General features: G+C 42.6%; 1 protein-coding gene, 1 long non-coding RNA gene and 1 pseudogene across 3 annotated transcripts; 2 read left to right on the forward strand and 1 right to left on the reverse strand.

Moving 5' to 3' along the window:
• Positions 1 to 3,498: 3,498 nt before the first annotated feature.
• Positions 3,499 to 214,462, forward strand: COL4A5 (collagen type IV alpha 5 chain). Its single transcript, XM_072626493.1, has 51 exons — positions 3,499 to 3,786; positions 47,675 to 47,734; positions 51,123 to 51,212; positions 56,169 to 56,213; positions 61,418 to 61,462; positions 61,589 to 61,651; positions 68,192 to 68,245; positions 69,491 to 69,517; positions 69,863 to 69,943; positions 73,156 to 73,218; positions 74,476 to 74,511; positions 74,609 to 74,650; positions 74,775 to 74,867; positions 77,999 to 78,052; positions 78,146 to 78,202; positions 78,585 to 78,629; positions 80,186 to 80,239; positions 83,706 to 83,747; positions 87,565 to 87,685; positions 90,260 to 90,433; positions 91,178 to 91,261; positions 91,372 to 91,464; positions 93,356 to 93,426; positions 93,887 to 94,078; positions 96,307 to 96,475; positions 109,070 to 109,162; positions 109,401 to 109,505; positions 111,217 to 111,314; positions 112,349 to 112,499; positions 117,466 to 117,579; positions 133,361 to 133,528; positions 134,387 to 134,476; positions 139,609 to 139,758; positions 142,782 to 142,880; positions 150,884 to 150,973; positions 151,785 to 151,924; positions 160,152 to 160,278; positions 165,076 to 165,156; positions 165,777 to 165,875; positions 166,387 to 166,437; positions 167,834 to 168,019; positions 183,107 to 183,231; positions 190,624 to 190,696; positions 190,843 to 190,914; positions 197,084 to 197,212; positions 198,632 to 198,730; positions 207,855 to 208,067; positions 209,490 to 209,667; positions 210,638 to 210,752; positions 211,708 to 211,880; positions 213,433 to 214,462. Exons 1-51 carry the CDS (start codon positions 3,706 to 3,708, stop codon positions 213,512 to 213,514), a joined length of 5,037 nt encoding a protein of 1,678 aa, XP_072482594.1. The 5' UTR covers positions 3,499 to 3,705; the 3' UTR covers positions 213,515 to 214,462.
• LOC140515243 (copper chaperone for superoxide dismutase pseudogene) lies at positions 22,614 to 27,471 on the forward strand (annotated as a pseudogene).
• LOC140515666 (uncharacterized) lies at positions 182,471 to 217,607 on the reverse strand. 2 transcript variants are annotated; one of them, XR_011971130.1, is made up of 2 exons: positions 216,844 to 217,607; positions 182,471 to 182,867 (listed from the first exon to the last, which is right to left on the reverse strand). It is a non-coding gene; the product is annotated as an uncharacterized lncRNA (long non-coding RNA). The 2 variants fall into 2 exon arrangements; XR_011971131.1 differs by lacking the exon at positions 216,844 to 217,607 and adding an exon at positions 188,105 to 188,173.
• Positions 217,608 to 269,649: the final 52,042 nt, after the last annotated feature.

The raw sequence follows: 269,649 nt of genomic DNA on the forward strand, positions 1-269,649 counted from the left end.
ACATGTCCTTGATGAACCAATGTGAATTATTTTCTCCTCCTTTACCAGATACTCACTGATCAGATCTTTAATAATATATTCCCTAATCCTGCCAGATATTGAAGCAAAACTCATTGGCCTATAGTTTGTAGCTGTCATGCACCTCTCTATTTTAAATATTGGGGCACATACACTTTTCCAATTTTGCAAGAACACTCTCATTTTCCACAGTATTTCAAAAGTCCATTGATAGTGGTTCAGCCATTGAATCTGTCAATTCTTTCAGTATCTTAGGATGTGGTTCATCTGGGCCAGGGGACTTGAAGTCATTAAGGGTGTCTAGGGATTCCCTTACTTGTCTTATTTTGGATGCCACCATCCCATCACCATTATTTGTTTTGTCTTTCTCAGTCCGAAGGTCATTCTCCTTGACAGAGAAAGTTAAGTAAAACCAAAGCTGAGCAGCTATATTTTCTCTCTGTTGGTGACTGTCATTGAACTATTCAACCTGAGTAGTGGTCCTATCCATTCTTTGGCACTCCTCTATTCTCCAGTAAAGCTTTATACATATTTTTTGTTGTTCTTAGCTTTTCTGATCGGTTTTAGTCCATTCTAAATTTTAGGACTCTTGACATGCTCTTCTTACAGGAATGTGCCAAGTTTCTATATTCATCCTTTGTTACTGCTATTTGCTTCCATCACACTCCTATAGTCTATACGTCTTTTAAAAATCGAAATTGGTTAGTAAGTTTCTTATGCATCCCCAGCAATCTCATTAGAAGATTATTCTTATTCTTCTTCAGAATTATCTTTCTTTGTCTCTTCAAAGCTTCAGATTTGACCATTCCTTATAACACTTGACATTACTGCCCCCCCCCCATAGAACTTTAGTTCATTTTTATCTTTCTGAACTCTTTGAAATATATTCTCCCCCAAATCTAGGATGTACACTAACTATGCCCTTCTCACTTCTCCTCTCTCACAAACTCTAGAAGATTGGTCACATCTGCTCCTCATTCCCACCCCAGCAACTAGTTTCTTCCAGTTGGTGAGAATAAGGTTCTGCTTAGAATTCTCTTGAAAGAATCATGAAAGCAAGTCAATAAATTATTAGTAGCTCTGCTTTTGGCAACATGAGAGTGTCAGCAAATGTCCAGCTATTTAAAGTTCCCTATCACTCTGATGTCATTTCTCTGTCAATTTGGTGATTGCTCCCCCAAACTCCTCATCCATTTCCTCTTTCTGTCCAGGTGGTCTGTAGTATGCTGTGATGACATCACTTCTTTTTTCTGCCTCTATTGATCTTCATTTCAATATTCCCCACTGTCTTCCTTTACTTCAGTATATCCAGAGACATGTAGCCTTTTTCTGTGTGAGAATAGACTTGTTCCATACTTGATTCATGTTCGTATATTGGGTATCTGTTGTTCTTTTACTGGGGGTAACCCTAGACTTTGACTCATAACCATTTCTATAGTTACCAATAAATGAATCAGTCAGCAAACATTTATTAAAAATGTACAATGTGCCAGGAACCATACTAAACACTAAGAATACAAAGAAAAAGGTAAAAACAATTCCTACCCTCAGGAATTCAGGAGAAAGGCTAGGGCTCAATAAATAGATCTGTGAATCATCTGCATAGAGATAATAATTGAATTAATGGGAGCTGATGAGAAAACCAATTCAGAGGGTATTAGAATAGAGAGAGAAAAGAGGACCCAGGACAGATGGTTGGGGACAATGGCAGTGGATATGGCCTGGATGATGATCCTGCAAAATAGACTAAGAAGAAGCAGTCAGACAGGTAAGAGGAAAACCTAGGGAGGTGAGAGTATCTAGTAGAAGATGGTCAGTGGTGTTCCATATGTTACAACAAGTTCAGAAAGGGTGAGGATAGAGAAGAGATCATTAGACTTGGCAGCTAAGAGATCATTGGTATCTTTAGAGAGAGTAGCTTCAATTGAATGATGAGGTTTGAAGTCAGATTGCAGAGAATTTAGAAGAGTGAGAGGAGAAGCTGAGACATGGATTGCACAGGGCATTTTAAAGGGAGAGGAGAGATATACGACAATAGCTGTTGGGTATGGTAGAATCTAGTGACGACTTGTTCTTTTAAGGATGGGAGAGACTTGGGACATATTTGTAGGCAGCAGGAAAGGAGCAAATAGGAATTGAAGATGGAGTGGGGACTAACGATGGGGGGCTATCTGTTGGAGAAGAGGAAAGAAGATGGCTTTGACAAGCAGAAGGGAACTGTTGTTTTTTTGTTTTCCAATGAAACACAACATGAGGTGAGGTCTTTGGCTGAGAGGATGGGGAGAGGGAGTCACTGAGGGGCTTGAAGAGAAAAGAAAAGGTTTGGGAACAGTTCATGTGCTGACTGGGATAGAGAATCAATAGTGTCTTGCATAGAATAAGCAGTAAAGAAATGCTTAGTTCATTCATTGATGTTAACTAGCATAAATGTATAGTGCTGACCTAGTCGTATGGTTTCATAATTTCTTCCAGTTCTGTTCAGTAGCATCTGTGTAGGAAAGGAGGCAGATGGCAGGAGGAATCAAGAATTGGGGTATGACAAAGTAAAATCTACAGTAGGACAAAGGGGCAAGAGTGGAAGAATGGAATGGTTCACCAACGGGGCAAGACTGAGAAGAGAGAACGTAAGGATGTGCAAGAGCAGGTTTAGCAGGGCTGAAACATCAGGACAGGTAGAAGAACAAGAAACCATGGTCAGATAAAGGAATTTTAGAGCTCATGGACACCAAAGCAGAAGACTTGTGGTTGACAGCCAGATCAAGGATGTGACCAGCTGAAGAAGAGGGAGGAGGAGGAGGTTAGGAGAGTTGAGGAGATTGAGGAACTGGAGGGTTAGACAATTGGGGAGAATATCCACATGGATGTTGGGAGTCTATTAGAGTGAGGAAAGGAGCAGAGGGAGACTGTGAGTCAAGCACTGAGCGCATTGAGAAGGGAGGCGCCCAGAATGTCTTGGGGATCAGTATTCGAGTCCCCAGGATCAGGATTGGTGATCAATTTAAATAGTGTGGGCTTCAAATGAGAGGTTGTAAAAGTGATAGTGGGAGAGGGAGAGTCTGGAAGTGATAATGGGGAGCAAGGAGAATATGGACTGACCCATCGTTGCCAGTGAGTTGGGATGTGAGTGGAAGTGCTGGAAAGGGTGTTGAGGGCAGGAGGAAATGTCCCCAGAAGGGAACTGTGATTTTTGGGGGGATGGAAGTCAGGACCTTTCTCCCTTACTCCCTTCCCCACTACCCCATGCCTTCTGTTTTCCTCACTTCCCTCTCCTCCTTACTTTGCTCCTTCCTCCCCCTCACTTTCTTCCCTCCCCTTCACTTTCCTCTTTCCCTTCCCCCTTCCTTTCCCTTTCCTCCTACCCCATTTGCTCTCCCCCCTCACTTCTCCTTTTCCTTCCCTTTCCCCTTCCCTCCTCATTCTCTCCTCCCCCTCCTCTTCTTTCCTTACTCTCCCCTTCCTCTCCTTCCCCTCCCCCCCACCCCGTGGCCAGACAGGTTGCTAGGTCCAGAGAAAAGAAGGCCGAGGTGGCGGAGGGATATGAGCCTGGGGATGGGACAAGAGGCAAGCCCAAGGGACTGACCGAGAAAAAGTTTGCCTGTGCGCGCGTGCGAGTGATCGCGGAGCAGCTAGAGTGACCGGCGGAGCTCACGGGGCGCTCCGAGAGGCCCGGGCAGTCGGAGCCCCGAGATGAGGGTGGCCGCCGGGACCGCCGCCGGCTTGCTCTGCATCCTGGGCCTGAGCCAGTGGGGCTGGCCCGCCGATGCAGCCGTAAGTCCTTGCCCCCCTCCCCCACTCACCGGGACCTCTGGGTTTGGGGGACGCGATCAAGGGGCCCACTCCCCCCATCTCACCGTCGGGAGGGGCTAGGGGGATGCGCTGATCGGGGGCTGGGGGTCTTTGAAGGGAGTCCTGACAAGACGGGGGGGAGAACACAGGTGGGAGTCCCCCCCACAGTGGGTATCCCCTTCCCCAGGGCTCGAAAGATTTGCGACGCCCGAGGGTGCCATCCGGAATTCGGGTAGCGCCTGGCTTTGTCGGTTCACAGCCGCCGGGGCACTCCTTCGCGCTCCAAGTTCATTTAGCAGCCAGGGTGCCGAGGGTTGTGCGCAGTGAATTTCGCAGGCTGCCTTTGGGGGGTTGAGAATAGACGTCAACCCCCAAGAGCCACGGGAATGAGACTAGGCAGGCAACTTGGTGCTGGGCAAGGAGCCATTAACTTGGAGTCAATTTCAACTCTGCCCCTTATAGCCTGTGTGACCTTGGCCAAAGCCCTTCCTCACCCTGGGCCTCAGTTTCCTCTGTTGTAAAAACGAAGGGATTGGATTAAATGACTTCAGAGAGCCCTTCCAGATCTTAGGTCTAGTATCATCTTGTGACCATTAGGAAATCATTTTACCTCTCTGTGCCTCAGTTTCCTCATCTGTAAAATAAGGATGTTGAACTAGGTGATCTCTGAGGTCCCTTCCATTTCTAGATCCAGGATCCTGTGTGTGCCCTTGGCTGGTCACTTCCCCTCCCTGTGACTCAGTTTCTTCCTCTGTAAAACAAGAGACTGAAATAGATGGCCTCTGAGGTCTCTTTCAGTTCTACATCTAATTAGAATCCTGTCATCTCAGACTGTGAAGTTTAAGAATGGTTTTGTCTGGGGAGAAAGCCTTTCAGGGGAGAGGGAAAATGATTATTCAGGGCTGAAAGGGATGGTCAGTGAGTCTAAGAGACTTTGTTATCTAGAACTGCTTTAAAAAATAATCCCAGTGCTCTCCCCTTAACTTGTCTGAAGCTTTGGGACCCATTTTCATTTGTCCTCTGAGAACCAGGCTAGCTGAGTTTGGTCAGCTCCTTCCTCCAGCAGCTGGGCGCCCTGGATAGAATTTTCAACCACAAAAACTTGTAACTACCATATACTTAGGTGCCAGGGGATGGGCTCTTCTTTAATAGAGCCGAAATCACTTCGAGTGTCCATCAAGGATCACTGGAATTCAGAAGCATTGAGGTTAGCCCACTGTAGCTAGCTGGCTTCGGGCCAGGTCTCTGGCATTCAGGGAATGCAGACTACCTTTAATATTAACCTAAACAGAATGTCAGAGATCTACTCCCCAAAGGGGAGGGGGGGGAAACCCTGCAAAGGGAACTACTAGCAAATTCAGGAGAATCTAGCATTTTTTCCTTTAAATTTATGAATGACACTGCCTTCCCCCAGTAGCCTGTATAACTAACTGCTTTTAAGACTCTTTAGAATGATTGATTTACATTTGGAAGGGAGCTCAGAAGCCTTCTAAGTCCATCTCCCTCATTTTACAGAGGAAGAAATAGAGTCTCAGGGAGGGTAAGGGACTTGTCCAAGTTCAAACAGGAAGTAAATGGTAGAAGTTAAATATGAACCCAGTTCCTCTAACTCTAAAGCCAGTACTCTTTCTTCTGCACCCATGCTGCCTGTCATCAAAGGACCCCAGACCTTCAAGTAGTTTCAGCTGTACTGTTAGACATAGAAATGCCAGAAGCATCTTCTTCTTTCCTGCTTTTGAACTGACGTAGAGTCAGAGCATTTGAAGAGTGCTGGATAAATACATCTAGATTTTTTTTCCTTTCCAGTTTTGCCTGAAATAAGGTACCTGCTTAGATTCTATTTCCTTTGCCATTCCAAAAGATTGGAAGAAATGTATAACAATAAATATTTGTGTTTAGGTGGAGTATTCACAAAGTGTTCCCTCTTGTTCTAATAAGTAAGAGATAAGAGAGTAAGTTTTTTTTTTTTCCAGACTGGGAAGATTTCTTTGAGTGACACAGGGCAAGAATGTGCTGTTCCTATGACTTTGACTTACTCAGCAGGGCATGCACTTTAAGTGGATTTTTCCATTTGTGGAGTATGGAATTCAAAGACCTCACCATACTCTTTTCATCTGATCCCTCTTGAGACCAATGACACGAACGACCCAGAGTTTGAGATGCAGAGTTTCTCTCTCTTTGAGTTAACTCATGGTAGAGGGAGAGAGGGAGGGACATTCTAAATTGTATGCTTGGTTTTGGTTGTTACCTCCTTCTCGAAGAGGACCAAAATGATATCACCATGATAAATTCAAATTTTAGTGGGTCCGACTGTGGCTGATCAGACCAATAAGAGCTCGGAATACTCTTATCACAGACTGGGCACAGATGGTACGCGTGAATATTTGGGGTGGTTACTCCAAATTTGTGCATCCTACATTTCCTTTGTGCTGTTTCAATTCTGTTTTGCTCACAGAGCACAGCACCCTTTCTGATGTGGGCACGCTATGCTGAGCGGTCCTCTGCCAGCGTCTTTCATGTCACACAATCAAATCCAAAGTTCTTGAGAGAGACCTAGAGAGTGTCCTTGTATCACTTCTTCGGGCCACTATGTGATTGCCTGCCCCATGGGAGTTCTTCATTAAAAAAAGAGATTGCATGCTATCTGAAGAGCAGACTCTATTACGTTTCCTTATATCACCAACACAGCACCAAAGCTACCAGCTTGTAGTGAGTAGGTACTCAGAGATTTGTTGAATGAAAGGACAGATGGAAAACCTCCAGAAGCCTAGGGAACACTTTCTTCTTTTTGTAAATAGTATTTTGTTTTTTCAATTACATGTAAAGATAGTTTTCGATATTCATTTTTATAAGATTTTGAGTTCCAAATTTTTCTCCTTCCCTCCCTCCCATCCCTCCTCTCTAAGATGGCAAGCAATCTGATATAGGTTATACATGTGCAATCATGTTAAACATGTTTCCACATTACTTATATTGTGAAAGAAGAAACAGAACAAAAGGGAAAAACCATGAAAAAAACAAAAAAAGCAAAAATAGCATGCTTTGATCTGCATTCACACTTCATTGTTCTTTCTCTAGAGGTGGATAGCATTTACCATCACGAATCTTTTGGAATTGTCTTACCTCATTGTATTGCTGAAAAGAGCCAAGTCTATCATCCACACAATGTTGTTGTTACTGTGCACAATATTCTCCTGGTTCTGCTCACTTTACTCAGAATCAGTTCATATAAGCCTTTTCAGGTTTTTCTGAAACCTACTTGCTCATTACTTTTTATAGCACAATAGTTTTCCATTGCATTCATATCCCACAACTTGTTCAGCCGTTCTCCAATTGATGGGTATCCCCTCAATTTCCAATTCTTTGCCACAACGAAAAGAGCTGCTATAAATATTTTTGTGCATACGCGTCCTTTTCCCTTTTTATGATCTCTTTGGGATATAGACCTAGTAGTGGTATTGTTGGATCAAAGGAAATGCATAGTTTTATAGCCCTTTGGGCATACTTCTGAATTGCTCTCCAGAGTGATTGAATCAGTTTACAACTCCAACAACAATGCATTACTGTCTAGAGCACACTTTCAGCAGGAAAGAGCATGAAGGCATATGGAGAGGTAGCCCTGGGAAAAAGAGAACATTGGATCAGAAATTGAGAGATTGAAGGGATCTTGTCTCATTGCCCAGAGGACAGTGATCGCTACAAGGATAAAAGGAGAAAGCTGAACTCTGGAAACAGTTGGAAAACAGTTGGAAAAAAGAGAGAAAAAGATGAGAGACAAGAAAATAATTATAGGAAAAGAGAGAAAAATCCAGTTCCGGCAGTATCAATCAATCAACAAGCATTTATTAAATGCTTACTGTTTACCTGGTACTGTGCTAAACTGAGAATACAGAGAAAGGCAAAAATATTTCCTCCCTTCAAGGTGTTTATATTCTAATAGGGGAGGTTACTTTTTAAAGTAGGCAAATACAAGATACACACACAGAAGATGGAAGGTAACTTTGAAAGGGAAGGCACTGACAACTGGACTGGGGACATGGGGAATTCAGGACAGGCATCCTGCAGAAGATGGGCTTTGAGCTGAGTCTCTAAGAACACCAGTGATTCAAAGAGACAGAACTGAGGAGAGTGTTTCAGGCATGGGGGCCAGGCAGTGGAAAGGCATGGAGGTGGGAGATGGGGTATTGTGTGTGTGGAGTGGCAAGTATGCCATTATGGATGGTCCATCCAATTTTGGTAAGTGTAATGTTAATAGGAGTTGAAGATCTTCCCCACCCATTAATGGGCCTCCCTGTGGAGCCCATCAAAGGCAGCTTGCTTAGGGGAGGTTTGCTTGCTTGAAGGCTTTCACACCTTTTGGTAATTAGGCACTGAAGCCAGTGGGTTGTGATGCCTTCTGGCTCGCTGTATATTCTGAGGTTAGCATTTTACTTTGGGGACTCACTCTTTGGAAGAGTGTTCTTCTGATTTGGCCAGAGAAGACTCTGGGTAGTCAATCCTCCTCCCCCCATGGGAGTTCCATTTTGTATATGTCGTGTTTGAGATGTATATGGGACATCCAGTTTGAAATATCCAGTAGGCAATTGGTAATCTGATACTGGAGTTTAGGAGAAAGACTAGGGCTGGACACGTAGACCTGGAAATTATCTGCAGAGAGAAAATTGACTTAGGGAAGTGGAGACCACCAAATGAGGGAGTTTAGAGAGAAGAGAAGGCAGTCCAGGAGAGAGGTGCAGAAGACAAGCCTACTTAGTGGACAAGTAGATTGTAGAAAGAGCAATCAGAGAGGGAGGCATGCCAAAAGAGAGTGGTAAGGTGACAAAAAACTGAGAGAGAAGAGAAGGATCCAGGTGAACAGAGTGGTCAACGTCTCCAAGTACTCAGGAAGGATGTGAATTGAGAAGAGGGCTCTAGATTTGGCAATTCAGAGAGTTTTGGTAAGTTGGGAGGAAGCAATTTTAGTTGCTAGGGATAGGTATCGGTACCACTGAAACACCTGCCTTAATGAAGGACAGGTCAAGAGGCAGGCTGACCTTGGTGTCAAGAACCAAGGGTTCAAGTGCATTCTCTAACACCTAATCATGTGACCATGAGCAACCAATTCACCTCTCAGTGCCCCAAAGTAATTCTTTAGCCCGTGGTGTCAAACTCAAATAGAAATAGGGGCCAGGATACATAAGGATCCCTGTTGCATATTGACTTAGAAAACTACGTATTAACATTATCTACATTCTATTCTATTTTTATTTATTTTGTAAAATATTTCCCACTTACCTTTTAATCTGGTTTGGGCTGCATTCAGGAGTGTTGTGGGCCAAATGTTTGACCACTTTTACTTTATGCCTTTAGATTATAGACAAATTGTTCATATAGGCAACTAAGTAGTATAGTGATTAGAACGCTGGATCTGGAAGGGAAGACCTGAGTTCAAATCTAGGCTCAGATTCTTACTCTCTGTATGATTCTGGACAAGTTACAGAATTTCTTTCAGCCTCAGCTTCCTCATCTATCAAATGGGAATAATAACAGCACCTACTTCCTAGGATTGTTATGAGGATAAAATGACATATTTGTAAAGTACATTTGCAAACTTAAAGTGCTATCGTCATCATCTTTTGGATCGTTTGCATTATGGAGAGATTCCATACCAGGAAAGTTTCTTCCTTCAGTGCCAATGGAATTACCGTCAATGATTCAGGTTTACTGCAACTGCTTCAGCATGTGTCCTCTTTTTGGGTTCTCCATCATACACCCAACTTCCAGATTCATCAGCCGTCAAAACTCTTTTCAGCTTCCTCATCTATACAATGAGGGAACTTGACAAGGGGTCTTTAAGGACTGTTCTAGCCCTGTTACTCCGTGATTCTATGATGTCATTTTGTGATTCATTTTTTATTGATTTCACAGACTTACAAAAGCATTAATGATACAGATTAAGTTTAAAACTATGCGTACACACGTTTTTAGTGGGGAAGGAAGGGTCTGGTTGTTAAATGTTTATCAGCACACCCTCGCATTGCTTGAGATCAGCAGTGGTTCAATAGAAGGCTCAGGAAATTATGTTATCACCATACTGGAGGACTGGTGACCATAGGTTAATGATGATGGTAATGCTTCTGCTGCTGAATATATAATGCCTTAAGATTTGCAAATTTGCATATGATGTTATTTTTTTCTTCTTTTTATACCCAGCCCCTAGAATAGTGCCTTGACATAAATATTAACATACAAAAATATTGATTTATTTGTAAGGCAATGTGCATTTTAGTTCATTGAATATTCAGTCCAGTTCTCTTTGGGTAGTGAGGTGGTACAGTAGGTAGAGCACTGGACCTGGAGTCAGGAAGACCTGAGTTCAAATTTGTCCTCAGACACTAGCTAGCTATGTGACTCTGGGCAAATCACTTAACTGCCATCTTCCTCAGTTTCCTCCACTGTAAAACTGGGATAATAATAGCACCTACCTCCCAGGGTTGTTGTGAGGATCAAATGAGATCATAACAGTGCCTGGTAAATAATATATACATGTTAGCTGTCATTATTATTTTTCTTTCCATTATCCGGATTCTTTCGGCTCCAAATAAATCTGAAGGCCCAGACTTAACATATGTAAGGTGCTTTGCAAATCTTTTTTTCTTTCTTTTTTTTTTTAATTTTATTTTTCATTATTGACACAGTTTATAACAGATAAAACAATTCAAACTTTTGGTCAGGTGATACTTTTTTTTAATGCATTTACAATATGGATCACAAAAGAATTTTTTTTTAAACATTAACCGAGACACAAATAATATTTGTGTTGCTAACTTCACAAGCCCTTGACCTAATTGTCTCCACTGTATTACTAAGAATTAAAGGACCCTAACTTATTGTTGTTGGTCTAAAGTCTTATGCCTAATAGCTTAATTTTAGACCTAACCTTGGATGTTCCCCTACCAATACTATATAATTTAATAGATCTTGTATTAAGCTTACAAACCTTTTGACCATAGGAAATTGCCACCAAGAGTAGGGACATTGCAGGGAAACAATATCTCCCCAACTTCATGTCAATTCCAGGCAGGATTAGATTGTCCACTTCCATTCATTCAGGCTTAAAGTCTGCCAGGTGTCAGTGGGGAAAGTGAGTCAGGAGAATCTTACCTCAGCCCAGGCTGAACAACTGCTCTCCCTCCCTTCCCATGAGATCACCTTTTGCAGTTCATACCAGCATCTCATAGGCTAACTGGCATCATGGGTTGGAGGCTCAGACCGCCTTTGCTGCTATCCATACCTGGAGTTAGACTCAGAAGAACAGTCAGTTAATAGTCCCATAGCATCTTAAAATAACAAGTTCCAATAACCAGGTTTCAGATATGACTATAATTTCACAATGGCTAAGGAACATCTTTTGAGGCAAGTCTTAGGTGGCTTACGTGCCTTTCTACACCTGTTCTAGTTCCTGATTAAATAGCAATCATAAAATCAAATTTACCATTAAAACCTTCACTTTTCCATCAATGCCAAATTTTACCCGAGGTTACCTTCCTCTAGGAAATTTAGACTAAAATTCTTTTCTCCAAACTAAAGATGTCATTGATTTATTCTCAGTAATTAATTCAGTCAATTGTTTTAATACTAATTGCTTTTTCCTCACTTTGTAACATGTCCAATTTTTCTCCCCATCTCTCCCCTCCCCCCACCCCCTAATACCTTGCATTCTGATTACCCCTTCTCTCAGTGAAACCTCCCTTCTATCACACCCCACCCTTCCCTTATCCCCATCTTCTCTCTTTTCTTGTAGGGCAAGATAAATTTCTATACCCCATTCCCTGTATTTCTTATTTCCCGATTATATGCAATAAAAATTCTCAACATTCGTTGCTAATACTTTGAATTCCAACTTCTCTCCCTCCCCCCTCCTTCCCCAGCCCCACTGAGAAGGCAATGCTTTGCAAATCTTAAACACTATATAAATGCTAGCAATTGTTATTTTGTCCCTTAATCTTACTGATTTTTAAAATGATAGACTAAATTGTTTAATATTTTTTTAATGACTACTATTTGCCTTTCTTCTGTTTCTCTTATTTGAAGTGTTTGCAAGTCAAACAGTGTGTTAACTTCTGGTTTCTTTTGAAAGAATCACTCAAATACCTTTTTTTGTTTGTTTGAAAATCCATCTTTATTTATTGATAATTAGACTCAACTTTGAAGGGTATGTTATTTTAAGATGCCTCCTGATATCCTTTGCTTTTAGGAATATCATATTCTAATTTCTTTCGTGTTGAGGAAGAATCCTACGCTAATGATATTGACTTTTGCTCAATAGCTAAAGACGTTTCCTTGACTACTTGGCATGGAAGTTTAACCACTACATACATGCCTTGGTGTTTTACCTTTGCGGTTTTTGTCAGTATTGTGATGTCTCTTATAGGTCAGTACTTGGTTTTCTGTTTTTAGTACTTGGCAATTTTTTTTTGTTTGTTTTTAAATTCATCATAGTTTTCTGGGAGATTCCTATATTCTTTGTGTATCCTGTCTTCAGGTTTAGGCAACTTAAAAAGTGGTTTATTGTACACCCCTCCCCCCACCATTGCTGCTACTTTCTAATATTTCCTCCCTCAATCCCCAACATATATCATCCCCTCTCATAACAAAGAAGAAACGATAAGTGAAACAAAGTGACATTGGCCATGTCTGACAATATGTGCCTCTTCCACACCTACAGTCTACCGTAGGGAAGCATGCTTCATGTTGCATCGATAAAAGTTCTGAGATCTTTCCATGTTGCTTTCCTTTACATTATTGTGCTTGTTGCATCTATTGTTTCTTTGGTTCTGCTCATTTCGTTCTGTATCAGTTTATACAAGTCTTTCCAAGTCTTCCTAAATTCATTTTTTCATTTCTTATGGCACAATAATATTTCATTGCATTTATATACCAAGATTAATCCAACCACCTACAATTAATGGGCACTCACTTTTCTTCCATTTTGTTCCACAAAAATTAATAAAATAAACAAAATTTTAAATCTAAAATAAATAAATAAAATAATATAAAAATAAAAATAAATAAAAATAAAATTTCAAATCTAAAATAAATAAATAAAGCTTAAAGTTAAGTAAAAATAGAAAATAAATAAGATAAATTGTAAAATATAAATATAAAATAAACATTTTAAAATAAGACAAAATAAAAATTTTAAATACAAATTAAATTTTTAATTAATAAAATAAAATAAAAATAAATATTTTGGGGGGACAGCTAGGTGGTGCATCGGATAGAACACTGGGTTTGAAGTCAGGAAGTGTCATCTTCCTGAGTTCAAATTCAGCCTCTGGCTGCGTGACCCTGGGCAAGTCACATCACCCTGTTTGCCTCCGTTTCTTCATCTTTAAAATGAACTAGAGAAGAAAATGGCAAACCATTCCGTTATCTCTTCCGAGAATACTCCAAACGGGGGTCACAAAGAGTCAAACATGACTGAACAGCAACATAAATGTTTTTGTGTATGTAGGTCTTGTCAGTATGGCATTGACCTCTTGGAGTCATATACTAGTAGTAATATCATTGGGTCAGAAAGTATGTTTAGTTAATCATTTTTCTGGTATCATACAAAGTTATTTTTCTGGAATGATTGGACCAATTGAAGGCTCTCCCAGCTGTGCACTGGTATGCCTGCCTTTCTGAAATTCCTCCATTATTTTACTGGGTGCAGCTAGGTGGTGCACCAGTGCAGGAGTCAGGAGGACTGAGTTCAAATCTCACCTCAGACACTTGGCACTCACCAGCTGTGTGACCTTGGGCAAGTCACTTAACCCCAATTGCCTCATCCTGGGTCATCTCCAGTCATCCTGATGAATATCTGTCACTGGATTCTGATGGCTCTGGAGGAGAAGTGAGGCTGGTGACCTGCACAGTCCTCATTCAAAACAAAGTCAAGTGCAAGTCATATCATTTCTCTGATGGCATGTTCTTCTTCAGCAACGAAGGACGAACACACATACGTTATTTTACCATTATTTTTATCTTTCATCTTTACCATTTTCATCTGTTTTGCCAATCTTTTGTCTGTGAGGTAAAACCTAAGTTGTTTTTATAATCTCTTATCTTATTATTGCTTGTTTATTTTCCTCTTATTAGTTATTTGGGGCATTCTTTTATAGTGTTGTTGATAATTTGTACTTCCTCTTTTAAAAACTGCTTGTTAATGTTCTTTCACCATTTATCGATTGGAGAATGGCTCTTGTCCCTTTATATTTCTTTCAACTTCCTATATATTTTGGATATCAGATTTTTATCAGAGATATTTCCTGTGAAATCAGTCACATTCGCTTGTTTAAGATTCATTTGTTCTTTTAAAATTGCCATCTTTTGCTTGTGTTCTACCCAATTTTCTTCCAATTCTGTATTTTTGGAAAGGCTGTATGACCGTAGGATATAGAGAGCTGGCCTTATAGCCAGGTCCTGCCTCTGACACATGCTGGTTGGGTGACCCTGAGAAAAGGGTCACACCTATTAATGCCCCAGGCAACTCTCTAAGACTATAAGTTGTGGAGAAGGTGCTAACCTACTGTTACTGTAGAAATTAAGATAAACCAAGGCACAAAGTTCGAAGCATGTTCACTTTATAGGTAAGGCTAACAATTACCAATAAAAGAGGTCTTTAGCTACTCAGCAAGCACAAACACCTGGAATGAAGGCAGACATTATTTTTACAGACAAAAAGAGAAGCATCCAAAAGCTGGATCATTTTCCCATCATAAATGGGAAAACAAGATGATTGACTGAAAGTTTGGAAGGCAGAGCTAACAACCCTTCTATCTTTTGTGATGGAAAGCTCATTGGTGGTGTCCACCTATGTGGCTAGTTAGTGTCACATTGATAACAGATCAGACTTTCTTGAAGGATAGCCAGTGTTGCAGAGATTATAGACCAGACTCCCTGGCATCCACCTGCATCCTTCCAAGGATAACAGATTTCTTTGACACAAGAATAGAAAAGTGATCATCAGGAAAACTGAACTCAAACTTAATTAGCTCAAGAAAGCAAAACTGAACTTCTGAACTTAATTCCAAGACAAAGAAATGTGACTTAGGCAGTATACAAAATGTTGGCATGATACAGAATAGAATCAGTTACAAAACAGAATCAATTTGATTTTCTCAATTTGATACTACAGTAGGAGAGGAAGTTTCCTGTGGTATACCATTGAAATCACAGGCATGTCTTAGGGCTATCGGCCTGAAGTCAGAAGACCTGAGTTCAGATTTAACCTCAGATACTTCCTAGCTGTGTCACTTTGAGCAAGTCACTTAACTTCTCTCTGTCTGCCTTAGTTTCCTCATCATTTAAATGGAGATAATTATAGCACTTACTTCCCAGGATTGTTGTGACAATTAATTGTGATAATATTTGTATAGTGCTTAGCACAGCTCTTGGCACATAGTAGGTGCCTAACAAATGCTTGTTCCTACTTACGTAGTTTTGGATTTCAAATTTGTCTTTATCTTTTTCAGAGCCTCTACTATTTGAAAATGATTTTTCTGTCATCCATTTTAGGTTGTTTTACTTTCTTGTTAGGGTGGCTCAGTAGAGAGTGTACTGGGTCTGGAGTCAAGAAGACTCATCTTCCTGAGTTCAAATCTGTTCTCAGACACTGACTGGCTGTGTGATTCTGGGCAAGTCATTTCATCCTGTTGGCCTCAGTTTCCTCATCTGTAAAAGAACTGGAGAAGGAAATGGCAAGCTACTCCAGTATCTCTGCCAAGAAAACCCCAAGTAGAGTCAGGAAGAGTCAGGCACGACTGAACAACAACTTTCTTATTTATCTTATTAATTTATTTTTTGAGCCTTCTGATTTCCATTCCTAAATGTCTTCTTTTTATTTTTTTTTGAACTGTTTTGAACTATAATTGGTATTGGTTCATTATTTCAGGGGATGCTATAGAACATCTCATTTTATTTTGCATTGTGAGCGTTTGGCTCATCTACCTTTACAATATAATACTTGTTTACTCCATTGTGACAGTTTCTAGATTCTTTACTCATTTTTCCTTATGTGCTGTGCTGGGTTATCCATTTGGGTGCTCTCTTGGTGGCTTTATATTTCATCCTTCCTCTTCGGTTCTCTGTAGTTTGTAGCAGACTCTGCACTGTTGGACCCCTAAATATTTTCATCTGCCCAGATGTCAACGAATAGAATCACTCAGTCTTTTCTGAAAGAGGGTGGGGAGATTCAACTGGAATCCTGTTAGCTGGATACTCCATGCAAAGGACCACATTAGGTTGATATGTGCCTTGACCTGACAGTACCGACTCTTTGAGACATCTTAAATTTCCTCCTTCCCTGTCTCCAATCTCCTAGTCCAGAGTTGGGGAACTTGTGGCCTCTAGGCCACATGTGACCCTCTAGGTCCTCAAGTGCGACACTGACTGAATCCAAACTTCACAGAACAAATCCCCTCTAGGTCCTTAAGGACGGCCCTTTGACTGAATCCAAACTGCAGGGAACACATCCTCTTAATAAAAGGATCTGTTCTGTTAAAGTTGAACTCAATCCAAGGGCCACACCCAAGGACCTAGGCCTTGAGGCCACAGATTCTCCACCCCTCCCTAGGTCTCTTAACCCTTTTAATTGGCCAGACCTGGGCAAGTGCACTGTTCTCCCTCTGTTAAAGCGTGTGTGAATGTGGTGGTGGGGAGAATTCAGACTGAGTCATTGCTATGAAAGGAGAGGATAGAGGCCACCAGAAAGGGGAGCCTGGGAGGTTGTTGGTGCTGGGGGCATGGTGCGGGGGAGGAAGGATGGATGACTTCCAGCTAGTGGGAGCTTCAGGCTGCTAACTCTTCTGTTATTTTTTCAGAAGTGCTTTTCATCATGCCCAGGTGTTGCCCATCTGCTTTTCTTGCTGTAATTTGAATCGTGATAAATTGCCATCATGCCCTTTGCCCAGGACCATGACTGACTTCCCTGTCTTTAAAATGAAGGATTGGATTAGGTGATTTCTTGGCCCTTTCTCTCTCTAATTACTGTGACTGGAAAAGACAGAACAGGTGGACCAGGTAATATTGAGGACCCAGTTAATGCACGCTTTCATGAATTGGTTGGAGTCTTTGATTCCTACAGTTCCTTTGGTGGAGTTGCATCATGAGGAGTAAGCATAGAGAGATGTTTGGGCAGACTTAGTAACGGATGTTAGTCTTGTGGGAGCAACTGAAAGACAAGGGAGCGCGAAATTCATGGGTTGAGGAGATGATGCTTTGTTGAAATGATTGTGAAGAGGGGTGGTGGAGTGAGGCTAGGACAGGTGTGATGGACCAGAGAATAAAGTGAAATCCAGAGAAGGGGGCTCAGAGTTAAGGCAAAGAGCATTCTCTGGAGGAAGGCAGGGTAGGAGAGGTAGAAGTTTCACTTATAATCAGAGAAAGAAATTTTAGAGTTTAGGATCTTGAGATACAGAGCACCTTTTCTCTGATTGCTGCTTGCTCCTAAATCCATAGCATCTTTCCCTTCTCATAGATCACATAAGACTATGATTCCATTTTTCAAAAATTCAACAATCATTCCAACAAACAGATATAGAGTAGCCATTATATATGACAGGCACTGTGCTAGGCACTGGGAGTGAAGAGACAGAAATGAAATCTAGTCCCTGCCTTTAAGGAGGAGAAGACAAAGTATATATAAACATACAAAATGTATCTAGAATAAAGACAAAGTTAGTTCAGTATGGTGGGGAAACACCATACTGTGGGAGGGATGGAAATCAAGAAAAACCTCATGGAGGAGGTGATACTTTGAAGGAAGGCAGGGGTGAGACCAAGGTGAGGAGAGAGGGCATTCTAGGCATGGGGGACTGCCAGTACAAAGGAACAGTGGTGGGAGATGATCTGTTGTCTATGGGAAATAGCCAGGTCAGGATGGACGAGAGAGAGAGAGAGAGAGAGAGAGAGAGAGAGAGAGAGAGAGAGAGAGAGAGAGAGAGACAGAGAGAATATATAAGTGAGTGTAGGTAGTGATTTGACATCACTCTGGAAAGAGAGGAGCTTGTATTTTCTCCTAGAAGCAATGAAGCCTTTTGAGCCAGATGAGTAGCATTAGTCAAACCTATGTTTTATACATATGAGTTTGACAGTTGTGTAGAGGATGGATTGGAGGGAGGAGAAGCTGAATGCAGGGAGACCAATTTGGAGGGTACTACAGTAGCCTAGGAGAGAGCTGCCATAGAGCCATATGAATAGAGAGAAGAGGGCAGTTATGAGAGGTACCTCGGTGGTAGAGTCTACAAGACTTGGCAATGGATTGGATGTAGAGGTCAGGGCTAGGGATGCAATTGGAGATGACTTCCTTGGCTACCATCTTGGGTGACTGGGAGGATAGGGGCACTCTGGACAGAAATAGCAAAGTTTAGAAGAGGACAGAGTTGGGGGAGAGATCTCCTTTCATCATGTTCAGTTTGATACACCTGTGGAATGTCTAGGTAGGGATGCCTACTAGGCACTGTGTGATAAAGAATTATAACCTGAGAGAGACAAGGGTTGGATATATAGGTCAGGAGTCATTTGTGTAGAGATGATAATTGAGCCCAGGGAGAGAGTGCAGAGAGAGGAGAGCCTAGGACAGGACAGAACTCAGGGGTACAGCCATGCAAAGAACTGAGACACTGATGATAACCCAGCAAAGGCATTCTCTTGGGCACTAATTATGCATTGTGGCTATTTGTGGTTTCTATTCTCTCTCTTTTTCACCCCCTCCACCTAGTAAACATTATGTCATCAGTGTAGCGAGATATATCTGTGTGTATGTATATGTATGTGTGTGTGTGTGTGTGTGTGTGTGTGTGTGTGTGTGTGTGTGTGTGTATCCTCAGAAAGAAAGGCCTCTTTCAAGTCTACCATAATATGGAAGTATGAGGGAGAGTTTGAGTAGAGTTTGCTGGACTCCTTCCAGGTGAAAGCAGATTGTTCCTGATTAGTCTCAACCACAGGAATAAAGAAAAAAATATTGGGGAGGTTAACTCCATACTCATCCTGGGCCTGGACAACATCTGGAACAGCTGCAGTGATGAGCAGGATGACTTAGTGCAGCTCCCTGTAGTCCACTGTAAGCTGCCTGGTGCTGTCCGCCTTTTTCATGGGCCACACAGGATGATTGTAAGAGGAACTGATATAGCAAAGTATTCTGGCTTTCCTCAGCTCCATGACTAGAGAAGAAATATATTTCACCCCTCTCCCTCAACCAGATATTGTTTGATGTTAACAGTGTGGTGTTCATATAACTCCATTTGAGTCTACCCATAACTACTAATGTAGTAGAGATTGCCACAAGGGCCTGCATGGATACTGACTCCCCAAAGCATATGATCCCACTTTCTTCAGTGGCCTGTGTTCTATAACTGCCCATGGAACCTGGGGTGCCCTGGTGGTACCCATGGTAGTAGCCTGGCTGTCACTGTTCAGCAGTCGCTTATATCCAAATGGGGCAGGAGCTATAGGTGATGCCCTCAGGTTGGTTGGGGTTGAAGGACTCCTACTGTCCTGGTCTTGGATTTCAAGGTACAGTTATACTAGTGCCTATAAAAGTTGGCCACCAGTGACTTTCTTGTAGATTCAGTATTTCACAAGCCATCAAAGCTTCCTCCCTCCAGGAGATGGTGTAATCGCCATCTGCCCACCTGGTAGGATGATGAACTTTGTGCCTTCTCTTGCCATCCCCAGAGCTCCAATTCACATTGACAGCAGTATTTTCCCTTGCCACTACTATCATGACCTCCCGCTTAGATTTCCCGTGTTGATTGGCCCATACCTCTATGGTTGTGTAGTAGTAGCCATAGGCTGAAGCCATGCAGACATGTCTCTGCCTAGAAAAGAAACTGCCTTTACAAAGTGGTATCATGGATCCCATCTATCAACCCCATCTACCTGAGGACCTTCACCTCTGCCCTTGCACATCACCATTGGGGAACTGACTACAATGAGAATTCATCTTTATGGAGTCAAGTACTCACAACTTCCTATCCTAGCCACCTAAAAATCGATGGTGGTCTCCATATGGAGCGTGTAACTGATTTCAACCAGTTCTGTAAAAATAAGTCTGAGAATCTCTGCATGGCCCCACTGGACCATGCCTTCCGCAGCCACTGTGCCAGGAATCAATCACCCCATCCCAAGATTGCTGTTTGAACTCTTGGAACCTCCCTGTTTCCATGGCGATGAAAGCCCACCCATGCTCTTCTCCCTTCATGGAGGAAATCACCCCCAGGTTATAGTAATGCAGCTCAGTAGTACAGTGGATAGAAGGCCACACTTGGAGTCAGGAAAACCTGAGTTCAAATTTGGCCTCAGACATTTATTAGTTGTATGATCCTGGGCAAGTCACTTAACTTCTGTCTACCTCAACTGTAACGTGAGGATATTCCTAGCATCTACTTGCCAGGATTGTTGTGAGAATCAGATGAGGTAATATTTGTAAAAGTGGTTTGCACAGTACCTAGCACACAGTAGATCCTATGTAAATGTTAGCTAGGAGAAGGCCAAGGCTTTCTTACCACTAGGGTGGGGACTCACAAGTCTCCTCCTCACTCCTGCTCTCAGCCATTATTGGAGTCTCATGGTTGTGATCTCAGTTTACCATAGTGACTGTACTTCTTCCCCTTCCCTTGTCAGCTCTCTGGGTTGGAGTTGGTCCCCAGTCCCATCAATAGCCCCTTTTGACTTGTACCATTACTAGTCAGATCCATCACTTTTCCTTGCATGGTACTTAAGAACCAAGGTCTCAATCTCTAGTTGCTGAATGTGTTGAGACAGTTTACACACCGCTTTGTAATGCTCACCATTCAGCTTCTGAAAGGTGATAACCACCAGGGAAGCTGGACTCAGTTCCAGAGAGCTGAACAGTGCGCATCAGTCTGACCTGCTTCCTGCTCCATGGAGAGGACTTGACACATACCACCAGAGGGAGTCTTCCTACAGGGTGCTACATCTGACTGTTCAATCCACTCATCCTCTGGATTTACATCCCCTTTCCCTGACTTCAGTTTCAGTGTGAGCCACAGTGCCATACCATTCCAGCTTCCTTGACTATTGACTCAGGTGTCACCGAACTAGTCAAGACACTCATAGGTCAGTTAACAGTTAACAAAAGGAGTCTTAATTGGTCTTACCATAGAAAAAATATTCAGAAAGGGCACTGTAGGCCTTAGCTTGGGTAGACATGACCCCCCTCCACTCCATGGAGAAATTTGTCTGGTCAGCAGGACAGGGTGTAGTGACTCCCATGGCCTTGGGACATGTGCCAAGGATGAAAGGCCCTGACTGTGTGGGTGGGCCTTTTTATGCTCTATGATAACCAGAAGGCCATGCTGCTAAGACCAGAGAGCACTAGGTTTGTCAAGGGACAGTAAGACTGGAACCTTATTCCTCTGGCCCACTCATATCTTGGGAAGAACTAGCCTAACCTAGCTGGCAGGTAGGGACATGGCAACAGGCAAACCCTGGGAGATGTCTGCCCTCTTACTGTAGCCATATGAATTGACATAGCCAGAGTAGAATGCATTCTCTTTCTTCCCAGCCCCACCCTCTCTCCAGCTTTCCTGCTATGGTCAAGGGCAGTAATACCAGCTTTCCAGTCATCCAGGCTCAGATCCTCAGTGACTCCTCATTCTTGCTGAGCCCATGGCTCTGATCTGTTGTCAAATCTTGTTTCTCCTTAATAACATCTCCCATGTATCTTTCCTCCACTTGCACCATTACCATTCCAGGCCCTCACTACCTCTCATTTGGATTATTGCAATAACCTTCTAATTAATTAGTCTCCAAGCCTCAAATTCCTTTCCTCTCTGGTTATCGTCTCTTCAGCTGCTAATGTTAATTTTCCTAAAGTATGTATCTGACTGTTCCTTCTCTCATCTCATTCATTAACTCCAGTGGTTCCCTATTATCTCCAGAATCAAATATAAAATCCTTTGGCATTTAAAGCCTTCACAACCTGGCCCCAATTCTACTCTCCACAAACTCGATGATCCAGGTTCCAGACCTTCTTGTGGTTCCTTACACATGGCACTCTTATCTCCCATTTTGGTGCGTTTGTATTGGCTTTTTCCCGTACATGGAATGCTCACTTCATGCCCAGCTCCTGGCTTCTCTGGTTTCCTTTAAGACCTCACTAAAATCCCACTTTCTTCAGGTCATTCTTGGTCTCCTTCTCCCCTGCCACTTCCCTCCCCTTTGAGATCGCCTTCCATTTTCATCACATATAGCTTGTATGTACATATTTATTTGCATCCCATCTCCCTCTTCAGAATGTGAGTTCCTTGAGAGCAGGGAGCATCTTTTTGCCTTTCTTTGCATCTCCGGTGCCTCCCACAATGTCTGGCACATGTTAAGCAGTTCATAAATGCTTGTTGACTGACCCAACTAAGGTATGAAAAACTGAACTCAACATGCCCTCAATAGCCAGCCAGAAACCATCCCATCTCCATCTCCCTTCTCACTCCTCTCTCTGTTAAGGCTCTTGGACTGGTCCCTGCTCTCCCTACCTGATCCAATTAGCAGGCCTGCTCCGTACCTTTTTCCATCACAAAATCACATGCAGGCACATGTTCTTTTCCATTTCCCTTGCAATGAGGAGGTCTTTCTTGACCACCCCATAAGTCCTCCTGAAACATGTCCTGTCTCATTTATTTGGTTCAAGGCCAGAGAGCTTTGTTCTTTTATTTAATTCATTGAGTCTCCCACAAGACTGAAACGGTTCTTTGTACTTAATTGATACTCAAATATTTTATTGTTGGTTTTTTGCCAGATCATCATAAAAAGTGATTTGACTGATATAGGGAGGGGTTACTTACACTCTTCCTCCTGGGTGGCCCAGGTGCTTGTGCTGGGAACAGCACCTGCTCTGATCGTCCATGCTTCTCTGCCTCTTCCTTGGCTTGTTGTCTGGTGTTTTTTGAAGAGCCTAATGGGTCCAGCCCAGCTGGGCAGACCCCAGAGGAAAACAAGGAAGAGATGATAAGCAGGAAGGAGATGAAGGAGGAATGTCTCTGAGCCCGAAGACTTAGTTGGAGATGCTGAGCTGGTGGGTAGTAGCCCCCTGCCAGGGATCTGGGCAAGAAGGAGACCCATGGAACAATTTCTCCTAACTGCTTCTGGAATAGGAATAGGAAACAGACAAATTCCAGGAGGGCGAGGAGATTGGACAAGGAGATCACTACATTATCTTGAAGCTGTAGTGGTAGAATCTTTTTGGTAAGGTCAGACCCTTTGACCTGATATTAAGGAAGAAGCAACTTGGAGAAGTTATGTTGTAGCCTGAAATTTCATGGTATTAGTGACTAGCTGGCACCATCTCCTGGAGAGACGGAGTAACTGACTCCACAAAGAGAATAAAAAGCTGGAGCCATTCTGAGAAGGGGAGGTGGGCTGCCAAGGAGCTATCTCAAATCACTTTCTCCTGGTCCAGCTTGACAGCTGGTACCATCTCTTGGCAGGTGGAGCCAGGAGGGACCTTAGAGGTTGCCTAGTCCAACCACCTCACTTGACAAAGAAATGAGGCTCAGAGAAGTGAAGTGACATAAATATAATCTCACAAATTCTAAGTGTTTGAGGTTGGATTATGAACTCAGGTCTTCCTGTCTTCAAATCCAATGTCCCATCCACTAGGCCATTCTGCTTTTATATAAAAAATGCTCCAAAATCAGTAATAAGTAGAGAAATTCATAGTAAGACAACTCTGGGGTTCCTCTTCATACTCATCAGATTGGCAAAGATGACAAAAGAATGAATGAAATAAACTATTAAGCACCAGGCACTTTGCTAAGCACTTTAGGATGATCTCATTTGATCCTCACAGCAACCCTGGGAGGTAGATGCTATTACATTTGAGGAAATAGAGGCAGACAAAAGTTAAGTGACTTGCCTAGGGTCACACAGTAAGTGTCTTGAGGCCGGATTTGAACTCAGATTTTCCTGACTCTAGGTCTTGTGTTCTATCTATGAAGCTACTTGGGGGCCTGAGAGAAAAGAGAGCCTGAATGTCAGGGTATGACAGGGAAGTGGAACCCTGGCGGGGCATGCTTGTGTTCCTGGGCAGTGTGAAGTAATCAACTTGGAGTCCGAAGATCTGAGTTCACAGGTTGCCTCAGACATTGATTAGCTATATAACCCTGAATTGATCTGTGCCTCAGTTTCCTCCTGTGTAAAATGAGGGCCTTGGACTCCATGGCTTCTTAACTTCCCATCTAGCTCTAAATGCATAATCCTATAAGCGCTTTACCCATAGGCTTTTGATTTCTTTTTTTAAGTTTTTAGTTATAAAAACTTTAGTTTTTATTTGTATACCTCTCCCTCTCCCTCTCCCTCTCCCTCTCCTTGTCCATCTCTCTCCCTCTCCCCATATACACATACACTATTTCCAATGAGTAAAAACCTACTTTCTCTCCCATACTCCCCTACTCTTTTCTCTCTGTTGAGGAAAAAAAAAAAACCCTGGTAACAAAAATGCATAGTTGAGCAAAACAAATTCCTGTACTGGCCAAGTTCAAAGGCCATATGTCTCAATCTCCACCCTGAGCTCATCACTTCTTTGTCAGGAAATGAGGAGGATGTTTCCTTGTTAGTCCTTTGGTATCATGGCTTCTCATCACATTGATCAGAGTTATCAAGTCTTCCAAAGTTCTTAAGTTATCTTCCCCAATCTGATAGGTATAAAGAGGAACCTCTGAGATGTTTTACTTTGAATTTCTCTCATTATTACTGACTTAGAGCACTTTTAAAATATGGAAGCAGAAAGGCCTAGTGGATGAGCCATTGGACTTGGAGACAGGAAGACGTGAGTTCAAATTTTACCTCAAACACTTAGAAGTCTGTATTTGCAGTGTTGTTATTATAAAAATTGCTTTCCTGATGCAAAGGGAAATGAGTAGAACTGTGAGAAAATTATACACAGTAATATTGTGAGATGATCAGCTGTGAATGATTTAACTTTTCTTAGCAATACAATGATCCAAGAAAACTGACATGATAAAAAATGTTATTCATCCCCAGACTGATGGAGTCAGATTACAGATTGAAGCGTACTTTTAATAAAATAAATTATTGAGTCAATTTCTGTGTCCCTGGGAGAGTCGTGCTGGCTTTGGGAGGTTGAAGATGGCTTCTGCTGTAGCTGCTGAGGTTGAGGACATCAACACCGCATGCACGGTGATGGGGCAAGCAGATCTCGGTGTCCAGGGAGTGGAGGTACAGCTGGAGAATCAGAGCGTCCTTGTGACAGCCACCTTGCGCAGCCATGAGGTGCAGTCTCCTGGAGAACACGGGGTACCAGGCAGTACTCAAGGTCATGGGCAGCCACATGCTTAAGAACCTGTGGGCAGCCATGGCCATGTTGAGGACATCTGGGGCTGTGCAGGGAGTCTGGGGCTGTGCAGGGAGTCGGGCGCTTCCTATAAGTCAATGTTGCCTCATCAAAGGGACTGTTGATGGCCTGGAGCTTGGACCCCATGGCCTTCATGTCCATCAGTATGGGGACTTGACCCAAAACTGTGCTAGCTGTGGAGATCACTTCAACCCTAATGGAATGCCCCATGGTGGCCCCAAGGACACCCACCGGCACCTGGGAGATCTGGGGAACATCTATGTCAATGCTGATGGGAAAGCCACCTTCAGGATGGAGGATGAGAGGCTCAAGGTGTGGGACATCATTGGCCGAAGCCTGGTCATCGATGCTGGGGAAGATAACTTGGGTCAGGGAGGACACCCACTCTCCAAGGTCACTGGAAATTCTGGAGAGAGGCTAGCCTGTGGTATCATTGCTCTCTCAGGCGGCCTCTTCCAGAACCCCAAGCAGGTCTGCTCCTGTGATTGTCTCACCATCTGGGAAGAGAGGGGTCGGCCCCTCGCTGGGGAGGGGCGAAGGAAGCCTGCGCAGACCCCTGCTTACCTTTGATCTGCTGCTGCTGGGATGCCTTGAGTCTTTTCAGAGTTCTCCCTGAGAGGCTCCAATAATGTCTGTCCCTAATCAAGTCGATTCGGAATGCCTCCCTCCCTTCTGGGACCAGCCATCCAAGGTGGCCATCCATCCCAGTGCCAAGCAGGCCAAGTTGTTCCAGAGGGGCTTCTTCTCTGTCTCTTTATCTTCAAATTAAAGGTTTATTTTCCTATCAAGCTTAATGCTTGACTTTGTTCTTCACCTCCCCCCTCGGCAGAGGAAGGATATAACCATTGTCTAGCTTCTTTCCTGTTTCCCAATTGATATAAGGTCAATTTAATTTGTATTGGTAGATTTTATTTGTAAAATATCTTCATTTCTGAATAGACCTTTTCTCTTTTCCACTCATCAGCTTAGTCTGACAGCATAAACAGTGTTTCTCACCCTAAGGAGAGAGCGTCTAGTTCTTTAAAAACAAATAAACAAATTTTTATGGACATGGACAAAATGAATGAATGAATGAATGAATGAATGAATAAGTAAAATAAAATAAATTATTCTCCTGGTTCTGCTTACTTTTCTCTACATCACTTCATGTAAACCTTCCCAGGTTTCTTGGAATTTGTCCCTTTAATCATTTTTTATGGCATAGTACTATTCCATTATATTCATGTACCATATTTTGTTCAACCATTCCCCTGGGTCTCCCCAGTAGTTCTTTACCACCACAAAAAGAGCTTCTATGAATATTTTTGTACTATTGACTCCTTTCCTCTTTTTACTTGCTTTCAATCTACCACATGTCCTCCTTTGTCCCTTTAGTAACGCCTTAAGGAGCAAACTAATAACACATTTGTGGGTTCAGGATTTGACAGGGAACAAGGAAGTTTCTTTTCACTTGACTGACCTCATTTTGGCAGGAAGAAAATATACTTCTGACTTTCCTTCATTCGGCCTTAACATTGATGACCCCTGAACCTGTTAATGATTAATGTCAATCCTGAGTTTAATAGATTTCCTTCTGGAAAGACTTAGGAATGATTCCTTAAGTATTTTTGTAAACTTGAAAGCACATTCTTTTGAACTGATGTTCTTACTTGACTGTGAGGGAGCCTAGTAGGCCTTTGCCTAGCGTCATATTAGTTTTCATTTCTTTATTAACAATAAAAGGAGCCATTCCATTTTCATTGTGTTTTATTCATTTGTTTTTAATATCTGGGCATTTGCAACTTGTATGAGGGTCTGGGAGGAAAGCATGATTTCTACCCTTAGGTGTTAGACATTTTTCCTTCTTGAATTTTCTTCTGAGAAACTAGCACTTATTTTTGAGAGTGAAACAAGGGGTTTGTGACTCTAGTGTTTGGAATCACAGAAGTTTGGAATGAGTTGGAATTGGGTTCCAATTAGAGTTGGAATGAGACTTCGGTGATCATGTAGCCCAGGTCTTTTTAACCTGGGGTCTGTGAGCTTGTTTTTTATTTTTTGGAGGCACATACTTAAAAACATTTTACTGATGGGATCCACAATAAGAAACATTTGGAGACCACTACTCTAGAGAATTCATACTAAAAGGTGGATGTGATGAGGAGACAGACTTTAGCTGCATCAAAGTCACAACTTCCTAACAACTGGCCAACCTATGGAATGATTTCTCCACTATTTCAAGTTTTCCTACCGAGTTTAGATCCTCAGCTGCAAGGGAAGTTGTAGAGTAAGTTATTGTTTTTCCCAATTCATTACTTATTTTAAAATTTTATTATTAAAACACATTCTTTTTTTTTTGTGGCCAAAATAACATTATATTTAGTAATATATTTTCTCTCCACATATATTCAGAGCAATTAAAGAATCTATTGGAAAACCATCAACATGTAGAGTAGATCTTTCTAGGAAAGTTTTTCTTTTTTTCTTTTTTTTTTTTTTCTTCCATTCCAAGATTTTTATTTGGATTTTCTTTTTTTTTTTTATTTTGTAATGTTTAACAATCACTGCCATACAATTGCAATTTTATCCCTCCCCACCTACTCCCCACTACCCCCCTCCCTCCCCACGACTGCATACAATTCTGTATAGATTCTACATATAATTTCCTATTGAGTATATTTTCACTATAGTCATGCTATGTAGTCAGACTAAGATAAATGAAAGAAATCGTATAACAAATCAGAACATGATACACAAACACATACACATACACAAACATGATCTGCTACAATATGTGAGTGACTTCCATATTTCTCTCTCTGAGTGTGGCAGGCATTTTGCCTTGAGATCCTCCATTGGGATTTTTTTTTTTTTTTTTTTGGTAAGAAGTTCTTGAAACACATTCTTTATATTTAAAATTTTGAGTTCCAAATTCTCTCCTTCCCTTTCACCCCTCCTCTACCCACTGAGAAGGCAAATAATATATCAATTGTACATGTAAAATCATGCCTATATTAGCCATATTTTCTTTTAGAAAGTAGAAAAAGAAAGTGAGAAAATTACACTTCAGTTTATACCCAGATTTCATCAGTTCTCTGGAGGCAGAGAACACTTCTTCATCATGAGTCCTTTGGAATTATCTTGGATCATCCTATTGATTGGAGTAGTCAATTCTTTCACAGTTGATCATTGTTACAACACTGCTGTTACTGTACACAACGATCTTCTGGTTCTTCTCACTTCACTTTGCATCAGTTCCTATAAGTTTTGCCATGTTTTTCTGAATACATCCCCTTTGTCATTTCTTACAGCAAAATAGTACTCCATCACAATCATATGTCACAACTTGTTCAGCCATTCCCCAGCGGTTAAGCATCCCTCCATTTCCTATCTTTGCCACTGCAAAAAGAGCTGCTAGAAATGTTTTTGTCCTTTTCCTTTTTCTTTGATCACTTTGGGATACAGACCTAGTAGTGGTATTGTTGGGTCAAAGGGTATACACAATTTTATTTTGGACACAGTTCCAAATTGTTCTCTGAAATGGTTGGACCAGTTCACTACTCTGCCAGCAGTTCACTAATGTACCTATTTTCCCTTATCCCTTCCAGCATTTGTCATTTCTGATAGATGTGAGGTAGAACCTCAAAGTTGTTTTAATTTGCCTTTCTCTAATCAATAATAATTTAGATCATTTTATATTACTATAGATAGCTTTGATTTTTTGCTTCTGAAAACTGCCTGTTTATCTCCTTGGATCATTTATCAATTTATCCTTTGACCAAGTATGAATACCACTGATCATTTATTTTTATAAATTTGACCTAGTTCTGTACTTAGTATATATTTGAGAAATGAGGATTTTATCAGAGAAACTTGCTATAAAATTTTTTGAAATTACTTCATTGTCGGTGATGCCTTTTAGCAAAATGTCATTTCCCTGATTATCCCTTTTAATTAGGTCTCTTTTGGCTTTTGCTTTGTCTGAGATCATGATTGCTATCTCCTGCCTTTTTTTACTTCAGCTGAAGCATATTAGATTCTGCTTCAGCCCTTCATTTTAACTCTGTGAGTGTCTTTCTGTTTTAAGTGTGTCTGTTGTAAATGACATATTGTTGGATTCTGGTTTCTAATCCATTCTCTCTTTGCTTCCATTTTATAGGTGAGCTCATCCTATTCACATTCACAGTTTTGATTACTGTGTTTATCCCTACATCCCACTGTCTTCTGTTTATAACTCCTGAGCATTGATTTTATTTCATCTTCATTGGTTATGCACTCACTCTTTCAGTTTTGAGATTGGACATTTGGTTTTCTTCTTTTTTTTGATTAAAGGGGCCATCCTGCTATCACTTCCCTAAAGAGATCCCAAATTGAAAACACCAAGCAATATTGTTGTCAGATTCCTAGCGCAGAATTATCAGATCAAGGAGAAAATACTGCCAGCAGCCAGAAAGAAACTATTTAAATATCAAGGACTCTAGTCAAGATCACACAGGACCTTGCAGACTCTACAAGAAAAAATCAGAGGAATTGGAATAATATATTGCATTAGTCAAAGGAGGTCGGACTAAAAGCAAGGATCAATTACCAAGCAAAATAGAGCATAATCTTTCAGGAAAGGAGGTAGACATTCAATGAAATAAGGGATTTCCAGACCTTCCTTATGAAAAGGCCAGAGCTCATTAAAAAATTTCATTTTCAAATCCAAGACTCAAGAGAGGTGTAAAAAGGTAAACAGGAAGAGAAAATAAAACTTGTTATTTAATATGGGCAAACTATTTACATCCCTATATGGGTGTTACCTCCCTCTAAATGAGTACTTGAAAAAGTCAGCCTAAAAAGGCCAAGGTCTCCCATTGCATCCTGGGCCATCTCCAGTCATCCTGATGCATTGATAAATATCTGGTCACTGGATGCAGATGGCTCAGGAGGAAAACGTGAGTTTGTTGACCTTGCACAGCCCTCCCTCACTCAAAACAAAGTCAAGTGTAAGTCATGTCATCGTTTCTCTGATGTCATGGTCTTCTTCAAAAACGAAGGAGGAACACAGACAGACTTAAAGAAGCCTATTCATTGAATGGGTGTATCTCACTCAAAGTGAGAATGTGATAAGACCTTAGCCTGAAAGGGCCAGAGTCTCCCATTGCATCCTGGGCCATCTCCAGTCATCCTGATGAATATCAGGCCACTGCATCCAGATGGCTCTGGAGGAGAAGTGAGGTTGGTGACCTTGCACAGCCCTCCCTCACTCAAAACAAAGTCAACTGCAAGTCATCTCATCACCTTGATGTCATGGTCCTCTTTGAGAAGGAAGGACAAACAACAACAACCTCTCCCTTAAAGTGTCTTTTGCTTTTAACCACTGCCTTCTTTAATCTACCCTCCCCTTTATCATACCCTGTTCACTTTCCCTTATCTACTTCCCCATGCTCTATTCTAATTCACACTGGGGAAAGAATCTACAATGCACAGAACAGAGCTGCCAAGTGGTATCTAGCTTTTCTGAAAGCTCTTCCATGGGGGAGAGCATACTACTTCCTGAGGCAGCCCATTCATTTGGGATAGCTCCACTTGTCAGGAAGCTTTTCATGACACTCATCCTAAATTTGCTTCCTTTTAACCATAATCCATTGCTTCTACTTCTGGCCCCTGCAGACAGGTAGAATAAGTATAATTAGTTAGTGTGGCATAGTGGGAAAAGGGCTGGATTTGAAGTCACAAGACCTGAGTTGAAATCCCACCTGCAACTTAGTAACTGTGTGACCTTGGGTTAGTCATTTCCCCTCCCTGCACCTCATTTTTCTCCTCTGTAGAGTGAGGGGTTTAGACCAGAAGACTTCTGAGGTCCCCTCCAACTCTTGATCTGTTTGATCCTGTTAGCCCTCCTTCACATGACAGAACTTCAGACACTTGAGTCTTCTGATCTCTCCACCAAACATTGCTAGGTCCTTCAGCCAATCCTTGAATGCCAAGATATCATAGGGTCTTGCATTTAGAGTTGGGAGGGTCTCCCAGGCCCTCTAATTCAACACTTTCATTTTACAGAAGAGGAAACTGAGGCCTAGGAAGTGAAATACTATGCCTGAGGTCACATAGGTAGTCAGTAGTAGAGATAGATTTCAAACTCAGGTCCTCTGACTTCAAGTTCACTGCTCTTTTCCCTTTATCATACAGAACTCAGGGGTTTTTAGCATTGTTCTGGCTCTCCCTCTCGACCTTCCCTAGTTTACGGATGCCTTTCACGGAATGTGAAAGTCCAGAGCTGAAAGCAATATTTCAGATGTGGTCTGACTAGGACAGGCTAGAGGAGAAGTATCCCTTCTTGGCTCCAGGAAACCACCCCTCTTTTAATGTAGCCTGAGTCATGTTACTGATTCTCAATGAATTTTCAATTCACTAATATCCCCATGTCTTTTTCTAGCTCTCAACATGCCTTTCCATCTTATACTTGTGAAGTTATTTTTTGGGAAATCTAAATGTAAGACTTGCCTTTTGTCCCTATTAAATCGGGGATGGGGAACCTGCAGCCTGAAGGTCACATGTAGCCCTCTAGATCCTCAAGTGTGGCCCTTTTATTTGTTCTGTGAAGTTTAGATTCAGTCGGAGGGCCACATTTATGGCCCTAGAGAGCCACAGGTATCCTCGAGGCCACAGCTTCCCCACCCCTGTTATTAAATAGAATCTTATTAAATTAGCCTGTCAGGAGCTTCAGGGATCCTATCTTCCAGTGGATTAGCTTTCCCTTTTAGCTTTGTGTCATCTATAAATTTGATAAGGATTCCATTAATGCCTTTATGTGCAAATAATTGATAAAAATGTTAAATGACATAAGGCCAAGAATGAATCCTTCAGGATCCCCCATAGGAAAGAAACTTCCAAGTCGACATCAGTTTATTTATTAATATTCATTGCTTTGGCGATTTGGCCAGTCTTGAATCTATTTAATTATACTCTCTAGGACACATCTCTCATATTTTTCACAAGGGTAGCATGAGCTACTCTACTGATAAACCATATCTATAGCACTCTCTGGTCTACTAGGTTAGCAACCTGGTCAAGAAAGGAAATAAGTTTAGTCTGGCATGACCTGTTCTTAAAGTCATGCCACGCTTTTTCAGTCACTGCTTTGTTTTCAAGATATTCACTCTCTATCCTGTTAATAATTTTTTTTAAGCAATTTTGTCAGAAATCAAAATCAAGTTCATTAGCTTATAGTTGGCATTCTCCATTCCTTTCTGTTTTTGAAAATTGGGACATTTTTCCTTCCCTCCTCCTGCACTACCTCTGCTGTTCTCTGCCATCCTTCAAAGATCTTGACAATAGCTCAGCAATCACATCTGCCAGTTCGCTCAGAATCCAAGGATTTAGTTCATCTGGCTGGATGACTTGCATTCGTCAAAGGCGCTAGGTGCTCACTCCCTATCTTCTTATTTATCTTGAGTACTAATACCCTATTTTCTCTATTTATCTGTCCTTTCCAGTCCAAAGGTTATTTTCCCTGGCAGGAAAAACAGCCTCCGAATGAGAATCGACTAGCTCTGCCTTCTCTCTTGTCACTCATTGTTCATCCATCCCGAGTAGGGCTCTTATCCTCTCTTTGATCTTCCTCTTTTCTTCAATATCACTTTAGCAAACAAAAACAAAAACAACCAACCACCACCACAAAGGCCCAAGTCCTTTTTTGCTTTCCTTATCTTTCTTCACTTTAGCACTATTCTTACAGGAATGTGCCACACTTTTGTACCTGGTCCCTTATCTTTCCTGGCTTCCATCTTCCATATGCAAAAAATATACAGTTATCCCTTCCACAACCAAGGGGTTAGGGGTGCAGCACCCCCATGATCTGGAAAATCTGCATAAAATTTTTTGGCCCTCCCTTCGTAGCAGAGAAAAAGTCTGATTTTTTTTCTTTTTCTTTTATGGGGGACCTTATGATCATTATTATTAATATTATTGCAAAATTTGGATTAAGTATTTGGTCATAGGTTCTATTTCTACTGGCCTTGATGTGTCGTCTGTGGCTTCTGCAAAATTCCCATTTAATTTCTTTTGCCCACCTGTGACATAGGATATGTCAAAACTAATGGGGAAAGTCACGATGTGGAAGGGATAATTTTAACAATCTGAGTTGGTCGGTGAATTCTCTTTACATCTACATCCGTATCTTTAGATAGCTCCTGTTTTTCTCTCTCATCTGAATTATTTTTCTCGGTATCTGCAGATTTTCCTTCTTGAATGTTTGCTTGTTCTTTCTAGCATGACTTCCCCTGAAGAATTTGAATGTATAGGATCCTACTGTTTTCTCTCTGAACACTTTGAAATTGACTTTATCAAAGCATAAAGTGCATTTCAGACTCTTCCTGGCTTTCTTCATCTTTTCCATCACAAATTCTAAGATGGACCTATCACTACTCCCCAAGGTTCTCATCACTTCTACTCCAGCAACCAGATACTCCCTATTGGTGAGACCCAAGTTGAGAAGAATTCCTTTTGTTGGTTCCTCTGCCTTTGAAGGATGAAATTATGAAGGCAATTCAAGAAGTTACTTTTTGGCAGAGAGCAAGAACTATTACAGAAATCCAGATAATTGAAGCTCCTCCCATCCCCATGCCCCCATCAATATGATTTCTGCCTGGATTGGATTGCTTCCTTTTCCCCCACCCCAATTTCTTCATTTCTTTCTTTTCTGTCCAGATAATCTGCAATATAACTCTAATTACAATGTTCCTGGAAGTCTTTCCTTTGATTTTCACCCAGATGAAGCAATCTCACGCTTTGGTTCTTAGATTTCCTCACATGAATATATCTTCTTAATATATAATTCTCTTGGTTTTCCACTGTTTCCCTATTCTGTATTTTTTGAATAAGTTATACCCTTTCAGAGGCACGTTCTGGTTATATGTTTTATTTTGTGAAATCTCAGTGATAACTATGTGGTCAAATTTACCTTATTCCTTAAAGTCCCTAGTTCATCTTGATTATGACTTGTTCTTTGTGCCTTTTAGTCTGCATGTTTATAAACTCTGAGTTTTGTTATTGCCTTCCCCACCTCCCACTCCCACCCCTGATTTTACCTCCTGTGAATTTCTGGCTATCTCTGTTACTGTTATTTTGTAGGCAGTTTGTGTCCTTCCCCTTCCTGTTTCTGATTAAAGTTTGTTTGATTGGATTTGGAAGAATCTAGGTGATTATATTCCTACCAGTCCTTGTCCGGTGCTCTCCATCCCTGACCAGAGTCCTGGCCTTTCCATATCTTAATATTTGAGTAGTCATGTGGCATAGTGAATAGAGTGCTAGACTTGGAGTTGAAGATCTGAGTTCAAGTCCTGCCTCAGAAACTTACTAGCTTTGTGACCTCAAGTAAGTCACTTCTCTTTCAGCTTCAGTTTCCTCAGTTATAAAATGGAAATAATAATAGCACCTAGCTCCTCACAGGGTTGCGAGGATACAGTGAGATAATATATATAAAGTACTCTGTAGATCTTATATTATCGTTGTTGTTATATCCTCAGGTGCCATCCACTTAGCCAGTTGTTCACTTTCCAGACTCGGCTTTCTTTTCCACACCCCTTGTCTGTAATGGGCTGCAGTGATGCAGACTCTAACAGTGTTCCAGATGCCTTTGGTTTCTTGCCTAAGATCCAGTGGTATCCAGAAGATGGAAGAATATCTTATACTTATGAAAACTCTCTGATCCTAAAAGAAGAATCACTTGGTGGCTCTGTCGATAGAGAGCTGGGCCTGGAGTCAGGAAGATCAGAATTCAAATTCAGCCTCAGGCACTCACTAGCTGTGTGACCTTGGGCAAATCATTTCTTCTGTTTCCTCATCTGTAAAATGAGCGTAATGAAGCAACTACCTTGGAGGGTTGTTATGAGGATCAAATGAGATAATATTTGTAAAAGACACTGAGCACAATGCCTGGCACATGGTAGGTGCTATATAAATGTTTATTCCCTTCCTTTCCTTTCCCCTTTTCCCTTTGTTCAACAAGTATGGTACTGAGCACATATTAGGTACATAATCCTTATCGATTAGAAAATTGGAAGTTGTCTGTATAGACAGATTAACTTGACTCATTCTAATTAGAATACTTAGTACTATCCAATCTCTTCTATTTGTCATTGCCCTTAGAAATACAAGAGTCTAAAAACTGAGAGCACTTTTCTTTTTAACATGGCTTTTATGCTCTGGAACTTCCATTTAGGACCAAATGCTTACTTATGTTCACTCAGATTTGTTTTTTATAAAAAATATGTATTTTATAATACATTTTTATAGCTTTTGTTTTATTACCTGTATTTCTTGAGTTTTTCTTCTCCCCCTCCCCATCTCTTGTTAGTGAGGGCTGTCCCTGAGTAGGATTTTTTTAAAAAAAGATTAAAAACAAAGGAAATCATCAAAACTAACCAACCACAGTGCCCTACCCATACCTCTGCAGAGAAGTGAGGAAAGGGGTGAGTTCTCCTAGCTCTTCTTTGGGGCCATTACAATTTGGGGAGGTATTACTGTAATTTTGCAGCATTCAGTATAGTTATTTTAGAGTTGTTACAGTGATTTAGTTCATCTTTTGGCTTGAAAGTCACAAGATGAGCTGGGTCTGAATTTATGCCAGGATGACCTTTTCAAGGTATTACCTCAAATGCTAGCCACTTAATCTGTCCTAGCCTCGCCTCAGTTACCTCATCTGCAAATTGGGGATGCCCTCGAGAAGCTACAATCCATAGAGCTTGTGGGGATGAGGCACTTTTTGCTTCCATAAGCTGTGTTATGTGATTGATTTCAAGCCTTCTCTTTTCCTTTTTTTAACTAAAAAATAAATGCAGTTTAAATTCCAGAACTGATGAAGTGAACAGCGTTTCTGTTCCCCTTCTTGCCTCTTGAAGGTATCAAATTTGAGTATTAGCGCTATCTATTTCACATGATTTACTTGGAGAGAAATCTCATTTCTGAAATCATTCATGTTTAAAAGTCTGGGTTTTTTTTAAAAGTCATGTACATGTGTTCAAAAATACTGAGAGAAATGGATGCATATTTAGTAGTTTGCCTGTCAAGAGCATTGCAAACTCAACACATGCTAGCCAGGAGGGCTTGTAAACCTTTACATTTTGTTAATGTGTTTTTGGGTTCCAGTGATTCTAAAACGTGTGGCAGTTGCTGGCTGAAATTGTTAGGGAGGGGGAGAGCCCTGGACCCTCCATCTCATTTCCAGTCATAGGAAACAAGCCAAGTTCTTTAGCCTATTTTGGCCTGCTGGGAAAATTCCAGTTTTAATAAAATCATGTGCCTGCTTATTTGGGTTAAATGACTATTATTAACATAATAGCTCCATACTTTATCTCAGTATCTGTCACTTGTTTGGTTCCCCTCTCTCTGGCCCTAAGCAGTTTTTTTTCCAATAATTTGAAGAGGGGACTCATTAAATGTTTGCTCCTTCAGATCTGGTGCGTGAAAGAGCGCCTCACTTAACTATTCCAATAATGTGTAGCCTCCGCATTCCTTTCCACAAATGGGATTTCAGTGAAGCGGATCTCACAGGAGTCGCCAGAAGATAGCCTCCTAAACTGACTGAGGCCACCATATGTTCCTGCCCCCTTCTCGAGTTTCTACTTTGTTAGCAGACCACCCAACAGAGCTCTTCTGTAGGTCAGAATGTCAATGAGCTGAAAAGCTGCCCCCCCCCAATCTCACTAGTGGAGAGATTCAGAAGAGGTTTCTACATCACCGCTTGCTTAATCCTAATTTTGGTTTGACAAGCATCTCTTTTTTATTTGTTTGCTTGCATTTTTAAATTAAATTTTATTTTTTCAACGAACAAAAATCGATTTTCTCCCTCCCACTCCTCCTTCTTTGGAAAAAGACAAAAAAAAAACCAAATCCTTGTAACAAATATGTAGAGTCAAGAGAAATACATTCCTGCATCGGCCGTGTCCAAAAAAAGTTGGTCTCCTTCTGTACCCTATGTCTCTCGCCTTTCAGCCAGGATGGGGAGGGAATGCTTTGCTGTGAGTTCTCTGGCGTTGTGGTTGGTCATTGTATTGAACAGGAGTTTTGGGTCTTTCAGAGTTGTTTGTTTTTATAATGTTGTCCACAAACATTTCTCATGTGCCAGGCCCTGGGTGCTAGGTGCTGGGGAATAGAGAGAAACATTCAGGATCCCTGCTTTCAAGAAGTTTTCATCCTCTTGGGGGTGGAAGTGGGGAAAAACAATGTAGTGTGTATATAGTGAAGTAAATAGAAAGTCTGTGTCCAGTAATAGGTCTAGGGAGCAGACTTGGGATTTTGCGGTTAGAGCTATGAAAGAATTCCCACCAATGGAGAGATTCACCTTCTGTGCATCATGGAGTGTCAGATGCTGAGGGGTCATTTGCTTTGCCCCAAGGTCACATAGCCAGGATGTATCAGAGGCAGAATTTGAACCCAGGACTTCCAGGCACCACTATGTCACGTGACCATACAAAATGATGCAAAGGAATTTCCAGAGCTAGAGAGATCTCTTAGATTGAGGGCTGGGTGGGATAAGAGAAAAAACTCTTGGGTAAAAGGAGGTCCCTGAACAGAGCTTTGAAGAGAGCTAAGAATTCTAATGATGATGATCAAAACTAGCATTTAGATGGGGAGTTCCCCAAGATTTACAAAGTATTTTATATATGTATGTATATATATATATATTACCTCCTTTGAGCCTCTTAACAACCCTTTAAGGTAGGTGCTATTATTATTCCCATTTCACAAGTGGGGAAATTGGTATGAGGAAGATGAAGGGAAGAAGAGGGAGCAGTGGCATTCCTGTCAGGGGTCACAGCTTGTGCACATGCTAGGAGACTGGAGATGGAGTGTCATCTAGTAGGTCAATTTGATGGGAATGGAGAATGTGTCAGTGCAGTAATGTGGGAAAAAAAGACAGGACTATTAGATGGGGGTCAGACTGTGGAAGGCTTTCAAAGGTGGGCTGAAGACTGTGTTTCTCCTAAGAAATCATTGAAGACAGAGTAATCCAGAGAATAGGTCATAATGGAGAGCAACCAGATTGGGAGTCAGAGATCCTGAATTCAAATCTAGGCTCTGCTATTTACTCCCTGTATGACTTTGGGTGAGTCATTTACCTTTCTAGACCTCAGTGAAATGAGAAGATTCCACTAGCTGACCTTTATGGTCCCTTCCAGATGGATGAGCCTGTGATCCTCTGACCTGGGAGCCTCCGATTGGGTGCCCTCCGAATTCCCCTCCCACTCTCCTTTAGTGCTTTTTCTGGCAGAGGTTTAGGAATGTTATTCTGGAAGTCTGGTAGAAATTTGACTAGGAGGAAACAAGGAAAATAATTTGAAAACTATTGTAATGGTCTAGGAGAGAGGAAAGGAGGCCTGAATGAGGACCATGGCTCTGTGTGTGAGGGACAAGAAGGAGACAAATCCGAGAGATGTGGCCATTCAACCCAACACATTTAGTCAGCACTTACTGGGTTGGATAGGGACTAAGACCTGTTATTTTATTGCTAACAGGAATTCCCACATGAGGAACTTCCTTCTACCAAGGCCCATCAGAAGCTCTTGAGTGCTTAAATGACTTACCCAGGCTCATACAGCCAGTTTGAGTCTAGATCTTCCTGCCTTTCCAGGTAGCTCTCTGTTCATCATACCATATTGCTTCTCCCTGGGGCTTGCTCCCTGTCCACAAGAAGCTTACGTCTTCCTGGGTTTAGACATTGTAGAGGTAGAATCAACACAACTTGGCATTTCATTGGGTGTAAGAATGGGATATTTGTTTATATTGTTTGTTCAGGAAAGGAATTTGGCATAGTATCCCAACACAGGTAACTTGTTTGGTCTAGTTTAGGTCGGCAGGTTCAGAATTGCAGGATTGCAGAATCTGAGAGTTGGAAGGGTCCTCAGCCACTATCTGCTCCAACATCTACATGAAAAGGATTCTTGATGGTTGGTAATCCAACTTCTGACTGAAGATATCCAGTTAGGACTTCCCTAGGCAGCACATTCCACTCTTAAAGAACTCTCATTGCTAGGCACTCCCCCCCACCCCAAACATTTCATGTCTAAGTTTATTCTCTTTGCAGCTACTCGCTCCCTATTGCCTTTTGGGACCAAGTATTCTCCTTTTTAGGCTAAATATCACTGGGTCTTTCAACTACAGGGAGGTACCAGGTTATTTAGTCCAACCTCTTACCCCTCCAGCAGAATAGGCTAGAACTATCTGAGATCCCTCTGTCATGTATGTACAACACCATTCTTTTTTCTTTTTATCTTTCTTTTTAATTTTATTTTTAATTTTCAATATTCACTTCCATAAGTTTCAAATTTTTTTCCCCCTCCCTCCCCAAGAAGGCATGCAATCTGATATAGGCTCTACACATACATTCCTATTAAACATTTTCACATTCATACCATTCTTAAAAATCAATTTGAAAGGTTTTTTTTTTCATTTTTACATTGATTATATTTCCTCCTGTACCTTTCAGAGAGGCAGTCTTTATGATAAAGGATGTAAAAGAAAAAAGAGACAGAAATTTAGCAATACTGTTAAACACGTTGAAGCAATCTGGTATAAGCCCTACATATACATTCCTATTAAAAATATTGTCACAATAATAACTATTCTTAAAAATCAATTTGAAAGGTTTTTTTTCACTTTTACACTGATTATATTTCCTCCTGAATCCTTCACCATCTCTCTTCTCAGAGAGGCAGCCTTTATAATTAAGGATTTAAAAGGGGGAAAAAAAAGGAAGAAGAGATTTTAAAAAATTAGCAATACTGTTGAACCCATTGAAACAGTCTGATATTCTGTGTTCTATACTTGTGTGCCCTACTCTCTTCAAACACAAGGGGGAGCTGTTTTCACATATTTCTTCCTGAGAGCCAAGCTTGCTCTTTATAATTTTCTCCACACTGAGTTTTGATTGTTTTGTGGCGCACAATACTATTTTTAAAAGCCTCTGGAGAGGACTGACCTTTTCCTTAGGGAGGTAGAGGTGTAAAAGCATTTAGTTGATGAAAGGAACAGGAGAAGAAATCTAAATGATGGCCAGAGGATGTTAAGGATCCATTATCAGAAGTCTTAAGCTTTTCTCTCCCCCACTCAGTCAGCACCTGCTCCGTCATTTGACAATCCTCTGTCTGGGGTGGGATATACCAAGGAACACAGATGTTTGTGGAACACCTCTTGTGTATAAGGCATTGTGCTGGGCCTTGGTAATGGAAAGACAAAAAATCAAAACGTTCTGGCCCTTCGATTTACCAGGGCTCATCAGGGAGATAAGACATGCAGGCATAAACAGGTGAAATTGCTGCTGGGAGAGAAAAGCTGCATTTGGATTATTTTAGTGATGGCTGGTCTCAAGTAGGTTGCTGCTTCCCTAGTCATGGCCCACCTGCTGAAAAACCTTTCTGTCCAGGATGCCTGAAATCTCCCCTCCATTAGTACCTGTTTTGGGTTAAAGCATCAAAGGTGCTTCTCAAAATATGCATCTGCCTTAATTGCCACTATGACAATCCATGCAGATTTGCTCATTGGCTCCCAAAGATTTACTGCATGAATCATAGATATGGATCTGAAAGAAGCCATCGTGTTCAGTCTTCTTATTTTGTAGATGAGGAAACTGAGACTGAGAGAGGTAGTTACTTGCCTGGGATCACATATCAGGTAATGAGCATCTGAGACAAGATTTGAGCACCTATCCCAGAATTCTATGCACTGAGCCACCTAGATGGTAGCTTTCCTCAGTGTTCTGTGGTTGACTTGCGGCATTTATTTAACACCTTCTGTATCCCATGTAATGGGCTAGGCCCTAGGACAGGAGTTTTTAATCTTAAGGTGCCTATAGGTAAATGTCAGGGGAGGGGTTCATGAACTTGGATGGGAAAAACATATATCTTTATTTTCACTAACCTTTGGTTTCTTTTGTGATCCTTTGATTTTATGAATTAAAAGACATTCAGCGAATGGGTCCATAGCCAACCAGCACAATTTGGCAGTGGGTAGGGGCCAAAATGAAAACAGGCTAAACCTCTTCGGGCCACAGATAGGTTTTTTAGCAGCTCACTTTCCAGGTAAAAGTAATTGGAGACAGAATGATGATGCTTGATTTCCATGGGTTATGTGACAAACAGGAGAGAGTGTGCAATGGCTCCCACCCACCAAATTACATGATGGGCACAATAGTGACTAGTGGAAGGTGGGTTAAGTAGGGCATCAACAAAGCAGTCATCATATCTTTACCTATTTTTACCTCCTCTACATTTTTCACAGGCCACCCAAAATCCTTTGGCGGTGGGCCGAATGTTGTGCAGGTCTGGTCCATAGACATTGCCAGAGTGCCAAAGAGAGGTCTATGACATGAAAAAAAGGTTAAGAACCCTTAATATAGAGAGACAGACAAAAAGGAAATAGTCCCCTTCCCCCAAAGAGCTTATATTCTGTAGTAGAAGACACAAACACCTAACTGCAAAATAGATCCAGGTTAATGTAGGGAACATCAGAAGCTGGGACTTGCCCAAGGTCACACATCTCGTAAGAGTCAGAGATGGAATTGGAACCTTTGGGAACCCTGAGTTAGCGACATAATGTGATAAAGCGTTGGTGCAGGACTCTAGCGTAGGCACAGCCATACCTGGTAATATAAATAAATTATATGTCATGTCAAAGGAAAAAGAATGGGGGCTTCCTTTGGGTAGGGACTGTTGTTTCTCTTTTGTCTCCACCCCTGACTTAACACAGTGTTTGGCACATAGGGATAGGAACTTGTCCTGGGATTTCACTGGGATGGGGAAGTTCCAGAGGAGAAAACTTCCTCTCCTAGTGCAAGTCACCATCTTTTTGGCAACCTAAAGTCTTGGAAGGTTGCTTAGAGCAGTGAGTGGGGAAGTGACTGCCTGTATGTGGTAGATGTAGGACTGAGGCCTTCTGGCCGCTTCACCACCTGGTACATAATAAAGACTTAAATTAATCGAATTGAATGAACTTATTTCATTGATTCTCATTCCTTTTTTTAGGAGGGAGGGAGTATTAATGGAAAAATAACAGTCTTATAATTAATTTATTAATTGATTTCTTTCTGACTTCTCCCTAATCCTCTTTGTGTGCTTTGGTCATCCCTCAAAATGACCTTGCTCCTGAGCATTTAATCCAGTCAAAATCTTTGTTGACTGGAGGTTCTCCTGTGATGATTCCACTGGGTCAAACCACATTAACACTTCTGTTCTGCTGCCGATGCCCTTTCTCAAGCCTGACCCCGTCACTCTTTGAAGAACGTCCAGGCATTCTCTATTCTGTATGTCACCGGCTGACAAGATGACAGCGTATGGTAGGTAACTAGATGGTGCAACAGACAGAAGGCCTGTGCTTGGCACCAGGAAGATGTGAGTTTGAATCCTGCCCCAGCCGTTGACTGTATGACCCTGGGTTAGTCACTTAAATCTGGAAAATGGGCATAATAATAGCACCTCTCTCACATGGTCATTGTGAGGAATAAATGAATTAAGTGCTTTTCAAATCTGGGAAGTAAATAATACATGTAAAATGCCATGTAAATGTTAACTACTATTCTTCTTCTTGTTATATTACTGTGCTAGCCTCCTAATTGGTCTATCTGCCTCAAGTCTCTCTACTGCATTTATCCATAGAGATGCGAAAATGATTTTCCTTAAGTGCAGATCTGACTATGCCACATATCATTCTATGATGCAGTAAACTCCAGTGTTACCTCTAGGATCAAATAGAAACTTTGTTTTTGTCATTTTTTCAGTTGTGTCTGGCCCTCTGTGATCCTATTTGAGGCTTTCTTGGCAGAGATACTGAAGTGGTTTGCCATTTTCTTTTCCAGCTCCTTTGACAGATGAGGAAACCAAGGTAAACAGGGTGAAGTGACTTGCCCAGGGTCACACAACTAGGAAGTGTCAGAGGCTGGATTTGAACTCAGGAAAAGGAGTCTTCTCGACTCCTGGTCTGAAATGCACTCTATCCACTGCAGCGCCACCTAGCTGCACATTTAGCCTTTAGTTCCCTTTACTTGACCCATCTATATTTCTAGTCTCATTATACACTGTTCCCTGGTCCTATACTCTGTAGTCCAGCTGGAGTGCCCTTCTCTCTGTTCCTTACCCATTATAGCTCATCTTCCATCTCCATGCCTTTCCACTGGAATGTCTAAAATGGAATCCCACTCCATGCCCAGAATGCTCTGCCTCCCTTTATAGCCCCTCTTCCTTCAGGGCACAGCCCAAACACAACTTTCTGATGTCCCCACCTGCTAGTGCCCTGTCCCCCAAACAAAATTGTGCCTGACCGCAGCAGACTTCTGTATGTCCTTCTTGTATCCCCCAACAGAATGGAATCTCCTTAAGAACAGGAATTATTTCATTCTTTATATTTGTTTCTCTAGCATCTAACCCAGTGTCAGGCATACTGTAGGTACTTAATCAATGGTTATTGATTATAATTTTAATGATTTTTAATGTAATAGAATATCATTGTACAGTAAGAGACAATGATTATGAGGAATTTGGAGAAACATGGGAGAATGTGCATAAATTGATTCGGACTAATAAGAGAAATATATATTTATGCTGAGAAATCTATACATATGACAAGAGAAATATATATTTACATTGTTGCAGTCATGTATGTGTATGTATATATGTATTCAGTCATAGATGCACACATATACATATGTACATATACACACATATATAATATATATATGAGATTGCAACAATGTAAATAAATAGATTGCTAGATAGACATCAAACCCTGAGTGAGTGATCAAAGATACAGATAATCCCAGAGACCATACAGTGAAACACAGTAGTAGAGAGGTGATCTATGTTGTCATATCTGGTAGAGAATGTGTTGGAAGGGTACCTGGTTTTGAGGGACCAATTCTTAATATGTCTAAAAGAAGACATGAAAAGTGGAAAAGGTCTAGGACAAAAGCTATATATTGGATGGTGGTGTTTATTTATGGTTTCATTGGGGGTGGGGTGGTAAGAAAATGACTTCATTACAAAGACAAAAGGCATGAACAAAATGCTTTTATTTTTAATCAGAAGGAATAAGGGGAGGAATATGCATCTAGAACCCCAATTCCAATTCCCAGACTATAGCTTTGGAAATCAGAGAAAGAAAATGAGAGAAATCAGTTCTCTCCTTGCTCCCCAGCAGGCAGGATTCTCCGAGGATGTCTTTCTTCCTGATCTCTGCTTTCTCATCTGGGTCACCACTATTAGTTGGTGTCTGGTTGCCTTTTCCCTGGCCTCCTGAGGCTTGGATAATAGCTACTGTAGCCACAGTCCTGGTTTGCCTCATAGAAAACCTCAGCAGTTCTAATTCAAAGGCAGCTGTGGCCCATAGAGGTCCGCCCAGCAATCAGTGGATCTGGCTCCAAGGGCAGTCAATGATCACCTCAGTCCCCAGCTTGGCAATCAGAAAGCCTGTCTCAAAAGCAACAAAAGGAAAAGGGAAGCAGCTGGTGCTGGGCAGCAGCGTACAGATCGCCTGGCTTCTTCCTTGCTAGTGGGCTCTGTACAGTACATCTTCCCCATCCTCCTTCTGTCTGGGACAAGATGGAGCAATCTTGCTTCCCAGTGTTTCCTAATTCTCCCTCTCTGGAAAATTCTAGGGCCCTCGGATCCCCACAAAGATAAAAAGGCAATGTGGAAATAGCTACTACACATTTTTCAAGAAATCTTGGATTTTTGATGTGTGCATGAGAGCCACCATATTGCAGGAGGGCCTTTCAGGCAGCATTTTGCTCGATCAAAGTCAACAGACAAGCCCAATGTATTCTCTATACTGCTCAGTCAGTTGTGTAATTATAAAGATGTGGGCTGCTGTAGAATATCATTTGTAAACGCTCGCTCGTTCCTTTCTCAAACCTTCATCAAGGATGTTGTGTGTGTAGCTTATTCTCATTAAAAGGGAAAAAAAACTGTAGAGATAGAAAAATAGCCAGATTCTCATTTTCTTTTCTTTTGGGGGGGGGAGCTGTGGGGAGGAGTGCAGATAATAAGGTCTGAGATTTTTTCCTAAGATCGTCTCTACTTTTTATGTCTTCTCTCAGATATTTTGAGGACTGGTTGCTCAAAACTGTGCCCTTCCCCAACAAATTCTCTGTTATCATTGATTTCAATGTTCATTTCTCTGTCCATTTCCCATTTTTTACATCAGTGGCTTATTTTTAAGTCTTACCAACGTCTTTTTTTGGTATTACCATAATTTCTCCCAATACTCTTTCCCCTCCCTTTTCCAGAGAGCTATTCCATAGCATAAATAGCATTTTTAAGATAAAAGAAGAAAAGGAATTGGGGTAAAAATGAACACAACTGATCGATACTTCTAAAAAGTCTAAAACTATATGCAATGTATGGACCTCCCATAGGGTAGGGTGGGGTGAGGTGGGCACAAGGTCGTCTCCTATCTCTTCTGAGCTGTGCTTATTCTTTGTAATTTTGAACCATTCATTTTTGATTGTGTGTGTGTGTGTGTGTGTGTGTGTGTGTGTGTGTGTGTGTTGGTTCTTTCCATTCGTATTGTTGTAGCCATTGTGTATATGGGGCAGCTAGGTGGCAAAGTGGTTAGAGACAGCAGTGAATCCAGAGTCAGGAAAATCTGAGTTCAAATGTAGCCTCAGACACTTCCTAACTGTGTGACCCTGGGAAAGTCACTTCACCTTGTTTGCCTCAGTTCCTCATCTGTAAAATAGGGACACACTGGAAAAGAAAATGGTAAACCATTTCAGTATATTTGCCAAGGAAACACCATGGGCAACCAAGTCCAGGGGGTCATGTAGAGTTGGATACAACTAAACAACTGAACAACAGCAATAAGCCGTTGTGCATATGTTTTTAGGTTCTGCTTATTTCACTCTGCCACAATTCATAAAGCTGTTATCATGCTTCTCTGTATTTATCACATACATAATTTCTTACAGCGTAGTAATATTCCTTTACATTCATGTTTAGATTCACATTCATTCGTTTGTTTAGCTATTCCTCAATCGATTGACATCTGCTTTGTTTCTAATTCTTTACTGTCCCAAAAAGTGCTGCTACAAATATTTTGGCATATGTGGGGACTTTTTTCTTATCAATGGCCTTCTTGGAGTCCTAACCTAGTAGTGGAACTTCTGGGTCAAAGGTTATGGACATTTTAGACTTCATCTGCATAATTCCAAATTGCTTTCCAGAATGGTTATACAGATGCACAGTTCCACCAGCTATGCACCAGTGTGCCTATCTTCCCACAATTCCTCCAACATTGACTATTTCCATCTTTGATTATCTTTGCAATAACTTGTTTAAAAGGTCAGCTTGAAGTTTTTAAATTTTACATCATCATCATCATCATGATAACATTTAGATAGTGCTGTAACACTTGCAAAATGCTTTACAAATATTATCTCATTTTATCCTCACAGAAATTTTGGGAGGTTGGTGCTATTATGATCCTCATTTTGTACATCAGGAAATTGAGGCTAAGAAAGATTTTAGTGATTTGCTCAGGGTACCACAACTAGTAGAATCTAAGGTAGAATTGGAACTCAGATTTTCCTGATGGTTAAGTCCAACACTGCGTTACCTAACTCATTTTTATTTCTTTTTCTAGCTTTGTACCAATTTAGGGTTTTGCTCTAACAATTTAATGATCTGACTCTACACAGACAGCTAATTCTGAAATGATTGCTACATCAGTAATGAGTCTTTTTCCTGTTGATTAAAATATAATTAGTTTCGTTGGGGGTGGGGATATTTGTTGCCAGTAGGTCTTGACTTTTTTCTCAGAGTACTTGTACTGTTGGAACTTGAGACTTCTGTGTCATCTCTAAGTTCTCAGCTTCTTTCATTTCTTATTCCTGATGAATATTTTCCACCATATTTTTCTCCAACCTTCCCCATGCTCACCTTTGCATTGAAATCACCCATTATCGGCATACATGTTGATTTAATTTTGAGCATGTTTTTGATTTCTTCATAGAATTCAACTTCCTCTTTATTTTCAGCAACAGATGTTGATGTATAAACTGCAATTATTTTCATGGTGGTTGTTTTGCGAATACTTACTAGGAGCCCTGCAGTGCAGGCTGACCAAAATGTCCTGTGAATTGAAGTTTCTGGTTGCCTCTGGATACACAATTAAACCAGTCCTTCCATCTCCTTTATTTGCATCTCCCTGGAGAACCTGTGAGCCACCTGTCTATTTTGTTCCAATTTTCTTTTGCCTTCTGGCTTCATTTATAGTGAGAATGGCATGATTGATGAGATTCACTATCTTTGGTAATATGTCCAAGTGCTGGTCATTGGATGAAGAGATCACATTGAGAGTACCATGAACCAAGTGAATGTTTATCGATGGTCTCCAAACTGTGATTCTTAGCCCCTCCATCCCCTTTTCTTACCACTCTCTCTGTGTCCCCAGTGATGGAGGAAAACTGAGGCAGCACAGGCCTGAGGAGCATATATGTAGATATGCTGTGTGTACAAGGCTGGGTTGGGGCTGAGAATAACCCTTCTCTTTCTTTGTTTTTTAAAGGCTTGTCATGGGTGTTCATCCGGACTCAAGTGTGACTGCAGTGGAATAAAAGGGGAGAAGGTAAGGCCCCAAAAGGGTCTTAGTAAATTGTTCACAGTGTCTATCAAGACATCTGTTCATGTAATACTTTGCTTTTTATCATTTTCTTTTCTCACTGTTATTTCTTCTCTTTCATTGAATCTAGTTCTAATCACCTGCCTGAAATACTTTTCCTTTAGATGAGTGTAAGCCTCCCCAGCCGCAGATATACTTATCCTTTACAGAGACATTTATGCCTGATCTTTACTTGAACAGTGAACCATGGATATAAGCATGACCATGGTGGGGGTGGAGGGAGGCTCTGAAAGCACATTAATGGACCTAACATAGAGTCCCAACTTACCATGTCATCACATGGGCTAAAATGAAGCTGCATTTTGTATCAGTGACTTTGCCGTGGTCCTTGCTCAGTTTCATAAGGCAGGAAGTACAGGTTTTCTGATGGCTGGTTCTCATGCCTTTTTGCATCCTACTTGGTTATCAGTACTTGAATATTTCAAGAGTGGGTAATTTCATTAATGTGAGTAGACACCCTATATTGGGCTGTGTCGATGCTATTAATCTCATGGGCTCCTCTATGTAACCTAAAGTTTTCAAATTTCCCTCTGGCCAGGTTGGGATGTCCTAAGAGAGTGCTGGCTACTGATGAAGAATGTTAACTCCATCTGTATTCCTTCTAAGTGTGTCTGGACTTTACCATCTCTGTTCATTCCCCCTTCCTTCATTCCAACCAACTGTAACAGGTGTTTAACAGTAGAAAAATAATTAATTTGTGCTCTTCCAACCTGGGTTTCTTAACTCCCAAGAGGACCACATCTTCAGTGAGATAATTGAGTCTGTCCTGACCCCAGATTACTACTTGTTTGACCTTGGGCAAGACGTTTCTTCTTCCTGGTCCTCAGTTTCCTCCTCTGTAAGATGAAGTGTTTGGATTGTGTGGTTTCTAAAGTTTTTTTCAGCTCTACACCTAGAAATCCTGTGTGTGATAAAGGAAAAGTCACTTAGCCTTTCTGGATCTCATTTTCCTCTTCTATAAAATAAATGAGTAATTTGTACAAGATGGCCCTTCCAGCTCTAGGTTGCAAATCCTACGATCCATCCTTATTGACAGATAAACTAGTCTGATTCTGGATTTTAGGGTACAGAAGCAGTCACACCTACCTTGCCTACCTTTTATATCTATATATCTATATCCCGATATAGATATATAGATACATATATAGAGATATATCTATTTATTCATTTGTTTGTTTATAAATATATAGCATTTATAATATCATTGGGGCAGCTAGGTGGTGCTATAGTGGATAGAGTACCAGACTTGAAGTCAGGAAGACCTGTGTTCAAATCCAGCTTTAGAAACTTACGAACTGTATGATCCTGGGCAAGTCACTTGTTTGCTTCAGTTTCCCCAACTGTAAAATTAGGATAATAACAGCACCCACTTTACAGGGTTGTTGTGGGGACTGAATAAAGTAATCATCTTAAAATGCATAGCCCAGTGTCTGGCACATAGTAAGTACTATATAAATGTTAGCCGTTGTTATTGTTATTATTATAACATACAACTCCCCTAGGGGACATTAGTACCAAAGCAGGTATTTTTTCACTATTGTTGAGTCAAGTCAACAAGCATTTATTAGGTAACTACTTAATAGTAAGGCACTGTGCTAAGAGCTAGGATACAAATACAAGCAGAAAGACAGTACTTACCCTCAAGGAGTTTATAATCTAATGAGGGAAGGCAATGAAGAAAAGGCAAATGAAAAGAGGGAGAGGGAGGGTGCTAGCTTAGGGAAGTAGTAGAGAAGGTCCAGAAAATCAGGAGTGGAGCCTGGAGAGGAATGTTGACAAGGCTGGCCTGGGCATTTTCCTTAAAATAGGCCTTGAGAACTAGTCTTGGTCTGGTTCTGTGAAATGAAGCCTCTTATATAGCTCCAGCTTTGTGAATTGACTCTATCCAGACTCTAGATTGATTCAGAGTGACCTGAGGCATGGGCTGGGGTCTCTGCATTTTTATTTTGATGGAGAGAAAAGAAACCATAGTCTCTCGAATTTTACCAAAGGTCTGTTAACTGACCCCAAGTACCTGGGAACACCAATCACGAGTAGGTCAGATAACGAACTACATACAGCTCCTGGGATTTGTCAAGTTTCTTCAGATCTGGACACCTATTCAAAGATTCATGGGTAATTCTTGCTGTTTCTCTATACCAGTGCTTCTTAGCCTTGGGTCAATGAACTTATTTTTAAAACTATGTTGTTGACTGTATTTCAAAATAATTAGCTTCCTTTGTAATCTGTATTTTATTTTATTCATTTAAAAATACGATTCTGAGAATGGGTCCATAGGCTTCACTAGACTGCTAAAGTAGTCCACAACACAAAAAATGGTTAAAAACCCTTGGGCTCCCTCACCATCACCACTATCACTAACATTTATAAAGCACTTCGAGGTTGGCAAAGCATTTTACAAAAATTATGTAAATGTATCTTCAAAACAACCCTGGGAGATAGGTACTATTGGTCTCCTGTTTTTAGAGATGGTGAAACTGAGGTAGACAGAGATTAGACACACGGCTAGTACGTGTTTGAGGTTGGATTCGACTCAACAGCCCATTTTCTGGATCATTGCTGCGTCACCTAATGGCCTATCCTTGCTTCTGGTCTAATCTTCCTTTATCACTCATCCTGAGACCATATGTATTTATTCCCACACATTTCTTTCAGTCAGGTTCAGTGGTCCTTTCCCTGTAAAAGGTTTTACATTTGTGCTTGAAAAGTTCATTTCATATCTGATCATTTTTTTCCTCTCCACAGGGAAGCATAACTTTACGTACACTTAGCATTTGCAAAAACAATTTTTTTGGCCACTAAGATTTTGATCATTTTTCCAGGGTAATGGAAACTAAATGTACAATGCCATTGGCTGAATTAAAGTGAGAGTTATCTGGGTGTTTGGATTCCTTTGTCTTCCTTCCTTCCTTCCTTCCTTCCTTCCTTCCTTCCTTCCTTCCTTCCTTCCTCCCTCCCTCCCTCCCTCCCTCCCTCCCTCCCTTCCTTCCTTCCTTCCTTCCTTCCTTCCTTCCTTCCTTCCTTCCTTCCTTCCTTCCTTCCTTCCTTCCTTCCTTCCTTCCTTTCTTTCTTTTGCCTGATGATCATTTATTATTAGCACTTACAATGAAAGTTAATTAAACAAACAACAAGAACAATAAAACTTCCCTAGTCTGGGACAATTAGGATTCCTAGATAGAAGAAAGTATAGAAACCACTCACTGCCTCCCACCCCTGCTTCCCATAGTCCTTAGCTTAGGGCCCAATAAACAACAGATTACTTTCCTTGGTACTTTTGTTGGTCCTACCCACTTCCTTATGCAATGACTCTACCTTTCATTGATTTTTTTTTCAGGGAGAGAGAGGACTTCCAGGTTTGGAAGGCCACCCAGGTTTACCTGGATTTCCTGGAGCAGAAGGACCTCCTGGGCCTCCAGGCCAAAAGGTAGGTAACAAACAACAGGTTTGACTGATTTGTAGCATCAGTTGTTAAGTCAGTGGTTATAGCTGGGGCCATCTACTGAAATAGTGCCCCATCATTCATTTTTGTTTTTATCGACTAGCCCAAAGGACCATCAGGCAGTTACAACAAACTATATAGTTATTATGGCCCCTCCGTCTGTCCCCTCATTTGCAAAGGTTTCCATCCCTCCATGCAGCTAGGTGGCACTGCAGTGCATAGAGCGCCAGGTTTGGTATCAGGAAAACTCATCTTCATGAGCTCAAATCTGGCCTCAGACCCTTACTAGCTGTGTGACCCTGGGCAATTCACTTCACTGTTTGCCTCAGTTTCCTCATCTGTCAAATGAGCTAGAGAAGGAAATGGCAAACCATTCCAGTATCTTTGCCAAGAAAACCCCCAAATATGGTCATGAAGGGCCTGGGCACGACTGAAAAATAACTCAACAACAAATATTCATCCATCCATTCATCCATCTACCCAGTTTTATTGATGCCTTCAATTTTTTATGTCACGGTCATTTCCTCATATAACTTCACATCCTTTCTCTCCCTGCCCCAGTCACAAGGAAGTATAGGCCATGAACAGGACCCAGAAAGCGTCTACAGTTGATATGGTGCTAGGGAAGGAAGAAGTATTTCTCTGTGTATAACTTGCTGGTTAAAATCCATTCTGACCATGGTAGATTTTGAAAGCAAACCACTTAAAGTGATGTCATTCTGGGCAGAAATCAGAAGTGTAAGAGCCACACAGGGAGACCCACAGCCCAAGTGATTAGGATCCCCTGTGCTATACCTGCTGGGAACTCTGAGACCTGGAGAAAAGCCAATATGTGACCTTTCTAGGAGCTTACTTCATGCTTGGTGAGGTCTGAACCAAGTGCCATGTCTGCCTGTTAATTGGTGCTGTGCATTCTCAGGAAGAGGAACATCTGATTGGCAGAAGAAGGCCTTCTGTCCAGCTGTGCCCTGTACCCATAAAGGTTCTGATTGAAAGAAGTGATAGTATGATGGCTAGATTTGGGGCCAAGATGTCGGCAAACTTTTGTTAAGGAATCTTGATGTGCATGGAACACACAAGATAGTGGAGTGATGGAAAGGTACCCCATGCCAAGGATGGCTGATCAATAGCTTCCTAGCCTTTGGGATAGGCCCATAGAGATGTAACCACCTCCTGCCTGTTAGAGAGTGGGTCAAGCTCTCTGGTGAGCAAGGGAAAGCAGTAATGGAAAATTAACCATGGAGACTCTTGAGAGGATGAGCCTGATTACCAGTTGCTGAGGGACTACTCTAGCTTGATAAATAGCTAGGATGACTGTAACTCAGATGAGGAAAGGATATGAGTCCTGGTACTCTTAGAGAGGCTAGCTAAGTCTTCTGTTCCCAGAGGAGTATTGTGTTCAGACAGAAAGGGAAGGTTAAATCTCAAGGCAATTCCTTTTCAATGGAATACTCCAGCTGTTAGGCATACCTAGGGAACTAGAGAGTATCTTGAGAGCCTGTAACTAAGTATAGAATTGCTTAGGCCATCTATCCAGGGCTTGGGATTGGGGCTCCAGATGAAGAATTCTATGCTGCTGGTCAGTCTCTGCCATTCATGAACTCCTGAGGGCACCTTAGAAGTGCTGGCCTATTTGACCCATGAGCTTGTTGCTAATAATGCTTTAAGAGAAAGGGGAGAAGTGACTGGTTACCCATTTAGGCAGATGATACCCAGTATAGGAACACATGAAATTGTATGTAGTTGCAACATATGTAACATGCTGTACATGGCCTGTGTGTTTGCTGTGCAATGTTTTTATGTCTGCATTCACCTCTTTGACTGCTTCCTTCTGATGGCATGTGACATTTTGCATGTTCTGTTGCTATATGTGTGTGTAGTATGTGTCTTCATTTGGCCATTCTAAATAATGCATGGTGGCTGTTATGTGCTGGGTTGGTAGCTTATACTCATGGGAGCTGCATGTATTCCCAATGTGAATATATTAGATTTCTGTGAGTATATTGTGCCTTGAATCTGGGATGATTATAGTCTTCAACAGTTATAGGCTAAAAGAGAAGGCATACAGATATTTATATACATATATCTGCGTATGTATGCATATATACATGCATGCATGTATGTTATGTATATCCATGCATTGCCAGGGACTTTCATGGAGGAAGGAGTATGTAACACCACTTTTACTCTATCGGGCTCTTCTCCTACTGCATAGAGGGGTGGGGCTTTTGGCTCAGTAGGGGCGCAGGGAGGTAAGTGATAAGACAGGGGAACAGAGAGAAGCCATGGGCCTCCATAATATCAGGACTATTGTGATGATCAAATGGAATAATATTTGTAAAACACCTAGCATGGTGCCTAGCGCATTTGTTGTTGTTTTTCAGTCATGTCTGACTCTTTGTGACCCCATTTGAGGTTTTCTTGCCAAAGATACTGGAGTAATTTGCCATTTCCTTCCCCAGCACATTTTATAGATGAGGAAACTGAGGCAAATAGAGTGAAATGACTTACCCAGGTTCACACAGCCAGTAAGTGTCTGCGATCAGCTTTGAACTCAAGAAAAGGAGCCTTCCTGACTCCAGGCCCAAAATGTACTCTATCCACTGCAGCACCACCTAGTTGTCTGGCTGGCACATAGTAGGTGTTTAATAAATAAATGTTAGCTATCATTATTATCATTGTTGTTATTGTTAGAGTTCTTGCGAATGAATGAGTGAATCTTCACCATTGATTGGCTAGCACTGATGAATGCAGGAGTCATATGTCAATTTCAGATCAGTTTAATGTCTGCTATCCTTTGCCTACTGGAAGATCAGGTCATAAAACACTAAACAAACTAAACTGTGCACTTGCTAGAGTTGCTGGGATCAGGAGCTCCTGAGTTCAAGGACTTTGGTGGATGCCTGGCTACTCAGATATCTGATTCTTCTTTGCTGATTGTTTTTGTTTGCCCTATAGTTAAGCATGTTTGGTTCTGTGGGGAGTGACTCCATGCCAAGGTCACATGCCTAGGGCTTGGTTTCACTTGGCAAGGTCAGAGAGGAGCTGATTATGAGCCACACCCTCTAGATCAAGGGTCCACAGACCCAAGATAGAGTCCAGGGCATCAGTGAACTTGGATAGGAAAAATAAATGGCTTCTTTATTTCCTTAGCTAGTTCTGTGTGTTTTATTTTAGGCATTTAAAAACACAATTCTGACATGGGATCCCTAGACTTCCCAGTGGGGAGGAGCCCACGACACAAAAACAGTTCAGAACCCCTCGTACAGATAGTGTGATGGCTTCGCTGCTCTGTGGATAGAGGTCAAACTGAGGGGAAAAGGGTCAGCTACTCTCCAAGTACCACAGGGAACTGTCTTTACTCAGTATCTGTGCCCTTTGGGGTCAGGGTATGTTCACTCTGGGGCGTGGGGATGGACACATGGAGGCGCTGTTGAACAGGGGCAGGATAGAAGCCAGCAGTATCACCTGCTTCCAGGTTTAAAAGAAGAAAAACATCTCACTGATTGGGTCAGCTCACTTAGCATAAATATTTGGTATCCATAATCCCTTTTGCCCCCCCTCTCACCTACAGGAAGAAAAAAACGGGTTTTGTGGAACCAGTGTTGTTGGTCCCACTGTTGGGAGCCTTCCCAAGGGAAGTCAAAGAATGGAAGTTCCTCTGTATAGGAGATATTTGTAAAAACACTTTGTGGTAGTAAATCATTGGAACCACGGTGAAGAAAATAATTAGGCCCTGAAAAACCCTGTGTGTAATGGGTACAACAACGTCAACTAAAAGAACGATAAAAAAAAAAAAACTTAAGGTTAACACTTTGTAATTAATAATGACTAATCCTGGCCATGGAAGAAATGTAGCACCCTCCTTTTGTTGGGCAGGTGGGAGACTATGAATATGGAGTGTTGTGTATCCAGTCACCTCCAGTCTTAACTGTAACTACTGGAGTAGTGGGAACTGGGCAGGTATATCCTGAAATGAGAGTGACTTCCACCGAAAACATCACTAAAACTTTTTTTTCAAAAAAATGAATTGGGAGGTCAAGAAGTTTAACTGAGTAGATAGTGCCCCCCCCATCTCCCCCGCTTCCCGTTGTGAAAGGGAAAAGAAAGATAGGCCAATAACATAAGGAGATGGGAGAGTTCCATGAGGTGAGGTTTTGTTTATTTGTTTTTTGAGACTAGGGAGATCTGGGAATATTTGTAGATTACAGGGAAGGAACTGAAGGTGACAAAGACAGAGGGTGATGGAAGGAGCAAGCTGTTGGAGAAGATGACATCAAGGGTGTATGTAGAGGAGGTTGTCCTTGGCAAAGAGAAAGGCTACTTCTTCATGTGAGATTAAAAGCAGAACCTAAAACTGCATAAGTGTAAACCATCAGTAGGATGAATGAAATTGTATTAAAAAGCAAAAACCCATGGAAAATCAAATTAACAATCCCCAGATAAGCATAAAAATCTGAAAATCATGGAAAAATGAAAAATAGAGACCTTTTAGATTGATAGAAATAAAGAGCTGGTTTTTCAAAGATAAAAAAAAATTAACAAATCATTTGTGTATGTGTGTATGTGTGTGTTTAAAGGAAAATCAAACTGTAAAAATTAAAAATAAACAGGATTCACCAAGAAGAAATAGAATAAGGAGACTGATCCAAAATTGCTATACATAAGCATATGCCAGCAGAAGTGAGAAGTAAAAGAAAATGGATGATTTCCTTTAAAAATATAAAAAACACTGAAATCAACAACAAAAGAAATTGAATGTGCGTTTCTAGTATTCCTTGACAAGGCAGCTCATTCCTAGGCTTTCAGCTCGGGGGAAAACAGTATGTTTTCCTTAAGCAAATTAACCAAGCTTTGCAGTTTGCTCATTCCCAATTAGAACATCAGTGATCAGAGACCTCCCTGGGAAATCATCTCTAACAATTTTGTGGCATTTTGCAGGGTGATGACGGTGCTCCTGGGCCAGTGGGCCCGAAGGGAATCAGGGTAAGTCAAATCATAGTTATAGAATGTCATATTTGAGGTGCTTCACTAGCTGATTCCAAAGGAAGGTAAGTGAATTGCATCCAGTAGACCATAACAGAACATACTGAAATGCATTGCCAGTGGGAGAATAATTTCTTTTAAAAGTTAAATTAAAAAGTAGGTGCAGATTTCAAGTTGTCCTAAGCAATTCTTTTACATTTGGAGAGCTACTGTTATTTTTTTTTAAACACAGTTTATTTCCTGAATATCTGTTTCAACAACTTGATGTCATTGGAAAAGGCTTATGAAGAATTATAAAAAAATTCAGAAAATGTTGGATTTTAATTGTGTACCAACTATAACATTCCTGTTAGTTAGTGGCCAGGGACAAATATATTAGGCTGTTTGTTTTACATCAAATTTTAACTATTTCTGGAAATAATTGAATAGAACTACCTTTTCTCCGTAGCTGAAGGGTGACTTGATTTCTATCAGTCAGTCAGTTAACAAGTAAGTGTTTATTAACCTCCTGCTCTGTGCCAAGCATTGAGCTAGGCTCTGGCTACAGAGACAATGAACTAATACCTACCCTCAAGGAACTTACATTCTATGGGGGAGACAATATGCTCATATGCTAGTGACACGGTCTAGGGGTGCTAGGAACCCCAAAATGCAAGGGTACAGAGTGGGTCTGCCTTGAAAGAATTTGACCGCTCAAGCCTTCTTTCAGTCCAGGTAGAGAGTTTATTATGACATGGGTTGAGATTCCTAGAGAGTCTGCAGCATTTGTGAGGCTGGTACAAGCTGGCCGGATTCTAAGAGTCTGCACAATTTAATAGGGGTAAGATGGGTGTTTTTATGCTGAAAGACAGTGGGAAGATCTGGATGGGATCTGGGAGTGGCAAGTAGCCTGGGGTGGTCCAGAGACAACTGAGGAAGGGTCTGGGTGGGATTAAGGAGTGTCAAATAAGCTAATTAAGTAAGCAAAGTGGGCTGGTGTAGGCCAGATGCCTCAGGTGAATGCCAGGGATTGAGTTCCTGAAGTTTATGGAAAATTTCGGGGGCTTTTCCTTTTAGGGGTCCAGCACGAATCCCATCCTCCACCACTAGTTTATACAGAATATATAAAAGGCAATTTCAGAGATAAATACAAGACAATTGGGGGGGGGGGGACTGAATAAAATCCGTAGCTGGTTAAGGCTGATTTATGTGACTGGTTTTCTGAGCAAGATAGGAATCCTTAAGAGTTTCTGACACACTTTTGCACAAAACATTTGTAGTTGGGAGGATACATGTCAGCCTTCTTTTCTTTTGGATTTTTTTTTTGTAATAGACTGGATCTCCAGATTGTGCCCAGACTGGATGTGCATTAGTCACTCACGGGCCTGATGCCAGTACTGAGTGGCACAGGAGCTTTGACCTGCTCCACTTCTGACCTGGGCTAGTTTGCCCCTCCCCCATAGACAACTTGGTAGCCTCCTGCTCCTCCAACCTCACTAACTATGTTGGTACCAGACTTGGTGTGGACACCTGATTGGTTTTAGCATACTAGAGTTCAGAACTCTTGAACTTAGTTGATCCACCAGCTTCAGCCACCTCATAACAGGCATGTTCCAGAAACTCAGGGCTCAGAGAGATTGTGTTTGGCTGCTGACAAGCATAATGCTGCTAAGTGGCACAGCAGATAGAGTGCCTGGTTAGGAGTCAGGAGACCCCGAGTTCAAATCCAACTTCAGATGCTTCCTAACTGTGTGAGCCTGGGCAAGTCACTGTACCCTGTTTGCCTCAGTTCCTCATCTGTAAAATGAGCTGGAGAAAGAAGTGGCAAACCCCTTCAGAATCTTTGTCAAGGAAAACCCCAAATGGGCTCACAAAGAGTCACAAAGAGGCACAACTGAATAACACTGACAGACATGGGAGTGTTCTGGGTGGGGCCTTACTCAGGCCAATCCAGTGGTTCTGATTCAGGATTGGAATAAAATGAGGCAGACCATTGAGGTCAGTTTCCTTGTTCTATTGAGGAATGCCTAGCCCATGTGTCAGAGACCTTCTAGTCCGTAGGTCCCAATCAGATTAGCAGTGGATGTTGCTCCTAACCGAGAGAACAAAGCTCAAGTTCAATAATTATCTTTAAAACAGCAACAATTCCAAGAAGGAATGTTCCTTCCTACCTGTGGGCTCACTCCTGCCATGCTCCAGACCTCCTAGTCTCTACTGTCATTACCACTTTCAGGATTCTGACATCAGTGAGAGGCTGGAGCCTGAGAGGCCAAGGGGAGGATGGTCCTGGGAGAATGGATAATATTTCGGAGAAATAAGTAAGTTTGAGTTCTCAGCAGCCAGGCATCTGCAGAATTGTCCTCTGGAATCCACGGTCTCTGTTGGAAAACTGTTCAAGGACAAACCCTAACAGGTAGCCTCAGAAAAAGAGTTGACTAGGGGCAGCTAGGTGTTGTCAGGAGGGCCTGAGTTCAAATCCAGCCTCAGACACTTGACATTTACTAACTGTGTGACCTTGGGCAAGTCATTTAACCCCAATTGCCTTGCTTCCCCCCACTCAAAAATAAAAAGAAGAAAGGAAAAAGAGTTGATTAGAGTCATCAGGTATTTGTCCATAGTCATGTGAGTTAGGGGCCTCCTCTCTCTCTTCTGGACCTTCGTAAGAACCTCCTAATTGATTTCCCTGCCTCAAGTCACCAGTCAATGGAAATAGAGCTAAATCTGGAGTCAAAAGACCTTTGTTTGAATTCTATCCTCTGCATGAAGTTAGGTAAAACACCTCACCTTTCTGGGCCTCAGTTTACTCATCTGTAAAATAGGGGCTTAGATTAGCTGACCTCTAAATCTAGGATCCTTTCTATTCTGAACTGTGTACAGCTGTCAAAGTGATAGTTACTCCCCATTCAGTAAACTCTAGTGGCCCCCTTTTGCTCATGGGATCAAATATTGACTCCTGTTCGAAATCAAAAGCATATCCCAGTCTGGCTCCCTTTCTTGCACCCTGGCCTTTGACCAAACTGGCCTCCTTGCTTTTCCTTATCATTTCCTGTCTCCAAGCCTTTTCATGGACTGGCTGCCATCACCACCTGTTAGAATCCTCAGCTTACTTCCTTAGCTCCTTCCTACCAAGGTCCTCCCCAGTCTTCGCAGCTTCTAGGGTCGAAATTGCTTTGGATGTGCTTGATGTCCCAAAGGACAAAACAGTGCTTTTGGTAATTTTCTTACATTAGTTCATGATGTCTCCCTTGTTAGAATGTCAGCCTCTCCAGAGCAGAGATCAGTTCCTTTTTAGAATTGGGCCTCCAGCACCCAGCACAATGTCTGTTGGACCCCTAGCACCCAGCACAATGTCTGTTGGACCCCTAGCACCCAGCACAATATCTGTTGGACCCCTAGCACCCAGCACAATATCTGTTGGACCCCTAGCACCCAGCACAATGTCTGTTGGACCCCTAGCACCCAGCACAATATCTGTTGGACCCCTAGCACCCAGCACAATATCTGTTGGACCCCTAGCACCCAGCACAATATCTGTTGGACCCCTAGCACCCAGCACAATGTCTGTTGGACCCCTAGCACCCAGCACAATGCCTGGCACCTCCTAGATGCTTAATAAATGCTTATTGATTGATTGATTTCCATAGAAGATTTTCATTAGCCAAATAACCTTCTCAGGCCTTTCTGTTTCTGCCCCCTCCATGAAAGTTTGGTGTTCCTTAAGACTCCTCACTCTCCCCCACCCCATGTAGCCAATCAGTTGCCACATCTTGCAATTTATTTCTCTGTAACATCTCTCATCTGTGACCCCTTCTCTCCACTCAGACAACTACTACTTTAATTCAGGCCCTCATCACCCCTTGTCTTGATTATGGCAGCAGCCCCCTAATTGGTCTCTGGGCCTCAAGTCTCTCATCACTCCAATCCATCTTCTTCAAAACTGCCAAAGTGATTTTCCTCAAGCACTGATCTAACCATGTGACTCTCCTACTTCATCAATTTCAGCGGCTGCCTATCTCTTCTAGGATAACATAGAAACTCCTTTGTTTAACTTTGAAAACCCTTTACCACTTCACCCTGACCTACTTTTTGGACTTTCTAGATGTGACTTCCCTTTCTGAACTCTGTTGTTGAACCAAACTGGACTGCTTGGTAGTCATCACTCAGGCCACTCCATCTCCTGTCTTCTTTCCTCTCGTGGCCCCCACCCCAAATGCCCCCCCTCCTTACCTCTTCCTCATAGGGTCTCTGTCTTCCTTTGTGACTCGCCTTGGGCTCCATTTCCCGAATGAAGCCCTTCCTCACACCCTCCGATTGTTCAGTGTTCCCCTTCCCAAACTACCTTGTATTTAACAACATTGCATTTATTTCTGTGTTTGACCACACCCTCTGATCGCTCAGTGTTCTCCCTCCCAAATTACCTTGTATTTAACAACATTGTATTTATTTCTATGTGTTTGATTTTTGATTTATGATGCATGTGTTGTTTTGTGTGCTTACGATCTTCCCCAACAGGATAGTAGCTCACTAGGAGCGGGGATTGTTTCATTCTCTGTACTTGTATTCCTGCCTCTTAGCACATTGGCCAGTAGAAGGAGAGTGAGTGATACACACTTGTTGGTTGATTGATTGACTGTCTAAGTGTTACCATTTACTGCAGAATTCCAAGAGGTCCATTAGTGGCAGAGCAGATACATCCAACCACCCATATGCCTGTTCCTACTTGACTAAATGGCACCAGAACCCTCCCAAAGATATCTTTCCATTGAGAACTCCCAGGCTGGGTTCTAGGGAGAATTTGAATGAGCAGCAATTTTGGGGGGAGGGCATAGAATATCATTTCAGGTTTAAATTTCCAGTTTTTAAGAAGCCATCTACAAGAGACTGGTGAAAAGGGGTATGTATTCAGAGAAGCAGGCTTTTAATCCTGGTTCTGATATTTATTACCTGGTACTGTGGGTGAGTTCTTTCCCCTTTTTTGCCTCAGTTTCCCTCTCTATAAAATGAGGAGGTTGAACTGGATGGCTTTTTAAGGTTCTTTCCAGTTCCAGATCTCAGATCCCATGTGGGCCTTCAGGCAAATAATTTTACCTTCCTGGGCCAAAGGCTCCCCATCTCTAAAATGGGGAGATTAGCTGAGGTGGCCTTGGGTCTTTTCAAGGTCTAAATCCATGATACTCACAGATAATACTAATGGGATTCATGAAACACTGTGTTTCTTCTCTTAGGGGCCCCCTGGACTTCCTGGATTCCCAGGGACACCAGGTCTTCCTGTAAGTAGGACTCGGTTTTTTTCATTATATTTTCCCTGGATTTTATTGTTTTTGTGATTATTTTTTGAGAATATTCTTTCCTGGAGATTATTATTATAGATAAAATGTTCTATTCTCCCTTACAAGGGAATGCCAGGTCATGAAGGAGCACCAGGACCTCAGGGCATCCCAGGGTGCAACGGGACAAAGGTGAGTCTACTATGACCTTACCTTGGTAATATGTTTCCTAGTCTTATAATTCTAAGGAGAATAATTGAGTCCTGGGATAGGGGAGCAGCTACTTATCCAGAGCACTTGGGGTTTGACCTGAGATTGACTTTAGTGATGCGAATATGTAAGTCTCTAGGAGTTTCCTTAAGAATTATGATTAGATGGAGGTTGGACTGAAGTTTACCTTACAAGATCATACATATGCAGCTAGCAAGAATTAATATCCAGAGGAGAATTCAGCTCTTCTGAGATGGGAACCAACCTTCCCAGTACCTTCTGCTGCAGTGCTAGTGATGAATCATTCAGTCAATAAGATTTTTAGAGCACCTACTCTGTGCCAAATATCATGCTGGGTGCCTTGGAGGCAAATACCGAAGGGGAACAAATTCTGCTCTCAAGCAGCTTATTTCCAGTAGGAGAGATACCATCAACATATTGGTGGGTTCATTGGCTGTTGTCCTTCGTCTTCAAAGAGGACCAAAATGACATCACCATGATAAAGTGAAATGTCAGTGTGTCCGACTGTGACCGATCAGACCAATATGAGATTGGAATGCTCTACCACAGGTTGGGCACAGATAGTCCATGTGAATATTTGGGGTGGATATCCCAAATTTGCTCATCCTGCATTTACTTTGTGGTGTCTCAATTCTACTTTGCTCAAAGAGCACAGCACCTTTTCTTATGTGGGTATGCCATGCTGAGTGGTCCTATGCCAGTATCTCCCATGTTGCACAGTCTAATCCAAAGTTCTTGAGAGAGACCTTGAGAGTGTCTTTGTATTACTTCTTCTGGCCACCATGTGATCTGCCCCATGTGAGTTCTCCATAAAATAGTCTTTTTGGCAAACATGTATTTTGCATTCGAGCAACATGGCCAGCCCATCAGAGTTGTGCTCTCTGAAGCATAGTTTGAATGCTTGGCAGTTCAGGTTGAGCAAGGACTTCAGTGTCTGGTACCTTATCCTGCCAGGTGATCCTCAGAATCTTCCTAAGACAGTTCAAATGGAAACGATTCAGTTTCCTGGCATAGTGCTGGTAGACTGTCCATGTTTCACAAGCATATAACAATGAGGTCAGCACCACAGCTCTGTAGACCTTCAGTTTGGTAGTCAAATACTTCTTCTCTCCCAAACTTTTCTTCGGAGTCTCTCAAACAATGAGCTAGGTTTGGCAACACATGCATCAACCTCATTGTCAATGTGTACATCCCTGGAAAGTACGGTACCAAGGTAAAAGAACTTATCCACAGCATTCAAAACTTCTCCATTTGTTGTAACTGAGGGTTCCATGTATGGATGGTGTGGTGGTAGCTGATGGAGCACCTGTGTTTTCTTGGTGTTAATTGTTGGGCTCAAATTAGCACAAGAAGCAGAGAATAGATTCATATTTTGTTGCATCTCAGCTTCAGAGGCTGCACTGAGTGCACAATCATCTGCAAACAGAAAGTCATGCAGCAACATTCCCTCCACTTTGGTCTTGGCTTGTAGCCTTTTCAAATTGAAGAACTTGCCATCAGTACGGTAGTTGACCTTGATTCCATGTTCATCCTCATTGAAAGCATTTGTCAACTTGGCTGAAAACATCATGCTAAAAAGCATGGGAGCAAGCCCACAGCCCTGTTTCACTCCATTGGTGACTGGGAAGGCACGAGAGCATTGTCCATTATCCAGAACCTGGGCAAACGTGCCATCATGAAATTGGCATACAATATTGATGAACTTCTCCAGGCAATCAAATTTTGACATAATTTTCCATAAACTCTCATGACTAGCAGTGTCAAAGGCCTTGGTCAGATCTACAAACATTGTCTACAGACCTCTGATCTGCTTCTGGCATTTCTCCTGGAGTTGTTGGGCAGCAAACACCATATCAACTGTTCCTTGGCCCTTTCTGAAACCACACTGGCTTTCAGGTATATGACCATCTTCCAGGTGAAGGATCAGCCTATTAAGGAGGATTCTAACAAGAACTTTGCCAGCAATGACTTAAAGAGAGTTCCCCTTGTGATTGTCACAAGACAATCTATTCCCTTTATCCTTATAGAGATGGACAATGGAACTTGAACAACATCCTTGAACTCCTGGGGGATAATCTCCTCTTGGCATATAACCTGAAAAATTTCAGCTTTTGTCTGAGCAATGCCCCCCCTACCTTGTAAATCTCTGCTGGGATAGAATCAGCACCAGGTGCTTTGCCACAGAAAAGGAGCCTAATGGCCCTCAAAACCTCTTCTTCAGTTGGAAGTTCAGCTAAGGAGGGATTGACTTCAAACTGAGGTCAATGGCCTCAGCATCGATTGATGATGGACCTCTTTTGCCATTTGGGTTAGTCTATTTTTAAAGTTGTTATTTTCTTCAGCATTTTTTCGGGTCTCCTTTAGCAAGCTGTTGACTCACTTTTCATGGTTTTCTTGCATCACTCTCATTTCTCTTACCAATTTTTCCTCCACCTTGCTTACTTGATTTTCAAAATCCTTTTTGAGCTCTTCCATGGCCTGAGACCATTCCATTTTCTTTTTGGGGGTTTTGGATGCAGGAGTCTTTACTTTTATGTCTTCCTCTGATGGTATGCTTTGTTCTTCCTCATCTGAGAGGATGGAAGAAAATGTATGTAAGAAAAGAAAAGAAAGTAAACTTCTATAGTTTTATTTTTTTCCCTTTTTTTGGGCATTTTCTCATCCAGTTACTTGACTTTTGAGTCCTTTGTCAAGTGGAGGATATATTCTAGGGACCTGTAAGTTCTCGGTTCCCTCTAAGGTGGCACAATCAAGGGAGAGGAGTTTACTTCTCTCCTGGCCTGCGCTCTGGTCTGGAAGCAGCCACAAGCATTCTTATCTGCCCAGGATCTGCGAGTAGGATTCCCTCTCCAGTCACCACCAGACCAACGCTCCTTCTCACCCAGAACCACCTCTCAGGGCTGAGATCCAGATCATCTGTTTGATTCCCCCAGGGTTGTTAGGGTAAGGGCTTCTAAAATGGACCCTGCTACCGCCTGACCTGCAGCTGCTCTGGGCCTGGGGCCAGACCTTGTTCCCTTCTCACTCCAATGAAAGCACTTTCTCACTGACCGTTGAAGGTATCTTTGGTGTTTGTGAGTTGAGAAATCTGGGAACTGTAGCTACCGCCCCTGATTCTGTGCCCTGAAGCCTGCTCCAGTCCTGTCTGTGCATCACCACATGGCCAAGGCTGGAGTGCACTCAGCGTGGTGTGATAGACCTTTCCTGTTGGCCTTCTAGGGTGCTTTGGGCTGGAAATCTCTTTCACTCTGTCGTTTTGTAGCTTCTGCTGCTCTAGAATTTGCTTAGAGTCATTTTTATAGGTATTTTATGGGCTATGGGGTGAAGAGCTAGAGCAGTCTGTCCTTCTACTCCACCATCTTGGCTCTGCCCCCAGTATACTGTTTTTTACGGGGTAAACACACCATTCTCCTTAACTTGTTTTTTTTTTTTTAAGTTGTTTTTTTATACCCTAGTACAAGGGTGAGGAACCTGTGGCCTCAGGGCCTACCTCTGCCCTAGTACCTTACCTGCAACACAGATTGTGTTTTATGTGTTTTGAAGGGTCACATTTTGAAGCAAAGCTAGCAGTTCCTATGGCTAGTTTATGTGAAAAGTCCAACCCATTGGGGCAGCTAGATAGTTTGGTAGATAGAGCGCTGGACCTAGAGTCAGGAAGATCTGAGTTCCAATCTGATCTCACTTGGTATTTATGTGACCCTGGGCAAGTCACTTAACCTTTGTTTGCCTTAATGTGTTGGAGAAGGAAATGACGAACTATGCCAGTATCTTTGCCAAGAAAACCTGCTGGGCAACATTGGTGTACTATGGTCCAGGGGGTCATGAAGAGCTGGATATGACTGAACAACAAGTACCCATTATGGGTACCCATAAAGGCAAGGCCTTTGCTTCTTTGTTAAACTTTCAGGGCATGAAATACTAATTTTCATACCTGAGAGGGTTTCATTTCTTCAAAGAGGAATAGATTTAGAAATAATAATTATAGCTACCATTTATACGGCACGTTAAGATTTGCAAAACACTTTGTATGTATTACCTTGTTTGATCCTTACAACAACTCTGAGAGGTAGGTACTATTATTACCACCCCCTCCTATCTTACAGATGAAGAAACTGAGGCTGAGAGAGGTTAAAGTGACCTGCCCAGAATGACACAGCTTGTAAGTGTCTAAAGGAGGATTCAAACTCAGGTTTTCCTGACTCCAAGTCTAGCACTTTATCCACTATGAATACTGTAGCATTCAAGGAACCCACAATTCCATTGTCATCATCTCTCTGCTGCAGTTAGCATTGTCTACTGGGTCCTCCTCCTGGATTTTCTTTTCCTCCTTGACAGAAGTAACATTTTTCCCTCCTGTGTCTCTTACTTCTCTGTCTCCTTTCCTGGGTCACCCATCAATCATGTTCCACCTGCTATGAGCGGGTATACATACACAAGAGTTCTAGTGTGGACCTTCATCTTGTCTTTCTTTACCCTTTAGAGTATACCTATCATCACCCTAAGTTGGCCCAAAAGGATGTTAGATAAGATGATCTTTCATAACCTCCAGGGCCTACCTCTGCACCTCTGCATAACCTGGAATGTCCTCTCGTCAGTAACCATGAGTGCAAGGATCATGCCTATGCAGATGGCTCCATAACCTCCCTCTCTAGGCCTCCTCCTTCTGTGGAGCTCTTATTTCCCATCACCACCTGCCTGTTGGATGTATCCACCTGGATGTCTCACAGACATCTTCTACTCAGCGTGTCCCAAGAAGAAATGGGCTTCTCTCCCCCACCCCCAAGTCCTCCCTTCCTCCCAGTTCCCTCTCTCTGTCTGGGTCTTTGATAATTCATTATTGTTACTATAATGAAACACAAACTCCCTTGTTTGGTATTTTAAGTGCTTTATATTTCCCAGACTAATTTCGTATTACTCCCCCTTACTCATTTTACATTATATCCTAACTGGTCTGTTTGCCATTCCTGGTATACAGTATCCTACCTCCAGGCCTTTGCATGTGCTGCCCTCCATGCCTGGAATATTCTCCCTCTTCACTTCCCCTTCTTGGGATCCATGGTGTCCTTCAAGGCTCAGCTCAAGTGCTACCCCAACACAAGGCCTTTTCTGATCGTCTCCCACTGTTTGATCGTGTTTGCCTCATCCCACAAATTATGTTGTATCTATTTTGTGATTATTTGTACATGTGTTCTCTTCTTTTCCAATGTAAACTCTTTGAGGGCAGGGACTGTCAAATTCTTGATTTTGTTTCCCCAGTACCTAGCGATCAATTAAGCAAGCATTTATTAAGTATCTGCTACATGCCAGGCTCTGTGTTGGACACCAGGGAATACAAAGACAAAAAGGGAACAGTCCCTGTCCCCAAGAGGCTTACCTTTTATCAGAGCAGGTAACACAAGCCCATAGAAGTATATATGACACATGAACAAGGTAAATCTTGGTGAGACCCTAGCAGCTGGGGAAGGACACCCAAAAAGAGCTCAGATATGAGGATGAACTGGAGCTGAGCCTGGAAGGAAACTAGGGATGCCAGGAAGTGGAGGTGAGGACAGAGAACATTCAGAAGTGGGGTAGACAGCCTAGGCAAAGGTATGGAGGTGGGAAATAGAATATCCTTGTACATAATAGGCCTTTAATAAGTGTTTGTTGGGTTGCATTCTGGATTGTTTCTCCCCTTTGTTTTCTAAACTGGCTAAGTAGGCTAACACTGGACAGTGGTGAGTAAACTACTGGGGGGCTGAGTTTGTAGTTGCTAGAATGATTCTCTTATTGGTGATAACAGTTCCCCTCTCCTACTCAGGGGAACACAAAACAAAACAACCTAAGGAAAGAAACCTATACTCACCCCAGGGTTTCCCTAACCCAGGGGTGGAGAACTTGTGGCCTTCTGACTGAATCCAAATTTCACAGAACAAATCCCCTTAATAAAAAGATTTGTCCTGTAAACCTTGGACTCCATCAAAGGGCCACACCCGAAGACCTAGAGGGCCCCATGTGACCTTAAGGCCACAGGTTCCCCACCCCTGCCCTAACCCTTATAAATTGATAAGTGTTGTGGGTATGAGTGAGGAGGGGAGCTGTATGTAGAGAAAATGGAGGGTTTGAGGAAGATGCTTTCTCTCTTTCTGCCTGGGGTTGATCAGAAGGTATGAGGATTTAGTGAACAGGGCTGAATAGGGCCCTTTTGAATAATGAATGGTGAGGGAATAAGAAAGTGATAAGCTTGGAGAGAAAGCAACTGATAAGTGAGGGCAGGCTTGTGATTGATTAGTGGCCCGTCAGGTTCTGAAAAATATAGCGATCCTTATTTGTTCCAATCTGACTTTTTCAAAAGTCTTTTAGAGAAGTAGTTTCGACCATAACTTTTAGCCAACTTGTAAATTCACAAAGCTACTTTATATTTTTGACTCTAAGTTTACTTTTTCATTCATTCATTCATTCATTCATTCATTCATTCATTCATTCATTCATTCTCCCACCCATTTTTTCTTTCCCATCTAGGGAGAGCGTGGATTCCCAGGCATTTCTGGTGTTCCAGGTTTACCAGGGCCCCCAGTAAGTTACTGGTGTTGGATTTGAATAGTAAGAAGCCACACTGGAATCAGTGAAGACGCTGGGGTTGGGAGGGGAAGGGAAACCATCTCTTGGCTCACTGAAATGGAACAGGGGTGAGTGGCACATGGGGAAGTATGAAATTGGATAAGGATTGAGAAGAATCTGCAAGTGGAGATAGGCTTCCTTGCAGAACTTGAATGGATTTTCGAATATCACAGTCATAGGTCTCAAGCTGGAAAGGACCTTAGAGGTCCATCTAGCTAACTTTCCTGCTTGATATATAGGGAAACTGAGACCAAGGAGATGGAGTGACATCAGGTCAGAGAATCCTAGCTCTAGAACTATGAGGAGCTTCAGAGGCCATCTAGTATGGCCTCTTCATTTTACAGAGAAAGAAACTGAGGCCCAGGGAGGGGAAGGAGATTGTCTAAAACTACAGGTAGGATCCAAGTACTCCAGAGGTTCTGAAGTTTTGTTGCGTTACGTAGACACTTTTGGCAGTCTGAAGCCTAGGGATGTTTTCTAAAGGCATAACATCAAACATAGGATTGCAAAGGAAAACAGTTATATTGAAATACAGTTATCAAAATACCAGAAAAACAAGTTCACAGAACCTAGGTTAAGATTCTCTGGTTGATTCCAGCTCCCTTTTTTTACAGAGGGGTAAATGGAGCCCCAGGGAGGGGAAGGGGCTGATCCAAGGTCACACAGAGAATCCTAGTTCTGGAGCTGAAAGGGACCTCAGGGATCATCTAATCCAACCTTCTCACTTTACAGAGGGGGAAACTGAGGCCCAGGGAGGGGAAGGGGCTGATCCAAGGTCACACAAAGGATCCTAGTGCTAAAGCTGAAAGGGACCTCAGGGATCATCTAATCCAACCTTCTCACTTTACAGAGGGGGAAACTGAGGCCCAGGGAGGGGAAGGGGCTGATCCAAGGTCACACAAAGGATCCTAGTGCTAAAGCTGAAAGGGACCTCAGGGATCATCTAATCCAACCTTCTCACTTTACAGAGAGGGAAACTGAGACCCAGGGAAGAGAAAGGACTGATCCAAGGTCACAAAGGGAATGAAAGTCAGATGTGAGATCTTAGTTGTAGAAATTAGATCATGTTTTCAGATATAATGCCCTCCTGGTCCCACTGTTATTGGAATAAATTTCATCTGTGGTGCATTGGCTCTGCAGGCTTTTAGAGGATGTTGCAGTATAGTCTGCTGATATTTTTCCTCTTTCTCTTCAACATAGGGTCCTCCTGGGATCCCAGGGATGAAGGTGAGTATTTTGCACTAATCCAGCTTTGGGGTATTTTTAGAGGAATCAGGATGCATGAGTCATCTATGCAAGGGAAAAATTGTTTATGACCAATAGCAAGGCCATGGGAACTCTGAGAAGATGAAGCTTTACCATTATTTCTTAATATTGTGTTATTGTCTTTGTCCCCTTTCTGACACCCTATCGGTCTCGAGTCCCTGGCTTCTGTTGATAAGACAGCCCTGTCTTTGGTGACATTTAGAAGGAAGCTCGGGTCTTCAGATCATTTCATTCCCAAGCATTGCCAATTTGGAGATGGGGAGAGCTGATATTTACAAGGGCCTTGTGGGTATGGTTTTCTTTTAGGGGCTGCCAGGGAGTATAATTCTGTCCACGCTACCGGGCCCGAAGGGGGACCCAGGCAATCCAGGGCTTCCAGGAAGACAAGTAAGTACACTCAGAGGTTTCCTCGCTTGCCGTGTTTGGGGCGATCCAAGAAGCACTCCCCAGTTTTCCCCTCCACTTTTTGCTCCTAGCTTTCATCTATAGGCACTTCCAAGTTGTTACATGTGCAAATTAGCATGTAACTGGCATCTCAACAAAACGTTGCCTAGATAACACCAGTGAGGATCAGCTCCTCTTTGTTTTATTCTCTTTCTGCTCTGTTTCCATGGAAATTTTTGTTTGTGGCTTTGGCTGTAGATTTCTGCTTATATTGTGCTAAGTGTGTGTGTTACAAAGAGCATTAAGGACAGGAGTGTTCTTGGTAAGTGCTGCTGGCCTGGTTAGAACAAAGGAAAAAACCCAGGATGCTGTCGATTAGCTCCAAGGCTGACTCCAAATGGGCCTACCTGGAAATGACTCTAAGAGACACTTCTCTCATTTTCATTTCATTTCCTATGCCCACACAGAGCAATGAATTTTGTGGACTGGGACTGGGGAGGGGAGGGTGCAATTTCTGGAGTACAGCACATGGCCTTCTCTGAATGGAAGAAGATCATAGAGTCATGTAATATTGGACCTGGATGGGACGTCTGTAGTCAGGCCAACCCGTGACTGAAAAAGGATCCCCTCTTGCTACCTTGTGGAAAATCTGGAATTGAAGTAAGGGTCTCAAGAATCACAACTGATAAGCACATAGGGCTTTAAAGTTGGCAAAGTATCTGAGCTGATTTGGGGATCTGAATGACCACCTATCGGATTTGGGGCCAACCCGCAGTGGAACAGGAACCTCCTCTATCATCTGCCTTCTAGCTTTTTCTGGTAGATTTCCAGTGAGGAGGAACAGTGTGGCTCCAATGATCACTGGCCTTAGGGTCAGAGGGCCTCCAGGTTTGAATCCCAGCTTTGCCATTTGCTAGCTAATGTGGCGTTGGTTATCATTTAACCTTTTTGAACCTCAGTTTTCTCATCTGTAAAATGGGGAAGATAACATCACCAATCTCACAAATGAGAAAAATATCTCTAAGGGCTTTGTAACCCTAACTGTACTATATAAATATTAGTTGTTGTTATTAACATTAATATTACCTCCCAAGGCAGACCATTCCACTTTAGGATGACTCTAATTGTTAGGCAGTTTTCCTTTACATCTTACCTAAGTCTGCCTCTCTGCAACTTAAAAAAAAAATTAATGACAATTCTTAATGAATGAAATGAGTTGTTTGGGGTTTTGAGGCAATTGGGGTTGAGTGACTTGCCCAGGGTCACACAGTGAGTATCTGAGGCCAGATTTGAACTCAGGTCCTCCTGACTCCAGGGCCCATGCTCTATCCACTGCACCACCTGGCTCTCACCCACCCCCCCTTTTGAAAATTGACTTTATTATGTTTTTAAGCCTGGAGTCATTTCTTTTTCTGCATCTGGACAGGTGTTGTTGTTTAAAGGAATAGTCATCTCTAACTCTTTGTTATCCCATTTGGGGTTTTCTAGGCTAAGATACTGTAGTGGTTTGCCATTTCCTTCTCTAGCTCATTTTATAGATGAGGAAACTGAGGCAAATAGTGACTTGTCCAGGGTCACATGGCTAGTAAGTGTCTGAGGCCAGATTTGAACTCAGGAAGACTGACTCCAGGCCCGGTGTTCTATCCACTGCACCACCTAGCTGCCCTGAGGTTATGTGACTTGCTCAAGGTCACATAGGTAGTAAGTGTCTGAGGCTGGATTTGAACTCAGGTTTTCCTGATGGCCTAATCATAGATCTCTGGAGTCAAGCTGTATAGGTCTATACTACCTTCCATGTAGCAGTCCTTCAGAGGCAAGTGGGGTAGTGGAAGAACACTGTACCCCATTAGAACTGAGAAACCCAGGGTTAGTGTTCTGTCTCAGATTTAGCAGCAGTGTGACCTAGCCCTTCTGGGCCTCAGTTTCTCCATCTCTTCTCCAGGTTAAATATGCACCTGACTCTTATCTCCTATGATCTTAAGGTTCTTTCTTCATTTCCATTTCCTTTGACTTCTTCTTGGTGATTTCCAGCTTTGTCAAAAGTCTTCCTAAAAATGCTTCCCCCAGACCTGAACACAGTATGCTAGGAGGAGCCCAATGAGGGTGGAGCATGGTAATGTTATCATCTCTCCTAGGACTCCATTAGAATTCAGGTCAGACCCTATTAAGCAAGAAGGCATTATGCTAGGTGCTAGCAGCACCAGGATGCTTATGAAATGGCCCATACTCCCAGAAAACTCCTGGCCTTCTGGGAGCAGAAGGGAGGGATGATACAAAGGTAGAATCTGGGATGAGATATGGGAGAGAGGAGCCCAAAAGGACTCCGAGATTTCCTGCATGGGCCATGGGGAACCACTGACATTTAAGGGTTGATAAGAAGATGGAGAACCAACAAAGAAGACATAGAAGGAGCAGTCTGAGAGATAGTAGGGGAACCAGAAGAGTATCATGCAAGTTAGAATGGGTTGGAGGATCAGTGTGATCAGAGGATCCTAGATTTAGAAGTGGAAGGGAGCTTAGAGGCCATCAAATTCAACCTCCTTCATTTTACAGAGGGGGAAACTGAGGCCCAGGAAGGCAAAGGGACTGGCCCAAGGTCATATACAGGATCCTAGATTTAGAAGTGAAAGGGAGCTTAGAGGCCATCAAATCCAAACTCCTTCATTTTACACAGGGGTAAACTGAGGCCCAGAAAGGAGAAGGGACTGGTTCAAGGTCACACAGCTGGTGTCAGAGGCAGGGTTTGAACCCTCCTTTCTGATGCCAGAGTCAATGTTCTTTCTACTGACTCTCCTTTCACAAGAATGTTAAGACCTTTCTCATAACGGAATTTTTTCCTAAGAAAATGAATGTCCTTCCCCTAGTTTGCTCTCTTTGCTTTACTGCTTCTGTCATGGCCTCCTTCTTGTACTTTTTGGCGATTGAACCCATCCAGGCCCATTCCTTTATTACTCTCGGCCTTCCCTTTTACCTTTTGTTCTTGTTACACTCTTACTCTTGTTCACTTTTGACCCCATTTCTACTTCACAATTTATTTTAAAAATGGTTATGGATGTCTTTTTTGTACCCCCTACATTTCCTTTTAATGAATGGTGCCATGTCGATGCTGGAGTACCCAGGATGCTTCTCAGTTCTAGAGCAGAGAGCTCTCGCAATGGTGCCATGTTTTCAAAGGCTTGGTCCTCCTCCCTCTGATGCTTTCCTCCTTTTCACAGGGCCCTTCTGGTGCGACTGGAAGTCCAGGTCCCCTTGGTTTCCCCGGCCTGCCAGGGTGGATGGTAAGCTTTCCAGAGGATCTTGGAGCATGGGTTGTGCTTTTCTTTTCAACATATGTGACATTTGTGAACTCCTTTCATGAGGGAGACTGTGATTTCTTTTCCCTACTCACCTGGAAGGTGGAGGATGAAGGGGTTCAGTCTTCCATTTTACTTTCTTCAGTCAGTCAGTCAGTGGATGGATCGGTCAACAAGGGTACATTTACTAGCCAATAACAATATGGTATAAACATCAGACTGTTGGCTTTGGCTGCCATTTTGGAGGCGGGAAGCTCTGTGAGGTCAGGAACCATTTCATTTTGGACTCTGTTATCATGAGGCCTAACTCAAAGTGGGATTGTAGGAGTCTAGAGCTAGAACTGGAAAGGAACCTCAGAGACCAGCCAGTCCTACTTCCTCATTTCACAGACAAGGAGAGTATATATTAGAATTGTTGGAGAATTTTCAGAAGAGGAAAGACTCCTACCTATCAGAGCTGGAGACTTTCATCAAGGCGAGGGACAAAACTAGATGATGATTTTTCAATCAGAGTGTCCTGATTCTGAACAGTGAAGATGCCTTGGTTTTGAGGCACATTCTTCTTTTTTCACTCTACCTCCTCTTATCTGACACATCATGACTTTCTGATGGTACTTGTACCACCTCAGGTACTTGTATCAGCTCAGGAATGTCACCATCAGCAGACTATGGAAGCCATATCTAATGTTATTGTCCTTTATTCCCAAAGAGGACCAAAATGACATCACCATGTCAGGGTCAAGGTAGCTTATCTGACTGTAACTGATCAGACTCTACCACTATCAGGTTCTACCACAGGTTGGGCACAGATAATGATGATACAAGACAAAAGTGAAGTTGGAATAGGCTGTGATCCAACTTCACTTTTATCTTGTGCCATGAAGTTTGCAAACTCAAATACATTCTTGAAGAAAGGCTAAATGGGATTTAAAAATTGCTTCAAGAATAAACTGGGGTCTTTCTGCAAAAGAATATGTTTTGTCTTTCTAGCCCTAGTGACCTGCTGCTGTGATACATTTGAATGTGACAAGATTTTCCTTAAAGGCCCTTGAACAATAGTCAGTCCCAGAAGTCACTGGGTATTGCGGAGATTCAGGCCATAAGCTAGATACCCAAGGGCCTGGGACCCTAGGGCTGGTGGAGCACAGGTCATTTGAACCTGAAGATGTTTTGATATCAAAGGATGCTTTGATTAAAAAATAAATAGAACTTTTTCCCTTTTATTCCTTGATTAATTCATAGGGGCCTCCTGGGCCACCAGGAATTCAAGGACCAAAGGTAATTTTCTGTTTTCTTTATATTCTTTTTAGCTCTTTCAGGCTATTTTGTAGTTGCCTATACTCAAGAGTTCTTATCTGAAAAATGTTCATTTCAGGGGAATATGGGCTTGAATTTCCAGGGCCCCAAAGGTGAAAAGGTAAGCCTTCTCTTTTTGGAACTTTCAAACCTCTTGCCTCAATTTTATTTCCATGCTTTACATGTAATATTGCTGAAGGCATATGAGGTGACCTCAATATTTTGTTCTCTTTTGGGGGAACTAGGGAGAACAAGGGCTACAAGGCCCACCTGGCCCTCCGGGGCAGATCGGGGAACTGAAGGGATCAAATGAGACGGAGCTGCTGAAAGGAGATCAGGTGAGGTAGGGGGATGAAGATAACCAGTGTCTCACTGATGTTCAGAATGGGACTTTGTATAAGCTTATGTATGAATGTTATTTAAAAATAGTCTTAAGAGCTGGAAAACAGAAGGGACCTTGGAGACCATCTAGTTTAGAACTTTCATTCTACAGAGGAAGAAACAGAGACCCAGAGAGGATAAGGGACTTGCTGAACATAACACCTAAGAACCTATATCTAGAGCAAAAAGGACCATCAGAGGCCCAGAGAGGCTAACCTTTCCTCTATAGAAGATAAGTGTCTTGGCCATGGTCATACATAGGATCATAGATCTTGAACTTTCAAGGTCCTCAGAAGCCATTCAGTCTAATGCAGTTTACTTATTTTATAGATGAGGCCCAGAAAGGTTAAGTGACCTGCCCAGAGCTACACAGCTTATAAGTATCTGAGGCAAGATTTCAGTCTGAGTTTTCTGGATTCCAAGTCTAGAACTCTGTCCTCTACACCTCTAAAATAATTAAATCCATTTTCATAATGGCTAAAGTCTTCATTGGAGTTGACACTCTATTGAGCCCTATACAAAAGAGATGCTTTGACCAGTCATCTTTTCCCCTTCTGACTGACCTGGTCTTGGGCCCCTTCAAGTTTAACTAGACTACTCCTCAGTGCATCAACAAAAATCTGTCACTGGGACCAGGCTATAAGCCTGACTCCCTGCCACAGTAAGGCATTGGAAGAAGATCAGTCACCTAGCATTTTTGAATAACTTCCTATGTGTCAGGCACTGTGCTAAGTGCTGGAGATACAAAAAGAGGCAAAAGACAGCCCCTGCTCTCAAGGAACTTAAAGTCTAAGGAGGAAGATGACATAGAAACAAATACATACAAAGCAAGCTGTATACAAGGCGATGGAGTGTTATGAAGAACAGCAGGGACAATTGATTGCCCCACCAGCAGCCACTGCAACAGTCCAGGCAGCAGGTAATGAAGGCCTGCACCAGTGTCAGAGGAGAGAAGGGGACATGTTTGGGGTGGGGATGGGGAGGGGGGGATGGTGCAGAGGTAGAAATGACAAGACTTGGCCAGTGAGTAGAGCATGAAGGTGAGAAGTTGAGGGCATCAGTAGAAACACATGAAATCCACAGAAGCCTGGATAAGGAGTTTGAGAGAGACTGAACACATCACAGCACCATACATATATTTCCCTTATGAACTGCCTCTGTTTACACTTTGCATGCTGTGCCCTCTTGAGATTTTTTTGTTGAGTCATTTCAGTGGTGTCTGAATGGTTTGCTGTTTCCTTCTCTAACTCACTTTACAGATGAGGAAACTGAGGCAAACAGGGTAAAGTGACTTGCCCAGGGTCTCACAGCTAGGAAGTGTCTGAGGTTGGATTTGAACTCAGGAAGATGAGTCTTCTTGACTCCAGGCCCAGCAAGCTGTCCACTTTATAGCCCCATTTCCCTCATGAGGCCTTTGTCCCTTTGTTATGTACTTATCTATCATTAATTTATATCTATTGTCTTTAGAACCCACTGCCTGGTCCATAGTGAGTGCTTGCTTCATGAAGCTTGTGACCACTTCTCCCTATGAGACTGAGCTCTTTGAAAACGGTGACAATAGATAAGGCAGATGTTTGTTGAATGAATGCTTGATTGATGGTCTTGCTTTAAATTCTGCCCCCCCCCCCCCCCCCCCCAGTTAACACTCAACCAGGGATGGATCGATTGGTGTTTGAAAGACAGCAGTGGAGAGGGGGAAAGCCTAGCTTAGCCCTGGGAGGCTAGTATCAGGAAGACTGACACTAGGTTTGGGACTGGTTTGGGAGAGCTGGGTTTGAACAATAAAAAAAGGAGGCATAGGATCAACTGGGCCTTAATGACTGAGGGCAGAAGAACAGAACTGCCCAGCTCCTCAACTTGAACTTCTGTTTTCTTTATGTTGAAGAATGATCCCTTAAGACCCATCTGAAATCCCCCCTCCTCCGCACAGCAAAAGTCAGCATAAGTGATTGATGATCCGTTGGGGATCTAGAAGGAGGTCTTTGGTGGAGTGCCTCAGGTCTCTGTGCTTGGCCCGTGCTATTGAAAATTTTTATCACTAACTTGGAGAAAAGAACAGAAGGTGTGATTTACAGGGGATACCCAACTGAGAGGAAGAGCTAACACACTGGATGATAGAGGCAGGATTCAAAGGGATTTTAATGGGCTAGAGTCCAGTAAGATAAATTCAATGGGGATAAATATGAAGTTTTTCACTTGGATTTAAAAAAAAAAACAACAGTATCACAAGTCGAAGAAGACAGGGGATATGTGACTAGATCACAGCTTCCCTGAAAAAGATCTGAGGGTTTTAGTGGTCTTAAAAGGTCAGTATGAGTCACCAGTGTGATGTGGTAACTAAGAAAAGCTAATGAAACCCTAGGCTTCAGTAAGAGAGGCTTCCAAGTCCAAGAAGCAATAATCTAACTGTCTTCTGCCCTTGTCAAGATCTCAGCTATAGTGTTGTGTTCAGGCCTTGGAGGCAAGGTTTAAGAAGGAGAGAGTGCCTGGCTTGTGGTAAGTGCTTAGTAAACATTTGTTGTTGCTGGAAATTGATGGAGGAACTAGACAATCTCTGAGGTTCTTTTCCAACTTTCCATCTGAAATCCTTTGTGTGACCTTGGGTAAGTCATTTCCTCTTCTCGGGCCTCCACCTCCCCTCTAAAATTAGGGAGTTTTAAAATGTGATGGCCTCCAAGATCCCTTCAAACTCTCAATCTTTGGTTTTATAGCATAATCTTGGTAGTCAGGGGTGGGGAACCTGCAGCCTCAAGACATACATGACCCTCTGTGTCTTCAAGTACAGCCCTTTAAATCCAGTCTTCACAGAGCAAATCCCCTCTAGGTCCTCGAGTATGGTCCTTTGACTGAATCCAAACTTCACAGAACAAATTCCCTTAATAAAAGGATTTGTTCTGTAAAAGTTGGATTCAGTCAAAAGGCTGCACCTAAGGACCTAGAGGGCCACATGTGACCTTGAGGCTGCAGGTTCCCTACCCCTGGGCTAAATGATTTCTGAACAGCTAGATGCTAGAGGGTCCAGCTAGTTGGGCTGGTGTGTAGACTTTGTTCCCCTTATTAAGCATTACTCTTTTCTCCTCTCTAATAGGGTGCTCCGGGTGACCGAGGCTCACCTGGACTTCCTGGGCTCCAGGGGCCACCCGTGAGTAACTGGCAACGTTTTGCTTGTAATCTGTGGAGAACTGTACATTTGTCTATTGGCTGAATAGAAATTGATTTTTTTGTGTGCCTTCAGGGTCTTCCTGGTGGTGTGAAGGGTGAAAAGGGCCAGCAAGGAGAACCAGGCCAGAAAGTGAGTCTTGTGAGCTTAATAAGCTGGTGTAAGTGGGCTGATGACAAGTCGTTTCCTTTTCATCTTAAGCCAAATATCTCACTGTGTTCTGTCAACATGCAAACATATACATCACATGCACATGCATACATAATACATACCTACAAGCACCTACACACATACACACAGATACACATACATACACATAAACACATATATAGACACAGGCATACGCTCATACCCTCAATACACATATACAAACACAGGCCCCAGTTCTAAAGATGTTTGCAGTTTCCCAAGGTGGGGTGGGGGTAGATGGAAATGACCAGCTTCCAGTTGCATATTTCATTTCTAACAAAGTCTTTGTCCCCTTTTTTTCTCAAAATCTCTTTGGGTATCGAAGGGTAAACCAGGCAGAGATGGAGCCAGTGGCCTCCCAGGCATACAAGTGAGTAGCCCGTTGGCATGGAGGAGGGCATGGGAAGAAGACCTCACAGCATAGGGGCCAGGGGCAGGGAGAGGCTTCGTTAGCAGTGCCTGCTTACACAAATACCAGGGAGCAGGGTGGGGAAGGTTTATATTTATTTGTCTCCTTTTTCCAAGTTTCCCTTCTTGAAGCACTCCTCCCTGTCCACTGTACCCCGCCCAGTCTCCTTATATAATGCATACCCCCAACCATTTTCCAAAAGTCTTGGGCCACGCCTTGCACCTTGTCCTTAGGAAAAACACATCCAGAGTTCCAAGTTAACTGTGGTCCTTCTGGTAGTATTTTAATGAAGTTTAATACTAAAGCAGGCCCTGTGATTTCCTTTCTTTGTATACATTTTCCATAGTACAAATGCAGAATTAACTGCGGTATTGTTTCCTGGATCTCTGGGAATTGCCAAGGTCATTTCTCCAATGACCAGCAGGTGGCGCAAGAGCAACTTACAAAGGAAAAGAGCCAGGCTCCCCGCCCTTCCCCTGTATGGTGCAAGAAAGAGGGGTTTAGGCCTAATAGGTTTTCTCAGTATGTAATTGCCTGATTCAGAGGGGTGGGTGAAGTAGACTGCACAGAGGAAGGGGGCCGATGAATCAGGAGGCCATGTTGTTTGAAGTAGTGACAGGCTGGGGGAAAGAGGATTTCTCTGACCAGCTTCTAGGTTCCAAACGTGTTTGGGCATTGGGGAGAGAGAGAGAGACCAAGGTTTCCCGATAGCAGGATGGAGGGTCTGGGCCAGAGGGGGAGAGCTTGGAAGGAGGAGGGTGGTGGCTGAGGAGAAGTTCAGAAAGCAGGTTTGGCATCATGCTCCTTTCCCTGACCTCGGTCAGGCAGGGAGAGAGAAGGAACAGCCTGCCTTGGGGAGGGAGTAGGGAGAAAGTCTAGGATCCTAGGCCCAGAGCTGGCAGAGGGGGACCCCAAGGCCACCAAGTCCAACCCTCTGATTTTACAGAAAGGGGGAAACTGAGGCTTAGAGAGGTTGAGGTTTTTTTTCCCCATGGTTACAAGTAACAAGTGTCAGGGGTGGGATTTGAACTCAAGTGTTCCTGGCTCTATACACCACACCATGCTGCCTCCCAAGAAGTGGTATCTTCAAGAGAAAGTTGGGTTTCAGTGAGCACTAGAAGATGGAAGGAATGGCTGAGGAAGAGATCTGGGATGGAGAGGCCTGGGGTTCCATAATAGAGGAGGGTTCCTCAGGCTACAGTGAAGAGACACAGGACAGGGTTAGGGCCCAGTTTATTATTAAGGGCTTGGGGTGCTGGTGGCCCTCCCTGCTGACTCCCACTCTCAACCCCAGTTGATTCCAGACAAGTTTGTATCAGGACATTCTGCCCAGGTGGGTAGGCATAAGCAGGATTAAAAGAGGAATGAGACTTCTGACAGCCACAGGATCCAAGGCAGCAAGGAGACACGAAAGCCTTGCCTCAGTTTCCCCATGGTAGTTGGAGTTCAGCCTCAATGATGATGTCTTGTCTTATCTTCCCGTTTCTAAGGGTACTCTTTTCCTTTTCACCCCCAAGGGCTTGCCTGGTGATCGTGGTATTCCTGGTCAACCTGGAAGGGATGGTGAAAAGGTAAACATTGTGCACCAAGCTATGGTTCTTTTAAATCCACCTAATCTTGGTCTCAACCATGGAGTAAATTCAAAATAGGAATGTTCCAAGACACAGGATTATGCAATTCCTCTCCAAGTTAGAGAGTCATGCAATGGCTTGACATATCAGAGGATTTTGGTTCAAATCCCAACTCTGCCTCTTACTAGCTGTGTGTGCAAGTTACTTCATGGCCCTGGGACTCAGTTTCCCCATCTTAGAATGCCTTTCCAGCTCCAGAGTTAGGATCCTATGCTCCCATGAGCCTCTGAGTTCATTTCCATTCCCTTAAATTGTAACTCCTGAGGAAGGGGCAAAAGACTTATTTGAATTTAAACAAAGCATTCTCATTGTGAAAAAGAGTGATTCAGTGGTCCTTGGGCATGGCCCACCAGAACCTGGGCCTGGGAGGGATTTCAATACAGTGCCCATCCTTGAAAGCATCCTGCCTGATTGGGGCTCAGAGCATTTCCACACCCTCCCCCCTGACAAATCAGTCATATCCATCAAATGGTTGTTTGCAAGTCTAGGACTCATTCTTTCCAAATGCTTCCAAGTTTCCTTTGGAGCCTCACTTTGACCAAAGCTATTCATTTAGGGATTCTGTAAACACTCTGAGAGACAATCAATCAATCAACAAGTATTGATTAAATGCTTACTGTGTACCAGGGACCATGGTAAGGGCCCAGGATACAAAGAAAGATAAAAACAGGCAAGTGTGGGAATAGACAGTCAGGCAGACCCAGGTCTAACTCAGGCCTCTTTTACTCAATAACCACTGGCTCCTGGGTAAATAACCCCTCAGCGCTCCAGGCAACTGCACAGCAGGTCCCCCATCCTCTTCTGGAAGCCCCCTCTACCAAACCAGAGAACAAAAACTGATTACAACCAAGCATGGGCCAGGAGAGGAGTGGAGAAAATACCCCTCCCTCCCTTTGTTGCAGAGAGGGGGGCTATGAAATATTACAGAAATGATCAGAGCTCAAGTGGACTATGGCAACTGTCAAGTCTAGCCTTCCCATTTTACAGAGGAGTAAACTGAGGCCCAGAGAGGGGAAGGGATTTGGCAAGGTCTCACAAGTAGTAGGTCTCTTTCAGAGGTGAAATCTGAACCCATGTCCTCTAACTCATAGGCTCTTGGATCTCAGGGATCATCAAATACAACCCCCTTATTTTATGGATGGGGAAACTGAGACCCAAAAAGGTGGTGGATTCATCTTCTTTGGAGACTCAACAACCACCTGTTGAGTATGTTACAAATAGAGATTCTTTTCCTGGATGTGTGGGCTAGATGGCTTCCAACTCTCTGGTTCTGTGTTTCTGTAGAGCAATTTGGCCAAGCTCAGACAGATAGGTTTTAATGGTGGGGTCTGAACCCATTTTTTGAACTCATAAGCTCCTAAAAATCTAGAGCTGGAAAGAATCTCAGAGGTGATCAAGTGTAACCTCCTCATTTTGCAGATGAGGAAACTGAGGCCCAGTGAGTAGAAGGGCCTTAGCCCAAGTCACACAGAGAGGAAACAGTAAGGGCAGGATGTGAGCCTGACTCTAGGGCCAGCACTGTTTCTCCTGTGCTCGGCTGCCTCCCACGATGTATCGATTGGCTTTGCCGAACCGCTTGTTTTTGTCTTTCTTTCTTTCTTTTCTTTCTTTCTTTTTAAAAATCTTTGTTAACAGGGATGACTGGCTTGATGGGGGGAGTGTGGTGGGAGGGGAGCAAGGATAGAATCGCGACTGGAGGTGACAAAAACAAAATAAAACATTAGAACGAAGCTGTCTTTCTAAAACGGAGAGAGAATATACACAGCCGAAAAATCCCCCGGTTGTGAGAGCCCGTAAAATGTCCGCTGGTGGCTCCGAGTCGGATGCCAGGCTGGAGAAATGAGTTCAGCTGGATAGCAAAAAGGGTGTTGGCCCGCGAAGGAGGATCGCGGGCCTCTGGGCCCTGCTGCCGCCGCAGATTTCTGCACAGCCATGCAAGGTCTTTGTCTTGTTAAGCTGTGACCATCTTCATTCCTCGCTGCTGAGTCTCAGGGCACGGGCGGACAAGATCGGCGGCCCGAATTATTGGCCGCCGGTGGGGACTCAGCTGGAATCATCCCGGCGGGCTCCAGCCCCTGGCTTTTGTCCAAACGGCCCATCTGGGTCCTTCTTCGCCCCCTTCCCAAAAAAGTTAGGGGATGCCACTAAAATTCACCTGTAGAACATGGCTCGGTAACACCCATGTTTTCATTCCTGTCTCTACAGTGCTGAAAAGCACTAACACTCGACTGCGTTAGCATTCTAGCGTGGCAGACCTGGGGCGGGGTGGGGGAGAGGGGGGAATTCTTGGCGGGGGGGAGGAAGCTTAGCAGTCTTGAAGACCAACTCCCTCATGTTACAGGTGAGGAACTGGGGCCCAGGGGGTCATTCATTGATCAGCGGCTCGGAGCTGCTTCCCGCAACCCGGAGGACAGCCCAGCGTGGCTGGCCGACACCCCTTTCCAGAACTGCAGGCTACCTTTCTTGTTGGTGGCTTATTCAGGCTCCTGACTATAAAAATCACTGCATAGCTCCCTCTCTCCTCTTCTCTTCTTCCTTTCTTTCTTCCTCTCCTTTTTTCCTTCCTTCTTTCCTTCCTTCCTTCTGTCTTCTCTTTCTTCTTTCTTTTCTTTCTCTTCTTCTGTCCTCTCATTTTCTATTCTCCTCTCCTTCCTTTCTACCTTCTTCTCTCTTCTCTTTTTCTCTTCTCTTCCTTCTTTTCTTTTTCTCTTTCTCATCTTCTGTCCTCTCATTTTCTCTTCTCTCCTTCCTTCCTTTCTTCCTTCCTTCTTTCTTCTCTCTCTCCTTTTCTCTTTTTCTCTTCTCTTTTCTTCCTTCCTTTTTCCTTTCTCTTTCTCCTCTTCTGTCTCCTTATTTTCTTTTCTCCTTTCTTTCTTTCCTTCCTTCTTTCCTTCCTTCCTTTCTTCTTCCCTCTCCTCTTCTTTTTCTCTTCTCTTTTCTTCCTTCTTTCCTTTCTCTCTTTCTTATCTTCTGCCCTATCATTTTTTCTATTCTCTCCTTCCCTCCTTCCTTTCTCCCTTCCTTCCTCTCTTCTCTTTTCTTCCTTCTTTCCTTTCTCTCTTTCTTATCTTCTGCCCTATCATTTTTCTCTTCTCTCCTTCCTTCCTTCCTTCCTTCCTTCCTTCCTTCCTTCCTTCCTTCCTTCCTTCCTTCCTTTCTCCCTTCCTTCTCTGTCTCCTTTTATTCTCTTCTCTTTTCTTCTTTCCTTCCTTTTTCCTTTCTCTCTTTTCCCCCTTCTGTCTTCTTATTTTCTTTTCCCCTTTCCTTCCTTCCTTCCTTCCTTCCTTCCTTCCTTCCTTCCTTCCTTCCTTCCTTCCTTCCTTCCTTCCTTCCTTCCTTCCTTCTTCCCTGTCTCCCAAACCTTTCATGTACCTTTTAGTAACCTGCTTTCAAATTTTATTAACAGGGTCAAAAAGGTGATACTGGCCCTGCTGGCCCGCCTGGACTTGTAAGTTGTGAGGGTTTTCCCCTCCTTTTATTAAATTTTAGGTTTTTAGAGTACTTCCTCCCTGCCTGGCCCCACCCGTCCAGTCTCCTTATATCACAGACAACCCAATTTCTCTCAACTCAACCAGTCCATCACCAGTTCTTTAGGAAACACTCCCCAGGCACTATGCTCAGCATTGGGTGTAGGAGTTACAAAGGAAAAAAAACAAACCGGCCCTTCTCATCACCAAGTTGACATTTCCTCAAGGGAAATGACCTTCTCTATAGGGAAACATGGCAATGAGTCAATTTAGTGAGAGCCTACTATGTGCCCTGAGCAAGGTGCAGCAGGGGCCAGAGAGACAGCAATGGAGTTACAGGGCCCCCTCAGGGGACAGACCCTATCCACAGTACAAAGAAGGTAAAATTTCCAGTGCCAACCAGTAGGCACCCATGAGAAAGAATTGCGCCGGGCTTTATGTGAACATTTTAGCAATGGCCTAATCCTGGAGGAGGCTTGTGATTTGCTTTCTTTGTGTAACTTTTCCACGGTACACATGCAGAATTCCAGCAGCCCTTGTGTTGCCTGGGTCTCTGTGAAGTGCCAAGGTTGTTTCTCCAATGACCAGCAGGTGGCGCAAGAGCTACTTACAAGGAAAGAGCCAGGCTCCCCACCCTTCCCCTGGAGGGCCCCAGGGAAAAATGGATTTAGTCCTAATAGGTTTTCTCAATTTGTAATTGCCTGATTTCAGACCTCCCCAGCTCCAAGTGTGTGCTTTCTGGGCGCCCTTAGTAACAAATGTAGAAAATGGTTCCGCGAAAGGCTAATTGTGGGATTTAGGGATTTTCACTGTGAAATTGACATTCCCCAATGTATTTCTGACTTTGTTAAATTTAATTGCATAGGTTTCAGTTGTTCCTTATTTGGCCGAAAGTTGGTGAAACTTTAAACTCTGAAAGTGAATTGAAGCCGTGAGGGGAAGAGGGGCATGAAAGCTTACGCTATGTAGGCAGACATTGAACTAACATGGCTGGACGCTGCCTGCCTGCCAGGAAGGCCATGAGAGAGAGCAGGCTTGGGAGAGATTCTGCAAGGAGGGAGGAGAGGGGGTCCCTGCATTCAAGGCAATTAATGGGCAGGTTTCTGTTTGTCTCCCTACTTTGCCCGTGCAGTTTCTGGGGCTTACCTTTCACAAGATTGCAGGTTTAGAGCTGCAGTCTCAAAGACCCTCTAGTCTCCCCACCCCCCCCAACTTAACAGAGGGGGAAAATGAGGCCCTGGGGAAGGAGAAGGGACTCATCCAAGGTCACACATAGGATCCTAGATCTAGAGATAGGAGGGACCTCAGAGACCATGGAGGCCAATCCTTCTCATTTTACAGATGAGGAAATCAAGGCCTGGGGGAAAAGTGGCTTGTCACCCAGGTAGTAGTAAATAGCAGACTCCAGATATAAGCTGGAGTTCTCTGATCCAAGTCCAATGCTATTTCCACTTATACCAGGATCCTTCCCTTTTTCCCTCACTACTGGTATAGTCTTGGGCAAAGCCAGTGACCTTCCTAAACTCACTTTCCTCAGCCAGTCCTCTTAGCATTCTGATTGCCCTCCTCAGTTTGGGGGCTTAGCCCTTCAGTGTTTTTCTCCAGATGTGGTACCCATAACTGAACCCTCCTCCAAAGGAGCCCTTCAGTCAGCACTGTCGAAGCTGGGAAGTACTGACCCTGCTGGGGAGAATAGCTCACTGGTATCTAATGTACTTGGCAGTCATAAGATTCTTACATACATGTCACAAATAATATTTTCTAGAATCATGAAACTGGGAGATCTAGAGCTTGACTATCTAACCCAATTTCCCCTTCACAGATGTAGGAATTAGGGACCAAAGAAATGGAGTGACCTGTCTAAGGTCACACGGCCAGACCCTGGCAGTGCCAGAGCTAAATCCCAATATTATATTATTTTGTTTCAATTTAAGCTCTTTGCCTCTTTTCTCTCATTACTGGAAATGGACTCTGGTTGAGCACTGTCCTCCCTGTAATAACTATCCATTTTCCGGGAAGCTTCTGTTAACTCTATCTCCCACATTTATGAAATATCCCCAGCACCTGGAACATCAGGTATAGTGAGGAGCTCTGGAGGAAGCCAAAATATACAAGGCCTCAAACAACCATCATTCTAATAGAGAAGACAAGTACATCTGCAAATATATACCAGATAAACACAATTAGATTCAAGGCAGTTCGGAAGAGAGGGCTTCGCACTCAGGAGGGATCAGAAAGGGTGATGGTGGAACTGGGCCTTAAAGAAAGAGGGATCTCTGATGGATGTGCAGTAAGTACTTGTCACAACCAGCTGGAGCTGCCTGGATTCTGGGACTGAAGGGTTAAGACATGCTTACCATGCCTTGGAAAAAATGGTTTTTGAAATCAGAAGACCTGGACTTAGCTCCACCCTTGACACTTATCTCATATGTGGCCTCAGGCAGTAATTTTTTGTGTATGGGTTAAGTGACTTGTCCATGGTCATATAGCTAGTTAGTATCTGAGGCTAGATTTGAACTCAATTCCTCCTGAATCCAGGGTTGGGCAGTCATTAAACCTCCCTGGGCCTTAGTTTCCTCCTCTTTGAAATGAAGGGATTGAGTTACATGATTTCTGAAGTCCCTTTCACCTCCAAAACTATGATCCTGTGTGTAACCCTAGGCTAGTGACTTTACTCCCCCAGGCCTCAGTTTATCTCTCTGTAAAATAAAGAGAGTGGGACTTGATGGCCCCTGAGGACCCTTCCAGCTCTAAATCTATGATCCTACAGGTGACCTTGGATGTCCCTCCCTGGGCCTCAGTTTCCCCCTCTGTAATATTAAGGGTGTTAAACTAGAGAGCCTCTGAAGTCACTTCAAGCCCTGGATCTAGGATCCTTGATATATTCTGCTACATTAAGGTGGATTTTCCAAAACAAATTCGGTTCCACGTCTATTGAATGTCATTGAATTCCATACGCATCTCAAATAATATTTTCTAGAATAACGAAACAGAGATCTAGAGCTTGATTATCTTGATTATCTAACTCTGTCTGTGGGTTAGATATGTCAAAGTATTGAAGTGGATGCTATAGGAGCTTCCTAGCATCCTCTGAGGCCTCAAGATCCTTGTCCAGGGTCACAGATGTCAAAGGTAACAGTTCTGCCATCTATAAGATGAGAGGGTTTGACCAGAAGTCTATTCCAGCTCTAGGTCCCTGATCTTCAAAGGAAAGGAAGGAAAGGGACCCCAAACTGCTATGCTAAGGGCAGAGGTATATGCAGAGACTGACAAGGAATTTGACTTAACTCTAGCAATAAGTTCCTGGCTGAGAGTAAAAAGAATTGGGATGGTGGGATGTGTCTTAGTATAGAGCCTCAGAATCAAAGTGGAAGAATTTGCATTTGACAATGTAAGCTGTAGGGAGCCATTGCCCATCATTGAGCAGGGGAGTAAGTTGATCACTGGAAGTTGATGTTTGGGAAAGCATTTCTTTCTATTTGTGGAGGATGGCTTGGAGTCAGGGAAGCCCAACTAGGACATGTACAGAGGTAAAGGGAGGAAGATCCTTTTGGAAACAATGGTGGTAAGTAGGTCTGATGAGAAGCAGATAACTGTAATATAGAAAGAAATAGCCATCCAAGTAGTGGGTTTAATAGTTCATGTTGAAGTTCCTTGTGGAAATCCTGCTGCTCCATGGTCCTCCATGGGTGTCCACAGCCTTTGGACATCCTGGAAAGCTGTTTTGCTAATGCTGTCTGGTCTCCATCTCCCACCCTCCCCCTTCAGTACTTAGGAGTCTTCACCTTCCTGTTATAGGTAATTCCTTGTCGTGGAACTGGTGAGAAAGGGAACCTGGGCTTGCCTGGTTTGCCTGGAGAAAAAGGAGAGCAAGGATTCCCTGGGGTGCCAGGTCCCCCTGGCCTTCCTGGGCCTCCAGGTAAGAAAGGGTGCCTGAGGTCGAAGAACTTCAAGCATCTCATGAAGACCATGGATCAGTTAGTCAATTAACAAGCATTTCTTTATTAAGAACCTACTATGTGTCAGGCACTGGCCATACAAAGACAAAAGTGAAACTGTCCCTCCTCTCAAAGACTTCATAGTCTACTCAATCAGTGAATCAGTCAGCAAAAACTTTTTAAGTATCTAGGATGTGCTAGGTACTACGCGAAGCACTGGAGAAATACACAAGTGAAACAATCTCTACCCTCAAGAAACTTATATTCTAAATGGAGAGACAGTAATCATGTGTATAAATGTATGCTTCAGAATGTTAAGAGTAAATAAAAAAGATTAGGGAGAGAGAGCATTCATAATTGGGGGTAAATCAGGAAATGTGTCATGTAGGAGGTGGTACCTGAAGGAAAAGAGATTCTAGGACGATTCTAGATGAGATTCTAGAACAGGGATGAGAGACCTGGGGCCTCAAGGCCACATATGGCCCTCTAGGTCCTCAAGTCTGGCCCTTTGACTGAATCCAAACTTCATAGAACAATTAAGATTCAGTCAAAGGACAGCACTTGAGGACCTAGAGGGAGGGATTTGGAGTTTCAGAGGCCATGGGTTCAAATCCTGGCTCTTCCATTTAACTGTGTGACTTTGAACAAGTCACTTTCTTTCTGTGAACTTCAGTTTCCTCCTCTGTAAAAATGAAAGAGGTTGAACTTCATGACCTCTGAGGGCCCTTCCAGCCCTAGATTCTAAGAGCCTCTGTGTGAACTAGTCACTTTCCCTCCCAAGGCCTCAGTTTCTTCTATAAAAGGAAAGGGTTGTACTCTAAATCCATGAAATAGATAGTTAATGATTTACCTAATTTCAATTTCCTTTCCCACCAGACCTCTTGACAAGAAGGTTGATGAACACATTTGAATTGCATCTTGGCTCTTGGTGACTTTTCATTATCACCAAACAACTCAATTGAAAATGCAGTTATTAAACCCTTCCTGTATCCAGGCACTAGTTAGGTGCTGGGGATAAAGATAAAAATGAAATTGTTCTCACCCTCAAAGAGCTTCCATCCTACTGAGGGAAAATGCACAGGCACTAGCAAAAATAATCTTCTCTGAACTGGTCCTGTAATTTCATTGGCATTAGGGAGCTCCCAGTAAGGAAACTCCCTTTACCCATACAGATCAGTACCTGCACTACCTTAGCCTTAGAGCCTAATTAGTTAAGTGACTTGCCTAGAGTCATACATACATCAGAGGCAACACTTAAACCCAGGTTTTCCTAACTTAGGAGTTAGCTCTTTTTTTTTATACCACACTTGTCTCTTTGGGATTTTTGTTTTTTGGACCAGACTCATGATTTCATTGGTATAAAGAATTTTCAGTGAGAAAACTTCCTCTTCCAATTCAGATCAGCACCTCTTTTACAACTTAGAACCTGGGACAGGACTTGAACCTGGGACTTCATGGCTTTGAGGGAAGCTGTCTATCCACTAAAGCCATGCTGGCTACACACATATTCATCATATAGAGTTATTTCTACAGGGAGGATGCAGTTTGTTAACCATCGGACAGGGCACCTGTGAGAGGGTGGGGCAGAGTGGTCTGGCAACATGAGAGGAACCATGGATCAGCATGAGGGATCTGGGAATGGTGGCCAGAGGAGGGAACTTCAAGCACCCTCACCCCTATATCTTTGCTAGAAATGTCCTCTGTAGGGCGGGCCACTGGTGGCCTTCACATACGATTCCCCATAATGATGTTGCCATGCTGAAAATCTTGGGTGATAACCACTGCATTGGAAAGTCACTTGGGGCTTGAGCCTGGGGGCATTCTGTCTGAGCAGCAGTAAATATGCCTGTTGCCATCCCTTTCCATTCAGGGAGCACATCCTCATGTTTATGCTGAAGTGAGATTGTGGAATGCGTCAAACCTGTTCTTTAGGCTCTACAAAGCTATTTGGCTAATGGAATCATCGTGCCGTGTACCCAGTAATCCTCAGGAGAGGCCTAGGAGGAGAAATGTCACGGCCCTACCCCAGCGTTGTGTTAAGCTGGCGACGACGTCAGTTTAATAAACTGGTGGATTATGGTATGACTGTGGAGATCACAGAGGTGCAGGCTGGGAGGGCCACCCAGAGACCAGCTAGTCTGGGCCCCGCCTCCCACCAGGACTGCCCGCAGCCTGCTCAGATCGATGGTGTCTGTCTGTTTTCTTTTTAATGGTCCCCAGAAACTAGTTCCAGGATTTGAGTTTGAGCTTTCCTGAGCTTGCAAGAAATGTAATTATTTTTGTGTCAAATGAGGAAAGGCAGAGATTTTTTCAGCACATTTCTAAAAGCATGGAGCACACTTTGAAGATTGTTCTCTCTGCCACCTCCTAAGGTGATTGAAATGTTGACATTTCCCTCCTTCTTCTCCCAAAGTAGAAAATAGCAGTATAACCTGGAGAGTGGGCTAGGGTGAAGGACGGATTCTGCCAATTCTTGCTACCCCAGAGAGACTACAAGTAATATCTGTAACATGCTAAGGCATTGCCCGTTGTAACATGTGCTCTTCCTTGTGTAGGGACCGCTGTCACAGGCCCTCCTGGACCCCCTGGCTTTCCTGGGGAGAGGGGTGAAAAGGGAGCTCAAGGTTTGCCTGGCATCACCATCCCTGGACAGCCTGGACTTGATGGGTGGCCTGGGGCTCCTGGTCTCCCTGGGACTCCAGGCCAACCAGGACCTCATTTCCCTTCTAGTAAGTGGGATCTCTGCCCTCCCCCACTTTAAATCTAAAGGAAGCCCAGTGCCTAGCAAAATGAATGACCTTTGCACCCCCTTTGTGGTCTATTAATCAATTGGCAAGCAATTAATAAGCACCTACTGTGTGCTAGGCACTGTGTCAGGCCTCAGATTCTCTTCAGTAACAAAACCCAAGAGTCTCTGTCCTTAAGGAGCTCATACCTCACCTACCACCTTTGTTATCTGAAAGGTTGCTGCCGCCCCTGAGTTGGAAATTGTTAGGGAATCCCTGTTATCTAAATTTGCCCTTCTGGAGTTTTCAGAGGTAATTTGTCCTTTGCTCCTATAGCATCGGGACTGCTTTTACCTGATGGGCCTACATCACTGTTTCCTTCTGTTGACTGGTTCATTGTCTCACCCTCCCTGCAAGGAAGTCTTACCTCTTTTTAGCCTGCTGAGATTTCTTTTGGTTTAGTTCAGGGATTTCTAGTCTTTTGGGGGTCTCATGAAGCCTGTGGAGTCTTCAGAATGTTTTTTTTAAAATGTGTAAAATAAAACACATAGGATTACAGAGAAAGCCAATTATATTAAAACTGATGTCATTTTTTTCCCAAAGTTCATGGACCCCCTGAAATCGATTCGTGAATCCCTTAGGGATCCTTGGACCCCAGGTTAAAAATCCCTGGTTTAGACTCTTGGCTGAGTGTGAACAGGTCTAAAACCCAAGCACAAGGGCTACTGGTCTTTACTTTTAATTTAGATGGTGAGATGTGTGAAAAGGGGGCTCGGGGCCCACCCGGATCTCCAGGGGAGAGAGGAAGGCCAGGAGAGCAGGGAGTGAAAGGTACAGTCCTGAACCTTGATCTTCTCTTAATCTGCTTGAACCCTTCCATTAAGTAGGCCCATCAGTGTACTTATGTATCTTACCTATGTTTCCAATACAATGCTTTCCAGGAGACAAGGGGGATGCCTGCCTCAACTGTATTGGAATTGGCCTCCCTGGACTTCCAGGGCAGCCTGGTCTGCCAGGACCTTCGGGTCTTACAGGTAAAGAGTTCTAGGGCCTGCCCACCTTCCTGACTTTTGTTGGAGGTGTTTGAATGTCTGTGAAGAAGTCAAGTCCCTGCCTGCTAAGAAGAATTTCATCAGAGTTCTGACTTAGAGTAGACACCTGGTCTCAGAAGCCTCTGGCATGTCTGCCAACCAGGCCATGGTGGGACTATGGAGATTTCTGTCTTCCTGCCTTCCTGCATTCCTTTACTTCCTCCCTCCTTTCTTTCTTTCTTTCTTTCTTTCTTTCTTTCTTTCTTTCTTTCTTTCTTTCTTTCTTTCTCTTTCTTTCTTTTTCTTTCTTTCTTTCTTTCTTTCTTTCTTTCTTTTTCTTTCTTTCTTTCTTTTTCTTTCTTTCTTTCTTTCTTTTTCTTTCTCTCTTTCTTTCTTTCTTTCTTCCTTCCTTTCTTTCTTTCTTTCTTTCTTTCTTCCTTTTTTCCTTCCTTCCTTCCTTCCTTCCTTTCTTTCCTTCTTTCTTCCCTCCCTCTTTCCTTTTGTCCTCTTTCATTTTTTTCTTTCTTCTCTACTTTCTTCTCTCCTTCCCTCCCTCCTTCCTTCCTTCCTCTCTCTTTTTCTTTTTTCTTTCTTTCTTCCCTCCTTTCTCTCCTTCCCTGCCTTCTTCTTTCCCTTCTTTCTTCCTTCCTGTCTCATTTTCTCTTTTTCTTTCTTTCTTCTCTCCTTCCTTCTGTCTTTCTCTCCCTTCTTCCTTCTTTTCCTTTCTTCCTTTTCTTTCTTTCTCTCTTTCTTTCCCTTCCTTCCCTCCCTTCTGTCTTTCTTTCTTTCCCTTCCCTCCCTCCTTCCTTCCTCCTTTACTTCCTTTCCTTTCCTCCTTTTTTCCTTCCATCTTCCTTCCTTCCTTTCTCTCTCTTTCCCTTCCTTTGTTCATTTCTTCCTTCCTTTCTCTTTCTTTCTTCCTTCCTCCCTCCATTTCTTTGTTCCTCCCTCCCTCCCTCTGTCCCTTCCTTCTTTCCTTCCTTCCTTCTCTCAGTGAAGGACTTCCTTCTACCAGTGCAGACTGGCCCCGGCTCTACAGCTTAGAGAGGGTTCAGAGAGGTACCTGGGCCATCACTGATAGGTGACCCAGGGTCATCTAGATCAGCACCTGCTCCCAGCCTTGACTTCTTACATAGAGTCACCTGTGGCAGTAGGAGCTTATAGAACTTTCCTGGAGCTAGGCAGCCAGTATGGGGCAGAGGCTAGACTTGGATCAGGTTAGCTAACTGGTGTCATCACTCTAGCCACTGGGCAACACTGTCTGTATGAAACTAGCTTTCAAAGAAGCTTTCATTTCAGCTGCTTCCTCTTCCTCCATCCTCCACCTTTCAATCTTGGTGCTTCTTTGAGGCCTCTCCTAAGCTAAAAACAGAGTGTTAAGCCAACAGCAGGAATGTCAAAGGCCAGTGAATCTTCAGGTCTGCAGAATGGTGGCTGGGAGAAGCTTCTCTGCTCTCTTACCTAAGAGGGGATGGCTGTTGACTACTGTATGTGCTACACAAATTGTCTAGTCCTCAATGGGCATGAATCCTCAAAGAATAAATAACCGCTTAATGAATAAACCCATGTGTTTGTCATATACATGAGGACTTTGTGCTTGCCTGGGAAAGATGTGACCCTGATTTCAGGAAGCAGAAATGATTCTTGATATGAAAATTAAGTCTCTGCTAAAATAGGGACTCTTTTTTACAAACTATATGGGATAGTGGTAAGATGCCTTGAGCACTTCCTGCTTTTGTCACCCTGGGCAAGTCCCCTCCCCTCCCTGGGCCTCAGTTTCCTCCTCTGTAAAATGGGAATGGGGGTGGAATTGAGGGCTGCCAAAGGCCCTGCTGATGTGTAATTCCCTGTGTGTGTGTGTGCGTGTGTGCGTGTGTGTGTGTGTGCCTATCAGGAGCTCGTGGTTTCCCTGGGCAGAAAGGTGTCAAAGGAAATGTCGGTGCCACTGGTCCGGTAGGATCTCCAGTAAGTATCAAATATGTTGTAGGGAAAAAAGGGTGGAGGAAAGGATTCCTGTTTTGGAGGGTGAGGATTCACATGTAAAAGGGTATTTTAAAAGTGGAGCTTTTAAATGATGAAATCAACAAGCATTTGGTAATTGATTACTTTGTACCAGTCATTCCAAGGCAGTGCCTCAAAAAAAAATTGTTCTCTTTTGTTTTCCTTCATTTTTATTTCCCAGTTTGTTCTTTCTATCACTTAGAGAGTCATCCCTTGTAATAGGGAATGAAAAAGAAAATTAAAAAAAGCAGTTTACCTAAAAGAAATATGAGCAATAGATCTTTGCATGTCTGCGCCATTCCCCCTCCCTAGTCCCCCACCTCTCAGACATAGCTTCTCACAAGGCTCTGTACACAGTAAATATACACGTTGCCTCTGAGAAAGCCAAGGGAAAACAGCATTTCTTTACCTTTTTGGCTCCCAGGGCCTTCCAGGAGCTCCAGGTACCTCAGGATTGCCAGGTTCAAAAGGAAGTCCAGGGGATACCCTCACTTTCCCGGAAATGAAAGGTGACAAAGGAGATGCTGGTTTCCCTGGGGCCCCAGGGATTCCTGGTTTGCCTGGCACTCCAGGACAAGATGGATTGCCCGGGCTTCCTGGCATCAAAGGAAAACCTGTGAGTTATTTCTTTTCTTTCTTTGCAGATTGCTAGTTAAGGCTTTTACTTAAACCAGAGTGGAGATTTAGGCTGAGGCTAACACAGACTGTAATAGCAAAAACACTAATCATAGCTAACACTTCTATAGTGCTTACTATGTGCCAAGCACTGTGCTAAATGCTTTACAATTATTATCTCATTTAATCCTGACAACAATCCAGGGAGCTAGATACTGTTATGATCCCCATTTTACAGATGAGGAAAACAGAGGCAGGCAGAGGGTAGGTAACTTGCCCAGCGTCACACAACTAATAAGTATCTGAGACTGGATTTGAACTCAGGTCTTCTTGACTCTAGGTCAGATGCTCTATCCACTGGACCTCCTAGCCACACTTAAGAACAGACTCCCAATTCTTAAAAGGATAGACTCCTAAGTTGAAGAAACTGTTAAGACACTTCTTCCATTTGGACTTACTGTGCGTCAGTGGGAGGTTCTTTTTCTCACCTGGGATAGTGGGCCCACCTCTACACCTTTGATATCTGACAGAGACAAGCCTAGAGTCTTCGTCAGGGCAAGGTTGGGATCCAAGGTATTCAGCTGTGGGACCTTGTTGAAAGTCATTTCCTCTCCCCAGGCCTCAGTTTCCTCACCTGTAAAATGAGGTTGGCTTTACTAACTGGCCTCTGAGGTGACTTCTGGCTCTGGATCTTAGGACCTATAAACTATGAATATTGAACAAACATGAACAGACTTGAGTGTTATCCCCAAATCAAATTTATAACCAAGTTAATCTGACACTGATTTCATGATATGCATAATTGTTTTTGTGCTTCAGGGTAATTAGATATAAATGACACGTAAATGATTATAATTATGACTTCGCTAATGTAGTCAAGGAATGCATCTCAGGTCAGTTGGACCAGTCCCACCAGGGGGAATGAATGGAGCCTGAAGCTGCTCCAGACAGCGACCACTAACCCAGGCTGTCTAGACCCCCTTTCAGATGAGCCTGCCTATGGCACAGGGGTCTTGGTTCCTGGCTAAGAGATTTGCCAACCTATGGCGTGTTGGGAGTCCCTCCAGGTGGGTAGAGACCCCTCTTCATAGAGCCACACTTGGCTTTGGGTAAGACAGCTTCCACCACCTTCCATGGAACTGCTGGGGGAGAACAATGCCAATGAGCCACAGGAGTGGAAGCCAGTTGGCATGCTAGTATACCTAGAGATGGCAAAGACTGACTTGTATCCCCATCTGGCTGATAACACATCACCTTCCTCTGCCCCATCTACTGCTTACCTTTATGTAGAAGAAGTGAAGTGAGGGATGTAATTGGAGAGAATAGCCTGTATATTCCACCCTTCCCCCACAAACACACACGTACACATACCCCATTTCTCCAACTAGACATTAATTTATATTAACTAGCAAACCCCATGGGATAGTTCAGGGTTATTAGTCCTTCACAGCTTGGTATGAATTAATTTAATCAGCTTGCTTTCCTGTCATTTAACTGAGGAATGGGAGTTTGGCGTAATGAGAGAAAATGGATTGTGGTCATGTTGTAATGGTGGGGGCTAGAGGCAGCGTGACACAGAGAGAAAGCAATGGATTTGGGGTTAGTGGGACCTGGACATGCTACTTCCTACCTATGCAAATGGCTGAATGATCCCTGGTTCTAGACTCAAAAGACCTAGGTTAAAATCCCATCTTTGATATTATCTATGTGACCTTGGACAAGGCCTCTCCCTGGGCCTCAGTTTCCCCTTATGTAAAATGAAGGGGTTGGACTTAGTGACCTCTGAGATCCCTTTGGACTGTAGATTTGGAGTCTTATGTGTGACCATAGACAAGTCCCTTCCCCTTCCCAATGGGGGAAGCAGGTTATATTTGATGACCTCTAAATCTATGATTCTGTGGTCTTCCTGCAGGGCTTTGGGGAGCAAGTTGTCATGGCGGGATTGGGACAGCTACAGGACATCAAGGTTATTTAGGGTTTAGGGAATGGGGGAAGACCAGGATAAACTGTAGGAGAAGTTGGGAAAGGTTGTGCTGAATTGATAGACCTGAGATAGCAAGGAACAGGAGAGATGTGTGCATTGGGCTAGTTTATAATGTGTAAAGATAAGGACAGTGTATAGATAGCTTAGAACCATGCTGGAACTCCCTGTTCCTTTGGAATCAGCTCTGTCATGTTGGCTCTAACCATTAAGCCTTTTTGTTTCTTTTTCTATCTTTTCCTTTTCAGGGTGGTTTTGCTTTGAAAGGTAAAAGAGGTGTCCCTGGGAAGCCAGGTTTGCCAGGCCTCCCTGGGAGCAGAGGGCCTATGGGTCCTCCTGGTTTGGGCCCGCCAGGCCCTATGGGTGAAAAAGGCATCCAAGGCTTGGCAGGAAATCCAGGTCCCCCAGGAGTCCCAGGTAAGTTCATTCAGGTTTTGCCTTGGTACTGGCAAAGGTTTCGGTTTATTTAGGATCTCACTGATGTGGCAACTTCCTCCATTGGGTCACATCATGGTCTGTCTGGGCCTTCTCATGGTGGACGATTCATTCCTCCATCTTCCCATCAACCCCTCAACATGCTGGAAGCTCAACCATTGGTCTTTTAACATTCCGTTGAGACCTTGGCAATCTCTGGGCTATTGTTTATCCGTTAATTCCTCCTCAAAACATGATCAGTTCACTTCCTTTTCCAAACCTACATTTCTTTTTTTTTTTAGGTACATATACATCTCTAGTCATGCAAAATATATCTCCATAATAGTCATGTTGTAAAAGAAAATATAGAGAAAAAACTCAAGAAAAATCAAGAAAACAAAAAAAAAGTGTTCTTCAACCTGTGTTCAGATGGCATCAGTTCTTTCTCTGGGGATGGAGAATATTTTTCCTCCTTCAGAGCTGTCTTGGATCATTGTATTGCTGAGAATAGCTAAGTCATTCACAGCTGATCATCCTGCAATGTTGCTGTTACTTTGTACACAGTACATTTCACTTTGCATCAGCTCATGTAAGTCTTAACAGGTTTTTCTGGGCATGCGACTCATCATTTCTTACAATACAATAGTATTCCATAGTAATCACATACCACAACTTGTTCAGCCATTCCCCAGTTGATGGGCATCCCCTAGATTTCCAGCTCTCTGCCCCCAGAAAAGAGCTGCTCTAATTATTTTTGTACATGTGGGTCCTTTACCTTTTTGGTTTTTTAAATCTCTTTTTGGATACAGATCCAATAGTGGTATTGCTAGGTTAAAGGGCATGCATGCAAACCTACATCTCTTGCTTCCTGTGTGTCACTCACTGTTGGCAACATACCCGGCTACTTATATCTGCCATAAATGTCTTGCCTGTTCTTCTTGTTACTGACAATTTCGATTCTCCTGTGGTTGTGCTGTCTCTTAATTCACAACAACCATAAAGCATCAGAGAATAACATTGGTATTAAAAAGAGAATTTGCTATGTGAGACCAACTTGGGATCACTGAAGACACTGACATTTCCCAAAGGCAATTCAGCCAATCCTTTTCCTCCTGTTCAATTCTGAGTGGAACTCACTGTTTAGCTACAGTGCCAGTTCAACCACTCTCTTTCTCTCCTCTCCTTGCCTCTCCTTGCCTCTCCTCTTCTCCCCTGTCCTCTTCTTCTGTCTCTTTCTCTACACACACACACACACACACACACACACACACACACACACACACACACGTGCATGTATATATATAAATATATATACACAGATATATTATATACATTTGCTCAGGATCCTCAGCTCATCAATACCACACGATGCACAGAAAACAGGCTGATGTATATATAGATATAGATATAGATGTAGATATAGATATATGGTTGGTTGTTGTCCTTTGTTCTCAAAGACGACCAAAATGATATCACCATGATAAAGTGAAATTTCAGTGTGTCCAACTGTGGCTGATCAGACCGATATGAGCTCGGAATGCTCTACCACAGACTGGGCACAGATAATCTGTGTGAATATTTGGAGTGGTTACCCCAAATTTGTGCATCCTGTGTTTCCTTTGTGCTGTCTCAATTCTGCTTTACTCATAGAGCACAGCACCCTTTATGATGTGAGCATGCCATGCTGAGGGTTTCTGTGCCAGTGTCTCCCATGTCACACAGTCAAATCCAAAGTTCTTGAGAGAGACCTTGAGAGTGTCCTTATATCACTTCTTCTGACTACCATGTGATTGCCCCATGTGAGTTCTCCGTAAAATAGTCTTTTTGGCAAACGCATATTTTGCATTCGAGCAACATGGCCAGCCCATCAGAGTTGTGCTCTCTGAAGCATAGTTTGAATGCTTGGCAGTTCAGGTTGAGCAAGGACTTCAGTGTCTGGTACCTTATCCTGCCAGGTGATCCTCAGAATCTTCCTAAGACAGTTCAAATGGAAACAATTCAGTTTCCTGGCATGGCGCTGGTAGACTGTCCATGTTTCACAGGCATGCAGCAATGAGGTCAGCACAATGGCTCTCTAGACCTTCAGTTTGGTAGTCAGTCTAATACCTCTTCTCTCCCAAACTTTTCTTCGGAGTCTCCCAAACACTGAGCTAGCTTTGGTAATGCGTGCATCAACCTCATTGTTGAGGTTGTACATCCCTGGAAAGTATACTACCAAGGTAAGTGAACTTATCCACAGCAGTGGTGGCTGATGGAACACCTGTTTTTTCTTGGTGTTAATTATTAGGCCAGGGGGCAGAATCAAGATGGTGGAGTAGAAAGACACACATACTCTAGCTCTTCCCCCACAGCCCATAAAATACCTGTAAAGAAAGACTCTCAACAAATTCCAGAGAAGCAGAAGCCACAGAACGACAGAGTGGAGGAGATTTCCAGCCCAGGGTGACCTGGAAGGCCAATGGGAAAGGTCTGTTGCACCAGACGTGGAGCAGAACCCAGCCCAGGCTTGGCCATGTGGCACTGGGAGGAGCAAGACTGGAGCAGAACAGGAACAGGACCAGAGCAGGCTTCAGGGACAGAATCCCTGGCAGAAGCAGTGGTTCGCAGATCCCTTAACCCACAGGCACCAAAGGTCAGTGAGAGGGCTTTTTCAACCAGAGCAAGAAGGGAGCAGGGTCCTTCCCTAGCCCTGACTCCAGGTGGTGGCAGCAGCAGCAGCAGCGGGTGGCAGAAGGCTGCAGTGGCCATGCCAGCAGCCTGGGTTCATTGTTGGAACAGCTCAGCTTAAAGCTCCTGGGGGAATTGAGCAGTTGATCTGAACCTCAGCCCAGAGCACAGTTCTGGGGCATGGTGGAGCTGGAGGCCCCTGAGGAGTAAACTCCTCTCCTTTGATTGTGTCACGTTGGAGGAACTGAGAACTTACAGGTCCCCAGAGTATACCCTACTCTTGACAGAGGACTCAAAAATCAAGTAACTGGTTGGGAAAATGCCCAAAAAAGGGGAAAAAAAAGACTATAGAAGATTACTTTCTTGGTGCACAGATATTCTCTCCCATCCTTTCAGATGAAAAAGAACAGTATTTACCATCAGGGAAAGACATAGAAGTCAAGGCTTCTGCATCCAAAACCTCCAAATTAAATATGTAATGGTCCTAGGCCATAGAAGAGCTCAAAAAGGATTTTGAAAATCAAGTGAGAGAGGTGGAGGAAAAATTGGGAAGAGAAATGAGAGTGATGCAAGAAAATTATGAAAAGTGAGTCAACAGTTTGCTAAAGGAGACCCCAAAAATGTTGAAGAAAATAACACCTTTAAAAATAGGCTAACTCAATTGCCAAAAGAGGTCCAAAAAGCCAATGAGTAGAAGAATGCTTTAAAAAGCAGAATTAGCCAAATGAAAAAGGAGGTTCATAAGCTCACTGAAGAAAACAGTTCTTTAAAAATTATAATGGAGCAGATAGAAGCTAATGACTTCATGAGAAACCAAGAAATTACAAAACAAAACCAAAAGAATGAAAAAATGGAAGATAATGTGAAATATCTCATAGGAAAAGCAATTGGCCTGGAAAATATATTCAGGAGAGACAATTTAAAAATTATGGGACTACTCATAAAAGCCATGATCAAAAAATGAGCTTAGACATCATCTTTCATGAAATTATCAAGGAAAACTGCCCTGATATTTTAGAACCAGAGAGCAAAAATATTTTTAAAGAATCCACCCATTACCTCCTGAAAGAGATCCCAAAAGAGAAACTCCTAGGAATATTGTAGCCAAATTCCAGAGTTCCCAGATCAAGGAGAAAATATTGCAAGCAGCTAGAAAAAAACAATTCAAGTATTGTGGAAATACAATCAGGATAACACAAGATCTAGCATCTTCTACATTAAATTATCTAAGAGCATGGCATATTATATTCCAGAAGTCAAAGGAACTAGACTTAAAACCAAGAATCACTTATCCAGCAAAACTGACTATAATACTTCAGGGGAAAAATAGTCATTCAATGAAATAGAGGACTTTCAAGCATTCTTGATGAAAAGACCAGAGCTGAAAAGAAAATCTGATTTTCAAACACAAGAATCAAGAGAAGCATGAAAAGGTAAACAGGAAAGAGAAATCACAAGGGACTTACTAAAGTTGAACTGTTTACATTCCTATATGGAAAGATAATATTTGTAACTCTTGAAACTTTTCTCGGTATCTGGGTAGTTGGAGAGATTACACACACACACACACACACACACACACACACACAGACACACACACATACATAGAGAGAGAGACAGAGAGCACAGGGTGAGTTGAATAGGAAGGGATCATATCTAAAAAAATAAAATTGAGGGATGAGACAGGAATATATTGGGAGGAGAAAGGGAGAAATGGAATGGGACAAATTTTCTCTCATAGAAGAGGCAAGAAAATGGAGGGGAAAGGGGGGGAAGTGAGAGGGGAAGAAGTGAAGCTTACTCTCATCATGTTTGGCTCAAGGAAGGAATAACATGCAAACTCAATTTGGTATGAGAATCTATCTTACACTACAGGAAATAGGGGAGAAGGGGATAAGCAGGGTGGGGGGATGACGGAAAGGAAGGCAAATAGGAGGAGGGAGCAATTAGAAGTAAATGCTCTTGGGGAGGGACAAGGTCAAAAGAGAATAGAAGAAATGGGGGGGCAGGATAGGATGGAGGGAAATATAGTTAGGCTTACACAACATGACTATTATGGAAGTCATTTGCAAAACTACATATATATAGCCTATATTGAACTGAGTGCCTTCTCAGTGGGGATGGGTGGGGAGGGAGGAAGGAAGAGAAGTTGGAACTTAAAGTTTTAGGAACACATGTTGAGAATTGTTTTTGCGTACAAGTGGGAAATAAGAAATACAGGTAATGAGGTATAGAAATTTATCTTGACCTACAGGACAAGAGAGAAGATGGGGATAAGGGAAGGGAGGAGTATTAGAAGGAAGGGCACACTGGTGGAAGGGGCAATCAAAATGCAAGGTGTTTTGGGGGTGGGGGGAGGGGAGAGATGGGGAGAAAATTTGGAACTCAAAATTTTGTGGAAATGAACGTTGAAAATTTAAATAAAAAATATAGCAGACAAAATTATTAGGCCAAAATTAGCACAGGCAGCAGAGAATTGATCCATACTTTGTAGATATATCTGTGTATCTATGTCTATATCTTTCTATTTATCTCTCTCTCTCTCTCTCTCTCTCTCTCTCTCTCTCCATCTATCTACACACATACATTTTCCTATCTGAGTCCTGAAACATTGATAGGTGAGCTCTCATATTATCTTGCCCAGAATCAGGCTTCTACACCACTTTCCAGCGAAAGTATATGAACAGGAAGTTTTCATAGGAAGAAATCTAAGCTATCAATAAACATATATGAAAAAATACACTATTGAGAATTGGTCCTTCCATTCTGGAAAGAAATTTGGAATTATGCTCCTGAAGTCACAAAAGTGGGCATGCCCTTTGACTCAGTGATACCATTGTTGGGCTTATACCAAAAAGAGTAAAGGGGCAAAGGACCCAAATGTACAAAAATATGTATAAATGCTCTTTTGCTTTCACAAAGAACTGGAGACTAAGGAGATGTCCATGCATTGGGGAATGGCTAAACCAATGATGTAATGGAATACTAATGAAGTAGACGAAGTGATGAAAGAGGGAGAGTTTCAAAGAAAACTGGGAAGACTTATATGAACTGATGTAGTGGGAAGTGAGAACCAAAACAGTTTTTATAATAATAACGTTGTAAAGTCATGCCCCCATACCCTCCTGTCCCTTTTATGTGTTGTTTTCTTTTATTAAAATGTAAGCTCCGTAAGGGTACAGACTATTCTTGCTACTTGTATTTGTATCTTTAACACTTAGCACAGCTCTGGGCATATAGTAAGAACTTTATAAGAGCTGTATCATTCACTCATCCATCATTCATTTATGGTCTAACTCAGTGGGCTGCCCATCTACTTATACATCAGTCTGAGTTGTTGCCATTCTTCATCCACCTGATTTTTCTTGTGTGGATTGCTAGGCTAATCTCTTTTGAGTGGTCCTGATCTTCATCAAGAAAGCTTTGTAATGATTCTAGTGTTTGTTGCAAGCAACATGTCATTCACAGGTAGGAGCATTTGGAGGACTTCATTGACAGGTCAACAAATCAACAGACACTTATTAAGTACTTACTGTGTGTCCAACATTGTGCTAAGTACTGGGGATACAAATACAAGCAGAAGAAAGACGGCTCCTGCTCTTAAGGAACTTACTTTGAGTTAGGAGTGGAGCCCAGAGAGGAAGGGACCAACTGTGTTTCCAGTGTGAGAAGGCCAGGGGTGCAGTGAATTTCCAGGGTAAGGAGATCTGGGGGAATGGTGGAGCAAGTCCAGAGAATCAGGAGTGGAGCGAAGGGAGGAATAACGATTCTTTTATTGGAAATCTCTCTTCCATTTGAACTTTGCCCTGGAAATCTTCCTCAGTTGTAAAAGGCCTGTTTGGCAAACCTATGTCAGCATACTTTCTGTGCATCATGGGGTATCGATGAGCTGAAGATCTCGAGCAAAGTTCTCTCTATGGCCACGTCATCCAAGGAATCTTGTATAAGCTTTGCCTACATGAGCAGCATCTTGGTCTTCAAGACTGAACTTTGCTTTGCAACACCAACTGTTTCTTAGACTCAACGAACAACAAATGATAAATCTTAGATTCTCTATACCTCTTGTTCAGTCGTTTGAGTGTGAAGATGTTCTCTGCTGAATAAAATCATTTGCCAAAGCTTGCTTCCTTGTTCTCTTCTTATTTACGTGAAAGATAACTATGGTGAATATGCTGACGAAAGAATATGCGGCTCTTGGATCTACAGCTGGACATAATCTCAGAGGCTCACCTCCTCATTGATGAAGAAACTCAGACCCAGAGAGGGGCATGCTCACAGTCACACAGATAGTAAATTATCAGTGCCGAAAGAGTAATTCTCACAAAGGTTTTATGGACCTAAGAAAGTAGGCATATGGGTCAGTATTTATTGATTTCCCTTCGCTTGCTTTTTTATTTTGGAAATAACACTCTCTATGATTATTTTTCCCAGCTATTTGGTATCATCTCCTCTTTCAGATATCTTGAGAATTGATCCCTCAATGCTTTCAAAATTGTGTCACCTCCAACATGGGTTTATTCTGGGCATTCTTGGTCTGATACAGCTGCTTTTCCTTTTTTTAATTGTCTTTACCGTCATTCCCACTTTCTCAAATGGCATGTTGGGAGCTGATGAGTTTGAGTCCAAATGTGGTGATTCCAGTGTTGTTGATGATGAAAAGAGTTTGTTGTAGAAATGCTAACAAATCTGTTGCATTTTGGTATGTCTGTTGTCCTTCCAGTTTCATCTATAAACACTCTTGGGATGATATGGCCTAGTTTGGTCTCAAGCCAAGCTTCCTGCAGCTTTATCTTCCTTTCCACCCTTCTACAATGTGCTACTGTTTATGATCTTTCTGAAAACATATTTTATTGATGCCATTTTTTCATCACTGTCATTTATCAGTAACTGCTCCCAATATATCTCTCCCTTGTAACAAAGGAGTAAAGCAGAACAAACCAACACCTGTAGTCTTCCACCTCCCAAGAGGAGGCAAGTATGTTTCAACATCAGTTCTCTGGTAGGACGGTTTGCTCTTACATTGATCTAAATTCAAATATCTTTTAGTACTGATTTCTTTTACATTGTTAGAGTAATTGTGTATATTGTTCTCTCTTTTTAATAATAATTTTATTGATATCTCATTTTACGTTAAGGTTATTTCTGATTATTACTTCCCCCCAACCTATTTTGAATTTCTCTTCAAAAAAAAAAATTCCAGCTACAGCAATTAGCCCCAAAAAAGAAACTGAGTAAATAGCATAGGCAATGGGAAGGTTGGTTTCATAACAGAAAAGTACAGCAACTTTGTCTGAGAGTGTAGGCAGCATCGTGTGTCTGTAGCATTGTATCTACTCCTACCTTTCTACCAAAAATGAGGGAGCTTCATTTTATTAAGCTGTTCTCCAGATCCAGTATTTATTATCATAATTGCTTAGAGTTTGACTTCCTTTTAGTATTCTCTTTGTTTGCATTGTGGTCTTCAGTATATTGTTTTCTTGGTTCTGCTTATTTTACTGTGTATCTGTTCATATAAAACTTCCCATACTTCTCTGTATTCTTCATGTTCATGATTTCTTAGAATATAAGAATATTGTATTGCATTCATATATCACAATTTGTCTAGCTGCCTTTCATTAATGAACACTCATTTTGATTCTAGTTTTTTTAAACTACCATAAAGAACACTGCAATGACATTTTGCTGTTTTTGAGACCTTTCCCTTTGTCATTGACTTTTCTAGGGTACATGCCCAGTAGTTCTATCTGAGTCAGAGGACATGCACAATTTAATCCCTTTTCTCACATTGATCTATATTCTTTCTGAGAATAGTTGGACCAATTCAGCTCCATTAACAATGTTTCAGCGTGCCCATCTTCCTATAGTTCCTCCAGCATTGATTTCCATCTTTTGTTGTCAATTTTTGGGCACAAGGTAAAACCTTAGAGTTACTTTAATATGTATTTATTGTGAGTGGAGTATTTTTCATATGGTTTATTTGGTAGTTTGCATTTTTTTAAAAAATCATTTGTATTCTAACATCAGTTATCTATTGGAGAATGGATCTTAACCTCATATATTTGTTTCACTATATTCTGTATTATATCTTGAATATCAGACTTTTATATGAAGATTTCCCCCCAATAGATCTTTCTTTTCTTAGTCTAATTACTTTGATCTAATTTGTGCAAAAACTTTCAGCATTTTATATCATCAAAGCTGTCCATTTTATCTTTTGTAATCATTATCCCTTGTATAATTTTGAACTTTTTGAAACACCATAGTTCTGAAAGGTACCACCCTCTGATTTTTTTTATGTGACCATTTATATTGAAGTCCCCTATCCATTTGGAACTAATTGTGGTATGTGGTGTAATGTTGGTCAGAACCTAATTTTTGCCAAATTCCTTTCTATTTTTCCCAGCTGGTTCAGCTGAATAGGGAGTACTTACCCCAAAAGTTATGTCTTGGGGTTTAATGAACCCTCGGCTGCTATGTTCAGTTGTTTTGGGGTCTTGCTTGCCTAGTCTGCTCTATTGATCAGCTTTTCTCTCTTACCTCGCACCAAAGAGTTTCAATGATTACTACTTTATGTAGTTTGAGATCTGGTAATGCCAGCCTTGCTTTGTTCTAGTTTTTTTTCATTGTTTCCACTGAGATTATTGACCTCCACCAGATGAGCTTTGTTGTTATTTGGTCTAGTCTTATAAATGAACCCCTTTAGGTGTAGCACCATAATTTTTATTTTATTAGTGTAAACCATCTATGACCAGTGGATATATTTCGAATTTTTTAAGCTTTTATTTCTGTGGAAAGTGTTTTGTAGTTGTAAGCATGTAAGTCTGGAGTGTATTTCATTAAATTAACTTCCAAATATTTTATGTATTTCGTAGTTACTTTGAAAGCATTTTTTTTCTATTTCTGCTTTTCATTAGCAATATACAGAACATCTGGTTATTCTGTGGGTTTATTTTGAATTCTGCTATTTTACTGAAGCTGTTAATTGTTTGGATTGATTTTTTTTGTTGTTGTCAAATCTCCAGGATTTTCTAAGTAAATCATCATGTTGTTTTGAATGCTTTTGCCTCCCCATTCCTTTAATTTCTTTTGTGTATCAAATGTTGTAATTGGCATTTCTATTACTGTGTCAAATTAGAGCAGAGACACTGAACATCCTTGCTTTATCCTCGTTCTTAATGGGAAAATTTCTCATGTTTCTTTATTACAAATAGTGTCAGCTCTTATTTCATGTAGATACTGTTTCTCATATTAATGGAAGGTCCTTCCACACCTAAGCTTTTTGTGCCTTTAATGTAAATGAGTGCTGTATTTTTTCAAAGACTTTGTCTGCAGCTACTGATAGCATCTTATAATTTTTATTTCCGTTGTTAATATGACATTTATAATTTCCCTAATGTTGAACTTTGAATCTTGTTAAAAATCAAAAATGATTATGGTGAATACTTTTTTTGAATTCATGACCATAGCCTGTTTGCTAGTATTTTGGTCACCGTCTTCCATTGCCTTCATGATTCTGCCGTTCCCCTCAAGGTGTTGTCCCAGATCACTTCTGCTTTTCAGAGCCAAACTCCTAGAAAGTGACATCTAGTCTGTTTTCCCCATCCCTAAATCTCTTGAGATCATGATTGAAACTCCCTTCTCCAAGGTTATCTATGATCTTTTACTTGCTAAACCCAATAACCTTTCCTTCATTCTTACTCTTCCTGTCTTCCTTCATCCTTGAATGTTGTCATTGTCTCCTCCCTCCTCCTAGGCTTTCTTCAGGGGTTCTTCCTGCTTCATTGACTGCTCTTCTTAATTTTTTTGCTGGATAATCATTACCTTCTTGCCTACTAACTAAGAATAACCCCCAAATTTTGGGCCTTCTCTCTCTCTACTGTCTCACTTGGTGATATGAGCTCCTATAGGTTAATTATGTCTCTGCAGATGACTCCCAGATCTACATATCCAGCCCTCATCTTTTTTTTTCTGAGTTCTAGTCCCATAGATGCTTCCTGTACAATTTTACCTGGATGACTCATAGGCATTTAAAATACATTTCCAAAACAAAATTCATTATATTTCCCCCAAAATCTATCATCCTTCTTCCAAACTTTCCCATTTCAGATGAAGAATTTGGCTCAACCATCCACATGGGAAAAATCAAATGGATGAAGAATATCTATTATCTAGACTATGATTTGCAGTTGTATTGACTAACTAACTGAGAGACATTACCTTTCAGTATACATGTCTTAGATGCTAAAAATGCATGACCTTTACCCAGAATTGAATAGAAGTAGGAGAATGAGCTGGTTAACCTTTAGGAAATTGGGAGGTTCTTTTAATGACTTCCTGTTTCTTTTTGAAACAAAAGCCCATCTTTTAAATATCAGTATTCTTTTGGTGATGTTATATTACTGAGAGTCTACAAAAGATTGAAGTGGGAGGACACTCAGGGCACAGATGGGGAACCTGCAGCCTTCTAGGTCCTTAGGTACGGTCTTTCCACTAAGTCCAAGTTTTACAGAACAAATCCTTTTATTAGGGGGATTTGTTCTGTGAAGTTTGGATTCAGTCAGAGGGCCCCACTTGAGGACCTAGAGGGACACATGTAGCCTCTAGGTCACAGGTTCCCCACCCCTGACTCAGGGTATAGCAGAGAGGTAGACATCTGAAACTCAGCATAAACAAAACTGAAGTCATGGTTTTTTACCCCTTCCAAACTTCCTTGTTACTACTGAAGCCACCACCATCCTCCCAGTCCCTCAGACCCACAACCTAAATGTCATCCTCAACTCCTCACTATCTCTTACCCCTCCCATATCCAATATGTGGCCCAAGTCTATTAATTGTACCTTCATAACATCTTTATTGTACCTCCACACACACCATTCTTCTTTGACATTGCCATCAGCAATGGCCTGCTGATGGATCTGACTGCTTCAAGTCTCTCCCTACTCCATCTTCCATTTCATCCATCCTCCATTCCATCCATCCTCCAGTCTGTTCAACCCTCCAATCCATCCTCCATTCAGTCACCAAAGTGATTTTCCTAAAACACAAGTCTGACAATGCCATCCCTTTCCTCAATAAACTCCATTGGCTCCCCATAACTTCCAGAATTGAATATAAAATCCTCTCTTTGGCATTCAGATCCCATCATAAGTTGGCTGCCTTCTGCTTTTTTAGTCTTCTTATACCTTATAGCACACCAAGTTACTCTGCAATCCAGTGATGCTGACCTTTTTGCTGTTTCTCACACAAGATGCCCTGTCTCCTGATCAGCCATTTTTTCTGGCTGTTCCCCATGCCTGGAATATCCTCCCTCCTGATCTCCATCTCCTGGCTTCCTTCAAGTTCCAGCTAAAATCTCGCCTTCCACAGGAAATCTTTCTCAATCTCCCTTAATTCCAGTGCCTTCCACTGATTATTTCCAGTTTCTCCTATCTACTCTGTGTTTGTACATAGTTGTTTGCATGCTATCTCTCCCATTTGACTATGACATGCTCCTTGAAGACAGGGACTGTTTTTTACCTTTCTTTGAAATTCTAACACTTAGTCACATAGTAGGCACTTATTAATAAATGCTTGTTGGCTGACTGTGAGCAGGCAGCAATCCAGTACAAAAACAGAAGAGGAAGAAGCAATATAAAGGATGGGACACAAAATGCATGTAATTTAAAAAAGCAACTAAGCTGGTCATGTGTCAAAAATGAGGGTCAGTTGATGGGTCACTGGTATGCTTGCAATGTCAGGAGAACTGGAGGAAGGCCTGATCTGGGGAACTGATGGGTGGATATAGACAATTGGGTGGCACAGTAGAGGGAATTCTTTAAGTCACATCTGCTTGAGTATTTGAGGAATTTTTTAAATGTCTATTGATCATTTAATTTTGCTTAAGAAGAAACCCACAGACCTTCAGTCACATGAGTGCTATCTCATCTTCAGGTGCCAAAGGTGATCCAGGTCCAGCTATATCCCAGCCAGGGCCTCCTGGCTTGCCTGGTCTACCCGGCAGGGATGGTGATGTGGGTCTTCCAGGTAGGAATGGAAATGTGTCACCCCAGAATCTATACCACTTGGCATCCCACAATGAAATGTAAGCTAGATGCTCCTCAGCAGAATATAAGCTCTCTGGGGGCAAGGGACTATTCTATTTTTGTCTTTGTAGCCTCGGTGCCCAGCACTGGGTGAAAACTTAATAAATGCCTGTTTGTTGATTGATTGCTTAATTGTGTCTCATTGCTGCCTTCCTAACATTGCTGTTATTTCTCTCCAGGAGATCCAGGGCTTCCAGGTGTACAAGGCTTGCCAGGAATCCCTGGTAGTAAAGGGGAGCCAGGTAGCCCTGGCACTGGTCTTCCTGGACCACCAGGCCTCAAAGGTATATGGTAAACCTTTTCCCCCTTCCCCCATTTCTTTTAGACAAGCTGCTGGTCTAACCCATCTCTGCTTGTGAAGTCAATTTCGTGAGGCCTGTCACTGACAAGACATGGATCTACAGGCCTGTTATAAGGGGTGAACAAGCACACTTCTTGCACGTAGAAACTAAAATAATATTTTCTTTTGGCTGTGCTTCTCCTCTGAGTTTCTTAGGACTGTTGTTTTGAGGAATTGCCTGCAAATGCTGCTGTGTTCTCACAGCATTTGTTCTCTTGAAGTGGCTGAGCTGAAAACAGTTCCCAAATGTATCCCTAAAGGGTTTGGGAGAGAGCAGATTTGATGTGTGTGTGTGTGTGTGTGTGTGTGTGTGTGTGTGTGTGTGTGTGTGTGTGATTTGGGGGATTGATTTTCTAGCTTTATTTACCAGAATGTTATGTGGGGAGTTAAGCTCTTTACACAGGCAGACCTCAAATGGGAGGGGAAATGGTTCCAAAGCTTGTTGGCGTAATTCACTTCTTAGATGTTACTGTATTTTAAAATGATAGCCCCCATTTAGTTACAATTTTTTATCGATATCTTTTTGGTTTTAGGTCATGTTCATTTCTCAATGTATGCCTTCCCCATCCGCTACCTAGAGAGCCACACCTTATAACAAAGAATAGGAAGAATGGGGGAAAAACAGTACAGCAAAGCTAACCAACCCAGAACTAAGCAAGTTGTATCAGCCCCAGGGCTTCATGTTCCTGGTTTCTCACCTCCCAGAGAAGGGAGGCTCTCATAGCTCTCCTTGGGCTCTAAACTCCACTGTTAGAGTTATGTAGAACCCTGGGAATTTTTGTTTGTTTGTTTGTTCTTTTTGTTTACACTGTCAGTATCATTGTTTATATCGTTCCCCTGGTTTGGCTTTGCTGACTCTGCAACATTTCTTCTAAGTCTTCCCATACTTCTTGGCATTCATTCCTCACAGGGCAGTGATACTCCATTACATTCATGTACCACAATTGCTTTAGCCATTCCCTGATCAATGGGCATCTAACTTGTTTCCAGTTCTTCCCAACTACCCTGAAAAGGGCTGCTATAAATTTTTTGGCTAGGTACCAAACCTACGATATTGTTGATCTAGGGAACTCCTGGGTGCGAAGACACCTTCTACCAGTGCAGGCTAGTGCTTTCTCTACAATTTATGGTCTTAGACAACTGCCTGATGCAATGGCAGGTTGAATGACTCACCTAGGGTCACCCAGCTAAGACATATAAGGAGTGTCACTTGAAGCCAGGTCTTCCAAACTCCAAGGCTGGTTTTCTGCCCGCTAGGTCACATTGCCTCTCATGGTGCCTGCCATATATGGTACCTTTCTTTGTGTCTGTCTTTGACCTCCTTGGGATATATGCTGAGCAGTGGGATCTCTGGGTCAAAGGATATAGATAGTTGAGTCATTATCTTAAGCAAATTCCTAATTTGTAACCCTTATTTTGTTGCATGAGCACAGTCACTATAATGATAAGGCTGGGTTGTAAAATAAAGGTGATTTAGTGGAATGGACCATCCAGTGAACATTCTTACTTACTAGAGTATCATATTTGTCTTCAAAGCATACTGTTCTTTTGGGGGTCAATATGTGACTAGAAGGTGGACCTATGAACATCAGTCTCTTTTTGACACCAACTAGAATGTTCTCTCCTTTGGGAATCTGTTATTCCCTATTTTTCAGGTTACCAGGGCATGCTGGGACCTCCAGGCACCCCTGGGGCACCTGGAAGGCGTGGTCTACAAGGCCCTCCTGGAAATCCTGGCTTCCCAGGTCCAAAGGTTTGGTTTCTTCTTATGTCACTTGCTTTAGTTTCTTCTTCGTTATTCTTTTGTTACATATTTGGGATTGTCCTTTCTTTCAACTCTTGAACCTCTAAAAATTGTCCCAGTGGTCATGTTGGGAGTATGGAGCTTTGGTGCCTGTTGTTTGAATCTGCAATTATCTGATTGGATGAATGAACAAAGATGTCTGGTCCGTGTCAGTGAACCCTTGCCAGATGGCTTTCTAATGAAGAAGGAGAGTGATGATGAATGTGTTTGTGAGACCTTCCCATGCTGGGGTCCCCCCTCCCCACGCTATCGAGGACATACTACATACCACTGGGAGTGACTTCACAACAGTTTAACCCGACTTCATGGAGGATGGTATCTTCATCCCCTAATTATAGCTTGAATAATCTCAAAGACCTTCTCCGCTTCCTAAGTTAAACCACAATGGTGTTTAAGTGACCAGCCTGTTGAAATGTTTTTCCCTATGTAGAATCTAAACTTCCTCTCCTTCATCATTACTCCATACTCTAGGAGGGTAAAACAGCTGGCCCAGAGCCCTAAACCTCAGGGCAAAGCCCTTCGTTGGTGCCCCGGGCCCTCACTTAGCTCTTACTTCCTCTAACTCTGAACCATCTTTCTTGGGGCAAGACTAACTAGCCTAACACTTGTTGTTTTCTTCTGTATACCAGTTATCTTCCTTCTTGTCTCTGTCACAAAAAATGCCAGTAATTGCTGAGAGGCAGCCTGGTATAGTGACTAGCGAGTCGTGCCTCTGCTTCATACTGGCTAGGTGACCATGGCAGCAACTGAGGCATAACCTCTCAGTGCCCCTACAAATGGCAGTAAAGGGAACGTCCTTGCTGTGAGTTCTCTATGCCAGTGAGATCAAAGGACAGAGTGCCCCATTACCCTTGCTCATTCAGTACCAATGTCATCATAGTTACCTTTCTTTGGCATATCTATGGCAAGGAATAAACACCAGGAAAACAATGTCTGACTTCGTTCTTTCCTTCCTTCCCCCTTCCCACACGCTGATTCTCAAGGGAGAGCCAGGGGTTGGCCTGCCTGGACCTCCTGGGCTCAAGGGACCCCCAGGTCTCAAAGGAACACCTGGTCCAAAAGGCAACACTGGTTTCCCAGGGCCACCAGGCATGCCAGGGCTCCCTGGCTTGGATGGACTTCCTGGGTCAAAAGGTATGGAGTCTACTGCTTCTGGTTCATTTGCTGAGCTTTTTGTCTTGGGGAGATTTACATGAGGAACATTCCAACTAGTGGAGAAGCCCACCTTGCCTGCCACTTTCACATTTATAGGATTAACCAATCATCTTATTTTATATATGAGGAAACTGAGGCCCAGGGAAGTAAAAGGACTTGCCCAAGGTCATGTGTCAAATCCTAGATCTAGAACTAAAAGTGACCTTGGAGGCCACCTACTCCAACCTCCACATTTTATGGAAGGGGAAACTGAGACCCAAGTTGGGGAAGTGACTTGCCCAAGGTTGCATAAAGAATAAGTGAGAGAGTCAGGGATGAAACCCTTGCCTTCTCATTCCAAAGTCAGCACACAGTGTACCACAGTGGCCACTCCTTTGTTCCCCCAGGTATTCATGGGAGTAATGACAATTTAGCTGGTTTGACTTGCCTTTATTGATTCTAAGTTATTACTTTCCTCCTGCCCCCAAGGTAAGGGGAAGCCTCAGTTCCTTGCAGAAGTAAGGCTGACCCATGCCATAGAGGCCCCCATGTCTGATGGAGCCCATGTAGCTGCCAGAGAAGGCCCCAAGCCATGACCACCTTCCATTCTTGGTTAAAGCCACTCATTATCCTTCCCTGGTTTAAATAGCTCGAGACCATGATCATTTGCAATACTCAGTGAGCTCCCCCAGCTGCAGAATTATGATCCCAATTTACAAATCCAGACATTCCAAATGACAAGCCATGTAACAAATGACCTGTGAAGTCTGCGTTCCCTTCCACTCCCTTGTATTATCTATTTATAACATGACCTTGAGAAGGGAGCTTGAGGCCTATTTGAAAATTCTGGGTACCTGGCCAGGCTCCTTGTCAGTCTTAGGCAGGAAAGCCAGGGTCCCCTCAAAGGAATGCTTGAACACCAAGAGACAATATAGAGGAATGGGTGCTAGGCTTGGAGCCAGGAGAAGCTTCTGGGCTCCCCCTTCCTGCTTCCTGTGCCCCTGGAGGAGCCTAGGAACACAAAATCGGAGGACTGGAAGGGGTTTCAGTGGTGATCAAATCCAGCCAATCCCCACTACCACATGCTCAATGAATAGCTCACCTTCCATCCTGCTTTGGGGAAAATCAGAAGGCCTTCCTGACAGCAAGCTCACATTTTTCTTCTTAAAAATTCTACCCATTGATCCTGGTTCTGCCTTTGGAGCCCAAACAGAACAAGTATGATGACTTCATTCATGTAATGAATGAATGTGATGTGGTGAATCAACATGACCACATTGAGCACATCCCTTTCTCTTCTTTAGGCTAAACATCCCTTGTTCCTCCAACCATAAATAATCAGTCAACACTTAATAGGTATCTACTCTGTGCCAGGAACCTTGTTAAGTTCTGGGAGTGCAAAGAGAATCCAAAGACAGCCCCTAGCCTCAAGAGCTTACAAGCTAATAGGAGAAAATAACACATAAAAAGAAGCTGGAAAAGCAGAGGAGGAGGGGTACTGATTTAGTCCTGCAGCCAGATGGGAAACGATGAGGTATCTGCCCTGGGCCCCCTCCTTAAATAAAGGGTCCTCCCATGGCATGAACTCAAGGCCCTTTGCCATCTTGGTTGCCACCTCTTGGCCATTCTCTACCTTATCTCTGCCCTTCCTAGACTGAACAGAAGACTCCAGATGAAGTCTGACCAAGGCAGGGTACAGTGGGACTCCATATGTCAGGGAGCTGTGCCCCCCTGCTATAGCCTAAGATCACTTGCGTTTCCTTGGCTGCCCCATCAACTTTCTAATTCACACTGAGCTTGTAGTGACATGGCCCTCTAACTCTATCCATGCTTCTCCTCCAGTCTAAGGCACTTACCACACATTGATTGATTCACTATTTGATCAGTCTCATATTTGGAAAGTTCATTTTTGGGAAACCCAAATGTAAGACTCGACATCTATCCCAATTAATGTAAGCTTATTCGGTTTGGCTCCATGTTCAAAATTTCTTTGGATCCTGGTGCTTTTCTGTCCAGTGGATTGGTTCTTCCTCTCAGCTTGGTGTCTGATAATTATATCATCTATCCTGGCCTAAGTCATTGCTAAAGATGTGAAACGCTTAGATCATCCAGGGCCAAGCCCAAACCCCTGGGGCGCTCCACTGGAGAGATCCTACCAAGCTGATATCAAATGATATCAAAAGAGTTATTAACTCTTGCTTGAGTCCACTCATTCAACTGGTTTAGAATCTAACTACAGTATCATCTAGCCCACATTTCTCCATCGTTCCCACAGAAATGTCTTGAGAGACTTTATCCAGTGCTTTTCTGAAATCCAGGTATATGACATCAGCAGCATTCCCTTACCCTGCAAGTTTTTAATTGTGTCAAGAAGAGAAATGAGATGAGTCCAGCATGCCCTGTTCCTGACGAAGCCTCTTTCTCATACCCACTTCCCTTTCTAGACATTCTCTGACCATCTCTTTAATAAGTCCTTCTAGAATGTTCCCAGAAACTGAAGTCAAGCTCACCAGCCTGTAGTTTGCAGACTCTGTCTCTCTCTGTCTACCTCTGTTTCTCTGTCTCTGTTTTTGTCTGTCTGTCTGTCTGTCTGTCTCTCTCTCCCTCTCCCTCTCTCTTGCTGTTTTTTGGAAAACAGGATATTTGTCCTTGTCCAGTCATGTAGTGTCTTTCCTGTTCTCCAGTACAGCTTAATCATCCATGCCTTCCCCCACCCCATGCCCCACAGCATTTTTTGTTGTTCTTCATTTTCCTTGCCAGTCCAAACTCATCTTGAGCTTTACTGGGCCTGATATCATCCATATGATGTGACATCATGGGTTTGAATTTATCCTCTGTCTCTTAACCTGCCTTCCGTCTTCAGCTCTTTTAAGTCTAAGTTGGTTGGTCAATTTCCTCTGCATCTTATTGGTCTCTTCAGATAACAACTGTTTTTCTTCTTCATTGGAATCATTTCTCTTTATGTTCTTGAGATTTCATTCTTGAGCATCTCCTGTCCCTCCTGGGCTGACTTCCTCTGTAGAATTAGTCCATCCAATCCTACCCGTCCTTCCTGTGAACCCCGTGCAATGTGTTTTCCCCAAATCTGGGACATATGTTAGAATAACCCCGACTTACTCCTCTGTCACTAACTCAAGGATATGTCTTGGTCGTTTCCCTCCAGGGTTCCCATCATTTTCACCCACCCCAGAAACCAGTTCCTGCCTGTTAATGAGAATCAGATCCAGAATAAAATTTCCCCTTGTTAGTATTATATTATCATTAAGGCAGTTCAGGAAGTTCTTAGCTGCTCCGTTTTTGGCACACGGAGAACTCCAGTCGATGTCTGGATAATGGAAGTCCCCCACTGCCACTCTCTCATGCTGCTTTCTCTGCCAGACTCGTAATCTGTTTCCCAAACTCCTCATCTATTTCTTCTTTCTGTCCAGATGGTCTGTATGACGAGGAAATCGTTCCTGGTTTTCCCTCCATTGATCTTTCCCCAAGTGTTCTCAGCTATGCTTTCTCTGCCTGCTTCCTGTTTTTCCTCACCTGAGGACATCCTCCTTCTGTGCCACTCCCCTCACCCCCTTTTTACCTGATCTGCTTCTTTCGCTTGAAATCTGCCCATCCAGGGCCATCCATCAGGCCTAGACTTCCTCCCACTATGTCTCAGTGATACCTTGGAGGTCCTCTCTGTCTCCTCGCATTAGGGACCCTAGTTCCTCTTCCTTGCTGCATCTTGAGGTCCTGCTTTTTCCCCCCAACCCATTCCTTGGATTTTGTATCTTGTGCCTTTCAAAGGAGTTCAGTTGCTCTAGTTCCTTCCCTGTAGCTGCTCTAAAACGGAGTCTAGCTTGGTGGATGTACAATGGCAGTTTTCTTTCCCTCTTTTGCCTTTATAAGCCTTAGTTTCCTTTCCTGTAAATGGGGATCATAATGCTTACACTGTCTTCCCTCAGAGGCTCTTTGCAAGGAAAGTATTCTATAAACCTTATGGTAGCAGAGGAATTGGAGTTATTCTTACTGCCATCTCAGCGTTATTTTTATTATACACTTTATTTTGAACAATCATCAACAAATACTCTACAAACATTCCACTCTACAAAGAAGGACACTAACAGGGATCGTATATGAAATGGAATTATTTTTCATCTAACATGGTTGTAACAGAATAATCCATTGTCAACATCACATATGATGTTAGAAATTTGCCTACCTGTGGTTCCCTATCATGAGATAATTGAAAAGATCAGCATCCCACCCTTGTCCATCTTTCCCCTGCTTTCTCCTAAGGTGCCTCTGCAGAATGCCTTTTGCCTGGAGTGAGTTCCAGGCTTTGAAGAAAACAGGGATGGGAGGTTAGTTGATTTATTCTTTATATCCTTCCAGGAGGGTAAAATGAAATTTAAAAAATCTGGAGGAGAATCAGAAGACTGCCTTGGATCTAGCCCTTAGCATATGCCAAATAAGATTCTGGTGGTCATGTCTGGCTCCTTTCCCATATGCCCTGGCTACTTACCTCTGCTCTTGAAGGCAGCTGGTGGCCCAGTGGGTAGAGCACTGAACATGGAGTCAGGAAGACCTGAGTTCAAATCTGGCCTCAAACACTCACTAGTTATGGGACCCTGGGCAAGTCACTTCAGCTCTATTTGCCTCAGTTTCCTCAACTCTAAAATGGGGATCATAGGAACACCTATCTCTGAAGATTGTTGTAAAGATCAAATGAAATAATATCTAAAACCATTGAGCACAGTCCCTGGCTTATTCCGTTGCTCTGCTTTCCTTGGATGATCCATGAATGGCAAGCTTTCTAAGGATATAGGTATACTTCCTGTCTTTGCCTAATCACATGGGTCTTGTGATAGCATATGATATATTCATGACCCCTACAGGTCAACTGATCTTGTATAAAAAGTACCTATTATTTACAACTAAACCTGCTGTATATGAGGTAGGATTGAGTTTGTTCCTTTTTTCTGCAAAGGTGACCCTGGAACACTTGGACAGCCTGGACTTATGGGTCCTTCTGGGCCACCAGGAATTGGCCATCAGGGACGTCCAGGACCACCAGGGATTCCTGGACCTCTAGGTCAACCAGGTAGGACTGGACTAAAGGTAGGTTGTAAATCCTGAAGTCTATATCATATAAGGAATTCATCACCTTGACTCAGTTTAATGTAACAGATATTCTTTAGGCATCTACCTTGTGTCAGGCAACATAGTTGTTGTCTGTCATGCTCAAGAAGACCAAAATGGTACCACTATGTTGGGGTCAAGGTACAAACGTGGCTGATTAGACCAGTTAGAGTTCAGAATGTTCTACCGTAGGTTGGGTACAAATAGTCCACATAAGCATTTGGAAAAGAGATGACTCTAAATTTGCACATCTCACGTTTCTTTTGAGCCAGTACAATTTTGTTTCGTTCATAGAGCCTTTTTTGATGCAGACACACCACGCTGGCCTGTCCTGTGTCCATGTTTCCCATGTCTCCCAGTCAATTCTAGAGTCAACTCTAGAGAGACCTTGAGAGTGTCCTTTTATCGTTCCTTCTGACCTCTGTGTGAGTGCTTGCCTTGTGTGAGTTCTCCCTAAAATAGTCTTTTAGGCCAACAACCATTCAGCGTTCAGGCTATATGGCCAACCTATCAGAGTTGTGCTCTCCGCAGTAGTTTGAATACTTGGCAGTTCAGTTTGATAAAGGACCTCAGTGTCCCATACCTTATCTTGTCAGATGATCTTCAGAATCTTCCTAGGACAGTTCGTACCAACACAGATGCATACAGGTGTATACAAATACAAAGAATGAAACAATTGCCACTCTCAAAGATCTTTCACTTTATTGGAGGAAACCACAAGTAGACAGTCAAGTAAAAATAAAGTAACCTGGGGGAGCAAAACGTCGTAACAATTGGGTGGCAGAAAAGGCCTTCCATGTAGGTAGTGGTACTTGAACTAAGCTTTGGATAAGACTGTGAATTCTGAGAGACAGCATTGAGGAGAAGGAGCATTCCAGCCTGTACAAAGGCAAAGAGATGGGTTATGGAAGGCCATGCATGAGAAATATTGAGTGGACCTGTTTGGCAAGAATGTTGACTGTGAGGGGGAATAATGGGAAATCAATCTAGAAAGAGAGAGTAGACCAGATTGTGAAGGTCTGAATGTTCCAAACAAAGGAATTTGTCATTTATCCTAGAGGCAATGGGGAGCAACTGAAATATCTTGAGTGAGGGAATGTTGTATTCAGATATGTGTTTTAGGAATATTATTTTGGTACCTGTGTAGAAGATGGAATAGAGAGGGGAGAGACTGGAGGCAAGATCAGTTGGGGGGGCTATTAGAGGCAACAAGGACTTGAATTGAGGTTGGTGCTAAGTAGAGATTAAAGAGGCAAGAATGACTTAGATGTCTAAACTCAAGTCCTTGAAAGGATACTGGTGAGTGGTACTTATGCTGTTACTGCAGAAGTTTCTAAGAAGGGTGAGAGTTGGGAGGAATTCTGTTTTAATGTATCATGTTTGAGATGCCCATAAAAGAGACAGGAAGATATGCCTACCAAGTATTTGGGAACATGGGGCTAGAGGATGAGAAGAAGATGCCAACTAGATATGTGTGTCTAGGAGGAATCTGCATAGAGATGATTGAACCCATGGGAGCTGATGAGGTTAAGAAAGAGATGGTAGAGGGAGAACAGAAGAAAAGAGGGCCTAGGACCTATCCCTGTAGTATACTCATATTTAGCGGGCATAATTTGGAAAAAGATCCAGCAAAGGAGACTGAAAAGAGGGAATCAGACAGTTAGGAGGAGGACCTGGAGAAAGTCTACAAGATAGGAAGAACAAGAAAGAATTTAGGAAAAAGAAAGAAAGAATTCAGGAGGAGGAGCTGATCAACCCTGTTAAGCAATGAAAATGGTTCAGAAGTTTGAGCACTGAGAAAAGCCCATTGGATTTAGCAAGAGAGTGGCTTCTGTCTATCAGTCTAAGATGTAGGAGGTTGGGAGGTGAGTGGGATTTAAGAAAATGGAAGCAAGGAGTATAGATGGGCTTTTTTTTAGCAGTGAACATGAAGAGAGGTAAAGAAGCATAAAAGAGGCAGCTGGTAGTTCAGTGGATATAACACCAGACTTGTAGTCAGGAAGACTTGAGTTCAAATCCAGCCTCAGGCACTCCCTAGTTGTGTGACCCTGGGCAAGTCACTTAACCTCTGATTGCCTGACAGAATGGGTCCATTGGATCCACTGGAGAAGGAAATGCCAAGTCACTTGAGAACCTTTGTCAGAAAAATGTCAGATGGGGTCATGAAGGGTCAGACATGACTGAAACGACTGAACAACAAAATAGAAGCTTTGTTTGAGAGAAGGACCAGGTACAGAGGAGGGTTAGTTCTTGTTTTTATTTTGTTTTCTTAGGATGAGATAGGTTTCAACATGTTTGTAGGTAGATGGGAATCATTGTAGGGGCAGAATCCTGGAGGAGATGAGAAGGGATAAAATGAAAACTACATCAGTGGGGATGGGATAGTTATACTTAGCAAGGATAAGAGTCCCTTTTGTTAGCGAGTGAGTCAGGAGGAGAGGATGGGGTATGATGTTGAGGGGATATGGGTTGTGCAGTGAGGGAAAAGGGGACCTCATGACCATTGGCCTCGATTTCCTGGGACAACAGAAATGAGGTCTGATGAGAAGGAGGGTACAAGGTAGGGTGTGAGTGATTTGAGGAGAGAAGAGAAGGTCTAAAACAGTTGTAGTGGGGAGTGGACTAGGTGACCAATTAGAGTCAAAAGACTGCCTTGTGGCATTGAGGGCCCAGTTGAGATTAGAAAACAATGTAACTTTGTAGCGGATCCATTCTGCTTGGTTGTGTGACTTTTCAGCAGGGTTCAGCATGCATGCAATTGGTAAAGAATCAGGTAGAAAGGCATAGTGAATGGAGAGAATCCTGCATTTGGAGTCAGGAAGGCCTGAGTTCAAATTTGACCACGGATACAAGTTATATGACTCTGGGCAAATCACTTAACACCTGGCAGCCTCAGTTTTCTCATCTGTAAAATGGGGATAATAATAGTACCTCTTTCCTAGGATTGTTGTGAGGATTAAATAAGATAATATCCATAAAGTGCTTTATAAATCTCAAAGCACTATATTAATACTATCTGTTATTAATGCTAGGGAACAACCCTTTCTTCTTTGAGGAAATAGAATTGAGAAAGAATGTGTGTGTGTGTGTGTGTGTGTGTGTGTGTGTGTATGTATATGTATTCGGATATTTATTTTTCTGTTTTTCCATTCATCCTCAGTTCCCCTTCCTTTTTGTTTCAAGTGCCTTTTTCCGGCAGTATAAGTCTGGTTGTTGGGTGTGATCATCTATAGAGAAACACTGAAAAATCAAACCGTGTATTTCCCAGCTCCCAGTGATCATCGTTTGAGACCTGAGCTGGTATTTTCCAGACATCCAGCTCCCTCCTTGTCTCTCCTTCTCATCCTCCTCCTCCTCTCCCCTTCTCTCTTTATAATCCAAAGACAACCTAGCTTTTCTCCTATTTTTCCATAGCCCTTCTAGAGGAAATTTATCGAGATGTAAACAAATGGGTTTTCTTCCTTAGATAGTGATTCCTATGTTCCCCTAGTGTCATTGTTTGAGCGAGCGGGCACTTCCTGAGTTTCTGGCTGCATGGTGATATGAATCCTAATGATCTTAATCTAGACAGGCCCACTAAGGGCCAACCTGAGGCCAACATATGCTGCTTTTGTGCTTTTTCTTCGCAAAGCCCTGGAATAATGCATCAAATTAAAATGAACATAGAACATTTAATCCTCCCTTAGAAGTCACATGAATTGATGAGCTGGCTTAGGCTAGATGGAGTTCAGATTTGAGATAGACAGTATGCTTTCTGACCTTCAGTGGGAGTTTTATTATTTATTAAACTAAGAGAAAACTAAGGACAATATTATACATCTGGATGATTGTTTACTTCTATGGGCGTCTAACAGCAGAAATCCAATTTGTGCCATGTTGTACCTTTGGGACTTCTCTGGCCTTTCCCCAAGGAGTCCAAAGGTCATGAGTGATTTAAAATAAAATAATATTAAGGCATAAATCTTGAACTGAGTACCTTGAGAATAACTCAATGAGACGAGTTCCATCCATAGCCCAGGGTAATGAGAGAACTAGAGGGTGGGATTTCAGGGTCTCTAGCAGGGGTCTTTGGTAAGATTGTGGAGAAGAGGAAAGTTGCCACCCAATTGGAGAAGGCAAGTGTTGATTTTCCAAAGGAAAGAAAATGGTATGTCTGAATGCTAGGCCACTAAGCTTGACTTGGATTCCCAGAAAATTCTCCCTTTTGGCAAGTTTACTGGATTATTAGGTCAGGGGGACACCATAGATACACCTAGATCATTAGCTTATTGGTTCCTAGACCCAGACTTGGAAGGAACCTCTGAGAGGCCATGTAATCCAAATCCCTCATTTTACAGCAGAGGAAACTGAGGCCCAAGGAGAGAAAAGGATTGGCCTAAGGTCATACAGGTCATAAGTAGCAGAGGAAGGATTTAAACCTCGATTTTCTGACACCAGTGCCATCGATTTTAACCAAAACAACTGATAAAGTCTCTTGTGCTACTCCTAGGGAAACAGAGGGGAAGAGGCAGGCTAGATACCAGTACAGTTAGGTGAATTTGGAACTGTCATTGTTAATGATTCTGTGTGCATCCAGCCAGAATAGACCACCCTAGTGGAGCTCCCCAGGGATCTGTGTTCAGCCCTGCACTGTTTAATGCTTTTATTAGTAATTTAGATAAAGGTAAAGATAGCATGCTTACTAATTTTGTTCTTTCTCGAACCCAAATCCCGTACTCTTTTCCACATTTGCTTATTGTCTGTCAAGTGGTTTTTTTTTTTTTTGGTCCAAACCTGAGATTTTATCAGTATATGAGCCTTCCTCAGTGGAGGAACTCCTATTATCAATGCAACTGACTTTTGTGGCCTGGTTCTGTGATTTCATTGGTAGACAGAACTGCAGCAGATGAGAGCTTTCCCAATACTGTTGTCTGGTAGGCTGGAGTCGGCACTTTGTGGTCTTAGAGAGCTGCTTGGGGTGGGGGATGGGGGGCTCAAGAAGTGAAGCAACTGGCCCAGGGTCCCACAGCCAGGATGGGGCAAAGGCTGGCCTTGAACCCAGGCCTTCGTGCCTCCAGGCTGACCCCCTTTCCCCTCCTCTACTAGCTAAGTCTGTACCATTCCTGCCATTTTGTAAGGAGATTTACCATCCCTTTGGAACGCATTTTGAAATTCCTTTTTCTTCCTGGTGCTTGCCAGGGTGTCTTTCTAACTTTTTTATGGGACAATACACAGAGGAAAGTATGCTGTGGACCAGGATGCCATGACCAGGACAGTGCAGTCTTCTTTGTGGCTAAGACTGAAGACATGGCATGATGGGGTCGATAAAGGGTAGGCCTTGGAATCAGGAAGGCCTGGATTTAAGACCTGCCTCTGAAAGCTAGTGACTGTGTAGCCCTGGGCAAGTCACTACTTTCTCAGTGCCCCAGGCAGCTTTCTAAAACAGTCAGTTAAAGAGCAGAGGCCCAGTTCCTCTCATCTCTCAGTGCCCCCAAGCAGTTCTCTGACTATCCATGTTACCCATGAGTTACCAGGCAGCTGATACTGAAAAAATTTCCCTTCATGGAAATTTTCATACCTGGAGTTTTCCTCCTGGTCCTATTTCTGATTCCTTTGGACTCACAAGCCCTGCTCCCTCTCATACTGCCTCATCCTGGGATCTCCCACAGTACCTGAGGCCTCCACTCTCTGAAATAGTCTACTACCCTCTTCCCCCATCACTGACTATCTCCTGGAGCCCCCACTTGGTGGCAGGAGCCAGGCTGATTTGCCTTCATTCTCCTCCTGCCTTGTTCCTGACTTCCTCTGGACTTGCACACCATGCACCAGGATGGGCACCTGCAGCTTCCTGCCCCGCCCCCAGCTCCCTTTTGTGAGATGTCTTTCTCCATTAGCATGTAAGCACCTTGAGGTCAGGAATGGCTTTTCTGTATTTTTATCCCCAGTGTTTTGCACAGTGCCTGAGCACATAGTAAGTGCCAAATAAGTGCTTGCTTCCCTTCCTTCCTCCTTTCCTTCATTTCTCCCTCCCTCTTTCCTTCTTCCCTCCTTCCTCTTTCCTTCTTTCTTTCCTTCCCTTACTTTCTTATCTCCCTTCCTTCCCTCCTCCCCCCTTCCTCCATTTATCCTTTCCTTCCTTCCTCCCTCCTTTCTTCCTTTTTTCCTTCCTCTTTTTCTTCCTTCACTTTTCCCTTCCTTCCTTCCTTCCTTCCTTCCTTCCTTCCTTCCTTCCTTCCTTCCTTCCTTCCTTCCTTCCTTCCTTCCTTTCTTCCATTTTCTACACCAGTGACATCCCTGGTCCACCCAGATGCTGCCCTCCTCCCAGATAGAACAGTGGACCTATGATCTTATCAATTTGGATGTATCCTCTAGTGATAGAACTTACAACTTATCGGTGCCTCTACATCTTGTGTGACTCTTATCTGTGTCCTCCCTAGGTTTGCCATTCTATGGTAATGAGGCCTTCCTCATTTTCTCCATTCTCTTTCTAGAAGCAGCTAGGAGGCACCATAGTATACTAAATGCTAGGCCTGGAGTCAGGAAAATCTGAGTTCAAATCCAGCCTCAGACATGACTCAGTTTCCTCATCTGTAAAATAAGGATAATAATAGCACCTATTTCCCAGCATTGTTGTTGTGAGAATTAAATGTGATAATATTTGTAAATGCTTATTTCCTTCCTTCCTTCCTTCCTTCCTTCCTTCCTTCCTTCCTTCCTTCCTTCCTTCCTTCCTTCCTAACATCCCAAGGATCCCTGTCTACCTGCTGTCCCTCATTCTTATTACATAACTAGCTCATCTTCTCTTCTTGCCATACATACTTTTCCCTGATGACATCTTTCATATACTTTTACTTTGGGGGAGTACCTCAGTATATATTTGCTGTGACTCACACTCACCACATGCTTCTTCATTAGCCTTTAGGTCATAGCTACTTTCAGTTCATAGGAAATTACTGTGTTCGTGTCTGCCCATTCCCTACTAATATTCTCATGCTTGTGTTTGATAAGTCTCATAATGTAGCTCATATGCTCCACTGGTGTTTGGGTGATGTCAAGGCAAGGCAAGAAAGACGGACCCCCTATGGCAAATACAGACTAGGATATGAACAAGAGAATATGGGCCCACAAGAATGGGCAGGCATGGAGGGGTTGCATTGGAATCATTGGAAGTAATCCCCTCAGCAAGTACATCACAGATCCACCGGAGTATGTTGGAATACTGGGGAGGAGGAGGTTCACTTCTTAAACATCTCAGACAAGTATCATTGACTATGAAATTATAGGTGTCGCTAAATGTGCTCAAATAATTTATAGCTGGGATAGCCACAGAATAAGAAGATGCAATAATGATGCTCCAAGTGTTAGGGGGAATCCAGAGGCAAGTAACTGAGCCCATCCCAGAGGTTCTTGGGATCAGGGCAGCCTTGCCTGTGGGTCTTGCTGCACTGTTGGGTGGCTCCCATTTTCAGTTGTCTGAAGCCTTTAATGCAATAAGGGAAAAAAGTGCAACTGAGCCAAGCAAATGCATCTTAATAAAGACTATGAAATTACTGAAACTATGATATTCTTAGCAGACTGGATTTTTTTTTCAAATTTGAATTTATATTCTTCTAATTCCTGCAAATTTTATCATTCTTTTGCAAATTGGAAAAGATCCTTCCTCAGGTGACATGTGGATAGGGCATTCCTTCATACACATTAACCACACTTGGAGAAGCAAATCAGACAATGTCATAGAAATGACTTTGCTGCTTAAATTAATTTCCATACTTAGTGCTCTGTCAATCAAACTACCAAGGGGTTACTTTGCAGAACTAGACAAGATGGCAACAAAATTCATCTGGAGGAAAAAAAGTTCTGTATTCCAGATACTAGACTATTAAGGAAAAGCATGAGGAAAGAAAAGCAGGAAGGAAGGAGCATCATAAATCATAGATAGAGGTCATAGAGCTCATAGATTTCCAGATAGAAGAGACCTCAGAGGCAATTTAGTGCAACCCTCTCATTTTATAGATGAGGAAACTGAGGCCCAGGGAAGGGAAGTAACTTCACCAAGGTTATGCACAGGATCTAGAGATGGAAGGGAGACTCAAAGATCATCCAGTTCATCCCTTTCATTTTGCAGAAGAAGAAACTTGGGTTCAGTAAGTTTACTTGTCCAAGTTCATACAAGTAGTCTAAGTACTTCCAGATCTTGTGCCATAATTTAAAGCAGTAATCATCAAAACTACTAGGGATTGGTTAAAAAATGGATAAATGCATCAGTTGACAAGATTAGATACACCAAAATAAAAAATAGGCCAATTCAGTAGCCCAGTGTTTGATAAGCCCAATAACATAAACAATTGTGGAAGGATTTATTTCCTAACGAAGAATTTCTGGAAAAACAGGAAGGCATTTTGGGAGAAAACAGGCTTAGTTGAGCATCTCACAACACGTACCACAATATAGTCCAAATGGAAACACAACTTGAACATAAAAAAGATAGCATTTTAGCAAAATTAGATGAGAATGAAAGGAAATACCTTTTACAACTCTAGCTAGAAGAAATTTTTACCAAATAAGGGATAGAGGATATCATCAAACAGAAGTTAGATAATTTCAACTACATAAAATAAAATTTTGCACAAATACAGTCAATGCAGCAGCTATGATAAAAATAAAACTATCACTTGGGGGAAAATTTGCATCAGACATCTCTGATAAAAGTCTGACATCCAAGATATAAAGGGAACTAAAAGAACCTTTCCCCAGTGGAGAAGTAGCAGTCTGAGACTGTGAACAATTTTCAGAAGGTAAATTTCAAACTGTCAACAACCATATAAATTGCTAAGAATAAGAGAAATACCACTTAAAACATTTCTAAGGTTTCATCAAACACCCAGTAAATTGGCAAAGGTGACAGTCAGTGGAAGTATTAAATGTTGGAGGGGCTGTGGGAAGATAGGCATACTCAAATTGAATGGAGCTGGGAATTGGTCCAGCCATTCTAGAAAATAGTTTGGAATTATACGAGAAAAATCACTAGAAGATTTTGACTCAGTTTTTACCACTGGACATATATTCCAAAGAGGTTAAAGACAGAAATAAAAACCCATTAGATACAAAACATTAATAGCAGTGCTTTTTTGTGCTAGCAAATAAACATAAACAAAGAGCCAGAACAAATCATCTTTTAATCTGGTATTATTCAATGTAGTGATTGTTTGATTGGGGGATAGGGTGATTGGCTGAAAAAAAATAAGTATTTAAATATAATATTATTGAGCCATAAGAAATGACCAATGGAGGAATTTAGAGAAGCATGGGAAGATATAGGAACTGATCTAGTGAGAAGTAAGCAGAAAGTTAATAAACAAAGTTGCTATAATACAGTAAACAAAAAGCATTCAAACAAAATCCAACTGTGTAACTGTTACACCCAGTCTCCACTGTGAGAATAGTTGAGGAAGTGTGCCTACCTCCTTTTTTTTGAGAACTGAGGAACTCTACCCTCCTACACGGTTACTGTGTTGGCTGGATTTGTTTAACCACTTTTGCTTGTTATACAAGAAGCCCACTGGACAAATGTTGTGGGAGGCGGTCATGTTATATTTGGAAATGTCTATGAGGTGTAAACAAAAGGCACTGACAAAATATGTTTTAAAAAGAGCAACATAGCAGAGACCTTATTGGGAAAGGGTCCTATAATTTCTCCTCAATGGTAGCAAGAGTTCAGTGAGCTCAGTGCCACACTTAGTTATAGGCATAGTTAACCTCCAGGAATTGGTAATTATGGGTTGCAGTGATCCATAGGATCATCGATCCTATAGAAGGGATCAGTGGAAACTGAGCCGATGTTAGACTCAAAGGAGCTGACTCGGCTGATCACTATGTAACCCAACACAAGTCACCTTTTCTCTCTAATAAAGAGAAGGAGCTGTTCACTTTTCCTCCTCCTAGGTGGCTTCCGAGGTCTCTTCCAGCTTCCAAGTTCTGACCCTGAGGTTATTTCATTCAATCTCTTCATTTTACAGAGGAGGAAACTGAGGCCCCAAAGGATGGAAGAACTTGCTCAAGGTCACACAGTCAGGATCTGGAAGGACTCTGAGAGGCCATTTGGTTCAACCCCCTCATTTTATAAAGGAGGAAACTGAGGCCCAGGGAGGGGAAGGGCCCACCTTAAGTTCACACAGGTAGTTGAAGTACCAGGGCTGGCATTTCAAATCCAACATTCTTTCCACTTCACCAGGAAGCCAGTCAAAGGAGCCAGAACCAATCATCTTTTAATCTGGTATTATTTGATGTAGACATGGCTTAAATTCTTTTATGTACCCTAACAATAACTCCATTGATGTTTTACAGAAGGTATAATTAAAGGCACAATGATTTAGACTGAACTCAGACGGCTTGAGTTTCGTTTCTTAGGTTACTATTAAGTGTACAAACTCTCCCCTCTTCTACCCACCACAGATTTGTGTGAAATGTGCTCTGTTTCTATACGCCAGTGGGCTGCAAATTTTTTTTTTTTGATTGTGTGATCAGTAAAAAAGAATTTGAGGCTAAATCTCAGTACCTGTTTATTTACTTATTTGCAAATTATATACATACAGTACTGTGCTAATAATTATGTACATTCGAAAACTTACAGCCAACCTAGACATTGAAAAGAGGATGAGATGAAAATGAAATAACGTTTGATCCAAGGGAATCAGTGGAGTTTATTGAAAAGAGAGAGGAGTGACATGGTCAGACCTACGCTTTTAGAAAAATCACTTTAGCAGCCAAGCGGAGAAGGGCTGGAGTGGGGAGAGGCTTGAGGCAGGGGCACCAATTAGGAGAGAGGTAATGAGGGCCTTTCCCAGGGTGGTGGCTATGCAAGTGGAGAGAAGGGGACAGATTCAAGATGCTAGAGAAAGAGAAGAAACGACAAGGTTTGGCAGCTGATCAGATACGTGGGGTGAGAGAATAAGGGAGGAAAGATGATTCTGAGGTTGTGAACCTGAAGGATGGTGGTATCCTTGACAGTAATAAGACAGCTTAGAAGAAGGGTGCATTTGGGGAGCAAGATGAGGTAATTAGAACTGTGAAGTATATTGCAATCTATCTCTGCCTACTCATCTTGTGTGGTTCATTCCGTCCCAGCCGAAATGAAAAGGAGTGGGAGGGAACTCCCCATCAGTGCCCTGGAACTAGAGCTTTCCCTCTGAGGGGCCTCTGGGAGGGGTGATCTGGTGTTCGAGGGGGGAAACCTGGTAATTTCCCCAATGGCACCTGCACAGCTGCTTCTCTATGTGCAGGTTATAACTGTCCGAAGGGGCAATGCCTGGTGTAAGAGTGGGGAGGTGGGGAGCTTTGGGCGTGGAGGATGGGGGCAGAGTGGGGGAGCGTTGCAGGAGGATGAGGGCAAATAGATGTGCTTCAGGGTTAGAGACAAGCTCCATGATTGGAAATTAAAGGGAAGGGTGAGCACCCTACCACCCTCTGTTCAGTTGATTACATACCTCTCGAGATCAGATCACAGCCACCCTAGGGTCAGACTTCCCGCCCTCACTTCAGAGACCACCACATTAGACTAGACCTCCAAAGGATGTTATTGCTTAACATAGTATGCATTTCTTGCCAAGCTGCTGTAGCAGGATAGCGTATTAAAATGAGTGATGGACCTGGAATCAAAAGATCAGGGTTCAGATCCTCTCTCTGGTATTTAAGCCTGTGGTTCCGGGCAAATTATGCAGTCTCACTAAGCTTTGACATCCTCATCTATGAAATGGAGTTAATACTGTCCCCATCTCCCACATGTGGTTGTTATGAGGAAAACTGTTATTTCTTGAAGAAAATGGGCACGATAGTGGATGGGAAACTGAGCCTGGCATCAGGAAGACCTGAGTTCAGATGTGGCCTAAGATATGTGTGAGCCTGGGCAAGTCACTTAACCTCTGTTTGCCTCAGTCTCCTCATCTACAAAATGAACTGGAGAAGGAAATGGCAAACCACTCTAGTATCTCTGCCAAGAAAACCCCAGATGGGCTCATGAAGAGTTGGACATGACTAAAAAAATGACTGAAAAACACCGTATAAATACGTCAGTACATTGTGAGCTGGGCATCACAGAAAACCTAACATTGATTTCTACATATAAAGTATGCCTAAAGTCTTAGTACAGTTTTAAGTTATTAAGGTTTAAAAAAGAAAAAAAAAACTTTTTATTCTATTTTTAAGTTTTAAATAAGACATTTTATATTTATATCAAATATAGCACCCTCTATCAGTACTTCCTCTGTAATGAAGAAACAGTTAATCAAGTCAAATGACAAGGAGACTGGGACTAATAGTGGCATACCACTGTTATACCACAGTGTATACCACATTCTGCACCCATAGTCCCCCCCCCCCCCAGAGGAAGGAGGTATGCTTCATCATTTATTTTCTAGGTCTGAGATTGATCATTATAGGTCACCAGAATTCTGTGACTTTTTTTTTGGTGTTGCTTTCGTTTAGTTCATTGCATTCATTGCCTTTTGCAGTCTCCTAATTCTCTTTCACTCTGTCAGTGCAAGTATTCTCATACGTCTTTGAATTCCTGATGCGGTTGGCTTTTCTCACAGTCCAGTAGCATTCCATTGCCTTTATGTATCACAATTATTGTTCTCTCTTGAAAGCCTTTTCATTGAAGTCTTTCCAGTTTGAACCAAGCCAGGATATTTTCTCCCAATTTGTTGTCTTGTGTTTATTTATTAGTGTAGTTGTTAACTCGAAGCCTATTTAAATCAATCAAACAAATATTAAGCTTCTACCAGAGACAGCCGGGTGGTACTTTGCACAGAGCACCGGGTCTGGAGTCAGGAAGATCTAAGTTCAAATCCAGCTTCAGACACTTACTAGTTCTGTGTCCCTGGGCAAGTCACTGCTCTCTGCCTCAGTTTCCTCAAATGTAAAATAGATATAGTAACAGCACCCACCTCTCAGGGTGAGATGATGTTTGTAAAAGGTGCTTGGCATAGTACCTGGCACGTAGAGTTTAATAAATGTTGATTCCCTTTCTCCTTCCCCCATAGGGGGAGACAATGTGGGATCATAGTTCTAGAGCTGAAAAAGGATTTTAAAGGCGCGCTAATTCAACCCCTTCATTTTACAGATGAAGAAACTGAGGTCCAGGGAAGGAAAGTGACTTACCCAGGGTCATAGAGTCAGTAAGTGTCAGATACAGAATTTGAATCTAGACTCCAAGCCCAGTGTCCTGTGTTGTTTTCATGTACAAAAGAGAGGCCAGAGCTCCTAGGGAGAGCCAAGGACTGCCGCAGCCGGACCTGCGCTTCAGGACAGCCCCTTTGACAGCTGTGTGGAGGATGGGCTGGAGAAGGGAGACATGGGAGGTGTGGAGACCAATTAGGAGGCTAGTGCAATAGGCCATGCCATTTGCATGTATTCATTATTCGAGGTATTGACAGCTCTGACTGCTAGAAAAAAAGCAGTTTTTGAATGTAATTTCAGCAGTCGAAGATAATCTCCATAGGGTTTCAGCGGTGTTCGTTAGTGCAGAGAGCTGCCATTTCTCTTTTTGTATTTATGGTTTTCTGTTGCACGTATGTACAAAACAACAAGCACATTTGAGGCAGCCTTCTGCTGAAACAATAACCTTTGTAGCTATCACCAATGCATCACTCTCCCCCAAACTCAAATTTTGTTAATAGCATCTGGTTCATTTGAATGAAAGGTTAGTGTTTCAATATAGGCTGAAATATAGAACACTGGCTTACAAATCCTCAGTCACAAAACCATAGACATTAGAGCCAGAAGGCAGCAGCACCAGGCTCGGGGTGGGTGAAGGGGGGGAAGGAAGAGGGGGAGGAGGGGGACAGAGATGGGGCAGGGGCAGCAGGGAGGAGGATGGAGATGGAGAGGGAGAGGGAAGAAAGAGACAGAGAGAAGAGGGAAAGGAAGAGAAGAGGAAAGGGAGGAAAGGAGAAAGAGAAGGATGGATATGGAAAGAGAGAGTGGGGGAGAAGGATGGGATATAGGGAGAGAGATGGAGGGAGGGAAGAGAGAGAAGGAGGAGAGAGGAGGGATAAGGAAGGTAGGGAGAGAAAGAGAGAGAGAGAGGAGAGGGAGAGAGACAGAGAGAGAGATAGATACAGAGAGAGATAAAGGGGAGGAAAGGGAGAGACACACAGAGAGAGGGAGAGGGAGAAAGACAGAGAGAGATAGATAGATACAGAGAGAGAGATAGAGGGGGGGAAAGGGAGAGACATAGAGACAGAGGGAGAGATAGATAAATAGATAGAGATAGAGAGAGAGCACAGTCTCTCTTCTTGGGTGTTGGGGTGGTGCTTTGCATGCAGGTTCCAGTCTGAATTGTACTCATTATTCCTCTAATGCCTAGTTTCTCTCCTCATTCTCACCCAAGTGTTTCAGCCCAAATCCATTTTCAGATGCCTAAGGGGGTGCCTCCATTTTATCAATGAGGGCCTTGTTAAGAGAGGTCCCGATTCACTCAGGATGACCCAGCACATAAACAGTGGAAGGAAGATTAGGGTTACAGGTTCACAGATCTCAGGCTGCAAAGAACATCAGAGACCATTTAGTCCAACACTCTCATTTTAGAATCAAGGAAACTGAGGCAGAAGGAGTTTGTAACTTGCCTAACAACTCTGGTCTTTTATCTTACCAAGGTGGATTTCTACAGAAAGAGATGCTGTTGTCTCAACAGCTTGGGATGACTTTCCATGGCCTCATCCTTTGGTTCCTCCTCTGCCTTACAGGGTTCAGGATTTGGAGTCAGAGAACCTGTGTTGAAACCCCAGGCCTGACTCTCCTCATTGCTTGGGGGACTGTAGGCAGATCCTTCCTCTTTAAAATGAGGGGATTGGGCTCCACTTTGAGGGTCTCTTCCAGCTCTGTTTATAATTCAATGAATTGAATCTTTTTCTTTGAAATTCTTATTTGCTGTCTTTTAGTTTGGGCTCACCTTTTCTGAATCTATCCCTTTCCTTACTCAGAGAGCCAATCTTTATGTAGGGGGAAGGAATTCAGAAAATCCCAGCACATCAACCATGCCTAAAATATATTTATAACACCCATAGCCCCCTCCCCTTTGAAAGAGAGGAAGGTGCATTTTTTTCTGATTCTTTTTCAAGGTCAAGTTGAATCATTATAACAGCAATCAGAAATAATTTCATTTTTCACAATGTTTTCTTGGTGCTTTTTAAAACCTTGTTGTCACTTCCCAATTAGCTCCCATCCATTAGAACCCTCCCTTGTCACAAAGAATTGCAGGTAAGTCAGGCTTCCTAATCCAGCCTGTAGGTCAGCATCCTAATTGAGGAGGGAGACCTACTTCCCATCAGCCCTCTGGGATCCCCTGGTCATGGTATTGATCTGAACTCTGATGTCTTTTCCTCTCTCTTTGCATTATTGTGTCCATTGTGTCTACTACTAGTCATTAATTCTCTCCATGGCTGTTCTCTGAATTCCTCATATTACAAAAAAACTCATGCATGTTTCCTGTACCTTTTTTGCTAACATAATTCCTTGGGGATTTATAGTAATGTGTCCTAAAAAGAAATGGTAACCTTATATATGGCCTTGTGAAGAATCGAAATAGGTGATTTTGAGATCATTTGCTTCTTTCCAGATCCCCAAATGTGGCCAATTTCAGGCTGGGTTTACACTGGACAGTATTCTGTCAGGGTGTCTTGGGAGGCATGCTTTGCTGGAAAATAAGCATGGATCTTTAAAAGACGTCACAGATCAGAGGTTGATTGCATTTGTATCATATCGTCTAGGCTTGCCAGGAGCCCCAGGAGGAAAGGGAGAACCAGGACCCCCTGGGTTTGATGTCTCGGGGCCTCCTGGTGAGAGAGGCCATCGAGGCATCCCTGGAACACCTGGTGTCATGGGGCCTCAAGGTTCCCCAGGGCCCCCAGGACGAGATGGTGCTCCCGGGCTTTCAGGTAATTAAAAAATGCTTCTCTCTGATTACTGTAAATTGTTACCCATGACAATATGTGGGTGGCTTGGTCTTATTCTTCCTGCATGTGACTGGCTATATTTTCAGATCCTTTAGGGAGCCGGATGGGAATGCTACATGAAATACGGTCCCAGACCTAGGGCTGGAAGGGCCCTCAGAGGCCAGCTAGGCCAACTCTCTCATTTTACAGAGGAGGAAACTGAGGCCCAGGGAGGGGAAGGGACTGGCCCAAGGTCACACATAGACTCACAGCTCTAGAGATAGTAGGGACCTCCCAGACCAGCTAGTCCAACCTCCTCATTTTACAGAGGAGGAAACTGAGGCCTAGGGAGGGGAAAGGACTCATCCAAGATGACTAAAAGATTATTGATTTAGAACTAGAAGAGATATTAGGGGTCATCTAGTCCAACCCTCTCACATACACATGAGGAAACTGAGGCCCAGAAAGTTAACCTGCCCTGAATCACAAAGGTGATGGAGATGACCATTTTATTTCACATCCTGGACGTTACTTCTTTTTGGGTCTCCAACACATGGAATAAAATGAACATCTCCAAGGTCTCTGTCACTTCCTATTTTTGTGACCCTGGGCAAGTCTACACTCTAGGCCTCAGTTTCCTCATTTGTGGAGTGAGTTAGTCTTGAAGGTCCCTTCCAGATCTGTGTGTTTCTTCCTCTGCAAAGGAAGGGTTTGGAGTAGATGGTGTCTGAGCCTCTCTTTACCTCTAAATCTGTGTTCCTACTGTGTCTTTCTCTGATCAGATAAGAGGCAAGTGAGAATCCTTCACGGACATTCTTTGAGGTTTTATCTAGAATAACATTTCTGATTCACTGCTTCTAGGTGCCAAAGGTGAGATGGGGAAGCTGGGGCCTCCAGGACCACCAGGGCCTTTAGGAATTCCTGGCAGGAATGGTGTTCCTGGCTTGAAAGGTAACTTTTGGCTGCATGTTTTGTATGAGGAGGCGTGTTCTCCTTCCCTTATGAAAAGGAAATACAAGAGAGATTTTCATTGGACAGTATAAAGGGTGGGGGGGTAGGTGTTCTGTTTGACATGCTTTTACTATTTCTAGTTGGACATGAACCCTTTGTTGCAAAATTAATGTAGATCCCATGTGTTTTTAAATGGGATTTTGGGGTTAAAGTCATACAATGCAGGGCTCGAGGTTTATAGCCCTTCTCATTGATAACTAAAGCTACTTGTAGACAGGCATACATTACTAAAAAGATTGAATGCATGTTCTGTGAGCTCTTTGTCCTCAATTCTACTCTTCACAACCTCTCAGCTTTTGCTTGCCCCCGAATGTATCCTTCATCCCATCTACTGTCATCTTCTCAGTCCTTCTATCATCCATCTCCTTTCTTTCCTTCACTTTTTGGCTCTCCTTATCCACTGACTCCTTTCCTACTCCTTAAAAACATTCCTAGGTGGTCCCTCATCCTTGAAAAACCTGGCATCCTCTCAAAATAGTCTACAGTCTTACTACCTAAAACTCCTACGAGAAACTGTCCTCTACTCATGACGCCCCTTCCTTTCCTCTTTCAGTTTGGCTTCTGATCTCCTCACTTCCCCAAAAGTGCTTTCTCCAAGATTATCACTGTTTGCTTGGGGGCTGTCTCCAATCGTCCTGACCTGTGTCTTGCCATTGGACTCAGAAGGAGAGAGTGAGGCTGATGGTTTTGTACAGCCCTGCCTCACTTCAATCCAAGTCATTTGCGAGTCATGACATCACCCTCCTGATGTCATTGGTCCTCTTCAAGAACAAGGACTGAACAATGATAATCACTGCTTAATAACTGAATCCAATGTCCTTTTCTCAATTCTTATCCTTCTTGACCTTTCAGCCGCATCTGACACTGTTGGCTGCTTGCACTTCCTAGGCCCTTTCTCCTACCTGGGTCTTCTTGACAGGGTTCTCTCCCTATTCTTCTCCTATTTCTCTGGGCATTCCTTCTCAGTCTCCCGTGCTATAGCCTCATTCATGTTTCACTCTTTATGCATGGATATACCACAGGGCTCTGTCCTTGGCCTAAATCTACATATCCAGTTATCATCTCCTTCTTGAATTCTGGCCTCATCTCCCTAACTGCCTTGTAGACATTTTTAACCGGATGTCTTGAAGGCATCTCAAATGCAACATGTCCAGAATAGGTCTCATTATCTTCTCCCTCCCCCAAGCTGCTTCCTGATTTCCCTATTTCTGTTGAGGACAGCCTTCCCAATCACCCAGGCTTCCAACCAAGGTGTCATACTCTTCACCCTCACTCATCCCCTCACTCCTAATCAGTCGCCAAGTTTCATTACACATCCCCAACATCTCTCAAATCCATCCTCTTGTCTCCACTCACATAATAAGCGCACTCCTTTAGGTCGTATATTCTAATTGGCCTCCCAGCCTCCAAAGCTCTCCCTCCATTCTACTGTCTACAAGACACCAAAGTGTTATTCCTATACAACAGGTCTGACATATTCCCCTGTCACAGAAACTTCGGCAGCTTCCTATGGCCTAGAGCAGCAAATACAAGCTCCGCCGCTCTGTTTGGCATTTTCAGCCTTTCATAATACTTGGAATAGCCACTCACTTAAGGTGAGTGTTCATGTACTGCTGCTGGGCTAATTTATGTTACAGCCTAATTAGGGCCTGGAGAGTATGATTTTTTAAAATATTTAAAAATTTCTGGCACCTATTTATCCTTATCTTTGTGAAATGGACTTTTGCAAAGCTGCCATAAAGACGCTTCCTTAATATGTGTGAATTCCAGTGGCAATTTGGAAGATCTATCCCTCGGAGTTATTGCCAAATCTCATTAGCTTTAAAGAGTCAATCAAATATATTTTGATAACAATTAGAAGCCCAAGTTGAGGGTCAGAGGAGGGAAAAGACTTCTAGTGTCCTGAATAAGGCCAAACTGAGGGGCACGCTGCTGGGCCCTCTGGAGGGGCCATTGGAAAGACCCCAAAGAGAGCTCCATTGAATGGAGCAAATCCATGCTTAAGCCACTACTCAGCCCCGTTGAGGCCGGGCAACCTGAAGGAACAAGAAGTGGAGGAGGAGGAAGGAAGGTGATGAGAGCTGATGGTCAACAAGCACTTATTGGATGTTTACTGTTTGCCAGGCATTGTGCTATGTGCAGGAGATGGAAAGAAAAAACAAAAATAGCCTTTGCTCTTGAAGGGCTTCCATGCTAATGGGAGAGACAATGTGTATGCATATAAGAATAGACCCAAGGGAATTTTGGTGATGGAGAGTACAGGCACTGGAGGAAGAAGGCCTCCTAGAGATGTGGAAGAGTCTGAGGATTCCAAGACAAGAGTGAGAAGGGAGAGCATTCCAGGCATGAGGGGGGGGGGGGGGTGAGTGGGGCAGGCAATCTAAAGGCACAGAGATGGGAGATTGACTACTGTGGGGGAGAAGCAGCAAGTCAGCCTCTGTGGCTAGCCTGGAGAGTCCTCTGGAGAGGAGGAGAAGGTGTCAAAAGATTAGGCAGGAAGAAGGCTATGAAGAACTTTGTCAACTGGATGAGTTTGTATTTGATCCTAGAGGCAATAGGGAGCCCCTGGACCTTCTTGAGCAGGGGAGTGACATGGGCAGACCTGGGCTTTGGTAAAATCGCTTTGAGGCCTGAGTGGAGAGGAGAGAGACTGGAGGCAGAAAGGCTGATTGTCTAAATGACAGGTGATAAGAGAGAACCTGCATCAGGGGGCTGGTTGTGGGAATAGAGAGAAGGGGATGCATAGGAAAGATGTCACAGATAGAAAGCCCATGGTTTGGTAGTTAATCAGATGTGTGAGTGAAGAATTGGTCAGGCCTTGGGCTACACACTGGAAATAAAAGACTAAAATGAAACATTCTCAGCCCTCAAAGAGCTTATATTCTATAAGCGTGTAAAGAAAACATTGTACTCATGGAGATATACAAAGAAATTGAAGGAGATGAAAGCCCTGAAGCTGCAGGTGTGCTTTTGCAATCAGAGGACCTAGGTTCCAGTCTCATCTATAACACTGATTATCTGGACCAACTTGGGCAAGTCACCCTTTCTGGGCCTCCATAAAATGGAGTTGGACCAGCTGGTCTCTGAGGATCTTTCCAGGCCTAGGTCTGGGATCCTATGTGTGACCTTTGACAAGTCTCTTCCTCTCCCTGGGCCTCAGTTTCCCCATCTGTAAAATGGATTGGACTAACTGGCCTTGGAAGCCCTTCCTTGCTCTAGGTCGAGGACCCTGTTTAGCATATTCAGAAGAAGTGGAGGATCCTCTTTTTTGGTCTCTTGTTCCTTCTGCAAAAGTAGGAGAAACAATAGATGTGATTGCAGGATGGAGGGAATGGAAGGATGTGATGGAGAGATCAAGAGAGTGGCAGAGGGGAAGCCAAAGAACGGAAACATCGGGGCCAGGAACTCAAAAAGAAAGACTCGAGGGATTGTATAGATGATACCTTGAAGAAGATGCCCAGGAACTCTCTGATCTCAGCAAAATGTTTACTGAACAGGACAGCTCTCCAACCAAGGCAGACTTCTCTGAATGTATTCCCAAGTCCTGCTCCCTCTCATACTGCCTCATCCTGGGATCTCCCACAGTACCTGAGGCCTCCACTCCCTGAAATAGTCTACCACCCTCTTCCCCCATCACTGACTACCTCTTGGAGCCCCTACTTGGTGGCAGGAGCCAGGCTGATTTGCCTTCATTCTCCTCCTGCCTTGTTCCTGACTTCCTCTGGACTTGCACACCATGCACCAGGATGGGCACCTGCAGCTTCCTGCCCCTCCCCCAGCTCCCTTTTGTGGGATGGCTCTCTCCATTAGCATGTAAGCACCTTGAGGTCAGGACTGGCTTTTTTTTTTTTTATCTCCAGTATTTAGCACAGTGCCTGGGTACATAGTAAGTGGTTAATAAATGCTTGCTCCCTTTTCTTCCTCCCTTCCTCCCTTCTTTCCTTCCTTTCTTCCTTTCTTCCTTCTTTCCTTCCTTCCTTCCCTCCTTCCTCTTTTCTTCCCTTCCTTCCTTCCTTCATTTCTCCTTTCCTTCCCTCCTCCCTCCCTTCCTTCTATGAAACCCCCAGGGGTGATGTGCCCAAGGCAGGTGGGGCTGAAGACTTGTCAGGCTATTTACCATTCCATCCTTGATGGATGTGCTGTGGAAGGAGATATGGAAGGTAGAGTGTGTCATGAGGAAAAAGTAGATCTGAGTGAGCTTGTGTCTGAGAGAGGGAAGAGAGAGAGAAAGAGAGAGAGAGAGAGACAGACAGACAGACAGACAGACAGACAGATGAACTGGAGGAGTAAGAGGGAAGGATTTGGAATGAGAAGCAACCTCCATCAATCAACAGCCATTATAAAGCACCTATATGGCAGCAAGTCTCTAGGTGTTGAGGATTAAAAAACAAAGAAAAACAGGCTCTGCCTTCAGGGGGCTTCTATTCTACTGGAAGAAAGGAAGGTCAGTCAATCAACAGGTGTTTATTAAAGGCTTAACTCTGTGCCAGGTACTAGACTAGACACTGGGGATATAAGGACATAGAAGGGAGCCACTCCCACTCCAATGGGAGAGATGTACTAATCAGTCACCAAGACCTTATTGATCACATGTTAATGAATCTGCCAGGCGGAGGGCATTCCAGAAAACAAAACAATCCCCTGGCATTTTGCAGGAAAGCCTAAGACATGTAGTAGAGGCTTGGGCTGTGTTCTGACTCTTCCCCAGTCAAGGATGCCAGGAGAGAGGGGCCGTGATGAGAAAGGTTAGCCATATTCTGTATTATTCGTGGATCTGAATGACCCATGTGTGAGTTCCACTGTGGGGTCTTTACAGGAAGCATGTATGCCTGCCTGATGGGGCAATGTGCGCAGATCCTTAATACTCCAGAACAATGTGAGTGCATGTATGTGTACATGTGTATACATGTATGTGGATATGGAAGGAGCATGAATGATGTGCATGTGGGCCATGAACATGTATGCATATGTACATACCATGAACAAGATGTATACATATATAACAACGAATAATATATATGTATGGGCAATAATGCATCCCAGGTGTTTCTTTGTCTCTGTACCTATTCTAGGGGAGGATGGTTTGCCGGGTCAGGCAGGATTTCCTGGTCCTGTAGGACAAAAAGGTGGAAAAGGCGAGCCTGGCATTCCAGGTCCTCCTGGACAAGTGGATCCAAACTGTCTGACAGTGAAGGGGGAGAAAGGAGAACCAGGCTTACCAGGTAAGGGAATGGACTGAGCTAGGCCAGGGTGTTTAGAGTAGCCTTGAGTTTAGATTATGTTAGGTTAAAAAAGATGAATTTCATGACTAATTTAAAACCAGGTGAACGTAACCTGGGCAAGTACCTTCACCTGCCTCAGTTTCCTCATCTGTCAAATGAGCTGGAGAAGGAAATGGCAAACCACTCCAGCATCTTTGCCAAGAAAACCCCAAATGGGATCACAGAGAGTTGGACCCAACTGAGAACAACTGAACAATAATGAACATACATTTAGATAGAGAGGTCATATAGTGCATGAGTTAGTGCCTTATGCCTTCCTCAGGGTCAAGAAAGCCTGAGTTCCAGTTTTGCTTCTGACCCATGTGTGAGACTGTGTGACCTTGGGCCAATCCCTTACCTCCTCAGTGCTGCAGAGCAGATGCTGACGTCCATTACTAGAAGGAGTTTGCTCACTGGGAGTTCCTTTACCCATGGAATCATAGGTCTAGTCCAAAAGCCCTTCCAAAACAAACTATAAACAGCACACATTGAAAAAAAATTAAATCTTAAAAAATGAACTTCATCATAGACATATTCATAAGAATATGCTACTTTACTCCGTTACTCTGTGTACCATATATACATATATATGTGCATCTATATAATATATACGTATAATATCAATAATAACACTGCTTACTCCTTTCCAGTCTTAATAATAATAATAGCTAACATTTCTAGAGTGCTTTCAGGTTTGTAAAGCAGTTTACATACAAGGTGTCCCTAAAGACTTAGTGCAATTCTAAACTTTAATTGCTTACAACTACACTAAGACTTTTGAGACACCCTGTCTATTCCCTCTTTCAATCCTCACAATGGCCACGAGAGGTGGATACTGTTATCAGCTCCTTTTTCTTTTAATAGATGAGGAAACTGAGGCCAATCACAGTTAAGTGACTTGCCCAGGGTTGCATAGCTAGTAAGTATGTGAGGCAGGATTCAAACTCAGGTCTTGCTGACCCCAGGCCCAGTGCTCTATCCACTGGGCCACCTAACTTTCATTTTTCCATGCACTTTGTATTTGTACGTGCATTATTCCTTTTGTATAAAGTTATTCCTTTCACATTGTGTCTTTCCCCATCATTTTTGATATATCATGGGTCAGCATGAGAAATTAAATGAGAATTTTGAGAGAGTTTCAAATGAAAGCCAGCAGACAACACAGAAAAAGTTTAGAAACTCAGAAATGCACAACATCTTTTATCTTTTAATACCATAATAATTCAATCTTCTTCTCTGGTATGAAGGGAGGGCCAAAAAATTTTACGCCAATTTTCCAGATCGTGGGGGTGCTGTGCCCCTAACCTCCCCGATATGGAAGGGATAATTGTATTTGCTTCTTAATTTAAAGGGAAAGGGAATTCTTTTTGAATCTAGGGCAGGGGTGGGGAACCTGTGACCTCAAGGCCACATGTGGCTCTCTAGGTCCTCAAGTGCAGCCCTTTGACTGAATCTCAGCTTCACAGAACAAATACCCTCTACATCCTCAAGTGCAGCCCTTTGACTGAATCTCAGCTTCACAGAACAAATACCCTCTACATCCTCAAGTGCAGCCCCTTGACTGAATCCAAACTTCACAGAACAAATCCCCTTAATAAAAAGATCATTGTTATTATTTATACATTGCATGTATATATATTTATATGATTTTTGTTTATTATTATTGTTAAACCCTAGCCACTAGAGGTTTACCAGCTAATAAAGTCAGTGCACTAATGAATGCCTTAGATCTGAGTGATGGTAAGAGTTCAGTTTCTATTTGAACTAACAGAGGGACCATCTAAGAATCCTTCTGTCTAAGCTGGTAATCTAACAGGGTCAGATGCTGAGGTCCAAAGAAGGGTCACACATACGGGTTGCAGAAAGAACTCTAGAACCCAGGACTTCTGACTTGTGACCCCCAGCCAGGGCTCTGGCCACTTCCTAGTGCTGCCTCATACCTTTTCTTGGCAGAAATTCTCTTGGCAGTTTGTTCTCTCCCCCATACCCCGTGAGCAGATCACAGGATAGGATGGGAGATTTTATGTACCCTCCGCCCTGCTCCAGACTAAGCAGAAACCCAAAAGGTGCCAGGCTCCTGTGACTTAGATTAGAGTTGTCACAGTGAGCAGCATGTGGGAACAGAGAGAGAAATACTAGACACAGTGGGAAGGGCTCTGGCCCTGGAGTCACAGGCCCTGGGTTCAGATCTTCAATCTGCTCTTACCACCCGTGTGACCTTGGGCAAGTCTCTTCACTTCCTTGGAACTCAGTTTCCCATATAGGATAAGCTGGCTTTAGAGCTCCCTGCCAGCTCGGGATGTCTGTTATCAGGCCTTTGCCAGCCTTTTACTTGCAGGGGAGTGGAGTACCAAGTGGAAGAGGCTACCCTGGTCCAGCAATGCTCTGCCATCTGGCCTTTCAGGGTGTCCCTTTGCTGAAGCTGTGTAGCTAAATGCATTTCGATCTTGGCAAGATCGACAGTCCTTGGTGAAGTCCCCTAAGAAAAGGGCAAGGGGACAACTGCATCATTAAAGTCGATTTACCACTCAGTGAACACAAGTTCCAGCCTGGTCTAGAAGAGAAAGAGCGTTGGTGGTGGGAAGATCTGGGTTCAGGTCCAGCTACTGGACGCATCCTGATTGTTACCTTAGGCAGATCTCAAGGTCTCAGAAGAGCTGGAGAATGTCTGATCCATGTGGTAGAAGAAGTTGCCTTGAGGGGAATTCCTTTGTCCAATAACATGGAAAGTCGGGTCTTGTTCACATCCTTTTCTTTATGCCCCCTCCCCATTTTGTGTTTGGCATTATTTGTTATTGGATAAAATAGGATGTGAGAGATTATGGTAGGAAAGTGATTTTTCCATTGCTAACAGCCCATACCATGCCAGAACAGAACCTTTTCCTCTGTTCCATTCAGAGTTTTGAAATTCAGTGACTTGCTTTGATGACATTGGTCTTGGATCTATGGCCTCAGTTTAACTTTCTTCTCCTCTTTCTTGGAAGGCATCCCTGGAGTGTTGGGTCCCAAAGGCTCCCAAGGTATTCCTGGAGACCCGGGACAACCTGGGCTGGTTGGACAGCCTGGTTCCCCTGGACCACCAGGTGAGTACCACAATGGGGTACTTCTGTGAAGATCCAACTCTTTTCCCACAGTGGGGAGACATTTTCCATGAAGTATGGAATCTGCATGATGCTACTTAGACTTGGATTCAAAGATGGCTTTGCTTATTGACCCAAAGATGGTGTCATTTGGTCCACCTTGTTGCGGACACTTTGCCAGAATTTATTGCTTCTTTTTGTGGCATCAAAAAGGCAACAGAAGCAAGGTGTTTTCAGATGTGGCCTTGAATATATTTTACAGAATTCTCCATGGATGTATTTACAGAATCATACATCATCTAGTGTAGTGTTCCACAGCTCTGGTGACATCTACAACCATTGTGGCCCCTCCCCTGGGTCAGATGCTCAAACGCTTACCATCCTGAGAGCCCATAGGTTGTTGGACCTAGTGAAAAAAAATGAAAGGAAGTAGGCCAGATATTCTGGTATGGAAGGATTCACCCCAAACTATTTCCTAAATCTCCTCCTTGCCATCTCAGGTATTTAGGGAGGGTGTGGGGGGATTTCTGAACCACCCCATCGCTCATGGAAAAGATTAGGGAAGGGGTAATGTCTGCTCCCCTGGCTCAGGATTGTGGACTGGAGAAAGCAGAGGAAGAGAAATGAGAGAAGCCAGCAGTCCCTTCCCCCAGGGCAAAGCAAGTCACTAGAGCTGCTGCTCTTGGGTCATCCTCCCTCCATGCTCCTGTATTTAGGTCACCTTCACAGAACTAATTTCCAGTAGCCACACTCTTGACTTATCAGGTTTATCTTCCGGAAGTCCAGAAGAGTGAAAGCTAGGATGATGTCCCTTTACACATCATTGCTTATACAGTGATCCCACTCTGAAGGGTGCTTCAACTGGAAAGGAAATATCTGTCAGATTAAAGCTCAGAAATATTATTTTTAATTCTCCAGATGTGGGGGACATGGCATCATGAGAGAGGAATGTCTCATGGGGGAAAATTTAAATAAAAAGATCAAAATCTGAATGGAAAAGAATTTTCATTCTGCTGTTGGTAGACCTACGAGTAAGTCTAAAGCAGGGGTAGGGAACCTGTGGCCTTGAGGCCACATGTGGCCCTCTAGGTCCTCAAGTGCGACCCTTCGACTGAATCCAAACATCACAGAACAAATCCCTTCTAGGTCCTTGAGTGTGGCCCTTTGACTGAATCCAAACTTCACATGTGACCTCAAGGTCACAGGTTCCCCACCCCTGGACCATTCTGGAAAACAATTTGGAATTATAAACCAAAAGTTACCAAATAGCGCATCTTCTGGCTTAACAATACCACTGCTAGACCTGGACCCCAGGGAAATCAAGGAAAGAGAGAAAGGTCCTATATGTTCAAAATATTTCTAGCAGCTCTTTTTATGATGACAAAAAGCTGGAAACTAAGGGCATGCCCAAGAACTGGGGAATGACTGAACAAATCATGGCATATGGATGTAATGGGATACCATTGTACTGGAAGAAATGAAGAAAAAGATAATTTCCAAAGACACGTGGAAAGATTTGCATGAACTGATACTGAGGAAAATGAATGAAAGCAGAAGAGTGACTTATACCATAACATCAGTATTATAAAAACGAATAATCTTGAAGGCTTATATAAACCACTAAAGAATGGAATGAGCAGAAGTAGGGGAACAGTTTAAATAATAGCAGGGACACTGTACAAAACAAACAACTTTGAAAGCTCTAAGAACTCTGTTCAAAGCAATGATCGTCCGTGATTCCAGAGGGCCTGATGGCGATTCATGCCAGCCACTACTTGACAGGCAGGTGATGGACTCAGAGAACAGAATGAGGCATATTTTTTTGGACATGGTCAATAAAGAAATTTGCTTAGAGCTGACTATTATTACAAGGATTTTCTTTTTCAGTGGAGTGGAGTGTGGGAGGAAAAGAAAATAGATGTTGGGTAACTAAAAAAAAATTAATTTCAAAAATAATCCCTACATGTGATATTTGCAAGCCTTGTAGCCCTTTCCCTGATGCCTTTAAGTCATGTGGCAGCTTCATTAAGCCTAGAGAAAGACAGTGTGTCACTGTATTAATTATCCAGCAAGGAGATGCAATATCTGAGTTGTTTACCAGGTGGCATTCTGCCTGCAGGTACCATCCAGCTTTGTGGTCTAATCAAATTTACTCTGGCTCATGTGTGGGATAGCCTTCCTAAAAGACTATAGTATTTCCACTGGTCATGAGAGGGTACTCATCCTGTGTAAACGACTAAACTGTTACCCTCATTGCCAAGCTGACAGCTGCAAGGGATCACACTGAAATTAATCTAGGAGATGAAATGGAATATTACTAAAAATTAAAACAGATCATGTGACCAACAAGATGGCAGAATGGTTACTTTCTAAAAATCCCTGCAACCCTACAACCTCAAAAGAAAGGAGTTATGCGCCAGATTTAAAGTAATTGCCACTTAATCCACAAGATAAGGCATTGGAACTTACTGGCAAATTAAAAACTCTGGGTAAAAATATCAAAACATAAAGTCTGTAGCCCATAGGCAGCTTGGAATCCTCTGCCCTTTCTGACTTGGCTCTCCTCAGGTCAAAATCCTCTCCCCACACACATAGGACTTAAATACTTAACATATTTGATCACCTAGTTTATTGGTTATTGTGAAAAAAATGCATGGCAATGGATGCAGACATGATGTGTATTTGGTGGGTTTCTCTTTTTTTCCTTTATTTTATTTTTCAGTGAACAAGCATTTATTTTCTCTATATTCCCCTTCCAATTTAAAAGAAAAACAAGAGCTTTGTAATAAATATGCATAGTCAAACAAAACAAATTCCCATGTTGACCATGTTCAAAAGTATATATCTCATTCTACATCTTGAGTCCATCAGCTCTCTCTTAGGAGGTGAATTGTTGTTGTCCAGTTGTTTCAGTTAGGTCCAACTCTTTGTGCCCCATTTGGGATTTTCTTGGGCACAGATACTTGAGTGGTTTACCATTTCCTTCTCCAAATCATTTTATAAATGAGGAAACTGAGGCAAACAGGGTTGAGCGACTTGCCCAGGGTCATATAGCCAGCAAGTGTCTGAGGCTGGATTTGAACTCAGGTTTTCCTGACTCCAAGCCCATCTCTCAATGCACTGATACACTGGATATAGCCTGAATGGGCTGGGCAAGAAGGAAGCCCTCTCTGATTCATGCTTTTGATTCTAGGCTATGGTATCATATAAAAGTATTTGGTCTGTGAAGTTGGGATTCAGTCGAAGGGGCCACACTTGAGGACCTAGATGGCCACATGTGACCTTGAGGCTGCAGGTTCTCCATCCCTGGATAGAACATTTACATGCTAAAATAGGAACAGTTCTTATTTCTACTCTTGAGCCCTGATCCTCAACTTGGGGGTCTCTTCTCTTTCATGACCCTATATATTCATTATCATTATAGGCACTTCACCCTATGGCAGCACACATTTTATCATATCAGGTAAAAATTCCAGGAAAATGGAAGCTTCTCTTTGTTGTCCTTTCCCCAAAAGGATTGGAGGGAGGAGCTACATGTCTGGAATGTTTTGGGGGGACCAGGAGCCAATAGCTCACCTCACCTCATGGGGCAATATGACTCTTGGAAAGGGCTAATTCCAGGATCCCAGAATCCACCTTGGTCCCAGGGCCACCTCTCTCCAGCAGGGCCAGCTCCCAAAGGCCCTGTAGGCAGCTTGCAAATCTACTCTCCATCTGGGTCTCAGCATTTCCTCCTGGTCCTAGCCATTACCACAAGTAGAGGCTCTCGCAATTGCCTCAATAATGGTTGTGCCAAAAAGATCAGCCTGAGTCAGAAGTGTCAAATGTGTGACCCAGGCTGTGAGGTTCCCAAGCATGGCCTGGACCAGAATCAAATGTAATTGGAAATGTAATTGAAAATAAATACAAATAAAATAAAACATAGATAATGTTACTGTGTGGTTTTTTAAGTCAATATGTACCTGTAGGAATCCTTGTATATGGCTTAGTGGCACCCATTTTTATTTGAGTTTGGCCCCACTGGGCTGAGTGCAGCAGCCACCTACTCTGTGGCTAGCCTGACCAGCTTGTGGATTCCACACCTTTCCTCCATCTTCTTTGTTTTTTGAACCACTAACTTGGTAGCAGGAAGTCTCTTCAAGGGTAGGTCAAGGACAATGAAGCTTAGCTATTTGGGGAAATTGTACCTGTACACATTTTCCTACAATCCCTGTTGTGGCACTGACCTCTTTCTTTCGGTCAGAACTTCTGGTTGGAGATTTCTAGAACATCTACAAATGGAATGAATTCAGTCAGACACTTCTGTGCAACCATCTAGTCTTCTCAACCTCCTCCCACTTCCCCTCCTAGATCTGCAGCGCTGGTAGGAAGAAGCTCAAATCCACCTGCATCACCTGCTCATAGAAACAAAAAGGGAAGGGAGTGACTGTGACCCTGTCTCAGGGTCATGGAATATAACAGGGGAGAGCAGAGGAAGAGTAGTGAGAGAAATCAGACTTCTGCACCATGCCAGATAGACTAATATGAGTCACATTTAGCTGCTGTGCCGGGACCCAGGATCCTCCTTCCTCATCTTCTGAACTCCATCTCTGTTTGATTACCTGGGACACGTCTACAGTGCTGATCTTCAGCAGCCACCCTGTCAGGCAGGGGTTCTGGGGTATCTCATAGAGGCCCAAAATGCTGAAACCCAGGGCAGCAGCTGCTCAAACCCTGTCATCCCATTGATTCTCAGAAAGGCTGACTTGAGGGTGATGGAAGGGTGAAAACAACATCCAACTCTGGACCCTGGGGGATAGAATTTGTTTGCCTCTCTCCTAACTCATGGCTTCCTGATTGGTGCAAGTATTCCCTCCCTAGACCCAGGCAGGGAGGGTCGAAATCCTACTTCTCTCATTTATGCCCTATGAAACCCTGGCCAAGTCATTATACCTCACTGGACCAGAATTTCCTTTTCTCTAAAACGAAAAGGTTGAACTATATGGTCTCTGGAATCCCTTCCAGCTCCAAATCTATGATTCTATAATCTTGGGCCAGTCACTGCCCTTCTGTGGGCCTCAGTTTCCCCCTAGGTAAAATGAGGGGGTGGACTAGCTGGCCTCAGAGCCCTCTTCCAACTCTAGTTCTCCAATCTTTGCTTGAGTGCCAGGAATAACAGACACTGCTTTGCCAATCTCACCACCCCCCCTCATCATCACCACCACAGGCCCAGAGGTAAGAATGCAAGGCATGGGCACAGGTTCTATTTCCCAGCATGCTCTCTCCTGGCCCAGGGATGGCCGTTTTGCAGCCTCCCTAGGATACCTGCTTATGTGTTAATAACCCTCTCTGTTCCCAAGTTTTTCTTTCTTCTTTTATAGAATCTCTACTTGGTTCCCACTTTAGCCAATTTCCTTTTGCTGCAGCACCTGTGAAAATAAAGAACAGCTGTATGCCATCTTTCTGCTAAGTCCCATAATGCTCAGGCAGTTATTTCTCTCCAGTCTGCCTGCTACCTCAGGCATGTAAAGAGCCACACAGTGTCCCTTCATTCACCTGCTCCCTAAGTTGGCAGCCTGTGCCCAGGAAAGAGCCCCTGGCAGAATACCCAGGGGTGTGCCTAGCTTGTGCAACCAGCTCGGCATCTCCCCTAAGTCTCTGCTTTACAGTCACTTACCTTCCAGAGTCAACCCAGCTGCAACCCTTTACAAAGGTTTTTAAAAATGGATAGCTTTTGTTATCAACCTTCATAAAATGCCCTTCCTCCCTCTGTGGTACAGAGGGAAAGAGCCCTGTATTCAAAGTCAGAGATCTGAATTCAGCCCTCCCCTTCTATCATAATGACTTGTGTGACGTTGAACAAGTCATTTCCCTTTCTTGGACCTCAGTACCCTCCTTTATAAAATGAAGAGATTGAGATAAATGGCTTCTGAGGCCCTTTCCATCTCTAACTTTATAATACTCTAATCTTACATGCCCTCTTCACTCTCTCTACCTGCTGACTCATCAGCTCCTCATTATCTTTTCACAGTTGAAATAGTGGTTCCTACCAAATGAGCCCTTGTAACAAGGAATCAAAAAGAAAGAGGAAAAAAATCAGTTCAGCAAAAGCAAACAACACATTAAAGCTGACAGTGTATGCCGTATTCCATACCCATAGTTCCCCATCTCTTCAAAGCAGCAAGGGAAGGGAGTTTTTTTCCATCTCATCTCTGGGACCAAGCTTAGTCATAATTACACAACATTCAGTTTCAGGGCATTTTTGATCTTTCTGTTTCCACCATTGTAGTCATTGTGTATGGTGTTTTCTGGGTTCTGCTTGACTTCCCTCTGCATCCGTTCATATAAGTCTTCCCCTGCTTCTCTGAATTCTTATTATGCATCGTGTCTTATGGCACAATAAATGTCCCAATTACATTCATGCATCACAATTCCCTAACAGACTCTGGACCCTTTCAAAACAAATTGAGCTTTCAAGTGGCACAGCCCTTTGGGATAGATAGGAATATCTGAGGTTATATATTGGGAAGGACCAGAAAAGCTGAATTTTTGGGTGGCAGGTCTTTAGCCAGAACAAGTTGTGGTCCACTGATGTGATAGGATATTACTGTTTTGCAAGAAACAGTGAATATTGAAAATTCAGAGAAGCATGGGAAAACTTCTATGAACCAATGCAAAATGAGGTAAGCAGGACCAAGAAAATAACATACCCGACAACAGTATACAATGGAGATGGAAATAACAATAACAGCAGTAATTGAAATCCAGTGCTAAGAAATGATAAGTACACCAAGTCTGGCACCAAAGAAGAAAGAAGAGAATTTGCTTCCTTCCTCATCTTTGCAGTGGTGGGGGACTATGGGTATGGAACATGACATATAACATTGATTTTTTTGGATCAGTTGGTTAGTTATGCCAAATTGTTTTTTACCTCTCTTTTTTCTTCTGTGCACTATGGGATGACTCTCCAGGAGGGAGAGAGGAGAGGTATACGTTAGGAAATGTGTGTAAAGGAAGGACAAAGGATAGCCATAAAATTCATTTTTTAAAAAGAGGGGGAGGGAAGTCCTCAGCCAGTTTTGGAAATAGGTCTTTGCTCACTTGCATAAGGAAAGACGCATTGGCTGTTTTGTGATTCAAAAAGGCTGCTGATTTAATTTGCTTTATTACCAATGCAATATCCATAGGGACAGTAGGCTTGGTGAAATTTGGGTTCTTACTTATAAAGCTGCATTAGCCTGAGGAGCAGCTATGAATATAAAACTCTTCATAACCCGGCCCCATTTTACCTTCCTAGTTTTGTCACACTTTAAGCCACCCCCCCACATACCCTTTGACCCTGCTATCCTGGTACACACACACACACACACATACCCTTTAACCCTACTACCTTGCCTTTGCCCTGGCTGTCCCTCCTCACCTCTGCCCCTGACTTCCTCTAAAACTCAGCTCATAGCCCAGCTGCAGCACACCACGGAGTCCCCCCCACAATGGCCACCCCTATGTCTTCCCTGCTCATGGTGCCTCTCTGCTACTCAGTATATATTGTGTCATGTGCCTAGTTCAGAGGTTCTTCACCCTATTTGGTGTCAAGGACTCCTTGGGAAGTCTGAGGAAGCTGATGGACCTCTTCTCAGCATCATATTTTTCAATAATTGGAGGAAATGCTAAATTTCATTAGAAGTTTGTTAAAGTAAAGTAAAGTAACCCCTTGCAATTTTAACCCAGGCTTAATAACCTCCAACCTATATATCTACAAGTTGTCTCTCACAGTAGAATATGAGCTCCAAGGACCAGGTTTTGGTCTTCCTTTGTATTCCAAGGGCCTTAGCAGAATGGCTGGCATGTTTTTGACTGGCTGGCTCCCCATTTACCTCTGTACTTCTTGGCTGCCATTATGGGCATCGGTGGATCAGGATCTCCATGGCTGTCATCCCATATTGTCTTAACCTTGGATACATTCCGAGATGAGGAGCCTAGTTTAGCATTGAGACTACCTTTTAACTCTACCATATCGATTTCTCTAGGCCCCAAGGGAAACCAAGGCCTTCCAGGGCAACCAGGAGTAGTAGGCCCTCGTGGATTAAAAGGACGTGTAGGAGAGATGGGATTTCCAGGTGAGTGAGAAGAAACCCCAGAATGCTATTCACCTAATGTAAGATGGTTTATTTTTTTTAATTGCCAAAAGGAGATACTTTTTTATACTGATAGGCCAAGGTATCAAGGCATCGAACTGAAATTCAGGGACAAACTGTTAAAAATTCAGAAATCTGTGAGTCCTTCTCATGTCAGTGTCAGGGACTGTGGGACCTGGAATATGTGGAGTTTAGCAGACAGGGCTGGTGTTTAGCATATCTCCTCTCCTGGGTATGCTCAAGGTTATCACGAGATAGAGGTTAGAGGGATTGAGGGGATTGAGGACCCAAGAGATCAGGATGTCCAAAGGAGAAAAGGGTTGAGTTGGAGAAGACCTTGAGCTCGGTACCAAATGTATTGGAAGAATAAGGGCCAAGCGACTAGTAGTAAGTGTGGTCTGAGGCTGCTGAATGAGGAAAGGTCAAAAAGTGTCAGTGGGGTCAAGGAAGCCGCCAACTTTTCCTTCCCCCTCATGTGTGTCAAGAGGTGTGAAATGAGGAGTGGTCTATCACCCAAAGAATGATGCCAGATATCTTTGACACCTGTGAAGTTAATCCAAGGTATCCCACACCATCCAGAAGAGGCAGGATGGGCAGTTAGACTGTGGGAAAAGAGAGAAAGTCTCTCCCACCTCTGTTAGATGTCAAGGCTTGCACTAACCCTAGCTCTCCCCTTCTAGTCTCTCAATACAGAGTCCTTTGTTTCTCTCTCTCTCCTCAGTTTCTGCTGCTACATGTATGTTGATGTGTCAGCTAATAAAGGGTATGCTACAATTAATAATTATTTTAACAGGACTCCAAGGTGTGCAAGGGTCTCCAGGGTTGCCTGGAGTTGCTGGCCAGCCTGGCTCCCCAGGATTTCTTGGACAAAATGGAGAGAAAGGAGCCCCTGGTGTTGTAGAAATTGCTGTCCCGGGTCTCCCAGGTCCTAAGGTACAGTCCTGCAGGTGGAAGGAAGACTGCTGGGAACATATGGGATTTCTCTCTTACATTATGGTCATTACTGCCTCTTATTTAAGCAACCTAAAGAATATAGCTGTGTTTCTAGGCCAGGTCTTAAAGATGCTCCCTTTTCTCCAGAGATGGCAGTTTGAATGAGAAGAGGAGAGAGCAGGTGAAAAATACAACCATTGTAATGCTGTTTTTTCCTATTTCAAGCTAGGACTATGTTTCAATAAACCAAAGAAATCTCCCTGCCAATTTGGATAAGTGGCGCAGTGGATAGAGCGCTGGGTCTGGAGTCAAGAAGACCCAAGTTCAGATCCGGCCTCTGACACTTCCTAGCTGTGTGATCCTGGGCCAGTCACTTAACTTCTGCCTGCCTCAGTTTCTTTAACTGTAAAGTGGGAATGATAATGGTACCTACCCCCAGGGTTGTTATAAGCCTCAAATGAGATAATAATTGTAAAGCGCCATGGTGCAGTGCCCGGTACATAGTAGGCACTCTAGAAGTGTGAGCTATTATTAGCATGCTAGTTCTCCTGCACTGTTTATTTAGTTAAACTGCTATGTATGACTGAGGAAGATACAAGAACGAACCACAGGCTGTGAGAGTTGGGAGGGAACTTGGAACTCATCTAGATCAGTTGTCCTCCCCTTAGAGAAGTGTGGCCCAATGGATGAAGATTGGCCTTGTATTCCAGGGTGCTCCGGGTTCAAATCCCACCTCAACTAGCTCTGAGACCCTGAAAAAATCACTTGACCTTTGAGCCTCAGTTTTATCTGCAGAATGGGGAGATTAATAGTACCAGCTTCATGGGATCAAAGGAAACCACGTATGGAAAGTGGCAGAATCAAAAGCCCATATAAATGTGAGCTGGTATGATTTATGATCATTACTTCTGCTCCTTTATGAACAAGGAAATGGAGGCACCATGAGATGAAATGACTTGCCCAAGGTCACTCATTTGGTAAACACTTGCCAGATGTAGGGCTCAGACCTCCAGTGCTTTTCTCCCTATGCGGGTCGATCCCATGAAACTCATCGGTAGAGTAATTGCCACTTCTGATGCAACTCCATGGTAGTGGGTACCAGAAAATACTTGATACCATCCTGCTTTCCCACATAACACCAGAACTATCATACTAATGAAGGAAGTGATTTCCGAATGGGTTGTAGATGCAGTAGGTTCAAAACAGAGATCTAATAGGAAATTCTCCACAAAGAGCTATCATTCTCATGGAGGCAGAGATAACAAAGCCAGAACCCACAGGACTTCACTCAGTGCTTTGATTAATTTATTTCAAGAATTGTGTGGGGGCGAATTGGAGGCACATTAATAAAAACAGAGGTCCTTAAAAATAATGCTGTTGGAGCTCTTTCCACCATCATGCAGAGGTGGCAACAGGAAACCATGATTAGGTGTCTAATTGGATCTCGATTGGAGTCAGCATGGTACAGGGGAAAAGGGGGTGGGGGTCTGGGGTAGGGGAGCAGCCAGGTGGCACCCAGCAGAGTCAGGAGGACCTGAGTTCCAATCGAGCCTCAGACACTCACTATAGGTGTGACCCTGGACAAGTCATTACTCTGTCTGCCTCAGTTTCCTCACCTGTAAAATGGGAACCTTTCTCACAGAGATGTTATGAGGATCAAGTGAGATAACATTTAGAAAGTGCTTAGCATAGTGTCTGCACATAGTACTTTTTTGATAAGTGCTTGTTCTCTTCCCTCTCAAAAATCAGGACATTTGAGTTCAAATCCCACCTCTGATATGACCTGTGTGACCTTAGACAAGTCCTTTCCCCTCTCTGGGCCTCAGTTTCCTCATCTGTAAAATGAGAAGATGGACTAAGTGGCATCTGAGGTCCCTTCCAGCTCTAGAGCAAGGGGCTTCTGATCTCAAGGTCTCTTCCACTGCTGAGATCTGCAGTGCCCCTGAGTGTGCCCCCTAAAGCCCCTCGCCAGCTTTCTCCTACTACCACCCTCCTGCTTTCCTTCTCTAGTCTGGTCACACTGGCCCATTTGCTGTCACTGTCCCTGCCTCTTCAGCTTAGAGGCACGTATGTGAAACTCGCCCCCCCCCCCCCCGATTCTGCACTTCTTAGTGCGCACCCTTCTCTCTCTCTCTCTCTCTCTCTCTCTCTGTCTCTCTGTCTCCTCTCTCTTTTCTTTGTCTCTCTGTTCTCTCTCTCTCTGTATCTCTCCCTTCTCTTTCTCTCTCTTTCCCCTTCCCTTTTTCTCTCCCCTCTTCTCCCTCTTCTCTATTTCTCTCTCACTCTCTCCTATCCTATTTCATGCTCTCCCCTTCTTTATTTCTTTCTTTCCCCTTCCTTTCTCTCTCTCTGTCTCTCTCTCCCTCTTCTCTGCCTTTGTCTCTCCCCACTTTCTCTCCTTTTCTCTCTCATCCTCTCTTTCTTTCTCCCCTTTCTCTCTCCTCTCTTCTCTCCCTCCCTCCCTCCCTTTCTCTTTCTCTCTCCTTCTCTCTCCTTCCTCAATTTATGTTGTACTTATCTATCTGTTTGCATGTTTACATACCTTCGTAGGAAATAAACTCCCTGAAGCCAGGGACTGTCCTGTCTGTGTCTCCCTAGAATCTTGAATTGTTCCTGGCACTTAGTAGGTACTTAATAAATACTTGTTGAGCTGGATTGAATTTATGACTCTTTAAGCAAGCTACCTCTTTCTGAAATTTCTAAGTATCACTTGCTCTGAGTACACGCTCCATTGAATTTTAAACTTGTCCAAGCTGGGGAAATAGGACAAGCATTCACCTCACGTAATCTAAAGTCTCTTTCAGGCCACAGCATTTCGTGGCAGCATCAGTAGATAAAGACTAATATAAATAGTTCCCAGAAAAGGCACAAAGGAAAAAGAGCAAAATTCTGGTGACTTTGAGGGTGGAGCCAAGGGATTCCTGGCTATCAGTGAAATTCTTCTGGTGAGAGCCACAGAAGAGAAGAGGCTCATGGGAGGAGAGGCTCATTGGTGGAGGGGACATCTCGGAGCATTCTAAGAAAAGCCTATTCCAGGTTAGGACTGGCCTAACTGGTCTAAGCATGGCATTCTGTGCCCTAACATGGTAACAAAATATGGTTCTGAGGAAGAACCCCGCTCTGATGCCCCCCTCCAAGACTTAAGCTATTTTTTGAACACCCCCAACTTCCCTCTTCATAAACCATTGCAGATCCATCTTCCATTAACTTACCCATGCCCTTCTTGAAACTGATTTTTTATGCATCATCTCATAGGTTAACAAGTTTTTCTCAAAAATTCAAGCCAGCATTAATTAAATGCCCACAGCAGGGATTCTCGAAGGTTGTGGCATGGACCATTTAGAGTCGACACTTCCAATTGCATGCTCATACACTGTCTCCATGAATCATCTAGAACATACAGGATGTCCCATAGTGGGCCACAGCAAAGATGGATGCTGCCCTGTGAGCAGAACTGAGCCCCTGGCCTTGGGTATACAGAGCCCTCACTCTGTTAGAGTTTCAATGAGCTCCTGTTCTCACGGAGCATGTAAGCATGAGGGAAATATTACACAAACATCAAACAAATCTAGTGGTGACGAGAGCTGAGGTTTGAGAGCTGAGTAGAAAATGGATTGGTGTAGGCAAAGCCTTGTGGCAGGCAGCCCCACCAGCAGCTACTGCAGTAGTCCAGGTGGGAGATGATGAGGGCCTACACCAGGGTGGTGGCCATGTCAGAGGACAGAAGGGGGCCTATTTGAGAGAGATTAAGAAAATACAACTGAGAAAACTTGACACAAATTGTATATAGGGGGTGAGAGAGAGTGAGGAGTCAAGGATAACACCTAGATTGCAAACCTGGGTGACTGAGTGATAGTAAAGGGGAAGTTTGGAAGTTTGCTAAGAGTCACAATGAGAGATAAAATGCTGGGCTTGGAGTGACAAAGACCTGAGTGCAAATCCTGCCTCATAGACTTACTAGCTGTGTGACCTCAGGCAAGTCACTTAACCGCTGTCTGTGTCAGTTTTCTCAGTTGTAAAAATGAGGATAATAATAGCATGAACCTCCCAGGATTATCGGGGCCGCTAGGTAGCTCAGTGGATAGTGTGGCTCACCTCCTGGTATCAGGAGGACCTGAGTTCAAATCTGACTTCAGACATTTCCTAGGTATGTGACCTAGCAAGTCACTTCACCCTGTTTGCCTCAGTTTCCTCACCTACAAAATGAGCTAGAGATGGAAATGGCAAACCACTCCAGGATCTCTACCAGGAAACCCCCCAACAGAGTCACAAAGAGTTGAACACAGCTGAAATGACTCAACAACCACAACCGAGGGTTATCATAATGATCAAACGGGCTAATATCTGTAAAATACTTAGCACAGTACTATATGGTAGTGCTCATGGTCAATGCTATGTAAGCGATAGCTATTTCATTATCATTTTTATTAAGAGTGAAGACTTTCGTGGGGGGGGGGGGAAGGGAATGAGTTCTGTTTGGGGAATGCTGAGTTTCAGAAATCATCCAGTTCAGGATGTCCAAAAAGCAGTGACAGGTGGGAGATTGGAGGATGGGAGACTCGCCCAGGGCCACACAGCTAGTATCCAAGGCAGGATAAATCCTCCGTGTCCTCTGCCACAGAGCTGCTTTTAGACAGAGAACAAAGAAAAATATAAGTACTCGGCCCTTTTGTTTCCTTTTCTCCATCAGGAGAATGATGTTCAGATTGCAGATAGTAGAACAGAGCTAGCTAAGAGGCAATTGAAGCCCAGGCTGGGTGAGGAGACGGTGGAAGTGCATTAAATGAGTTTAGGTCACCTGTATTCCAGGCCCCTGAAAGAATCCAGGGGGCTTATGGCTGACCCAACAGTCAGAGAGCTTTGAGGAAGTGGGATGAAATGAGAGGGGAGACAGCACAGCGTTGGACCAATTTTCAAAAAGGTGAACAAAAGACAGTGTGCAGATTCTCCCAGCAAACTTTATATCAGTCCCCGGAAATGTCCTCGAATGCATGATTAAACAGCTGTAGTCATCTTTGCAAAACACACTGGTCATTGGCAGGAACCAGTCGTACCAAGCCAGGTGCATCTGGGGGAGTAGGTGGGCATAGAATCATGAGAATCCCAATTCAGAGCTAGAATTCATCTTAGAAGCTGCCAAATCCAACCCCCTTGTTTAGTATAGGTGTAGGGAGATGAAAATAAAAAAGAATTCTACCCCCTTGTTTTGTATAGGCCTAGGGGGATGAAAGGCAGCTAGGTGACTCAGTGGATAGAGCGTGGGACCTGGAATCAGGAAGACCTGAGTTCAAATCCAGCCTCAGGTACTTCCTAGCTATGAGAGCCTAGACAAGTCACTGTATCCTGTTTGCCTCAGTTTCCTCATCTGTAAAAGGAGCTGGAGAAGGAATGGCAAACCATTCCAGTACCTTTGCCAAAAAAAACCCAAATGGGGTCATGGACAATTGGACATGACTGAAATGACTGGATAGTAACAAGGAAGAAAAAGTGATTGATACAGGACCACGTAGCTAGTAAGTGTCTGAGACAGGATTCGAACCCTGGCCTAGCCTAACTCCAGATCCAGCATTATCCATTGTTCTCTTCTGCCTTTATTGGAGATACAGGGTCTTGGCAGATCAAGGGAATGCCTGGATGTCCACAAGGCTTTTGCCAAAAATCTTTCATATTCCTAAGGGTGAAATAGAAAGATTGCAGAGGAGTGATACTGCATTTAGGTGACTTTTGAACTGGCTGAGTGAGTATTCCCTCTCTGATGGTCTGATGCCAGCTGAGAGAGAGGCTTCTAGTGGTTTTCCACAAGGCTCTTGGAGTCGTGGAATTTCGATCCCAAAGGAGCCACCTTCACAATCTTCTAGTTCAGTCAGCAAGCATCTATTAAGCACCTACTATGTTGGGTACTGTATTAGTTGCTGGGGAGGCACAAAGAAAAAGTGAAAATGGAGGAGAAATGATGCACGTACCCAGGTGTGTACTAAATACATACAAACCAGATGCTGGGAAATCCAGAAAGAGAAAGCACTGGGGGAAGCAGTACAGGGTTTTTGTGGAAGGTGGTACTTGAGCAAAATCTTGAAGGAAGCCAGAGATTCTAAGAGGGGGGGGTGTGAGGAGGGTATGGTGGCTGGCCAGGGCAAAAGCTCAGAGATAAGAGATGACAGTGTCTTGTTGGAGGAACAAGAAGGCTGGCTCCTAGAGTGCCTAGAGGAGAGTGATATGCAACAGGTTTGAAAAGGTAGGATTGGACAAAGTTGGAAAGAGTTTCAATATAGAGTTTATCCTTGATTCAAGAGGTAGTAGGGAGCCACTGGAAATTATTGGGGGAAGGGAGTGATATGGTCAGACATGAACTTTAGGGCAAACCCTCTCATTTTTAATATGGAGAAACTGAGCCTCAAAAAGGTTATGTGAGTTGCCCAAAGTTGCACAATGAGTTCATAGGATCTTAGGGTAAAAAATTTAGAACTAGAAGGGACCTCAGAGGCCATCTAGTTTGTCTCCTACATTTTACAGATGAGGAAATAGGCCCAGGGAGGGGAAGTGACTTGCCCAAGGTCACATGGGCAGCTAAGATAGAGCACTGGGTCTAGAGTCAGGAAGTCCTGAGTTTAAATCCAGCCTCAGACATTTACTATCCGTGTGACCCTGGACAAGTCACTTAATCCTGTTTGCCTCAGTTTCCTCATCTGTAAAAAATGGGGGATAATAATAGTACCTTTCTCCAGGGTTGTTGTAAGGATCAAATAAGCATGGTAAAGCACTTAGTAAGCACTGTATAAATGTTACTGTTCATGTTGTTATTGTCATACATAGCATCATAAATCTATGGCTGGAGAGGACCTCAGAGACCATCTAGTCATTTTACAGATGAGGAAACTGAGGCTCAGGGAGGGGAGGTGACTTCGCTAGAGCACCACTGCCCCTGATTGGTCTTTTTTAGTTTGATATTTTTTATCAATAACAGCATACTGAAAGAGTGAACAAATGAATGAAACAACATTTATTAAGTACTTACTGTATACCAAACACTGTGCTACACACCCTGGAATCCAAATGGGAAGGCAGGTGAATCCCTGCTCCCAAGGAGCTCACATTCACTTTGGGGGAGATGCCATATGGGGGGAGACCTTAGCTTCAGAGCAGGTGCTGGACATTGTGTAGATCACGGATCTCTTAGATGACAGAGTCAGGATCCAAAAAGAGCCCAGCAGCCTAGGACACTGGACTGTATCAAAGAAGTTGAAAATATTCAGGGGTATATGTAAAATCCTGCCCTTGGGCCCACTGAATCAAGAGCAGAATTCTTAGTGTGTGGTTCGAGTGTGATTAGGTCAGGGGTCAGAATCCAAGTCCCTTAGGATCTTCATGACCTCTCGGCTATATGTGCCTCAGCACTGTGTACAATGGTAAGAAAAGATGAAAATGAAAGTCATGGGATTTTGATTCCTCTTCAGAATCCTGGTATGAAAAAGAGATGCTTGATTTTGTTTGGGGGTTGGTTGGCGTTAGAGGGGGTGGGAATGGGGGAGAAGAGCGGGGGCTTATGGAAATCAGAATGGTCACAATGAGAGGTTGAATCTCTACATTTCAATGTCCCATTACTGAGTATAATCTTCTGCTAGTGATATGTCACAATTTTCTCCTCTGCCTTGCACTCGGGTACCTAAATTGGATTGTTTCCTTAGTAACAAGAATTATCAGATGATTTATTCAAAGCTGATCTATGGAGACTTCAAGCCAACAAGTATTCGCTAAGCATTTCTTGTGCAGTCCAGCATGGAGAGAGATACAAAGGAAGCTCTCCTTGGTCCCTGACCACAAGAAGTTTATGGTCTAGTTGGGGGAGACGAGACTTACATACATGAAGCAATTAGAAGATGGTGCTAGGCAGCCTAATTAGCTCCCAGAACGTGGTGTAGAGATAGCATCTGTCAGGAAAGGGAGAGAGAGACTTGGGGTGAGCCACATTTGTCAAGGAATAGTTCCTGAAGGGAATGGGACTTGAGGTGGGCTTTTGAAGGATTGGTAATATCTGGATCAGCTTTTAAATAGTATCTGAATGAAGGAGGATAAAGCAGACTACAACATCAGAAAACATGTGTCTTTGTATGGTAGAGCCATCTGGGGAGACAGGCTACCCTGCCAAGGAAGGATCGCATTATAATGTGCTAAGACTCTGGAAAATGTAAGCAATGCTACTGTTATGTCTTTCTGTTTATATTTCCAGGGTGATCCTGGCCTGCCTGGGTACCCAGGTACTCCTGGCACTCAAGGTGCCCTGGGAAATATTGGCTTGCCTGGGGCTCCAGGGAGCCCTGGGGTAAAGGGACAGCCAGGCCTGCCCGGATGGCCAGGTAACATTTTTCTCTTTTAATTCTCATTTTTGAGCAGCTAAGGTTTTTTTTCCCCTTCCTTTCCTCTTTTCCCCTGCCTCTCGTTGCTGGCTCTCAGGCAAAATCAAGAGACAGAGATAATCTGTTTTATTTGCCTGGCGCTTGGATGCTACCCCCAGATCTGATATTGACTTTGTGCCGGCCATTCTCCTTGCTTTTTTCTGAGCTGCATTTCTTGCAGAGTGGAGAAGGGCCCCAGCAGCTCAGCAGGGGAAGAGTCTGAGACCTGAGAGACAGTTGGTATATACCACTTTCCAATTTGGACTGCTAGCTGCAGGCCAATTAAAGGAGCCTGACTATTTTCATAGGTGATAATATTCACAGCTGAGCCCTGCCCTGCTTCTGGTTCCCTTGGAAAGTTTGACACCTGTACATGGGAACACAATGGGTGGTGGCGGCCCAATTCATTCAGCTAACAAACGGTTGAGTGACTTGGGTAAAAGAACTGAGACTGAGTTATCTTATTATCGGCTCCCTTCATGCTGGCTGTGTTCAGCGCCAGCTGCTTCACTCGCCCAGTAGTGTGACTGCCTGGACCTTGATTGGTCTTGATCACTGAGGTATTGATTCTGAAACACATTTTCTCTGACTTTACTGGTACTGACAATAAACTAGTCCCTTAACTTTTGAATCAGATTTCATGGGGAAAAAAGAAAAAAGACTTAGTATATATGTTTTTTTAATTTTTTTTACCCTCTAATCATTTCTCAGTGTACCTCCCCCACTTTGAACCCTCTGTTGTAACAAAGAAGAGCAGTTAAACAGAACTCACTGACAAAATAAGGACCATTCGGTTTCTCCAGTCCTCTACCTGTCCATTGGAAAAACAGAAGGATGCCTCACCATCCATTCTCTCGGACTAAGATTTATTATTGCAATTAGTGTGAGCCAGCCTCCCTTTTGGTGGTGTATGGCACGGTTAGGTGTCTCAGTGGGTGGGCTGCTGGGCCTGGAGGTCAAATCCATCTATGTGACCCTGGGCAAGTTTTCACCTCTGTGTGCTTCAGTTTCCTCATCTATAAAATGGTGATCATAATAGTACCTCCTTCCCAGGGTTATTGAGAGGATCAAATGAGATATCTGTAAGGCACTTAGCACAGTGGCTGGCACATAGGTGGTGATTAATAAATGTAAACTTATGATTATTTCTATTGGCCTCATTGGAGTCTCTATGTGTGTTGTCTTCTGGGTTCTACTGAGGTTGCTTACATCAGTTCATGCCAGTCTTCCCGTGTTTCTCTGAATTCCTTCTATTTGCCATTTTGTTTTGTTTTCTGGACTGAAGTTGTGATTTCATCAGTATGAGGAACTCCCAGTGTGGTAATCCCTCTACCAATGTACCTCAGTTGTTCTATAACTTTGGGTTTTAGAGAATTGCTAGACACCTAACCTCCCAGGGCCCCAAGCAGCCTTCTTGGCATTTCTCACAGAGAAAAAATATCCCTTTACCTTCCCAAACTCCAGTTTCCAACTCTTTTCATCTGTTACTAATGCTTTGTTTTCAACTTTTGGCCACCGCAAAAAATCTGTTCCAAATATTGTGGTATTTAAGGGCTCACCGTACCGTGCGTGTCTGGTAGTAGGATCACTAGGTCAACGTTTAGTGACTTTTTGTGACAGTTTAGTGACTGTTCCCGTAATTCCAAATTATTTTCCAAAATGGTTGGGTCGACTCACAGCTGCACCAACAGTGTATTCACCTTCCAGTATTTCCATGGCCTCTCCAGCGGTGACTATTTCTGCTTTTTTTTCCCCATCTTTTACAATTTTATAGGTAGGAATTGTTTTAATTTGTGTACGCCTTATTATTAGTGAATTGTAATATTTTTCATATAGTTTGTTTGTCAATAGTTTGTTTTTCTTCTTTTGAAGACTTTTTCCTCATATCCTCTGACCATGATTGTTTTAGAGTGGTTCAGTCTTTACAAATATTTTTGAGATCAGTTCTATATACTGGCTGTCTCAAAGGTCTTAGCATAGAAGCTTAATAAGTTCAAAAAATAAGAACTTTAAACTGCTCTAAGACTTTTGGAACATGGGGTGTATGTGTCTGTGTGCACGCATGTGCATGTGCATACACGCATGTGCACATATGTATAATAAAATCTCTTTGTTTCTCTCTCTCCCTTTCTCCCTCCCTCCCTCCCTTCTAAGGACTCTTCCTCAAAAGGTAACAGTCAAAGGATATGACCAACAGTTTTCAAAAGAAGAAAAGCAAACTATTATTATTCATATAAAATGCTTCAAATCACTAATAATTAAACGAACACAAATTAAAATAATTTTAAGTTTTCACTTGCACCCAACAAATTAGAAAAAACAGGTTGATGCTGGAGAATCTGTGGGAAGACAGGCATACATACACACTGTGTATGTACAGATATTAATGAAACCATAAGTCTGGGAATCATATATGCCAAGTATATTTGTTCTAGACTTGTGAGTCCATTTCTATAGGGAACTCCTGGTAAGGAAAATCCCTCAATCAACACAACACTGTTCTGCAGCTTGTATTGGAATTGCTTGAGATGCTGAGAAGTTAAATGACTTGACCAGGGTAACATAACCAGTATGTGTCAGAGACAGGGCTTGATCCGGGTTTTCCTAGCTCTGAGGACAGTTCTCTATTCCTCTCATTTATGCAAAAAAAAGAAACAACAAATATGAAGAATACATGTATGTGCATACGTAGTTTTCCATGCCTGTTATTTCATTAGATGGTAAACTCTCACTTCAGATCATCAACTCATCTGTAACTTAGAGTCTTTTATGTCAAAGGTACTTATCTCTTTTGAGCTTATTGTGGTATCTGTCTATTAGATGCTGGTCTGAACCTAATTTCTGCCAATTGCTTTCTAGTTTTCCAAGTAATCTTTGTCAAATAGGGGATCTTTTCCTGAGTAGTTTGTGTCCTTGGATTTATCATGTGTTGTACTGTTATGTTCAGTGGTTTCTGAGTCTTACTTATCTAGTCTGTTCCACTGATCTATTTTTTCTGCTTTTAAAGCAGTACTGAATAGCTTTGATGATTATTGCATTATAATATAATTTGAGATCTGGTAATGCTCAGCCCTCTTCACTTCTGCTTTTTAAAATTATTTCCCTGGAGATTCTAGATTTTTGTTCCTCCAAAGGATTTTGTTATCATTTTGTCTGGTTCTGGTTCAAGTATCTTCTTGATATAGCACTAAATCTGTAGATTAATTTACATCATGCTATCATGTATGCTAAGTTGGCACAACTCAGTCACAACAATGACCATTTCTCCAAATATTTGTCTTCCTTTATATCTGTAGAGAGGTAGCATTGTATGGTAGATAGAGAACCTTGAAGCTAGAAAGACCTGGGTTCAAGTCTTATCTATGATATGTATGACCCTGAGCAAGTCATGTAAACTTTCAGTGCTCTAGGGGAATTCTCTAAGACTAAACCTTGCAGAGAAGGTGCTGACCTGTCTTGGTAAAGAGAATTTCCTTATAAGGAAGTTTTCCATACCAAATCACAGGCCCAGTCCTGTATTATCCTTATCCTTATATTGATATATTCTTATATTGGTAAAGAATATTTGGAAAACTGTATTATGCAAGTTATGTGAGTGTCTTGGTAGATTAATTCTCAGATATCTCGTGAAATTTTGTAATTATTTTGAGTGGAATTTTTCTTTCTATTGTTTTCTCTTGGTCTTTGTTAGCATTTAAAGAAATGCTGATGATTTTTGTGGATTTATTTTGTATGCTACTACTTTACTAAAACTATTAATCTTCTTGTTAGTTTCTTTGGTGATTCTCTGGGGTTTTCTAGGTCAACTATGATATCTGAAAATAGGGCTATTTTGCCTCTTTTTGCTGATTTCTACTCCATTCATTTCTCTCACTTTTTGTATTGCTATAGCTAGCATTTCTAGAACTTTTTCAACTAATAGAGGAAGAGGGGGGCATCCTTGCTTTACACTTGCAAACAATGCAAAGATACACATTTGAAGGTATTAAAGGTATACCATGAGCCACTTTGATAGCACATCAGCTAGAAATACTTTCTAGGAGGTTGATATGCTTGAATACATTAAAGCAGCTAACATTGAAGTTTAGAGAGTTGGCTTGAACCAGTGGTCCCCTTCTTTCAACACCTCTACCATAAGTCATGGTAGTGGAAAAACAAGCATTTTGTTTGCCAGATGGGTGGGGGTCCTCTGAAAGATGGGAATCTTTCTGTTGGATTTTTTTGTTGTTCTTCCACCATTGGGCCAGAGAGAAGGAAGCAGAGCAGCAATAGGGTAGATCTTTTGATCTTCTCTAGCACCTTTCCTTTTAACCAAGATGGCCTGACTCCTTTTAGGATGTACTTGCCACCCGCTGGATCCAGTAATAAAAGAGACAATGTCCTTTGGAAACATATCCAATTGAACCTAGCAGACTGAAAGCACCCAGTAGGCTGAGTCATTTGTATGGACAGCCTACCTAGTTTCTAAATCTATTTTTCTAATTCCTATATTTCAGAGCAAATGGATTCAAGACTGGTATGCAGTAGTGTTAAGAGTTTTTTGCTTTGTTTATGAATGTCACAATGATAACAAATGAATTTGTGATCTTAAATCATCCCCCCAAACAACTAAAATTATACCCAATGAGCACCAGCACCTTATGTATCTCTGTTTTTTGTTGTACTTCTATACCAACTTTGTAAACTTTAATTTTGGATCATAACTCTCAGAGCAATACTGTTTTTCTTCTGCTTTTCAATTCAGGCTCTTTTCCACAGGTGCTACAGGCCTTCCTGGACCCAGAGGTCTGGATGGCCCACCTGGCAGCCCTGGTATCCCAGGACAACCTGGTCCTGTAGGTAAGTATGATGTTTTGTCATAATTATAGAGATTGAAGTTCCCTTTGTGTAGGCCCAGTTCCTCCATGGGGTATGACTTTTCAAAAGGTAGAGGCAAAGTGACCAGTTACCAAGTTCTTGTTCTAGCTACAGAGCGTACTCTCTCACAAAGCTATTTCAGACAATTACCATTATGGATGATTATCTTTGGAGCTCAATTGGCAGCCATTCTGTAGCTGAGTTTCTGAAAGGATGGCCCAGGATTGGCTGTTTGACAGCTGCTAGCAAAAGGTTTTCTCTTTCTTTGGGCCCTAGTATTCCCCACCTGCAGAATCTGGCTGTGACAAACCAGTCCCCTCACGGTTTCCCCCCACCTTCCCTTCCCCACACACATATCCCAGAGCCATCCCCCAAGTCAAAGACTCAGGATAGGCATTCTCTGATTTTGTCTGGTACTTGGTACTTGGGGCAAGTTTTATTTCCAAAGATGATTTTAGGGAGAAATTTTATATGACTTTATCACTTTAAGTGGTGAAGGGCAAAGGTTGTATGATAAGAGGGAGACTGTGGGAAGACAGGGGATTGCTTATTGGGAAGCTTATTGCTTTTGTAACTTACAACATTTGAGTCTTGTTCTATAGGCAGTCAGGGCCATCCTGGTCCCCCAGGATCTCCAGGAGAAAAAGGGAAACCTGGTCAAGATGGGATTCCTGGACCAGCTGGACAGAAGGGTGAACCAGGTAAGGTATTTTCTCTCTACCCACCTCCTATTCTCCTTTATAACTTTTTCCTTGCAAACTTACCACACTTTTCCCCATCTTTTTACCCCATTGCCTTCCTTTTTGCTGCTGAAATCAACCATGCTACCATGTACCACCCCCCATTTTGATGTTATTTCCCTACTTATTCATCTTCTACTCCATTTACAGAATTATGTCTCACTTTTGTCCATCAAACTATCTTCTTTCCATGATATAAAACTTTCCACATCTTTTTACCTCAGTCAGGTAGTTCAGAGAGTCAACAGTCACCATGACCAAGCTTTTCTGTCAAAGCTGATTATGTACAATTTATGTATATATGTCATATTGGACACAAGAAGGATGTTTTTGTCAGAGGAGTGCTCCTGTCACTTTAGAATTTGACTAGGCAATTCATTGTGGGTTGAAATATAAAATAATCTCAAAATCAATTGTTCTGAGTTGTGTCATTAATCCTTCATGCCTGGGGGGTGTTGTTGTATCATGGCAGGTCAACCAGCATTTGGATTCCCAGGACCTCCAGGAATCCCAGGATTTCCTGGTAAGGTTGAAATTGGAGCAACTGAGAGAACTTCTAGATCTGATTCTTGTCAACAAGGAGGAACTGGTTGTTGCAACCTTGGGGCAAGGGACAGTTGCGGGGGCAGGGAAGGCAGGAAGATGACCATTCTATGCACCAAAATTTTACCACTGAAATTGGGCAGGGAAACTCTCACGAATTAAATTGTGTTGATCAGAATTATTAAATTTTCCAAAGTTGTTTGTCTTTACAGTGCTGTTCATCTTTTGGTTCTGCTCACTTCATTCTGCATCAGTTCATGCAAGTCTTTTCAGGCATCTCTAAAACCATCCCTTTTATCTTTCCTTATGGCACAATAGTATTCCATTGCATTCATATGCCATGATTTGTTCAGCCATTCCCAAAATGATGGGCATTCTCTTAGTTTCTAGTTCTTTGAAACTACAGAAAGAGCTGCTAAAATATTTTTATACCTAAGGATCCTTTCTTTTTTCTTCTATTTCTGGGATGTAGACTTAATAGTGGTATTATTGGGCCAAAGGGTAAGCAAAGTTTAATCACTTTTTGAGTATAGCTCCAAATTGCTTTCCAGAGTGGTTGGCTGTACCTATTGACGGGCATAATTGGGCCTGTTGTTCCACAGCCCCCTTCAACATTTGTCATTTTTTTTTGCCAATATGAGTATGAAGTAGAACCTCATAATTCCCAGAGACTGATAATGAAGCATGCTGCCCAACTCTTAAGAGACAGAGAGATGATGGACTCAAGTTGTATGTGTGGTTGTTGTTTTTGTTGTTAAATCTAATGGAATCTTGGGCTGTTAAGAGGGACCTGGCTTCCAGGAGTAAGGAGGTGAGAGTCTTATAGTTTTATACCTTGACCAGGCCAAATTTTGAGTATTATGTTCAGACATTTTTGGAAGGACTTTGAGAAACTGGATGGAAAGAGGATGACCCTCTTTGGTGAAAGGCCCTGAGTTCATGTCATGTGAGGATCAGTCAGAGGAATGGGGGTGTCTAGCCTGGAGAAGAGGAGACTTATTCGAAGGGCTGTCATCTGGAGAAGGAATTAGACTTGTCCTTTTTGGCCTGGAGAGCAGAACCAGCAGTGGTAGGGAGAAGAAGGGTCTAATATAAGCTTATTGTCAGGAAAACCTTGCTAACATTCTGGGTTATCCAAAGGAGGAACTGGCTGCCTCAGAAAGTGTTAGGTTCTTCCTCCCAGGTTGGCCTAGTTGGCCACGGAAGTCCTTTTCAAGCCTGAATCTTATGACTGGGGTTAGATGGATAGGAACTCTAGAAATACTGATAAAATCCTCAAAGTGCCAACCTATTGATTGTGAATATTTTGTACTTGAAATAATGTCTAACTCTGTAGTTATAATTTGCACTATAATCTTGTTCTTTCATTTTCACAGGTGAGAAGGGTGATGTAGGTTCACCAGGCACTCCAGGAAAGCCAGGCCCTCAGGGCTCAAAGGGTGAACAGGGCTTTCCTGGCTTCCCTGGTATACAAGGGCCCCCAGGTCCCCCTGGCTTTCCAGGTCAAAATCGAGAAGGTCCCAAAGGAAACCCTGGACCTCGAGGTCGTCCCGGGAGACCAGGTACATATGGGAGCATCAGGGAAATGGTGCTATTATTGTCTATTATTTTGTCTTGCTGGTAGGTTATTTAGTGTTTAGAGCTAGACTAAATTTGTAACTTAGGGCTGTGTTCCAAGTAAACAGCTTGGTTTATGCCCAGCTCCATTGATTTCCATGGCATCCACCAATTCCACTTGATAATGGATGTCATCCTCATTTACTTAGAGTGGAAGTAAAACTCAGTAACTGACATATTAGTCTCTTTGTTGAGGGGAAAGTTCTGCTGATAATCTGGCAGCAAAATCCCATGGCCATGTTGCAGTGCAGGCAGAACTATAATATCCCAGAAATAATTTTCATGGGCACCCAATCTACTTTTTTGGACTGGACCAAAAAAATGTCTCCAAAGTTGGCTGCGTGATTCAATGTCATTGGCACAAAAAACAGATTTCATCTTTCCTAGGAACAGGACAATCAAATTTCTCTTCAGGATCCCAGCATGATCAAATTGGATAGTGAGCTCCTCAGCCCAAGCTCATGTCTGGATCTCATCTCTCTTACGTTAACACTGTTCCCGCAGAGTCAATTCTGCATCCAATGTTCACCTTTTCATTCAGTGTCTGTGTGGGGTAGTTCCATTTACTAATTCTGGAAAATCTCATTTTCATCCAGGGTTAATATTGCTGAGCCCAGTCACTCACTGGTGGTCTTTTATCGACAGCTTTTCGAGACTCCATTTTCCATTTTTATATTTCTGGTAATTAAAAACTTGGCTCCCATTGATTAAAAAGCAAGTGAAATCTCCAATGAAAGCAACAAAATAATTGGCCCCTCGCTTCCTAGGACTTGAAAGTCTCTGGATTTTTGCTTCCAAATGGCATTTAATTCATGCTAATAGTGTGTTCACTAATATGGTAGTTAATTTTGCTGAGGTCTGTATGACAGACTCGAATTCGTTGGGATCACAGGCTATGTTCAGAACACCTATTCACTATCTGGCTGTCTCTACTGCGATGTGAATGTTTCTGGAGGGGGGGTGAGCAGCCCCAGTAATGGGTTGCCCAGTCATGTTCTTTCTCAGGGGGAAAATAGGATTGCGTCCCTGTTGAACAAGGACTAATTTGGGAGGGTTAGGAGCAATCCAGCCTTTATCACTTTACTGTAATGCTGTTTTGGAATAGCACTCCTATTTTATTCAAGGAATGGTGAAATTAGTTAGCTTACGGTGGAAATGTGGCCATTAGTTATAAACAAACCAACCGACAAAAAGCACCCAGCTATAATTCTGATTTTACTACAGTCATGAGAAATAAATAAATTGGAGAAATGGGCTCTTCTTGACTTTTGCATATTTTCTGTGAACTCCACTCAGGAAGCCTGATTGTCTTAGTAGGAGCTTAGAGTAATGATTATTATGAAAACGACTTCCTGTCTGTCAAAACACACCAGTGTGTGCTGTTGGGAAGTGATGGCTTGGTTGGTGAAAAGATCTCTAGAGTGTAATAAACTTTCAAAATATAGCGATGGTGAACTAATCCTTTAGTGAAAGGCTCCATGGAATATTGGAGCTGATTGCTGTTTCTAGCCGCTTCCATGTCCTCTTCCCATTTTGCAAGGATCACATTGGACCTTGACAAACAGTCCCTTCTGGGTCCTGAATTAAGTCCCTTTAATACTCAAGTAATAGCTTTTTATCAAGTTTGAAATGATAACTATCTATACATGTACATATGTGTTGATTTTGGATCATCATTTCATGGTCCATGGACCATGATGTTGATTTGGACCATGATTTCATGGGAATAAGGAACTCCCCCCCACCAATGCAGCTCTGCACCTCCTCTGGAACCTAAAGTCTCAGAGAGCTGCCCTTTTGGAGCACTGAGAGGTTAAGTCACTTGCCTGGGTCTCCCCCAACTCCAAGGCCAGTTCTTTATCCGCTATACCATGTTGTCCTTTGTATAGATGTAAATTTGTTTTCAACTAAACCTTCAATTTAATTGGTAGAGGGAGTTCCTAGTAAGGAAGCTCCTTCCATATCAATGGGGATTGGCACCTCCCCTGTGACTTACAGTGCCGGAGAGATGCCTGGGAAACAGGTTTAGCGACTCGCTCAGGGTCACACAGCCAGAATATGTCAGAAGCAGTGTGCCAGCATATAGGTGTGTGTACACATAAATGCTTAAAATTGCCAAATATATTAATGTATACAATCAGGAATGTAATATGCCAAATCAGTTCTCATATTTTGGCTGAAAATTGTAAGATATTAGTAAATTACAATACCCAGTGTCTCCAACCAACAGTGAGAAGTCACTTAATTAGGAAAGTCAATTTAGCATTCCTTTCCAATTTTGCTAACAAGCAGAATCAGCGTCCAGTTATCTGTGACTTTCTTTGTCATAGATCTGTAGCAGGAAAACATCATTCTGCACTCCTTTGGGAGATGCTGAAGCTAATTGTTGGCCAAAAAACATCAAGGAGAGTCTTGTGAGTACAGAAGTAATTGGGCTATTTCATAACCATTTTCTTTTATTATCCCACACCTTTCTGTGTCAGAAACTACAGATATATTAGAATCTGTACTTGCTGAATTTTGTGTAGGTTATCCCCAATATAGAGTCTCCTACTCGAGATTTTGCAGTCAATCAGTCAACAAGCATTTCAGAGGCAGTGTGCCATAGTGATTAGAGAGTTGGTCTGAAAGTTGAGAAGGCCTAATTTCAAATCTTGCCTCCCATAATGGCTGTGTGACCCTGGGCAAGTCACTTAACTTTTCAGTGTCCCTCAGGCAACTCTGTATGACTAAGTTACAGATGACCTCTATTGACAGAAGGAATTCTCAATAGGAATTCCCTATCCTAGTGAAATCACAGGGCCAGGCTTTCTCCCTATGTGCAAAGTGCCATGCTCAGTGTTAGGGACACCAAGACAAAAGTGAACCAGCCCCTGTCCTCAGGGAGCTTAAATTCTAATCAAGTTATCAAATTTAAGTGACCTGATGGGACACACCAAAAAAGTCCAATCCACCTGCTTATATGAGATGGGTCCAATCCACCTGCTTATATGAATAGCTTACTATTCCTGGTTTCATCCTGTACACGTGCCATCTGACCATATAACTCTCCTGCTCTATTGACTCCCTATTGCCTCTAGGATCAGACAGAAAATACTCTGTTTAGCTTTTCAAGCTCTGCTCCAACCTCCCCCTCCAGTTTCATTCTTCTTCTTGCATGTCACAATTCAGCCAAACTGACCTCTCCTTTCCTCACACTTGACTTGCTCTCTCAAGACCTTTGCTCCACCTGCACTCCTCCTCTGCCTTTCCTGGAATGCTCTCCCTCCTCATCAACAACTCACAAAGCTTCTCACTTTGTTCAAGACATAGCTGAAGCCTTTTATGTTACCCCCAATGGCTAGTGTGTGCCCTTCCCCGCAAAGTGTCTTGTACTTAACTACTTTCTCTTTGTTTTGTAGTCATTCTATGTATATATTTATTATGCATAGGGGTGTGTATGTGTGTGTGTGCGTGTGTGTAATATACATCATCTCATCATTAGAATATATGTTCCCCATAAGTAGGGGTTCTTTCATTCTTTGTATTTCTGTCCCCAGGGCCTAGCCCAGTGCCTGGCACACAGTAATTACTTAATGAGTGCTTGTTGATTAATTGATTGGTGTGAACTGTACACACAAAAGAGTGTCAAGAATTGCTCCAGTGGGAGATTCGTAATTCACAGTGAATATTTTCACCTAATTGTGAGTAAGGTCTGAATGTGTTTATTATTTGTGATTCTGAGGAAAGGCTAAAAGGAAAATTGTCTTCTTGGCTTTATGGCATTTATGTGAAGGATTCTTTTTTTTTCAGAGATGCTTAGGATTCTCAGAAATAGTTTACCTCTGAGCTTGGACCTTTGCTTCTGACTTTCCTTCCTACTATCATAATTTCTAAAACATCAAATGATCTTTCCATCAAGACAAGTAGATAGAGCATTGGACATGGAGTCAGGAAGACCTGAGTTCAAATCCTGCCTCAGCTCTTACTAGCTGTGTGATCCTCAGCAAACCACTTAGCCTCTGTCTGCCTCAACTTTAAAATGGGAACAATAATAGCACTTACCTCCTAGGATTGTTGTGAGGATCAAATGAGATAACATTTCTGAAGACCTAGGACAGTGACTGGCACAAAGTAGATACTTAATAAATGCTTGTTTCCTTCTTTCCTTTATTCATTCATTCTTTCCTTCCTTTTTACCTTTGATGAATTCAAGTCACCTCTCCCAGGTGGACTACATCCTCAGATACCAAAAGGACTGGCAGATGGGGTGGCTGAGCCACTATCAGAAATGTTTGAAAGATTGTAAGAAACAGAAGAGATGCTGTGGGACTGGAGAGGACAGATGCTTGGATTTTCAAAAGAGGGAGGAAAACAGAGTCTGTAATAGAAGTATAGGATGATTGGCTAGATAGTTTGGCTTTCATTCCTGGCAGAATTCTAGAATGACTCATTAAAGAGATGGCTGGTGAACATCTGAAAAAGGAAGCCATGATCACAACAAACTAGCATGACTTCAGCAAGAACAGGTCATGCCAGACTAACCTCATTTTCTTTTTTGACAGGGTTATTAGACTGGAAGATCGGGGGAACATTTTGGTATCATTTACCTAGAGGTTTTGAAAAAGTCTCTTACACCGGCTCATGTAGAAAGTATGGTGAGATGTGAACTAGATAATAGTATAATTAAATAGATGTGGATCTGATTGAATGGCAGTATTCAAAGAGTAGTTTTTAATGGTTCAATGTGTCCTTGGCAGGAGGTCTCCAGTGAGGTGTCCTAGGGATCTGTGCTTTGCCCTGTGCTGTTTAACGTTTGTATCAATTACTTGTATATAGGCATAGATGTCACCTTTATCATTTGCCACAGTGCTAGAAGATAGAGCTGACATATTGGATGCAGTCATGATCCCAAAGGATTTTTTAGAATACTGATCTGAAAAATAATAATCTAATTTAACCTATTACATTTATAAGAGGGATAAATGTAAAGTTTTACAATTGGGTCCCAGAAACCAGTTGCACAACTACAAGATAGGGAGAGACATGGCTTGACAAGTTCGTCAGAGAAAAAGGTTGTTTTTTGATTGTTTGTTTTCTGTGCACTGCAAACTCAGTATGTCAACAGTATGATTTGGGAGCATTCTTAGGCTGCCTTGAGTAGCAGCACCCATGGGGTGAGAAGGAATAGTCCCACTGTCCTTTGCTGTGGTTAGATCCCATTTGGGGCATTGTTTTCACCTCTGGGTGCTCCAGTTTTGGAAGGACATTGAGCCAGGATGGTGAGGGGTCTTGTCAGCTGAAGGAGCTGAAGATACTTAACCTAGAGAAGTCTTAAGAGAAACTCTCTAGTCATATTTGAGTATTTGATGATCACTGAAAAGATGACAGATTTTGATTCGATGTTAGGGAGAAACCATCTAACAATAAGAGCTGCCCATGTGTGGAATTGGCTGCCCTGAAAACTGTTAGGGGCTCTCTCTCACAGGGGGCCTTTGAACCCAGTCGGGATGATCACTTAGGGATACAGCAGCGGGGATTCTCATTGAGTTCTCGGTTAGACTAAATGGACTGTGAGGTCCCTTCTGACTGCTGTTGCATGCTCACAAACCATCTGTTTATTTGTTCAGGATGAACAGATGAAAAAGCATTTCTCCAGGCATGATCCAAATACAGAAGAGAGGAAATTCTTCTTTAAAAGTTTTACATTCTAATTGGGGGAGATTTACAGGGACGTGGTGGTCTGGGAGGGCATTTTGGTTGGTAAGGTTACAAGGATGGTGAATGGAGTCATAGGAGAGTGGCTTAACACCATGGATTTGATTTAGATTGCAAAATGGGGGTCCACTGAGGCACAGCTGTAGCCATCTAAGAGGTAGAGGGCTGGGTGAGGCTTTCACCACTCAGGACAGTGCGACCCCAGGGCTGACCTCCCAAGCTAAAAGGGTTAATCCTTCAGGAGCCCCATGCCATGCCTAACAGTCTTTACAGATTTCCCCCTATGTCCTTTCTGAAAACCAGAGCATTTACCCATCTCCAAGGCAGCTCTCCCATGCCCCATAGTTCCACCAAGTTCCCCAACTAAAGTTCAGTTGCAAGTCCACTTAGTTCTTAGAGGTGTAATTGGTTCAGATCGGGAGATCTGAACTTATTTCGAACTGCTAGGTGCTCCATTACTATCTTCTCACCTATCTGGAGTTTCAATTCCCTCCTAACTATGTTTGTTCTACCCAGCATGAAGATTTTTTTCTCTGTGACAGACAAGATGGAAGTGAGATCGTTCTCCTTTCCTTTCATCCATTAACGTTAAACTCTCACCAAGGCAGAGGGAAGGCTAGAACTTGCCTTGGAGGAATGAATGATCAATCTTCCACAGTCCTCGGATATGCTTCTGTCGAAGCACCGTTCCTCAGTCAGACTACATGATCATTTCTATCTCCTTGTCTCAACTGAGAAAGCTCCAACCTGAAACAGATCATTGTTTAAAACAGAGTATTCAAATGATCCCATTGTCTTGGCTAATTATCACTCATTTCTGAAGCTCTACTTTGTTGTGTTTTGTTTTTGCTGGACCTCTATTCTGTTGTATATTGGATGGAGGGCCCCATGCATGAAATTGACTTGGCATATAACTGAGAAGAATATTAAGTTGGAAAAACTCGAGTTCTGGAAGTCTTGCTATGTATGCTGTTTTATCAGGTTGCCTTGCCACCAACTCAAATGAAATCATCAAGCCTCTTTTTAATGGGTATTGTTCTAAGAGCTGCTACATATTTAATCAGCCCTCTCGACTTGCAAATAAAATGGCTGAGCACTAAGTTGGAATTGCAATCCCAGATGTGGATATACTCATATCTGTTGCTCATTATGGAGCCAAACTACGCTCTCCTTCCTCGAATGAATTTTGCCTCGAGAATGTTCAGTCAGAGTCACACTGGCCAACATTTACATTATACTTATTATCTCTTACAATCTCATTTGATCCTTACAACAATTGATGGATCAGCTAGCATTGATTAAACCCCTACTATGTGCTAGCGGCTGAGAGGAGAAGTACAAAGAATGAAGCAATCCCTGCCTTCTGGCCTTTACGTTTTATAAAGGGAGATAGCATCCTATAGGGAAGGACCTATTAATCAATCAGGGAGCATTTATTAAGTGCCTATTGGGTGCCAAACACTGTACTGGGGATAAAGACAAAAAAGTAAAACTGGCCCTGCCTTCAAGGAGCTTGCATTCCCTAGAAAAGACAACATTCTATTAGGGGAGACATAATCAACAAACATTTATTAAGTGCCTACTGTATGCCAAACATTGTGCTGGATATTTCACTTACAGAGCCAAAAAATAGCAGCCCTTGTCTCCAAGGAAATTATATTCTACTAGGGGATCATATTCACCCATGGTGGGGGAGGAGTAGACAGTTCAGAGTTTAAGTATATCAGAGCAGTGTTGGCAGCAGGCCCTTGGGCATGCTTCCATGATCTAACCCTGGGATTTCACAAATATACGCATACACTAGTATATTAACAGATACACTAGTAATCAACTCTTATGTCCACAGAGCACTTCACGGTTTATTCTAGGCGATTTTCCCATGCATAAATGCCTCTATTCCATATCCAGAGCCATGTAAAACAGGGAAAACAAGGTCTTATTATCCCTATTTTCCAAATGAGCAAACTGAGGCTCAGAGCTCTAATGACTTGCCCAAGGTAAGCTGTGATGGGGCATAGCTACCAGTAGAACTTGGGTCTTCCAATTCCTGGTTTTGGGGTGTGTGTGTGTGTGTGTGTGTGTGTGTGTGTGTGTGTGTCCCACCATGTTCTACTTTCCTATTGTAATATTCAGATTTACAACTTAAGGCAAGATTTCTAAGAGTGAATTGTGTTTATAAACACTCCAGACAGTTCGTGTTAGCCAAGAATTGTCTTTTTTCACAGACTGTTTTTCTTTTACTTTAACAAGCTCGTTCTTTTCTTTATTTTCAATAGCAAATCTGGCCTGGTTCAATAACTGCATTGAATCATAATGACGTATCAGTGATGGTTTCTGTGATTTTCATTTAATCTTGCATGTCAACATTTTTTAAAAATTACTGACAGTCTTCGCACCTTCAAGAAATACTATCACTCAAGATTCTCATTTCTCAGAGTTCAACAAAAAACAAATGTACACTGGATTTTTCTTTGTAATGTGCAGTAATGCATGGAGGCCCCTGATAAGCTATTATTTAAAATTCAAAATGCATCTTTATGGCCTATTCATGAAGGACACAAACCATTCCAGGGAGGTTGCTAGTTATAGCAACTCATGGCTGTTGTGACTCTGTGGGTCAGACTGACTATATGAAGAAAACTATTGTTTTTCAGTGAGGCTTGGAAAAATCCAAGATCCACACAAAATGTAACTAAAATACACCCCGTATGAAAGGTGCTGACTGTTCTCAAACAAATGGGTTTGTTGTATAGACAGGGTGGGACAGCAGAGAGAGAGAGAGAGAGAGAGAGAATGCTCACTGCATTTGGAGTCAAGATGACCTGGGTTCAAATCCCAGCTCTTCCATTTACTAGCTGTGTGATCTTGGAGAAGTCTGTTCACCTCCCTGGGCCTCAGTTTCCTCATCTGTAAAAAGAGGGGGTCGGACTAGGAGGCCTTTAAAGTCCCTTCCAGCTCTAAGTCAATGATCCTCTCATTAGTCTCTGAGACATTACCTTTAGGGAACTGTAGTAGTAGGGTTAACATAATGGCTTCAGAATAAATTGCACTGGAAAATATTTGGCTTTCTGTACGCCTGATCCTGCATGTGTATTGATTATGATGTACCCCCGGTGTACAAGACGGATTGCTTTTCAGCTTGTTCAGTAACATGGGCTGCCTCTAACTAACAATCTTATTTTCTGCTCTGTGCTGTCTGACCCTTCCAGCATCGATCTGGGGGCTTTGGGTCACCTCTGACCCTCACTGGGTCTCAAGGTCAGATTCTTCACTGGTCAGCTCATGTTTTTATGGTCTTCTCTGTGTTATAAGAGAAATGTCCTTTCTACTGTGCTCAGCTGCTGCCCCCTCCCTTCTCTTCTCCTGCCCCCTCCCTGATACCTGCTCCAGGCTTTCTTTCACCTGTCAGGAAAGGTCATGTGACTAATTTATGATCTCTTTGGAAAGGACACGGGGTTTCATGAACTTCTCCTGGTCACATCAGATAATCCCTATTGAAGTCATATTGGATTTAAAATGGAAAAATCAACAACGTGTTTTTATCTTCAAACCCGCATAAAGAATTAGAACTGCGCGTCTGGCCCATGGGTGACCTCTACATGCGGATTTCTTTTCGCGAAACCTTATTGCCTAACATGGCTTTCTTCTGTGTATTCATAGTTATTCTCAGAAATGGAAGGGGACTATTGATCACCGTAGAGAACAACAGCCGGTGTTTACTGGTATATCATTAGCGCCTTGTTAATTTAAAAATCAGGGGCCCCAGAAATGCTTGGATTAAAAGGGGGATGGATTAGCCAATATCTTATTCTACCTGCAAAAGATCTTCCCACACCTGCTTCTTCAGACCAAGACTGTGTTTTAATAAGTTATCCGTTGATGAAGAGGGCCATGGAAAGGTTATCGTTCTGAAAAATAGAAAGATCTAACACAGCCCCATCTCTCTTCCCAGGATGTTTTAGAAGTAGCTTATTTATTTTGAACTGAGCTGCTACCTAATTTCTAATATAAATTATGTATTTTCTGGGTCCCAAATTTAAAAGCCCAGCATCTTAGCATTGCTGAGAAAATCTCATTTAGGCAAGTTTGGTAGGTGCTTTATTAAAAAAAAAAAAAAGAGGCAGGGAGGAAGGAGAAGGGAGGAAAGAAGAAAGGGAGGGAAGCAGGAAGGGAAGGAGGAAAGAAAGAAACAAAGAAAGAAGGAAAAGGAAAGAAAGATGTCTGATTGTTCCAGCCCATCCCAATTAAAAGAGTCTGTTGTTTGCAGGTATGTCAAAGGACAGCCAGGTTGTGACTTACAGAGATGATCTCTGGGCCTCCTTCTTGTTTCTTACATGCCAGGCAGAGCAGAGCTAGATTGGAAACTTGCTGGAAACGTCTGCACAATGAAAAAGTGGGCCATTTTCAGGGTATTTTTGCCCCTTGCTCTTAGTCATTCCGACTTTGGGGAAGAACGTTGGCTGTAGAGGCAGAGGACCTGGGATCAGATGCTATCTAATGATTAAATGTAAACTCCCTAAAAGGATGAATTGTTTACATACACACACACACACACACACTTGCTGTGTCCATATATATCACACACACACACACACACACACACACACACACATATATATATGTATAAATATACTTAATGGTTTTTTGCTATGTCCCTAGCCCAGTGCTTGGCACACAGTAGACAGTTAGTAAATACTCATTGTTTAATTCCTTTCTTGACCTTGGGCAATTTGTTTCACCTCTCTTTGCTCATCTATAAGGTCACCAGCTACCTGGTCATGCTTTCACCTGTCAAGAAAGGTCGTGTGACTAATTTATTCTGTCTTTGGAAAGGACACTGAGTTTCATGAACTTTCTTGGTCGCATCAGATAATCCCTGTTGAAGTCATATTGTATTTAAAATGGAAAAATTCACGTTTTTAACCTTCAAACCTGCATAAAGAACTGGATGGATTAGGTAACTGCCGAGGTCTCTCCAGGTCTGGATCTGTGATTTTATGACAAGCACGTGTCCACAGACCTCAGCTTTGAGGGCAAAGATAACTTGGTAACAGAGCAAGACGTGGACTTTTAATACTGGTTTAATACTGGAATCTAATAGCTAGCTTAGATTCTATAAGCCAGGCTTCTTCAGCTGGGGTCCAGCAACCTGTTTTTTTTTTTTTTTTAATATTTTGATAACTGTATTTCAAGAAACTGGAGGGTTTTTTTGCATTTTTAGGTATTTTATTTTATGTATTTGAAAACATGATTCTGAGAAAGGGGTCGTGAGCTTCCCCAACCTCCCTTCCCAAGAGAGAGGTCCAAACCACAAAACAGACTAAGAACCCCTGGAATTAAATCCATCTGCTGATATGCTTACTTTGAGATATAATTTCTACAGGGGATTTTTTGCTTGAAATCAGAAAGTCAGTTCACTAGAGGAAAGGTGGTCTAAGTCTCAATTCTTGGTTTCTTGTTATGTAGATGATCTGGATGCTTTGCAGGAGAAGCCCTAGACATTTTTGGGACTCTTATTTCTTACTCCCAGTTGTAGTGTCAATTTAGCGGCTTCTGGCCCCCGCTGGAAATCAAAGGTGCTAGGTGCAGAGTGCCTGGCACATAGTAGGTGTTTTAATCAAAGCTACTTCACTTGATTTTGGTCAGGTTTACTTGTACTCTCCAAATGCCCCAGACAACTTCTACTTAAGATGACAGTTACTCCTTCTAAAGCCTTCCTCTGATGCCTCACAGTGATGTGGATATGATCCTGGGTTCTTGAAGAACAAGCAGTAACAATGAATGTTCAAACAGATCTCTGCCAAAATGGAAAGACTCTTGGCATGGGAACAACAATGGACTGTAGGTCTACTTTTCCAGGACCAGCCAAGCTAAGTTTTTGGAAAACCTCACCACTGTCATTATAGTATCTTAAGCCTATAGCTGAAAGGGGCCTCAAAGGCCATCTAGTCCAACTCCCTCATTTTAAAGAGGGGGAAACTAAGACCCAGACAGGTGAAATGCTTTGTCCAAGGTCATCATCCATGAGCTCCTAGATCTAGAACTGGAAAGGACCTCATAGGCCATCCACTCCAAGCCTCTCATTTTCATTGCCATCCCACGTGACAAACTGAATGCCTGGCATCTCTGAATGTTTCATAAATATCTCAAGTTCAAAATGTCTGAAACAGACCTCATTCCTTTTTTCCTAGACCTACCCCTCTTCTGAACTTATCACTATTGAAGACCCCACCATCCTCCCAGCATCCAGGCTCACAACCTTTGTGAACCATCCTTGACTTCTGTTGCCCTAACTATCCATGTACAATCACTTACCAAGGTCTAGTTGTCCCAGCCTCTGCACTGTCTATTACATACATCTCCCCACCTATACAACCTCTACCCTCATCATCTCTTATATGGATGTTGAAACAGTCTCCTTAATTGGTCTTTAATTGTGTCTCCTATCTCTTCCTTCTCCCATCTATGTTTCACACAGATGCCAAATACACGTTTCTAAAATAGAGATATCTGGCCATGTTACATTCCCACACACACACTCAAAAATCTTCAGTGGCTCTGTATTACCTCTAGGATAAAATCCAGAATTACCATTTAAAACCTCCCACAGTCTAATTCCCATTTACCTTTCTACTCTTCTATCACATTACCCCCCTTCATATACTCTCTATTCCATTCAAACTGACCTGCCAACTGTCCCCCATATACAACATTCTTTTTCCCACCTCCTTGCCTTTTCTCAAATTGTCTCCATGTCTAGAAGTCACTCTTTTGCCTCTACCTCATAACATCCCTTGATTTAAAATCAAAATCCCTTGAAAGTCCCATTGAGGTACCACCTCTTACGTGAGGTCTTCCCTTCCTTTCCCCATTGTTACCATTGTCTCCTTGAAATTACTTTGTATATACATTCCATTTACTTATATGTATACATTTTACTTATGTATACTTTTGTGTACTTATGTATACATATACTTACATGTATACATGTTTTCTGAGGGCCACTAGATGGTGCCATAGTGCATAGAGTGCCAGGCCTGAGTCAGGAAGACTCCTCTTCATGAGTTCAAATCTGGCCTCAGACACTAGCTGTGTGACCCTGAGCAAGTCACTTAACCCTGTTGGCCTCAGTTTCCTCATCTGTCAAATAAGCTGGAGAAGGAAATGGCAAAACCACTCCAGTGTCTTTGCCAGGAAAATCCCAAATGGGATCATGACTGAACAAACAAAAACAAAAATATATGTTTTCCACATCGCCACACCCAAGTAGAGTGTAAGGCACTGGAAGGCAGAGGTGATATTTTTATTTTTGTAACTGCAATGCCTTGCCAGGAATAGCAGCTTAGTAAATGTTTGGTGAAGTATTAAATGGAGAAAGTGACTAGAAAAGTACAAGGTAGATATGACTAATGGTGGATATTCAAGGTAATTAATGAGATAGTAAGAAAGGACTTAGCTACCCTTGATGAATTCAAGTCTCTTGGCCCAGGTAAACTATGACCTCAACTGATGAATGAATGGGCAGATGTGATTGTGAAAGATTGTATAGAATGGGAGAGCCTCCATAGAGCTAAAGAAAAGTACCTATCTTCCTGATCTTCAAAAAGAGGGAATAAAATAGAATCTAGACATTGTAAGCCTGTGACCTTGACTCAGTTGCTGAGGAAATTAATAGGTCTTTCCTGACCCCCAAACCCCCTGCACCTTCCCTCTGAGATTATACATACATACATACATACATATATATATATATACATACATACATATATATATATATATATACACACACACACATACACCTTGAATATACATATGTGTGTATATGTTGTCTCCCCCCCCATAAATCAGTTATTACCTCCTTGAGGGCAAGGACCATGCTGATACCTTTCTTTAAGTAGTGAGGTAGTTAGCACAGTGCTTAGTACATGATAGGTCCTTAATAAATGCTTGTTAATGGTTGATGGTGATGATGAAGTACTAGGATGTATTATTAAAGATATGGTTAATGAGCATCTAGAAAAAGAAGTCAAGGTTACAAAGGTATAATATAGCTTCATCAAGAATAGTCCATGCTGAACTGTCTGCCCATCTGTCTGTCTATCCATCCATCCATCCATCCATCCATCCATCTGTCCACCTATCTACCTACCTATCCATCCATCCATCCATCATCTATCTATCTATTCGTCATCATCTACCTATCCATCTATCTATCATCTATATATCTATCCATCCATGCATCTACCTGTCTACCTATCTATCCATTCATCATCCTTCTATCTATCTGTCTATCTATCTATCTATCTATCTATCATTGTCAGGAGAATTCTGTAGAAATACTTTACTGAGATTTTAGTGAGCAGTATATTGCATAAAATATACCATTCAATTCTTATGGGAAAGATGGAGAGATATGAGCAATACAGTAGTACCATTGGTTGGATTCGTAACTGGCTAAATGGCCAGCCTCCAAGAGTAATCATTATTAGTTTGATGTTCTCTTGGCAGGAGGTCTCCAGTAGAGTGCCCTAGGGATCTGTGCTTGGCCTTGTGCCATTTAACATGTTTATCAGTGACTTGGATAAAGACACAGATGGCATGCTTATCATTTTGCAGATGGCACAGGGCTAGAAGAGAGAGCTAACACACTGGATGGCAGAGTCAGGATCGAAAAATATTGACAGACTAGAACATTAAGCTGAATATAATAAGTTGAAGTTTAATTGGGATAAATGCAAAGTTCTATACTCTGGTTCAAGAAAAAAATCAACTTTGCAAGTACTAGATGGAGAGAGACATGGATGGACAGCAGGTTGTCTGGAAAAATATGGTTGTTTTTGTTTTTTTAATGGTCTATGAGCACCATATGAATCAACAGTGTAATATGGTGATCAAGAAAGTTAATGTCCTGATGCCCACAGCCAGAAAGGTGACAGTCCTCTACCCTGGTCAGACCATACTTGGGGTATTGTTTTCATGTCTGGATGCCACGGTTTAGGAAAGCTAGGCCAGCATGGTGACGGTCCTTGAATGTTGCCCATCTGGAGAAGAAAAGCCCTGAAGCTCTGGAGACTCACTCATCATGTTGGTTGTCACCTGGAAGATGAAGATTTCAGCTTGATGTTAACGAAAAAATTCCCAGCAATGAGAGCTGCCCACATGTGGTTGAAAGAACAGAGGATGTTTATCCTGGAGAAGAGAAAACTTGGGCAAGGGTTAGGGGTGAGGGGAGGGACACATGTTAATTGCAATGTTTTCCAAAAGTTTCTTGCTGTATTTCACCCTCTTGCTTATAATGATATAGACATCTGTTTTGTGTTATAAATGTTTTCCAGGGCCTAGAGGTCCCTGGGGTGACCCTGGAAACGGACGAGTGGAAGGAAAGAGGGGAGACCCAGGCCCACCTGGGAAACCTGGTTTGCCTGGTTTCAAAGGAGAACAAGGCCCACCTGGGCCTCAGGTAAGTGTGGGTGGAAGGGAGAAGGGATTCTGTGCAGAATCCAGAGTGTTCTGTAGGGAAACTCTCCATCTGAAATGTTTTCTTTAGCAATCAGTGTGCAGTGTGTTCTCTACGGCCCAGTGGTGAATTCTAAAAGAAACAGCAGACCCGGGCCCTCCTTGCCCTCTGCAAATCTAATGAGCCTTCGCTGTGCTAGAGCCAGCCTCATGGTCTGGCCCCTAGCTGCTAATTAGCGACATTGGCTTCATCAGAAGGCACAACCTACCCTAAAGCTTTCTGTAATGTAGAATTCCCTCTCTATCCCTGCTACCTTCAATTCTCCTGCCTAATGGGAAGAGAAGCCCCTCCTTCTGATTCCTCAGTGTCCCTTTTTCACTCTTCCCCTCTTTTACTCCCCATCATCCAGTTGACTGCTAGGCCCTGTCAATTCTGCTTCCACAGCTTCTCTAGAATCCATCCCCTTCTCTCTGGTCCCATTCCTACCACCAGTTACCAAAGAACATTGAATCTGGAGTCATGGGACCTGAATTCAAATCTGTACTCTGTCATGTATTAGTTATGTGACCATAGCCAAATCATTTCCCCTCTGTAGGTCTCAGTTTCCTCAGTTGTAAAATGAGAGACTCGGATTAGACGACCTCTGAAGTCCCTTACCACTCTACAACTAGGCCTCTATGAGTGGCCTAGAAGACCACTAGTGTAATTGCCTGAGAACTGTTCTTATTGCCTCTAGTCTTCCTTCTATAACACACTGAGGCAAACAGGGTAAAGTGACTTGCCCAGGGTCACTCAGCTAGTAAGTATCTGAGGCCAGATTTGGACTCAGGAAGATGAGTTTTCCTTACTCCAGGCCCAGAGAACTTTATCCACTGCAGCACCATCTACATGCTTTGCACAGCCCTGCCTCACTTAAATCCAATTCATTTGCAAGTTAAGATATCACCTATCTGATGTCAATCAATCCTCTTCAAGAATGAAGGACGAACAACAATCTGTGAGTAGTAGTAGCTGCCCCTTTGGGGTCCCAACTGGCCAGGTCGAGTTGGACAATGCTGCTCCTTCCTCCCTCCCTCCCTCCCTTCCTTCCTTCCTTCCTTCCTTCCTTCCTTCCTTCCTTCCTTCCTTCCTTCCTTCCTTCCTTCCTTCCTTCCTTCCTTCCCTCTGTCCACATGGGGAATCATACCTTTATATGTGGGTTCTCTGCCCAAAGGAATATAAATTTTGATCACTTAAATCTTGCAAGGTGTCTTGGGGTTTGGGGGCTAGATTTTTTTTCTCTTCCCTACTTATTTATTCTATCTTTAACCCATCACCAAGTCTCATCAAGTTTTCCTTCTCTATGACTCTTGGCATTTTTCTGCTATGAATGGGTCCTTTATTAGTACTGAACTGAACTGTGCTAATACTCTTAGCTGGTCTCCTGTTAAACAGTCTCCCTAAGGCACAGGTCTGCTCCTCTTATGCCTCTGCTCCAATCCCTTCACTAGCTCCCTATTGCTTACAGCAGAAAACGCCAATACTGCAATCTAGTATTCACTACTCACTATGACTTGACACCAGCCTACCTCATGTGTAAGTGAGGTCCCTTCCAGCTTCAGAACTAGGAGCCTGTGTGTGACCTTGGATAAATCCTCCCTGGGTCTCAGTATCCTCTTCTGTAAAATGAGGGGATTAGACTAGCTGGCCTCTGAGCTTTTTCCACTTCTACATCTAGGATCCTAGAGTTTGGGTAAGATACTTCCCTACCTTGGGCCTTGGTTTCCCCCTCTGTAAAATGAGGGGAGGGGGTTGAACTACCTAGCCCATAAGTCCCTTCTAGCTCTAGGTGTAGGATTCCATGTGTAACCTTGTGTAAGTCACTTTACCTCCCTGGACCTCAGTTTCTCCCTCTGTAAAATGAGAAGGATTGGACTGTGTGGAAGCTGGTAGCCCCTCTAGCTCTAGATCTGTGATTCTATGATATCACTTTGAAAGAAGGTCTTCAGTGTGTAGCTTAAGCCTCTGTGCTTGACCCTGTACTGTTTGACATTTTTTATCTAGCCTTTTTCTTGAATTCACTTAATTACAACCTCATTCTATTAATCTCTAAAACATAGGCATGTCCCCACTCAATCACCTCCAATCGCTCCCTATTGCTTGCAGGATAAAAGAGCATTCTCTAGTTCAGAGAGGACCCAGTCAGGTTCTGTCCAGCAGCTCCTTCAACATTTTAATTCAATATACTGGATAAAGTATCTAGCTCCCCCTTGCCCTGCCCAGCCCACATACTGTGCAGAGCTAAAACAATAAAGCCATCTGATGGCTTGTGTTTGAGGGGCCAGCCCTTGCCTCGGTTCCTCAGGACAGAGACACAGACTTGCCCCCAAACAGTCACTCACACACATACACGCAAGTATATGTACCCAAACACACATATGCACACATACACATATATACACATACACAAACACATATACACTAATGATAATAATAACAGCTAACATTTACATAGCACCTACTATGCGCCAACACTGTGCTAAGCACTTTACAGTTATTATCTCATTTGATCTTTACAACAACCTTGGGAGGGAGGAGCTGTTATCATTCCCATTTTGCAAGTGAGCAAACTGAGGCAAACAGAGGTGAAGTGACCTCCAAGGGTCATAGAGCTAGTAAGTGTCTGAGAGTAGATTTGAACTCAGGTCTTCCTGACTCCAAGTCTGGCACTTTATCCACTGAACCACCAGTTGCTTCTGATATATATACATGCACATACATATACACATGCACATAGATGGAAACATCCATGAACAACACATACCCGAGTATATTTACATGATGTATACACAAATGCATACACACATAACTATTCATACATAATACATGCATCTATACACAATACATGCACTTACAGATACATGCACATAATACCTATGTACACACATGCACACACTCATGCATATAGACACAGTACAGATACATGCACACATGCACAATATACACACATCAACATGCATGGCACAATGCACATGTATACACAGTTCCAAATACATGCACACACAATACAATATATGCATGCACATATACATGATGAGCATGTGCATGTGCACAACATACATGCACACATGCAGATGTATATAACATGTATACATAGGCAGCACAATAATGCACTACACAAATACATATGCACAACACAAACATATATCTATGGAGACACAGATGCACACATGCACAATAGATATCTACACATACACAATACACATGCACATGCATATATGCACACAGGCATGCATACATAAGCATACACATGCACACAGATGCACAATACACATAATATGTTGCATGCACACATATACACACATGCATATGCATACACACGTACATACATGTACACACATACACACTCCACAAGATTGAAGCTTGTCCAGCTCCTGATTGCTATCCCTGAGGAGCTCCGGCCCACAAGGTGCCCCCTCTTCCTCTGCTTCTCCCCATACCCCTCTGAGCTCTGCTGCTCTTTCTTGCAGGTGAACAATTGGCATTCCCTGACATTCTCGCTGTCTGTGTAAGGCTCTGTTCTCTTTATTGATTTTTTTCCTCTGCAGTATCTCTCAGGAGAGGCAGTATGTTGTAGTGGCTAGAGATTGGGCAGCCTCATAGCCAAGGGGACCGGAGTTCAAGTCCCACCCCTGACCTATTCCAACTGGGACACCGTGGACAAGACTTTAATCTCTCCGGACCCCCAAGCACGTCTCTAAGAATCTAAGTTGCAGAGTAGCTGCACATCTGCATTGGCAGAAGGAGTTTCCTTATCTCAGTGAGATGCTAGGCCCTATTCATGCCCTCCTCCCCCAAACAAGCAGACAAACAAACAAACGTGTCTCTCAGATACCCCCCTTCCTTTCAATTTCTGTAGTGGCCACTGTGGTCGACACCCTTATCACCTTGACTACTGTAACAGCCTTGTAATTGATCTTGTTGCCTCCAGCCCCTTTCTCTGCAGTACATCACGAGCCCTGGAGATCTCGCCCAGGGAACTGCAAAACTCCTCACCCCTGTCCTTAGTCTCTCCTTCTTCATGTCTGTGCTAGAGCTAGCTGTTTCTCTGGCATCATGGAATCTCCCTGCCCAAGACTTTTGAGTGAGGCCCTATTGCTTGTGGCATGCCATCCCAGCCCCTCAGCCTGGTACGAGAGGCCTTTTACCAAATGCTTCCTGTCTTATCTCTTAACTCACCAACCTTCATTTTCTTTTTTCCCTTACAGTTTCTCTGCCTCAGCCAAGCTAGGCTGGATGCCATCTCCCATAAACATTTTTCTTATTCCTAGACAGGAATGCCTCTGCCTCGTCTGCCCACCCAAAATGTCCTCCCCGGTTCTCTCTACCAATCCGTGTTCTTCATCTCTTGCTTTCATCTCATCTCGAGGAAGCCTTCCTTGATTAGCCCCACATGATGGATTATTGCTGTCAAAATTCCACTTTGAGAAACTCTGAACTAAATTCAGTTCAATAAGCTTGAGAGCTTTATTCCTTGGCGCATAGGTAGATGCTGAGACAGTTGGAACTAGAGTTTGCTCTTGGAGCCAATGAAACACATCCTTCTTTCTGATGTGCTCTCAACGGACAGTTGATTTACAATCACATGATTAGCAAGCTGGTAGTGTAGTCATTTTCCACATATAGCTGCAACTTAACAACCTCAATGGAAATACAGATGCACCCGACTGAGAGTAACTAACACTGAATCTATAAGGAGACCAAAACACCCCAAAAGGTAAAAGCCTCCTGAAATAACTTCAGAGAACTTAAATACTTCCAACTCTAACTCACTCTTTGTACCCCACATGTATGAGTTAAGACATAGCCTCTGTTCCGTGTCCCTCAGTCCCAGTACCTCGGTTGGACTTTCCTCCACACCATAAGTTGGGAGACATTGATTCTGCCCAGCCATGGAGCATATCTGTATGGAGGAGAGAGGAGAAAAGGAATCATACCATCACTGAGCTGGCTAGAGTGGAAGGGCCTTTTGTTCCTGATGAAAAGGGGGGACTAAAAACTCAGATGGATTCAGTCATCTCTCTACAGAGCTTACTTTGGGCAGGGAACCATTAGGGTCCCCATACCTCTCAACCTAAGGAGTCATGTGGAGAGGGTTAGTCTGCACAGCTTTAGAAGGAGGAGCCAAAGAAGGAGAAAAGCCAGAGACAAGCCACTGAGCATGCAAGAAAAAAGTGCAAATGCAGAAAGTCCAAGAGAAAAGTGTAGATTATAATCAGAAAGAGCAAAAGTGAGACTCATGACAACAAAAGAAAAATGGAGACACTATTCCAAAAGGGCCATAATGTATTGAACAAGTATTATATTATGAAAGAAAATGAAACAAAAATTCCCATTGGGGGAAAAAAAACAAACAATTCTGTACTCTGCAGAGTACATGGCAAACATAGTGCACAACAAACAATTCAGGAATAGTTCAACATTTAAACACATTTTTAAAAAAAAATATATCAGGATGGATATTATGTTGGAAAATAATTCTCAAAGCAGAGTTAATGAAAAACAACAGAGTAGATATTTTGGAACATATAATTGAGAATCTCTCCAGAGAATTAGGCCTTCTGAAAAAAAAAAGAACGAAAGATTTAGAAGCCCCCAGAAAAAATAGAAGTGGAAGAAAATTGGGCAGAATAGAAGCAAAAGAAAGTAACTTTGAAAGAAAACGTGAACTCTCAAAGCAAAGTTTCTGTTCCTTAAGAAATGGTGAATATGAAGAATTCAGAGAAGCATGAGATGAAATAAACTGATGCAGAATGAAATTAGTCAAACCAAGGAAACAGCATCTAGAAGTACAACAGAAATGGAAAGAAGGGTAATAGTAAATTAAACACCATGTAATTGTAGTGACTGTGAGGCAGCATGGAGTTATAGATAGGGCAGTGGATTTGGAGTCAGAAAAACCTGGGTTCACAGTCTTGCCTCAGACATTTACTAGCTGTGGGACCCTGAGCAAGTCATTTACCCTTTCTGGGACTCAGTTTGAAGGAGTTGGACTTCAAAAACAGACAAGAACATGCATTTTTCTGTGCTTTTGTTGGAGAGGACTATGAATGTGGAACATTGGAGCTGAGAGCTGTTCAGAAATCAATGGGGCGTGAAAATAAGACCATTAATAAAAACATCTTTCAAATGGGATCCTATGTTTTCTGTCACTTCCTTTCACCCACATGACAGTGATTCTCAATGTGGGTCCCCTATACCAGAGGCTGGGGGAGGAATTGCAAGGAAATGATTCTAACAGTAATCCCCATGTCCTGAGTACATGGATATGAATAAGGTTATGGGAAAAGCACATGGAATTTCTGAATGGAAGAAAAAAATCAGGTTTATTGAAATGATTAATTCAGTGGCCTTGAAAAAAAGCCACAGTAAAATCCCTAGAAGTTGTACCACATTCCATCTGTTTCTTCTGCCTTTCCAGTTCATGCTGGAGCACCTAGACCTCAGTTGGCAGGTCAGTGGATTTCTCAAGAAAGTAGGTGGTGTTCAAAGGGTTGCTGGGAGACTCAAATGAGATAATATATAGAAATTAATCAATCAACTTGGTACTCCCATTTTTTGGTAACGTTCTAAGGTTTCTGGAGTACTTTCCTCACAAAAGATAGATGAAAAGTAGGGTAGTACATGAAGTATCATACCCATCGTACAGATGAGGAAACATGGCTCAGAGGGGTGAAGTAACCCACTCACAGTCCAGTAAACAGGGAGTCTGAGACTTGAGAGTGGAACCTTGGTCTATTGCTCTCAAGTCCAAGTCTTTCCACCATATGTTACCGATAACGGATGACATTTATAGGGTGTTTTTCATTTAGGTCTTCAGTCTGGTCTCTGCCACTCTCTGCTTGTGTGACCTTGAGAAAATCACTTCCCTTGGGACCTCAGTTTCCTCTTCCATAAAGGACTAGATGGTCTCTGAGATCACTTCCACCTCCAACTCTGTTGTCATAGCATAGTAAATGGTTTCTTTTCTGGGTAATCACTTTATTACTTATCTCTAGTAGATAATTAATAAAAGGGTTCAGTGGCACTCTTATATGTCAAAGACCACTCATGGAACTCACTCAAGGCTTATATAGCATAATAAATATTTGCTGTTTCACTTATTGATTGATTTGCAAACATCTCATTGGAGCCTCTGCAACCCTTGTGATATGCACATGACAGGTATCAATATCCCCGTTTTACAGAAGAGGAAACTGAGAATTAAAGGTTAGTCACATAGTTAAGTGTTAGAGGCAGGATTCAAACCCAGAATGTTCCAACTGCCAGTGCCCCATCCATTTTGGTGAATGCTTACTACCATTTCTTCCAAGTCTCGCCATCTCCCCATGTGGCTAAGAAAACTCTTTTTTTCAGGGTGATCCTGGGCGTCCAGGGCTCATTGGAATGAAGGGGAATACTGGTGTCCAAGGTATCCCAGGATTCCAAGGTATCTCAAAGAATAGTTGTTGAAGCACCTTCAGGTTATTAGTGGTGCCAATTCAGATCTTCAGAGACCCTAGCGCCCCATTGCTGGTCGCTTGGGGGAGAGGTGGGCCTGCATTTTCACTGAGGTTGTGACTATTTGCCTTGCAGGAATGAAAGGACACGCTGGTGCCTCTGGTTCAGCCGGCCCTGTAGGGGATCCAGGCCCTAGAGGTCCTTCAGGTAAGAGTCCATTCATCACTTGGGTTTCTAAGACCAATTATTTGTTGTGTGTGAATTTGTTACAGCATTTGGAGCTTCTATCAGCTAGGCAACTAAGTGGCACGGTGGGCAAAGCACTGTACTTGGAATCTGGATGGCCTGAATTCGAATCTTGCCTTAGACACACTAGCTGTGTGACCTTAGACAAACCACTTTTATTTCCTGGGCCTCAGTGTACTCCTCTGTAAAATGAAGGTGTTAGACTCAATGGCTTCTAAGGTTTCTTCCAACTCTATATCTGTGATCCTATGTGTGACCTTGGGCAAGTCTCTTCTCTTTTCTGAGCCTCACTTTCCTCCTCTGAAAAAAGAGGGAGTTGACTTCTTTGATCTCTGAGCTCCAGGATGCTCTGATCCTATGAGAATAGGACATTGATATCCCTTTGACCAACTAAGCCCTCAACTACTGAACCATGCCCAGGTCCTTTCCTCCCCCTAAATCTCCCTGGCCTTACCTGGGCTGAAATAGATGAATGCTGTTTTAATAGCAAGTCCTTTTAGATAAATGCAAGACAAGGGCTCCAAGAGGAAGGGAATGGAATAAGCATTGATATTGCACCTACTGTTTGCCAAGCCCTTTTTAAATATCATCTCATGTGATCCTCACAACAACCCTGGGAGGTAGGGGCTGTTATTATCCCCATTTTACAGATGAGGAAACTGAGGTGGACAGAGGTGAAGTGACTTGCCCAGGGTCTTGAGACCTGATTTTCACAAGCTTCAACCTGAAGTTTATCAGTTCATATAGAGATTATATTATAATCATCATATCTATAATAGAATTCGATTACATTTTCCCTGACTCCACTCCAGTTCATCTTCCACTTTACTGTCCAAGTGTAGGTCTCACCATGTCACTCTTGCCCTGCTCAATAAACTCCAGTGACTCCCTAGTACTTACATGATCAAATATGAAATCTACTGTTTGGAATTTAAAACCCTTCACAGGCTGGCCCCTTCCTGCCTTTCTGGTGTTTTCATGCTTTGCTCCCAGCCATGCACTCTTGGGTCTTACTTGCTCTTGTGTTCCCCATCCCTGGAGTGCTCTCCCTCCTCACCTCCTGCCTCTTAGAAGGAATTTCTAGCTCCGATGTCACCTTCTGCAAAGGGCCTTTCCCCATCCTCATTCCTCCTACTGTTAGCACCTGCCTTCCAACATCACTGCCAGCAATACTATATCTATTCAGTTACATGTTCTTTCTCACATTAGTGTAGCAGCTCCTTGAGGGCAAGGACCAACTACATTTTGACCTTTCTTTGTATCCTCAATGCTTAGCATAATGCCTGACATGTAGTAAGTGCTTACTGAGTCCCTGATTCTGACCTTTCATTTGGAATTTCCCTAGGCACATGCCTCTTCTTTTGCCATTGTTCAGGCCTGCAAGGGGCCCTCACTGGCAGCAAGTCATGGTGTTTAGCACCTCTTCTATTCTTCTCCAGGGAGACTCTGGACACCCAGAGGGGAATGTGCTCCCCTGGGTGCACAGACATCCCTGAGGGAGCCCCCTATGATAGCTGGGCCTTCCACTAGGACCTTCCTCTCTTTTGTTTCAAAGCCTTCTTTAGCCCTGCAGGGTCATGGGCCATTCTAGAGGCCCTGATCCCTGAGACCATCCATCCTCCAATCTTGCTCCCTATGCTGTACAAAGGAGCATGTCCAGCAAGGTGGGTTATGGAGCTGGGGAGGGGTGGGGCAGCTCAGTGGAACTCAGCTGTGGCTCCAAGGCTCAGGGAGACTCAGGAGGATAAACAGCGAGGACCTGGTCATTCCATCCCAGCCCCAAACTTCTCCTCCATGTTAAACTCACCCCTCCCCATCCAAAACTCAACCCTCCTCTCAACTTCTTCCTCCACTATTTTCAGTTCATTTCTGATCCATAGACAAGTTCACAACACCTTTCCTCTTCCCTCTCACCACACACCCCACCCATTCTTTTTGATGCTGAGAAAAGGGCCAAAGATTGAAGCAAATTTTCTTGAAGTAGTCTCTGTTCCCTTCCTCTCTATGTCTACTTCCATCCCCCCCCCTACTTTTTTTCCTCTCTCTCTCCTGCTCTTCCTCTCAGCGTCTCTCCCGTACTCTCCTGCCCTCTTCCTCTCTCTTGCCCTCTCCTAGCTCCCTCCCTCCCTCTATCTTTTGCTCTCCCTTCCTTTCTTTCCCCCTCCCTTTCTTTCTCTCTCTCTCTCCTTCCCTCTCTCTTTCCCTCTCTCCCTCCCCCTTCTCTCCCTCCCTCCCTCTCTCTCCTGCTTCCCCCACTCTGTCTCCCCCTAATAGCCACCTTCATTCTCTTTGGCTCCTGGCCACCTCACTGTCCTTTGTCTCTACCCCACAAACTATCCAGCCTGAGTCGGATTGAACCTATGGGCTTTTGATGCTGACTCCAAGCTGCAGGAACATTTTTGCTAGCTTCTATTCTAACTGTCCCCACTGGTTCCCAGTTCCCAGTCCTGTTTCAAGTGGCTCATTCACAAAGCACTAACTGCCAATGCTTGAGAACAGAGTGTGTTTTTTCCAAGGAGAATCCCCTTCCCCAGAGGCCAGTCTTTAGGAATATAATGGGTTGCCAAGAAAAGGAATGGACTGAACCATACAGTGGGAAATTGGGGAGGGTGTGGCCTTGATCATCTTACTTCCCCTGACTCCCCCAGTGATTCCCTGGGAATGGCCCCAGATCAATTTTTCACATCTCTCTCTGCCTTCCCAGCGAGCTGACTCCACAGCTCTCCTGTCTCTGGCACAGGGGGGAAGGGAAAAGACTAAAAGTTAATCAGCAAATTTCAGTTGGCCCTGGCAACAGGCCGGGACATTGAACTGCCTCACACCACCCTGCATCCTGGACTAATCGAGCCAGAAGGCTCTTAGAAATCACCTCCACCAGGGCCCTTGCTGAATAGGGGAGGGAACTGAAGGCCTGGTTCAAGGTCATGTGAAATTGGCAAGTGTGGCTGCTCAACCATTGTCAGGACTCCTTGAAAGCTCATGGTGAGACTATGCATACTTGTTACAAGGGTTTTGTTTTTCTCTTTCTTCAATGGGGCAAGGGGAGGTAGAAGGGAAAGAAAATAGATTTTTGTTAATTGAAAAAAATTAAATTTAATTAAAAAAGAAAGATCACAGTTAATAGAAGAGGTACTCTGGGCCTGGAGAAGGTCAAACAGCCCAATTGTCCAAAAGAAATGGGGCCAGGGGGAGGGGGGCTCGCATAGAGACTGAAGACTAGAGGCTAGTATGCTTGACTTCGATTCCTGGGAAAATTCTAGGCTGTGAGAATAAGGGGGGCTTAGTGAAAAGGAAGCTGCTGCCCCAAAGAGCGAATGAGCGAGCAAGCTAGTGTGGGTTCAGTGAGAGCAGGTCACACTGGACCAAGCCAGTTTCCTCTTTTGCCAGGGTTACTAGACTCTAACAATCAGGAGAATGTTGTCCATATTTTTTTACTGAAATTTCAGCCAAGTGTTCGATAAAAGTTTTTTGTGCTCTTCTCATGGCTAAGGCAACAAGGGACGGGCTTCACTCATGGTGTGATGTTAGCTCCAAAGGTCTTCAGTGGACTGCCCTAGGGATCTGTATTTGTCTCTGTGCTGCTTAACACTTTTATCGGTGTCTTGGATAAAGACATCAAGAACATCTTTCATCACATTTGCCAGTGTTCCAAAGCTAGGAAGATGAGCTAACACAGAGAACCAAAGAGTCAGGATTCACAAAGATCTCAACAGCCTTGAATATTGGGTTGGATCAAATCAGATGAAATTCAATAGAGGTCATTGTAGAGTCTGACACTTGGGTTTTTGAAAATGACCGTTGTGAGTAGTGGGTGAGGGAGGAGTTCATTTGAGAAAGGTCTAGGGGGTCATAGTGGGCCACATGGTACATAAGATCCAGGAGTGTGATATGGTGATCAAAAAAACAAATGCCAGCTTGGACTTCATTGAAGAGGGACAAAGTTTCCAGAAATGAGGAGATGATGGTCCCACCCTATTGGTGATCTCTGGAGCCTTGTATTCAATTCTAGGGGCCATGTTTTAGAAAGAATATTGAGAAACTTTTTGAGCATGTCCACAGGAGCTCAGTCAGGACCAGCTAAAGAAACAGGGGATCTTTGGGCATACAAGTAAAAAGAAAAACAATCTCTGTCCTTAAGGAGATCACAATCTGATGGGGGGGGGCAACACACAAAGGTGGGGAGGGACTGGGAAAGGGGCCCTCACAAGGGCATGGTACCCAAGGCCACAAAGTCAAGCTGAGCCAGGTGGGAAATGGAAGTTGGCTGGCCTAGGTCCCTTCCCAAAATGAGAGAAGGGGGGCAGACACAGCAGATAGAAGGACGTTCTCAGGATGAGAGACCCTGAGATTTGTGGGAAGTTCCAGGGTGAGCCAGCAGCTGAGGCTTTAGCCCAGGCCCACACAGAAGCCATCTTTAAGTGTTTGAAAGACTGTTGTGGAAGAAGAATTCAAGTCATAAGCTCCTAAGTATATAACTAGGAGGGGCCTACAGATGGGGAAACTGAGGCCCAGGAAGGTTATCTTGTTCTGCTGTGACCCAGAGGACAGAACTGGGAGCAATGGGAATGCATTGGAAAGAGACTTGATGACAGAAAAGAATAATTCTGAGTAATTAGAGCTACCCCCTGCCCTCCCCCTGTGGATGAGGCGACCTTGGGAGGTGGTAGGCTCTCCCTCATTGAAGGTCTGTAAGCAAAAGCTGAATGACCAGTTGCCAGGCATTCCTTTGGAGGAATGGCTTAGATTAGACAGCCCCCAAGGTCCCTTCTACTTGAGAAATTCTGGGATTCTCAGAATAGGCAGCTTGGAGACTTGGCCCCAGATCTCACATCTCTCTGTCCATTGTCCTTTCCATGGTCTCCAGTGATGCTGGCCCTTTCTGCTGCCCCCCTCACCTCCATCTCTTCAAACCTTCCCAACTACTTTCTTTTTTAAAATATTTTTTTACAATTGCACGAACATTTTTAAGTTTATTTATTTTTAGTTTTCAATATTCACTTCTATAAGTTTTAGGTTTTCTCCCCCTCCCCAATATGGCATTCAATCTGATATAGGCTCTAACTATACATTCCTATTAAACATATTTTCACATTAGTTTATGTGAAAATTTTTAACATCCTCTTTTTTAAAAAAATGTACAGAACCAAGACAACATTGTACACAGGATCAACAACATTGTGAGATGATCAACTGTGAGTGAGTGACTCAGCTCTTCTCAGCAACACAGTGATCCAAGACCAAGTACAAAGGACTCATGAAGGAAAATGCTATCCATAAACAGACACAGAACTGATGGACTTTGAATGCAGATCGAAGCATATTTTTTTCACTTACTTGATTCTTTCTCATGGTTTTTTCTTTTGATCTGTTTCTTCTTTCACAACTGTGATGAATATGGAAATATGTTTTACATGATAGCACATTGTATAAACTATATCAAACTGCCTACCATTTTCAGAAGAGGGGAAGGGAGGGAGGGAGAAAAATTTGGAAGTCAAAATCTTGTAAAAATGAATGCTAAAAATTTTCTGGACACATAATTGGGGGGAATAAAATATAATTAAAAACAATTTTTTTAAAATTTTGAGTTCCAAATTCTCTCCCTCCCTCATCATCCCCCTAAACAATTTGATATAGGTTATACATATACAATCATGCAAAACATATTTCCAAATTAGTCATGTTGTAAAAGAAAACACAAACAAAAAAAAAACACAAGAAAAATAAAGTAAAGAAATGTTTGCTTTGATCTGCATTCAGACCCCATCATTTTTTTTTTCTCTGGAGATGGATAGCATTTTACATCATGAGTCCTTTGGAATTATCTTGGATCACTGTTTTGCTGAAAGTAGCGAAGTCATTCACAGCTGCTCATAATATAATATTACTATAACTGTGTACAATGTTCTCCCAGTTCTGCTCATTTCACTTTGCATCAGTTCATGTAAGTCCAGGTTTTTCTGAGATCCTTCTATTTGTCATTTCTTATGGTACAATAGTATTCCATCACAATCATATATAAGAACTTATTCAGCCATTCCCCAGTTGGTGAACATTTCCTCGGTTTCCACTTCTTTGTCACCACAGAAAGAACTTTCCCAACTGCTTTCAAACTGTGTTTAATTCTCAGGTCCCCCTGGCTTTCCTGGTCCCTCTGAGCAGGATCTCATAATCAAAGGAGATACTGGACCTCCAGGACCACCGGGCCAACCAGGATTGAAAGGTCTCCCAGGGATCCCAGGACCTCAAGGCTTACCAGGTACCTATCCACAGAGCTCTGCTGAACACATTCCTGGCTAATTTGTCCTGATCAACTACTTTAATGAATATTCCTTGCATGGAAGTGCCTCCCCAAGTCCCCCCACCCCATCCCACCACACACACATATGCACACACACTCACTTACACACACACACAAGCACGTACACACACATGCATACACATGCACAAACACATACACACACGCACGCACACACACACACACACACACACACATACACACAGCAGGACCTGGAGCCTCAGCATCCTGAGGTGTTAGATAGATAATTCCAATGTTGTCAGAAGGAAAGGTTTCTTGCATCTCCATCACTCACTTTCTTTTGGCCCCTTTGACCATGCTGATTTAGAAAAGTTAATAGAGTAGCCTTGTGGCTACCTTAGGAGTAAAAAGGGCCGAATTTCAAGATTGATCTTTTTCTTCCAGGTCCCCCTCTCTATAGGGAAGGCCTCAGACCTTCGCTGCTTAGCGTAATTCCATGGCTATCCACTAGGAGGATGTTTATGGCCAACCCTGCACATGAACTCTTACCCCAACTGACTGCGGCATTTTCTGCTTATTAAGTGATTGGGCTGCATTTGTTTCATATTGTTGGCAGCTTTATGGAAGACAGAGATCCGCAGAGCTGGAAGGGGCTCTAGAGGTCAACACTGTTAGCCCTCTCATTTTTACAGAGAAGGAAACTGAGACCTATGAAGATGAAGTAACTTGTCCAGATAGGAAGCGTCAGAGGCAATCCTCAAACCTGACTCTTCTGCCCCCGAATACAGCATTTTCCCTGTTAGACTACACTGCCTTTTTTTCTTACAATTTAGGAAGTATTTATTGTACACCTACTGTATACAAGACAGAGAAAGACAATGTGGCATAGTGGTTACAGAGTGGTCTCAGAGCCAAGAAGAACTGAGTTTAAGGTCTAACTCTGATATATCCTAGGGAAGTCATTTAACCTTGTTCTCAACACCCCTAGGTGACTCTCAGTTGGAGAGAAATTGTGGGAAGTTTCCTTATTGGGGTCCAGCCAACACCAACCATGAGCTGAGGATTTGAAGAACAAAGCTATCTATGCCTTCAAGGAACTTATGCTCCTTTTTTTTTGATGGGGAGGGCACTTATTTGCTGAGATGCACAAGTTGAGAACTTGAGCCCCTTTCTGGAACTGAAAACAAGAAGAGCCAATGTTACCAAATTTCCCCAGGGGTAGATAAAATGGTTAGAACTTAGAGATGGCTCCCCTCACCCCAATTCCTGCCCTCAGCTAGCTAGAATGTGCCAGCCCTTTCATTAAGATGGAATTGAGATGAGATTCCTGCAAGGCTTGTCTGTGATTCCCCCCAGCCCCTTGGGTTTGCCTCAGCATCCCTCTGCCCACATTGGACAACATGTTTCTTTTCTCTGTAGGTCTCCCTGGCCCACCAGGAGACCCTGGATGTAATGGACACCTTGGTGTTAAAGGCCCAGAAGGCCACAAAGGAGACCCAGGCCCATCAGGCCAACCAGGTGGGAAAAGGGTGTGGGGAGAGATTTTTGTATCTCTCTGGATAGGAAGGAAGCAGGCAGAATACTTCTGCCCTTCGAGAGAAGGGATATCATATGCAAATGACCTCTTGCTCACCTAAATGGGAACCTCAGAGTATCACTGTCCATTTTTGGTCCTAATCAGCTAATGCTATTAAAGATGGTTGCTCCACGGGGTAGCAATGGGGAAGTGGGGAAGGGGCAATGTTTGCTTTGCAAAGATGACTCCTTTTTTATTTTTATTTTTGCTGTTGCTGCTAACAAATCAAAGGATCATAGATTTAGAGCTGGGAGGGACCTTGGAAGTCACCTATTCCAATTCCCTCATTTTATACCAGGGGAAAGTGAGGCCCAGAGTCATCAGATGACTCAGCCAATGGCATTACAGATAGAAAGGAGTAGAGCTAGTATTTAAATCCAGGCCCTCAGACTCCCAAAGCAGCATTCTTTTTTTAAAAAAATTATTTTATTTGTTTTCAGTGTTCTATAATCACTTCCACATATCTTAGTTTTCCCCCCTCCCTCTCCCTCCTTCCCTCCTGCCTCCCCACTCCCTCCCTGAGACAGCATACAATTTTATATAGATTCTACACATACAATCCTATTAAATACATTTTCACCTTAGTCATGTTGCATAGAAGAATTAAAATGAAAGGGAGAAATCATAAAAAAAAAAACCCGCAAAACATAATACAAAAGAAAATGGTCTGCTTCATTCTGTGATTGAATTCCATAGTTCTTTCTCTGGATGTGGAAGGCATTTTGCCTCAAGAGGCCATTGGGAATTTTTTAAGTCCTTGCATTGCAGTGAAGTACTAAGTCTACCAGAAAAACTCCTTGCACATTGTGGGATGTTGCTGTGTACAAAGTTCTCCTGGTTCTGCTCCTTTTGCTCAGCATCAGTTCATATGAGTCTTTCCAGGCCTCTCTGAAGTCTTCCTGTTCATCATTTCTTATAGCGCAATAGTATTCCATTACATTCATATACCAAAATTTATTCAACCATTCCCCAGTTGATGGGCATTCCCTTGATTTCCAGTTTTTGGTCACCACAAAGAGAGCTGCTATAAATATTTTTGTACATATGGGACCCTTTCCCATTTTTATGATCTCTTGGGGATACAGTCCTAGAAGTAGTATTGCTGGGTCAAAGGGTATGCACATTTTTGTAGCTCTTTGGGCATAGTTCCAAATTGCTGTCCAGAATGGTTGGATCAGCTCACAGCTCCACCAACAATGAATTAGTGTTCCAACTCTCCCACATTTTCTCCAACATTTACCATCTTCCTGTTTTGTCATATTAGCCAATCTGATAACTGGGATGTGGTATCTCAGAGTTGTTTTGATTTGTATCTCTCTAATCAATAGTGATTTAGAGAATTTTTTTCATATGACTATAGGTAGCTCTAATTTCTTCCTCTGAAAGTTGCCATTCATATCATTTGACCATTTATCAATTGGGTAATGACTTGTATTCTTGTACATTTGACTCAGTTCTCTATATATTTTAGAAATGAGGCCTTTATCACAGACACTTGTTGCAAAAATTCTTTCCCAGTTTTCTGCTTCCCTCTTAACCTTGGTTGCATTGGGTTTGGCTGTGCAAAAACTTTTCAGTTTAATGTAATCAAAATTATCCATTTTGCACTTCATAATGCTTTCCATCTCTTGTTTAGTCAAAAATTCTTCCCTTCTCCATAAATATGATAAATACACATATTCCTTGCTTCACTAATTTGTTTGTAGTATCAATCTTTATACCTAGATCATGTACTCATTTGGACTTTATTCTTGTGTACGGTGTCAGGCATTGGTCTATGCCTAGTTTCCACCACACCGTTATCCAGTTTTCCCAGCAATTTTTGTCAGACAGTGAGTTCTTATCCCAGAAGCTGGGGTCCTTGGGTTTATCAAATAGTAGATTGCTATATTCATTGGTTACTGTGTCTTGAGTACCTAACATGTTCCACTGGTCTACCCCTCTGTTTCTTATCCAGTACCAAGTGGTTTTGATAATTGCTGCTTTATAATACAATTTGAGATCTGGTAGAGTTAGGCCACCTTCCCTAGCATTTCTTTTCATTAATTCTCTTGCTATTCTGGACCTTTTGTTCTTCCAGATGAATTTTGACATTATTTTTTCTAGCTCTAGAAAATAATTATCTGATAGTTTGATTGGTATGGCACTGAATAAGTAAATTAATTTAGGTAGGATTGTCATTTTTATTATATTGGCTAAAGCAGCACTCTTTTTACTGTGTGTGCCCCCCACCCACTTCCTTGGAGTCCTCTTCCAACCACGCATGTGACGTATCAACATGGAAGGTTGATTCTAGCAGAAACATGACTGAAATCAAGGCAGAGCAATGGGAGGTGCCCCAGACCATTTCTCCCTCTACTTCTAGAACCGTGAATGAGGCTCAACAGCAGGGAAGGTAGGGGAAGAAACTACGCATTTTTGAGACGCTTCCATAGTGATTATGAAGGCCACATGCAAAGAGAATGAAAAGCCATTCCATTCACAAAGCTAAACTCACTCGAAGCAGACCGAAAAGAGCCATCACCAAAACATCCTTTTGTTATATTCTCCTTATTCCGTGCAGTGTCCTTAGATAGCCAGCTACACTGAGCAGAATCCTGAAGACAGAGAGGGAAAGATAACGTAGCAATGGACCTATCTGGCAACCACCATGGCTCACACCTTCCCTGTCCTGTAGAGTAAGACAAGGCTTTAGGCAGAGCTGACCATTGAGAGGAGGAAAGGATGAATGCATGGAGGAGCCTGGGATCTTAGTCTTCTCAGTTAGAAGGAACCTCAGAGACCACTGAGTCCAGTCCACCCTTTTTTCCAGATGAGGAAACTGAGCTACCAAGAGATTAAGTGACTTGCCCAAGGTCACGTAGCTAATAAGGAAAGCATGACGTAGCCTTGAAAATGGTGTGTTGATGATAGTGAGCAGTCATATCACCATTCTGTTCTTCTTCGATAAGACCAGCAGATTAGAGGGGCTATTTTACTCTGTGGACACTCTCAACACAAGCATAGGGGTATATACCAATCTGCACCTCCTAATCCTACTTGATTTTTTGCCCATAACCATCTGCAGATCCTTCCAAGAAAGTCTAACAGTCTAGAAGTTTTCTTTTTGGTTTCAACGCATTTCATCAGTATGGGACCAATCTACCTCCTTTTCTGATGACCTTAACAGTGTCATTCGTATACTTCTTCCCACAAATGATCTTTTGTGATGTTTCAGCCTCTGCCTACATTCAACATGTCTTGCCATTGCCCTTTGGGTCACCTATAATTTCAATTCTTCAGTAATCATATTTTTCCATGACTGCCAGGATATAGGATCCCTGAGAGAATCTCAGTGTCAAAAAGAGGGGGTTTGATGTCAGTTTGGGATGATAGAAAGGGCTGCATGCTGCAATCCAACCCACTTCTCTTCCTCTCTGGTTATGCCTCTGGTTCACCATCTGTCTGAGCATCTTTCTGAGATATACAGACTAAGGGACTTAGCCTGCCTTCTCCTCGACCCAAGCCCTCTTCCTCTGACAACTCCTGTTATGAGAGTGGCCCTGAGTTCGCCAAAGCTACACCTGCTGGCCACAAGAGCAGGCAACCTTCACCAAGAGGGAAAGTCCAAGTCCAAGTCCAAGTCCAGCAGTATATTGGGCCTGCTGTTCAGGACCAAGGCTAGCTAAGTACAGGGAGGTCTATCACTTGAAAGATGGCCCCAAAGTGACAAAGTATGGCAGATGACAAATCACAACATTGGTATAAATGTGAAGTGGTCCTTAGGCTTGCTCATTTGCCACCTTCTTCAACTCTAGCCCTTAAAGACAGTGCCAGGCACACACAGTAGATACTTAATGAATGATTCTTAGCTTGATTTGACTTGTTGCTGGTAGTAGTGGAAGGGTTTTCTGGGAGAGGTCCCTGATGGAGGGAGGCAGCTTTCTTCTGGGTTCTGGGAGAGAAGTACCACTTCCGTGGGTTTACTGCTTCAACTCTCTTTGGCTTTTTCCCTTGATTGCTTGGTCCTTTAATGCAACAGAGCAAAACACAGCCTTAAATTAAGATCTCCGCCAACATCTCATATATACAATAGCACATTGTGTACACGCATATATGTACACATAAATGTACTTATATGACACATATGACATGTTGGTATACATATATGATGTCCTATTGCATGCATTGTATATTATAGAATCTATAGGTTATAGATTCTATTTATAGACACAGATAGGTTCTGGACATGGGATTTCATTGGTATTGGGAAGTTTTAGATGAGGAAATACCAATGTGGATTGGCACCTTCTCTACAATGTCAAATCTTAGAGTGTTCCCTAGGTAGTGGAATCAAATAAATAGAGACAGGTAGGGCCACTAAATTGTACATGAGGATCCCTGGGGACCACAGATTGATTTAATTTTAAACCCTTATGTTATCTATGTTTTATTATATCTGGATTTATTTAATATTTCCCAGTGGCATTTGAATGTAGTTTGGGCAGCACCTGGGAGTGTTGTGGGCTGCAGGTACTGAGAGGTTAAGTGACTTGCCCAGGGTCACACAGCCAGTATGTGTCAGAGGCAGGACTTGAACCCAGGGCTTCTTGGCTCCAAGGCCAGCTCTCTATCCAACTACAATACACATATACACACACACTCCCACACATGTATGAGTGCACATACAAATGCATGCACTCATGCACATACATGCACAATTCATTGGTAAGTTTGAGGAGAATAATAGGGAAATTAGGGTGAAAAGGATGAGATACATAGATGATATTATGGAAACAATGAACATGAACATAGACAGTTGGGAAACAGTTGAGGATAGAAGGGCCTGGCATGCTAGGGCCCAGGGGATCGCAAAGAGCAACAGCAAAAAGTGAAAGGCAAGAGAAGAATGTTGTAGAAAAACAGAGGAACATGAGATGAGACAAAAGTGATCCCTTGATCATTTATATCAAATATACCCAAGAAATGGAAGAGACACATGCTTTCTGCAGTCATAGTTGCCATGGCATGGAGGGTATCCCAAACAAAATCCAACTGGAAGAGGCATTTTCTTTTAAAACAAATAATTTTGATTAATAACTTTTTTATATCACCATAGTTTCCCTTAGTGTCTGTCCCCCATCCCAGAGGGTCATTCCGTAGAACAAATAACAGTTTTAGAGAAAAACCAAAAGAGAGGGAAAAAATCAGCAGAACCAGTCCATACACCAATTAAGTCAGAAAATACCTGCAGTTTACCACATCTGTGGACCTCCCCTCTCTGCAAAGGAGTGTGGTGGATATGTCTGCTCATCTCTCTTTTATGGGGCTATACTTGATGGAAAGGGATGCACCCTGTCAATATAATAGCTTCTTATGGTGGAATTTGGTTGCTTATGCCTCCTTCCCAACTTCAGATTTGACATTAGAGCCAAACTCTGAACATTTCCAGAGGAAAGGTCTGGGCTGGTCCTGTCCTGCTGTTTTTCCTGGGATATTGAGTGTTGTGTTTTTCTGAGAGCTGAGGTAGGGAACCAGCAAGGTTTCAGCGTTCATGAAGTGATCCGATCCAAGGAAAAAGTCTGATCATTGTTTCTCTGATCTGAGCTCTGCAAATTCCTGGCCTGTGTTTGGGTCTAGACAACAGGTCTGTGAGCTTGCCCCATTCGAAATTTTATTAGATTGCTATTGGATTCCACCACCATCAACTAGTATAGGCTCCCCTTTGTTCTGGGGTTCTTGCCCTGGTCATTCCTCTGCAGGCTTCAGACAAGGCTAGAAGCTGGGACTGAGCCTCTGCTCCACTTCTGGACTCTGAGACACACAGTTAGTTACTTTTTGATCTTGTTTGTTGTTTGCTACGTAGCCCAGGGCCTGGGTCTGGCTTGTACACTAGATTCATGCTCTCCCTGGGCACAGATCACCCCTTCATTCTACCCTGGATGTGTGTCCCAGGTTGGAGAGTGAACAACAGAGTTTCCAGTTGTTTCTGTACCTTCTACAAGTTTAGCACCTTCTCAGCCAGATCGATGCCCTCTTCTTGCCCGGGAATTCTACATGTAGAGGACTCTTGGCCAGACCCCATCCCAGTGTCCACAGACATCTCTGACTCCAAATGACAATCCAAACTGGAAAAATGACATCTTTTCTTGGATTTGTTGATCAGGATTTGGTCTGCTGCATTTTCTAGATGTGTTTGGAGGAGTTGGGGATAGGGAGCGCCCTCTACTTACTCAGCTTCTCTGCCATTTTCAAGGAAGCCCTCTCTAACAAGTTCTGGGGGACCTTTGTCAGGTAACTGAAAGAAACATTGGATTTGGAATTGGAATGTCTGGGTTCAAGTCCCAGCCCTGCCACTTGCTATCTGTATGCCTTTAGACAAATTACTCAGCCTCAATTTCCTCATCTGTAAAGTAGGCTCATAATGCTTGTGCTGTTTACTGCATGGGGCTCATGTGAGGAATGTGCACTAATGTGCACAAAGCACTTTGTGAAATATGAAAGTTTATAAAGCTCAGCTTCTGTTCTTGAGAGGCAGCATGGCACAGTATATAAAGAGGTGGCCTCTACAGCCAGGAGGACTTGGATCCAAATCCCTGCTCTGATACTTACTAGCAGTGTGACTCAGAGAATCTCACTGGAACCTCTCAGTGGCCTCTGCAACTCAAAGTGGTATAGAGAGAATGTCAACCTGCTTTGGAAGAGGCAATTTCCTTTTCTAGGAATTCCCTCTATTAATAAGATTCCAGGTTCAGTGCCTAGCCCAGGGATAAGGAATCTGCCGCCTCGAGGCCACATGCGGCCCTTTGACTAAATCAAACTTCCTAGAACAAATCCCTTCTAGGTCCTCAAGTGCAGCCCTTTGACTGAATCCAAACTTCACAGAATTCCAGGTAGGTCCTCAAGTGTGGCCTTTTGACTGAATCCCAACTTCACAGAACAAATCCCCTCTAGGTCCTCAAGTACAGCCTTTTGAATCCAACTTCACAGAGCAAATCCCCTGTAGGTCCTCAAGTGTGACCCTTTGACTGAATCCAAACTTCATAGAACAAATCCCCTCTATATCCTCAAGGGTGGTCCTTTGACTGAATCCAAACTTCACAGACCAACTCCCCTCTAGGTCCTCAAGGGTGGCCCTTTGACTGAATCCAAACTTCACAGACCAAATTCCCTCTAGGTCCTCAAGGGTGGCCCTTTGACTGAAGTTTGGGTTCCATCAAAGGGCCATACCTGAGGACCTAGGGGCCACATGTGGCCTCCAGGCCTTAGGTTCCCCACCCCTGGCCTAGCCCTATCCCATTCTTTTCAATAACAATTAGCATGCTTCCCAAATGGAAAGGTTGTAAAGCATTACTAGGAGACAACAATGCCTCCATCTCCAGAAGAACTAAACCAACGTGAATGAATGGACACCTCTCAAGGATGGTGCCAAAACAAAGAACTGGAAATCAAGGAGATGCCCATCAATTGGGGAATGGCTGAACAGACTGTGGTATGTGATCATGATAGAATACTATTGTGCTGTAAGAAATGATGAACCGGATGCTCTCAGAAGAACCTGGGAAGATTTACATGAACTGATACAGAGAGAAGTAAGCAGAATCAGGTGTACACAATAACAACAATATTCTAAGATGATCAACTGTGGCCTTAACTATTCTCAACAGTACAATGATCCAAGATAATTTGAAGGACTTATGATGAAAAATGCTCTCCATCCCCAGAGAAAGAAATGTTGAAGTCTGAATACAGATCAAAGCAGACTTTTTTTACTTTATTTTTCTTGGTGTTTTTTTGGTCTGTGTTTTCTTTTACAACATGACTAATATGGAAATATGTTTTACATGACTACACATGTATAACCTATATCAAATTGCTTGCCTTCTCAATGAGGGAAGTGGGGAGGAAGGTAGAGAATTTGGAACTAAAATTTAAAAAAAACCAAACATTGAAAATTGCTTTTACATGTAACTAGACAGAGGTGGAGCATGTGGAAAGGATGATGCCAAAGATTCAGAGCATCAGATGTATGATTTGGATAAACGATCTCTTTGGTTTTAAAATTTTTTTCATTGATCTCCTTTGTTTTTCATAGCTTTCATTCCCAAAAATCACTTTGGCTTCTCCTCTATCCAATAAGCCATTTCTTATAAGAAAGCATAAAAAAGAGGGAGAGGAAAACCCAGTTTGATAAAACTAAACAGCACACATCCCTGTACAGTTACCTCTTCCACATCAGGGGTGTTAGAGGTGCCCCACTATGTGGAAAATCCACGTGGAATTTTTTAGCCTTCCCTTTGTACCAGAGAAGTCTGAATTTCTTTTTCTTTTATGGGGTGTTTACAATATTTTATTGTAAAATTTGGATTAAGAATTTGGTCATAGGTATATCTTATGAATTTCTAAGTTTCTCAACTTTTTTCTGCGTTGTTTGTTAACCTTTCCATGTCATCTGCATCTTCCACAAAACTCCCCCAAATTTCCATTTACACTCATTTCTTATGCTGACCCACAATGTATTGAAAGCCGCGATGTAGAAGGGATAACTGTAGTCTGACAATAGACACGATATTAGTCCCTTGCTTCTGCAAAGAAGGAAGGGAGGTACATTTTCTCTTTTCTCCTCTGGAATGGTCTTGTCCATTCAAAAGAAAACACAGATCAAAAAACACCAAGAAAAATAAAGTAAAAAAAGTCTGCTTTGATCTGTATTCAGACTTCAACATTTCTTTCTCTGGGGATGGAGAGCATTTTTCATCATAAGTCCTTCAAAATTCCACAGTGTCTGGGTCCTGGTTTTTAGTTGTTTTCACTGTTCTTTCTCATTTCCCTTATTGTAGTCATACTTTTAAGGTAGAGGTCCACATAGACAGGTTTCAAACTTGGATGAAGAAAATTTTACATCTTGATTTTAGTAGAGTTGGTTTCCTTGGTAAACCTATGTATTTTATTTTATGCACTTAAAAACATGACTTTGAGAGGGTCCAAAGGCTTTTTCAGACCACCCAAGGGATCCAGGACACCAAAAATGTTAAGGCTTGTTGACTGACATCTCTTACAAACAAATAATTAATTCTCTGATTCCAGGTAGCCGTGGAGTAGATGGTGTCCCAGGACCAGATGGCTTGCCAGGTCTACCAGGTCCCCCAGGGACCCTTTCTCTTGCCCATGGATTTCTTATCACACGTCATAGCCAGACCACAGATATACCACAGTGCCCCCGAGGAACTGTTCAGATCTACAGAGGGTTTTCTCTCCTGTATGTGCAAGGAAATGAGAAGGCCCATGGCCAAGACTTGGGTGAGCTGCTCATCAATTTCCATGTGGCTGATTGTCTGTGTTGTCTTTGCTTCTGGAAAGCCAGTGGGGTCGGGGTAAGAGGTATCTAGGGTAGCATTAACCAATGAAGACATGGTTTCACCCTGTTGGTTTTTCAGAACTGAGAAGCCGTTTAAGGGTGACAACGTTTTCCAACTTACACTACTGATATTTTTGTTTTTAAGGTTAAGTACCAGGCCCCAAGCGACGGTATAGAAAGGGCCCCTTTACTTTTTGCTAGCCACAAAAGAAACTGTAGGAGGTATTTGGGTGGGTGACAGAGCATACAGGTGCATTGACTTTCCCCTTGTCTGTCTGATCTTCAGTCGAGTTCCCAGGCAAGAGGAAGTGGGCTTGGGGTTAACTGCACCCATCTTACAATCCTTAAAATAAGCACATTCGCTTCTCAGGGAGTTATCAGAGACTTTGAAAACTCCATAAGGTCCTTCAGTTACACAGAATACATTCTTTGGGAACACTCCTACCCCGGCTAGCCCCTGAACTATCAGTTTGGTTGGGGAGGGGGTTAGAAAACGGAGAGAGAAAGTGTCAGGGATCTGTTTATATTGTAACTTAACAAAAGGTCAGGGGGTCCTTTCTGGAATTTTGTCTTAGAAGGTTAGGGCTCTCAGATTAACTTTGGGTGTTTGGGCTACCATGTGTATGGAGTAGGGGGAGGGGGCATGAGCTTCGTCCAGTTGTTCTCTTGCCTCCTTTTTCCCCTGCTGAACTTCCAAAGTTCCTTGCATCTGGCTGGGGATGGGGTGGCCCCTTGTCACCCTAGGGGTGGATGGAACTCATCCTCAGATGGAGCTTTCCTGTCCATCATGGGCCCTAGACACGGAAGTCCCAGGTCACTAATTTATGAAGCTGATCAGAGCAAGAGGGGAGTTGGTTCACCCTTTCCTCACATTCTCCTTTTCTCCCTCTCTTTCTATCACCTCCAGTTTGCTCATTCTTGCCTCTTCTCAGTGTCCCCTTTTATCATTTTTCACCAGTCTCCCCATTCTGTTCTTCCTTTTTCTCTTCTTTTCCATTGTCTGAGTCATCCAGTTCATAGGATCCTAGACTTAAGGCTGGAAGAAACTTTGGAGCCCCCGCCCCCTTATTTTACAGAGGGGGAAACTGAGGTCAAGAGAAATGAAATAACTCACCTGAAGTCATACAGAAGATCCTCAGTGTAGACCTGGAAGGGACCTCAGAGGCCAGCTAGTCCAACCCTCCAATTGTAGAGGCTCTTAGTTTCTTCCTCTAAATTAGAGGAGGAAAATTGTCCAAAGAGAAGTGACCTGCCCAAGGTGAGCTAGGAAGTAATTATGGCAGAGCTGAGATCTCTTGATCCCATCAAGTCTCATCCCATCAATCCTTTTCTCCTCCATTCCTGTCTCTCTGATTCTTCCCTAGGGACGTCTGGCAGCTGCCTCCACCGCTTCAGCACCATGCCTTTCATGTTCTGTAACATCAACAACATATGCAACTTTGCCTCACGAAATGACTACTCCTATTGGCTGTCCACTCCCAAGCCCATGCCAGTGACCATGGAGCCACTGAAGGGACAAAGCATCTTGCCGTTTATCAGTCGGTGAGACCACAGGCCCAATTCCCAGCCCTCACTTCCCAAATGTATCTCCGTTAACTTGTAGGTGAACCCTCAGCAATTCCCCCTTGGTTTGGTGGGCAGAGATAAAGGCCTTTCCCTTGAGGTAGGCAGGAAGACAGGACAGTGGTTAGAACAGAACAGCTTTTCTAAAGATCTGATACAAACATTTCAGTAATCACAGAGCAAAGGATGCTTTCTAGGCACTGTATTTGGTCTATCAGTGATAGGAAGACTTCAGGGCCTGCCCCTTGGCTCAGATCCTTGAGGTGTCTAGCCAAAGATACTGTTGCTAGTCTAGGCCTTCCAGTGAGATTTCAGGTTTTCTTGGTAGCCACCTATGGCTAGATCATTCCTCAAGATACCCAGAGCCCTTTGGAGTTCCATTTTCTTTGCTTGCTGATACATTATGAAGTCAGCCTTCTGTTATTAGTCTTACAACTCTCTCTCAGGGGGAGAGGAGGCAAGTGAAATCACAACTATGTTAGGACTTGGGGAAGAAGTATGGCTTCCCCCAATCCAGGCTTTTAGTGGCCTAGTAGTAGCTGGCTGCACGTTATCCAAGGTCTGATCCAAGGAGAAGGGGTGGAGATTGGGGTGGGGCTAGGTGTCTCTCCTATCCCAGGTAATCAGACAATATTCTTATCACTGTTTCAGTGAGACCAGATCTGTCCTTTCCACTTGGGTCATTTTCACAGCAAGTAACCAAGCTTGTGTACTCATTATGCTGTGAGTAGGCTGAGTAGGCCCAGAAACTTGGAGCAGAAGACCCAATGGCAATGCTAAAGCACCCGCTATGCCCCCCTCCCTCCACCCACTCCCCCAGCTAGTAGTTTCTGGTCCCATTTCCCATAGTTTGCATCACACTTCTGTTCAGACCATTGTGCCCTCCTCCCTCCCCCAGGAGAAGGTAGAGTGTGGCCCAGATCCTGACCCAGACTATTGTTTTTCCTAGGTGTTCAGTGTGTGAAGTCCCAGCAACAGTGATTGCAATTCACAGTCAGACCACCCAGATCCCCCATTGCCCACAGGGCTGGGATTCTCTCTGGATTGGTTATTCTTTTATGATGGTATGAAAAAGAGGCTTTCTTTTATGTCTGTTAGTCGGAAAACGCTGTCTGTTCCTTGGGTCTGTAAAGTCTCTGAGATGAGCTGAATCTGATGCATAGAATCTCAGCATCTGCTAGGTCACTGGATTCCTTTGGGGAGGGGTGTGTGTGTGTGTGTGTGTGTGTGTGTGTGTGTGTGTGTGTGTGTGTATGTGTGTGTGTACACGCATGGTTGTACAATCCATATATTGTCCTGTGTATTTGGTAAATGGCTCCCAAGCCCCCTTGGGAGGGCCTGTTAGCATGAGGAAGAGACGACTTGAGAGGGGAGAGGCAGATTTAGGCTTGATTTTAGAAATAACTTAACTTAGAGCTCTCCTGACTTGGAATGGACTGCCTCGGGAATGGATGAGTTCCCCATTCCTGAGGGTATTCAAGCACTGAACAGAGAATCATTTTTTCAGGGATATCAGAGAGAGGAGTCCTGTTTCCTTTAGGAACTCCCCTCCCAATGTAAGGCTTTGTGCTTTATATCATTATAGTCTTCATACATCCATACATGTGACTACCTCTGTAAAATTAGGTGCCAGCAGGTGTGAAAGTGTCTAACAACTGTAAACAGGCAGAGAAGCAGCCTCTCTCATCAGAGGACCTTAGAGGCTCTCTCATCCAGTTCCCTCATTTTACAGAAGAGGAAACTGAGGCCCAGGGAGGGGAAGGGACTTACCCTAGGTCCAACAGGTAGTAAGTGGTGGGGCAGGGATTTGAACCTACTCTTTCTAGGCTATAACACTGATGAATTACTACTAGAGGTAGCTCATAGCTCAGTGGGGGATGTCACCATCAGCTAGTTGAGAGAGTCCCTGGGTGTGGCTTTTCTATCTCAGTAATTCAACCTGTCAGTCACCCCACAGGGTAGATGTGGTGTAACCGTGTGGTCAGAACTGGGATGCATTGCTCCATGCATGTTTTTCAGCACATGAGTGCTGGTGCAGAGGGCTCTGGCCAGGCCCTGGCCTCTCCTGGTTCCTGTCTAGAAGAATTCCGTTCAGCCCCCTTCATCGAATGCCATGGACGGGGAACTTGCAACTACTATGCCAACTCCTATAGTTTCTGGCTGGCAACTGTGGAGGCACCAGACATGTTCAGGTGAGGCCTGCCCTGGCTTCAGGTCAGAGGTTGTGAGTACCCATTCGTGTTGGTTAGAAGGCCAGCAACCCAGGGCCAATTGTGTCTTTATCCAGTTTGCACTGGCTTAGGGGGTGATGTTTTCCTCCCCATGGTCCCCAAAAGCAGAGGTAACTCATACTTTGGGGTTTGACTTTGACTGTTATGTGGTACACTTAGTAATCAATCTTTGGAAGCTAGAGCAAAAGGAGGTCCTTGACCAGTAGCACCCCCCAAGTCAGCATCTGACCCTGCCCTGGAAGCAAGTTTTCTCAGAAAAGAGACATCTGGGCAGAGCACAGAGACAGACACGTGTGTGGAGAACAAAGACACACACACATACACATACACCAAATGCCTGTTATCCACCTCTACCCAGAGAGCTTGTAGGCATTGCCAACCCAACCTGGCTTTCCCCCACAACCCCTTCTTCCTAACGTCCCTGGTGCTATCAAGGGCACCACCATCCTCCCAGTCACCCACTAACTGGTCTCCTTGCCTCAAGTCTGGTCTCTCTCCAGTCCATCCATAAAACAGAGAGAAAGGGAATGAGAGGAGGAAGAGAGGGATTGACAAAAGGAAAAGAGAGGGAGAGGGAGAGGTGTGGGAGGAGACAGATAATGGAGGATGAAGAAGAGGAAGAGATGAGGGGGAGGGAAGGAGAGATGGAGGGAGAGATAGAGAGGGAGAGGGCAAAAGGGATGCCAGTCAGTGATGGAGAGAGATGAGGGAAGGAGAGGGAGACAAATAAAGAGAAAATTAGAGAGCAGAAGGGAGGGAGATAGAAAGGCAGGGAAGAAGGGGAATGAAGAGAAAGAAAAAGAGGAGATGAGAAAAAATCCCTATGATGCAGGAGCAGAGGAAAGAGGAAACAGCAGTAGACAGAGACCTATACTCACAGTGGAGAAAGGGACACACACACACACACACACACACACACCCTGCAGCAGAGGAAAGAAAGAGGGAAACCATGGGAGGAGTAAGGAAGGAGAAAGAGGCAAACATGATAGGAGCAGAGAGAGAGGAGAGAGATTGATTCTGAGTCATGGAAACAAAGAACAAGGGAGAGAGAGACCAATGCAGGAACACAAGGGTAGGGGGCATATGCAGACATGCGAAAGTGGGGAGATAAGTAACACAGGAGCCTGGGTGGGTGTGGTAGTCATGAGCACACTCCTAGGCACAAGGTGGGGAGAAGGGAGAAGCAGTGTGCCCACAGAAGTAGAGGGGAGAAAAGGTGGACTACTTGGGGGGGAGTATAAAAAGGAAGATGGAGGCTCCCGAAGCCTTTCAGTGGTGAAAAGTTTTGTCACTAACTCTCCCTGGTCATAGCAGTGGATTTGATGTCTGAGGACCTTGGTTGATTTTTCTCTTTGTTTACTACATGTATAATTTGGAGCAATTCCCTTTCCCTCTCTGGCCCTCAGTTACTCCATGTGCAAAGTGCAGGGTTGGATCAGATCATCTCTAAATCTCTTCCCATTAGATCTAGGATCCTATAAATCTGAACATCACTTTGGTTCTATTTCCCCAGTAAACCACAACCAGAGACACTCAAAACAGGAGACTTGAGAACGCGCATTAGTCGATGTCAAGTTTGTATGAAGAGGCCATAAAATCTTGGAGAATTCTGGGGAGGAGGATGAAGATTTGTTTGAAAGGAAAACTCCCAGGGTGTACTGTTTCTGACCCACCGATGGTGCTACTGTACACAGCCAAAAAGAGGGTTACAGGCTGTTACCCATCCAAATCCAGATGTACCTCTGCAAAATGCTGGAACGAGCCTTCTCCCTTGCATGTTTGACAAAAGGAACAAAGAAAAGAATGGACCTCTTAGACCCAGGGAAAATGCAAATGAAGACTGCTCTTGGCCTACAAACTAAAATGGCCCTTTTTTAAAAAATCAGCTAAGACAAGAACCACACTGAATGTTTAAAGTAACAAGACTGTAGTTTTTTGGGGGGAGAAAACATTTTTCATGGTGCTACTAACCCTCCTATATCCCAAGTTATTAATATTAAAATGGTAAGCTTATTTCTTTGCAGAAGTAAGGAATATGTGTATTGCGTTCAAGCTGTCAAGTCATTTAGATGTGAAGGCAGTGGATGATGCCTAATCCAGCACAGCAGCCAGAGGCTCTAGCCATATTTGGGGGCATCAAGTGACTCTCAGTTGTCAGTTTCTCTATAGTTTTCCTGTTCCCCTACCCCTTCCTGATGCAACTTCCTTTTAGCATGATTTGGGTAATTATTTTCATCAGGATTTTAAATGTTCCTATAATGTATGGTATGTCTAAAGATGCCTGCTGCCTTGCGCTGAAAAATGGAATGATTCCTTTTCCTGGGTCCAAAGCCCTGTTTAGATGCCCCTTATGGCAAATATTTGCTCACTCTGGGCTGGATAGAGTCCCCCCCCAATATTCTTTACCCTCTGTTTCCCACCCTAGGTTCTTTTTATTCTGTTCTGCTGAGCAGGAGCTGAAAAGCCAATACTTGGTTTCCACACATGCTGTTATTTTACTATTATGATTTTAAACACAATTCCAAATAAAGAGCCATGACATATCTTGTTTTCAAAGGTGTCTCTTTCTCACTTATGCCCTTTCCCTCATGAGTCAGAGGATCCTAGGTGTAGAACTGGTAGGGACCTCAGAGGCCTTTAAGTCCACCCCATGCATTTTACAGAGGAGGAGCCTGAGGACTAGGCAGGGGAAATGATTTTTCCCACAAACAAGGTCCTAAATCTACAGCTGGAAAGGACCTCAAAGATCAACTAGCTCAAGAATGTCCATTTTACAGATAAGTAAACTGAGACTTGGAGAAGTGTCAGAGGGGAGATTTGAACCTGCATTCTCTGACTCTCAGCTCTTTGTACCATATTGCACCCTTGATCTGATGTTTGAAACAATTCTGTGTTTGTCTCTGTAGGTTATAAACCCATATACAGATGGGTTGGCTACACATCTGTAATTGAGCAGAAGCAGGGGGATCATTTTCCAAACCAATATGAATGTCAAAACATGTTGGTAGAAGGCAGATATTCATGCAGATGTCAACTTCTCTGATCATAATCCACTGAAAGGTTGTGAAAACCAATTAGACTTGGCTAACTTTTCACAGAATCACCAAACTTCACAACTGAAAGGGTGTGGCTACTTAGTCCTACCCTTATTTGAAAGAGAATCTCTTTTATGATATATCAAATAAGTGGGCATCCATTTTATTCTTGGCCAGCTCTAATTGTTAAGAAGTATTTCCTCATAGCAAGCCTACATTTGCCTTTTTGCAACTTTTACGCACTACTCTTAGTTCCTCCCTCTAGGGTCAAGCAGAACATAATCATCCATAGGAAAGTCCCCTAGATACCCAAAGACAACTGTCATAGCATTCCTTATCTTCTTTCTGCCTTTTAGTCAACAATTATTTATTTATTTATTTACAACGTCAATCAGTCAGCAAGTATTCATTTACTAGGGCAGCTAGGTGGTGCTGCAGTGGATAGAGTGCAGGGCCTGGAGTCTGAAAGACCTGAGTTCAAATGTGACCTCAGACACTTCCTAGCTGTGTGACCCTGGGCAAGTCATTTCATTCACCCTGCTTGCCTCAGCTTCCTCACCTGGAAAATGAACTGGAGGAGGATATAGCAAACCACTCCAGTATCTTTACCAAGAAGACCTCCAATGGAGTCACAAAGAGTCCAACATGACTGAAACAACTGAACAACATTTATTTACTATGTGCCAGGCACTGTGCTAAGCATTTGGGATACAAAGAAAGGCAAAAAAATGGTCCTTGCTCTCAAGGGACTCTGTCCATGTGAGAGAACATGAAAACAACTGTACAAACAGGATAAATGAGGGGAGGGTACACCCATCTTGGAGGGAAGGCTTTAAGATTATGGAGGACTGGGAAATGCTTCTTGCAGAAGATGAGACTTTAGCTGAGACTTAGGGAAGCTAGGAGAAGGAGATGAGAAAGCTAAAATACCCCCTAGATTCCTTCAACTGATTCTCCTCTGGCATGAAATTGAGGTCATTCTCTCTTCTGGAAGACCTCCTCTGTATACTCTCCAGATTATCCATGCTCTTCTGAAAATATGGTGCCTAAAGCTGATTGGAGGACTCTAGGTATATTCTTGGACACTCTACCTTCATAAGCAATCCAAATTTCTTGGCTGCCATGACCCACTGTTGGCTTGTATTGGGCTTGTCATCCACTAAAACCCCCACATCTCCTTGGGACGAATTGCCATCTAGCCATACCTCTCCCATCTTGCACTTAGGAGGCTGTTTTTGTGAACCCGACGTTAAACCTTTACATTTATGACCTGAGTTCAAATCCAGGCTCACACACTTACTACTCATGTGATTCTGGGCAAGTCACTTAACCCTGTTTGACTCAGTTTCCTCATCTGTAAAATGAGGAAAATAATAGCACCTACCTCCCAGGGTTGTCGTGAGGACCAAATGAGATACTCACACCGTGCACAGTGCCTGGCACATAGTAAGCACTCTACAAATGTTAGGTATTTTTTATTCCATTTAAATTTCATCTTCTGAGATTCATCCCAATGGCTGAAGGAAGGGCATGGGAATCAAAATTAATTGATTGACCATCCTCCAGTGTGTTAGGTATTCTTCCATATGCCATCCATACCTATATCCAAATTATCAACAAAAATGTTAAGCAGTCTAGGGCCAGGTATGTAAGGAAACCATATAGTGTTCCCCAATCAGATAACTTTGGTAACTGTCAGAAAGGGAAATATAGTGTATCTGGCATGACCTATTCGTAATGAAGCCATGCTGGTTCTTTGTGATCATTCTTGCTATCTCCAGATAGTCACTTTAATAATACATTGTAGAATTGTGATAGAAATTGAAGTCAAGCTTACTGGCCTGTGACCCCATCCTTCCCCACCACCCCCTTCTGCATTCCTGTGGTACCTCTCTCATTCTCCAGAATCTTTCAAAGATCCTCCATGTCAATGGCTCAGAGTCCTATCTGCCAGTTGTCTTAGTGAATATAGTTCATCTCTGCCCGAGGACTTCAGCTCATCAAGGGTTGGCAGGTTCTCCCTTACTATCTTGTTTTCCCTGAGTATACCCTCACTAATAGCCAAACTTGTTTTTTCCATTCTTGTCCAAAGGTCAGTCTCCTTGGCAGAGAAAAACAGAACAAAGTTAAAATTTGAGCAGCTCAACCTTCTCTTTTTTTTCAGTCATCCTCATTCTCTGCACCTTAAGCAGTGGTCCTTATTTTCCCCTTATTTTCCCTACCTCTCCTTTTCCCTAATATATCCAAGATGGGGTGGCTTGGGGGGCACAGGGTTCCCCTTCATTGTTGGACTTCAAGCAAAAGCTAGATAGCCACTTATTGGGTGTGTTATGGTATGGTGTTACCTTCCTGGTAAGGGTATAATCAAAGGCCCCTGAGGTCTATCTCAACTCTCAAATTCTGTGAAATATCGCTTTATATTCATCTTGGGCAGCTAGGTGGCACTACAGTGGATAGTGCACTGGGTTTGGAATCAGGAAGACTCTTCTCCCTGAGTTCAAATCTGGCCTCAGACACTTACCAGCTGTGTGACCTTGGGCAAGTCACTTAACCCTGTTTGCCTCAGTTTCCTCATCTGTAAAACGAGCTGGAGAAGGAAATGGCAAACCACTCCAGTAGCTCTGTCAAGAAAACCCCCACAATGGAGTTACAAAGAATCAAACATGATTGAAACTACTAAACGACAGCCATTCACCTTGGAGCAAATAAAGATGGTACAAGAGGACACCCCTTTGTTGTCCTTACCTTTCCACACAGACTCCGTTCTTCTGAGTTTTAGCACCCCTCACACCCTGTTTACAGGAATGTGCCATGATTTTGCATTCAATCTCTATTACCTGCCCTTGTTTCCATCTTCAAAACATCTTTTTAAAAATTCAAGTTGGTCAATACAGAAAGGCAGCTGAACTCAGATGAAATATGACAATCAATACAGATTCTAGATCTAGAAGACAGGATGAAACACTCCTCTCCTTTATCAGTTGTGGTCAGGGAGAGGAAGGAACAACATATATGTTGTCATATATGGTCATTGTACCAGTATATTTTACTTAATGATTTTGTTTGTTTTGAGGGAAGGAAGGGTTTATTGGGAAGCATGAAACATATGATTTTTTTCAAACTGATAAAACATTTTTAAAAATCTAAATTGATTTCTGAATTCCTTGGGCATCCACATTGAACTCTTCAGAAAACTCCCCCATTTTCTTCCTCATCAGAATAGTTTCTTTGGTGTCTTCAGAACTGGATACTTCCTTGCCTGACTTCCAGTATAGACCTTTACTCCATGGACTCCTACCTCTTCTTCCAGCCTGTGTCCAGCTTTCTACTCCTTTATTACAAAATCTAGGAGGGAGTGGCACTTCTCCCCTTCCCTTGCCCCCAAAGATTCCCATAATCTCACCCCAGGAATGGATTCTTTTCTGCTGGCAGAAATTAGAAACAGAGAAGAATTTCTCCTTGTTAGTTCCTCTAACCTTTAAGAGATGAGAACCTCTTTAAGGAAAGTCATGATTTTTCAGCTCCACTTTTGCCAAAGAGAGAGCACTTGAGAAAGAAGAGATACAGCTCAAGGGCCTAAGAGACCTTTTCTGATTATCCCAGTTGTTATGACTACCTCCCCCAACACACACAGACACGCACACACACACACACACACACACACGTGCCTGAAATTGCTTTGTATGTCTTTTTTATATCTTTTTCTTCAGTAGATTGTAAGCTCCTTGAGGTCAGGCCCTGTTTTGTTTATGTCTTTGTATCCCCAGTGCCCAGTACAGTGCTTACCACTTAAGTTCTTTTTAAAAATACATATTTTTATTTATTTCATTAACTATTTTACATAAGTTCTTAATGTTTCTTGAATTGCTGAAATGCATCATCCATCATACCTACTACTATATCATGCTTCTGTGATAGCTTTGTGATCTTTTCCCCAAACTCTTCATCTATTTCCTCTTTGTCTTCCAGCGATCAGTAGCATTTTCTGATGACAATATTGTTTCTGTTTCGGTATCCTTTGATCTTGCATCAAATGCTTTCCACCATGCTTCCCTTACAAGAATATATCCAAGATCATAACTGGGCTGGGACAAGGGTCCCGGTAATGGCCAAAAGGGGACAATTCACTTTCTCCCTGAGACAGTAGTGTTTCTTCCCCACCATATAGGCCAGAAACCACTATCCCCAGCCTCTTGAGTCACAACCCTCTGCCAGATGGCCGCACAGTGTGATTCTGTTCCTTTACTTGACTGGAGGCTACTTCCCATTGGATCCCATCACCATTTTACCTCTCTCTCAGGGTTTGCCTCCTTGCCATCCACCAACCCTTGGGAGGCTGTGAGCTAGACTCAGCATGACAGCCCTTATGATTAGACTGTTATTTGAGCCAAGCTCCCTACACCTCCATCAGATTGTCTTCTTTCCAAGACCAACCCCTCTACTTATACCCACAATCCCATCCCTTCCTGTCTTCTCTGGCAATTTGTCCTTGCACACATCCCCTACTTTTTCTAAACTTTAATCTCTTGCTAACTATTGGTGCCTTCCCTGCTACCTCCAAGCATGCCTATGTTCCCCACCCTCCCACCTCCAGCCTTGTGAAAAATCTTCACTTGACTCTACTGTCCCCTCAAGCCATCTTTGGAAATCTCTTTCACAACCAAAGTCCTAGAAAAAGCTATTTCTGCTTCCTCTCCTTTCACTTCTAAACTCTTTACATTTTGGCTTCTGACCTCATCACCCAACTAAAACTGCTTTTTTCTAAAATCATCAAGGATCTTTTTATTTTGTTGGAGGGGGAGAGTATCTTTATTGTTTTTCAGTTTTTTTTTTTCAATTAGCAAGAATTTATTTTTTCCCTCTCACCGCTTCCATCTCTACTGGGTAAAGAAAAAACCCACTTGTAACAAATAGACGTAGTCAGGCAAAACAGATTTCTATAACTTTTTGTGGTTTAGTCATTTTTCAGTTGCATTTGACACTTGGTAACTCCATTTGGGTTTTTCTTGGCAAAGATGTTGGAGTACTTTGCCATTTTCTTCCGTAGCTCTTTATACAGAGGAAGCTAAGGCAAAGAGGGTGAAGTGACTTGCCCAGGATCACACAGCTACTAAGTATCTGAAGGCTCATTTGAACTCAGGTCCTCCTGACTTGCTCTATCCACTGCAGCGCCACCTAGCTGCTCCAAATAAACATAGTCAAGCAAAACAAATTCCTCTAGTAGTCATATATATAAATATGTGTCTCAATTTCTGTATTAGCCCATTATCTCTCTAACAGAATGTTGGTAGCATTTTTCATCCTGGCTCCTCTGGACTTATTCTTAGGCATTGTGTCAATCAGAGTTCTCAAGTCTTTCAAAATCTTTTGTTTTTACAATGCTGATGTTGATGAATTGGTCTCTTGATTCTGTTTACTTTTTTAAAGTTTATTTATTTTCAGTTTTCAACATTTACTTCCATAAGTTTTAAATTCCCCCCCCCCCAAGATGGCCTGCAATCTGATATAGGCTTTATATATACATTCCCATTAAGCATATTTTCACATTAGTCATGTTGTATAAAAGAATTATAACAAATGGGAGAAACCATGAGGAAGAAAAAACAAAACAAAAAAGAAAACAGTCCTCTTTGCTCTGCGTTCAGATTCCATATTTCTTTCTCTGAATGTGGATGACATTTTCCATCATGAGTCCTTTGGAATTGTTTTAGGTCCTTGCATTGCTGGAAAGGGCTAAGTCTATCAAAGTCAGTCCTCTCACACTGTGGTTGTTATTGTGTATAATGTTCTCCTGGTTTTGCTCACTTCACTCAGCATCAGTTCATATAAATCTTTCCAGGATTCTCTGGAGTTTTCCTGTTCATCGTTTCTCATAGCACAATAGTATTCCTTTACATTCATACACCACAACTTGTTCAGCCATTCCCCAATGGATGGGCATCCCCTCGATTTCCAGTTCTTGACCACCACAAAGAGAGCTACTATAAATATTTTTGTACATCTGGGGCCTTATCCCATTTTTGTGATCTCTTGGGGATACAACCCTAGAAGTGGTATTGCTGGGTAATTCTGTTTACTTTGCTCTGTGTCAGTTCATACAAACCTCCCCAAATCTTTATTTCATTTTTTTTATTCATTGGAATCTTTTAATTACTGAGTCATCTTTGTTACTCTGAATCCCTTGAGTAACTGTTTTCTCTATTTGATCCACTGTAATGATCAAGAAAGAACATCAAGAAATTACTTGTACAAGACATAAAAGAGAAAATGAAGTTAATGGCTTTAATATTAAATCAGTTTTTTTTCCTTCAAGTTGGCTTCAGTGGAAGTAAGAGCCAGGTCTTTATTTCTTACAGCAGAATAGTATTCCATAACATTCATATGCCACCAAATCCAGTGGTCTTTTTCTCGGTCCTTCTTGACTTCTCTGCTTTACCTGACATGTTTAAACATCCTCTTCTCCCGGCCCCTCTCCTTTCAGAACACTTCTCTCGTGGTTCTCTTTCCTACATGTTAAGCTACTCCTCAGTCACCTTTGTTGACTGCTCATCCATATTCTGCACCCTACATGTGAGTGTCTCTCAAGGCCCTGTTCTAGGTCTTCTTCTCCATAATCTCTTTCTTGTTGACCTCATCAGCTCCTAGGCATCTCTAGGCATGTAGCTTTCAGCTTTATTTGAGTTCCCAGTCCTTGTATCACTAATTATTAGATAATTCAAACTAAATGTTTCAATGACATCTTAAACTTGCCATGTCCAGAACATAATTCATTATCTTTAACCCCAAGCTCACCCCTCTTCCAAACTTCCCTATTTCTGCCAGGGGCTCCACATTTCTTTCAGGTTCCAAAACTTGGAGACATCCTCAACTTGTCACTCTCTCACTGCCCCCATCCAATTAGCTGCCTTTACAACATTGCTTACATGCATCTCCCTCTTGTCAGTCAACTCTACCTCTTCTCTCTCTCTCTCTCTCTTGGGCCCTCATCCCCTCTAGTCTCCTGATTGATCTCCCTACCTCAAGCCTCTCCACACAGGTACTAAAAGGATATTCCTAAGACATGGCTCAAAGTATGCTTCCCAGTTCTTTCCCACTTCACTAGCACCTTATTGCCATTCCCTTTTAACATTTAAAGCCTTCCACAATATGGCTCCAGTTGACTCTTCCTGCCTTTTCATATATCACTCCTCTCACACATTCTATACTTAAGCCAAACTCTCCTACTTCCTTAGCTCTTCATATGCAGCATTCCAATTGTCTCTAAGGTCTTTGCAAGGGCTATGCCTCAATTCTTGGCAGCTAGGTGGTGCAGTGGATAGAGCACCAGTGCAGGTATCAGGAGGACCTGAGTTCAAATCTCACCTCAGACATGACACTCACTAGCTGTGTGACCTTGGGCAAGTCACTTAACCCCAATTGCATCATCCTGATGAATATTTTGTCACTGGATTCAGATGGCTCTGGAGGAGAAGTGAGGTTGGTGACCTGCACAGCCCTCCCTCACTCAAAACAAAGTCAAGTGCAAGTCATGTCATCATTTCTCTGATGGCATGGTTTTCTTTGGCAATGAAGGATGAACACACAGAGCCCCAATTCTTGAAATGTGCTCCCTCTCCTTTGACCTTTTAGAATTCTTAGTTTCCTTTTCATCTCAGTTGAAGACTTAGGTGAGGCCTCTCCTGACCCATTCTTTTGATAACACCCTCTCCCAAATTGCTTTGGGTGTATGTTGTATTTAATCATGTCTACATATTGTTTGCCCCAGTAGAATGTAAACCTTCCGGAGGTGGAGATGATTTCATTTTTGTCTCTGTACCCACAGACCAAGCACAATATTTCCCATGGCACATGATAAGTAGCTGTTAAATAGTCCAATTGAATTGTATGGTCACTCACCACTACTTATTTTTGCCTTAAGATGAATGAATCCTTTGTTAAGGTCAGTCTTCCTAATCTGCCAAGCTCTCGTCTCCTCCTTGACTGGCCATATTTCTCATGTCCCCTTTCAGAGTCCTATCCAGATTTATCCCATCAGTTCTTAGTGATACGGGATGACATCAAATTTGCCTCCTTGTGTTAAGACCTATAGTTCATCTTGCCTATTACTCTTCTTTGTGTATTTATGTATAGACATCTGAGGCCATGGGTTTCATCATTGGCTTCCTTCTTGGATTTTGTCTTCTGTGAACTTCCTGGTGTCTCAGCTGTTTTTTGGGTTATAATTTAGCTGTTCTCTGATATCTAGCTTCTTGTAAATATATGTGTGTATACACATACATAGGCAGTTTTCCCTCCCATATTTCCTTTTCAGTTCAAAGCCCTTTTGCTTACATCTACAAGACTCCAGGCAAGTATAGCCTTATCAGTGCTTTACAAGTATACTATATCACTGGCCAGGAGTCATTTCTATATTTAAGTAATTGTCCAGAAATCCAAATCCCATCCTCAGATATCATCTTAACCAGCTGTTCCTTTCATAAATCTTTTTTTCTTTGCTGAATTCCTTGCCATGAAAACACCACCTTTGCTCGAAAGGTCTCCAGTTGCTTGCTCAAGTCTTTGTAATGTTCACTCAGGTTTTCTAGGTTCCTTCCTGCAGAATCACTTGTGTCTATGTGAACCACTGGAAGTAGACAGAAGTCTGCTGTTTTGATAAGTCTCAATAGGTCTTGGCTATGTCAGGAACATAGCAGACTTCTCTTGTCATCAGGTCAATGAGTACCTAAGTATCCTCAGTAGGGAATCAACTACTGTCTCCTTCCTCAGATCTTTACAGGATGATAGCTGGGAAAGACAGTGAAACTAGTTTCTTCTCTTGATTTCCAGAACAGCAAGCATTCTTTAAATGAGACTTCTTTGCAGGAGGAATAGCTTATCAGATCATGTGTCCTTATTTGAGATTCAGAAACCATGGTTGTGCTAGTTCTCACACATGCTACAGATAAAGTCTAAGAAATACTGGGAAAGATCTCCAATCTCTAACAGGTTGAGCCCCACAGTCCACCAGAGCTATTCTAGTGTTCACCAGAATACACCCTTTCATTTTCTATTACTGCTATTCAGTAAGTTGAGTCACAAACTTTGTAACACCCTAAAGGGAGTCAAGATGGATCCAGGCACAAGCAAAGACAAACTCACAACCAATGATACTTTCCACATGATGTAGAGAGGACCGAAAGCTGCAGCTCCTTTGACCTCTGACCCTCTCTCCCATCTGCAGAGTCAAGTGCTCTTGTACTTGGTCCCTGAGAACTGCCTACTTATGCATCATGGCTACCTTCCTACCTGCCTGGTAAGCTGTTCTGTGGCCTGACTAGTGAGTTCCCTGCCTCATTTCATTCCAGGAAGTCATGCTGGACACTTTGTCTGGAATCAGAGGACCTGGGTTCACATTCCACTCATGATGTCTGCTGTATGTGTTGCTTTGGACACATCTTAATCTTTCTTGGCCTTCGTTTGCTTAGCAGTAAATGAAGGGCTAAACCAAAATAGAAATAGCAGTTTTCTCAACTGTAAAATAAAAGTTGGACTAGCTGACCTCTGAGGTCCCTTCCAGCCCTAGAGCTAGGATCCTGTGTGTGACGTAGCGTGAGTCCCTTCCCCTCCCTGTGCCTCAGTTTCCTCATCTGTAAAATAAGGTAGATTAGACTCTTTGGCCTCTGAGGGCCCTTCCAGCTCTAGCTCTAAGAGTTGATGTGTGACCCTGGGCAAGTCATTTCCATTCCTTGGGTCTCAGTTTCCACATCCGTGAAACTAAGGGGTTGGACTCAATGGCCTCTGAGACACCTTTCAACTTTAGAACCAAGATCCTTGGGCATGACCTTGGGCAAGTCACTTAGCTTCCTTGGGCCTCAGTTTCCTCATCTGCAAAATGAGAGGATTGGATTTTTGAGGTCCCTCTCAACTCTAGATCTCGGATCCTCTAATCCTAACATCCCAGAAGTACCTGTACCTTTCTCAAGACTTGAGAGCCCTTCACTGGGAAACAACCTCCTGCCATGTTGACAAATTGTATTCCAAAGTCCATCACAAGAGGGCGTGCTCGTCCTTGGAAAATAAGTGCACCAGCAGCAAGACTAAATTTTCAAATTTTTTTGTTACGGGACTCTGGCTAAAGATTAATTTTCTAATCTTCTCTTAATGGAGTTCTCCAACCTCACCAGGTGAATAGCAAATGGTTGGAAAGATAGCTTAGCTTTCTAGGTCTGCACTAAGGCACCTTCTTACTTTGGATCCAATGGCCCCAACCTACTTTCTGGAGATGGTGGGAGGAGCAGTCAGACATCAGAGCACTTCCTGGGGCCTCCCCACAGAAAGGGTGAAGAGCCTTGGGCTGCCAAAGGGGTTGGAGTGATTTCTTTAGCAGATCTCTCTTTCTTCTTCTTCTTCTTCTTCTTCTTCTTCTTCTTCTTCTTCTTCTTCTTCTTCTTCTTCTTCTTCTCCTTCTTCTTCTTCTTCTTCTTCTTCTTCTCCTTCTCCTTCTTTTCCTCCTTCTCCTCCTTCTCCTTCTCTCCTTTTTCTTTCTTCCTTCCTTTCCTTCTTTCCTTCTTTCTTTCTTTCTTTCTTCCTTCTTCCTTCTTTTCTTTCTTTGTGTCTTTCTTTCCTTTTTTCCTTCCTTTCTTTTTTCTTTCTCCCTTCCTTCTTCTCTTTCTTTTTGCCTTTTTCTTTCTTTCTTCTTCTCCTCCTTCTTATTCTCTTTCTTCTTCTTCTCCTCTTTCTTCTTTCTTTCTTCTTCTCCTCTTTTCTTTCTTTTTATCCTTCTCCTTCTTCTTTCTTCTTCTCCTTCTCTTTCTTTGTTTCCTTCCTTCTTTCTTTCTTTCCTCTTCTTTGTTTCCTTCTTCTCCTACTTTTCCTCTTTTTCTTCTTCTCTTTCTTTCTTCTTCTCCTTTCTTTCTTTTTCTCCTTCTCCTTCTTTCCTCTTCTTCTTGTCCTACTCCTCCTTCTTCTCTTTCTTTCTTTCCTTTTATTCTTTTCCTTCTTCATCTTCTCCTTCTTCTACTTCTCCTTCTTCTATTTTTCCTTCTTCCTCCTCTCCTCCTCCTTTTCCTTCTTCTTCTTCCCCTCCTTATTTTCCTTCTCTTACTTCTCCTTCTTCTTCTTTCTTTCTGTCTTTCTTTTCTTCTTTCTTTTCTTTCTTTCCTTCCTTCCTTCTTTCTTTCTTTTCCTTCCTTCCTTCTTTCTTTCTTTTCCTTCTCCTTCTCCTCCTCCTCCTCCTCTTTCTTCTTCTTCTTCTTTTTCTTCTCTTTCTCCTCCTCCTCCTTCTGCTTCTCTTTCTTCTTCTTCTTCTTCTTCTTCTTCTTCTTCTTCTTCTTCTTCTTCTTCTTCTTCTTTTTCTTCTCTTTCTCCTCCTCCTCCTTCTGCTTCTCTTTCTTCTTCTTCTTCTTCTTCTTCTTCTTCTTCTTCTTCTTCTTCTTCTTCTGCTTCCTCTTCTCCTCTCACTGTGTCTGTCTCTGTCTCCCTCTATCTCTGTCTAATTCCCTTTTTCCTCTGTCTTTCTGTTTGTCTCTGTCTCTCCTTTTTTGTCTGTGTCTTTTTGCGTCTCTTTCAACCTCTCTCATTCTGTGTTTCTGTGTTTGTTGGTGTCTGTCTCTGTCTGTGTGTGTCTTATTTCTGTCTATCTCTGTCTCTGTTTTCTCTTTTTCTTCTCTCTCTATGTCTTTGTCTCTATCTATGTGTGTCTCATTCCTTTTTTCTCCCTTTGTCTTTCTTTATCTTTCTCTCTCTCCCTCTCTATTATAGAAAAACGTGTTTTTCTATCTCTCTCAACCTCTTTCACTCTGTGTCTCTATGTTTGTCAATGTCTATCTCTGTCTCCTTCTCTCTCTCTCTCTCTCTCTCTCTCTCTCTCTCTCTCTCACACACACACACACACACACACACACACACACACACACAAACACACACACGTATCCTTACTCACTCCAACTCCAAAAGCAATTCAACAATCATTTCAAAGTCTATTCCAGAGCACTGACTTGGAGGGCAATTGAGAACAGAATAGACTGGGGAGGTGGGTAGTTCAGACACAGCCCCTGCCTTCCAGTTCTCTAGCACTTAAACTATAAGTCCATCATCAGCCAATGTTTCCTGGTTCCAACCATGAATAGAGCATTCAAAGCAAACAAAGCCAGCAAGTTCTACCATGTTTGTAGCCACCAAAACATGGGATGAAAAGGAGTTAAGAAAAGAGGCTCTGATTCAAAAGGAAACACAAAACCTGACTTGGAAAGGGCTGAGAGGCCAAGTAGTCCTCTTCCTTCATTTTACATAAGAAGAAACTGAGGCCCAGGGAGAGGAAGTGACTCACCCAAACTCACACAGGGGATCCTAGAGCTCTAGGGCTGGAAGGGATGCCATCAAGTCCAACCCCATCATTTTACAGAAGAAGAAACTGAGGCCCAGAGAAGGGAAGGGATTTGCCCAAGGTCACAAAGAGAATCCTTCTGGAACTAGATAGACCCTCCAGATGTCTAGTCCAACTCTTCAATTTTCTAGATAAGGAACTGAGATCCATGGAAGTGAAATGACTTGCCCATGGTTACATAGGTTGGAGGTGCCCAAGGCAAGATCTGAACTCAGGTCCACTGCCCTCAACCAGTGCTTTCTCCTATAACGTGATGCTCTGTACAACATGGTTTTTGCATAGTTTAGCAGCAATAATTTGGCTCACATACACGTTTTCAGATCTTGCCAAAACAAAACTGCAAAGAAGCATCTTGGTGGGCTTCCAAGATGCCCTTTGGGGTCAATTAGCACCTACAAATATTTTTCTAAGCAGTCGCTAAAGGTACTTGACTCATGTGTACTTGGGTGTTTGGTTAAAGAAAACCTGTTTGAGTCTTCTCCATGGACTTTGTTGGAATTTTTAAAGAGACTCCTCTCTGTCTCTTTCTCTCCCTCTTTCTCTCTTTCTCTCTCCCTTCCTCTTCTCTCCCTCCCTGTTTCTCCCTCTTCTCTCTCTCCCTCCTTCTCTCTCTGTCTCTCCCTCCTCTCTCTCTCCTTTCCTCTCTCTCTCCCTCTGTCTCTATCTTCCTCTCTCTCCCTCTTCTCCCTCTCCCTCTCTCCTTTCTCCCTCCCTCCTTCATTCTCTCTCCCTTCCTCCTTTTCTCTCCTCTGTTTCTCTCTGTGTCTCTCCCTCCTTCTCTCTCTCTGTCTATCCCTTCTCTCTCTTCCTCTCTGTCTGTCTCTCTGTCTCTGTCTGTCTGTCTGTCTGTCTGTCTGTCTCTCTCTCTCTTTCTCTCTCCTTCACTCCCTCTCCTTCCCCACCTACATTGAGTCTTTTATTATAGAACCACAGAATTTCACAGTTGGAAGGACCCTTAGAGGCCAGGCCTAGTCCAGTGATAAAAAGAATGCCTAGTACAACTTACACAAACAACCACCCAGCCTGTGTTAGTATGGCCCTCCAGTGAGAAGGAGTCCATCCCTCCCCAGACAGCATATTTCACTTTGAGACACCTAGAATTGGTAGGGAAGAGTTTTTTTCTTCCCTCCAACTTAAATCTGTCTCTCTGCCACTCCCATCTAGAGCTCCCAGTTCCACCCCACTTTTTGAGCCAAAGCTGAACAAAGCGAATCTCTTTGTAGATCGCAGCCCTGAGGATGCTGGATTCTCTCAGGGCCTTCCAATTTCCTTCTCCTTACCCCCTCCCATGTAGTTCTCATGGGCTGGCTGCCTTGCACTCAACGGGGGTGGGGTGGTGGAGCAAGGGTTTTTTTGGCTGTTTTCCCACTTCCTGGGGGATCTTCCCAGGTGAAGCCTTCCTATCCTTCTTTGGTTCTTCTCTTTTGCTCAAGTTTTTTTGGTTTTAGTCCAAAACTGTGATTTTATTATTGTCTGGAACTTCCTGTGTGGAAATTCTCTTTAGTGATGCAGAGCACCATAGTAACTGTAACATAGTCTTGAAGCAAGGATTCTTAACCTGAAATATTTGAACTTAGGGTTTTAAAAATGCATTTCATATTATAGTGATATAATATAACATAACATAGCATTATATTATATAATATTATATGCTATGTAATATATATTATGTAGTATATTATATTATAATGATATATTATAAAACATTTCAAATAACTATTTCAATACAATTGGTCTCTGTAGTTGTATACATTTTCTTTTATGCACTTAAAATCATGCTTCTGAGAATGGGTCACCAGGCTTCCCTAGACTGCCAAAGGGGTCCATGACACCAAACTCCTGCCTTGGAAGGTTGCCTGGGAACAGTGAGAGGTAGGAGACTTGTCTGGGGTCACGTGGTCATTGTGTGTGTCAGAGATGGGATTTGAAGGCAGGCTTTCTGGGTTCCTGGGCTGCCCTGCTTTTCACTACCACATGCAACCTTTCTCTCCTCCCCCTCCCAACTCCCCAAGAGCTTGAAAACCCTCTGTCTGTTATCTTTAGCTTTTTCCCCAAACCTTGGCTCATTCAAAGCTATGGACACTCTTCTACCAAGCCTGCACCGTGCTTTTGTATTCATCCTCTGTTATCTACTCATTTCTATCTCCAGTACATGTCTTATTTAAAAGTTTAATTAGATGAGTCAGAGCATCTGCAGAGGTCTCTTTAGACTACTTGCTCTTTTCCTCCTCCTTGGAATCATTTGTTTTTGAATCTTTCCGGCCTGATCCTGGGGACCTTCTCATGCCATCCCATCCATCCCTCCTGGGCGCCTTTCCCCAGCACTTTAGCCCCTGGGATCTCACCTCCCCTTTCTCTGAACCCTTTGCAATCTGCTGTCCCCAAATCCAGGGGGCATGTCACACTCTGCTTGATTTTTCTCTGCTTTTCTTTCACAAACTCTGAGCCAGAGAGGTCATTTCCACCCCAGCAACCAGTTCCTCCTAGGTGGTCAGAAGAATTAGAATAGCACTTCCTTTCACTGCTTACTCCATCTTCTGAAGGATGAAATTGTCATGATGGAAAGCCAGGAAATTATTAGCTTTGTGGGGGGAAGAATGGTGGGGGGAGGGAGAGAGAGGGAGGAGGGAAGAAGAAAGAGGAAGGGGGAGAGACCGAAGGAGGGAGAGAGAAGGAGAGAGAGAGAGAAGGAGGGAGACAGAGGGAGTGGAGAGAAGAAGAGAGAGAAAAGGAGAGAAAGAGAAAAGGAGGGAGAGAGGAAGGGAGCAAGAGAGGGAAGGAGGGAGGGAGAGAAAGAAAAAGAAAGGGAGAGAGAGAGGGAGGGGAGAGAAGAAGAGAGAGGAAAGGAGAGAGAAAGAGACTGAGACAGACAGACAGACAGACAGAGAGAGGAGGGAGAGAGAGAGGAAGGAGAGGAAGAGAAGGGACCAGAAACAATGCTTTCCTCACTAGAGTATACTACAAAACTCTTGATCAGAAAAAAGAAGGAAGTGAATTTGGGAAATGGGTCATAGGCCTGGTTCAGAAGCATGGTATAGTTGTGATGGGGAGTTTCAACCATTTAGATATTTTATCCCTCTCCCTTCCTCTCTCCATCCCCACTCCAAATCAGTCTGAGATTTGAACCCAAGTGTGTCTACTATGTGTGCAGTGGACAGAGTACTGGGCCTGTAGTCAAGAAGACTCATCTTCCTGAGTTCAAATCCAGCGTCAGACACTTCCTAGTTGTGTGACCCTGGGCAAGTCACTTAACTCTGTTTACCTTGGTTTCCCCATCTATAAAATGACCTGGAGAAGGAAATGGCATACCACTCTGGTATTCTAGTAGCCAAGAAAACCCTAATGACTGAGCAACAAAAAAATGCTATTGTAACTATTTTCCATGGTATTCAGCTTAATGGATCTATTTAGAGAACTGTCTTCTTCCCTCCCCACCTCCTTTTCAGCTCAAAGCCAAAGGACTTATTGTAAATTTAAGACTATGGGATCTGTATTTTAGCAGACCTTTTCAGGTGTACTCCATCTCTGACCAAGAAGGCACCAGTCCTATCTTTTAAGGACCGTAAAGATGGTCTCTGACTACATGCCTCAGACGAGTGATAGGAGAATAGACATAGAACTGAAAGGGACCTCAGAGGTCACTTATTCCAACCCTCTCATTTTACAGATGAGGAAACTGAGGCCCAGAGAGGGGAAGGGATTTTTCCAAGATCCTAGACCTAGAGTTGGAAAGAACCTCAGAGGCCAGCTACTCAAACCATCTCATTTTAGTAATATGAAAACTGAGGCCTTGGGAGAGGAAGGAACTTGTCCAAGGAGGAGAAAGTGAGCTTAGAATGGGCAAGTGACTTGTTCAAGGTCACACACTGGGTTAATGGCAAGTGCTTCAAGGGAAGTCTATTTCAGGTAATTTATCCTCCTGGCAGCAGCTTTATACAGAAGGATGATAAGCCTGTGCCCAGCATTTAGAAATTATTGATTCAGAACCTTGCTTCTCTAAGATCGGCAGCACATCCAATTTTCTGCCCCTCTGAAGGACTTGCTAGCATCGTGTTGGCTTTTTCCAGGGCCAGCAGAGTCCTCCAAGGAGAAGGAAGCCAGGATCAGTAACACTGACAAACACAATGGGGCATGCTATGTATACCTAGCATGCTGGGATGACGTCAGCGCCTTGTTTCACCAAGATCCATCACAAGGAACACTGTTCAACTAGTCACTCTGACAAGTGGGAGCTTCAGCCTAGCTAGCAACAATTAATGATCAGAGCAAGTTAGAAGTTAAGACTTTTCAGGCTGATGGCTGTGAAAATGTGCCCTTGCTAGAGTAACAATCCTCCCAGGGAGGTCTGGATTGGCTTCTCTCTGGCCAGACTCATGTGCTGAGGGCCAGATTCCCAAGGCTTTTGTTAGCAGAGTTACAGGATACAAAAATCAATCAAGCAAATAAGAACTAAGCAAGCATTTATTAAGTACCTACTGTGTGCCAAGCCCTGTGCGGGGTGCTGGCTACAAAGACACAAGGGAAACAATTCTGCCCTGAAGGAATACTGCCAGAGAGGCGGACAGGGACACAAAGAAGTAAATACAACATAGATACAAAGTAACTCTTTTTTTTTTTTTTTGGCTGGGCTAGATATGCCTGAGAGTAATATGTAATGAGGTTGGAATGGTAAGTTGGAGCTGGGTCCTAAAAGGGACTGAAAATCCAAAAAGAGGAATTTAGATTTTATCTTAGAAGTGTGTGTGTGAGAGAGAGAGAGAGAGAGAGAGAGAGAGAGAGAGAGAGAGAGAGAGAGAGAGAGAGAGAGAGAGAGAGCAGAGTTTATCAAGTAAGATGATGACATGGTCAGACCTGTACTTATGAAAATGTGCACAGCTTTCTCTGACTGGCAGTTTCTTCCTTTCTAAAATGAAGGCACTGTATAGGGAACTGAGCCAACTTTGTAAAGATAAAAGCTATTCCCCAATTGATAAACAATTAAGGAATATGAGTAGGCAGTTTTCGGAGGAAGAAATCAAAGCTAACAATAGTCATATAAGAAATTCTCCAAATTACTAATACTCAGAGAAATGGACATTAAAACAACTCTAGGTACCAACTCATAGTCATTAGATTGGCTAAGGTGACAGCAAAGGAAAATGACAAATCCTGGAAGGGATGTGGCAAAATTGGGAAAGTAAGGCATTGTTGGTGGAATTGTGAATTAGTTCAACCATTTTAGAGAGGAATTTGGAACTATGCCCAAAGAGCTATTTATATAACTGTGCATACTCTGACCCAGCAATACTACTACTAGGTCTGCATCCTAAACAGATCAAAGAAAAGGGAAAAGAACCTATTTATTGAAAAGTATTTATAACAGCTCTTTATGTGGTGGTGAAGAATTGGGAACCGAGAAGATGCTCACCAATTGGGGAGTGGCCAAAGTTATGGTATATAATTGTGGTGGACTATTATTGTGTAGTAAGAAAAGATGAAGGGGATGCTTTCAGAAAAACCTGGGAAGACATATATGAATTGATTCAAAGCGAAATGAGCAGAACCAAGAAAATATCGTACACTGTAACAGCAACATTGTAAAGATAATCAACTATCAAAGGCTTAACTGATCTTAACTGTGATCTACCACAGTTTCAAAGGTCTCATGATGAAAAATGCTATTCACTTCTACGTAAGGAACTGATGGGTTTACAATACAAATTGAAGCATATCTTTTTTCTTTCTTTTTCTTCAGAACATAGCAAATGTAGATATATGTTTTTCATGACTTCGTATGTGTAAGAAGTATTGTATTTCTTGCCTTCTTAGTGAGTGAAAGAGGGGGTGGAGGGAGAGAATTAGGAACTGAAAATAAAATAAAATTTTAAATGCAAAACAACATAAGATGAAAGGACTGGCTTGTCCAGCTCTGGCATCCTGTATTTCCGATTTTGTAGTCATTTCTTAGGTAATTATCTGAGGGTAGCTCTGTTATTGTGTTTCTTCCTACAATATTAAATTGAATATTAAAATGAATGATCAGAATCCTCTTATTTTTTCCATGTCATTACCTCCAGCTGTGATGGGGAAATATAGACTTTGCTCCAATGGAGAACTCAATGAATCCCTTATAAGGAATCTTAAGAAACATAGATAAGTTTGATGATTTTTTAAAATAAGTTTTGATTGAAGCTTTGTAGGTTGTTACATCACTGTTACTCTCCAGTATACTCCCCCACACACCACTGACCCCTCCCTTATAACAAAGAAAAATAGTTAAGCAAAACAAACTGACACGTTACCAGTGTATGTATCATATGTATCATTCTCTACTGAGAACAGGAAAACATGTGAATGTGTGTGTATGTATATATGTATCTGTATATATATATATATATATCTGTATTTATGTGTATGCACATATATTTGAATATGCATATATGTGTATGAATACATGTGTGTATGTAGATGATAGATAGACAGATGTATGTGTATATATGTGTCTGTGTGTATAATTCAGGGAAACTTGGGAAAACTTACAGGAAATTATGAAACAGGTTTATTCACACAATGACCAAAATAACATAAAATAGCATAACATTGAAAGACTTCAGAACTCTGAAAATGACCAGTTGTGGCTTCAGAGGACCACCAGCCAAGTATGCTTCTCATGTCCTATCAGAGAGTGATACATTTCCAGATATGGCCAATGCGTCGATTCGTCCTGCTTGACCTATACCCTTCTGTAACAAGCGATGGTCTATGAGAGGGATTGGTGGAGGGGTGGATAGAGAGAGTCATTGGGAACTGACAGTGATATAACAGCAATGGCGGCAGCACAGACAAGCCATCTCCCAACAAAGTAAGAAAGAAAATTAACGAATTGGACTGAAGGAGAAAAAACTCAGTTCCTGACTCGTTCTGCAGATGTGTAAGAAACAATTCATTTAGACTGGTGCTTCTTAACCTTTTGGTTTCTTGGACCCCATTGGTCATCTGGTGAAGTCTGTAGAACCCTTCTCAGAATCCAATTATAAAAGAAAATAAAATGCATGGAATTACAAAGGAAATCAACTGTATAGTAATACAGGCTCAAAAATAATTTTGAGCAGGTTAAAAAACCCCCCGATTTAGATCACTTAATCAGTGATTGAGATCAAGTGAGAAAAAAAATAACAAACCAGGGGCCTTGAAGGTTGGAGTCATCTGATCCTTAGCCTTTTCATCTCCAAGCTGAAAAACCCCAATTCCTCTAACTATTCCTGGAAGACTGGTTTTTTGTCTCTTGGATCATTTTTCTCCCTTTTATGAAGCCTCTCCAATTTTTCCATGTCCTCCCTAATGTGGTCACCAACCTGGGTTGCAGGGTGGACAGCTCACCACCCACCACTTTGGACCCACAGTGGATAGTCAGGAGGACCTGAGTTCAAATCCAGCCTCAGACACTTCCTAGCTGTGTGACCTTGGGCAAATCACTTAACTCTGTTTGCCTCAATTTTCTCATCTGTAAAATGAGCTGCAGGAGGAAATGGCAAACTACTCCAGGATCTTTGCCAAGAAAACCCCAAATGGGGTCACGAAGAATCAGACAAACTGAAACCACTGAACACCAACAACAGAAAGGTCATCCTCATTTGAATACATGCTAGTGTCTGGGGGAAGTTCACAGCAATACTCCAACGGCCTCCTGTGCCGTAGAGGAGGTGATTATTCACAACTTCTGGATGCCCGAGACTTAAGAAATGCCAGGAGAGTATGCAGGGGTGTTTAAAAGGGACAGGCAACTATTCCCATTTCCTGAGATCCAAATTAGACTCCTGATGAGCCTCACTTAAGATCAGTCAGGATGAGGGGGGATGGGGGGGGGGTCAGTCCTGATGCTTTTAAGCTTTGATTAACTGTGAATCTCTCCTGCTGCTTTCCACTGAAGGAAGCTGTTTCTAACTGGAGGCCAGTGAGCCAGGCTGGAGTTTATTCTTGCCTTTCCCATTCAGCTAGCCGTAGATCCCAGGGCCCCTTGGGATGGTCAGCTTGGTCAGCCTTCTGTGGCCGACAAAAACTGCAAAGCACTAGCCTGACCCCTAGGAAAACTCCCAGAAGGCACCAAGTCCCCAAACTTGAATCACCCTTCCAGAGGCTTCCAGTGGGCCCCAGACAGCTTTGACTTGGAATGTTTTGATCTGAGCCTCATCCTGTGCTGCTACCCCTGGGAGAGCCAATGCATCTGGACTGGTATAAAAACAATGAGACTGAAGAGCGCCTGGATGCTCATCCATTGCAGACGACCTGGCTCCGCTGGAGGGGGGCAGGGGGAGTTGGAGAAGGAAGGGGGGAGGGCAGGATTTGTGGTTTCTTATCAAAGTTAAAATTTGTCTAAGTTTTCTTTTTAAACATATTCATAAAGATATTCATTTGAAGATGTCAATATCTTTAAACATGCACACATATCTATACATACACATATACATGTGTAAGCACGTGTAATCTTTCCCTTTGTGATTTTATCTACATCCTCTGATATAGATCATCCCCTTTCTTCTTGGATAATTCTTGCCCATATTTTCCTATAAATCCCCCATGGAGGGTCTGCCTAATGCACTGGAAAACTTCCTCTTTTTTGTTCTGTTTATTCTTTGGGGCATACCATACTACTTGGGCCATGCAGCTATTTTCCATCATTCTTGATCCATGACTGTGTCCCCCTCCCCTTCCCAGTCATACACATGGTAAGAGCTAGCTAGCACTTACTAATATAGCGCTTTAAAGTTTAGAAAGTACTTTATAAATATTATCTCATTTGATCCTTAAACAACCCTGGGAGGTAGGTGCTGTCATCATCCTCATTATGTAGATGAGAAAACTGAAGCTGAGATAACTTAAATGACTTTCCCATAGTCACACCGGTAGGAAGTTGTTGTTGTTCAGTCATGTCCGACTCTTCATGACCCCATTTTGGGTTTTCTTTGGCAAAGATACTGGACTGGTTTGCCCTTTCCTTCTCCAGCTCATTTTACAGATGAGTAAATGAGGCAAACAGGGTTAAGTGACTTGCCCAGGGTCACACAGCTAAGTGTCTGAGGCCAGATTAGAACTCATGTAGAGAAATCTTCTTGATTTCAAGCAGGTGCTCTATCCAGTACAGCGCTACCTAGTGGCTCCTCATTTAGGAGGAGTTCTCCTGACTCCAGGTCCAGGGCTCTGTGCACTGTACCACCTAGCTGCCTACTAGGCTCAAATGCCGCTTTTGATATATACCTGTGTGATCTTTGACAAGTCAATTCCCCTCCCTGGGCCTAGTTTCCTCCTCTGTAAAATGAGTGGGCTATACTAATTGACCTCTGAGGTCTTTCCAGCTCTAGATTTAGGATCCTCTGTGTGACCTTGGACAAGTGACTTAATCTCCTTGTGTCTCAGTTTCCTTTGCTATAAAATAAGGGGATTTTATTGCATGGTCATTGGGATCCCTACTAGCTCTAGACCAATGATCCGTTAATCCTATGATCTTATGTCTTTGTCTGTTATGCTGCTTCTTACATGCAAATCATTGGTTAACATTCTACAGCCTACATACACTCATCATTTGTGTTTTCATTGCTGTTTTGAAGGTTATCTTTCTCAATACATTTTAAAAATTATTTTATATTGAAACATTAGAAACTTCTGCTGGGCCCAGGGAGTATGGATGATAACTTGGCTACTGCACCATCTCCTCCACTGGGCTGATAGGTGCATAGTCGGGACTGGATTCCATCTTGTGGAGAACCTGCCCACTAGGAAGTTCAGACTTCTTTTCCTTCCAGTCTTTGGTCCATTAAGTCCCCACCCCAGCATCTCAGGGAAAAAATTACTTAAGGTTTAGTTCATGCCTAGGTTCTCAGCAAAGGAAGTAGTTGAAAATTACTCTGTACAATATGAATCAGGTATGGGACAGGTATTTATTTCCTACACATGAAAGAAATGCTAAAAACACACAAAAGAACACTTAAGCAAGATTTTGTAAATTAATTTATAACTATTGTTTTCTCTCCCAGAAGGTTGAGATTTGAACCTTCTCAGAACATAGAGCAGTTTGAGGGACTACTCAACGGGCAGTGATACATTCATTCCACCTTTGCTCTTTACTGTCACCTCTATGTCTTTTGGCTGGACATGTCTTGGGCTCCTCCTCTTGACAGTGGTTATTTTCATCAAGAAACTCCCCTTGCACCACTCACGTCTGCCCAAGGGACCCAGATCCAGACCTTTCAAACTTATTAAGTTGTCTCAAGTACATTTCAAGGTCAATGTTTAGTCACCTATACTCAGTAAAGGAACACAAACCAGAAGAAGCAACTGGGGCTCTGAGACCTAGTCTCAGACTTGCCTAGCCAAGCCATGTGCTTTACTTGCCATGTGCCCATGACCACATGGTGACCAGGGTAAGGAAAAATGTGAGCTGCCCTTCCTCATCTCTTCCTAGAAGTCCCAGAGTAGCAGAGTTGCATGATGCTACCTGAAGGGTTGAAGGAAGAGAGATCCAAGGGCAGAATTACTACCTTTAGAAAGGTCCCCCTGGTCACTGGCTCTTCTTGCTCAAGGGTCAGTAAGAGGGTTGCTTTATCATCTCCAAAGTGTCCAATCACTGAGTCACATATGACTGACTAGAACCATTCAGAGGCTTCATCACTCCAAAGCATCCAAGCTCTGAGCTATAAACAGACGGGAAAGCTCTGCAAATAATCCATGCGACCTCTGGTTACATATAGAAGTAGAGGCAATGAGTTTGTTGTCATTGGCCTCTACTGGTCTCATTTCATACTCATCCAATAGTAGATTTCCCAATCTGGCCATCTTGAGTGGAAATGAAGGCTGGGAACCATATGAACAAACACTAAGACAGCTGGGCTGAGCCGTATGCAGCTATTCATCAGGCTGGAGAAGCCAGTGAATCTAAGGCAGATTGGAACATAGCTATGAACAAAGATGAGGACTGTTGGTTTAGCTTCCAGTGGCCACGGACCTAGGCTACTTGTTGGTCTTTGTAGCCACTGTTAGTCTCTACCCTTTCAGTAAAACTTGATCTCAGCACTGGCAGCAGCCCGGAAGGCTTAGACTCAATGTGTAATGACATCAGCCCGAGTAACTTGCATAAACACTTCCCTCCCATGCCCCGGAAAACCTGTTTCCTCTGGCCCTCCCAGAGTGAGCAGATGCAGCCACAGGGGCATGAGGAAGAGGCCAATTCTCTCTCTCTCTCTTTTTTTTTTTCTAAATGCCTGATTTACAAAGAATCGTCCCTACAGTGTTTTAGTCCTACCACCACAGTCATCCCAGGCTAAAAATACTTTTTGAATACTTTGTTGGAGTTTTCTAAGTGGGTGCTATGGGCTAGTTTTTTATAATACTGTTTAATTCTTCCTCTTTTTTTCTCTCAGTTAAGTAGTCAAGTACATCCTCCCCCCTTTTCCTCTCCCCCCTTCAATTTGTTTTGTTCATTAATTTTTTAAATTTAATTTTCTGTGCTTTTTTTCAAAAAATGATTTCTTTCCCATTACTTTTTTTCCCCTCTCTGTCTATTCTAGATTTATTCTTTGATTCATGGCCCTCATACTTATTTAGTCCTTCTTTAGTCTGTATCCCTCATGGAATTAAGTCTTCCAGTGTACCTATTTGGGGTTCCTTCTCCCAAATGGTTTTTATGTTGTTGTCTTGTAGATTTTTTCCCTTGCCCCTCCTTTTTTGTCATATCTCACTTTTATTAGAAATACCCATTCCTGCAGGTCATAGAAAGGACAGAAGTATTATCTCATGGTAGGAATTTTCCTGTGTTCCTGATTGTGCAGTTCACTATCAACATTATATTATTTATATTAAATTTGTATTATTCATTGACCATCCCCTGCCATGTACCATGAAATCTCCTCTCTAATTCCTTGTCCTCTTGTTCTTCTGGTGTCAGTTGTAACCAGGAACTCTGAATTTCCCTTCTGATGAGGTAAGATGAGTGTTCTCCCTAAATACCAAATCCAAGCAGATTCTACCCATTTTAAGGTCCCCCATATCCCTTTATAGATTCTCTCTTCTGCCATGGAAGCATTCATCAGTGGCATCCTCTCCAACTGTTGAAATAAGATTTCTCCTTTTCTTTCTCCCTGTCTCAATCTCTCTCTTTGCCTCCTCACCTATTCTGTAGCCTCTCTTTTTTCTGAGAGCCTACAGGAGTTCATTTGCCTTCAATGTCCGCCTTTGACTTGATTAGAGTCCATCACATATTCCCCTCTATCTTCTTCCTCTCATCATTCCTTTTATGTACCCCCATCAGGAACTCCCCTTCTGTAATTTAGTCCCACAAAAAAATATTGATTCCCCTATCGGTGGGGTGTTGTAAGGTTTAGTCCGTGACATTTCAGGTCAATTTTTCCACCATCACTTTTATTAGACTTCTGTACATCCATATACTTTTCATTAGTGGTCTGGCTCAGTTTTGCAGGGTATGTCACCTTGGACCACATCTTAAGCTTCTTTGCCTCCTTGGAATATATGATTCCATTCATTCCTGAAGTTTCTGGTGGGTGTAAACTATTTTTCTGTTATTCTAATTTCTTTTCCTTTAGATTTGAAGGCCTTTCTCCTGGTCACTTGCAGAATTTGTTGTTTTGTCATTGGAACTGTTAAATTTAACCACTATGTGTCTGAGAGTTTGCAGCATAGGGGCTTATTAGTTTGTTTTTAGATGACAGATTCTTCAATTGGCACTTTTTTCTATGTTCAGAAGTTTGGGATAGATTTCTTGCATTATTTCTTTTATCGTGGTGTTGAGCTTTTTCTACTTGTCATGTTCTTCTGGAAGACCTATAATCCTTAACTTGTTGCTATGCAACCCCCTTTCAAGATCGATATGTTTTACTTGTGTAAAGATGGTTTTCTTTTCATTTTTACCTGTGCTGCTCTTCTTTCCAGACTGTTATTTACTTCTGGGTATTTACATTCCCAATCAGTTATCTTTTCTTTTGTTTCTTTGGTGAGCCTTTCCACTGTGGATTCAAGGTTTTCTATTCTACCAATTATTTCTGCTTTTTAAACCACTTGGGAATATCCTGCTACAGTTTCACACTCTCTTGGGAGTCCATAGGTTCCTCTGCCTCATTAGATGTTGATTCCTTTTCTTTTGTCTTGCAATATTTATTCATAGATATCTGGGCTTTTTTAGCTGATCTGGAAACCATATTCCCTTCTGCTATTAATATCTTCCCTGTTGGTATATTTGCTTATGTTCAAGATCATTAATTGGGTTTTCTTCCTCTTGAGATCTTTGATAATTGCAGCTTTCCCCCCCTTATATTCCTCTATCACTCACTTTCTGACTCCTTCCTCCATGAAAGCAGTTTCCTTGGGGTCAAGGTCTTAAAAATGTCCCATCTTCTTCCCACGCTGGACAATTCACATTCCACCATGCTCAATCTCTGCTCTCAGTGACTTCTGGTAGGGGAAAGACCTGGCCCTAGGCAGATGCTTGGCTCTATAGAATTTAATGGAATGCCACACAGCTATACATTATGGGCTAGGGAATGCTGAGTAAGCAAGTTAGAGATTTGCTGTGTTCGTTCATTAAATTGTTGCTTCGTTACAGTTATTGTTGTCCTAGTCTGTGGAAACAGCTTGAATGCTTATCTCTTGTGAACAATTCCCATTTTGGAGAGATCTGGGAGGTCATGAGGATCAGAGAAAATGTCTAGTCCTTTATCTTGTTGATCACATAACCCAGACCTGTAATACTATTTGTATGATGGCAAATTGTGCTTTTGTTTTCACATACATTTATAACCAATGACTATGCAAAGTATTTTCCATGCCTTATCTCACTGTAGCCTCCAAAGGTAGGTATTACAAACCATATTTTACAAATGAGGAAACTGACTCAAAAGGATTCAGTTATTTGCTCAAAATTGAATAGCTAATAAGTATAAGAGGTGGGATATGAACTTAGGTCTTTCTGATGCCAATTCCTAAACACCACCCACCAAGCAACACTGCCTTTCACAATGAGGAAAAGCATGGTGGCATCTCTTTAGAAACTGTACCTTTCTTCCCATCAACTTAGGCAAGTTTGGATATTCATTTCTGAATAGTAAGTGGGAGAGGGTTTGTGAGGTTTTGCTCTGCCGACCTGAGGGAAAGAAGTGTGAGAACCACTGGGGTGATTGCTTTAAAAAAAGTCTAAACTCCTTTTCAGATTTTGAACTTTTCTGAAAACACTTCCAGTGAATTCTCACTTACTTATGGTAGTGGACACTAGGAATAGTATGGTTAATCAAGATCTAGACTGAAAAAAACAAGCTCTTTTTAGTCAGTCATTTCAATCTCTGTCCATTTCGAACCTTCTAGCCATCGGAGCTGCTAACAAGGAGAAAAATCGACCGATTTGTTTCTGCCCATCCACTGAAGAGGTGTAAATGAGCACTGAAATAGCCAGAGAGATGCTGACAAGAGGAGGGGAGAGAGGGGGAGAGGTGAAGAAGGGCCTTAATGCTTGAAAAAGGCTACAATGCCTGATACAGTCCTTGGTACATGGTAGTCCCTAAGTGAATATTTGCATATTGTCAAAAGCCAACAAGGCCCTAGTGAATGGAGTACTGAATTTAGCATCAGGAAGACCTGGGCTCAGACCCTGATTCTTTTTTTTCCTGTTTCATTATGTTTTTCTTTATTTTCTTAACTATTTCCCAATTAAATTTTTTTATTTATTTATTTTCAGTGTCTCACAAATCACTACCATACAACCTAGATTTTTCCTTTCCCTCTCTATTCTTCCCTCCCTCCACCTTCCCCCTCCCTCCCCGAGGTAGCATACTTAGATCCTGATTCTGAAATGTATTAGCTGTGGACAAGCCTCTATATCTGTCAAACAGCTCCAGAGGACCTGGTTCCTAAGTCTTAGAGTCAGCATGGCAGAAGGAGTTCACTCACTAGCTGCAACCTTCTGGCTCTGGCTCTACAAAATCTTGATGTACGTGGCAAACAAATGAAAAGCTAATGGGTTATTGAGCTTTCTCAACAGAGTCAGCACCCAAAACAAGGGAAGAGATAGTCTTGGTTAATCACATCTGGAGAAACTACATGCACAGGACTGGGCACAACACTTAAGGAGAGATAGTGGGTAGAATATGGAGAACAAAGGGGTTGGTGAGAAATCTAGAGATGAGGTCATAACCAATGCCTGTTGAAGGAACTGGAACAGCTACTGGGGATGGGGGTATCATGACTATTGTCTTCAAGTTTTGGGAAGATTCTCCTGAGGAAGAGGGATTAGATGTATTCTGTTTGTCCTCAGACATCTAAACTAGAAGCAATGGGAAGAAGTTATATAGAAGCATAATTAGATGAAAAGCCTTCCAAAAGATGAATGGACTACTTTGGGAGGTGGTATAATTGGGCTATTCAAGAAAAAATGGGATACTGCAGAACAGATGTTTCAGACATGTGTTCTCCTCCTCCCACCTTGTCCTTCCCTGGACCCCCAGCAGCAGCAGCAGCAGAACTCCCTAGTACAAGAATCAAAATAAGATGTAACTGAAAAGTGTCTAACATAAGCAAAAACACAATAAACCATAGATAATGTTAATATGTGGTTTTCTAAGTCAAGAGGTGGCCACAGGGATCCTCCAATACAGTTCAATGGCCTCTGTTTCTATTTGAGTTTGACACCACTGGTGTAGAAAGATCAAAGGATCACATATTTATAGCTAGAAAGGTCCTCACAAACCATTTAGTCCAACCCCCTCATTTTACAGAGGAGGAAAGTGAGGTCTAGGCTTCAGAAAGGAAGTGACTAGAAGAGATCACACAGGTAGTAAGAAGCAGGGAGAAAATTTGAACTCAGGTTCTGTGGCTCCAAATCCAGCCCCTTTTCCATACAACCTCAAAAGAGAATAATGCCTGGGTAAGTGTTGAATAGGGCAGCTAGGTGGCACTGCAGTAGATAGAGGGCAGGTCCTGAAGTCAGGAAGACTCATCTTCCTGTGTTCAAATCTAGCTAGCTGTATGACCCTTAGCAAGTCACTTAACTCTGTTTGCCTCAGTTTCGTCATCTGCAAAATGAGCTGGAGAAGAAAATGGCAAGCCAGTCCAGCATCTTTGCCAAGAAAACCCCAAATGGAGCCACAAAGAGTTGGACATGTCTGAAATGACTGAAAGGGGTTGAACGAGAAAACCCCTGAGGTCCCAGCCAACTCTGTGATTCTGTTTTGAGCTGATGGCTTACATCTCCTCCAGCTCTAACCTTCTGTGTTCCTGGATTTTTCCAGGTTTCTTTTGTGCTCTCCCTTGAAAGGAGATGGCCTCCTGGCAAAAGGCACTTATGCCAACAACATTATCACCTACAAGTTTCATTATCTACAGTATTTATTCATATGTTCTGGTTTATTCATATATTCATGAGAACCCTACCCCATCCCATGAACATCTCATGTCTTGAGACCCTGCGAAGAGTTGGCAATGAACATAATCTGAATGAAAAAGGTAGGGTCAGCCGCAGCTAAGAAACTCTGAAACTCGAAAATGAATATTTCAAAAGCAACCTAAATCTACACCATGTATGGTCTAGCTAACTGAAAATAGTGGGGGTCATGCAAGAAGATTTGGCCCCTTCTTGCAATGCCTAATTAAGCAATGCCACCAGGACAATAAATTCCAGGCGTTTTCTGCAGGCCCTGGAGACTTTCCTTTCCATATCCCTATTTCCTCGCTCCCTTTGTTACTGAAATAATAAACACAGCCAACTGCCCAGGAAAGGGACCAGCCTAGAGGGGTAGTCTCAGATTGGAAAGCCAAAGGGAACAATGGCTCCGGTGCTGTGCCCTGGGTCCAGATGTTGAAGCATTTTCAGGACTATGCTAAGCAGGGGAATGACCTTTTCGTAGTAGGTCACTGATAGAGCTGACAGATTCCACAGTAACTCGAACAGTGGCTTCTAATTGCTTCAGCGTTTATCATGCACAAGAGGTGAGGAAATTGCTTCCTTCTGTACCATTCCGTTGCACTGTTATCCTCCAAGCAGACAAGCAGCAAACTGGAGCTTAAAGTAGACTTCCTGAAAACGCAGCGAAGGTCATTATCATACATGATTTGGAAAGGAAACGGATAGCTCCGTGTGTGTGTGTGTGTGTGTGTGTGTGTGTGTGTGTTTTAATGCAGGTCAACTTCGCTTTTCACATTAATCTTGCATACTTTAGCAGCAATGATTTGGCTCATGCACAACTTTTCAGGTCTTACCAAAACAAAACTGCAAAGAAGCATCTTGGTGGGCTTCCAAGATGCCCTTTGGGGTCAATTAGCACCTACAAATATTTTTCTAAGCAGTCGCTAAAGGCACTTGACTCATGTGTACTTAGGTGTTTGGTTAAAGAAAACCTGTTTGAGTCTTCTGCACAGACTTTGTTGGGGTTTTTAAAGAGACTCCCCTCTCTGTCTCTGCCTCTTCCTTTCCTCTGTTTTTCTCTGCTTTTGTTCCTCCCTTTCTCTTGCCTTGCTCTCTCTCTCTCTTTCCCTCACTTTCTCTGTTCCTCTTTTTCTCTGTCTCAGTCTCCGTCTCTGTATCTGTCTCTCTCTGTCTTTCTGTCTCTCCTCCGTCCCTCCCTCCCAGTCATCCTCTCCTTTCTTCTCTGTCTCTCTGTCTCCATCTGTCTCTTTCTCTCTGTCTCTCTGCCACTCTTTTGTCTCTGTCTGTCTCTGTCTCGCTGTCTGTCTTTCTCTGCCTCTCTGTCTCTCTTGTCTGTGTCTCTGTCTGTCTTGCTGTCTGTCTCTTTCTCTCCTTGTCTCTGTCTCTCTGCCCCTGTTTCTCTATGCCTCTCTGTCTCTCTCTCTGTCTCTCTGTCTCTGTCTCTGTCTCTGTCTCTGTCTCTGTCTCTCTCTCTCTCTCTCTCTCTCTCTCTCTCTCTCTCTCTGTTTCTCTCCCTACTTTGTATACTCTGTAAATTCAACAAGCACAACATCTTTGCTCTCGTGCAAGTCATTGATAAAAATGTTAAAAAGCACAATGCTGAGCACAGACCCCTGGGGCACTCCACTGGAGACTCCCTGACAAGACGACATTGAACCATTAATGGAGCTTTTCTGAATCTGATCATTCAAACAACTCCTGCGAATCTTTCTAATTGCGCTTTCATCAAGCCCCTATCTCTCTATCTTTCCACAAGATTATAATGAGAGATTTTATCAAGTGCTTTGCTAAAATGTAGATAAACTGTATCTTTCAGCATTCTCCTGATCTACCAGTTTAATAACCCTGCCAAAAAAGAAAATAGAATTTGTCTGGCAGGATTTATTCCTGATGAAGCCAGAATCGTTTTGTGACCACTTCCTTTCCTAAAATGTTCACTAACCATTTCCTTAATAATATGATCTAAAATTTCCCCAGGAATCACTTTTCTCGGTCAAAATTACTGTCCTCTAATTTGCAGATTCCATTTGCTTCCCTCTCCCTTAAAAAAAATTGGCCAACATTTGCTTTTCTTCAGAACCGTGACATCTCTCCCATTCTTCATGATCTTTCCATTTTCACTCATGGGTTCAGCAATTCCCTCGACCAGGTCTTTCAGTATTCAACGATATGGAATAAAGACTTCTGGGACAGGTGACTTAAATTTCCCAGGGCTAAGGATGCTTTGATTCTTTTCTTACTTATCTTGGGTTTCAATTCTCTATTAGCTATCATTGTTTGGTTCTTTCCAGTTCAACCACCATTTTCCTTGAACAGAGAACATAGGAGCAAAATAAACATTGAGCAGCTTGGCCTTCTCTCTGTTGCTTCCTTGACCCATCTACTCTGAACCATAAGTAGATCCTCCAATTGTGCTTTTTTAAAGCAAATCCTTCTTCATGTAGTTAGTTTTCCTTGTCAGCCTCAGTTCATTGGAGCACTCCTGATAATTCTTACAGGATCATGCTTTATCTTTTAAAAAATATATATCTATTTTTATTGAATAAAAAGATAGCTTTTTCAAAACATCATTTTTGTTTCCAAATATATCAGTGAACATCTCTTAAGCTTTCAGGTTGCTTATCCCACCTCCCACTCTCACAGATGAGTCTCACCTATCTATTTCCCTCAAAGTTCCCTGAGGAATCAGGGATTATTTTCTAATGCCATCAGCTCAAGCCCCTCACTAGGGGGTTCCCCTCCCCCAGTTCCAGATTATCCATTGATATTGATTTTAGTCAGTCACCTTTACATGGCTTTTTGGAAGAGGGTATATAAATAAATAAGGTGGTACCATGAGATTCATTTATACAAAACATGTTCCCAAACTCCCAACCAGTATATAGAGAGTCCAGGAAAAGTGGGCTCAAGCTTGGAAAGCACATGTGGCAAAGGGGTAACTCTTCATTCCTGGTTGCTGAAAACATTCCCCCTAGGTATGGTGTAGTCTCTACGCTGGGGTCCCTCTGAAGCTGTGAATCTATTTCCAGTTCATCCTTGGCTCTCAATGCAAACACTGCCTTCAAACAGCAACATTGCTAGGAGGAAGTCCAACATCCTCCAAAGTTCAAAAGATCCTCCTCCAGCCAAAGACCAAGGCCAACGAAAGAACCAGGATGTCCCACTTCAGGGGTTTCACTAGGAATTGTCACACTTGCTCCAACCTCTTGAATGATTCCAGTTCTAACTAGCTTGATTATTTATAAAGGGCTAAGGTGGACAAAATATAATTTATGAAGGACTAGGACTAGGTGTCTCCAGCTTATCCAAATACAGTTTCTAAAGCTAATATCATTCTAGTTCCAAGGATTTTTTGCACATAACCTAAAACCCAAGATTGATTGGCTGAAACTCACACCTATAATTAAGATTGGTTTTACATGCATTTACGTACCAGTGAATTTTACCACCTACTTTAGGTGAGGTGAGGTCAATTGATTGAGGAAATTAATCCACCCTTCCCTTATTCCACCCCACAAGAATTTTAAAAGAAAGGTAAAACAGTTCATCCAAACTAATCAATACTACATGTCACTACATGTGACTGTATATGGTCCATAACCCCTCCCCCACCTCTTCAGTGGAAGGTGGTACAATTATTTGATTATTCTCCGAGGACAAGCTTGAATACTATGATCACTGAGCATTCCATTTCATTTTATTCTCAATGCAGATCAAAAGAATAAGGAAACTGTTGACTGTGAAAAAAAAATATCAGCAACAAATTTCTCTGATGAGGGTCTGACATCAAAATACATAGGGAATTAAAACATATATAGAAGATCAAGAGCCATTCCCCAGTAAAGAAGTAGTCAAAGGATATGAGCAAATGATTCTCAAGGGAAGGAGTGCAAAAGATTAACATTCACATGAAAGAGACCAACTAGGGAGCCTATTACAATAACTTGGTAGCACAGACAAGAGTTGATGGGGGCATGGTTTAGGCACAGGCATGGGGAACCGACAGCCTCAAGGCTACATATGACCTGCTAGGTCCTCAAGTGCAACCCTTTGACTGAGTCCAAGTTTTACAGAACAGATCCTCTACTTAAGAGGACTTGTTCTGTGAAATTTGGATTCAAAATGCTGCACTTGAGGACCTAGAGGGTAAGGATTTGTTCTGTGAAGTTTGGATTCAGTCAACAGCCACAGTTGAGGACCTAGCAGACTACATGTGGCCTTGAGATCACAGATTACCCACTCATGGACTGGGGCAAGGGTTGTATGGGTGAAGATCTGTGTGGGCTAGATCTGCCTGACTCAGGTCAGTCTCTGGCAAGATAATTTCAATAATGGAATCAAATTAGATGCTTGTAAGTCATTCAATAGTTAACATTAGGAGATTTACTTAGTCATAACAGGGGAAAGATATTCAACAAGGATATGGATCAAGGACACTGTGAGTTGATTCAGCTGAGTGAAGTCCCCTGCCTCTGAGTTGTCCATCATGGTCCGCCGGCCAAGCATCAGAGCGTTCCTGGAGCTCCTTCTGAGTGTTTGTACTCAGGAGACAAGGAAATAATGTCAACAGCTAAAGCCATTAGTTCTCTGAGCCAATGAAACCTTAAGGAAAAACTAACCTCTCTTGGATAAAGGTGAAGTAGGATAGGGAGTTAGAATATTGCTCTTACCCCACTCCACCCTTAGTGGTAAGATTCTTAAAGTCTTCTAGAGGACCTTCTACCACTTAAATGAGTGTAGAGCTGTCACTGGTCAACCATGACCTCTTAGATACAAGAAGCCTACTATAGGCAGCACTGAAGGAGGAAAAGGAAAAAAAAATCAAACAGAAAGATAGGGAAATAATATAAAATGAAACAATGTAACAGCCCCCTGAAGGAGTGATTGAATATGGGGAAATGAGAACTCAAAATTCCCCCCATTCCCCCCAACCCCGGCAGAATCCAGTCCTAGATCTAAACAAACTGGTAAATGTCTTTGTAATTAAAGTGGATCTCTTGATAGAAACAGATGAACACAAACAGGAGCAGCACTAGGGCTGGTAGAAACATTAAAGCTATAGCAAAGATCCTGAACATTTCAGGCATTTTGCATATCTGTATGTATACCTATCAACTGGCATCTAAAAGAATCCCTTTGCGGTCAATGAGACACCACCCTGGTGCCGGTCCTCATCACCTCATGCCTGGTCTATTGCAGTAACTGCTGGTGGGGCTGCCTGCCACAAGGTTCTCCCCATGGCAGTCCATCCTCCACGCAGCCTCCAAAATGATCTTCCTAAAGAAGTCTGACTATGACACTCCCCTACTCAATGAACACTAGTATCTCCCTATTACTTCCAGGATCAAGGATGAAATGCTGCATCTGGCTTTTAAAACCCTTCACAATCTGGTCCCTTCCTACTTTTCCAGTCTTCTTATACTTTACTCCCTTCAATATACTCCATAATCCAGCGATACCAACTTTCTTGCTGTTCTCACACATCTCACACACTCTTATCTCCTGACTGGATATTTGCACTGGCTGGACCCCATGCCTGGAATGCTCTCCCTTCTCACCTTTGCCTCCTGGTTTTCTCCAAGCCTCAGCATAAATCCTACATTCTATAAGAGGCATTTTCCAGTCCTCCCAGTACTTACACTCTGAGATGACATTCCATTTACATTGCATATATTTTGTATGTGCATAGTTGATTTTCATGTTCTCTCCCCCATTAGAATGTGAGCCACTTGAGGGCAGAGACTATTTTTTTGCCTTTCTTTGTATATCTAGCATTTGGCACAATGCCTAGAACCTAAACCTGATTCTATCACCCACGCCAGACCAGAGATACAAAGCAAAGACAAAAACAAAGCTGCAACAACAAAGGCAATATCTCTTCAAAGCCGGTATATGTGTTCTATCTGCCATGTACAAGTGGTAAATATTTCTGCCAGTGAGGAGGAGAATGCTTGGGGCCTGAGACCTGTAGTGGACCTTACTGTGAAGGGGGAGAGGGAGAAAGAGGCAGAGGAAGAGGGAGAAGAGAGGAGGGAGGAGAGAGAGAGGGAGGGAGAGAGAGAAAAGAAGAAGAAGAAGAAGAAGAAGAAGAAGAAGAAGAAGAAGAAGAAGAAGAAGAAGAAGAAGAAGAAGAAGAAGAAGAAGAAAGAAGAGGAGAGGAGGAGAGAAAGGGGAGAGAGAAAGAGAAAGTTCATGGTTCGGGGCATAGTTCACAAGGCATGACATCACTACCTGCCATGGGACTGGACCACAAAATGAACAGACTAATTACCCACCAGCCTCAATAGACTTCTTTCTAAAATACTCCCACTCTCTCATACTTTCCCTGTCGCACTGACTCTGAGCCCCTGGCTACTAATGTACAAATCTCATTGCCCATTCCCTTGCCCATTTCCTTACTCCTATTCCTTACAACACTGCTAATGTCCTTCCCCAGAAATATCCACCCCTTTCACTGTGTTCTAGAATGCCTGTTCCCTAATTTAAAAACCTTCTTTCATCCTGAGCCTTTTTCTTTTTCAATCCTCTGCCTTTTGGCATGAGATTTGGCTTCCTGCTGCATCTCTAGCCACCCTTTCCAGTACACTTTCACTCATGCCCCAGTCCCCTACTTACCGGTTATGGTGAACAAGTTGGAATACTTTTTGTTTGCCACTGCCACTTTCAAGCCTCTTCCAGGACCACTATCATTCTTCAAAACCTCTTCTTTGAGGTCTATGCCATTCAAACTCATCACCCAATCCAGATCTTTGTATCTGTTATCTATTACCTCCTAGGTCATTCTCCTTCCTTCCTCAATGACTTCAGTGCCTTGACTAAGTCTTTCCCCAACTCCTGCCCTCAGACTAGGGGACTTCAAAATGCAGACCTGTATCTCATGTTCTCTCTAGTATCTTAACTTCCCAATCTATTCAATGATCAAGACCTATTCCTCCATTCCACACGGAGTATGGGCAAAGTATGACTCAGAGATCGTGCCATCACAAACAAGTGTTCCTCTTCTATGTTCAGGAATCCTGAAATGTCTTTACCTGATATTAATCTTTAGCATTCAATCTTTCTCTATGTCCAAGGACTCTTACTAACCCTATTCCTCATCCTCCTACAAGAGACAATTGGTAGAATAGTAGATAGAGCCCTGGATGTGGGGTCAGGAAGACCGGAATTCAAATCTGACCTCAGACACTTGCTAGCTGTGTGATCCTGCATAAATCACTTAACTTCTGCCTCAGTTTTCTCAGTTATAAAATGGGGATAATGACAATACCCACCTCACAAGATTGTTGTGAGGATCAAATGAGATCAGCTATAGAAAGAAAAAAAACCACTTAGCACAGCCCCTGAAACAGCGGACTTTTATAAATGTTTATTCCCTTCCCTCACCACAACTTCCAATCTTTCCACCCCTCACTTCTTTCCCACCTATCACCCCATGCACTGACTAGACTCTTTTTCTACCTCTATCTTGATTTCTTGTTGAATTGTTTGAATTCTACACTATCTGTTAACTCAAATTCCTTGTTTCTCTGACCTATAGCAAACTGTGCTTTGCTAAACCCCAACTTTGGATTACTCTTCTCCTCCTCCTTCACTCCTAAATTCATGCTGTTGATCAGAGCTTGAGAAAATCACAAAACTACATTGACTAGATCCTATCTAATTTATGTTACATAATCTCAGTTGGGCCCTCACTGCAGCAAGGCAATCTTTTTCCACCTCCCTAGTCCATTTACTAACCCTTTCACCATAGCAGCTCCCCTCAGTCCCCCAACAATATCCCCTTAACCATCTCAGTGGAAACCCTCACCTTACACTTCACCAAAAAGGAGAAGTCATTCACTCTGAAATTCTACCTTTCCATTCTTCTAATCTCACACCACTCAGAAATATCCTCCCATTTCCTTCTTCACCTCTGTTTCACCTAAAGAGGTAAACTTGACAAGGCCAACTCTTCTATATTCCCTCTCATTTTCTCAGTCATATTGCCTTCACTATCATTCCCATTCTCTTATCTTTAATCTCTCCCTACCTTACCTACTTCCTACAAACATGTCCATGTCTACTCCCATCCTTAAAAAAAATCCTTACTTAATCTTACCATCCCTGCTGGGTATAGTCTCACTCCTCCTCTTCTTGGCTAAATTCCTTGACTCTTAACTTGATTCTAAACCCTCTGCAATCTGACCTCATCATTCAATCAAAACTGCTCTCTTTGAAGTAGTGATCTCTTAATTGCCAAATCCAAAGACTCTTTCTCAGTCCTCATCCTTCTTGATGTCTTTGTAGCCTTTGACACTATAGATTACCCTTTCCTGGATACTCTTCCTCTCTAGGTTTTCATGATACTACCCTCTCCTGATTCTCCACCTACTTGTGTGACTGTCCCTGTACTAGATCATCGATTCTTAAACTAAACACATAATGAATCTGAGGTGTTTCTGGCAGTACTTGCCCAGCTTGTATCACATAACTTCACTGCAGCTTTGATTCTGAACACACAGCATGTGCACTTTGCACTGCACATGCCCTCAGACTATATAATGTCAAAGAATGCCGCTGAAACTCAAAAAGGGGTTGCAAATAGAAAAAGCTTAAGACCTCTGTGCTAGATCTTCTTCCAGAGTGTGTCCTACAAGGCTCTATCTTGGGCCCTTTTCTCTTCTTCCTCTCTGCTGTCTCTCTTGGTGAGCTCAACAACTTCCATGGATTCAATGACATCTCTAAGTTATTTATTCAGATCTATATATTCAGCCCTAACCTCTCTCCTGAGCTCCAGTATCACATCACCAGTAGCCTTTTGATCACTTTGAGCTGAATGTACCTTAGACATCTTAAACTCCACATTTCCAAAACACAACTCACTATCTGTCCCCCCAAACCTCCCCTCTTCTCAACTTTCCTTCTTCTGTTTAAGATACCACCATTTTCTCAGTCAGCCAAGCTCACAACCTCCAGATCATTCTCTACCCTTTACTCATACTCCTCCCACACATGTAATTTGTCATTTCCATCTTCACAACATCTCTTATCTGTTTTGTAGCTGTCCCCTTGTAACCATTTACAGTCATCACACTGGTGCAGACCCTCATTACCTTTTTCCCTGCCTCTAGAATCTTGCTACTCCAATCCAATCACTAAGATGCCAAAGTGAATTTCCTAGAACTCGGTTTTATCCATGTCATACCTACAGGTACATTCCATAAACTTCCATGGCTCCATATTTCCTCCTTGATTAAATCAAAACCCCTCTGTTTGCCATCTGAAGCTCTTCCTAAGCTAGGTCCCTTCCTAACTTTCTGTGCTTCTTATCCTTTACTACTTTCCATATACTGTATGATCTAGAAACACTGGCCCTAGTCGCTGTTTCTTGGACACAGTGCTCCATCTCTGGACTCCAGATATTTTCACTAGCTGTCCTCCATACATGGAATACTTACCCTCATCACCTTTGTCTCCTGGTTTCTCTGGCTTGCTTCAAGGTTATGAGTAATTCCTATCTTCTGCAAAAAGCCTTTCCTAGTCCTCCCCCTGCTTCCCCAATCCTGCTAGTGCCTTCACTCTGAAATAAGCTTCCATTCTCATTATTTGTATATAGGGTATGTTTAGGGAAGACTAGTACCTATGGTGTGAAGGCTGCTGAGCCTTTTTCAGGGCTGCTTTCCACCTCTGGTGCCCACCTGTTCCACCCAACTCTCACCTGTGGCTCCAAGTAGCTGTAGCATGCACAGCAGCCATACCCTGGTAAACTCTTTTGGCAGATGGACTAAACCAACTTGGGGGTAACTAAGGGGTCTCAAACCCATTGGTGAGTTAGTGGGTATCTACCCCAGGTACATGAAGACTTCTCCTGGTGGAATGGGTGGATAAGAACAATTTGTTCCAATGGTCATAAAGGCAGTTGAAGCAGTGGCAAGCTTAGAGCTTGGTTAGACATTAAAGACACCAAGGTCATCCACTGCATCCTGAGCCATCACCAGTCATCTTGATTCTGTCCTGCCACTGGACTATGACTCTGGAGGAGAGAGTGAGGCCGAAGACTTTGTGCAACTCTGTATCACCTAAATCCAATTTATGCACGAATCAAAGGGCATCACCCATATGTATGTATAATGTTATGTATATCTTGCAGCAAGGTGGTGCTACAATGAATAGAATGTAGGGTCTGGAGTTAAGAAGACCCATCTTTCTAGGTTCAAATCCACCCTCAGATGCTTACTACCTGTGTGACCCTGGACAAGTCACTTAACCCCAACAAGTCGCATGCCTCAGTTCCCCATCTGTAAAATGAGAGGGAGAAAACAATGGCAAACCACTCCAGTATCTTTGCCAAGAAGACTTCAAATGGGATCATGAAAAGTTGGACTTGACTGAAATGATCTTGCATATACATAGATATGTAAATTTTGTCTCTTCTATTAGATTGTGAGTTCCTTGAGGGCAGGAAATGTTTTTACCTTTCTTTGTATCCCTAGTACTTAGCACAGTGCCTAGTACACAGTAAATCCCTGATAAATATTTGGTGGCTGATTGACTAACTGTTCCAGACTATAACTGGATAGTAAGGTTTCAAGCGTGTTTCCTTTCCAAGTGATATCAGTTCTTTTGAGATAATTTTTGCATGGTTCAATATTTAGATATAAATATCTGTGACATTACTGCATCCATGATAAGTATAGAGGTTATTCCGTACAATATGGATGTCACAGCTCTAGGACACTGATGCAGCCAGAGCCACACTATGGAGCACCCATGGTTAAAGGAGTACCACATGGCTCAAAACAAATATACTGAGGATCCTTTGAGATTTCAAAGCTTTCAAAACTTTGAAAAGCAACTTTTCTTTCACTAAGTAATATGAGGAAAATGACAAACTGTTAACTATTTTCTCTAAGTTCCCTGAGAATGTGGACCCTTCTGAAATCTCTGGTAGGACAAAAGTTTCAGAAAGTACTTGGAAATTGATGACCAGCCCTCTTACGGGGGATGAGTGGATATTGCATTGGATCAATTGCTGTTCATCCATGAGGACATCTCTAGAGTTAGATTCTCAAGAATGACCTGGAAGGAAAAATCATTTGAAGTACAAGGCGGAACTACAGATGCTGCTAGACTTCCAAACTTGAGAGTGTACAGTGTTGTACCACAATGGAACCACAGGACTAGGTTAGGGCTTTTCTCAGGAAAAGAGCCATGTTCCCCTAAGGGAGAAAACAACAGAATATCTAAAACAGTGAGGCAATCAGTCAATAAGTTATTAAACACTACTGCATGCCAGGTATTGTGCTAAGTCAGGATATTGTGCTAAGTGAGGGCACAAAGAAAGGTAAAAGACAGTCCTGCCCTCAAGGAGCCCACAATTTAATGGATGAGACAATATGCAAACAACCATATACAAATAATCTTTAGATGGGATAAATAGGAAATAATCAACAGAGGGAAGGAGCTAGAATTAAGGAGAGTTGGGGAAAGCTTCCTTATAGAAGACGGGATTTTATTTGGGATTGGAAGAAAGCCAGAAAGTGGAATTGAGGAAGAAGAACATTTGGGGCATGGAGAATAGTCAGTAAAAATTCCTGGAGTTGAGAGATGGAATACCTTGTTTCAAGAATCGCAAAGAGGCCAGGACCATTGTATTGTAGAGTATGTGAAGGGGTGTATGGTATAAGAATACTAGAGAACTGTGGGGAGAGAGGCCTGCCTGATATGAAGGGCTTTGAATGCCAACTATAGGGTTTTAGGTTTGATCCTGGAGATGAAAGGGAACCCTGGAGTTGATTGAACAGAGTGCTCCATGGCGTGGCTCTGGATGCATCAGTGTCCTAGAGCTGTGACATCCATATTGTATGGAATAACCTCTATACTTATCATGGATGCAGTAATGTCACAGATATCTATATTTAAATATTGAACCATGCAAAAATTATCTCAAAAGAACTGATTTCACTTGGAAAGGAAACACACTTGAACAGGAGATAGTCAGACCTACAATTTAGTCAGATCACTTTGACATCTGTGTGGGGGACAGAATGGAGGGGGCAGAGACTTCTGGTCTATAGACCAAACAGGCTACTACAATAGTTCAGATGTAAAATGGTGAGGGCCTATATTAGTGTGTTGGCAAGTGTCAAAGGAGAGAAGGGAGGGTTAAAAAGGTAAAATTAATAGGTTAATTACAATTAAAAAGGTAAAATTAATGGAGCCTGTTCCACACGCTATGGACAACATGGACAACATTCCATACAATATGGACCATATTGACAACATATTGGATATGAAGGGTGAGAGTGGGGAATCAAGGATGACACCTAGGTCATAAACCTGAGAAACTGGGAGGATGACAATGCCCTTGACAACAATAGGACAGTCTGGAAGGGGGACATGGTTTGAGGGAAAAGATAATGAGTTCCATTTTGGACAAGTGGAGTTTAAGATGTCTATTAAGCATCCAGTTCAGGATGCCTAATAGATAGTTGAAGATAGTTGACTGGCGGTCAGCTGAGAGGTTAGAGTTGAATAAGTAGATTTAAGATTCATAAAGGGAGAAGGGAAGAAGACCCAGGGAAGAGCCCTATGAGAGAACCACTATTAGCCAGCATACCTGGATGAAGATCCAGGAGACTGGGAAGGAGCAGTCAGATACCTATGGAAGAGAACCAGAAGAGAGCAGCTCCACAAAAATCTAGGAAAAAGAAAGTATCAAGGAGAAGAGAGTGGCTGATGGTATCAGAGGCTATGGAGGGGCCAAGAAGGATGAGGGTAGAGAAAAAGGCATTAGAGTTGGACATTAAGAGATTGTTGGTAACTTTGGAGAGAGTTTGCTGTTGTTTGTTTTTAGTCGTGTCTGACTCTTCAAGACCCCATTTTGGGATTTTCTTGGCAAAGATACTGGAGTGTTTCACCATTTCCTTCTGCAGTTCATTTTACAGATGAGGAAATGAGGCAAGCAGGGTTAAGTGACTTGCCTAGGGTCATGTGGCTAGGAATTGTCTGAGGTCAGATTTGAACTCCTGAAAATGAGTGCTGATTCCAAGCCCAGTGCTCTATCCACTGCTGCATTACCTAGCTGCCCTTAGAGAGAGTACTTTTAGTTAACTGATAAAGCTGGAAGCCAGACTGTAGAGAGTTAAGAAAAGAGTGAGAGTAAGGAAAATAAAGGCAGCTATTGTTGGTGGACTTCTCAAGAAGTTTAGCCACAAAAGGGAAGAAAGATATGGGATGATTGTTAGTGGTCATGGATGGATCAGGAATGTGTCCTAAGCATGACAGCTTTGGCAGACATCTGAAGTAGAAAGAGAGAAGTTGTTTAAAAGTCATGAAGCACAGCTTTGAAATTACACAGAATATAAAGATTTTAAAACCTGAAGTCAAATGTCAAGGATCCCTGTTAAGAGACTAGAAAAGTGACATGGTGACAGTAGGATATCAAAGTGTTCATTCAGCCCACCACTCAGTAAAAAGGGGAGCCCTTTGAGTGTATGACTTGAGTGGATAGTCAACTAGAGAGGCTGATGGAGACAGGAGAGGCAAATGAAGTTAGGACACCAGAGTGAGTGTGCTGGTGTGAGGCATGCCCCTTTTAACTGAAGGATTCCTAACTAGTCTTCAGGACAGCAAAAATCTGCCAAATTTTCATCACTTCCTGGACAAAGTAAACTGGCTTGCATGTTATTTCTAAACTGCAAAGAATGATATAAGTTGGAAAAATTCAACTCAGCTTTGTTCTAGGACATCTTCTCATATGTGGACCATACAAACCAGAAAAGATACCATCTATAGTCTCTCAGATCCAAAGGAGAGATATGAGGGGTGAGAGAGATTAAGGTTTCTTTAATGCAATATGATGGAGCTTTGTATTTACACACACACACACACACACACACACACACACACACACACATACACACACGGAACAAAGCTCTGCCTATAAAAATCAGTCTGAACAATTATGAATGATGCCTCTTTGGATAAAGTTATTACTTGGCTATTAAATAAAAATACCTCCAGATATTTCCTTTCAAGAAGCGCAATGGTCTTTTCTTGGATAACTCAGCTGGCCTCACTGAATCTCTGTGAGGTAGGTAAAAGACAAGTATTATCATCCCCATCTTATAGATGCTGGAAGAAGAATGAGGCCACAGTGACTTGCCCAAGGTCACACAGTGATTAAATACCAAAGTCAGAAGTAGATCTGTGGTCTCCTGCCTCTGGGGTCTTACTCTTTGTTCAATGCAACAAAATTTCTTACAAAGTATGATTTCTGGAGGGGCGGAGCCAAGATGGCGAAGTAGAAAGACGCACATACACATAGCTCCAAACACACAAACCACAGAACGGCTAGAGGGGACCAAGCCAGGGCGAATTCTGCACCCAGAGACCACGGAGTATTGGAGTGAGGGAGATTCCTGCTCCGGAGAGACCTGTGGACCTCTCGCGGGGGGTCCTTCGCACCGCCGACTGGGGGCCAGGATGGGGAGCAGAGTGCGGCCCTGCCGTGGCGGCGACACTGAGGGGAGGAGATCCGAGAGGGCTATGGGGACGGGATCTCCAGCAGCCACGCGGGTCCCCCCACCCACAGAGGGACCTGCAAACCTCTCTCAAAAGGTCCATCGCGCTGCAGACGCGGAGCCCAGCCCGGACCTGCCGCGGCGGCGGCGGCGGCGGCGGCGGCCACGGCTCCGAGAGGCACAGATCTGAGAGGGCTCCGGAGGCGGGATCTTCAGCGGCGGCACGGGCCTCCCCACCAACAGGTGACTGACGGGGGTGGGTGAGAGAGTCTCTTTGGTGGGTTGAGAGGGGAGTGGGGTACCCCCAAGGCTCGGGCCCCCCCGGGAGGTGGGGGCTGAGAGGTGGCTGCGGACGGAGGCTCCCCAAACGGGCAGGAGCCTGGATCCATTGTGGAAGGTCTGTGCATAAACCCCCAGAGGGAACTATGCCTGAGAGGCGGCCCTGCCCCTGACCACCTGAACTTAATTCTCACACTGAATAGCAGCCCTGCCCCCGCCAAAAATCCTAAGGCAGGAAGCAGCATTTGAATCTCAGTCCCCAAACGCTGGCTGGGAGGACCAGGAGGCGAGGTGGGTGTGAGGAGAACATTCAGAGGTCAGGCCACTGGTTGGAGAAAATGCCAAGAAAAGGGAAAAGAAATAAAACTATTGAAGGGTACTTTACCGGAGAAAAGACACTTCCTCCCTTCCTTTCTGATGGGGAGGAACAATGCTTGCCATCAGGCAAAGACACAGAAATCGAGGATTCTGTGTCCCAGCCCACCCAATGGGATTGGGCCATGGAAGAGCTCAAGAGGAATTTTGAAAATCAAGTTAGAGAGGTGGAGGAAAGACTGGGAAGGGAAATGAGAGGGATGAGGGAGAAGCATGAAAAGCAGATCAGCTCCCTGCTAAAGGAGAACCAAAAAAATCTTGAAGAAATTGGCACCTTGAGAACTAGCCTAACTCAGCTGGCAAGGGAGGTGCAAGGGGCCAATGAGGAGAAGAATGCTTTCAAAAGCAGAATTAACCAAATGGAAAAGGAGATTCAAAAGCTCACTGAAGAAAATAGATCTTTCAAAACTGGAATGGTAAAGATGGACGCTAAGGACTTTTCGAGAAAGACAGATATCTCAGAACATACCGCGCAGATTCGAAAAATGGAAGATAATGTGAAATATCTTATTGGAAAAACAACTGACCTGGAAAATAGAATCAGGAGAGACAATGTAAAAATTCTGGGACTACCTGAAAACCATGATCAAAAGAAGAGCCTAGACATCATCTTCCATGAAATTATCAAGGAAAACTGCCCTGAGATTCTAGAACCAGAAGGCAAAATAAATATTCAAGGAATCCGCAGAACACCGCATGAAAGAGATCCAAAAAGAGAAACTCCTAGGAGCACTGTGGCCAAATTCCAGAATTCCCAGGTGAAAGAGAAAATATTGCAAGCAGCTAGAAAGAAACAATTCAAGTATTGTGGAAATACAATCAGGATAGCACAAGATCTGGCACCCTCTACATTGAGGGATAGAAGGGAATGGAATAAGATATTCCAGAAGTCAAAGGAACTAGGACTGAAGCCAAGAATCACCTACCCAGCAAAACTGAGTATAATACTTCAGGAGAAAAAATGGTCTTTCAATGAAATAGAAGACTTTCAAATTTTCCTGATGAAAAGACCAGAGCTGGAAAGAAAATTTGACTTTCTAACACAAGAATGAAGAGAACCATGAAAAGGCGAACAGCAAAGAGAAATCATAAGGGACTTACTAAAGTTGAACTGTTTACATTCCTACATGGAAAGACAATATTTATAACTCTTGAAACATTTCAGTATCTGGGCACTGGGTGGGAGTACACACACACACACACATGCACACACGCACACATACATAGAGACAGAGTGCACAGAGTGAATTGAAGAGGATGGGATCATATATTAAAAAAAAAATGAAATCAAGCAGTGAGAGAGAAATATTGGGAGGAGAAAGGGAGAAGATATATGGGGCAAATTATCTCTCATAAAAGAGGCAAGCAAAAGACTTATTAGTGGTGGGATAAAGAGGGGAGGCAAGAGAAAAACATGAGGTCTACTCTCATCACATTCCACTAAAGGAAAGAATATAATGCACACTCATTTTGATAGGAAAACCTATCTCATAATACAGGAGAGTGGGGGACAGGGGCACAAGCAGGGTGGGGGGGAGGATGGAGGGGAGGGCATGGGGAGGAGAATGCAATACGAGGTCGACACTCATGGGGAGGGATAGGACCATAAGAAAATAGAAGTAAAGGGGGACAGGATAGGATGGAGGGAAATATAATTAGTCCTATACAACACAACTAGTATGGAAATCATTTGCAAAACTAAACAGATATGGCCTATATTGAATTGCTTGTCTTCCAAGGGGAAGGGGTGGAGAGGGAGGGAGCTAAGGAGGTTAGAACTCAAAGTGTTAGGACCAAATGTAATGTTCTTACCACTGGGTAACAAGAAATACAGGTTAAGGGGTCAAGAAAGCTATCTGGTCCTACAGGACAAAAGAGAAGATGGAGACAAGGGCAGGGAGGGAGGATAGAGGAGAGAGCAGATAGGTCACAGGGGCAATTAGAAAGCTCGGGTTTGGGGGGGGAGGGGATAAAAGGGGAGAAAATTTGTAACCCAAAATTGTGTGAAAATAAATGTTAAAAATTAATAAAAAAAAACAAAACAAAGTATGATTTCTTTGTGCCAGTCAGTGTGCTGGGCACTAAGGGTGCAAGTATGAGCAATTAAGACAGTCCTTGCCCTCAAGATTCTAATACAAGAAGGCAACACGTATAATAGAGGCCATATAATGGCTATTGAAAAGTGTCAAAATGGTAAGTCTGAGTTGGAAAGGAGGAGAAACAGGGGGATGAAAGGAAAATGTCCAAGAAATGGCAAGGTAGGCCTAGGTATGGTCTAGATAAGGCTCACCGATCAAACCTAATGTCCCAAAGGTCTATGTCTGACTTCTAAGTCCAAGAGTAGGAAGAGAGATGTAGAATATGGGTAGCAAGGCATAGAGATGGCTAGGAAGAATTTTTCTAGGATTTAGTGGTTTCTATTGGAAAATATGTAAAGAAATGTACTGTTATTGCTAAACCTCTAAGTGATTATACTTGAGGATATGTGACTGAAAAGATCTGAAGCAGAAGGATAGTGAAGGTTGGCCTGGCTTAAACCCATGCATGCTGTTCAGAGACCATTGGGATAAGAAATATGAACAAGCTTTTACAGATTGGGTGAACTGCCTCACAGGTACACCAGTGCCAGCCTCTGTAAACAACCACAAACTTCTTATGCTACACAAGGAGACCTTGGAAGGCTTAGGAGCAGATCTATACCAAGGCAATGATGGTCACCAAAAAAACCTGTTCCATTCTCCAACAGAGGATTTGTCAGCACTGGAATTCATATCCCCATACCCACATTGGAGTTCTTGGCTTTTAAGTGTGCTGTCATTGAGAAGTTCAAAGATTCTCAGGATGGAGTTAATTTTCAAGTGTGGGCGGATAAAAATACACTGACATATTTTGAACAGGTGGTTATATTTTGACTGGTTTTTGTTGTTATTTGGGGTTAAGTGACTTGCTCAGGGTCACACAACTAGTATCGGAGGTTGGATTTGAACTTAGATTCCCAGGAACTTGTCTTCTTAAGGCCCTAACAAAAATCCAGGAAATGTAGCTGGCTGGTCACCACAAGCAAGAGTGTGGTGGGAACCATGTTCTGAACGGGGAAGAATTATAGAGGAGGCTATGCCTCTCCCACCTTGCCCTTGGAGGTGACAAACATCGAAATCAAGGCCCCCAAGTTGATCAAAAGGGAAAGGCTTCTGAAGGGGTGTGCTGCTTCACCCCTCAAAAAGCCATGCATGCATAACACACTTTTAAGTTTAATCTGTATTCTTAATATTTTCTCCAACACTTTCTTAAGTCTAGACAATCAATAGAAAATAAATCAATTTCTGATGTATAGTATCTGTTCATTTCTCAGGTATAAATGCTCACACTGAAAATTTAACAATTGGCTCTCACTAGGCAGTTTGAACTGGCTTCAGCACACCCCTGGGCTTCTGCCAATCCCAGTCAAAAAAAATTGTTGCCCTTGCTGAAAGAGTACAGTCGCTCTCCAGCTGAAAAGAGAACTGTAACATTAGAGCTGAAAAGAGCACAGTGACACTCAGCTGAACCTGACTGCTTATCAAAGAGTGAGCCCAGAGAGTCTAGCACATTGATCTGCCTGCCAGAGACACCACACTCTGTGAAAAACCCAGTGGCTAAGCATTGTGTTTGCCCTAGCCCAGCAGCAGCTGCCCAGTGTCCAAGTAATCTGCCCAACCTAGTCTGGTGGCAGCACGTAGTCCAGCAGCTAAGCATTCTGCTCAGCCCAGTCCATTGGTAAGACAACCCATTCAGCTAAGATATCCCACTGAGAGAAGCAAGCCCAGATGAGCTGCATTTCAGAAGAGAAGCTGCATTCTGTGAAGAACCAGCCCGATCTAGCAATGGAATAATGCATCTATTGGCAGTGCCCCACTTCACTTTAATTTTGTGTCCACTCTTTCACCTCTGTGTATCTTTGTGGGAGAACTTATTCCAAGTTGCTAAGGGGAAATGCTTTGTAACTATTGTTCTTAGTATGCCATTTGGGTAAAGAACTTTTCTAAAATCTAGTTGAGTCTACTGGCTGATTGTAAGGAAGGAAACAGTTATTAAATGCCTACTATGTGCTAGGAACTGTGCTAAATGCCTTGCAAATAATGTTCACTTGATCATCACAATAACCTTGGAAGTTAGGTGTTATTATTATTCCCATTTTACAGGTGAGGAAACTGAAGCAGGCAGTGGTTAAGTGACTTGCCCAGGGTCACACACTAAATGTCTGAGGCCACATTTGAACTCAGGTCTTCTTGACTCTAGGCCCAGCCCGCTACCCACTGTGTCATTTAACTCTTTAGATACCAAGAGAAAGTACATAAATTAATATTTATGAAATAGTGTTAGGAGTAGTCACTCACCCATAGAATCTAAGACAGAAGTTACTCCTCCAGAAATCCAACCTTCCAGTGTGAATGTGAGTACAAATTGAGGAAGTGAGCCTAGAGTAGGTGTTACACATGTATTTATAATTTCTCCGCAACTTAGCACACAGTCTTTTTTTTTTAAAAGGTACCATGTGGTGTTGAGGAATATGTATATCATTTAATATTTCCATTCAAAAGATGTAATGTCTGTTATATCTATCTTCTCTAACACTTTGTTCAGTTTTATATTTTATTTTTTTTTATTTCTCTTTCTCTTCAAATCATTCAGCTCAAGGTACATTAAAGTCTCCTACATTTGTTGTGGTTTTTTTCCCCAATTCAATTATTTTGTTATGTCATTTGATACATATAGGTTTGTTATTTTTATTGGCTTATTATCTTTGACTCCTTTAAGCATTATGTAGTCTCCTTGTTTACCTCTCTTCATATTGTGCATTTTCATTTTTGCTTCATCTAATAGCATGATTGCAAATTCTTTTTTTTTTGGTAATCACCCGACTCATAGTTATTTTCCCCCTAGAATTTCATTTTGACTGTTACTATTTTTAGATGTTTTTTGCATATAGAAGATTGTTGGATTTTGTTTTCTTATTCTGCCACTCTCTTTTCTGTATAGGCTTAATTTATTAACATATAAAGTTAGCATTGCTAGACTTGTATTTTCTTCCATTCATTTATTTCTTTTTGGCATTGATTTTTATCCCATTTCTCTTTGTCAATACTTAGTTTCTGTGACTTATTTTGCTTAAGCTGCTTTGATAATAACCTATTCCTGTGGGCTTTCCCACTTGATTTCAATTACTTGCCCTATCCCAGATTCTTTAACCTTACTCAAATTTTTAACTTCTTTTTGTTTCTCTATCCTATTAAAAGTGAATGCTTCAAAAACCTTACCTCTCCATCTCCTCTCTATTCTCTTATTTTAAGTAACATTTTTTTTTTGTTTTGCAAGATTTGTCTACTTATTTTTCATCTCTGTCAAAGTTTTCTGAATTCTATTCATGGGATTTCATGGGATTTGCCCATAATTGCTTTATTTTTCTTTAGTCTCTGTTTCTGTCATGAGAGAAAATTTTCTGAAATAACCAAAATGGAGCTCCCTCTTCTTTTTTGTTACTTAGTCATTTTTAAGTGATGTCCAACTATTCACAACTCCATTTGGGGCTTTCTTGGCAAAGATACTGGAGTGGTTTACCATATCCTTCTCCAGTTCATTTTATAGATGAAGAAACTAAGGCAAACAGGATGAAGTGACTTGCCCAGGGTCACACAGCTAGTAATTTTCTGAGGGCAGATTTGAACTCAGGAAGAGGAATCTTCCTGACTCCAGTCCCCATACTTTATCCACTGCAGTGCCACCCAGCAGCCCCTGCTCTGTCTTCTCCTTCATTTCTGTTAATGCCTTTGTAGAATTTACATAAGCCCTGCTGTTTTCTTCTGTCTTCCTCTTAGAAATATCATCTCACAGAGAAGCAATGCCAAATGGAAACAGCGTCATGCCATTCTGTGTTCAAAATTATGAGACTCAGTCCTAACTCCTGCCCTTACCATGATTAGTCTCCACTCCCAAGGCCAGGTGATCCCATGTGATTTTATGTCTGTCCTACCCATTCTGGGCATTGGCTGTCCTTGGGAATTCATATATCCTTCTCTCCTGGGACGGGAAGCAGGTTTGTGAGGAACAAACCTTTTTCAGAGAAGGTTGTTTCCTATTGGGCAAATCCCATCTTACCCCCACACTACCCCATGAAATCCACTACAAGTTCCCTTTTTATTACCACACACACCCCTCCATCCCCATGGGAATATTCTTTAGGAAGGTCTTTCTTTTCCTCTTTTCCCTACCCCCATCCCATATCCTCCCCTCCACTGCTTTTCATTATATTCTCCCACAATCACCTCTCTTGTTGAAAGACTAAATTCTTATCATCTCTGGATTTAGCTGTGGTGCTTCACCTAATCCCCTCTATCTCTTACCTCCCCTCTCTTCATTCATGCAACTTCCTACCGTGTTATCACCTCCCACAAGATACCGATTCCTTTATATGGGTTCAGGGGATTGAGTCCATAGTGTACTAATTCATCTCTCCACCTTTCCCTTCCCTTGTTATCCTTAAATCTTATATTTTTTTGCCCCTTGATGGTCCCCCTTTGTTCTTTTCATAATTCAATATCTTTTTTTAAAGTAACCTATAAATCTGAGAGAATTAATTACATTACTCAATCTTTTCTTGATAATCGTGCATAGCTTTCACGTGTTTCTGTAATTGTGGGGGATGTTTGCAAGTTGAATGATCTGCCTATCTGGGTCTTTTGGGGGGGGGGTCTCTGTATTTTTCTGGCTCAGTTTGTTAATATCTTTTGTTCAAAGTTCATCTTTTTTTCTGTTGACGATTGGGCTCAGTTTTGCCATCTGTGTTATTGGGGCTGCAGCTTGACCTCTTTTGCTTTTTGGAATCTTCTCTTACATTCTCTTTTCTGATTTCTCATCTTGGGTTATCATAATTGCCTTGGGTTTTTCATTCTGTCTCTTGTATTTTCACCTTGCCTCTGGTTTCTCTTCTCACTCTTTGGTCCTTTTCACTTCTGTATCCACTCCCTCCCACCCCAAATTGTCCATCTGGTCCCACAGATGCTCCCTCCCTCCCCCTGCCCAATACTCCCTGGGCAGGCTTCCTTCCCAGAGCCACATAAAGACTTGTTTACTTTCTTTGCCCCCTCGGTGGGCATGATGAGTGGACAAAGGGAGATATAGTCAAGACAATCATTTTTCTGGTATTAATCTAAATCCCACTCTTCTGGCAGAGCTATCAACAGATTTTGTTGCCAGCTCCTGACATTCAACTCTCTAGCCCCCTAGTCTCTTCCATGCAAAAAAAAAATTCTGCCTGCTAGAAAGGCAAACAATCTGTTTGTGTGATTGTCTTATCTTCTTCTGGTAAAGATAAAATGAAAATGAGTCACATAGAGAAGAGAGGATCAATTTGCTACCTTCCCTCTCCTCTGGCTCTTCAGTGAGGGGCTCCGAAGAAAAAAAAGCTAAAGCAGATTGTTGGTTGGGGTTTTGCGAACTAAAGATCTCTTCCCCATCCCCCTCTATTTTTCAGGGCTCAAGAACTGACTATCCCAACACCACTGGAGAGCCCTTAGAAAAGGAATGACCTTACTGAGACAATCTGTTCCCAGGCAAAGTAACTTTATCCCATTTCAAAACTTCCCGGGTCCTTTATTCTTCCATGAGAAAGAAGTGAGCAAAGCCAATTTCACCACATTAGGGGATGATCTTTATAATCTTGTATAGAAAATAATTTCAAAAAAAACCACACACACACACAAATAGGGTTACATGAACACACATTTACTGCAAGTAGCTCTATGGAAAGCCAAGTCAGATAAATATGAACACTATACAGAGGTGCAAGTCAGTCTCCCCAAACAGCAAAGCAATGTGCTTACAGAGAAAACAACGTGACAATATTTACAATGGGTGGCAAAGGTTGAACAATTCAAAGCAGATTTGTGAAGCAGGAATAGCAAAATAACGAACAGTTTCCACCATACATGTTTTAGTTTTTACAGACAAAAATTACTATGTCCAATATCAAATGAAATTTACAGGTCACAAAACATCCTTCCATCATTGGTGTTTCTGTACTATACAGCAGCGTCAACTGGCAGCTGGAAGGTAATATACATATATATGTGTGTGTGTATATATATATAGTGATATTTTAAAAATTTTCTTCCAGCACAATACTGAATAAGTTATTTGTCTGTAAACTAAGAGATTCAAAAAGATTGCATATGTGCTCCGTATGTCGTACCTGTTACTAAGTGTGTGTGTTGTGTTTGAGGTCACCTATATATTCAGCATAGATTAGTGTCGCCTCTGTTGCGCGCTGACAGCCTCAGGCCTGAACATGGAAATAAAGTCATGTTAACATTCTTTTTTTTTTTCCCCACTCCACTTTTTTCTTTTCACAATTCTGAACGATTAACAACACTCAAGTTACTTTTTTTAAAGGAAAAAAAGACATCTTGAAAAAAGGTTGTCTAAACATCGCATTGTTAGAGAACAAATAAAGGCTACGTAGCATGATAGAATGGGGTTTAGAGAAGGAATACATCTTTTGAACTGGGTGAGTCTATGCTCCAGCAGCAACTAATGAGTGTACCAACGATCGCCATCAGCAAGATTCACAAGAAGTGAGCAAAGGAGCTCAGCCTGCCACCCCCTCCCCCACCCTACACCACTACAAAGGGGTGGGGCTTAACTCTGTGGATTATTGGTTTGTAGTTAGCATGTGCTTCAAGACTACTCAGAAAAAACGTACATGTTATTTGACATCAAATAACGGATTTTTTTTTTTTTTTAGTTAGCATGTGCTTTAAGACTGCTTGAAAACAGAAGCACATGTTACTTGATATCCAGTGATTGCATTGGTTTGGGGGGGGGGGGGAGTTGGTTAGCACGTACTTTAAGGGTGCTCAAAATGTTATTTGACTTTAAATAATATTTTTGAGTTAGCATATACTTTAAGACTGCTTGAAAACAGAAGCACATGCTATTTGACATCCAATGATTGTATTGGGTTTGGGGTTTGGCTTCTTTTTTTTGGCTAGCATGTGTTTTAAGGGTGCTTAAAATGTTATTTGACTTTAAATAATATTTTTGAATTAGCATGTACTTTAAGACTTCTTGAAAACAGGAGCACATGTTATTTGACATCCAATGATTGTGTTGGGTTTTGGGTTTGGCTTTTTGTTTTGGTTAGCATGTACTTTAAGGGTGCTTAAAATGTTATCAGACTTTAAATAATATTTTTGAGTTAGCATGTACTTTAAGACTGCTTGAAAACAGAAGCACATGTTATTTGACATCCAAGGGTTTGGGGTTTGGTTTTTTTTTTTTTTTTGGTTAGCATGTACTTTAAGGGTACTCAAAATGTTATTTGACTTTAAATATTTTTAACATATACTTTAAGACTGCTTGAAAACAGAAGCACATGTTATTTGACATCCAATGACTATATTGGTTTTTTTTGTTAACATATTTTAAGACTGCTCAAAATATCATTTGACATCAAGTAATTATTTTGAATTAGCATGTACTTTAAGACTGCTCAGAAATAGAAGCACAAGTTATTAGACACCAAATTCAAATAATTGTGTTGGTTTTGTTTTGTTTATTTCCGTTAGCATGTACCTTAAGACTGCTAGAAAAATAGAAGCACATGTTATTTGACATCAAATCATTTCATTGGAGTTTTTTTTTTTTGGTTAGTATGCATTTTAAGAGTGCTTGAAATGTCATTTGACTTTAATTGTTTTTTAGCTAGCATGTACCTTAAGACTGCTTGAAAATAGAACCACAAGTTATTTGACATCAGACATCAAATGATTGCATTGGGGTTTTTTGCTAGCATGTATATTGAGTGCTTGAAATGCTATTTGACATCAAATGATTTTTTTTTGTTAGTATGTACTTTAAGACTGAAAGTAGAAGCACATGTTATTTGACAGCAAATGATGGGGGAGGTGTTGGTCAGCATGTACTTTAAGACTGCTTGAAAATAGAAGCACATGTTATTTGACATTAAATGTGGATTTTTTGGGGTTTTTTGTTTGTTTTTTTGTTTGTTTTTGTTTGTTTTTTGTTGTTTTTTAAATTTTTTTAAATTTTTTTTGGTTAGCATGTACTTTAAGACCGCTCAGAAAAAGCATGGGTTATTTGACATCAAATGGTTGGTGTTTGAATTAGCATGTACTTTAAGACTGCTCAAAAAAAGTACATGTTATTTGACATCAAATAATTGCTTTTGAGTTAGCATGTACTTTAAGACTGCTCGAAAATAAAAACGCATGTTAATGTTTGACATCAAAACCGAGTGGCTAAGTTGTTATAGAAACCATACATTGTTTTATAAAGGTTGTATGTTAGAGGTGAAGCAGTTTGAACACACACACACAACACACAGGATACATAACACACAACACATAACACAACACACGGCACACACAGCACACACACAAAACAAACACCACGCACCCTTCCACATTATACAACGAGGAGGTCTGCCAGTAGCGGTGCAATAGAGTGAGACGAATTTGTACCACCACCATCTTACAAACCCTCGAGCAGTCTCTAAGACCTGGGTAAGCATCCTTTGCACTTACCACCAATCAATGAAATATTCTCAAAGGTCAACATTAAAATTTTAAATTCAGCTCCAACTCAAATCAGAGCAAAAGTAGCAGAGCTTACCTTAATTTCTTAACATTTTCTGTAAGCTCATTTTCCAAATTGAGAAATGACCTTTGGGAAGGTTTTTTGTTTGTTTGTTTGTTTGTTTGCTTGCTTGTTTTTAAGGCAA

This window comes from Notamacropus eugenii, chromosome X, assembly GCF_028372415.1.
Source record: "Notamacropus eugenii isolate mMacEug1 chromosome X, mMacEug1.pri_v2, whole genome shotgun sequence".
Taxonomy (NCBI): Eukaryota; Metazoa; Chordata; class Mammalia; order Diprotodontia; family Macropodidae; genus Notamacropus; species Notamacropus eugenii.

Bases quoted from the DNA above. Each gene is read 5' to 3' on its own strand.
- COL4A5 (XM_072626493.1), top strand. From the start codon at position 3,706: ATGAGGGTGGCCGCCGGGACCGCCGCCGGCTTGCTCTGCATCCTGGGC. The intron at 69,944-73,155 runs GTAAGTACACTC...TCCTTTTCACAG, and splicing joins CAGGGCTTCCAGGAAGACAA to GGCCCTTCTGGTGCGACTGG. The intron at 91,262-91,371 runs GTACAGTCCTGA...AATGCTTTCCAG, and splicing joins AGGAGAGCAGGGAGTGAAAG to GAGACAAGGGGGATGCCTGC.